This window comes from Podarcis bocagei (genome assembly GCF_964188305.1).
Source record: "Podarcis bocagei genome assembly, chromosome: 9".
Classification (NCBI taxonomy): domain Eukaryota; kingdom Metazoa; phylum Chordata; class Lepidosauria; order Squamata; family Lacertidae; genus Podarcis; species Podarcis bocagei.
This window is the reverse complement of record NC_138134.1, coordinates 8,579,597-8,867,954: the sequence shown is the minus strand read 5'-3', so window position 1 is coordinate 8,867,954 and position 288,358 is coordinate 8,579,597. Positions and strand designations below refer to the sequence as shown.

Here is a 288,358-nt window from a genome sequence, read left to right as displayed (position 1 = left end):
CCTGTGATAAAAAGCCTTCTGTTTCGAGTGCCAAACATTTCAGGAGAGCATTTTCAAGCTTTTGGCACCATTTTTGAGTGAACTGCCAAAAGTCAGATTTTTGCTGAAATTGTGACCCCCGGGGCTTAGGGATTTTTTTTTCAAAAAAATATTTTCTGCCGGTTAAGTTTTTCAGAGCTGATTTCTTGTCCTGTGATAAAAAGCCTTCTGTTTCCATCGCCAAAGCTTTCAGGGGAGCATTTGCAACCGGTTGGCACCATTTTTGAGTCAGATTTTTGCTGAAATTGTGACCCCAGGGCTTAGGGATTTTTTCAAAAAAATATTTTCTGCCGGTTAAGTTTTTGAGGGCTGATTTCTTGTCCTGTGATAAAAAGCCTTCTGTTTCGAGTGCCAAACCTTTCAGGAGAGCATTTTCAAGCTTTTGGCACCATTTTGAGTGAATTGCCAAAAGTCAGATTTTTGCTGAAATTGTGACCCCGGGGCTTAGGGATTTTTTCAAAACAATCTTTTCTGCCGGTTAAGTTTTTGAGGGCTGATTTCTTGTCCTGTGATGAAAAGCCTTCTGTTTCCATCGCCAAAGCTTTCAGGGGAGCATTTGCAACCGGTTGGCACCATTTTTGAGTGAATTGCCAAAAGTCAGATTTTTGCTGAAATTGTGACCCCGGGGCTTAGGGATTTTTTCAAAAAAATATTTTCTGCCAGTTAAGTTTTTCAGGGTTGATTTCTTGTCCTGTGATGAAAAGCCTTCTGTTTCCATCGCCAAAGCTTTCAGGGGAGCATTTGCAACCGGTTGGCACCATTTTTGAGTGAATTGCCAAAAGTCAAATTTTTTCTGAAATTGTGACCCCGGGGCTTAGGGATTTTTTCAAAAAGATATTTTCTGCCGGTTAAGTTTTTGAGGGCTGATTTCTTGTCCTGTGATAAAAAGCCTTCTGTTTCGAGTGCCAAACATTTCAGGAGAGCATTTTCAAGCTTTTGGCACCATTTTTGAGTGAACTGCCAAAAGTCAGATTTTTGCTGAAATTGTGACCCCCGGGGCTTAGGGATTTTTTTTCAAAAAAATATTTTCTGCCGGTTAAGTTTTTCAGAACTGATTTCTTGTCCTGTGATAAAAAGCCTTCTGTTTCCATCGCCAAAGCTTTCAGGGGAGCATTTGCAACCGGTTGGCACCATTTTTGAGTCAGATTTTTGCTGAAATTGTGACCCCGGGGCTTAGGGATTTTTTCAAAAAAATATTTTCTGCCGGTTAAGTTTTTGAGGGCTGATTTCTTGTCCTGTGATAAAAAGCCTTCTGTTTCGAGTGCCAAACCTTTCAGGAGAGCATTTTCAAGCTTTTGGCACCATTTTTGAGTGAATTTCCAAAAGTCAGATTTTTGCTGAAATTGTGACCCCGGGGCTTAGGGATTTTTTCAAAAAAATATTTTCTTCCGGTTAAGTTTTTGAGGGCTGATTTCTTGTCCTGTGATGAAAAGCCTTCTGTTTCGAGTGCCAAACCTTTCAGGAGAGCATTTTCAAGCTTTTGGAACCATTTTTGAGTGAATTGCCAAAAGTCAGATTTTTGCTGAAATTGTGACCCCGGGGCTTAGGGATTTTTGAAAAAAAATATTTTCTTCCGGTTAAGTTTTTGAGGGCTGATTTCTTGTCCTGTGATGAAAAGCCTTCTGTTTCGAGTGCCAAACCTTTCAGGAGAGCATTTTCAAGCTTTTGGAACCATTTTTGAGTGAATTGCCAAAAGTCAGATTTTTGCTGAAATTGTGACCCCGGGGCTTAGGGATTTTTTCAAAAAAATGTGTTCTGCCGGTTAAGTTTTTGAGGGCTGATTTCTTGTCCTGTGATAAAAAGCCTTCTGTTTCGAGTGCCAAACCTTTCAGGAGAGCATTTTCAAGCTTTTGGCACCATTTTTGAAAGAATTGCCAAAAGTCAGATTTTTGCTGAAATTGTGACCCCGGGACTTAGGGATTTTTTCAAAAAGATATTTTCTGCCGGTTAAGTTTCCGAGGGCTGATTTCTTGTCCTGTGATGAAAAGCCTTCTGTTTCCATCGCCAAAGCTTTCAGGGGAGCATTTGCAACCGGTTGGCACCATTTTTGAGTGAATTGCCAAAAGTCAGACTTTTGCTGAAATTGTGACCCCGGGGCTTAGGGATTTTTTCAAAACAATCTTTTCTGCCGGTTAAGTTTTTGAGGGCTGATTTCTTGTCCTGTGATAAAAAGCCTTCTGTTTCGAGTGCCAAAACTTTCAGGATAGCATTTTCAAGCTTTTGGCACCATTTTTGAGTGAATTGCCAAAAGTCAGATTTTTGCTGAAATTGTGACCCCGGGGCTTAGGGATTTTTTCAAAAAAATATTTTCTGCCGGTTAAGTTTCTGAGGGCTGATTTCTTGTCCTGTGATGAAAAGCCTTCTGTTTCCATCGCCAAAGCTTTCAGGGGAGCATTTGCAACCGGTTGGCACTATTTTTGAGTGAATTGCCAAAAGTCAGATTTTTGCTGAAATTGTGACCCCGGGGCTTAGGTATTTTTTCAAAAAAATATTTTCTGCCGGTTAAGTTTTTCAGGGCTGATTTCTTGTCCTGTGATAAAAAGCCTTCTGTTTCGAGTGCCAAACCTTTCAGGAGAGCATTTTCAAGCTTTTGGAACCATTTTTGAGTGAATTGCCAAAAGTCAGATTTTTGCTGAAATTGTGACCCCGGGGCTTAGGGATTTTTTTAAAAAAATGTTTCCTGCCGGTTAAGTTTTTGAGGGCTGATTTCTTGTCCTGTGATAAAAAGCCTTCTGTTTCGAGTGCCAAACCTTTCAGGAGAGCATTTTCAAGCTTTTGGCACCATTTTTGAGTGAATTGCCAAAAGTCAGATTTTTGCTGAAATTGTGACCCCGGGGCTTAGGGATTTTTTCAACAATATATTTTCTGCCGGTTAAGTTTTTGAGGGCTGATTTCTTGTCCTGTGATAAAAAGAATTCTGTTTCGAGTGCCAAAACTTTCAAGATAGCATTTTCAAGCTTTTGGCACCATTTTTGAGTGAATTGCCAAAAGTCAGATTTTTGCTGAAATTGTGACCCCGGGGCTTAGGGATTTTTTCAAAAAAATATTTTCTGCCGGTTAAGTTTCTGAGGGCTGATTTCTTGTCCTGTGATGAAAAGCCTTCTGTTTCCATCACCAAAGCTTTCAGGGGAGCATTTGCAACCGGTTGGCACCATTTTTGAGTGAATTGCCAAAAGTCAGATTTTTGCTGAAATTCTGACCCCGGGGCTTAGGGATTTTTTCAAAACAATATTTTCTGCCGGTTAAGTTTTTGAGGGCTGATTTCTTGTCCTGTGATAAAAAGCCTTCTGTTTCGAGTGCCAAACCTTTCAGGAGAGCATTTTCAAGCTTTTGGCACCATTTTTGAGTGAATTGCCAAAAGTCAGATTTTTGCTGAAATTGTGACCCCCGGGGCTTAGGGATTTTTTTTCAAAAAAATATTTTCTGCCGGTTAAGTTTTTGAGGGCCGATTTCTTGTCCTGTGATAAAAAGCCTTCTGTTTCCATCGCCAATGCTTTCAGGGGAGCATTTGCAACCGGTTGGCACCATTTTTGAGTGAATTGCCAAAAGTCAGATTTTTGCTGAAATTGTGACCCCGGGGCTTAGGGATTTTTTCAAAAAAAAATTTCTGCCGGTTAAGTTTTTGAGGGCTGATTTCTTGTCCTGTGATGAAAAGTCTTCTGTTTCGAGTGCCAAACCTTTCAGGAGAGCATTTTCAAGCTTTTGGCACCATTTTTGAGTGAATTGCCAAAAGTCAGATTTTTGCTGAAATTGTGACCCCGGGGCTTAGGGATTTTTTCAAAAAAATATTTTCTTCCGGTTAAGTTTTTGAGGGCTGATTTCTTGTCCTGTGATGAAAAGCCTTCTGTTTCGAGTGCCAAACCTTTCAGGAGAGCATTTTCAAGCTTTTGGAACCATTTTTGAGTGAATTGCCAAAAGTCAGATTTTTGCTGAAATTGTGACCCCGGGGCTTAGGGATTTTTTCAAAAAAATATTTTCTTCCGGTTAAGTTTTTGAGGGCTGATTTCTTGTCCTGTGATGAAAAGCCTTCTGTTTCGAGTGCCAAACCTTTCAGGAGAGCATTTTCAAGCTTTTGGAACCATTTTTGAGTGAATTGCCAAAAGTCAGATTTTTGCTGAAATTGTGACCCCGGGGCTTAGGGATTTTTTCAAAAAGATATTTTCTGCCGGTTAAGTTTTTGAGGGCTGATTTCTTGTCCTGTGATGAAAAGCCTTCTGTTTCCATCGGCAAAGCTTTCAGGGGAGCATTTGCAACCGGTTGGCACCATTTTTGAGTGAATTGCCAAAAGTCAGATTTTTGCTGAAATTGTGACCCCGGGGCTTAGGGATTTTTTCAAAAAGATATTTTCTGCCGGTTAAGTTTTTGAGGGCTGATTTCTTGTCCTGTGATGAAAAGCCTTCTGTTTCCATCGGCAAAGCTTTCAGGGGAGCATTTGCAACCGGTTGGCACCATTTTTGAGTGAATTGCAAAAAGTCAGATTTTTTCAAAAAAAATATTTTCTGCCGGTTAAGTTTTTCAGGGCTGATTTCTTGTCCTGTGATGAAAAGCCTTCTGTTTCCATCGCCAAAGCTTTCAGGGGAGCATTTTCAAGCTCTTGGCACCATTTTTGAGTGAATTGCCAAAAGTCAGATTTTTGCTGAAATTGTGACCCCGGGGCTTAGGGATTTTTTCAAAAAAATATTTCCTGCCGGTTAAGTTTTTGAGGGCTGATTTCTTGTCCTGTGATAAAAAGCCTTCTGTTTCCATCGCCAAAAATTTCAGGAGAGCATTTGCAAGCTCTTGGCACCATTTTTGAGTGAATTGCCAAAAGTCAGATTTTTGCTGAAATTGTGACCCCGGGGCTTAGGGATTTTTTCAAAACAATCTTTTCTGCCGGTTAAGTTTTTGAGGGCTGATTTCTTGTCCTGTGATAAAAAGCCTTCTGTTTCGAGTGCCAAACCTTTCAGGAGAGCATTTTCAAGCTTTTGGCACCATTTTTGAGTGAATTGCCAAAAGTCAGATTTTTGCTGAAAATGTGACCCCGGGGCTTAGGGATTTTTTCAAAACAATCTTTTCTGCCGGTTAAGTTTTTGAGGGCTGATTTCTTGTCCTGTGATGAAAAGCCTTCTGTTTCCATCGCCAAAACTTTCAGGAGAGCATTTTCAAGCTTTTGGCACCATTTTTGAGTGAATTGCCAAAAGTCAGATTTTTGCTGAAATTGTGACCCCGGGGCTTAGGGATTTTTTCAAAAAAATATTTTCTGCCGGTTAAGTTTTTGAGGGCTGATTTCTTGTCCTGTGATAAAAAGCCTTCTGTTTCGAGTGCCAAACCTTTCAGGAGAGCATTTTCAAGCTTTTGGCACCATTTTTGAGTGAATTGCCAAAAGTCAGATTTTTGCTGAAATTGTGACCCCGGGGCTTAGGGATTTTTTCAAAACAATCTTTTCTGCTGGTTAAGTTTTTGAGGGCTGATTTCTTGTCCTGTGATAAAAAGCCTTCTGTTTCGAGTGCCAAACCTTTCAGGAGAGCATTTTCAAGCTTTTGGCACCATTTTTCAGTGAATTGCCAAAAGTCAGATTTTTGCTGAAATTGTGACCCCGGGGCTTAGGGATTTTTTCAAAAAGATATTTTCTTCCGGTTAAGTTTTTGAGGGCTGATTTCTTGTCCTGTGATGAAAAGCCTTCTGTTTCGAGTGCCAAACCTTTCAGGAGAGCATTTTCAAGCTTTTGGAACCATTTTTGAGTGAATTGCCAAAAGTCAGATTTTTGCTGAAATTGTGACCCCGGGGCTTAGGGATTTTTTCAAAACAATCTTTTCTGCCGGTTAAATTTTTGAGGGCTGATTTCTTGTCCTGTGATGAAAAGCCTTCTGTTTCCATCGCCAAAGCTTTCAGGGGAGCATTTGCAACCGGTTGGCACCATTTTTGAGTGAATTGTCAAAAGTCAGATTTTTGCTGAAATTGTGACCACGGGGCTTAGGGATTTTTTCAAAAAGATATTTTCTGCCGGTTAAGTTTTTGAGGGCTGATTTCTTGTCCTGTGATAAAAAGAATTCTGTTTCAAGTGCCAAAACTTTCAGGATAGCATTTTCAAGCTTTTGGCACCATTTTTGAGTGAATTGCCAAAAGTCAGATTTTTGCTGAAATTGTGACACCGGGGCTTAGGGATTTTTTCAAAAAAATATTTTCTGCCGGTTAAGTTTTTGAGGGCTGATTTCTTGTCCTGTGATAAAAAGCCTTCTGTTTCGAGTGCCAAACATTTCAGGAGAGCATTTTCAAGCTTTTGGCACCATTTTTGAGTGAACTGCCAAAAGTCAGATTTTTGCTGAAATTGTGACCCCCGGGGCTTAGGGATTTTTTTTCAAAAAAAATATTTTCTGCCGGTTAAGTTTTTCAGGGCTGATTTCTTGTCCTGTGATAAAAAGCCTTCTGTTTCCATCGCCAAAGCTTTCAGGGGAGCATTTGCAACCGGTTGGCACCATTTTTGAGTGAATTGCCAAAAGTCAGATTTTTGCTGAAATTGTGACCCCGGGGCTTAGGGATTTTTTCAAAAAGATATTTTCTGCCGGTTAAGTTTTTGAGGGCTGATTTCTTGTCCTGTGATAAAAAGCCTTCGCTTTCCATCGGCAAAGCTTTCAGGGGAGCATTTGCAACCGGTTGGCACCATTTTTGAGTGAATTGCAAAAAGTCAGATTTTTGCTGAAATTGTGACACCGGGGCTTAGGGATTTTTTCAAAAAAATATTTTCTGCCGGTTAAGTTTTTCAGGGCTGATTTCTTGTCCTGTGATGAAAAGCCTTCTGTTTCCATCGCCAAAACTTTCAGGGGAGCATTTTCAAGCTTTTGGCACCATTTTTGAGTGAATTGCCAAAAGTCAGATTTTTGCTGAAATTGTGACCCCGGGGCTTAGGGATTTTTTCAAAAAAATATTTCCTGCCGGTTAAGTTTTTGAGGGCTGATTTCTTGTCCTGTGATAAAAAGCCTTCTGTTTCGAGTGCCAAACCTTTCAGGAGAGCATTTTCAAGCTTTTGGCACCATTTTTGAGTGAATTGCCAAAAGTCAGATTTTTTGCTGAAATTGTGACCCCGGGGCTTAGGGATTTTTTCAAAAAAATATTTTCTGCCGGTTAAGTTTTTGAGGGCTGATTTCTTGTCCTGTGATAAAAAGCCTTCTGTTTCGAGTGCCAAACCTTTCAGGAGAGCATTTTCAAGCTTTTGGCACCATTTTTGAGTGAATTGCCAAAAATCAGATTTTTGCTCAAATTGTGACCCCGGGGCTTAGGGATTTTTTCAAAAAGATATTTTCTTCCGGTTAAGTTTTTGAGGGCTGATTTCTTGTCCTGTGATGAAAAGCCTTCTGTTTCCATCGCCAAAACTTTCAGGAGAGCATTTTCAAGCTTTTGGCACCATTTTTGAGTGAATTGCCAAAAGTCAGATTTTTGCTGAAATTGTGACCCCGGGGCTTAGGGATTTTTTCAAAAAAATATTTTCTGCCGGTTAAGTTTTTGAGGGCTGATTTCTTGTCCTGTGATAAAAAGCCTTCTGTTTCCATCGCCAAAGCTTCCAGGGGAGCATTTGCAACCGGTTGGCACCATTTTTGAGTGAATTGCAAAAAGTCAGATTTTTGCTGAAATTGTGACACCGGGGCTTAGGGATTTTTTCAAAAAAATATTTTCTGCCGGTTAAGTTTTTCAGGGCTGATTTCTTGTCCTGTGATGAAAAGCCTTCTGTTTCCATCGCCAAAGCTTTCAGGGGAGCATTTTCAAGCTTTTGGCACCATTTTTGAGTGAATTGCCAAAAGTCAGATTTTTGCTGAAATTGTGACCCCGGGGCTTAGGGATTTTTTCAAAAAAATATTTTCTGCCGGTTAAGTTTTTGAGGGCTGATTTCTTGTCCTGTGATGAAAAGCCTTCTGTTTCCATCGCCAAAGCTTTCAGGGGAGCATTTGCAACCGGTTGGCACCATTTTTGAGTGAATTGTCAAAAGTCAGATTTTTGCTGAAATTGTGACCCCGGGGCTTAGGGATTTTTTCAAAACAATCTTTTCTGCCGGTTAAGTTTTTGAGGGCTGATTTCTTGTCCTGTGATGAAAAGCCTTCTGTTTCCATCGCCAAAGCTTTCAGGGGAGCATTTGCAACCGGTTGGCACCATTTTTGAGTGAATTGCAAAAAGTCAGATTTTTGCTGAAATTGTGACACCGGGGCTTAGGGATTTTTTCAAAAAGATATTTTCTGCCGGTTAAGTTTTTGAGGGCTGATTTCTTGTCCTGTGATAAAAAGAATTCTGTTTCAAGTGCCAAAACTTTCAGGATAGCATTTTCAAGCTTTTGGCACCATTTTTGAGTGAATTGCCAAAAGTCAGATTTTTGCTGAAATTGTGACCCCGGGGCTTAGGGATTTTTTCAAAAAAATATTTTCTGCCGGTTAAGTTTTTCAGGGCTGATTTCTTGTCCTGTGATGAAAAGCCTTCTGTTTCGAATGCCAAACCTTTCAGGAGAGCGTTTTCAATCTTTTGGAACCATTTTTGAGTGAATTGCCAAAAGTCAGATTTTTGCTGAAATTGTGACCCCGGGGCTTAGGGATTTTTTCAAAACAATCTTTTCTGCCGGTTAAGTTTTTGAGGGCTGATTTCTTGTCCTGTGATGAAAAGCCTTCTGTTTCCATCGCCAAAGCTTTCAGGGGAGCATTTGCAACCGGTTGGCACCATTTTTGAGTGAATTGTCAAAAGTCAGATTTTTGCTGAAATTGTGACCACGGGGCTTAGGGATTTTTTCAAAAAGATATTTTCTGCCGGTTAAGTTTTTGAGGGCTGATTTCTTGTCCTGTGATAAAAAGAATTCTGTTTCAAGTGCCAAAACTTTCAGGATAGCATTTTCAAGCTTTTGGCACCATTTTTGAGTGAATTGCCAAAAGTCAGATTTTTGCTGAAATTGTGACACCGGGGCTTAGGGATTTTTTCAAAAAAATATTTTCTGCCGGTTAAGTTTTTGAGGGCTGATTTCTTGTCCTGTGATAAAAAGCCTTCTGTTTCGAGTGCCAAACATTTCAGGAGAGCATTTTCAAGCTTTTGGCACCATTTTTGAATGAACTGCCAAAAGTCAGATTTTTGCTGAAATTGTGACCCCCGGGGCTTAGGGATTTTTTTTCAAAAAAAATATTTTCTGCCGGTTAAGTTTTTCAGGGCTGATTTCTTGTCCTGTGATAAAAAGCCTTCTGTTTCCATCGCCAAAGCTTTCAGGGGAGCATTTGCAACCGGTTGGCACCATTTTTGAGTGAATTGCCAAAAGTCAGATTTTTGCTGAAATTGTGACCCCGGGGCTTAGGGATTTTTTCAAAAAGATATTTTCTGCCGGTTAAGTTTTTGAGGGCTGATTTCTTGTCCTGTGATAAAAAGCCTTCGCTTTCCATCGGCAAAGCTTTCAGGGGAGCATTTGCAACCGGTTGGCACCATTTTTGAGTGAATTGCAAAAAGTCAGATTTTTGCTGAAATTGTGACACCGGGGCTTAGGGATTTTTTCAAAAAAATATTTTCTGCCGGTTAAGTTTTTCAGGGCTGATTTCTTGTCCTGTGATGAAAAGCCTTCTGTTTCCATCGCCAAAACTTTCAGGGGAGCATTTTCAAGCTTTTGGCACCATTTTTGAGTGAATTGCCAAAAGTCAGATTTTTGCTGAAATTGTGACCCCGGGGCTTAGGGATTTTTTCAAAAAAATATTTCCTGCCGGTTAAGTTTTTGAGGGCTGATTTCTTGTCCTGTGATAAAAAGCCTTCTGTTTCGAGTGCCAAACCTTTCAGGAGAGCATTTTCAAGCTTTTGGCACCATTTTTGAGTGAATTGCCAAAAGTCAGATTTTTTGCTGAAATTGTGACCCCGGGGCTTAGGGATTTTTTCAAAAAAATATTTTCTGCCGGTTAAGTTTTTGAGGGCTGATTTCTTGTCCTGTGATAAAAAGCCTTCTGTTTCGAGTGCCAAACCTTTCAGGAGAGCATTTTCAAGCTTTTGGCACCATTTTTGAGTGAATTGCCAAAAATCAGATTTTTGCTCAAATTGTGACCCCGGGGCTTAGGGATTTTTTCAAAAAGATATTTTCTTCCGGTTAAGTTTTTGAGGGCTGATTTCTTGTCCTGTGATGAAAAGCCTTCTGTTTCCATCGCCAAAACTTTCAGGAGAGCATTTTCAAGCTTTTGGCACCATTTTTGAGTGAATTGCCAAAAGTCAGATTTTTGCTGAAATTGTGACCCCGGGGCTTAGGGATTTTTTCAAAAAAATATTTTCTGCCGGTTAAGTTTTTCAGGGCTGATTTCTTCTCCTGTGATGAAAAGCCTTCTGTTTCCATCGCCAAAGCTTTCAGGGGAGCATTTTCAAGCTTTTGGCACCATTTTTGAGTGAATTGCCAAAAGTCAGATTTTTGCTGAAATTGTGACCCCGGGGCTTAGGGATTTTTTCAAAAAAATATTTTCTGCCGGTTAAGTTTTTGAGGGCTGATTTCTTGTCCTGTGATGAAAAGCCTTCTGTTTCCATCGCCAAAGCTTTCAGGGGAGCATTTGCAACCGGTTGGCACCATTTTTGAGTGAATTGTCAAAAGTCAGATTTTTGCTGAAATTGTGACCACGGGGCTTAGGGATTTTTTCAAAAAGATATTTTCTGCCGGTTAAGTTTTTGAGGGCTGATTTCTTGTCCTGTGATAAAAAGAATTCTGTTTCAAGTGCCAAAACTTTCAGGATAGCATTTTCAAGCTTTTGGCACCATTTTTGAGTGAATTGCCAAAAGTCAGATTTTTGCTGAAATTGTGACCCCGGGGCTTAGGGATTTTTTCAAAAAAATATTTTCTGCCGGTTAAGTTTTTCAGGGCTGATTTCTTGTCCTGTGATGAAAAGCCTTCTGTTTCCATCGCCAAAGCTTTCAGGGGAGCATTTGCAACCGGTTGGCACCATTTTTGAGTGAATTGCAAAAAGTCAGATTTTTGCTGAAATTGTGACACCGGGGCTTAGGGATTTTTTCAAAAAAATATTTTCTGCCGGTTAAGTTTTTCAGGGCTGATTTCTTGTCCTGTGATGAAAAGCCTTCTGTTTCCATCGCCAAAGCTATCAGGGGAGCATTTTCAAGCTTTTGGCACCATTTTTGAGTGAATTGCCAAAAGTCAGATTTTTGCTGAAATTGTGACCCCGGGGCTTAGGGATTTTTTCAAAAAAATATTTCCTGCCGGTTAAGTTTTTGAGGGCTGATTTCTTGTCCTGTGATGAAAAGCCTTCTGTTTCCATCTCCAAAGCTTTCAGGGGAGCATTTGCAACCGGTTGGCACCATTTTTTAATGAATTGCCAATAGTCAGATTTTTGCTGAAATTGTGACCCCGGGGCTTAGGGATTTTTTCAAAAAGATATTTTCTTCCGGTTAAGTTCTTGAGGGCTGATTTCTTGTCCTGTAATGAAAAGCCTTCTGTTTCGAGTGCCAAACCTTTCAGGAGAGCATTTTCAAGCTTTTGGAACCATTTTTGAGTGAATTGCCAAAAGTCAGATTTTTGCTGAAATTGTGACCCCCGGGGCTTAGGGATTTTTTTTCAAAAAAAATATTTTCTGCCGGTTAAGTTTTTCAGGGCTGATTTCTTGTCCTGTGATAAAAAGCCTTCTGTTTCCATCGCCAAAGCTTTCAGGGGAGCATTTGCAACCGGTTGGCACCATTTTTGAGTGAATTGCCAAAAGTCAGATTTTTGCTGAAATTGTGACCCCGGGGCTTAGGGATTTTTTCAAAAAGATATTTTCTGCCGGTTAAGTTTTTGAGGGCTGATTTCTTGTCCTGTGATAAAAAGCCTTCGCTTTCCATCGGCAAAGCTTTCAGGGGAGCATTTGCAACCGGTTGGCACCATTTTTGAGTGAATTGCAAAAAGTCAGATTTTTGCTGAAATTGTGACACCGGGGCTTAGGGATTTTTTCAAAAAAATATTTTCTGCCGGTTAAGTTTTTCAGGGCTGATTTCTTGTCCTGTGATGAAAAGCCTTCTGTTTCCATCGCCAAAACTTTCAGGGGAGCATTTTCAAGCTTTTGGCACCATTTTTGAGTGAATTGCCAAAAGTCAGATTTTTGCTGAAATTGTGACCCCGGGGCTTAGGGATTTTTTCAAAAAAATATTTCCTGCCGGTTAAGTTTTTGAGGGCTGATTTCTTGTCCTGTGATAAAAAGCCTTCTGTTTCGAGTGCCAAACCTTTCAGGAGAGCATTTTCAAGCTTTTGGCACCATTTTTGAGTGAATTGCCAAAAATCAGATTTTTGCTCAAATTGTGACCCCGGGGCTTAGGGATTTTTTCAAAAAGATATTTTCTTCCGGTTAAGTTTTTGAGGGCTGATTTCTTGTCCTGTGATGAAAAGCCTTCTGTTTCCATCGCCAAAACTTTCAGGAGAGCATTTTCAAGCTTTTGGCACCATTTTTGAGTGAATTGCCAAAAGTCAGATTTTTGCTGAAATTGTGACCCCGGGGCTTAGGGATTTTTTCAAAAAAATATTTTCTGCCGGTTAAGTTTTTCAGGGCTGATTTCTTGTCCTGTGATGAAAAGCCTTCTGTTTCCATCGCCAAAGCTTTCAGGGGAGCATTTTCAAGCTTTTGGCACCATTTTTGAGTGAATTGCCAAAAGTCAGATTTTTGCTGAAATTGTGACCCCGGGGCTTAGGGATTTTTTTCAAAAAAATATTTTCTGCCGGTTAAGTTTTTGAGGGCTGATTTCTTGTCCTGTGATGAAAAGCCTTCTGTTTCCATCGCCAAAGCTTTCAGGGGAGCATTTGCAACCGGTTGGCACCATTTTTGAGTGAATTGTCAAAAGTCAGATTTTTGCTGAAATTGTGACCACGGGGCTTAGGGATTTTTTCAAAAAGATATTTTCTGCCGGTTAAGTTTTTGAGGGCTGATTTCTTGTCCTGTGATAAAAAGAATTCTGTTTCAAGTGCCAAAACTTTCAGGATAGCATTTTCAAGCTTTTGGCACCATTTTTGAGTGAATTGCCAAAAGTCAGATTTTTGCTGAAATTGTGACCCCGGGGCTTAGGGATTTTTTCAAAAAAATATTTTCTGCCGGTTAAGTTTTTCAGGGCTGATTTCTTGTCCTGTGATGAAAAGCCTTCTGTTTCCATCGCCAAAGCTTTCAGGGGAGCATTTGCAACCGGTTGGCACCATTTTTGAGTGAATTGCAAAAAGTCAGATTTTTGCTGAAATTGTGACACCGGGGCTTAGGGATTTTTTCAAAAAAATATTTTCTGCCGGTTAAGTTTTTCAGGGCTGATTTCTTGTCCTGTGATGAAAAGCCTTCTGTTTCCATCGCCAAAGCTATCAGGGGAGCATTTTCAAGCTTTTGGCACCATTTTTGAGTGAATTGCCAAAAGTCAGATTTTTGCTGAAATTGTGACCCCGGGGCTTAGGGATTTTTTCAAAAAAATATTTCCTGCCGGTTAAGTTTTTGAGGGCTGATTTCTTGTCCTGTGATGAAAAGCCTTCTGTTTCCATCTCCAAAGCTTTCAGGGGAGCATTTGCAACCGGTTGGCACCATTTTTGAATGAATTGCCAATAGTCAGATTTTTGCTGAAATTGTGACCCCGGGGCTTAGGGATTTTTTCAAAAAGATATTTTCTTCCGGTTAAGTTCTTGAGGGCTGATTTCTTGTCCTGTAATGAAAAGCCTTCTGTTTCGAGTGCCAAACCTTTCAGGAGAGCATTTTCAAGCTTTTGGAACCATTTTTGAGTGAATTGCCAAAAGTCAGATTTTTGCTGAAATTGTGACCCCCGGGGCTTAGGGATTTTTTTTCAAAAAAAATATTTTCTGCCGGTTAAGTTTTTCAGGGCTGATTTCTTGTCCTGTGATAAAAAGCCTTCTGTTTCCATCGCCAAAGCTTTCAGGGGAGCATTTGCAACCGGTTGGCACCATTTTTGAGTGAATTGCCAAAAGTCAGATTTTTGCTGAAATTGTGACCCCGGGGCTTAGGGATTTTTTCAAAAAGATATTTTCTGCCGGTTAAGTTTTTGAGGGCTGATTTCTTGTCCTGTGATAAAAAGCCTTCGCTTTCCATCGGCAAAGCTTTCAGGGGAGCATTTGCAACCGGTTGGCACCATTTTTGAGTGAATTGCAAAAAGTCAGATTTTTGCTGAAATTGTGACACCGGGGCTTAGGGATTTTTTCAAAAAAATATTTTCTGCCGGTTAAGTTTTTCAGGGCTGATTTCTTGTCCTGTGATGAAAAGCCTTCTGTTTCCATCGCCAAAACTTTCAGGGGAGCATTTTCAAGCTTTTGGCACCATTTTTGAGTGAATTGCCAAAAGTCAGATTTTTGCTGAAATTGTGACCCCGGGGCTTAGGGATTTTTTCAAAAAAATATTTCCTGCCGGTTAAGTTTTTGAGGGCTGATTTCTTGTCCTGTGATAAAAAGCCTTCTGTTTCGAGTGCCAAACCTTTCAGGAGAGCATTTTCAAGCTTTTGGCACCATTTTTGAGTGAATTGCCAAAAGTCAGATTTTTTGCTGAAATTGTGACCCCGGGGCTTAGGGATTTTTTCAAAAAAATATTTTCTGCCGGTTAAGTTTTTGAGGGCTGATTTCTTGTCCTGTGATAAAAAGCCTTCTGTTTCGAGTGCCAAACCTTTCAGGAGAGCATTTTCAAGCTTTTGGCACCATTTTTGAGTGAATTGCCAAAAATCAGATTTTTGCTCAAATTGTGACCCCGGGGCTTAGGGATTTTTTCAAAAAGATATTTTCTTCCGGTTAAGTTTTTGAGGGCTGATTTCTTGTCCTGTGATGAAAAGCCTTCTGTTTCCATCGCCAAAACTTTCAGGAGAGCATTTTCAAGCTTTTGGCACCATTTTTGAGTGAATTGCCAAAAGTCAGATTTTTGCTGAAATTGTGACCCCGGGGCTTAGGGATTTTTTCAAAAAAATATTTTCTGCCGGTTAAGTTTTTCAGGGCTGATTTCTTGTCCTGTGATGAAAAGCCTTCTGTTTCCATCGCCAAAGCTTTCAGGGGAGCATTTTCAAGCTTTTGGCACCATTTTTGAGTGAATTGCCAAAAGTCAGATTTTTGCTGAAATTGTGACCCCGGGGCTTAGGGATTTTTTCAAAAAAATATTTTCTGCCGGTTAAGTTTTTGAGGGCTGATTTCTTGTCCTGTGATGAAAAGCCTTCTGTTTCCATCGCCAAAGCTTTCAGGGGAGCATTTGCAACCGGTTGGCACCATTTTTGAGTGAATTGTCAAAAGTCAGATTTTTGCTGAAATTGTGACCACGGGGCTTAGGGATTTTTTCAAAAAAATATTTTCTGCCGGTTAAGTTTTTCAGGGCTGATTTCTTGTCCTGTGATAAAAAGAATTCTGTTTCAAGTGCCAAAACTTTCAGGATAGCATTTTCAAGCTTTTGGCACCATTTTTGAGTGAATTGCCAAAAGTCAGATTTTTGCTGAAATTGTGACCCCGGGGCTTAGGGATTTTTTCAAAAAAATATTTTCTGCCGGTTAAGTTTTTCAGGGCTGATTTCTTGTCCTGTGATGAAAAGCCTTCTGTTTCCATCGCCAAAGCTTTCAGGGGAGCATTTGCAACCGGTTGGCACCATTTTTGAGTGAATTGCCAAAAGTCAGATTTTTGCTGAAATTGTGACCCCGGGGCTTAGGGATTTTTTCAAAAAAATATTTTCTGCCGGTTAAGTTTTTCAGGGCTGATTTCTTGTCCTGTGATGAAAAGCCTTCTGTTTCGAGTGCCAAACCTTTCAGGAGAGCATTTTCAAGCTTTTGGCACCATTTTTGAGTGAATTGCCAAAAGTCAGATTTTTGCTGAAATTGTGACCCCGGGGGCTTAGGGATTTTTTCAAAACAATCTTTTCTGCCGGTTAAGTTTTTGAGGGCTGATTTCTTGTCCTGTGATGAAAAGCCTTCTGTTTCGAGTGCCAAACCTTTCAGGAGAGCATTTTCAAGCTTTTGGAACCATTTTTGAGTGAATTGCCAAAAGTCAGATTTTTGCTGAAATTGTGACCCCGGGGCTTAGGGATTTTTTCAAAAAGATATTTTCTTCCGGTTAAGTTTTTGAGGGCTGATTTCTTGTCCTGTGATAAAAAGCCTTCTGTTTCCATCGGCAAAGCTTTCAGGGGAGCATTTGCAACCGGTTGGCACCATTTTGAGTGAATTGCAAAAAGTCAGATTTTTGCTGAAATTGTGACCCCGGGGCTTAGGGATTTTTTCAAAACAATCTTTTCTGCCGGTTAAGTTTTTCAGGGCTGATTTCTTGTCCTGTGATGAAAAGCCTTCTGTTTCCATCGCCAAAGCTTTCAGGAGAGCATTTTCAAGCTTTTGGCACCATTTTTGAGTGAATTGCCAAAAGTCAGATTTTTGCTGAAATTGTGACCCCGGGGCTTAGGGATTTTTTCAAAAAAATATTTCCTGCCGGTTAAGTTTTTGAGGGCTGATTTCTTGTCCTGTGATGAAAAGCCTTCTGTTTCCATCGCCAAAACTTTCAGGAGAGCATTTTCAAGCTTTTGGCACCATTTTTCAGTGAATTGCCAAAAGTCAGATTTTTGCTCAAATTGTGACCACGGGGCTTAGGGAATTTTTCAAAAAGATATTTTCTGCCGGTTAAGTTTTTGAGGGCTGATTTCTTGTCCTGTGATGAAAAGCCTTCTGTTTCCATCGCCAAAGCTTTCAGGGGAGCATTTTCAAGCTTTTGGCACCATTTTTGAGTGAATTGCCAAAAGTCAGATTTTTGCTGAAATTGTGACCCCGGGGCTTAGGGATTTTTTCAAAAAAATATTTCCTGCCGGTTAAGTTTTTGAGGGCTGATTTCTTGTCCTGTGATAAAAAGCCTTCTGTTTCCATCGCCAAAAATTTCAGGAGAGCATTTTCAAGCTCTTGGCACCATTTTTGAGTGAATTGCCAAAAGTCAGATTTTTGCTGAAATTGTGACACCGGGGCTTAGGGATTTTTTCAAAAAAATATTTTCTGCCGGTTAAGTTTTTCAGGGCTGATTTCTTGTCCTGTGATGAAAAGCCTTCTGTTTCCATCGCCAAAACTTTCAGGAGAGCATTTTCAAGCTTTTGGCACCATTTTTGAGTGAATTGCCAAAAGTCAGATTTTTGCTGAAATTGTGACCCCGGGGCTTAGGGATTTTTTCAAAAAAATATTTTCTGCCGGTTAAGTTTTTGAGGGCTGATTTCTTGTCCTGTGATAAAAAGCCTTCTGTTTCCATCGGCAAAGCTTTCAGGGGCGCATTTGCAACCGGTTGGCACCATTTTTGAGTGAATTGCAAAAAGTCAGATTTTTGCTGAAATTGTGACACCGGGGCTTAGGGATTTTTTCAAAAAAATATTTTCTGCCGGTTAAGTTTTTCAGGGCTGATTTCTTGTCCTGTGATGAAAAGCCTTCTGTTTCCATCGCCAAAACTTTCAGGAGAGCATTTTCAAGCTTTTGGCACCATTTTTGAGTGAATTGCCAAAAGTCAGATTTTTGCTGAAATTGTGACCCCGGGGCTTAGGGATTTTTTCAAAAAAATATTTTCTGCCGGTTAAGTTTTTGAGGGCTGATTTCTTGTCCTGTGATAAAAAGCCTTCTGTTTCGAGTGCCAAACCTTTCAGGAGAGCATTTTCAAGCTTTTGGCACCATTTTTCAGTGAATTGCCAAAAGTCAGATTTTTGCTCAAATTGTGACCCCGGGGCTTAGGGATTTTTTCAAAAAAATATTTTCTTCCGGTTAAGTTTTTGAGGGCTGATTTCTTGTCCTGTGATGAAAAGCCTTCTGTTTCCATCGCCAAAACTTTCAGGAGAGCATTTTCAAGCTTTTGGCACCATTTTTGAGTGAATTGCCAAAAGTCAGATTTTTGCTGAAATTGTGACCCCGGGGCTTAGGGATTTTTTCAAAAAAATATTTTCTGCCGGTTAAGTTTTTGAGGGCTGATTTCTTGTCCTGTGATAAAAAGCCTTCTGTTTCGAGTGCCAAACCTTTCAGGAGAGCATTTTCAAGCTTTTGGCACCATTTTTCAGTGAATTGCCAAAAGTCAGATTTTTGCTCAAATTGTGACCCCGGGGCTTAGGGATTTTTTCAAAAAGATATTTTCTTCCGGTTAAGTTTTTCAGGGCTGATTTCTTGTCCTGTGATGAAAAGCCTTCTGTTTCCATCGCCAAAACTTTCAGGAGAGCATTTTCAAGCTTTTGGCACCATTTTTGAGTGAATTGCCAAAAGTCAGATTTTTGCTGAAATTGTGACCCCGGGGCTTAGGGATTTTTTCAAAAAAATATTTTCTGCCGGTTAAGTTTTTGAGGGCTGATTTCTTGTCCTGTGATAAAAAGCCTTCTGTTTCCATCGCCAAAGCTTTCAGGGGAGCATTTGCAACCGGTTGGCACCATTTTTGAGTGAATTGCAAAAAGTCAGATTTTTGCTGAAATTGTGACACCGGGGCTTAGGGATTTTTTCAAAAAAATATGTTCTGCCGGTTAAGTTTTTCAGGGCTGATTTCTTGTCCTGTGATGAAAAGCCTTCTGTTTCCATCGCCAAACCTTTCAGGAGAGCATTTTCAAGCTTTTGGCACCATTTTTGAGTGAATTGCCAAAAGTCAGATTTTTGCTGAAATTGTGACCCCGGGGCTTAGGGATTTTTTCAAAAAAATATTTCCTGCCGGTTAAGTTTTTGAGGGCTGATTTCTTGTCCTGTGATAAAAAGCCTTCTGTTTCGAGTGCCAAACCTTTCAGGAGAGCATTTTCAAGCTTTTGGCACCATTTTTGAGTGAATTGCCAAAAGTCAGATTTTTGCTGAAATTGTGACCCCGGGGCTTAGGGATTTTTTCAAAAAAATATTTTCTGCCGGTTAAGTTTTTGAGGGCTGATTTCTTGTCCTGTGATAAAAAGCCTTCTGTTTCGAGTGCCAAACCTTTCAGGAGAGCATTTTCAAGCTTTTGGCACCATTTTTCAGTGAATTGCCAAAAGTCAGATTTTTGCTCAAATTGTGACCCCGGGGCTTAGGGATTTTTTCAAAAAAATATTTTCTTCCGGTTAAGTTTTTGAGGGCTGATTTCTTGTCCTGTGATGAAAAGCCTTCTGTTTCCATCGCCAAAACTTTCAGGAGAGCATTTTCAAGCTTTTGGCACCATTTTTGAGTGAATTGCCAAAAGTCAGATTTTTGCTGAAATTGTGACCCCGGGGCTTAGGGATTTTTTCAAAAAAATATTTTCTGCCGGTTAAGTTTTTGAGGGCTGATTTCTTGTCCTGTGATGAAAAGCCTTCTCTTTCCATCGCCAAAGCTTTCAGGGGAGCATTTTCAAGCTTTTGGCACCATTTTTGAGTGAATTGCCAAAAGTCAGATTTTTGCTGAAATTGTGACCCCGGGGCTTAGGGATTTTTTCAAAAAAATATTTCCTGCCGGTTAAGTTTTTGAGGGCTGATTTCTTGTCCTGTGATAAAAAGCCTTCTGTTTCCATCGCTAAAAATTTCAGGAGAGCATTTTCAAGCTCTTGGCACCATTTTTGAGTGAATTGCCAAATGTCAGATTTTTGCTGAAATTGTGACCCCGGGGCTTAGGGATTTTTTCAAAAAAATATTTCCTGCCGGTTAAGTTTTTGAGGGCTGATTTCTTGTCCTGTGATGAAAAGCCTTCTGTTTCCATCTCCAAAGCTTTCAGGGGAGCATTTGCAACCGGTTGGCACCATTTTTGAATGAATTGCCAAAAGTCAGATTTTTGCTGAAATTGTGACCCCGGGGCTTAGGGATTTTTTCAAAAAGATATTTTCTTCCGGTTAAGTTCTTGAGGGCTGATTTCTTGTCCTGTAATGAAAAGCCTTCTGTTTCGAGTGCCAAACCTTTCAGGAGAGCATTTTCAAGCTTTTGGAACCATTTTTGAGTGAATTGCCAAAAGTCAGGTTTTTGCTGAAATTGTGACCCCGGGGGCTTAGGGATTTTTTCAAAACAATCTTTTCTGCCGGTTAAGTTTTTGAGGGCTGATTTCTTGTCCTGTGATGAAAAGCCTTCTGTTTCGAGTGCCAAACCTTTCAGGAGAGCATTTTCAAGCTTTTGGAACCATTTTTGAGTGAATTGCCAAAAGTCATTGTGACCCCGGGGCTTAGGGATTTTTTCAAAAAGATATTTTCTGCCGGTTAAGTTTTTGAGGGCTGATTTCTTGTCCTGTGATGAAAAGCCTTCTGTTTCCATCGCCAAAGCTTTCAGGAGAGCATTTTCAAGCTTTTGGCACCATTTTTGAGTGAATTGCAAAAAGTCAGATTTTTGCTGAAATTGTGACACCGGGGCTTAGGGATTTTTTCAAAAAAATATTTTCTGCCGGTTAAGTTTTTGAGGGCTGATTTCTTGTCCTGTGATGAAAAGCCTTCTGTTTCCATCGCCAAAACTTTCAGGAGAGCATTTTCAAGCTTTTGGCACCATTTTTGAGTGAATTGCCAAAAGTCAGATTTTTGCTGAAATTGTGACCCCGGGGCTTAGGGATTTTTTCAAAAAGATATTTTCTTCCGGTTAAGTTTTTGAGGGCTGATTTCTTGTCCTGTGATAAAAAGCCTTCTGTTTCCATCGCCAAAACTTTCAGGAGAGCATTTTCAAGCTTTTGGCACCATTTTTGAGTGAATTGCCAAAAGTCAGATTTTTGCTGAAATTGTGACCCCGGGGCTTAGGGATTTTTTCAAAAAAATATTTTCTGCCGGTTAAGTTTTTGAGGGCTGATTTCTTGTCCTGTGATAAAAAGCCTTCTGTTTCCATCGCTAAAAATTTCAGGAGAGCATTTTCAAGCTCTTGGCACCATTTTTGAGTGAATTGCCAAAAGTCAGATTTTTGCTGAAATTGTGACCCCGGGGCTTAGGGATTTTTTCAAAAAAATATTTCATGCCGGTTAAGTTTTTGAGGGCTGATTTCTTGTCCTGTGATGAAAAGCCTTCTGTTTCCATCTCCAAAGCTTTCAGGGGAGCATTTGCAACCGGTTGGCACCATTTTTGAATGAATTGCCAAAAGTCAGATTTTTGCTGAAATTGTGACCCCGGGGCTTAGGGATTTTTTCAAAAAGATATTTTCTGCCGGTTAAGTTTTTGAGGGCTGATTTCTTGTCCTGTGATAAAAAGCCTTCTGTTTCCATCGGCAAAGCTTTCAGGGGCGCATTTGCAACCGGTTGGCACCATTTTTGAGTGAATTGCAAAAAGTCAGATTTTTGCTGAAATTGTGACACCGGGGCTTAGGGATTTTTTCAAAAAAATATTTTCTGCCGGTTAAGTTTTTCAGGGCTGATTTCTTGTCCTGTGATGAAAAGCCTTCTGTTTCCATCGCCAAAACTTTCAGGAGAGCATTTTCAAGCTTTTGGCACCATTTTTGAGTGAATTGCCAAAAGTCAGATTTTTGCTGAAATTGTGACCCCGGGGCTTAGGGATTTTTTCAAAAAAATATTTTCTGCCGGTTAAGTTTTTGAGGGCTGATTTCTTGTCCTGTGATAAAAAGCCTTCTGTTTCCATCGGCAAAGCTTTCAGGGGCGCATTTGCAACCGGTTGGCACCATTTTTGAGTGAATTGCAAAAAGTCAGATTTTTGCTGAAATTGTGACACCGGGGCTTAGGGATTTTTTCAAAAAAATATTTTCTGCCGGTTAAGTTTTTCAGGGCTGATTTCTTGTCCTGTGATGAAAAGCCTTCTGTTTCCATCGCCAAAACTTTCAGGAGAGCATTTTCAAGCTTTTGGCACCATTTTTGAGTGAATTGCCAAAAGTCAGATTTTTGCTGAAATTGTGACCCCGGGGCTTAGGGATTTTTTCAAAAAAATATTTTCTGCCGGTTAAGTTTTTGAGGGCTGATTTCTTGTCCTGTGATAAAAAGCCTTCTGTTTCGAGTGCCAAACCTTTCAGGAGAGCATTTTCAAGCTTTTGGCACCATTTTTCAGTGAATTGCCAAAAGTCAGATTTTTGCTCAAATTGTGACCCCGGGGCTTAGGGATTTTTTCAAAAAAATATTTTCTTCCGGTTAAGTTTTTGAGGGCTGATTTCTTGTCCTGTGATGAAAAGCCTTCTGTTTCCATCGCCAAAACTTTCAGGAGAGCATTTTCAAGCTTTTGGCACCATTTTTGAGTGAATTGCCAAAAGTCAGATTTTTGCTGAAATTGTGACCCCGGGGCTTAGGGATTTTTTCAAAAAAATATTTTCTGCCGGTTAAGTTTTTGAGGGCTGATTTCTTGTCCTGTGATAAAAAGCCTTCTGTTTCGAGTGCCAAACCTTTCAGGAGAGCATTTTCAAGCTTTTGGCACCATTTTTCAGTGAATTGCCAAAAGTCAGATTTTTGCTCAAATTGTGACCCCGGGGCTTAGGGATTTTTTCAAAAAGATATTTTCTTCCGGTTAAGTTTTTCAGGGCTGATTTCTTGTCCTGTGATGAAAAGCCTTCTGTTTCCATCGCCAAAACTTTCAGGAGAGCATTTTCAAGCTTTTGGCACCATTTTTGAGTGAATTGCCAAAAGTCAGATTTTTGCTGAAATTGTGACCCCGGGGCTTAGGGATTTTTTCAAAAAAATATTTTCTGCCGGTTAAGTTTTTGAGGGCTGATTTCTTGTCCTGTGATAAAAAGCCTTCTGTTTCCATCGCCAAAGCTTTCAGGGGAGCATTTGCAACCGGTTGGCACCATTTTTGAGTGAATTGCAAAAAGTCAGATTTTTGCTGAAATTGTGACACCGGGGCTTAGGGATTTTTTCAAAAAAATATGTTCTGCCGGTTAAGTTTTTCAGGGCTGATTTCTTGTCCTGTGATGAAAAGCCTTCTGTTTCCATCGCCAAACCTTTCAGGAGAGCATTTTCAAGCTTTTGGCACCATTTTTGAGTGAATTGCCAAAAGTCAGATTTTTGCTGAAATTGTGACCCCGGGGCTTAGGGATTTTTTCAAAAAAATATTTCCTGCCGGTTAAGTTTTTGAGGGCTGATTTCTTGTCCTGTGATAAAAAGCCTTCTGTTTCGAGTGCCAAACCTTTCAGGAGAGCATTTTCAAGCTTTTGGCACCATTTTTGAGTGAATTGCCAAAAGTCAGATTTTTGCTGAAATTGTGACCCCGGGGCTTAGGGATTTTTTCAAAAAAATATTTTCTGCCGGTTAAGTTTTTGAGGGCTGATTTCTTGTCCTGTGATAAAAAGCCTTCTGTTTCGAGTGCCAAACCTTTCAGGAGAGCATTTTCAAGCTTTTGGCACCATTTTTCAGTGAATTGCCAAAAGTCAGATTTTTGCTCAAATTGTGACCCCGGGGCTTAGGGATTTTTTCAAAAAGATATTTTCTTCCGGTTAAGTTTTTGAGGGCTGATTTCTTGTCCTGTGATGAAAAGCCTTCTGTTTCCATCGCCAAAACTTTCAGGAGAGCATTTTCAAGCTTTTGGCACCATTTTTGAGTGAATTGCCAAAAGTCAGATTTTTGCTGAAATTGTGACCCCGGGGCTTAGGGATTTTTTCAAAAAAATATTTTCTGCCGGTTAAGTTTTTGAGGGCTGATTTCTTGTCCTGTGATGAAAAGCCTTCTCTTTCCATCGCCAAAGCTTTCAGGGGAGCATTTTCAAGCTTTTGGCACCATTTTTGAGTGAATTGCCAAAAGTCAGATTTTTGCTGAAATTGTGACCCCGGGGCTTAGGGATTTTTTCAAAAAAATATTTCCTGCCGGTTAAGTTTTTGAGGGCTGATTTCTTGTCCTGTGATAAAAAGCCTTCTGTTTCCATCGCTAAAAATTTCAGGAGAGCATTTTCAAGCTCTTGGCACCATTTTTGAGTGAATTGCCAAATGTCAGATTTTTGCTGAAATTGTGACCCCGGGGCTTAGGGATTTTTTCAAAAAAATATTTCCTGCCGGTTAAGTTTTTGAGGGCTGATTTCTTGTCCTGTGATGAAAAGCCTTCTGTTTCCATCTCCAAAGCTTTCAGGGGAGCATTTGCAACCGGTTGGCACCATTTTTGAATGAATTGCCAAAAGTCAGATTTTTGCTGAAATTGTGACCCCGGGGCTTAGGGATTTTTTCAAAAAGATATTTTCTTCCGGTTAAGTTCTTGAGGGCTGATTTCTTGTCCTGTAATGAAAAGCCTTCTGTTTCGAGTGCCAAACCTTTCAGGAGAGCATTTTCAAGCTTTTGGAACCATTTTTGAGTGAATTGCCAAAAGTCAGGTTTTTGCTGAAATTGTGACCCCGGGGGCTTAGGGATTTTTTCAAAACAATCTTTTCTGCCGGTTAAGTTTTTGAGGGCTGATTTCTTGTCCTGTGATGAAAAGCCTTCTGTTTCGAGTGCCAAACCTTTCAGGAGAGCATTTTCAAGCTTTTGGAACCATTTTTGAGTGAATTGCCAAAAGTCATTGTGACCCCGGGGCTTAGGGATTTTTCAAAAAGATATTTTCTGCCGGTTAAGTTTTTGAGGGCTGATTTCTTGTCCTGTGATGAAAAGCCTTCTGTTTCCATCGGCAAAGCTTTCAGGGGAGCATTTGCAACCGGTTGGCACCATTTTTGAGTGAATTGCAAAAAGTCAGATTTTTGCTGAAATTGTGACACCGGGGCTTAGGGATTTTTTCAAAAAAATATTTTCTGCCGGTTAAGTTTTTGAGGGCTGATTTCTTGTCCTGTGATGAAAAGCCTTCTGTTTCCATCGCCAAAACTTTCAGGAGAGCATTTTCAAGCTTTTGGCACCATTTTTGAGTGAATTGCCAAAAGTCAGATTTTTGCTGAAATTGTGACCCCGGGCTTAGGGATTTTTTCAAAAAGATATTTTCTTCCGGTTAAGTTTTTGAGGGCTGATTTCTTGTCCTGTGATAAAAAGCCTTCTGTTTCCATCGCCAAAACTTTCAGGAGAGCATTTTCAAGCTTTTGGCACCATTTTTGAGTGAATTGCCAAAAGTCAGATTTTTGCTGAAATTGTGACCCCGGGGCTTAGGGATTTTTTCAAAAAATATTTTCTGCCGGTTAAGTTTTTGAGGGCTGATTTCTTGTCCTGTGATAAAAAGCCTTCTGTTTCCATCGCTAAAAATTTCAGGAGAGCATTTTCAAGCTCTTGGCACCATTTTTGAGTGAATTGCCAAAAGTCAGATTTTTGCTGAAATTGTGACCCCGGGGCTTAGGGATTTTTTCAAAAAGATATTTTCTTCCGGTTAAGTTCTTGAGGGCTGATTTCTTGTCCTGTAATGAAAAGCCTTCTGTTTCGAGTGCCAAACCTTTCAGGAGAGCATTTTCAAGCTTTTGGAACCATTTTTGAGTGAATTGCCAAAAGTCAGGTTTTTGCTGAAATTGTGACCCCGGGGCTTAGGGATTTTTTCAAAACAATCTTTTCTGCCGGTTAAGTTTTTGAGGGCTGATTTCTTGTCCTGTGATGAAAAGCCTTCTGTTTCGAGTGCCAAACCTTTCAGGAGAGCATTTTCAAGCTTTTGGAACCATTTTTGAGTGAATTGCCAAAAGTCATTGTGACCCCGGGGCTTAGGGATTTTTTCAAAAAGATATTTTCTGCCGGTTAAGTTTTTGAGGGCTGATTTCTTGTCCTGTGATAAAAAGCCTTCTGTTTCCATCGCCAAAACTTTCAGGAGAGCATTTTCAAGCTTTTGGCACCATTTTGAGTGAATTGCCAAAAGTCAGATTTTGCTGAAATTGTGACCCCGGGGCTTAGGGATTTTTTCAAAAAAATATTTTCTGCCGGTTAAGTTTTTGAGGGCTGATTTCTTGTCCTGTGATGAAAAGCCTTCTGTTTCCATCGGCAAAGCTTTCAGGAGAGCATTTTCAAGCTTTTGGCACCATTTTTGAGTGAATTGCAAAAAGTCAGATTTTTGCTGAAATTGTGACCCCGGGGCTTAGGGATTTTTTCAAAAAGATATTTTCTTCCGGTTAAGTTTTTGAGGGCTGATTTCTTGTCCTGTGATAAAAAGCCTTCTGTTTCCATCGCCAAAACTTTCAGGAGAGCATTTTCAAGCTTTTGGCACCATTTTTGAGTGAATTGCCAAAAGTCAGATTTTTGCTGAAATTGTGACCCCGGGGCTTAGGGATTTTTTCAAAAAGATATTTTCTTCCGGTTAAGTTTTTGAGGGCTGATTTCTTGTCCTGTGATAAAAAGCCTTCTGTTTCCATCGCTAAAAATTTCAGGAGAGCATTTTCAAGCTCTTGGCACCATTTTTGAGTGAATTGCCAAAAGTCAGATTTTTGCTGAAATTGTGACCCCGGGGCTTAGGGATTTTTTCAAAAAAATATTTCCTGCCGGTTAAGTTTTGAGGGCTGATTTCTTGTCCTGTGATGAAAAGCCTTCTGTTTCCATCTCCAAAGCTTTCAGGGGAGCATTTGCAACCGGTTGGCACCATTTTTGAATGAATTGCCAAAAGTCAGATTTTTGCTGAAATTGTGACCCCGGGGCTTAGGGATTTTTTCAAAAAGATATTTTCTTCCGGTTAAGTTCTTGAGGGCTGATTTCTTGTCCTGTAATGAAAAGCCTTCTGTTTCGAGTGCCAAACCTTTCAGGAGAGCATTTTCAAGCTTTTGGAACCATTTTTGAGTGAATTGCCAAAAGTCAGGTTTTTGCTGAAATTGTGACCCCGGGGCTTAGGGATTTTTTCAAAACAATCTTTTCTGCCGGTTAAGTTTTTGAGGGCTGATTTCTTGTCCTGTGATGAAAAGCCTTCTGTTTCGAGTGCCAAACCTTTCAGGAGAGCATTTTCAAGCTTTTGGAACCATTTTTGAGTGAATTGCCAAAAGTCATTGTGACCCCGGGGCTTAGGGATTTTTTCAAAAAGATATTTTCTGCCGGTTAAGTTTTGAGGGCTGATTTCTTGTCCTGTGATAAAAAGCCTTCTGTTTCCATCGGCAAAGCTTTCAGGGGAGCATTTTCAAGCTTTTGGCACCATTTTTGAGTGAATTGCCAAAAGTCAGATTTTTTGCTGAAATTGTGACCCCGGGCTTAGGGATTTTTTCAAAAAATATTTTCTGCCGGTTAAGTTTTTGAGGGCTGATTTCTTGTCCTGTGATGAAAAGCCTTCTGTTTCCATCGCCAAAACTTTCAGGAGAGCATTTTCAAGCTTTTGGCACCATTTTTGAGTGAATTGCCAAAAGTCAGATTTTTGCTGAAATTGTGACCCCGGGGCTTAGGGATTTTTTCAAAAAGATATTTCTTCCGGTTAAGTTTTTGAGGGCTGATTTCTTGTCCTGTGATAAAAAGCCTTCTGTTTCCATCGCCAAAACTTTCAGGAGAGCATTTTCAAGCTCTTGGCACCATTTTTGAGTGAATTGCCAAAAGTCAGATTTTTGCTGAAATTGTGACCCCGGGGCTTAGGGATTTTTTCAAAAAAATATTTCCTGCCGGTTAAGTTTTTGAGGGCTGATTTCTTGTCCTGTGATAAAAAGCCTTCTGTTTCCATCGCCAAAGCTTTCAGGGGAGCATTTGCAACCGGTTGGCACCATTTTTGAGTGAATTGCAAAAAGTCAGATTTTTGCTGAAATTGTGACCCCGGGGCTTAGGGATTTTTTCAAAAAAATATTTCCTGCCGGTTAAGTTTTTGAGGGCTGATTTCTTGTCCTGTGATAAAAAGCCTTCTGTTTCCATCGCCAAAAATTTCAGGAGAGCATTTTCAAGCTCTTGGCACCATTTTTGAGTGAATTGCCAAAAGTCAGATTTTTGCTGAATTGTGACCCCGGGGCTTAGGGATTTTTTCAAAACAATCTTTTCTGCCGGTTAAGTTTTTGAGGGCTGATTTCTTGTCCTGTGATAAAAAGCCTTCTGTTTCGAGTGCCAAACCTTTCAGGAGAGCATTTGCAACCGGTTGGCACCATTTTTGAGTGAATTGCCAAAAGTCAGATTTTTGCTGAAATTGTGACACCGGGGCTTAGGGATTTTTCAAAAAAATATGTTCTGCCGGTTAAGTTTTTCAGGGCTGATTTCTTGTCCTGTGATGAAAAGCCTTCTGTTTCCATCGCCAAACCTTTCAGGAGAGCATTTTCAAGCTTTTGGCACCATTTTTGAGTGAATTGCCAAAAGTCAGATTTTTGCTGAATTGTGACCCCGGGGCTTAGGGATTTTTTCAAAAAAATATTTCCTGCCGGTTAAGTTTTTGAGGGCTGATTTCTTGTCTGTGATAAAAAGCCTTCTGTTTCGAGTGCCAAACCTTTCAGGAGAGCATTTTCAAGCTTTTGGCACCATTTTTGAGTGAATTGCCAAAAGTCAGATTTTTGCTGAAATTGTGACCCCGGGGCTTAGGGATTTTTTCAAAAAAATATTTTCTGCCGGTTAAGTTTTTGAGGGCTGATTTCTTGTCCTGTGATAAAAAGCCTTCTGTTTCGAGTGCCAAACCTTTCAGGAGAGCATTTTCAAGCTTTTGGCACCATTTTTCAGTGAATTGCCAAAAGTCAGATTTTTGCTCAAATTGTGACCCCGGGGCTTAGGGATTTTTTCAAAAAGATATTTTCTTCCGGTTAAGTTTTTGAGGGCTGATTTCTTGTCCTGTGATGAAAAGCCTTCTGTTTCCATCGCCAAAACTTTCAGGAGAGCATTTTCAAGCTTTTGGCACCATTTTTGAGTGAATTGCCAAAAGTCAGATTTTTGCTGAAATTGTGACCCCGGGGCTTAGGGATTTTTTCAAAAAAATATTTTCTGCCGGTTAAGTTTTTGAGGGCTGATTTCTTGTCCTGTGATGAAAAGCCTTCTCTTTCCATCGCCAAAGCTTTCAGGGGAGCATTTTCAAGCTTTTGGCACCATTTTTGAGTGAATTGCCAAAAGTCAGATTTTTGCTGAAATTGTGACCCCGGGGCTTAGGGATTTTTTCAAAAAAATATTTCCTGCCGGTTAAGTTTTTGAGGGCTGATTTCTTGTCCTGTGATAAAAAGCCTTCTGTTTCCATCGCTAAAAATTTCAGGAGAGCATTTTCAAGCTCTTGGCACCATTTTTGAGTGAATTGCCAAATGTCAGATTTTTGCTGAAATTGTGACCCCGGGGCTTAGGGATTTTTTCAAAAAAATATTTCCTGCCGGTTAAGTTTTTGAGGGCTGATTTCTTGTCCTGTGATGAAAAGCCTTCTGTTTCCATCTCCAAAGCTTTCAGGGGAGCATTTGCAACCGGTTGGCACCATTTTTGAATGAATTGCCAAAAGTCAGATTTTTGCTGAAATTGTGACCCCGGGGCTTAGGGATTTTTTCAAAAAGATATTTTCTTCCGGTTAAGTTCTTGAGGGCTGATTTCTTGTCCTGTAATGAAAAGCCTTCTGTTTCGAGTGCCAAACCTTTCAGGAGAGCATTTTCAAGCTTTTGGAACCATTTTTGAGTGAATTGCCAAAAGTCAGGTTTTTGCTGAAATTGTGACCCCGGGGGCTTAGGGATTTTTTCAAAACAATCTTTTCTGCCGGTTAAGTTTTTGAGGGCTGATTTCTTGTCCTGTGATGAAAAGCCTTCTGTTTCGAGTGCCAAACCTTTCAGGAGAGCATTTTCAAGCTTTTGGAACCATTTTTGAGTGAATTGCCAAAAGTCATTGTGACCCCGGGGCTTAGGGATTTTTTCAAAAAGATATTTTCTGCCGGTTAAGTTTTTGAGGGCTGATTTCTTGTCCTGTGATGAAAAGCCTTCTGTTTCCATCGGCAAAGCTTTCAGGGGAGCATTTGCAACCGGTTGGCACCATTTTTGAGTGAATTGCAAAAAGTCAGATTTTTGCTGAAATTGTGACACCGGGGCTTAGGGATTTTTTCAAAAAAATATTTTCTGCCGGTTAAGTTTTTGAGGGCTGATTTCTTGTCCTGTGATGAAAAGCCTTCTGTTTCCATCGCCAAAACTTTCAGGAGAGCATTTTCAAGCTTTTGGCACCATTTTTGAGTGAATTGCCAAAAGTCAGATTTTTGCTGAAATTGTGACCCCGGGGCTTAGGGATTTTTTCAAAAAGATATTTTCTTCCGGTTAAGTTTTTGAGGGCTGATTTCTTGTCCTGTGATAAAAAGCCTTCTGTTTCCATCGCCAAAACTTTCAGGAGAGCATTTTCAAGCTTTTGGCACCATTTTTGAGTGAATTGCCAAAAGTCAGATTTTTGCTGAAATTGTGACCCCGGGGCTTAGGGATTTTTTCAAAAAAATATTTTCTGCCGGTTAAGTTTTTGAGGGCTGATTTCTTGTCCTGTGATAAAAAGCCTTCTGTTTCCATCGCTAAAAATTTCAGGAGAGCATTTTCAAGCTCTTGGCACCATTTTTGAGTGAATTGCCAAAAGTCAGATTTTTGCTGAAATTGTGACCCCGGGGCTTAGGGATTTTTTCAAAAAGATATTTTCTTCCGGTTAAGTTCTTGAGGGCTGATTTCTTGTCCTGTAATGAAAAGCCTTCTGTTTCGAGTGCCAAACCTTTCAGGAGAGCATTTTCAAGCTTTTGGAACCATTTTTGAGTGAATTGCCAAAAGTCAGGTTTTTGCTGAAATTGTGACCCCGGGGCTTAGGGATTTTTTCAAAACAATCTTTTCTGCCGGTTAAGTTTTTGAGGGCTGATTTCTTGTCCTGTGATGAAAAGCCTTCTGTTTCGAGTGCCAAACCTTTCAGGAGAGCATTTTCAAGCTTTTGGAACCATTTTTGAGTGAATTGCCAAAAGTCATTGTGACCCCGGGGCTTAGGGATTTTTTCAAAAAGATATTTTCTGCCGGTTAAGTTTTTGAGGGCTGATTTCTTGTCCTGTGATAAAAAGCCTTCTGTTTCCATCGCCAAAACTTTCAGGAGAGCATTTTCAAGCTTTTGGCACCATTTTTGAGTGAATTGCCAAAAGTCAGATTTTTGCTGAAATTGTGACCCCGGGGCTTAGGGATTTTTTCAAAAAAATATTTTCTGCCGGTTAAGTTTTTGAGGGCTGATTTCTTGTCCTGTGATGAAAAGCCTTCTGTTTCCATCGGCAAAGCTTTCAGGAGAGCATTTTCAAGCTTTTGGCACCATTTTTGAGTGAATTGCAAAAAGTCAGATTTTTGCTGAAATTGTGACCCCGGGGCTTAGGGATTTTTTCAAAAAGATATTTTCTTCCGGTTAAGTTTTTGAGGGCTGATTTCTTGTCCTGTGATAAAAAGCCTTCTGTTTCCATCGCCAAAACTTTCAGGAGAGCATTTTCAAGCTTTTGGCACCATTTTTGAGTGAATTGCCAAAAGTCAGATTTTTGCTGAAATTGTGACCCCGGGGCTTAGGGATTTTTTCAAAAAGATATTTTCTTCCGGTTAAGTTTTTGAGGGCTGATTTCTTGTCCTGTGATAAAAAGCCTTCTGTTTCCATCGCTAAAAATTTCAGGAGAGCATTTTCAAGCTCTTGGCACCATTTTTGAGTGAATTGCCAAAAGTCAGATTTTTGCTGAAATTGTGACCCCGGGGCTTAGGGATTTTTTCAAAAAAATATTTCCTGCCGGTTAAGTTTTTGAGGGCTGATTTCTTGTCCTGTGATGAAAAGCCTTCTGTTTCCATCTCCAAAGCTTTCAGGGGAGCATTTGCAACCGGTTGGCACCATTTTTGAATGAATTGCCAAAAGTCAGATTTTTGCTGAAATTGTGACCCCGGGGCTTAGGGATTTTTTCAAAAAGATATTTTCTTCCGGTTAAGTTCTTGAGGGCTGATTTCTTGTCCTGTAATGAAAAGCCTTCTGTTTCGAGTGCCAAACCTTTCAGGAGAGCATTTTCAAGCTTTTGGAACCATTTTTGAGTGAATTGCCAAAAGTCAGGTTTTTGCTGAAATTGTGACCCCGGGGCTTAGGGATTTTTTCAAAACAATCTTTTCTGCCGGTTAAGTTTTTGAGGGCTGATTTCTTGTCCTGTGATGAAAAGCCTTCTGTTTCGAGTGCCAAACCTTTCAGGAGAGCATTTTCAAGCTTTTGGAACCATTTTTGAGTGAATTGCCAAAAGTCATTGTGACCCCGGGGCTTAGGGATTTTTTCAAAAAGATATTTTCTGCCGGTTAAGTTTTTGAGGGCTGATTTCTTGTCCTGTGATAAAAAGCCTTCTGTTTCCATCGGCAAAGCTTTCAGGGGAGCATTTTCAAGCTTTTGGCACCATTTTTGAGTGAATTGCCAAAAGTCAGATTTTTGCTGAAATTGTGACCCCGGGGCTTAGGGATTTTTTCAAAAAAATATTTTCTGCCGGTTAAGTTTTTGAGGGCTGATTTCTTGTCCTGTGATGAAAAGCCTTCTGTTTCCATCGCCAAAACTTTCAGGAGAGCATTTTCAAGCTTTTGGCACCATTTTTGAGTGAATTGCCAAAAGTCAGATTTTTGCTGAAATTGTGACCCCGGGGCTTAGGGATTTTTTCAAAAAGATATTTTCTTCCGGTTAAGTTTTTGAGGGCTGATTTCTTGTCCTGTGATAAAAAGCCTTCTGTTTCCATCGCCAAAACTTTCAGGAGAGCATTTTCAAGCTCTTGGCACCATTTTTGAGTGAATTGCCAAAAGTCAGATTTTTGCTGAAATTGTGACCCCGGGGCTTAGGGATTTTTTCAAAAAAATATTTCCTGCCGGTTAAGTTTTTGAGGGCTGATTTCTTGTCCTGTGATAAAAAGCCTTCTGTTTCCATCGCCAAAGCTTTCAGGGGAGCATTTGCAACCGGTTGGCACCATTTTTGAGTGAATTGCAAAAAGTCAGATTTTTGCTGAAATTGTGACCCCGGGGCTTAGGGATTTTTTCAAAAAAATATTTCCTGCCGGTTAAGTTTTTGAGGGCTGATTTCTTGTCCTGTGATAAAAAGCCTTCTGTTTCCATCGCCAAAAATTTCAGGAGAGCATTTTCAAGCTCTTGGCACCATTTTTGAGTGAATTGCCAAAAGTCAGATTTTTGCTGAAATTGTGACCCCGGGGCTTAGGGATTTTTTCAAAACAATCTTTTCTGCCGGTTAAGTTTTTGAGGGCTGATTTCTTGTCCTGTGATAAAAAGCCTTCTGTTTCGAGTGCCAAACCTTTCAGGAGAGCATTTGCAACCGGTTGGCACCATTTTTGAGTGAATTGCCAAAAGTCAGATTTTTGCTGAAATTGTGACACCGGGGCTTAGGGATTTTTTCAAAAAAATATGTTCTGCCGGTTAAGTTTTTCAGGGCTGATTTCTTGTCCTGTGATGAAAAGCCTTCTGTTTCCATAGCCAAAGCTTTCAGGGGAGCATTTTCAAGCTTTTGGCACCATTTTTGAGTGAATTGCCAAAAGTCAGATTTTTGCTGAAATTGTGACCCCGGGGCTTAGGGATTTTTTCAAAAAAATATTTTCTGCCGGTTAAGTTTTTGAGGGCTGATTTCTTGTCCTGTGATAAAAAGCCTTCTGTTTCCATCGCCAAAAATTTCAGGAGAGCATTTTCAAGCTCTTGGCACCATTTTTGATTGAATTGCCAAAAGTCAGATTTTTGCTGAAATTGTGACCCCGGGGCTTAGGGATTTTTTCAAAACAATCTTTTCTGCCGGTTAAGTTTTTGAGGGCTGATTTCTTGTCCTGTGATAAAAAGCCTTCTGTTTCGAGTGCCAAACCTTTCAGGAGAGCATTTTCAAGCTTTTGGCACCATTTTTGAGTGAATTGCCAAAAGTCAGATTTTTGCTGAAATTGTGACCCCGGGGCTTAGGGATTTTTTCAAAACAATCTTTTCTGCCGGTTAAGTTTTTGAGGGCTGATTTCTTGTCCTGTGATGAAAAGCCTTCTGTTTCCATCGCCAAAACTTTCAGGAGAGCATTTTCAAGCTTTTGGCACCATTTTTGAGTGAATTGCCAAAAGTCAGATTTTTGCTGAAATTGTGACTCCGGGGGCTTAGGGATTTTTTCAAAAAAATATTTTCTGCCGGTTAAGTTTTTGAGGGCTGATTTCTTGTCCTGTGATAAAAAGCCTTCTGTTTCGAGTGCCAAACCTTTCAGGAGAGCATTTTCAAGCTTTTGGCACCATTTTTGAGTGAATTGCCAAAAGTCAGATTTTTGCTGAAATTGTGACCCCGGGGCTTAGGGATTTTTTCAAAACAATCTTTTCTGCCGGTTAAGTTTTTGAGGGCTGATTTCTTGTCCTGTGATGAAAAGCCTTCTGTTTCCATCGCCAAAGCTTTCAGGGGAGCATTTGCAACCGGTTGGCACCATTTTTGAGTGAATTGCCAAAAGTCAGATTTTTGCTGAAATTGTGACCACGGGGCTTAGGGATTTTTTCAAAAAGATATTTTCTGCCGGTTAAGTTTTTGAGGGCTGATTTCTTGTCCTGTGATAAAAAGAATTCTGTTTCAAGTGCCGAAACTTTCAGGATAGCATTTTCAAGCTTTTGGCACCATTTTTGAGTGAATTGCCAAAAGTCAGATTTTTGCTGAAATTGTGACCCCGGGGCTTAGGGATTTTTTCAAAAAAATATTTTCTGCCGGTTAAGTTTTTCAGGGCTGATTTCTTGTCCTGTGATGAAAAGCCTTCTGTTTCCATCGCCAAAGCTTTCAGGGGAGCATTTGCAACCGGTTGGCACCATTTTTGAGTGAATTGCAAAAAGTCAGATTTTTGCTGAAATTGTGACCCCGGGGCTTAGGGATTTTTTCAAAAAAATATTTTCTGCCGGTTAAGTTTTTGAGGGCTGATTTCTTGTCCTGTGATAAAAAGCCTTCTGTTTCGAGTGCCAAACCTTTCAGGAGAGCATTTTCAAGCTTTTGGCACCATTTTTGAGTGAATTGCCAAAAGTCAGATTTTTGCTGAAATTGTGACCCCGGGGCTTAGGGATTTTTTCAAAACAATCTTTTCTGCCGGTTAAGTTTTTGAGGGCTGATTTCTTGTCCTGTGATGAAAAGCCTTCTGTTTCCATCGCCAAAGCTTTCAGGGGAGCATTTGCAACCGGTTGGCACCATTTTTGAGTGAATTGCCAAAAGTCAGATTTTTGCTGAAATTGTGACCACGGGGCTTAGGGATTTTTTCAAAAAGATATTTTCTGCCGGTTAAGTTTTTGAGGGCTGATTTCTTGTCCTGTGATAAAAAGAATTCTGTTTCAAGTGCCAAAACTTTCAGGATAGCATTTTCAAGCTTTTGGCACCATTTTTGAGTGAATTGCCAAAAGTCAGATTTTTGCTGAAATTGTGACCCCGGGGCTTAGGGATTTTTTCAAAAAAATATTTTCTGCCGGTTAAGTTTTTCAGGGCTGATTTCTTGTCCTGTGATGAAAAGCCTTCTGTTTCCATCGCCAAAGCTTTCAGGGGAGCATTTGCAACCGGTAGGCACCATTTTTGAGTGAATTGCAAAAAGTCAGATTTTTGCTGAAATTGTGACACCGGGCCTTAGGGATTTTTTCAAAAAAATATTTTCTGCCGGTTAAGTTTTTCAGGGCTGATTTCTTGTCCTGTGATGAAAAGCCTTCTGTTTCCTTCGCCAAAACTTTCAGGAGAGCATTTTCAAGCTTTTGGCACCATTTTTGAGTGAATTGCCAAAAGTCAGATTTTTGCTGAAATTGTGACCCCGGGGCTTAGGGATTTTTTCAAAAAAATATTTTCTGCCGGTTAAGTTTTTGAGGGCTGATTTCTTGTCCTGTGATAAAAAGCCTTCTGTTTCCATCGCCAAAGCTTTCAGGGGAGCATTTGCAACCGGTTGGCACCATTTTTGAGTGAATTGCAAAAAGTCAGATTTTTGCTGAAATTGTGACACCGGGGCTTAGGGATTTTTTCAAAAAAATATGTTCTGCCGGTTAAGTTTTTCAGGGCTGATTTCTTGTCCTGTGATGAAAAGCCTTCTGTTTCCATCGCCAAAGCTTTCAGGGGAGCATTTTCAAGCTTTTGGCACCATTTTTGAGTGAATTGCCAAAAGTCAGATTTTTGCTGAAATTGTGACCCCGGGGCTTAGGGATTTTTTCAAAAAAATATTTCCTGCCGGTTAAGTTTTTGAGGGCTGATTTCTTGTCCTGTGATAAAAAGCCTTCTGTTTCCATCGCCAAAAATTTCAGGAGAGCATTTTCAAGCTCTTGGCACCATTTTTGAGTGAATTGCCAAAAGTCAGATTTTTGCTGAAATTGTGACCCCGGGGCTTAGGGATTTTTTCAAAACAATCTTTTCTGCCGGTTAAGTTTTTGAGGGCTGATTTCTTGTCCTGTGATAAAAAGCCTTCTGTTTCGAGTGCCAAACCTTTCAGGAGAGCATTTTCAAGCTTTTGGCACCATTTTTGAGTGAATTGCCAAAAGTCAGATTTTTGCTGAAATTGTGACCACGGGGCTTAGGGATTTTTTCAAAACAATCTTTTCTGCCGGTTAAGTTTTTGAGGGCTGATTTCTTGTCCTGTGATGAAAAGCCTTCTGTTTCCATCGCCAAAACTTTCAGGAGAGCATTTTCAAGCTTTTGGCACCATTTTTGAGTGAATTGCCAAAAGTCAGATTTTTGCTGAAATTGTGACCCCGGGGCTTAGGGATTTTTTCAAAAAAATATTTTCTGCCGGTTAAGTTTTTGAGGGCTGATTTCTTGTCCTGTGATAAAAAGCCTTCTGTTTCCATCGCCAAAACTTTCAGGAGAGCATTTTCAAGCTTTTGGCACCATTTTTGAGTGAATTGCCAAAAGTCAGATTTTTGCTGAAATTGTGACCCCGGGGCTTAGGGATTTTTTCAAAACAATATTTTCTGCCGGTTAAGTTTTTGAGGGCTGATTTCTTGTCCTGTGATAAAAAGCCTTCTGTTTCGAGTGCCAAACCTTTCAGGAGAGCATTTTCAAGCTTTTGGCACCATTTTTGAGTGAATTGCCAAAAGTCAGATTTTTGCTGAAATTGTGACCCCGGGGCTTAGGGATTTTTTCAAAAAAATATTTTCTGCCGGTTAAGTTTTTGAGGGCTGATTTCTTGTCCTGTGATGAAAAGCCTTCTGTTTCCATCGCCAAAGCTTTCAGGGGAGCATTTGCAACCGGTTGGCACCATTTTTGAGTGAATTGCAAAAAGTCAGATTTTTGCTGAAATTGTGACACCGGGCCTTAGGGATTTTTTCAAAAAAATATTTTCTGCCGGTTAAGTTTTTCAGGGCTGATTTCTTGTCCTGTGATGAAAAGCCTTCTGTTTCCATCGCCAAAGCTTTCAGGGGAGCATTTTCAAGCTTTTGGCACCATTTTTGAGTGAATTGCCAAAAGTCAGATTTTTGCTGAAATTGTGACCCCGGGGCTTAGGGATTTTTTCAAAAAAATATTTTCTGCCGGTTAAGTTTTTGAGGGCTGATTTCTTGTCCTGTGATGAAAAGCCTTCTGTTTCCATCTCCAAAGCTTTCAGGGGAGCATTTTCAAGCTTTTGGCACCATTTTTGAGTGAATTGCCAAAAGTCAGATTTTTGCTGAAATTGTGACCCCGGGGCTTAGGGATTTTTTCAAAACAATCTTTTCTGCCGGTTAAGTTTTTGAGGGCTGATTTCTTGTCCTGTGATGAAAAGCCTTCTGTTTCCATCGCCAAAACTTTCAGGAGAGCATTTTCAAGCTTTTGGCACCATTTTTGAGTGAATTGCCAAAAGTCAGATTTTTGCTGAAATTGTGACCTTAGGGATTTTTTCAAAAAAATATTTTCTGCCGGTTAAGTTTTTCAGGGCTGATTTCTTGTCCTGTGATAAAAAGCCTTCTGTTTCGAGTGCCAAACCTTTCAGGAGAGCATTTTCAAGCTTTTGGCACCATTTTTGAGTGAATTGCCAAAAGTCAGATTTTTGCTGAAATTGTGACCCCGGGGCTTAGGGATTTTTTCAAAACAATCTTTTCTGCCGGTTAAGTTTTTGAGGGCTGATTTCTTGTCCTCTGATGAAAAGCCTTCTGTTTCCATCGCCAAAGCTTTCAGGGGAGCATTTGCAACCGGTTGGCACCATTTTTGAGTGAATTGCCAAAAGTCAGATTTTTGCTGAAATTGTGACCACGGGGCTTAGGGATTTTTTCAAAAAGATATTTCCTGCCGGTTAAGTTTTTGAGGGCTGATTTCTTGTCCTGTGATAAAAAGAATTCTGTTTCGAGTGCCAAAACTTTCAGGATAGCATTTTCAAGCTTTTGGCACCATTTTTGAGTGAATTGCCAAAAGTCAGATTTTTGCTGAAATTGTGACCCCGGGGCTTAGGGATTTTTTCAAAAAGATATTTTCTGCCGGTTAAGTTTTTGAGGGCTGATTTCTTGTCCTGTGATAAAAAGAATTCTGTTTCAAGTGCCAAAACTTTCAGGATAGCATTTTCAAGCTTTTGGCACCATTTTTGAGTGAATTGCCAAAAGTCAGATTTTTGCTGAAATTGTGACCCCGGGGCTTAGGGATTTTTTCAAAAAAATATTTTCTGCCGGTTAAGTTTTTCAGGGCTGATTTCTTGTCCTGTGATGAAAAGCCTTCTGTTTCCATCGCCAAAGCTTTCAGGGGAGCATTTGCAACCGGTTGGCACCATTTTTGAGTGAATTGCCAAAAGTCAGATTTTTGCTGAAATTGTGACCCCGGGGCTTAGGGATTTTTTCAAAAAGATATTTTCTGCCGGTTAAGTTTTTGAGGGCTGATTTCTTGTCCTGTGATAAAAAGCCTTCTGTTTCGAGTGCCAAACATTTCAGGAGAGCATTTTCAAGCTTTTGGCACCATTTTTGAGTGAACTGCCAAAAGTCAGATTTTTGCTGAAATTGTGACCCCCGGGGCTTAGGGATTTTTTTTCAAAAAAATATTTTCTGCCGGTTAAGTTGTTGAGGGCTGATTTCTTGTCTTGTGATAAAAAGCCTTCTTTTTCCATCGCTGTCAGGGAACTGACATCGGAGCAGAGGGGAGAGGCGGTGCTTCCCGATTCTGCGGAAGAAGGAACGAGTAAGGGTAGAGAGAGAGGGTCATCTGGGGAAGAATGTCCAGGTGACACCAGGAAGAAGGAAGAGGGAGGAAGCCGCTTGGAGGAGAGGCTCCGAGACGCTGGTACTGAAGGTAGTGAAGAGAGTGGAGAGGCACCTCTGAGCACGCCCACTCTGCGCACAAGGAGCTTTTATGTTGGAGGAAATTTAGGAAACACCCACTCACGGATTCGTCGAGCGACTGAGCAGCAGCAGAACCTAGGCTGCTCAGTTAGGGAAAGACACCACCAACTTCTAAGCAGTTTGGAACAGCTGGAGGTTTACACACAAGCAACCCCATTTCCCGTGACAGCAATCCGTGAGTCCCTTACGTTGCTTGTGTGTAAGAGCACTGGGGAACAGTCATGAGTCAAACAGAAGGAGCAGGCGCAGGGGAGGGAGCCAGAGGCGGACAGAGTCTTGAGGAGAGAAACCGAGATCTGGAGAAGCAACTGGCTCTACTAGTGGCGCGGCTGGATGAAAGGAGGACGCATGACGCCCAGGGGAAGATTACCCCCATCGCAAGAAAGTTACCGGGACTTGTGCAGAAGTTTGGGGGCAACCCCAGAGATTACAACGCTTTTAAAACAGAAGTGCAGTATGCGTTGGAGCTGCAGTACGATGACTTTGTCGACGATGGGGGAAGAGTTGCTTTCGTGGCGGGGCACCTGGAGGGGCGGGCCAGAGATTGGGTTCGACCCTTAATGGCAGCAGAGAACGCTGCCTTAAAGGACCTGAGAAAGTTCTTCTCCACGATGGATCACATGTTTTCGAGCGATGTGGAATTGAGTGTAACGCGCAAAGAACTGATGGGGTGCAAACAGGGGAACCAGTCAGTGAGAGAGTACTGGTCGAGATTTGCTATGCTGATACATAAACTTGGGTGGGATCGGAGTTCGGAACCTATTCAAATGTTGTTTGAGGAGGGCTTATCCCCTTGGGTGAGAGACAAACTTTCCCGCTCGCCCCGCCCTCAATCGATGGACCAGCTGACCAAGTTGGCGCTCGCTGTGGGAGTCAGACAAGAGACGCGCGCGCTGGAAAGGCGGGAAGGGAGAGCTGAGCGTTGGCAGGAGAACCGGATTCCAGACATGCCAGCGTCGGCAGTGCCGCCCGAGGAGCCAATGGAGATTGGAGGAGTGAGCGCGCGCAGATTTTCAAACTCCAGCGAGGTGCATAAGAAGGAGGGGAAAACCAATAAGAGGTGTTTCCTATGCCAGCAGCCGGGACATTTTGCCAGAGCATGCCCTCAGAAGAAGGCGTGGCAAGGAATGATGGGGGCAGTGGGGAGTGAGGAGGAAAAGAAGGAGGAGCCGGGAAACGGCAAGGCTTGGCTGCAGGAAAAAGGGCACAGCAGCCAGGCGAGCAACCAGTAGTAGTGCCCAAACCAGACCCCCCCCCCGAGCAGCCATCGCAATTGAGGTGGTGCTAGAACTCCCAAACGGACACCCCATCAAAGTGAAGGCGCTGCTGGATTCAGGCAGCTCTTGCAACTTCTTCAGCAAGGATTTTGCGCTAGAACACCAGCTCCAGGTGGTGCCTTTAGAACATCCCCTGCAAGTAACCACAATAGATGGGAGAGAACTTTTGGGAGGGGATGTAACCCACCAGACCCCTCCCATGAAAATGACGGTTTCCAGACACACTGAGACCATTGCCTTTCACGTACCCACCCTAGCAGGACCACCCATCATACTGGGAATGAGTTGGCTGGCACTGCACGACCCAGTAGTAGGGTGGCACCAGCGGACAGTCACCTTTGGGTCAGCTCACTGCGTAGAGATTGCCACGGAGGGGAAACCTCGAGGATGGCAGTAGCCAGGGTGGCAGGGATGGTGGTGGGGGGAAAAGGGAGAGTACCACCTCAGTATGCAGACCTGGAAGAAGTCTTCAGTGAGAGAGAGGCAGATAGACTACCCCCACACCGGCCCTTTGACTGTCAGATCAACCTACTCCCAGGGGCTCAGTTACCAGTGGGTAAGCTGTACGCCATGTCAGACAGGGAGATGCAGGAGTTGCGGAAGTTCATTGACAAGAATCTGAAGAGGGGCTTTATACGAGAATCAAGAGCGGTGGGGGGCAGTCCAGTGTTCTTTGTGGACAAAAGAGACTCCAAAGAATTATGCTTGATCGTAGATTACAGGTCCGTAAACCGGGTCTCGGAGCCTGTGACCTTCCCTATGCCCAGGATTGATGACATTTTGGCCAGGGTGAGGAAGGGGAAGATTTTTACTAAGCTGGACCTTCGGGGGGCGTACAACTTGATAAGGATGAGGGAGGGGGATGAATGGAAAACCACCATGTTCACCCCTCTGGGAGCCTTTGAGTACTTAGTTATGCCCTTCGGATTACAGTCGGATCGAGCACCTTTCAAGCTTTCATGCACCACGTGCTGGGGTCGTTGCTGTACAAGAATTGTGTGGCTTTCCTGGACGACGTACTCATCTATTCAGAGAATGAGGAGCAGCATGTGAAAGATGTCAGAGAAGTGCTGAAAAGGCTGCAGGAGCATCAGCTGTGGGTCAAACTGGAGAAATGCCAATTCCATGCACGAGAGGTGGAGTTCCTGGGCTACAGGTTGTCAGCGAAGGGTCTGGCAATGGACCCAGGAAAGGTGCAGGCCGTGATAGAATGGCAGCCTCCCAAGAACCGGAAGGATGTACAGAGGTTTTTGGGGTTTGCAAATTTTTACCGGAAGTTTATCAAGAACTTCGCTCATTTAACAGCACCCGTAACAGATTGTCTCAGCAGCAAGAAGAAGTTCGTATGGACGGAGGAGGCCCAAAGTTCCTTTGAAAAGCTCAAAGGGATTTTTTACAAAAAATATTTTCTGCCGGTTAGGTTTTTCAGGGCTGATTTATTTTCCTTTGATAAAAAGCCTTCTGTTTCCATCGCCATAGCTTTCAGCGGAGCATTTGCAACCGGTTGGCACCATTTTTTAGTGAATTGCCAAAAGTCAGATTTTTGCTGAAATTGTGACCCCGGGGCTTAGGGATTTTTTTGAAAAAAATATTTTTCAGATTTTTGCCTGAAGCTGAGGCTTCAATACTTTGGCCACCTCATGAGAAGAGAAGACTCCTTGGAAAAGACCCTGATGTTGGGAAAGATGGAGGGCACAAGGAGAAGGGGACGACAGAGGACAAGATGGTTGGACAGTGTTCTTGAAGCAACGAACATGATTCTGACCAAACTGCGGGAGGCAGTGGAAGACAGAAGTGCCTGGCGTGCGACTATCAGTGGTCACAAAGAGAAAGGAAAAATTTATGAAAATAACAAGAGATGTGGAAAAATAATAAGAAAGGACTGGATAGTACTGTGAACATCATAACGTTAGATTTGTGTACATTAAAACAGCAGTAAGAAGCAAGAAGTTGATTGGATCCCTCCGGCACTTGAAATATGGGTACCCCCAACAAGAATTTAAAATTCGGCTCTGTAATTTGGAATTTATGTAATTTGGTGTTTTTTAATATTTATTAAAGCTTAAACATTACAAAGAAAAAAATAAAAAGAAAAACAAAAAGGAAATACAAACAATAAACAATTACAAAACCTCAGAAACAAAAATAAATACAGTAATACAAAACATCAACAATACAAAAAAAGGCAAAAAACAAAAACATTTAATAAACCCCCAAAAAGGACAAACAAAGATAAAAAGAACCCCATATTTTCATACCCTTATCTTTCATTTGCTTATTTCCTCGACTTCCTCACACCTCCTTTTTTGTATTCTAGTTCAGTTAATTATTCTAGCAAGTTCTTTCCCTCTTCCTCAAATTTAGTTCCATAATTTATCTTAACACATTTTAGCCTTAGATTTACCCCTTTACCCAATACCAATCTGTTCATACTTAATTCTTTATAGTATTTCCAGTGGCGTAGCGTGGGGGGTGCCAGGGGGGCCAGCCGCACCGGGCGCAACATCTGGGGGGGCGCACTCGCTGCCTCCGGAGTCCCCGAAGAGCCTCCGGCGCAGGCTGTAGCGGAGCCCCATGTCTCGTGGAGCCGGCGAGCTGTGCGCGCGCCCGGGCTGAAGGCGTCCGGCAGGCAGCGGCTCTCAGCCCCGTGCGTCAGGGCCGCGGAGGACACGCCAGGCAGCCCCTCCTCACAGCCCCGCCTCCGCTGCTGCTGCTGCTGCTGCTGCTGGGCCATGTTGCATTTTCCTCGCCTCTCTGCCCCCCTCCTCCTCCGGGCAAGCGGCGTGGTTTGGGCGGCAGCGCCAGCGGCAACTCACCTCAGATCAGCAGGTTAGGGGTTGGGGGGGCGCAAATTACTTGCCTTGCCCCGGGTGCTGACAACTCACGCTACGCCGCTGAGTATTTCTACTAAAGTCATGTAACTTCTTTTGGAATTTGTGTAATTTGGTTTGATTTGATGTGATTGGTCGGTTAACAAAAAAATAATCATAATAGAAGTGCCTGGCGTGCTCTGGTCCATGGGGTCACGAAGAGTCGGACACGACTAAATGATTAAACAACAACAAAGTATATCAAACAGCACTTTCCAAAGCAACAAGAACCAATATATAACTATCCTCCAAAATTCATACTTATCAAATAAATTTGAGGCAGTTCTCTAGCCAGACAATGTTTGCAAAAATGCATTTATTAGGAGGAAATGTCTACAAAAATGTGTGTGTTGGGTCCAATTCACTTTTTTGCTTACATAAGTTTTAGCTTGTTTTTAATTCAATGTAATTAAAATTTGGTAACCCTTGGCATAAAAGGTAAAGGTAAAGGTACCCCTGCCCGTATGGGCCAGTCGTGTCCGACTCTAGGGTTGCGCGCTCATCTCGCTCAAGAGGCCGGGAGCCAGCGCTGTCCGAAGACACTTCCGGGTCACGTGGCCAGCGTGACGAAGCTGCTCTGGCGAGCCAGCACCAGTGCCGCACACGGAAATGCCATTTACCTTCCCGCTATAAAGCGGTACCTATTTATCTACTTGCACTTTAAGGGTGCTTTCGAACTGCTAGGTGGGCAGGAGTTGGGGCCGAACAATGGGAGCTCACCCCGCTGCGGGATTCGAACCGCCGACCTTGCGATCAGCAAGTCCTAGGCACTGAGGTTTTACCCACAGTGCCACCCGCGTCCCTCATAGTTTTACATGGCATAGTTTTACTCAAATGCAGTGAAAGCAAATTGGTCTTCCTCATTGTGAGCTTATGTAAGTGTAATAAGATTGAATGATATATAGTGAGTTAAAGAAAATGTTTAAAAATAGTTTTGTTAAAAAAACCAGAAGCCTTTTTACTGGGTATAGTGGGTGAAGAGATACCAAGGGAAGATAAAAGACAGTTTATGTATGCAACAACTGCGGCAAGAATTCTTTTAGCCGAAAAATGGAAACAAGAAGATGTGCCAACGAAAGAGCGGCAGATGAAGATGATGGACTTTGCAGAACTGGCGAAGCTGACAGGAAAAATCCGAAACCAGCACAATCAAGTATTCCAAAAGGACTGGAGCAAATTTATACAATATTTGAAAGATTATTGTAAGCAATTAACATCACTAGCAAGGTTGTCTAAAGACTCGTAATGAGAAATTTTCTACCTTTCTATATTTATTTAAATTTTGAGCCATTTTGTAATGAGTGTAATTAGGATTGGAAAATGTACAAAATGCAGTGATACAAAGGTTAATTTTGAAAGCCGTGAGGCAGGAGGGGAGGAAGTCAATAGGCTCTAAAGAGCCAGGGCGGTAAAGTGGACAAGGATGATGTGAATGCATATAACTAAATGGAAAATAAATAAATAAAAATTGTGTGTGTGTGTGTAATTGGGTTGCTTATTGAGTGAATAGTAATATAAAGTAAATTTCACACCAACAGTGACCAATGAATATAAATTTTGCCCACACACCATCACACTCCCATCTTTGTCCTTGATCACAAGGCATTATCAGGGTTCAAGGGCAAATTCCACTCAAGCAAAAACTCTCAAGGAAGGCACAACTGGGGAGCAGGAGTGGCCTAGGGAGAATCCTAAGGGACAGGGAGACATTAGGTCCTCAGTTCCCCACCACTGCCATTCTCCCAGTTGAGTTCAGGAGCTGGTACGTATGTCACACACTCAGGGCAGGTTTGGCCCACAGTATCAATTTGCAGTGCAGCAAGCCTGAGATTCCTACCATTCCCATCAATGTTGTCGCATCACGCAGGCCGGGATATTGGTATTGGGCAGCAGCCAGCCTGCTTGATGACTAGATCCTAGCTTTAGGTAAAGGTAAAGGGACCCCTGACCATTAGGTCCAGTCATGGCTGACTCTGGGGCTGTGGCGCTCATCTCGCTTTACTGGCTGAGGGAGCCGGCATACAGCATGACTAAGCCGCTTCTGGCAAACCAGAGCAGCGCACGGAAACGCCGTTTACCTTCCCGCCAAAGCGGTACCTATTTATCTACTTGCACTTTGACACGCTTTCAAACTGCTAGGTTAGCAGGAGCAGGGACCGAGCAATGGGAGCTCACCCCGTCGCAGGGATTCGAACTGCTGACCTTCTGATCGGCAAGTCCTAGGCTCTGTGTTTAACCCACAGCGCCACCCGCATCCCTGCTCCTTGCTTTTCATCACACCAAATTGTGAGCCTTAACCAATAAAATGCTTTTCCCCCCTCATTTGTTACCCATTCAGTGCATGCATAATTATTGTCACCACATCCGACCCTGGCTGCTGGCACAGAAAGAATCATTCTATTGGCACAATACAGACAGATGTAACCACTTCAACAACTCCTTGATTTAAATTGCAAAGTTAAGGCGACATACAGGCAACCCCCATTTTGCACGCATTCAAAGATTGCATGACCGTGCACGCACAGGACATTTTCAGACCCAGAAGAGGCGTAATAGAGGCATAACAGAGCATGATGGGAGCAGGGCCAGGGTGGGGGGCATTACAGATAATGACCCGGAACGCAACCCCCATGCAAACTGGTGATTGCCTGCATAATATTTCTACTCAAAAGTCTTACTAAAAAGACAGGAAGCCTATATCAGATTGTAGTTTATACCCACTTACCTGGGAGAGAGAGAGAGAAATTGCTTGAATTTTGGGACTTAAAGGTAGCCCTGACCATTAGGTCCAGTCGCAGACAACTCTGGGGTTGCGGCGCTCATCTCGCTCTATAGGCCGAGGGAGCCGGCGTTTGTCCGCAGACAGCTTCCGGGTCATGTGGCCAGCATGACTAAGCTGCTTCTGGCAAACTAGAGCAGCGTTTGGAAACACTATTTACCTTCCCACCAGAGTGGTACCTATTTATCTACTTGACTTTGATGTGCTTTCAAACTGCTAGGTGGGCAGGAACTGGGATCGAGCAACGGGAGCTCACCCGTCGCGGCGATTCAAACCACCAACCTTCTGATCGGCAAGTCCTAGGCTCTGTGGTTTTTTTTTTTAAAAAAAATCATATTTATTAAAATTTCCAATAATAACAGAGTAAGAAAGATAGAAAAGATAGAGAAAGAAAGAAAAAGAGAGAGAAGCTTAAATCCTTACTTTCATAACCTTCTTTCTGGGACTCCCTCCTTCCCCTCCCGACTGTATTCCCCTTTCCTTAAGTTGGTTCCACAAGCTCTCATTCCCAATTTAAAACCAATATGTTTAACCCATTAGCCAAAGTTTATACAATCTTACCATCACTCCTCATCTTTAACAGAAAGAATAAAAAGATTTTTCCCCCAAGATCTGTCCCAATTTCCTTCCACGAGCTCCCCCCTTTTTTTAAAACATGTTAAATTAAAATACCAAAGTTATATGAAAAAATAGAAGACAAAAGATATAAAAAATCAGAAAGTTGGTTACATAGCCTTTGGATTCCAAAACTCCCCCTCCCTTCCCCGGTTTGAATTCCCCATGTCCATCAGTCTATATGTTATCAGCCTGGAGATCTCAAGTCCATAGCCAGATTTTTCCCCGTTTCGCCTTGCCGGTTTTCTTTTAATTTGTTTATTTTAATGATGTTTAACTTCAAAAATCCAGTCAAATAGAGGCCTTTAGTTTCCTTAGTCTTTGTTGCTCCTCCCATTGTTCTTTCCGTGTCGTAATTAGTCCTTTGATCTTTTTATTCCTTACTTTCTCAGGTTTCTTATCTTGTTCAGCTGCTAAAACGTTCTTTTTCCGAATTCTGGTATCTCTACAGAGGTTTGTTATTCAGGAACAAAAACTTACGTCCAGTCCCTTCCTTTCTTCAATAGAAAATTCTATTGTCTCCTTTTAGTGTAAACACCTCTGTAGACAAAATACTGTTTCCGTTTTGCCGCTTTCCCAGAGAATAAGTCCTGTACTCAGCCCAGAGTAATTTTCCACATACGACCACTTGTAATGTCCCGAAACCCCTCTAGGGGGATTGCAGTAACTTTGTATCCTCTAATCCAAAAGTCAAGTTGTTGTTTCTTTTCTTCCCGACAATTTATGTCCAAATAATGTCAATTTGTAACAGAGTTAGCCAACAAAATACTTGTAACAAAGTCCTCTTTATATTCTCAAGCTTTGACAGCTACTTTGACAGCTGTCAAAGTCTCCGTCTCTCTTCGCCAGGCTTTGCGAATCGCCCCGGTTCCCAGGGGGGGTTGCCTTTTCCCTCTCACCCTCCACTCTTCTCCTCCAGCACAATTCTTGTAATTTCGCATCGTGGAATTAATGATTTTTATCAGCGGCAAACTTCTGAATCGATCTTGGTTACCCAGTCCTTGTTTTAGAATGTTTACAGTCAGGGGGGGATTGACTTCCTTTTAAGATCGCCCTCGCTCGTGCCGAATCCGAAAAAAAATTTCTTTTTTTCTCCTTTTGTGCCCGGTTTCCCAATTACTCACGGGTTGTTGTTGATAGTCCGAATTTCAAATGGAAGAAGCCAGCGCTCTCCGTCGAATGGCATGCGGCTGCGCTCGGCAGGGGAAGCGATAGACCCAAAGCACCACGCCACTCCCCGGCACCCGATCAGAAGCCTTTAAAAAGGCTCTTTCACGAGTCGGGAGGGCGCTAGCGGTGCCAGCCGGGTCCCCATGTCCACGGGCTCCGTGCCCGTGGTTTTTGAGGGTCCCCGCATCGCCGGCGCGGTAGGACCCAGCCCCTGCCGAGCAGACTCCCTCCGGAGCTCGGAGGGAGTCCGCCATTCGGCGATGGCGCCAACCCGGAAGTCCTAGGCTCTGTGGTTTTGACCACAGCACCATCTGCATCCCTTATTTCTCCATAGAAAGATATAAGATTTCATTTTAAAATATCAGACATTTCAAATTAATGGATCTTGAATTGTTTAACTCTAAGTGGATTGTGCCCTAAATAGCAATGTGCAAAATTCTACTGAGAAATATCAGAAAAATTCCATTGTCCCTAAACCAATGCCGAAATGGCTAATCTGAATGGTACCTATTGCCGTGCAGATGAAAGCAGAGCATCGTTTGCTTCCAGCCTCATGCAAGTTAAGAGACTGCATTTCCCTGCCAACACATATAGCAGAGCGATGAACATTTTAAGAAAATCAACCTCATGTGAGTGTACAATTAGCAAGTCTAAAAATAATGACACACTTTCATAACAGCCAAGAAATGATACTGTTTTAAGGGAATAAGCAGTAATATATAGCCTAGAAGCAGTAGAATCTAGCAAAACACAAGGGAAACTGGAAGGAGTGATGGCATATTCAATAAGGGGAATATCACAGCATGCTACAGTCTGAAAAGAGGGAGAGAAGAACTTGTCTTGAAAGATAGAATCGAGTTATTTTTTATTTTGAAAATGCAGACCTTATTATCAAAATTAGACTTGTTTCCTTCAAAATCCCTAAATTACCGTACTTGCAAATCCTACAAAAAAAAATGCTTGTGGGTGATCTGCCAGTTTTCCCTCTAATTCCAAAACTTTGAAGTTTTGATGGTTTCTGTAGCTCCAACTTCTCATGTTCATTACTTTAATTGTTTTTATTTTATTTGCTTATTTATAAATCACATTTCCTCAGAAAGAGCCCAGGGCAGTATGTATCCGATATATGGGCAAACTATGACTTCAGTTGTGCTATACTCATCATCATTGCAGTTTGATGCTATTAAAATGTAAAGGGGGTTATGAGTATATCTTTGTGGCATGATCATGTTGGCACTATTATTTAAATCAATCAATCAATCAATCAATCAATCTTCTCCAGTGTACAGGGACGGGGGGGAAAAGATGCAATATTTTCTGAGGATGTTGAAAGTTATTTTTTTCTAGCTGAGCTACCAGTGCAGTTTGACTTTCCCATTCTAGGTTTAATTAGCCAAACCAGCTGCTTCTTGTTTTATATATAAAAACAGTAGTGCAACTGACTCTATCATGCAAGATTCTCACAAGTTCTAACATAGCAAACAAATGAGAACATGTTGGTTTCCCCCTTCTGTTTAACTTCTGCTTATCCTTCAGTCCCATAGAGTGTGATTTGGACAACCCAAAATATGTAGGTCCCCTACTGGACTAAACAGTATCTATAAGCAGTAAATTGGAACTATGACTGAAGTATTTTTGCCTCCAAGTTTTCTCTGGCAGCCTCCCACTGCTGTCGCGCTGCTGCCATGAGATTTCTGTTCTCATCCTGAAGCAAAGTTCTTAACTCGAGGTACTACTTCCAAGTTAGCGGTCTGTAACCCGAAGTGTTTGTAACCCAAGGTATTTGTAACCTGAGGTACCACTGTACCCAAATATAAGCCGCTCCCTTAAAATTGGGTTACAGGCTGAAAATCGCTGCAATTGGTAGAACTGTAACTCCGAGCCAATTTAAGCTTTTGATCTTGCAAGCCCACAAAAGTTACCGTACAATCGCTAAAATTGCAAATCGCTATTTAATTGTTACAACTCTGCAGGCACTCACACCCGTAATTGGCAAATGAACAGTCTCAAGCTCGCAAATCAGCAATAAAACATTTTTTTGTTCCATTTTGCCATATGTCTGTTTCAGCAGCGATATTCGTAAAAGGCAATTTTTGTAAGGTCACGAATTTAAGCCGCACTTTAACTTTTCACAGTCGGAATTGGGAGGGGGGGGAGTGAGGCTTATATTCAGGCCAATATGGTATCTATTGATTGGTGGATATTTGGCATGTCTATTCAGCATTGTGGAAATCCCCTATTAAAGCATCAGTATAATTAAAAGTAAATTGGCCATGGTAAAAATGGGAAAACAAATGTATAAAATTGTTTTTACTCTGCAGTCAGAAGATCATGAAGCTGAAAAATAATCAGTTAAAGCACATCCAAAGGTAAACACGGCTTCTAAATTACTGTGGTACAGTTGAGTACACTTCGCTGAATTTAGTAATAACAAAGATTTAACTCATAAACAGATATTATATGGTCTGCAGGTTAAATGCAGGGAGTTTTCCATGTTAGGTTTCTAGACCTCATGTTTGCAGAGATAGTCGGGGCAAGGAAGGGTAATCCATATAAAGTGTGTCATCCAAATATTCTTGCAACTTAATAGTTACAAACAGATATGGACCAGAAAAAGTGAAAATGGGATTACACACATTCTTCCAATTGAATGTTTGAAGTGTGTTTGGAGAGTGGGGAAAATTGTCCTACCTAGGCTACCTATATCCTTTTAAAATTTGGCTCTTTTGGGGGGGGTGTTATTGGGTTGTTGTTTTTATTTTGATTATTCATATTGTGGTTTTTATGTTGATCTTTTCTGTAAGCCGCCCTGAGACCTCTGGGTATAGAGTGGTATATAAATTCAATAAAATAATAAGAAGAAGAAGAATACCTAGGCTGGCCCCACCCGTAGCATCCACTCAATGAATGGGATCATGGAAATAAAAAAATTACACCGTAAGTGGGCCACAAGAGCACTTCACAGAAATATAAGTAAGGATACTTTTTCAGTCTCAAAAGAGAAATATTAAACACCGGAACAAGAATTTCATTTCAATATTGTCCTAAAGTCAACAAAAGCCTCCTTCCCTATATCTCTTTAGGACATATACAGAAGGTTTATTAGAAACATTAGTGCCAAGGGCCTACAGGTCTCTTGTCGAAAGAACATTGACCTTTTTTTTGGGGGGGGGGAATAGCTCACCTGTAACAATGACACAGGGACGTGGGTGGCTCTGTGGGTTAAACCACAGAGCCTAGGACTTGCCGATCAGAAGGTCGGCGGTTCGAATCCCCATGACGGGGTGAGCTCCCATTGCTCAGTCCCTGCTCCTGCCAACCTAGCAGTTCAAAAGCACGTCAAAGTACAAGTAGATAAATAGGTACCGCTCCGGCGGGAAGGTAAATGGCATTTCCGTGCGCTGCTCTGGTTCGCCAAAAGCGGCTTAGTCATGCTGGCCACATGACCCGGAAGCTGTACACCGGCTCCCTCGGGCAATAAAGCGAGATGAGCACCGCAACCCCAGAGTCAGCCACGACTGGACCTAATGGTCAGGGGTCCCTTTACCTTTACCTTTAAGAATGACGCAGCAGAAGAAAAACTGCTTTTGTTTCCTGACTCATCAGAAATATTTGACGCTACGGATTAACAGAGCAACAGAGGAAGGGGGCAGGGACTTTCACTCCATTGCTTTTCACCACCGCTGATAGAGAGGAACCGGTATACAGGTAGGTATACATTTGACGCCCCCCAGAATTCAGCTCCCAGGTAAATACGGCCCCGAACACACCAATGAGGGAGATGGTTGGTGGTGGAGTTGGGGGGGCAGGGAAATCTGGGAGGAGAAAGGAAATATCCCAGGTGAGAGCTGAGAGGGACCTTCTGTGGGTGGAAACGGCTAAGAACTACCCTTAAGAGAGGATTCCCATTCTATTTATTCTCTTTGTATTTTTTTTGTAGCTGTTTATTTTTATTGTAGTATGAAAAACTTAAATAAAATCTTACTTCAGAACAAATGAGGGAGATGTCACAATTCACACAACTCATCCGATGCAAGATTTCTGAGCCGTTAGCGTAATTTAAGTTGCACACAACAACCCCTCTTAATTGGTGGTCTCCTTCCTTGCGTTCTGTTACAGGGAATTAATTAATGTTTTCGTTTAATTCCATACTGTCATTAGCCTGTTAGTTTTCAGCAGAGGAAATCATCTGTTTCTTGCAGGTGTAAGAGGGCCAGCTGGATCCGCAGTTCTTCTCCTACCGCCCCTCCCCCACGTCAAAGACTAGTTATTAGCCCTAATTACATAGTAGCTCACATTAGTGTCTCTTATGCTATGTGCCTGTGGGATTTTAACAAAATTAGGAATTTGAAACTTCATTAAATAAACTGCTTAAGGGCTTCCTTTCCCCCATCACACTGTGTAAAACATCCTACTTAAAATTCTTTGTTTCCACTGCAATTTAAGTTATCTGATGTTGACTATGAAAACATAATTAATTAAGTGCACGGAAAACATATTGTTCCTGTTATTTTGCTGATAAGGTGGTCTGCTGATAGCGTAGGAAACACAAAAGGGCAGATGTTGGAAAGTCTTTAAGGTTGGAGCTATTGTGCAACAGAAATTTGAATACAGAGCACACAGCTGTAGACAGGGAGCTCCTAGCGCAAGCCTGCACATAGGCGGTTGGAGGATGGATGGTGGCTAACAGATTGAGATTGAATCCTGACAAGACAGAAGAACTGTTTTGGGGGGACAGGAGGTGGGCAGGTGTGGAGGACTCCCTAGTCCTGAATGGGGTAACTGTGCCCCCTGAAGGACCAGGGGCACAGCCTGGGAGTCATTTTGGACTCACAGCTGTCCATGGAGGCGCAGGTCAATTCTGTGTCCAGGGCAGCTGTCTACCAGCTCCATCTAGTACACAGGCTGAGACCCCACCTGCCTTCAGACTGTCTCGCCAGAGTGGTGCATACTCCAGTTATCTCTTGCTTGGACTACTGCAATGCGCTCTATGTGGGGCTACCTTTGAAGGTGACCCGGAAATTACAACTAATCCAGAATGCGGCAGCTAGACTGGTGACTGGGAGCGGCCTCCGAGACCACATAACACTGGTCTTGAAAGAACTACATTGACTCCCAGTACGTTTCCAAACACAATTCAAAGTGTTGATACTAATCTTTAAAGCCCTAAACGGCCACGGTCCAGTATACCTGAAGGAGTGTCTCCACCCGCATGGTTCTGCCCGGACACTGAGGTCCAGTGCCAAGGGCCTTCTGGCAGTTCCCTCGCTGCGAGAAGCCAAGTTACAGGGAACCAGGCAGAGGGCCTTCTTGGTAGTGGCACCCACCCTGTGGGACACCCTCAAAGAGAAAAACAACTACCAGACTTTTAGAAGACATCTGAAGGCAGCTTCTAATGTTTAATAGACTATTGTATTTTAATATTTTGTTGGAAGCCGCCCAGAGTGGCTGGGGAAACCCAGCCAGAGGGGCGGGGTATAAATAATAAATTATTATTATTATTATTATTATTATTATTATTATTATTATAGCTAAGTCAAAGTGAATAAGGCACATTTACTAATCTGGCTTGCACTATGGGGGGGGTGGAATTGTAGCCACTTTGCCCCTCCTCCAGTCCTACTACTGCTGACTTCAAACAACCAGCTGCTGTAAAGCCAAGGAAAAAAATATTGGTTACATCTCATGGTTTGTCTGGAGTGAGACAAACCATGAGTTTCTGTTTGGATGGCACACCAAGCCAAACCATGACTTAATTCACAGCAGGCTGGTAGGAGTGCAACAGACATGATCTCCTCTCTGGGAGCCTTCACATTCATACTAAGCCATGGTTTGGCTTCATGTTAGATGCAAACCGTTTCTGAGTCCAATGGGACATACTCCCAGGGAAGTGTGTATGGGGTTGTGGTCTCAGGAACTGACTTCTACACTGATTACTGTGCTTTCTGGCTTAAAAAAAAAACCCCACAAAAACCCTGCACAATAAAGAAGGATAGATGTATCCCAGGCCTTTAAAAAATCTAGGTAAAGGTCATCCAAATTCTGTTCCAGGAAAATAATTATTTATTTGTTCATTCATTCCCCACCTATCTGGCTAGGTTTTCTCAGCCACTCTGGGTGGCTCCCAACAGAATTAAAAGCACAATAAAACATCAAACATTAAAAGCTTCTCTAAACAGGGCTGCCTTCAGATGTCTTTGAAAAGTCAGATAGTTGTTTATCTCCTTGACATCTGATGGGAGGGCATTCCACAGGGCGGGCGCTACTCTTAAGAAGGCCCTCTGCCTGGTTCCCTGTAACTTTGCTTCTCACAGTGAAAGAACTGCCAGAAGACCCTTGGTGCTAGACCTAAGTGTCCGGGTAGAACGATGGGGCTGGAGATGCTCCTTCAGGTATACTGGGCCGAGGCCGTTTAGGGCTTTAAAGGTCAGCACCAACACTCTAAATTGTGCTCAGAAATGTACTGGGAGCCAATGTAGTTATTTCAGGACTGGTGTTATATTAGATTCTGTCACTCGTATTAAGGATGAAAATTTGCAGAATTTTACCTAATTTTCCTATTCATTAGGAGGCCTCAGGATCCAGCTGAGACATTAAACCCCCCATAGTCAATTTTCAAGTACGTTTAGGCGTTTTTGGAGAAATATGCCAGTTATATATAGAGGTTTCAAAGCCATCATGTTTAGCAATCCATAAAACACCCAATATTAGGATGTCCTGAAAATTCATTCCCAACAATGCTTTCGCGTTCAAGGATGTGGCACTGAAGAGACTGGGAGACTTCCCTTATTATGAGAAAGAAAAAAAAATTGTTGAGACAATTTTCCATTGACTTATAAAGAGAGGATCTTTCTGGGAAATTAATTGGCAATACCCTCAAGATGTAATGCCAACGAAATAATTAGAAACAGGGGCAGGAGCCCAGCAGGAATTGCCGTTCTCCAAAGAGTGAAGGATACCATCCTTCTGCAAACTGTCTGCCCTCACGGCAGGTGATCCCATTTGTAGAAAAGGTCAGAGGATTAACAGGTGTTTAAAAGAGTCAAGGAGAGCTGGAGTAGCAGCTGCCATGGCAACAAGGAAGAAACATCTACACACACGCAAAAATACCTTTTTGGTAAACAGTAACTGTTTCTAGTCCAAGTACTCCAACATATTCAGTTCAATTTATTTATTTTCTTACATTTCTAGATCATCATTCTTCCACCATGGAACCCCAAGCAGCATATCTGCTATTCCCAAGAGGTTAGCCCTTTCGGAAGGGAGCAGACCCGGGGTTCCTAAACTTCAGCAAGATAGTCTCTCAGATGCCTTCAGACCATGCCCTGCAATGAGTGCAAGTAGGGATCAAAGGTTAGGTGCATGGCAGGCACTGCAGGCAAGCAAGGGAAACTAGGTGGACTTAAGGACTATGAGGAACAGGCAGGAGATGTAGACATGGCAGAAGCCAAAGGAAGGGTATGACCAGGAAAGACAGGGAGGAACAAAGGCTGCAGACTTAGTCATCATTAGAGCACACCCAAGAAAACCAATGGGACTTCAGCCCCATCAACTTCAGTGGGTCTACCCTAAGCATGACAAAGACTTGATCCAACCCAAATCCTATGAATGTGAGATAGACATATGAATGTGATGGTGTGTCAAAGGTGTGTCAAAGATGATCTGAGCCAAATACTCCTGTGTGTGTGTCTAAAATAGTGCGTGTGTCTAAAATACAGTGGTGCCCCGCAAGACGAATGCCTCACAAGACAGGAAACTCGCTAGACGAAAGGGTTTTCCGTTTTTGAGCTGCTTTGCAAGACGAATTTCCCTATGGGCTTGCTTTGCAAGACGAAAACATCTTGCAAGTTTGTTTCCTTTTTCTTAACACCGTTAATACAGTTGCGACTTGACTTCGAGGAGCAACTCATAGAACGCAGTGTACATAGTAGCCTTTTTTGAGGTTTTTAAAGACTTTGGTGATTTTTGAAGCTTTTCCAAAACTTCTTTTGCAGCCATTTGGTAAGTTAAGCTTTTAAAACTTTTTTGGGGGGTTTTGGATTTTGGGTTGGGGTGTTTGGAATTCAAGGACTTGGTATTGGGAAGGGGTTTGCAAGAATCTGGAAGCTTGTGTATTTTTTTACCTGCATTTTTATGATTTTCTGTGACCATTGGGGCACTCTGCTGTTTTTTAAAAAAAATTCTGGATTTGAATTTCTGTGTGCTGGGTGGCTGGGGGAACAGTTGGGGAGAGGTTTGCAAGAATCTGGAAGCTTGTGGTTTTTTTCCTGCATTTTTATGATTTTCTGTGACCATTGGGCCACTCTGCTGTTTTTTAAAAAAAAAATCTGGATTTGAATTTTTGTCTGCTAGCTGCCTGGGGGAACAGTTGGGGAGGGGTTTGCAAGAATCTGGAAGCTTGTGTGTTTTCTTTCTGCATTTTTATGATTTTCTGTGACCATTGGGCCACTCTGCTGTTTTTTTAAAAAAAATTCTGGGTTTGAATTTTGAAATGCTCTTTACAGTATGTGTGACTTTAAAGAGCACTTAATAAACTCTTGTTGTACCAAATTTGGCTTTGTTTGGACTTTTTTTGACCATAGGAACGCATTAATTGATTTTCAATGCATTCCTATGGGAAACCGTGCTTCGCAAGACGAAAAATTCGCTAGGCGAAAAAATTCACGGAACGAATTAATTTCATCTTGCGAGGCACCACTGTAGTGCTTTAGTTCCATCCACACTTTGAAGCTATCTCCAGTCCTCCTAAAAGAGAAATCAGATGCATTGTATAATGTAATTATGTTTGTGGGGGAAAACGATAGAGTTGGTAGTATAATTTAACTCATTTCTCATCATGCACCAACTATTCATTACTTAAAGCAATGATTTGTTAGTCGGCTTATTAGTACTCTTTTGTAGTTCACATTTCAAAGCGAAAGAGAAACAACAGAACAGTTTTCACAACAAAATTCAGCTTTATATACAGTATATAGCAAGGGATGCGGGTGGCGCTGTGGTCTAAACCACTGAGCCTCTTGGGCTTGCTGATCAGAAGGTCAGCTGTTCGAATCCGCGCAATGGGGTGAGCTCCTGTTGCTCTGTCCCAGCTCCTGCCAACCTAGCAGTTCGAAAGCACTGTCGCGTATTCCACACGGCGTTTTCAGAGAAACACTAAGAGTTCCAGGTTTTTCAGTGCAGTCCTTTTTAATGTGAGCTATATACAGGCATTTACAAAAGAAACAGTCCATACAGAGTACTTACAAACGAATACTCTCCACCACAGCACCACCACACTACAGCACAACCACCACACTCCCTGTTAAACAGGCTTTCCTTTTTAAAACAGGTGATAGCCAATTACACTAATCACACTCCTGCTGAGTCACTCTGACCCAGCAGAGTATTGCATCATCCTGTTGAAGCCTGCAGACTTATCCAGTATCCTGCGAATCCCAACAAGCACACCAGTGCAAGTAGATAAATAGGTACCACTGTAGCAGGAAGGTAAACGGCATTTCTGTGCACTCTGGTTTCTGTCACGGTGTCCCGTTGCACCAGAAGCAGTTTAGTCGTGCTGGCCACATGACCCGGAAAGCTGTCTGTGGACAGGCGCCGGTTCCGTCGGCCTGAAAGCAAGATGAGTGCCACAACCCCATAGTCGCCTTTGACTGGACTTAACCATCCAGGGGTCCTTTACCTTTTTTACCTTTACAGTATATAGTCAAATGGTTGTGAAATGCCTGTCCTTAAGAGTGCATCACTTCAAAACCCACACACACCCTCAAATAAAGAGCAAAATTTATTTCCCTTTGGACCACACAAGGCCAACCCATGGTTTGTATGAAGGAGGAGCAAGACTCATTGGTTTAGTTATAGAACAGTTTTAGGAAAAGGATACCGCTTGCTTCTCCCATGCTTTATGCAGGTTGAGAACCGGATAAAGATGAGTCCAGAGGCCGACTGTCATGTATAGTCCTTTTCTCGCAGTCTCACTATGTGTGATTCTTTCCTGTCACAGAAAAGGAACTCGGCACAACGGAGCCAAGTGTTATTATTTTTTATTAAATTTCTACACCAGCCTTCATCCAAAGATAAGAGGGCATTTAACAATATTGTTATAGATTTAGGGTAAACCCTAGAAAATAATAAAACCTAGGAATGAATATATATTAGGATTTTGATTGACTGGGATATGGATTAAGACACCAATTGAAGAGCCTTATGCAAACCAGCCTGCCCAAGCTAGGGCTGTGAGGGCCCATTGAGGGTAGTTCCCAAACAAGAGGATTTTGCCCCTGCCCTGAGGTGTGAACAGAAACAGGGGTTTGAAGGGTGCCAATGTGATGGGTGTGTTTTGGAGCAGAGGTTTCTGGGAGGAAGGAGGAGGGAGACGAGCTGGGATTCATCCTTGAAGGAAGCAGCCTAAAGGTGGCCAGCGCTGCTGCCTCTGGCAATGTGCCTGTCATAACCCCCGGACTCCACGCAGACTGAAGGTGTAAATAGGTGAATAAAGCATGGCAGTCTCCACTCTGTCTTCCAGTCTCCAAAGGGACACAAACCATGTCTGTGTGTGCCTTGGATCCCATGGGCTCTTGCCACCGCTTGGCAAAGAGAGGGGCACACACCATAGCTGTCAACGTTTCCCCCTTTTTAAGGGAAATTCCCTTATTCCAAATAGGATTCCTCGCAAGAAAAGGGAAAAGTTGACAGCTATGGCACACACCCAGCTTTTGTAACAATATAAACACAAAAATACATACCATAGTAACAAACAAAAACAGTGACTCCACACACAGAGTTTGAAAGGCCATGTTGTTGTTGTTTAGTCGTGTCCGACTCTTCATGACCCCATGGATCAGGCACTCCTGTCTTCCACTGCCTCCCGCAGTTTGGTCAAACTCATGCCGGTAGCTTCGAGAACACTGTCCAACCATCTCGTCCTCTGTCGTCCCCTTCTCCTTGTGCCCTCCATCTTTCCCAGCATCAGGGTCTTTTCCAGGGAGTCTTCTCTTCTCATGAGGTGGCCAAAGTATTGGAGCCTCATCTTCACGATCTGTCCTTCCAGTGAGCACTCAGGGCTGATTTCCTTCAGAATGGAGAGGTTTGATCTTCTTGCAGTCCATGGGACTCTCAAGAGTCTCCTCCAGCACCATAAAAGGCCATAGATTAATTAGACAAAGGCCTGAGAGAACAGGAATGTTTTCACCTGGCGCCTAAAGATATGTAACAAAGGGGCCGGGCAAGCCTCCCTGGGGAGAACATTCCACAAGTGGGAGCCACCACAGAAAAGACTCGCTCTCATGTTGCCACGCTCCAGATTTCACACGGAGAAGGTTCACAAAGAAGAGCCTCGGATGATCATTTCAGGACCCAGGTCGGTTCATATGTGAAAAGGCAGTCCTTGAGGTATTGTGGTCCTGAGCCGTTTAGGGCTTTGTCGATCAAAACCAACACTTTAAATTGGACTTGGAAACTAATTGGCAGCCAGTGCAGTCAGGTCAGGATTGCTATATGTTCAGTTTTTGTGTTTTTTTCCTAGTTCTCCCACATGAGCCTCAGACTCAGCCTCTTACAGCACTCCGTTTGGGGACAAAAAGTGCTTTCTACAAAATTATAGAGCAAGGTTTTGAGTAAATAAGTGTAGGAAATGAACATAACAGGACAGATTTTGCAACTTTATAGGTATTCATAAACGTTCAGATTACATAAACTGAATGTATCAGCCATGACCAGGAAAACCAGGAAAGTGTAATCCAACAGCAATTGCAAAACACAAATACAAAGCATCAGAGCAAATGAGTTAGATAATCTCTCGTTGCACTTTATAAATGCACCTTCCTCAAGCACCTAAAAAGCATCTTTGCCAAAGCAATACAAATATGCAACTGTTCTTTGTTTTCTTGCTCTCAGGGCTGAGTGTTTTTCATTCAAGCACTATAGTTAGATGGGTATCTCTGCTCACATACATTCGCATGATTCTAGCAGGTCATACTTTGCAAAGCCTCTACTGACTAATTAAAGTTTTATTTCAGACCTTTAATAGCCCAATCAATAATTTAGGGAGCAAAGAAAACATTTTCTGGAAAGGCATTAATGAAGGATTCACAGAAACCACCTCACTGCTCAAAACTTTCACTTAATGTAAAATGGGAGGTGGGGTGGAAAGAGATTGAGAGTGGATGCAGTGATTCTCATGTTGTGGTGTAATATCTCTGAACAACATATTTGATGAAGCAATAAATAGCACCAAAACAAACCTGTGGCGGAAGAAAATTCTCCTTGGAAGAGGTTCAAAATCATTATCTACTAATGTAAGTACCAATGGGAAATTAAATTGAATTCTGAAGTTGCACACACTGAAATCAATGTTCTTGCTTGAATGAAAGATGTAGACGTGTGTGTGTGTAATATTTCTCCTCAGTATAATTCTTCACCTTTCTCCATTTTGTAGTGTTTACTTTATCTACAAATAGAAAAATCTGTAGACTGGCTAAGCACAAGAAGCTGAAGAACCCAATTATGTGAGATTTCTTATTATTAAAGATTAGCTTATGTTACCCAGTAAAGGCTTCTAGGAGATACTGCTGCTTCTGTTCAAGTAAAATTGGTTGGTTCTCAGACCTACATATGCAAAATCAGGAAAACCTTGAATGGCCTTGAATGACTTTTCAGATATATTGTTGGATGCAAAAGCAAAACATAGGGGCATATCACTCCCTTTATTAGTGAGCTCAGGTGGTGAGTTTCAAGGTGATATGACTGGAGCCAAAATGGGACCCCCAAGAAACAAGAGGGGGGCATTAGCATCCTTAGGAGAGCCCCAAAGTTTGCAAAAGTTAAAAAGCGGATATTGTGAATACTGTGGAGTAACAGATTTAAACACCATTGCCCAGGGAGGATTGAGGAAACTTGCACTGAATGCAAAATGCCAGTTGGAAAAGAAAACCACAAAACAGGGCTTAATGTAATGGGTTGCTTCAGCCCATATTCTCCTGAAGGAGGACATGACTGGCTGGCTAGAACCGTGAACAGAAGTATTCACAGTTTTTCTAAAACTTGGTTCCCAGATGTGTGGTTTTTTTAATAATAATATTTATTAGTTTTCAATTACAGTGGTACCTCGGGTTAAGTACTTAATTCGTTCCAGAGGTCCGTTCTTAACCTGAAACTGTTCTTAACCTGAAGCACCACTTTAGCTAATGAGGCCTCCCACTGCCGCCGTGCTGCCAGAGCACGATTTCTGTTCTCATCCTGAAGCAAAGTTCTTAACCTGAAGCACTATTTCTGGGTTAGCGGAGTCTGTAACCTGAAGCGTATGTAACCCGAGGTACCACTGTACAGTCCAATAATAGTCTCATTATAACAATACCAATTTATAATACAATTAGTAATACCAATCATTCAAATGCCAAATTATATAATTTAGCTAAAGTGGCCTCCCGCATGCTGATGGTTTGATTATTTTCTTTATTTCTGCATTCCAAAATCTTATTAATTTCCATTACATTCCGGTCATAATAATAATCCCTTATACAACAACTGCAATATTAATAACTTCTATTCGTGTTGACACATTAAATAATTTATAAAACTGCAAGTGAGGAACTCAAACTATATCTGTATTCTTCCTGTGTGTGGCAATTATTCTGCCCATGGTGTATCTTCCTGTCCTTGTATGATGTTATGTCTTTTGTTCCCCTGATTGTTGCTGTTATATGCCATGCCTTGGGCAGAGCTGATATCCCATTGTTGTTCCAAAAATTTCTCCTTTGCTCCAACCCGTACTTTGTTGTTTTGCACCGAGAACTTTAACAACTGCTGCAAAAGTTGCATTGTCCCAGGAAAAAAACAACTGTTGTCACCATTTCTCCTCTCAGGCTAGGAATTAGAGCGGTCTGTCAAACTGCAGATGACTCAACAAAGAACCTTATCAGTTCCTTGGCAGTTCACAGACTCCCTTCATCCCTCTTCCAGCTGAAGATATATGAGCAATTATACTTCCAATTAAATTAAATTCCTAGTCCTCTTAGTGTTATTCAAGTCACTTCGTAAATAATAAAAGATTGGGAAGAGTCAGCTCTAAGTTTCCATTGTAAACCTTTTGCAAAATGGAGCTTCCCTCCCTTTTCCCCTTTTTTACACACACAGTTCCGTTTGATGTTATATTCCATATTTATAAACCAATTTCTAACATCCTCACTTGTACAAATATAATTTGAACTAACATTCAGAAGAGGGTTGCCAAATCATAAATGTAGAGAAGAAACTGTGGACTCCCCTCCCCTCCTCACCATCTTTTGCACCAAATGAAGTCTTATCTCAAGTTCAAACTTTAAAGTCCTTGCAAGCTGGTTTGTTCCCCAGTTTATTATCTCTTCTAGCATGTGCCTGTACTTTAATCAATTAAACTCTAATTAACAGGAGAACCTCTGCTTCTTAATGGCGCCATTGGAGGGTTTTCAGCCAGCGAAGTGCTTTTGCACTCAGCGCCTCCCTGCCTCCCACATTCCATGCCAGAGCGAGAACCAGGTACCTAAATGAACTGTGAGTGAAGCCCGTTCCCCCTGCCCCTGGGGGGAATTTGCAAGGATCATTACCTTCAATCATCCTTGTTTTTCCTTTGCCAAAGATCTCCTGCTGTTGTGGGAGCTGCCTCCACTAAGGCAGAGCAGATCTGGAAGCTGGTCCCCAGATGTTATTGGACTACAACTCCAATCATCTTTGACTGCCAACCATGGAATGATGGGAGTTGATGATGGGAATGATGGGAGTTGTAGCCCCAGAACATCTGGGAACTCAAGTTTGAGAAAGGCTGTTAGGGAAAGGGCTGTCACTCTTCTGTGGCAGAATACTTTCTTTGCATGTACAAAGTACTAAGTTCAATCCTGGGAGACAGCTTACTCTGCAATTGTGCCTCACTTATGGAGTACACTCCCCTTTGATATACGGCTAGTGTTAATTCTGCTGTGTTTTCAGCATCACTTGAAAGCTCTCCTCTTTCAGCAGGCTTGTGTGTGTGTTTATCATTATTGCTATTGGATTCTTTGTTAATTTCACCCACTTTTCTTATTCATAATTGTGCTTTGGCTTATTGTTTTAAATGTTCACTGTTCCCCATCCTGAAATCATGTTGTGGTGAAGGGCAGGCTGAAAAATATTTTACATAAATAAATGTTAATGCACTAAGTGGACTACAGCACAAGCTCTTTTACATTTACATCTACAGAACAGCACTATTTTTCATGGCTCTTTGTGAAATGCATGCCATCAACACCCAAGAAGGTATCTGTGCCTAAGTATGTCAGTAATTCCTTCCTACACACATCCCCCTGCCCAACTATTTGATCTGCATTTACATCTAGAAGGTCACTTTATGGTTCCTTGCCTGCTGTCATATAATCATGCTGCTATTTAAGCTATTATTGTTTGAAGTAAACTGCGTAACTAAGGTAACATGGTGCCTCAATTTAACTGTCACTGTGAAATTTTAAAGCAGCTTATCGAAGACAATGTGTGCTAAAACACAAAAGCCCTAGGAATTGTCATTTTAAAACAATTAAATGTGCCTTTTCTTCCACCTTGCCCTCAAAGCCTTCCCACTTAAGCATCTGTCCAGTAATCACCTGATAAAAATTATTCAGGTTGGTGGGGTTTAAACAATGACCAAGAGGTCACCATTGGACCCTGGTTTGCATTCTCAGCCAACCCCCAACCCCCTCAAAATAAGGAGAGAAAATGCTAGAGAGCTAGAAATTCCCCTGAAGTTTCCAGTTCATGTTGTATGCCGAGGAAGTTAAAAAGCCAGTTGCCTCCTCAGCAATGGAAGCAACTTCACAGAAAAGTACAAAGGGGTTCCGTCTACTCCATAAAGATTCACAAAGCTGCATGGCGCTGTGGGACTTGCCGATCAGAAGGTCGGTGGCTCGAATCCCTGTGACGGGGTGAGCTCCTGTTGCTCGGTCCCTGCTCCTGCCAACCTAGCAGTTCGAAAGCACGCCAAAAAGTGCAAGTAGATAAATAGGTACTGCTCTGGCGGGAAGGTAAACAGTGTTTCTGTGCGCTGCTCTGGTTTTGGTGTTCTGTTGCGCCAGAAGCGGCTTAGTCATGCTGGCCCATGACCCAGAAAAACTGTCTGAGGACAAACGCTGGCTCCCTTGGCCTGTAAAGCGAGATGAGCACCACAACCCCAGAGTTGTCTACGACTGGACCTAACGGTCAGGGGTCCTTTACCTTTTACCTTTACCTTTACCTTCAGTCTCAACCAGTGCTGGCTTCCTTGTCTCACTCATATATAAAATAGTGGTGTTGCAGAACTCCCTTGGAAATGGGGCAGTGTCATAGACTGGTTGGACACAGAGGAATGGTGGGAGCAACCAGGTGGGGAACCACCAAATGAAGGAGGCTCAGAGCCCATGGAGTTGTGGTGGGACAACCATGAGTGGTCAGAGAGAGAAAGGGGAGAAGACTGGGAAGTGGAGGTGGGGGAAGCTGAAGATGTATCAGGCAGGGCTTAAGGAGCTTGGAGAGGCTATGGTAGAGAGAAGTACGGAATCAGAGGCAAAGGCCAAAGCAGGGGATGTCAAGAGACAGAGATGAGTCAGGCTGGTGAAGAGTCATGGGTGTCTCCCCTACCCACAGTCTCTTGGAACCAGAAGAGGCATGAAGTAGCAGGAGCATAGACAAGCATGCAGGCCTAGTCTCTGATTGCTTGGGAAACACCCTTAGCAGGAGCAGACATAGACAGCTGTAGTAGGGACCTTTAGTCTCAGCAACTGATCCATAGGGCAAGAACTACCAGGGATTAGTTACTGTGCTCAATATGCCTGTGATTTATTGCTGGCTCACTCCTGTCAGGCAGAAATGGCTGCAATTCACATGTTCATACCAAGGTCAGGAACAGAAACCACACAAGCAAATTTGAGCGGTATTCACTACCATCAATCCTTGAGTCCCCAAATTATTATGTAAATAATTACATTTTCTGCATTGTTTTTGATGCAGAATTCACTGAAGCTAATTACAAAACTACTTATGTAATTCGTCACATCTGCTTCAGCCACATCAGATAGCAAAACAAAACATGGGTCTTTGTGGAAACCAAATTGTAATTGAATGTAACATCCTATGTATGTTATTACGCAAGTCTCTTTGGGTACTCCTGAACATTCTCAGTTCCAATGTAGCCAAAGCCAACATAGCAATTCACCCATCAAGTCATCCCCCCCTGGTTTTTAACACCACAAAACTGTTCCTTGAAACCCTTGAGGAAGGCAAAAAATGGTCACATGAGGAATCACAACATTTTGTTTTATATTTTTAAAATCTCAAGCCTTTCCCAAAATTAAACCAAATGTCATAACTACCGCTATTGAAGAGATATGGTTGTTTTACACAGCTCTAATCCACAGTCTTTCAGTAAAAGCACCAGCCCTACAGGTCACCTATTTCAACTATTTCAAAGTGATTTCCATACATCTGATTTAAAGTTAAGCATGCTGTTAATTTTTAAGTTGTTTTCCCATTAGCGGAGGCAAAGTACTTGACAGCTGCATGGCATCCACTGTGGATTGCATATTGTTGAATTAAATGGCTTTAACCTGTTGGATCAGAGGCCAGAGAACTAATCTCCATGGCAACCTTGCTTTTAGATTTCCCTATTACAATTGCTGGGTGACATGTTGTCCTTAGCTTTCATCTGAACGGAGTTATTTTTGTGTCTCTACATGTTATTGATAAATATGTCTTCTAAAAGGAATTTATTTCATAATGTGCATTAAGTGTGATTAAAGATAGAGAATGGGGATAAGGAAGCTCACACTCAAGGCTAAGGACAGACACATGTGTTAGTTTTGGTTTCTCTCCGATTCTCATTTTTCCAATATTCAGTTCACCACCTTTCCAAATCATTTTGCAACAGCCCCCACTCCCCGCAAAAAATCCTTACAAAAATCAATCAACATTTGAATGTTCACTTCTACATAGAATTATGTATAATACGCAGATTTTTGCAAGCAAATAAAATCCCTACACACACACACACACAAGTATTTCCAGTAAGGCATGCATTCTTATCCACACTTTCTTCCTAAAATCTGCATTTTGTGATGCGTTCTTTGCTTGGAGAACTACGCTACAAAATTCAGACGTGTGGATTTTGAAGAATAGCTGTGTTTCAATTCACACATTATTCTAGAAGCGTGCATTAAATAGGTTTGCATTAAAATCTTAACTGGACTGAACTGAATCCCACCCACCCACCTACCCCATCCCTGCTCAAGCCTTGGAACAATGAAGCTTTGTCCCAGCTGATGGGTTTTTTTAAATGCCAAAATTCCTCAAAAAAAACCATGGTCCAGGGAACAGTGGGCTTAAAGGAAGCAATTGGTAAGACATGCTGGAGGGTGGGAGCAGCAGCAGAAGAAGAAGAAGTGTGTGGAAAGCCTTGCAAATGAAACAAATACTCATAATTAATGTAGGTTCCTGCTCCTAAATTCCTCATTCTGCCCACGCAATAGGAGACAGCACAAGCTCAGAAGTTCAGAAGATCAGGAAACAATAGAAAGCAACTAAACAGAAGGGAAATGGAATTTTTGAATTTCTTCCACTGCCTTCTGGAGACAATTTAAGATGCTAGTTGTAACTTAAACAGCTTTGGCCCAACATACCTGAGAGACCACTTCCTGTTTTGATCCACTTAAGCGTATGATGTTATGATAATGTCTGTGCATCCGGTTCAGTCAGCAAACGTGCAAGGAGAGGTGTTTTCTGTGGCTGAACCCAGAGTATAGTTCAGAAAGCATAGCGAAACATCACTGAATTAAATAGAGTCTAATTCTAGTTTATTGATTTTGGTTACCTTTAAAAATCCTAAATCACCCTTTATGCAAACAGATCCCAGGGCAGCATACAATAGAAACAGCAATAATACAATACAATAAAAGCAAAATCCAAACCATTACAAAACCTAAAAAACGAAAAGAAAACAGGAAAAAAAGAAACCTAGATGTCATTCAGCTAAATTCTATTCATGTAGAACCTGAGTTAGTCGTGTCCATTAACTTCAGTGGTGCAAAAGGGATTCTAATGTCAGCACCAGTTAACACTCACTACAGAAATGGGTTTTGTTACTTCCTTTTCCTTGAGCCTTGGTGATGGGGGAAATTATACATCAGGAAATGAACGAATAAATTCAGGTTTCTGGTCTTGGAGCCCTTAAATGGCCCGGGACTTACATTCACCTTGCTGCCTTCTGGACTGAACTATCCATGCACCAAACTTAAACAGCAAGAGTATCAATGCTTTCCTTCCAAGTAGCCCACAGTGGCCGAAATCCAATCCACTAAGAAAGAGTAGAAAACATCACATGCAGTGCCGGATTTACGTATAAGCTAAACGAGCTACAGCTTAGGGCCCCACTCTCTTAGGGGCCCCCAAAAATGTTAAAGGGGGAAAATCTGGATGTACATTTCCAAAATATAAGATAAAAAAACAAATGAAATAAAACCTACAATATTTTGTTATGCGCAAATGGCTTTACATACCTATTAGGTCCATAAATTACCATATAGCATATATTCAACACAAAAAACAGTGACAATTTGTTGTTGACAAAGGACAGCTGGACATATAAAGGGCCCCATTACCTTCAGTAGCTTAGGGCCTCGTCAAACCTAAATCACATGGTAGAAGTCTGAGGGCATTTTTGTACGAGGACATTACTGTAGAGAAAAAACTATGGGAAACCCTTTTCTATAACAACATGAGTGGAAAGTGATGAAAGTCATGCACCATCTGTAGGATAAGCTTTATGCCTTATCATAAATACCTGTAGTTAGCTAATGCATGTGAGTCAATCCCAACCAAAGGAATCAGTTAGCATCATTTCTCTGTGCGAAATTGCTGATAAATATAACGGGCAGGCTTAGGGCTAGTTAATCCATGAAGGGGGTTAAAACCACAGAATCCCCCCCCACTCAGCTGGTCATGTCCCTCACCTGGAAGGAAGTTAAGTTTCCTCTGTTCTTTCTTTCTCACCATGTGATCTCACTGAACTAGGATGTGTTTAAGCTTGCTCACTACAAGCTCAGACCGTGCACTTAGAGTTATTCACTATATTTTGTATCCCAAGAATTCTGCCTGTGTTTTTCTTGCTGCTGCATGTAATAACTCATGAATCTGTCCTTTGGAGGTTTATGAGGATTTGAACTTACTAACAGTGTAGTCTGTTCATTGCAAGCAGTGTAGAGAGGGGAAGTGCTGTAAATGGACTAAGCAGGATATTTTAAAGGTCTAACAGCCTACATTCCTCATGCTTCACTATGCTGCATGATTCTGTGATTTTAATATTCTGCTGGGGGCTCTGTCTTATTGGAGGGTGTGTTTTAGCTCTGCACTTTAGATCTAGGGATTCAGCCAATTCTTTTATTAATTACCCCATGATCTATTCATTTCCCACACACACTTTCAGGATTGCTAAAATAACAATTTACCAGAAAGTCAATAAGTACAGTCACATCAAAAGCCATGATAGAAATGTACAAATTTACAAATACAGCTTTAATTGGAAAGCCTTGCTGCAATTCAGAGGCACCAAATCACCCAGGCTAAAGAAATTTCTGTGGATCTTTGTTTTTAATTTAATCTCTCTCAGCTCTTATTAAAAGCTTGAAGCAATTCCTAAATGGATTCTGTGACTCACATTGCAGTAAATCATATGACATATATGGTTAAGGCATCAACAGCAAATGCTATTTTTTGAAATAATAAACACTAGAAATGCTTTTAACTACTGTTCTGTGATATTGCAATTTTATTTATCAAAATGGTTAATGAAATGATTTTATATTTGTATAAATTAAGACAATTTACTAATTACTAGTTTGCTGTATCCTATCAGAACAGGGTTGTTGCCTTTGAACCTGGCCAACTGAGTTCTGTGCCAGCAGGACCTCAGAGGTTTATTCCAATCAAAGTAGAGCCCAAGGTGCTTAACTGCATTATTGTAATTTTGATTACAAAATACAGAGACCTAATTTACCTAATGCATATTATAGTCTTTTCTCACTGAACATGCAATGCAGCCCCAGAGGGTTTCTGGCAGGCTTTTCTCGTACCTAATGTGTGCTAGACTTTGCTCCCAATATTAGATTTATATTCCACTCTTTGTCAGATCTCAAGAGTAGTTCACAAAATGAAAATACAAGATAAAAACACAAATAAACAGAAACAACAAAACAATAAGCCCCTCCCATTCTAGATTGTTTTGAAACAACCACCACAACAACAACAATCAAGTATTCTCAAGGCTAAATCTCCTTCCTTTTTGCTTTTTACCTCCACAACAACCCGTGTGAGGTAGGTGGGGCTAAGAGATGATGACCATCCCAAGGTCACCCTGAGTGGGGATTTGAACCTACATTTTGCCCTGGGCCACCCCCACCCCAATATGCTTCCATCCAGCCACCTTTCGCTCTGAGAAAAGCACAGATTATCCTTCCATTTATTATAGGCAAGTCTCCAAGCCACAGTCCTTGACTATTCTAATTCCTTCATTCTGCCAAGTAGCAACACCCCCTCCCCACACACTTTCATTTAAGAAGCCCAAGTGCTGGATTTGGTATGGGGAGAATGTCTGCTCCCCCTATATTGTACACTTCTCCCCCTGCTTTGACTTCCACAAGCCACAAGGAACCATCTTCAGCACAGCTCTGTTCATATAGACTCCCCTATGATAGAGAATCCTGATTTCCACCGCCTCCCAATGGGGTGAGCTCCCGTTCTTCGGTCCCAGCTCCTGCCAACCTAGCAGTTCGAAAGCACATCAAAGTGCACGTAGATAAATAGGTACCACTCCGGCGGGAAGGTAAATGGCGTTTCTGTGCGCTGCTCTGGTTCGCCAGAAGCGGCTTAGTCATGCTGGCCACATGACCCGGAAGCTGTACGCCGGCTCCCTTGGCCAGTTAAACGAGATGAGCGCCACAATCCCAGAGTCGTCTGCGACTGGACCTAATGGTCAGGGGTACCTTTACCTTTTTAGCTTGGATGCTTGGAGGTTTCTGCACCCTTGTCCAAACAAATATGGAGTCTTGACATATTTTGTCTGTGGCTATCCCATCTTCTCCTGATCCCTAATCATAGCCTGAACTTTATTTTTTATATTATTTAGAATTATTACTTATAAAACTTGTTGGCATTGTTTTAAACAGAGCTCTGTTAGGATTGAGTGTTCCTCTCCTTTATTTCAGTTGTCTTGCCTCAGGGCTCTCTTCCATTTGTTTTTACATCCTGGCAATGGCGTGGCTAGGCAATTTCTGACACCAGACTTGGTGACCTTAGACACACACCCTTTTTAGATGGCACCATTTTACTGTTGTTACTTTACTTACTTACATTTGGGGCATTTACATTTACTTACTTACTTACATTTCCGGCATCTCCTGCTCATTCTGCTGACTGGGACCCTGGACATTTGACCTAAACCCCTGACGATCATTCTGGGGCCTACTGCGTTCTGGGACCATTGCTATTTCTTATTAGTTGGTATTTCTAGTCATGCTAATTTGAGACACTTGGGAGACTTAAGGTTTAGGATAGTACTGATGCTGTTTAAGAGGATTTTGGCACTCTGAACAGATGGCAGATAGAGGCATTATCTCCCTGAATTGTGCCTGTTGGCTCCTTAGGCAAAGGAGAGAATTCTCCAATTGCCAATATCAAGTGTGAGAAACATTTTTTTACTGACATTGTCATTCAGCACCAAGAGACTAATCAATAAAGTTTTTTTTATATAAAAAAACCCTACACAATTGCTGTTGCTATTATAGAGAATAATGATTCTATATTGCAGAAACGGACATATCTTCTTAAATAATGTCCCTGATCTCTGTGGGGCTCCTTGTCCACCCCCCATATCCTCCTGATCTCTGATTTCCCAGTAGCAATTCGTTTCTTTGGTTGGTTCTCAATGCTATTTTGAATACTAATATTGCCAGGGAGTGTGCCTGCTTCCTTCTTTCCAACCAATGTGCACATTTGTAAATAACACCAATAACACCATCTGTCTGTTGTACACTTTCATCATAAGGAAGTGGACTGTGTAGCGGCAGGCCCTGGAATTTCCTGCGGCTTGAGGAAGTGTTGAAGCACCACACAGAAAAATGCTCTTCTCTCATTCTTGGTAGCAGCAGCCCCTTTCTATTTCTCAAAATGGAAACACAGAATCTTCTCTAGTCATGACAACATGTACAGCAGCAGTATTTGGATACTTGCTTTGTAACAATAACAATGGAAATGTGTGTTTTTCCCCCTTCACATTTGCCATGGCTGATTTTTCGTATTGTCAAAAGAAAATTACTCCTCTGGATGCCAGATACTTTAATTAATTGCTTGTTTCCAGAATGTCATTTGCTAATGCCTGCTGAGGCATGAACTCTTGTATTTGGAAATTAAAAATTGACATTTATAATCATTACATCTTTGCCTAAAGTCATAATTGTAACCTGAGCTCCTAATTCCATTACTGTAAAGCTTCTGAATGGAAAAAGGAGTGCAACAACAGCACAACTAATGCAAGGACTTTTAGAGCCCCAAATTGAGTATTTTTTTCACTTCTGGCTGGTTGACCAGCTATTGCCCCCTATGCATAGAGGTCATTCCTGAGCCAGACCTGAGACATCTTCCATGTGGATGTTGAAGTCACCCAAAGTTCTGGGTTCCTCAAACACCAGGGAGGTGGTTGAACAAGAACAGCCTCCCTAACATGTCTCTTTGGCCCAACACCAGATATAGCTAAAAAGGAAAAGGTAAAGGTACCCCTGCCCCTATGGGCCACTTGTGTCCGACTCTAGGGTTGTGCGCTGATCTCACTTAAGAGGCCGGGAGCCAGCGCTGTCCGAAGACACTTCCGGGTCACGTGGCACCAGAGCAGCACACGGAAACGCCGTTTACCTTCCCGCTATAAAGCGGTACCTATTTATCTTTGTTGTAGTTTAGTCGTTTAGTCGTGTCCGACTCTTCGTGACCCCATGGACCAGAGCATGCCAGGCACTCCTGTCCTCCACTGCCTCCCGCAGTTTGATCAAACTCATGCTGGTAGCTTCAAGAACATCGTCCAACCATCTCATCCTCTGTCGTCCCCTTCTCCTTGTGCCCTCCATCTTTCCCAGCATCAGGGTCTTTTCCAGGGAGTTTTCTCTTCTCATGAGGTGGCCAAAGTATTGGAGCCTCAGCTTCACGATCTGTCCTTCCAGTGAGCACTCAGGGCTGATTTCCTTCAGAATGGATAGGTTTGATCGTCTTGCAGTCCATGGGACTCTCAAGAGTCTCCTCCAGCACCATAATTCAAAAGCATCAATTCTTCAGCGATCAGCCTTCTTTATGGTCCAGCTCTCACTTCCATACATCACTACTGGGAAAACCATAGCTTTTACTATACGGACCTTTATTGGCAAGACCTATTTATCTACTTGCACTTAAAGGTGCTTTCGAACTATTTATCTACTTGCACTTAAAGGTGCTTTTGAACTGCTAGGTGGGCAGGAGCTGGGACCGAACGACAGGAGCTCACCCTGCCGCGGGGATTCGAACCGCCGACCATATGATCGGCAAGTCCTAGGCGCTGAGGTTTTACCCACAGCGCCACCCGCGTCCCAGATATAACTACCCCCTCCCCAAAGCACCAAAAACCATAAAAAGGACAAGGGCTTATCCACACTGAGTGGCAGACAGCTGCCCTTCAATATGGCTTACAAAATCCGCCCAATGCATTCAAATGTATAAAAAAAGTAAAGGAGCCCTGACAGTTAAGTCGAGTCGCAAACGACTCTGGGGTTGTGGCGCTCATCTCGCTTTACAGGCCGAGGGAACCGACGTTTTGTCCAAAGACAGTTTTTCCGGGTCATGTGGCCAACATGACTAAGCCACTTCTGGTGAAACCAGAGCAGCGCACGGAAACGCCATTTACCTTCCCACCAGAGTGGTACCTATTTATCTACTTGCACTTTGACATGCTTTCAAACTGCTAGGTTGACAGGAGTTCAGATGTATAGATCACACCATAAATGGAACAGCGGGAAAATAAATGAATCTTGAAATTAAGGCATTAGAGCATTAAAAACAAAAGATAAAATCATGTATACAGTGGTACCTCGGGTTACAGACTCTTCAGGTTACAGACTCCACTAACCCAGAAATAGTACCTCAGGTTAAGAACTTTGCTTCAGGATGAGAACAGAAATCGTGCTCCAGTGGAGAGGCGGCAGCAGGAGGCCCCATTAGCTAAAGTGGTACCTCAGGTTAAGAACAGTTTCAGGTTAAGAACAGACCTCCAGAACAAATTAAGTTCTTAACCAGAGGTATCACTGTAGTAGCATTTCTGTCATAGCAAACCCTGTGAAAGGCAATAACCAGTGATATCTGATTGTTGACACCCACATATGGACTGTGCTTCTGCAGGTGAAGTCAAACTGCTGTTTCAGCAGCAGCAAAGTGAGCTCCCCAGGGCTCAAGCCTGGGCAGTGTATCTGGAGGGTCTGGGCTGCCCAGACGACTTGCTGATGGGGTCAAAGGAAAAGCAGAGCAATACGTTTGGCACCAGCTTGGCTGCCGGAGCTGCTGGAGGGAGGTTTACAAGGTGCCATCTGTGATGGAAAGCTGAGAAAGGCCAGAATTTGGTGATGGAGTGCTGTGGAATTTCACTACAGTGGAGAGTAGCTTGGAAAGCACTGAGGTGGAAACCTCAGTCTGGTTCACTGTGGGTACAGCTAGTCAGAGGGTATGGAGACAGCCACACCTGCTAACAGCTTCTAGGAGCTGCAGGTGAGAGCTGAGTGCAGGATGGAGATGAAGGTAAACAAACTACCCTGGAAGGAGCATGGTGTGTCCCCCACCAGAGGTACCACCATGAGTAACAGCATAGCTCCTCTAGACCACAACAAGTAGAGATATTTCGCCAGGAAGAGCAGACTCCCCTGCAGTGAAAAATAAGCAGCTGGCTGTTATCTCCTCTCAGAAATCATGGAAACATTGACTTCTTGAAAGTCTTCTTGTTTAGTTTTACATAAACATCTCATACCTGTCTTTTTGTTTCTGAGCTACAGGAGAACAGAGCACACTCTGCAAGGCAGTGGAGATGAGTCACAGCTCCCTGTCACTTAAACTGATAATATGTTACGACAAATTGTATTCCAAGACATTTTGTGTTTCATAAGGCTAACAAAGTAGGCGTTGCCTATTTGGGTATCTTGAACGATGGCTTAAAGGTGCGGCGTAGAAACAAAGCAACGAAAGCTCTATTCATGTGTTTGGAAGAATGTGAGTGGGCACAAAGTGTATAAAATGTGTGTGCATGCACCACCCTTTGCCAGTGCCCTCCTGGTACCACACACACCTTTTCCACCTCTGAGGGGCTTCAAAGTGGATGCACTTGCAAATCACTTTGTGACTGGCAGCGTCAACGTTTGGGAATGCAGAAGGGCGAGGGGGTGAAACAGGTTTATGCCCACATGTGTTCTTTTGAATACATGAATAAGGGGAGACTGTATCTTCTGTTCCAACATTTACCTTAAAACGACAGACGACTCTGGGGTTGTGCGCTCATCTCACTTTATTGGCCGAGGGAGCCGGCATTTGTCTGCTGACAGTTTTTCCGGGTCATGAGGCCAGCATGACTAAGCCACTTCTGGCGAACCAGAGCAGCGCACAGAAACGCCGTTTACCTTCCCGGCGGAGTGGTACCTATTTATCTACTTGCACTTGAACATCCACGTTTGCGAGAAACAATAAATGCCATCAGATGCCCTCAAAGTATGTAAATTTATAGAAAGGTATGTAAAACTATAGAAAGGTACAGAAAATTAACGTTATTCATTGTGGTGGGAGTTTGTGGTAACATAATTAAATGTTTGCTTTAATGATATTGAAGACATAAAGATCAAGGGACTTTAATTGTGGCATTTTCCAGACTTTTGAGAGCTTAATGCAACCTTACATGGGCTTCTCCATTTAGTAGGGTATTTATAGTTTGTGTCCAGAGAAGCAGCATCTCTCTAATTGTCTTATTGCCATTTGTCATCAGATGTTAAGCTAAAGACAGAGTGATGAGGAGCAGGAATACCCTGTTGAAGTCAGAGGGAATTTAAATCCTCCTTTGCTTTAACCTGATCATTCAGCGCCTCTTTGCAGTGCTTACCTTTCTTATTTGGCCATTCAAAGTGTCCAGGTTTTGTGAAAGAACCGGTCTGCTTACTTTTGGTCTTGGCATTGTAGCCGTTCTCTTTGCTCCTGAGTCTGTTCTGTGAAGTTTTGGGGGAGGAGACTCCTTGAACATGCACAAGCTGTTATTGTATACACAAACATAGTAGCCATGGATTCTTGCAAGCCATTGTGTAGGTTTCTGGTGCACCCTTACCTGGCAGTGATGACTGTTGCCACCGGTGTCAAAACTGGGCATTGTCTTTCTTGGCAACGTAACGTTCTAAACAAAGCTTTTCTGTAACACTTGACGCCCCTGTCTGCACGCTTGTCACTGTGTCTGCCTTTAAAACAGAGGGACCTTGTATTGTGAGGAACCTAGGCCTCTAGACTACAAGAGAACATGAAAGCCATGCTCGGGGAAAATCAATCTTTTAGTGTAGCAGCATCTATTCTCTGCAGCTCCCTGCCTATTGCTATTAGACAGGCACCTTCACTGTACTGTTGTTGACACCTAGAATCATAGAATTATAGAACTGCAGAGTTGGAAGGGACCATGAGGGTTATCTAGCACAACCGCCCTGCAGTGCAGGAATCTTTTGACCAATGTGAATCCATGACCCGGAGATTTATAATCTCATGCTCTACCAACTGAGCTACCTGATAAACCTTTTTGTTTAGGCAGCCTAGTCAGACATATTTGATTGTGTGTATTTATTTTTAAAACTGGACGTGGGTGGTGCTGTGGGTTGAACCACAGAGCCTAGGACTTGCCGATCAGAAGGTCGGCAGTTCGAATCCCCGCGATGGGGTGAGCTCCCGTTGCTCGGTCCCACCTCCTGCCAACCTAGCAGTTCAAAAGCATGTCAAAGTGCAAGTAGATACCACTCCGGCAGGAAGGTAAATGGTGTTTCCGTGCGTTGCTCTGGTTCGCCAGAAGCGGCTTAGTCATGCTGGCCACATGACCCAGAAGCTGTACGCTGGCTCCCTCAGCCAATAAAGCAAGATGAGCGCCGCAACCCCAGAGTCGGCCACGGCTGGACCTAATGGTCAGGGGTCCCTTTACCTTTACCTATTTTTAAAACTGTTGCTTTTATCTATATTTTGATAACTGTAATTATGTCTACTTGTTTAATATTGGTAGATGTTATGAGTGTTTTATATTGTTTCATGTAAACTGCTTAGAAAGTTGTTGTTGTTTTTTTAATTAAGCAGTGCATAAATAAATAACTTCTTTCTTTCTCTTTATATCTTTCTAGAGAGTTCTTTGTACTTACGGTTTTGCAGATTGAGAATTGAACAGAAACTCCCTGCTATTATAAGGTGTAAACATTAACTTACCTATATGACCACGAGGCATATATTTCCATACTAACCTTTTCCCTCTGGAATTGTCATCCTTTACTTATTAGGGAGAATCCAGACGTTGCCACTGGCAAAAGGGTGCAATCTAGTTTTTCTCTGCTGTCTTCCAATTCTTGATTCGTGGTGATGATATTGCCTTTGTCTGGAATTGCACTAGGCTTCCATAAGTGAATTGGCAAAGTTGTCTTAATTGCATTGCATTTCCGCCATTATGCACATTCCTCCATTACATTATGGCTAGTAGGAGGGATATGTTGATTAAATATTATCCTTCCTTCACTCACACTAGTGAGTCATGTAGCACAGCAGATTCCCCTCAATACAGCAGCAGATTTGAATCTCTTTAGTTAAGCAATCCAGTCTGGTTTGATCAGACTGGATTATTCCTGGTGTACCCTTTGATCCCTATTAAAAGAATAAAGACACAAGAGTCATTCCTTAAAAGTAACAAAAAGTTTACTCACATTCAGTTCACAGAATGATCCCTGAAGGCAGACTTTAGCTCAGCGGTCAGCAAACTACAGCCCGGGGACCGGATGCGTCCCACCAGGCTCATAAATCTGGCCCATGGACCCTGCCACCCACTCGGTCATTCCCCGTGTGCTGAGCTAAACCGGCACGGCACAGCATTTCCTTGAAAAGAAGCTGCGGACGCCATGCCTTGTGGGGACTGACTTTGGATGCTCCTGCAGCCAATCCAAAGCCGCGGACAGCTCTGGGCAGGCAGCAATGCTGGCATGGCTTTGGATTGGCTGCAGGAAGTTCCTGCAGCCAATCAGAAGCCTCACTGCTCACACACTGAGGTAAACCCGGCGCGGACATAGAAGGAATTTTATATTCTTGAGGGTCTGTTTCTTACAGGAGCAAATGCATTAATTGACTGACACAGTTATATATATTTTTAATTTACAGTGGTACCTCGGGTTAAGAACTTAATTCGTTCTGGAGGTTCCGGTTCGTAACCTGAAACTGTTCTTAACCTGAGGTACCACTTTAGCTAATGGGGCCTCCCGCTGCCGCCACACAATTTCTGTTCTCATCCTGAAGCAAAGTTCTTAACCCGAGGTACTATTTCTGGGTTAGCGGAGTCTGTAACCTGAAGCGTCTGTAACCTGAAGCATCTGTAACCTGAGGTACCACTGTAATGGGAAGGTACATTTCCAGCAGGTGCTGTCATATTACATTAGATGTCATTGGTTAAAAAGAGGGGGGGACAGCTATTTCACATTGAAGAGAAAGCTGATTTCCACCACATTAGGCGCCCCTCATGCTGTCCACAGCTGGTGTGGGGAAGACCAAGGAAATGAACACAAGTGATTGGAACTGGGTTGAGTTAGGCCACAACTTTATTGATTTCAGGAAAAGGTAGGTTTGGCTAAGGCAGTGGTTTTCAACCAGTGTGCCTTGAATGACAGTCAGGGATGCCACAGGCAACACTGGCCTCTGCTCCTCTTTCCTTCCCTCCCTCCTCTGATCCCTTCTTGTGTCTCTTCCTCCCAAAGGCTTGGACAGCTGTTTGTTGCAGCAGCCCTGGCTATAAGCTCCCTGGGCAAATGGTGCCTCTGGGGCTGGCCAGGGGGTGCTGGTGGCCAGGAGTGGAAGTGGCCTTGGAGTAAGCAAGCAAGCAGACGAGGAAGCCCAGCTAGGCAGTCCACCAGCCCTTGCTGTTGGGAATGGACAGACAAGTGGGAGGCTGCGCAGGCACGCACTTGTTTTCTTGTGCTTGCTGTGTGCAACACCTGCCTGGGAGCTGAGAGCCCAGTGCTGAAGAGGAGACAGTCTGCCATGCAGGCCTGGCCACACCCACTGCTGCCTCCGAAGGTAAGCTGCTGGCCTCACATTCACCTATGGCCAGTCTCTCTTGGGCCACTAAGGCTAGGGGCATCCTCTTCCTAGGCCCCTGTTGGGTGGTGTGAGGAGACACCTCTCTTTGGGGCAGGAGGACAGCTCAGAGAGGAGGCTGAGGGAACACTCAACAAGGGAGGGTGTTCGAAAAACGTTGAGAGGCTGCCAGCTCTACAGACAAGGGGTGGCGTAGCTGGGCTCCTGAGCCCCACAGGGGTGCCACAGAAAGAATGTAGTTGGTCAAGGGAGCCATGGACTCAAAAAGGTTGAAGTATTCTGGGCTAAGGTATTGGGCATGTATCTAGCATCAGGCAGTCCTCATAGGTAAAGGTAAAGGGACCCCTGACCATTAGGTCCAGTCATGACCGACTCTGGGGTTGCGGCGCTCATCTCGCTTTATTGGCCAAGGGAACCTGCGTACAGCTTCCGGGTCATGTGGCCAGCATGACTAAGCCGCTTCTGGCAAACCAGAGCAGCGCACGGAAACACAGTTTACCTTCCTGCCAGAGCAGTACCTATTTATCTACTTGCACTTGGACGTGCTTTCAAACTGCTAGGTTGGCAGGAGCAGGGACCGAGCAATGGGAGCTCACCCCGTCACAGGGATTCGACCTTCTGATCAGCAAGTCCTAGACTCTGTGGTTTAACCCACAGCGCCACGCACATCCCGCAGTCCTCATGCTGGCTGACAAAAACTTAGAGGGTCAACCTCATTCTGGGGAGTTGCTCCCGACATGGATCAGGTGCCACAACCCCACACAGGCCCACCATTGGGAGAGGTGTTTTGGGCCATGGGTGGACTCCTGGACAGAGTAGTCCCTACTAGACCCTTTTAATGGGGTACCTGCATGAATAAGAACCAGCCCAATGCCTTACCCACCAAAGTTGTGACAGTTGCTGTGAGGGATGTGAAAACCTGCAAGCCGGCCAATTTGCTTGAAGGAGAAAAGTGCTGCCTGGCCCCGAATATGGCAACCTGCAAACACCCACAAGTGACGTCACGTTTACAGCAGCAGAAAACAAGGTGAAGCTAGTTGTTTCATCCAGCATTACAACTGATGGGAAAGATGGACGTTCTGTTAATGCAGTCTGCTCTTCATCAAGCCAGGCTTTTAGATTCCTTGCACTTACTCTGACCCTTGTTAAGTGAAGACAAATGAAATCACCCTCTAACTGTAATCTGAAGGATTTATTACAACCAGCATCCTAGACTGGAGAAGGGAACAGTGCGAGATTTATGAAATGGGAAGACCAACATTAATTTTTCAGGCCAAAGAGGACAATCTCTTTCCCTCTGTTGCCCTCCTTCTCCACTCACCATCATGCAACCTCAATCTGCCAACCAGTTTCTTGCGTACACACGGCCAAACTGCATAAAAACAATCGTCTGATTTCATTTCTGTCACCTCTTTCGATTTTGTAGAGCTACTGTAAGGAGTGTCCAGCTTGGATCAGAACCACAACACTTTGAGAAGGGTGTTAACCCTTTGCCCATCACCACCACTGTAATTATCCACATTAAAATGACCTCCAATCTGTTAGGTTTTCATATGTTTTCCCTAATGGAGCGCATGGTAGGCCTGGTTTTCATTTAGAAAACAGTAGAGGGACATACACAAACCAGCTACTGCAGGGGGATGGGGACTTGCCGATATAGGAGATACAATAATAATTTGCTACAACACTCTGAAACACTGCTGATCCACAATCAGCTAGAAGTGCAACTAATGACGAATTCAACGTTGGACCAAGTTAATGTCATTTGGCCCCAGTTGCAGTAGCAGAATGGCTTCTGCGAGAAAAGGGTAGGAATCCAGCATGTTATTGTTATGCAACAGATTGCTGTTGCCCCAATAATTCCTGTTGCACAATCAGCTGCACACCAGTGCAACCGTGCCATTGGATTTCATATTGCGCTAGCATTATTCTCACCCTTAGGTCTGAGGACTTGAGACAATGCACACTGGACCATAAAGCTGTTCCTTCCTAAAAGTGATTGGATAAGAGGAGCTAAGGGTGAGGTTACCAGATTTTTTTCAGTGAATCCGGGGACACAATCAATCAATCAATTAATCAATCATCATCAATCTTTATTATGGTCCAGAGACCCAACAAATCGTTACAAAGCAATACACAATTCATACAGCCTACCTCCAGGTTAAACAAGCATTTTGTTGAAAATATAGGGATCATTGGTTCTTGCAACCACCGATAAAAACTTTGCCACTGCTAAAGTGTTTGTCCGGTCTTCCAATAGGAACTTGACATAGCGAGCCTCTGATTTTCCCAGGAAAGGTACCAGCAAGGGTAATATCAGTTCAGCCCTGGCTTGCTTATATTTTGCACAGTGCAACAAAATATGTTTTATGGAATCAATGTCTTGAGCACATGAGCAAAGTCTGTCCTGGTAGGGAACTCCTCTCAACCTGCCATCCAACACTGCAGAAGGAAAGACGTTTAGTCTGGCTTTGGTGAAAAGCCTTCGATAATTTGGTACTGTCAGGTTTTTAATGTAAGATGTTAACTTAAAGAAATGCCCATATTGTACTCCTACTGCCAGTGGACTACAGACTGCGTGTGATCAAGATCGCAAGTCACTGTGTGCATTATCCCATAATCTTTGCTTTAACGTCTTTAGGGCGCCTTCATAACCCAGGTTATACAGTTGGAAATAAATAAATAAATAAATACTACACATTGAGGAGCAGCCCCATCCCAACTCCTACTTGCGTGCAAACTGAAGGGGGCAGGGATCTCTCAGGCAGCACGATGCCTCCCTTCCCATCGGAGCAGCCCCAATCCCATTCCTACTTGTGTGCAAGCAGGAGGGGGCGGGGATCCCTCAGCTGGGAAGGGAGGCTTCCCATTGCCTAACTGAGAGATCCCTGCCCCCTCCTGCTTGCACGCAAGTAGGAGTTGGGAAGCTGCTCCGATAGGCAGCATGAAGCCTCCCTTCACAGCTTAGTTGCTGGGGTCAGGGAAGGTGGAGCAGCCTGGAAGCTGCATCTTCGAGCCCCTGCACCACCATCATACGGGGACTTCCAAACAGCTCCGGAAGCCAGCCAGAGCCAACTGCTCTGGGCTGCTGAGACTACCGCTGCTTCGTTTCCCGGAGGCATTAGATGAAATCCAGGGACATTCCAGGGATGGAATTTGTCCAGGGACTTATTCGCAAATCCAGGGACTGTCCCTCGGAAACTGGGACATCTGGTAACCCTAGCCAAGGGTCCTGCAAGAGCAGCAGCAGCAATAGCAATAGCAGAAAGACAACCTGCCATTGTTTTTACAGAAACATTAGTGACTCATCCTTGTGAGCTTGACAAATTAGTTCACATCACATCATTTCTACCTGCTTAACCCTTAGCAGCTCAGAAAGCCAGAGTCTAAAATCCAAAGGGGATTGAGATCAGCAAATCCCTACCCCCTGTTGTGAAAGGAATGACGCTGTCAGGGCTGGAGTTGACTTTGAGAATCCGCCTTGGTAATCCAAGTGCTCTCAGGCTCTTTAAAAATGTGAAAGGGCAAAACAGCTTTCCATGGCCATGCGACTGTCCAGTGGGAGATGAATTTACATCATGACATTCTGCTTTTTTTATATTTTGCAACTGCAACATCATTAAGAAAGCTGACTTCTGCAAGATCATATGTTGAATGGTTTCTTTAAATGTAAAGGTTCATCATTGTTCCACCTGATGTGTGTGTCTTTAAGGGGCCGGAGCAAGGGCCAGAGCAAACTAACGAGACCCAGCTTTACAGCTGTGAAACATAGCAGGTGCTGCTGAGTTGTACTGATTAAACTATGTCAGCAATTGGGTAGAATATATAAGGAGCAGCACCTAGCTCTCCCATTACCCTGGGGGATGGGTTGGTGGTTGGCTCTGGTTTGTTGATGTATTTAGTGTAAATGGAGTTTTTGTTTTTGTTATTAAAACCTTCTTTAAGTTATTTTTGAGTCCCTTTTTAATGCATGGTCTCCCCAGCAAGCTCTCTGCAGCACTACCATATTGCAAAAAGCCAACATCATATAGTCAGTATATAGCCCAATTTTGTCTACCGGCTGTGGCTTTTTTCCAAGATCTCAGGAAAATCTTTCGTTACCTGATCCTTTTAACTAAAGATGTCAGGGACTGAGCTATGATCCCTACATGAAGACCGTTATCAGATTACTATTAATTATGTGAAAGAAGAGCCAGCATTATGTTCATAGGGGCTGCTGTTTACCAGGTCAGGCTATTTGTCTGTCTAGTCCCAAAATGTCTACTCTGATTGGCAGAGTCTCTTCAAGGTCTCAGGCAGAACACGTTTCTCCATCACCCGATACCTAAGCCTTTTTTTAAAATAGAGATGCTGTCTGTGTGAAAAGGACAGGCCCTGCCATTGTGCTATGGTGACAGTCACTCCTAGATAAATCTGTATACAGTTGTTGTTGTTTAGTCGTTTAGTCGTGTCCGACACTTCGTGACCCCATGGACCAGAGCACGCCAGGCACTCCTGTCTTCCACTGCCTCCCACAGTTTGGTCAAACTCATGCTGGGAGCTTTGAGAACACTGTCCAACCATCTCGTCCTCTGTCGTCCCCTTCTCCTTGTGCCCTCCATCTTTCCCAACATCAGGGTCTTTTCCAGGGAGTCTTCTCTTCTCATGAGGTGGCCAAAGTACTGGAGCCTCAGCTTCAGGATCTGTCCTTCCAGTGAGCACTCAGGGCTGATTCCCTGAAGAATGGATAGGTTTGATCTTCTTGCAGTCCATGGGACTCTCAAGAGTCTCCACCAGTATCATAATTCAATAGCATCAATTCTTCAGCGATCAGCCTTCTTTATGGTCCAGCTCTCACTTCCATACATCACTAATGGGAAAACCATAGAATGGCACTTTCCAAGTGTTGTTTATTTATCTGGGGCTGGTGGGATTTGGGAGTCCATCAACATCTGGAGTGCACTACTGTATCTTGCCTACCCTGCTGTGCAGCCTTGTAAGTGAAACTACTTTAAATGTCAGTTTAAAATGTTCCCATTTTATGTATTGCTTTCTTTTCAAAAAATGGCAAAAGTGTGTAATTTATACACAAAATTATTCAAAAGAATTCACATTTCTCAGATAAGAGCCTAAAGAACAAACGCCTGAATTACTTAGAATTTTTTTAATAATAATAATAATAATAATAAGTTGATTGCCCCTTTCAAAGCATTTGAAATGCTCTTTGTCACAAAAAGTGTAACTAAGCAGGAAACACTTAATATGTTGATTGCAGTAGTGTTTCCATGTTAATACATTTTTTACTTAAGGGAAACTTCCCTGGTTTCAGGGCCAGAAAATTCAAGTCCTTTCAGCTGCCAGGATAGAGATGATATATCTGCAGAGGTTCAAAGAAGCTCAACCTTTGGTACGTAAGCCATACCCTCCAATATTTCTCGGACGGAAATGTTGTTGTTTAGTCATTTAGTCGTGTCCGACTCTTCGTGACCCCATGGACCAGAGCACGCCAGGCACTTCTGTCCTCCACTGCCTCCCGCAGTTTGGTCAAACTCATGCTGGTAGCTTCGAGAACACTATCCAACCATCTCCTCCTCTGTCATCCCCTTCTCCTTGTGCCCTCCATCTTTCCCAACATCAGGGTCTTTTCCAGGGAGTCTTCTCTTCTCATGAGGTGGCCAAAGTATTGGAGCCTTAGCTTCAGGATCTGTCCTTCCAGTGAGCACTCAGGGCTGATTTCCTTCAGAATGGATAGGTTTGATCTTCTTGCAGTCCATGGGACTCTCAAGAGTCTCCTCTAGCACCATAATTCAAAAGCATCAATTCTTCAGCGATTGGCCTTCTTTATGGTCCAGCTCTCACTTCCATACATCACTACTGGGAAAACCATGGCTTTAACTATACGGACCTTTCCGACGGAAATAGGGACGTTCTATTCTACATAAGGAAGCTTTGATCTCGCCGCACACATAGATGCCCTACAAATGTATACATCTGTCACCTTTGAGACAATGACAACCTCACAGCCTATCCTACCTCACAGGTTTGTTGTAAAGAAAGACGTGTGACAGAAAGGCTCGTGTGCAACAACTTCGACAGCGAAATGGAATGAAATAAGATTTTAGCTGTAAGCTGTCGTGAATCTAGTTTCAAAACAAAGGCAATTAACTGGTGGGTAACATATAGAACTCAATCATAACACTATATGTATGCGAGTGTCCTTATTTTTATTGCTGAGGGCTATGGAACATACTCTAACCTACACAGCCTCGCATAAAAGGCTTCATTCATTCCGGCAACTTGACTTCTGTTGAAAAGCATCTTACTATGTAAGATAGTCCATTGTTTCAAGAAGGCAATTGAACTGAGTGAGGGATAACTACAAGGAAGAATGGCAAAAATGGGCTGATGGTATTAGACGTATTTGTTGCTCAGTACAATTTGACTGGTATGAAGTAAAAATTAATATTCCTATGGGGTTGTTGCTTGGTTGTTTAGTCGTGTCCGACTCTTCATGACCCCATGGACCAGAGCAGGCCAAGCATTCCTGTCTTCCACTGCCTCCCGCAGTTTGGTCAAACTCATGCTGGGAGCTTCGAGAACACTGTCCAACCATCTCCTCCTCTGTCATCCCCTTCTCCTTGTGCCCTCCATCTTTCCCAACATCAGGGTCTTTTCCAGGGAGTCTTCTCTTCTCATGAGGTGGCCAAAGTACTGGAGCCTCAGCTTCAGGATCTGTCCTTCCATCCAGTGAGCACTCAGGGCTCATTTCCTTCAGAATGGAGAGGTTTGATCTTCTTGCAGTCCATGGGACTCTCAAGAGTCTCCTCCAGCACCATAATTCAAAATTCCTATGGGGTAATGTTTGGCAAAGCCTAGGAATGCCTGTTTGTCATCACTTCATAACTTCCCCTTTTGGTTTGCATGCACACTTTCTTCCAAAAGATATTTGTAACATCTCAAAGGTGCTGAGAACTTTCTCTTGCCTCTGTCGCAGAGCGTTACAATAATTGGTGGTCTCCTCTGATATTAGAAATTCAAAAGGGAAATATCTGGAGTGAGTGGCAAAGTGCAAGGATGAGCTGCATTCTCAAGTGTTTTTTATCCAGCAAGGTGACTCTTGGAGCTCTGGCTTCAAGTTCCAAAAACATCAAATAGGAAACCTCAATAAATTAGAAACTGATGAGAACAAATCCAGGAGATCACACATTCAAAGGAGCAGAGAGATATGCTCTAGACTGGAGAGTAAGAGCTGGTAGATCTGCATAGTGGATACTAGCCCATACAAGTAAAAATAAAAATTACCGTATTTTTCGCTCTATAAGACGCGCCAGACCATAAGACGCACCTGGTTTTTGGAGGGGGAAAACAAGAAAAAAAATATTCTGAATCTCAGAACAACAAGAGGGATCGCTGCGTAGTGAAAGCAGCAATCTCTCTTGCTGTTCTGGCTTCTGGGATAGTTGCGCAGCCTGCATTCGCTCCATAAGATACACACACATTTCCCCTTACTTTTTAGGAGGGAAAAAAGTGAGCCTTATAGAGCAAAAAATACGGTATATTATTCTCGCTGTACTTTATCTGTTGATTATCTTATACTGCACAGTTACACATTTCTTATATAGTTTCTGTTAATTGGAAGTCATTTTTAATTTCTTGTTTTACAAGTTTTACAATCGTTTACTTAATTGGAAGGACAAATGATGTTAATTATAAGAATTGTGCTGTTTCATATATTGCTATTGTCTGTTTATCAATTTATAGTTTGTTTGTTTGTTTGTTTGTTGGTTGGTTGGTTGGTTGGTTGGTTGGTTCGTTTGCTTTCCTGGCATAAATGTATCTATTTTAAAACAATAAAGATATATTGCCCCCCCCCCCAAAAAAAAAAAATTATAACCATAGCTGACAAAGAGCTCTAATCAGATCTCTGGCAGACTTTACTGTCAGAGTCTGGAGTACCAACAAAAGAGGAGTGGCAGTTGAAATCAATGGAATATGCAAAATTAGCAAGTTTGACTAGTAAGGTTAGAGAATGAAATGAGACAGCCTTGAAGGAGGCTTGGAAAATGTTTGTAGATTATTTAAAAAAACTTACTGTAAACATGTTAATACGCTAGCTGGTTTGGAGTAAGTTCAGTAGTAAAAGGTATTTTGAGAATAAAGTTGAGAAAAGAAGGTATGTAATAATTATAATATGCAGCAGTAAAATATAATAATGAGAAAACCAAGAAAGGATGGAAGTCGATTTTCTTTTTCTTTTTAAAGTGAATGTATATTAGGAAATGTTCGATTAATTGTATTTTATTCGTGGGAAAATAATAAATAAAATCTTATTATAAAAAGATTTGATTCTGGGACCTGTTGCAGGCAGGCACGTGTTTTACCAATATAATTGAAATCGGGCATTGCTAGACACAACTGGTGATGTAGAAAACAACAGCTATGTGTCTCTTCCTCTTGCATAGCAAAACGAAACAGGTGTTGTGATGGTGTCGTTGTGCCCCAAGCTTCCTTGCCCCACAAGCAGCTAATGGAGTAGAGCAGGGTTCAATAAATGTAATTGTGTCATCTGTCAGGCATTTGATTTTACTACACATTATCAAAGAGAGAGAAGGATGGGAGGAGGTGAGGGACTTTCAGTTCTTGAAGGTACAGTTGATGGGTCTCTCCAGTGATGTCTGATTCCTTCTGGCCTCACAGACTCACTCCCAGCATGATAACATTGGGCATGGCAATGGCTAACCATATTATTATTATTATTATTATTATTATTTTCTTAATTGAAAAATAAGTATAAAATTACCAGTGCACAAGGTAAAATAAGCTGTGAACAGGAAAAAAATTAAAATAAAATTGTCTTTTTAATGATAATTTTTATTTGGTTTTACAAATACTAGTTTATAACAATCCAAATTACATATCCATATTTCGAGATTTCACCAAATCTCTGGACTTCCCACCTTCCCCTCCATAGGTCCTGTCAGGGCCAGAATTAAGTTTTCCTGAGGCCCTAAGCTACTGAAAGTAATGGGTCCCTTTATATATGCAGCTGTCCTTTGTCAACAACAAATTGTCACTGTTTTTTGTGCCTAATAGGTCTCTAAAGCCATTTGCACATACAGTGGTGCCTCGCAAGACGAAATTAATCCGTTCCACGAGTCTCTTCGTCTTGCGGTTTTTTCATCTTGCGAAGCACGGCTATTAGCATCTTAGCGGCTTAGCGGCTATTAGCGGCTTAGCAGCTTAGCGGCTATTAACGGCTTAGCGGATTTAAGAAAAAGGAAACAAACTCGCAAGAACTCGCAAGACGTTTCGTCTTACGAAGCAAGCCCATAGGGAAATTTGTCTTGTGGAACGACTCAAAAAACGGAAAACTCTTTTGTCTTGCGTGTTTTCGTCTTGCAAGGTACCACTGTAACAAATAGGAGCCTACACAACACAAAACATTGTTGCTATATGTAGGTTTTATTTTATTTGTTTTTTATCTTATATTTTGGAAATGTACATGCAGGTTTTTTTCCCTTTAATTTTTTTGGGGAGCCCCCAAGAGAGTGGAGCCCTAAGCTATAGCTTGTTTAGCTTATACTTAAATCTGGCACTGGGTCCTATCGTACACCCTCTCAACTGCATATTATTTCATAATCCATATTTCATATTTTTCCATATTGTCCATAATATTTGCTACATTACAAGTGTTGTTGAAATCCTGATAACATTTTCATCTGCTTACTGTGGTCTCCAAAATAAATTATAATTTCCCCCCATTCTTTATTGAAGTTTTTTGGTCTTCTTGGTTTCTGAGCCTTGACTGCAGAACCCTTCCTAGTGGTTCATTATGATCTCTTCCTCTAATTATCCACTTTGTTTCCTCCTGTCTACTTTCATTTAAACTCCCTGCGTCTCTCCCTCCTCCTCAAACCAGCTGAGACTGTAGGGACACAAACCCCAGCCTACATTTCAGAAAGCGACACATGCAGAAGCTCTCTCTCCCTACCTCTCGCAGCTTACTAGCTGAGGAACAATTACAACTTTATAGTTGCCATCAAGAATACAAACAGATTGTAATACAATCTGTCGGGTATTCTCATGAGGGGGAAACCAGCAGAGTACTATGTTCAAAGAGCTGTAATTTACCATTTGGGAGTTACACTGCACGTAGATTTGGTACGATCAAGCTAGCTGAAGACATGGGGAATTATGATGAAAACCTGAGCCCAACAACAAGAGTTTTCAATAACAAACTGGATAATAATAATAATAATAATAATAATAATAATAATAATAATAATTTATACCCTGCCCATCTGGCTGGGTTTCCCCAGCCACTCTGGGCGGCTTCCAACAAAACACTAAAATACAATAACCTATTAAACATTAAAAGCTTCCCTAAACGGCTGCCTTCAGATGTCTTCTAAAAGTTTGGTAGTTATTTTTCTCTTTGACATTTGGTGGGAGGGCGTTCCACAGGGCGGGTGCCACTACCAAAGGCCCTCTGCCTGGTTCCCTGTAACTTGGCTTCTCACAGCGAGGGAACTGCCAGAAGGCCCTCAGTGCTGGACCTCAGTGTCCGGGCAGAACGATGGAGGTAGAGATACTCCTTCAGGTATACTGGACCGAGGCCATTTAGGGCTTTAAAGGTTAGCATCAACACTTTGAATTGTGCTCGGAAACGTACTGGGAGCCAATGTAGGTCTTTCAAGACCGGTGTTATATGGTCTCGGCGGCCGCTCCCAGTCACCAGTCTAGCTGCCGCATTCTGGATTAGTTGTAGTTTCCGGGTCACCTTCAAAGGTAGATTGACGTACAGATCACGTGCGTGTGTGTGTGTGTCAGTCCAATCAACAGCATTCCTTACCTTCTTAAAGCCGATTATTTTTATTACTATTATTATTTCCAGATTCTCTATCTTTGTCATGCTCTTAAAAGCACAAGATTCTTTTCAATTCCAACCTAGTTCTTGTTGACCAACATGACTTCATTAATAATAATAATAATAATAATAATAATAATAATAATAATAATAATAATCCCCGCACAGAGAAAATTGGATTGTCAAGGAGAAGTCTTTTCCCTGACATCTGATTTGTTTGCTGTTCAAAGCAAACAAGGGTGACCTGCAACAATCTACACAATATGTACTTACTGACAGAATAAATAAGTACAGATTTAATTTGTAATGTTCATGTCATTTTTCCCCCAACACATATGGGTTCCCGTACTTGGAGGGATTAGATTTTTAATAAGAGAACTCCTGCATCTCTTTTTAATGGTGCATTTGTTTTGTTTCATTTTCCGAATTCTGATCACAAATTACATGGGAAATGCTGAAATATCTGTCTCTTTTATGTCGAGTGTCTAAATGGGAGATAAGTCCTCTTAGTGACCTAGACTTTCCTGTCATGGGGTGCTTTTTTATAAAAAATAAAATAAAACCTACAAGCATTCAGGATGAAATCCGCACAATAAATACACAGGGACCCAAATATACAAAAATATGTACATTAGTTTTAAAAAGCATACTAAAATATTGGTGAATTTTCATGAATACTTTTTAAAAATTGCAAAGTGACCTGGAAATCTGGAGAACTGGACATAAGATTGGAAAATTTAGAAACAGAGGGAGACCAAAATTTCCCCAGGTTAAATACGAAGCCAGGCACGTGAAGTGCTACACAAGTAAGTTTTTCATGCCCACCTTGTTTCATGTTTAAATCAGATCTGTGATTGGGGGCTGGGGGGTGGAATCCCTGCGTACAAAGAGTAAAATCTGAATTTCTTCAAGGATTGTTTGCCTGTACATTGTCAACACATTTATCTAACTTTTGTCAAAGTTAATACAGTGGTACCTCGGGTTAAGTACTTAATTCATTCTGAAGGTTCCTAACCTGAAACTGTTCTTAACCTGAAGCATCACTTTAGCTAATGGGGCCTCCTGCTGCCGCCGTGCCGCCGGAGCATGATTTCTGTTCTCATCCTGAAGCAAAGTTCTTAACCTGAGGTACTATTTCTGGGTTAGTGGAGTCTGTAACCTGAAGCGTATGTAACCTGAAGCGTATGTAACCTGAGGTACCACTGTATATGTCTGTATATAAAGGTAAAGGGACCGGTGACCATTAGGTCCAGTTGTGGCCAACTCTGGGGTTGTGGAGCTCATCTCGCTTTACTGGCCGAGGGAGCTGGCTTACAGCTTCTGGGTCAAGTGGCCAGCATGACTAAGCCACTTCTGGCGAACCAGAGCAGCACATGGAAGCACCGTTTACCTTCCCGCAGGAGTGGTACCTATTTATCTACTTACACTTTGATGTGCTTTCGAACTGCTAGGTTGGCAGGAGCTGGGACTGAACAACAGGAGCTCACCCCGTTGCAGGGATTCGAACCGCCGACCTTCTGATCGGCAAGTCCTAGGCTCTGTGGTTTAACCCACAGCACCACCCACATCCCACATCCCTGTATATATTCTGTATATATTCTACTGATTCTGCATTCCTAGCATCTTCAAAGTATAGCAATGGCAGTTTGTTACTAACAAAATGTGCAGAAGAAGCCATGAATCTACTTCCTTGTACAATTTTCAGGAGAATAACCCTATTTTGAAATAAGCAGGTTGCACAACTACAAATCTCATGTTAAGTTATTCGCTAGAGAAAATACATCTGAGCAATTTCTCAGGGAAAAAATTAAAAGGCTTTAGAAGAGAAAGTCTTTTGTGTGAATTCATGTAACCCCAGAGAATGAAACAATCCACAACTTGTGAGCTGAATGTTGAATGACCTTCAACATTTGTCGTGAGGCACTATTGTGTTGTATTTTTTAAATCAACCTTTATGTAGAAAAGATATTTCAAATGATTGCACAGGCTGCATAATATTTCACTAGCACTTATAATTCTAACATCACTTACGGTATATATATTTTAGTGAAGTCGAAGCCAGCTTTCGATAATATATCAAGAACACTTCCTACAGCCACGATGAGATAAATGAGGTCCAGAACTGAAGCCCAGAAGCAAACGTTCTGAAAATCCTTCCCCGAAGTGACTCTCCTGACTTTCTGATCCCCATTGACTACAGACCACCCACATCATTTGCCTTTCATCACCCTTTTATAGGATAAGAAAGTACTCTTTCCATCTGAGTTACCATAGTTTCTTGTTTCCTTAGTAACTCTCTAGAGAGCGCTTGTGTTTGTGTCTGTGCGAAAACATGTTCTGTACAATAAAAAAAAACTGCTAGCACGTTTGCAAAGCTAAGCAGGATCCAATATGGTTTCAAATGGCTATGAGATTCCTGCATTGCAGCGGATTGGACTAGATCAGTTTCCAACTCTACAGTTCTAGGATTCTGTGAGTCTATGAATGAAGACCTCTCATAGCTCAATGGTTAGAGCATGGCGCTGATAATGCCAAGGTTGCAGGTTCCATCCCCATATGAGACAACTGCATATTCCTGCACTGCAGGGGATTGGACTAGATGTTCCTCAAGGTCCCTTCCAACTCTATGATTCATTGTTAGGTCTTTGGCCTTATCCAAAGACCAAAGATTGTTTATGTAGCAGTTGCCACTCACTATCATCCGTCCTGTCAGGGACGCGGGTGGCGCTGTGGTCTAAACCACTGAGCCTTGGGCTTGCGATCGGAAGGTCAGTGGTTCGAATCCCCGCGACGGGGTGAGCTCCCGTTGCTCAGTCCCTGCTCCTGCCAACGTAGCAGTTCGAAAGCACGTCAAAGTGCAAGTAGATATATAGGTACTGCTCCGACGGGAAGGTAAACGGCGTTTCCATGCCCTGCTCTGGTTTCACCAGAAGCGGCTTAGTCATGCTGGCCACATGACCTGGAAAAACTGTCTGTGGACAAACGTCGGCTCCCTCGGCCAGTAAAGCAAGATGAGTGCCGCAACCCCAGAGTCGTTCGCGACTGGACTTAACTGTCAGGGGTCCATTGTTGTTGTTTAGTCGTTTAGTCGTGTCCAATTCTTCATGACCCCATGGACCAGAGCAGGCCAAGCATTCCTGTCTTCTACTGCCTCCTGCAGTTTGGTCAAACTCATGCTGGTAGCTTCGAGAACACAGCTCAACCATCTCGTCGTCTGTCATCCCCTTCTCCTTGTGCCCTCCATCTTTCCCAACATCAGGGTCTTTTCCAGGGAGTCTTCTCTTCTCATGAGGTGGCCAAAGTATTGGAGCCTCAGCTTCAGGATCTGTCCTTCCAGTGAGCACTCCTTCATGGATCACTGCCTTGCCGTGGCAAAGGGGCTTGAATAACTCAGAGAAGCTATGAGCTTTGCCGTGCAGGGCCACCCGAGATGGACAGGTCATAGTGGAGAGTTTTGACTAAACGTGATCCACCTGGAGCAGGAAACGGCAAGCCACTCTAGTATCCCTGCCAAGAAAACTCCATGGACAAAGACAACAGGGGTCCTTTACCTTTACCTTTTTTTTTACCATCCCTCCTAGATAACCCATAATTAGGTGGGCTCCTACCTGTTTGGTTGGAGAAAGTAGCTATGTGTGTCTAGTGCTCAGTCTTCTGGAATTTGCCCTGTGGAGTCTGCCGGGGCCTACCTTTCCCCTGGTGTTTTTGGCATCTACGTGAAACCTGAGAAAGATTGTCCAAGGATATGGAATGCAGTGTCATCAAAATGCCAAAGAGACCCATTCATTTCTTCAGAGCTGGTAGTAGAAGTTCAATCCCTGACTTGAAATGTCTGAGGGCAGTTTTGAGATGAGAGTAAACAAACTGAAATGTAATCCAGACAAGAGACAAAGGTAACCATCATAATAGGCCAGCCTCAGGCAAGAAGTTATTGTCTGTCTTGGATAGGGTTACATTCATCCTAAAAGGCAAGGTGCATTATTTGCATGCATTCTTCAACCCTACATTACTATGGGATTAAATTCTGGCGGTGGTGAGGGGAGACTTTCATAAACTTTGACTGTTCAGCCAGTGTGGGCACTTTTCTCAGACAAAAGTTTGGCTGCGATCATTCCTTATGAAGTGAGCAACTACCACAATGAACATTATGTGCAGAGCCAATTTACGCTAAACAAGCAATAAGCTAAACAAGCTATAGCTTAGTGGAGGGCCCCCAAAAAATTAAAGAGGGAAAACTGGATGTACATTTCCAAAATATAAGATAAAAAACAAATAAAATAAAACCTACATACAGCAACAGTGTTTTGTGTTGTGTAGGCTCCTATGATGTAAGAAATGGGCTCTGCCTGCTCCCTAAAATATCACTGGTTTTACTCATTTCTGCATGGACTGGCTGCATGGCAACAGGTGCAAATGGCTTCAGATACCTATTAGGTCCATAAATTACCATATAGCATATAGTAAAGGTAAAGGGACCCCTGACCATTAGGTCCAGTCATGACCGACTCTGGGGTTGCGGCGCTCATCTCGCTTTACTGGCCGAGGGAGCCGGCGTACAGCTTCTGGATCATGTGGCCAGCATGACTAAGCCTCTTCTGGCGAACCAGAGCAGCACACAGAAACGCCGTTTACCTTCCCGCCGGAGTGGTACCTATTTATCTACTTGCACTTTGACATGCTTTCGAACTGCTAGGTTGGCAGGAGCAGGAACCGAGCAACGGGAGCTCACCCCGTCACAGGGATTCGAACCGCTGACCTTCTGATCGGCAAGTCCTAGGCTCTGTGGTTTAACCCACAGTGCCACCCACGTCCCTCCATATAGCATATATTCAACACAAAAAACAGCGGCAATTTGTTGCTGACAAAGGACAGCTGGACATATAAAGGGCCCCATTACCTTCAGTAGCGTAGGGCCTCATCAATCCTAAATCCGGCCCTGGTTATGTGGGGCTACCTTTGAATCTTCATTGAATGCAGAATGCTGTTTCTAGCTTCCTGATGAGGACAGATTCAAGGGAGCACAACACCCCAATATTTGACTCAACTGCATGAGTCTCCTATTTGGTTCAAGAGACAAGTAAAAGTGCTGATGGTTTGCTTTCAAGTCTTACACAGTGATCTACTTCCTTCCTTTCGGTTCCTGTGTTTCCTGGTGGTATGCACCACATCAAGTACTTTTCTGCTGGCTGAGAATGAGGTCTATAATATACCTTAAGGTAGTTGTAATGTGTATGGGTTGCTCGTGCGTAAGTTGCCGCCTCTCCAGGCTTTGTTGCCTTGCTAAACCTTTCTGTCTGGGCAGCCCTTCACTTCGTGGCTGCCTCAGTCGCTAGCAGAATCCGTCAGTGGGCGTTTCTTAAATCTTTTCCAACATCAAAGTTGTTTGACACCCAGTCTCCTCCTACTCCCTCTGCGCGGAAGTCTTCTGCGCAGGGTGGGCGTGGGTAGCGGAGGACCCGTGCTCTCCCTGCTGGTGTCCGGTGAAGAGTCCTGGAGCCCTCTCGCCGATTCCCCCATCAGCCCCTCTATATCCCTGGTGTTACACTGATTTGCTTCCCCATCTGTGGAGCTGCCTCTCTCCCTGCTGGGCCCTTCTCCAGCATCATTTGAGAGCCTTCCCTCCACCTCTAGCTCCGATGTCAGTTCCCTGACAGTAGTAGTAGTAGTAGTAGTGTAGTAGCAGTAGTAATAGTGGCAGTATTAATACTAATCTTAAACATTTGGTGTGATCCAAGTCTTAGATTTCCTGCATAAAGAGAGGGGAAACATTAAACCAGAAGCCAGAACAGTGTGTTGTTCTATCCTTGGGAGGCAAATTTGCACTGGAAACTGTAGTTGCACGCTGTTTTAAGCAGACACCCCCAAACTGTTAAGTGGGAAATAGGTGATTTGGCTATACAGTGGTACCTCGGGTTACATATGCTTCAGGTTACATACGCTTCAGGTTACACACTCCGCTAACCCAGAAATAGTGCTTCAGGTTAAGAACTTTGCTTCAGGATAAGAACAGAAATTGTGCTCTGGCGGCACAGCGGCAGCAGGAGGCCCATTATCTAAAGTGGTGCTTCAGGTTAAGAACAGTTTCAGGTTAAGAACGGACCTCCGGAACGAATTAAGTACTTAACCTGAGGTACCACTGTAGCTCCCTGCTGGTGAGCCAAATAGCACAATCTTACTGTAACCATCTTTATCCTGAAGTTAGCCCTTCCAAGTTCATTGAGACTTACTTTCCAGTAACTGCATTGGGAATTACAGCCCCAGTGGCAAACCCAACTTTGTTGCTACGTAATGTGTGAAATGGTCATGCTTCCAGTTCAGAGTTCAGTTCTGTAAACACTGCACAATGGTTTCGACAAAAATGGCTATCCTGCTCAAGCTGCGCGGCTAAGCACTGTGCATCCCCCGTGATTTAAAGTGACAGCTATGAAACCAAGGAAACAAAGGCATGTCATTTTGCAGAGACTCGTGATTCATATAAAGAGGAGGCTATGTACAATGCCAGCTATTTAAAGCTACAGTCTCCCAGATATGGCACTATAGGTAGAATTGTTCAATACATTTGAATGTGGATTGCCAAACAACTGGAGAATGAGGGATTGTTTGTTTGCGTGCCAGCAACTTAAAGCAAGTAAAAATATATAAATCTTAGGTTTATTAAGTTTAGCATTAACATACACACCAACTATCACTCTCCCTGTTTTCTGTTAGCTGTTCCACATAAACAGCTGCCTGTATTTTGCCTTTTGAAGAAATTGCTAGGATGTTGTGTGTTTATTTGTTGAGTTAGTTTCTGCACAGATACACAAGATTACACTCATTTCTTTCCCACCCCAAAATTGCTTAATCAGATAGTAAATTTTGCTGAATTTATCTGAGTTGCTGTGAGTCTGCAGTAATTTCAACCTAGATCCATTGTGAAAGGAACATTTTGTTATGAATTCCTAAATTTAACAAAATGCAGCCTTCTCCAAGTACATACCGTATTTTTCTGTGTATAACACCCCCCATGTATAAGATGCCCCCTATTTTGGGGGACTCCGGTTTAAGAAAATGGGGAGAGATCTATCCGTGTATAAGACGCTCCACAATTTTGAACATAATTTTTTAATAAAAAAGCCCTAGGGTTTTTTTATTAAAGACCATGTTACATGGCATCAGGCAATAATCTTTGGTGTGAGAATAGGATTATTAGGGCCAAATTACACACGACATTAAACACCTCTTTGCATTTAATGTTCTTTACACAGAATCACAGAATTGTATTACAGATGGAAGGGAACGCAAGGCTCATCTAATCCAACTGTCCTGTTGAGCTGGCTTTTCCAATGGATGCAAAAATGTTTAGTGAAACCCCTATCCCCAATTCATGTGTGCACCAGCTCAGCTCCTTGGATGCTTCCAGGTGGGAATTATGTGGAATTTCAGTGGAAATTATGTGACAACACTTGCTTTGACACAACATCATCTAGCCTCCCAGCAAACAAATCCGAGTGAATTCTCAATAAATAAAAGTCATCTGAAGTATCCTTATTTGCTGGGCATTGATTACTGGTAATTTTTTTTGTAAATGCAGTTGCCACTTAGGGTGACTGTATACAATTCTATGACTACCTTGCTTATACTGCATTTCCATGCATTGTATATTACAGGAGGTGCAATTAAAAAGTAGGAGGTTCTTAAGTCAAGTGAATGGTATTGTCTTTCTTTGTTATGCTTTAATCATGATCCGGCTGTTGAGAGTAAAATGGAGGATAAAATTTTCACGCCGCATATTCACTCCACCCCTGCTGAGGTTAACATTGAAAAAGCCAAGGAGGTTGGGGCAAAGGCTGCCAAACAGGTTATACAGAATCAAAGTCACTCCCACTGATAATAGCAATGAGACTGTGCAGTTGGTTCTCACAGAAATCAATAGCACAAGGACACCACAATAATTTTTTAAAAACTCATAAAACTTATCTGGAAAACCCCATAATAAAAGAACAGAAATAGCAGAATAGCTACAGGTTGGTGAATGTGTCATGAGCCTCACAAGGAAGCAAGACAATTTTAATGTGGATTGCACCTAGATTTTGCTTGCATATGTTGGTAATATATTCCAATCATAATTTTAACACCATGAAGTCCAGTCACTTGAAGGTGAAAGAAACCATAATTGTATATATATTACATTTAAAAACCAGCCTGATAAACTCGGTTATTTTGATCACTATTAGTTGCCTGATCACCAAAGAATTGATGCTTTTGAATTATGGTGCTGGAGGAGACTCTTGAGAGTCCCATGGACTGTAAGAAGACCAAACCTATCCATTCTGAAGGAAATCAGCCCTGAGAGCTCACTGGAAGGACAGATCCTGAAGCTGAGGCTCCAATACTTTGGCCACCTCATGAGAAGAGAAGACTCCCTGGGAAAGACCCTGATGCTGGGAAAGATGGAGGGCACAAGGAGAAGGGGATGACAGGGGACGAGATGGTGGGACAGTGTTCTCCAAGCTACCAGCATGAGTTTGACCAAACTGCGGGAGGCAGTGGAAGACAGGAGTGCCTGGCATGCTCTGGTCCATGGGGTCACGAAGAGTCGGACATGACTAAACGACTAAACAACAAGTTGCCTTTGCTTTCGGCAAGTTCAATAGAATCCTGTAGAGTATTTTTTTAATAAAAGAAAATGAATTTACTTAGCAAGGTACAAAATGTGCCATCAGCACAGTGTTGGTTATTTTTGTATTGGGACTAGTGTGTCTTGCATGAAGAAGTAAAGACAGCAAGTGAAATATTTCATTTATAAAATAAACTTTTGCAAAAAGGTTAAGTGCACAAATATTTAACATATGGGGAAACTAAAAATTGGGGGCAGTTTTGACAGCACGTCTGTGATGAGCTTCTGTTTCTCTGCTAAACATTTGCCTTTGCACCTGACATGATTGCTCTGAATATAGGTGAACTGGCAGGTTCCCTTTTCACTATGTGTTGCCTGCTGAGACTGAAAGAAAAGTTGTTTTCTATTGCAGTTTCTTCTGAAGAGACACTTTGGGAACTCCAGCTGTTCACAAGCACGTATTTTAGGAGCAAGGACAGTTTGAGATATATATTTATTATGCACTTGCTCTGGATTAAGAAACCCATCCCGAAAGTTGAATTTAATGCAAATTATTAAGTTTGCAGATGATACTACCATAATGGGTAAATTACAGGTGGAGATGAATCAGCGTACAGGGGGGAGGTTCAAAAAGTATCTACATGGTGTCTAGAGAATAACTTGCACCTAAATATTAGCAAGACAAAGGAGATGGTGTTGGACTTTTGGAGGAAGAGAGGGGAACTAGCCCCGTTGTATATCGGGGGGGGGTTGTGTGGAGAGAGTCTCTTCCTTTAAATTTCTGGGAGTTTACCTTAGTGAAGACCTGACTTGGAAAAACAATATAACTCAGGTGGTTAGGAAGGCCCAGCAGAGACTCCATTTTCTCAGGGTCTTGCGAAAGAACAATGTTAAACAACAATTGATGGCCTCCTTCTACCGGCCCACAATAGAAAGTGTCCTCTCATATTATACCACAGTGGACACGGACAGAAAGTCTTTACAGAGGGTGGTGAACACAGCACATGATATCATGGGCTGTCTCCTGAGCCCGCTAGATGACATCGCAAGGGATCGATGCCTTAGGAGAGCGAGAAAAATTCTCTGGGACGATTCACATCCTGGCCAGCACCTCTTTAATCTTCTATCCTTGGACAGGAGATACAGTCATATCTCGGGTTGAAGTTGCTTCAGATTGAGTGTTTTCAGGTTGCGCTCCGCGGCGACCCAGAAATAACAGAACACGTTACTTCCGGGTTTTGCCACTCGCGCATGCGCAGATGATTAAAATGACGTCATGCGCAGAAGTAGTGAATTGCGGCACGCGCAGACGCGGGTTGCATTGCTCAGGATGTGAACGGGGCTCCAGAATGGATCCTGTTCGTATCCAGAGGTACCACTGTATAGAAGTATAATTAGTCGTACCAACAAGCTAAAAAACCGTTTCTATCCATGGGCTGTTAGGTTGCTGAATGGAAAATAATAAAGTGCAACTGACTTTCGGGGTTGATGTGTTGCGCGACAAGCACACAGAGTGCAATGAGACTGAGTGTTTGCAGGGGAAGGCTCAGTCAATTTCATTGTACACAGGTTGTACATTGGCAATAAAGGTATTATTATTATTATTACAGTGCTTTCCCCCTTCTGCATTATGCTCCTGCCTTGCATTTCGCAGTGCTCAAATGGAAACCAGAAATGGGAATTGTATGCAACCCGTATTCTTCTGTCTCCCTGACAAATAACTTGGAAATTAAATGTTTCTCTTAGATAGCTTTCCATTGTTAATAATTCAGCCATTTCAATCGTAAATATGACACTAACAGGATAGCACAGGCCCTTCACATCATATTAGGTGTTAGTCAATAGTGATATTATTAGCAAGCAAGATGCAGCCTAAAAGTCTTTCTTTTTCCCTCTCCAAAGGAAACCACGGCAGGTTTAAAATGATTCTTAAGTTCTTTGCACATTACCATTTACTCCAGCCTGAGTGAGTTCCCACTGCTGGTATTTGATGCAGAGTACATATGACATTAGCCACAATCCATGAGAAACACTGCTGTTTGATGTGAGGTTTTCCTTCAAACCTGCTTCTATCCAATTTGAAAATGGGAGCTGGAGTCAACCTGAGCTGTGTACATTTCAGACAGCCATTGCTCACATGCAGATGACAACTTTCTTGAATAGGAATTGGGGCAGAGGGTTTCAAATTGGTTAATGTGCACCAGAATAAACAAACACAGAGAGACACCCATTTGGTGTTTACAGCAAGTGCGAATTTGACTTCAAATGCAGCAGGCAGAAATTACCTTGCTGCATTTTAAACCAATAATGTGTCCATAGCCTTTGACATGTGTTAAAAGTATACCTGAGCCATATGTTTTCTATGGTGAACTTTTGACTTGAAATGTGTGGGTGGAGATGGGGAAGAAGGCAGCCTTTGCATTTCTCAAATCGGACTTTGATTTGATGCCTAGAGAGTAATTATGGGAACAGTTGATAAGACATCTCAGTTGATAAAGAGGCAGCTTTATCTCATGAAACTATTACCGTATTTTTTTGCACCGTAACACTCACTTTTTTCCTCCTAGAAAGTAAGGGGAAATGTCTGTGTGTGTTATGGAGGGAATGCCTGCGGGTGGGATCTGCTGCAGTCATGAGCAGAGGATCCATGGTTCCCCTTCCTTCCCTCCTCCGCGGCTCGCTTTGAAACAGCAAAGCGGGAGAAGAGCCGCTGAGTGGGGAGGAGAGAGGGACAGAGAGCCTGCTTGCTTTGAAGGAGCAAAGCGGGAGAGGAGAGGAGCCGCTTACACGAGTGTAAGCGGATCCTGTCCAGTTGGCTCCTTTAAAGTAAGCAGGCTCTCTGTCCCTCTCTCCTCCCGCTACATAGCAGCAAAGTTTTTCAGCTCGCTAAGCTGGGGATGAGCGGGGAGGAGGGAGAAAAGCAGAGCCTGCTTGCTTTAAAGGAGCAAAGTGGGAGAGGAGAGGAGAGGAGCCTTCTCCCCTTATACCCCTCTTCTGCATTATTAGCAGCATCCTTCTCCACCCACCCCATGCGTGCTTCTTCTCCCCTTAAACCCCTCTTCTGCATTATTAGCAGCATCCTTCTCCACACACCCCACGCGTGCTTCTTCTCCCCTTAAACCCCTCTTCTGCATTATTAGCAGCATCCTTCTCCACACACCCCACGCGTGCTTCTTCTCCCCTTAAACCCCTCTTCTGCATTATTAGCAGCATCCTTCTCCACACACCCCACGCGTGCTTCTTCTCCCCTTAAACCCCTCTTCTGCATTATTAGCAGCATCCTTCTCCACACACCCCACGCGTGCTTCTTCTCCCCTTAAACCCCTCTTCTGCATTATTAGCAGCATCCTTCTCCACACACCCCATGCGTGCTTCTTCTCCCCTTAAACCCCTCTTCTGCATTATTAGAAGCATCCTTCTCCACACACCCCACACGTGCTTCTTCTCCCCTTAAACCCCTCTTCTGCATTATTAGCAGCATCCTCGGTCCAGTATACCTGAAGGAGCGTCTCCACCTCCATCGTTCTACCCGGACACTGAGGTCCAGCACCGAGGGCCTTCTGGCGGTTCCCTCACTGCAAGAAGCCAGGTTACAGGGAACCAGGCAGAGGGCCTTCTCGGTAGTGGCGCCCTCCCTGTGGAATGCCCTCCCACCAGATGTCAAAGAGAACAACAACTACCAGACTTTTAGAAGACATCTGAAGGCAGCCCTGTTTAGGGAAGCTTTTAATGTTTGATGTATCATAGTATTTTAATATTCTTTTGGAAGCCGCCCAGAGTGGCTGGGGAAACCCAGCCAGATGGGCGGGGTATAAATAATAAATTATTATTATTATTATTATTATTATTATTATTATTATTATTATTATTATTATCCTTCTCCACCCACCCCACACGTGCTTCTTCTCCCCTTAAACCCCTCTTCTGCATTATTAGCAGCATCCTTCTCCACCAACCCCACGCGTGCTCCTTGTCCCTTGAGTGCTTTTCCTTCCCTCCCCACTTAAAACGTGGTTATAAAGCATGGATCCACATGGATCCTCAGGATTTTTGCATTGGGCTACTCCAAACTCACTGTCAGATCACATGTCTGTGGCCACAGCATGAACCACAAAAATCATACATCCACTGTTTCGTTTAGAATATTTTTTTTCTTGTTTTCCTCATCTAAAAACTATGTGCGTGTTATGGTCGGGTGTGTGTTATAGAGCGAAAAATACGGTATATTTGGAAGCTTCAGTGCAAATCAGATGTGGTGTGCGAAGCCATCTACCATGTCCCTATTATTGTTGTTGATAATAATAATAATAATAATAATAATAATAACAACAACAACAACAACAACAACAACAACAACAACAACAACAACAATAAATTATTTATACCCCGCCCATCTGGCTGGGTTTCCCCAGCCACTCTGGGTGGCTTCCAACAAAATATTAAAATACAATACTCTATTAAACATTAAAAGCTTCCCTAAACAGGGCTGCCTTCAGAAGTCTTCTAAAAGTCTGGTAGTTGTTTTTCTCTTTGACATCTGGTGGGAGGGTGCTCCACAGAGTGGGTGCCACTACCAAGAAGGCCCTCTGCCTGGTTCCCTGTAACTTGGCTTCTCCCACCTTTTCCCCTGGCAAGGACTGAGGGCAGCTGTTGCACTGCAACATCTAGGGAAGCTAGACAACATGCTCAGCTCTACAAGTGCAAATAAAACGTTTTAAGTGTGTTGTAAAGTGCATTATGGGACGTGGGTGGCCCTGTGGGTTAAACCACAGAGCCTAGGACTTGCCGATCAGAAGGTCGGCAGTTCAAATCCCCGTGACGGGGTGAGCTCCCGTTGCTCAGTCCCTGCTCCTGCCAACCTAGCAGTTCGAAAGCACGTCAAAGTGCAAGTAGATAAATAGGTACTGCTCCTGCGGGAAGGTAAATGGCATTTTTGTGAGCTGCTCTGGTTAGCCAGAAGTGGCTCAGTCATGCTGGCCACATGACCCGGAAGCTGTACGCTGGCTCCCTCAGCCAAGAGATGAGCGCCGCAACCCCAGAGTCGGCCACGACTGGACCTAATGGTCAGGGGTCCCTTTACCTTTACCTAAAGTGCATTATACAAATGTGACACTAGATGGCGATGGTGAGATATGGCAATTTCAATATATTTTTCAAAACTTTTTAAAAGCATTTTCACAGTATTGTTTACATGTGTCTAGATTCCACCAGCATGTATTCTATCTGTTCTTTAGTTCAAACTTTTATGTTGAGGATATTGCACCTTGTTTTAACTCCCCCAAATTCCATACACCAAACTTTGCAGAAGCAAGGGTTGCCTCTATTCCTCATTGCAGGCGATGCCATTCTACTCAGACACAAATAGGTCTAAAATGTTTATTAAAGGAATTGTCCTAACATTTGCAAGAATGGAGCTCCCGTAAATAACTATGACAGGACTCAAATATTACCCATAGGCTCAAGACGTAACAAAAACTATAATTGGCCTTTTGATGGACGTGCAAGTATCTAGGCATTTTGTTTTATTCTTCATTATCTTGAACATCTCATGGGAATTTTGTTAATTGAAACTCTAATATGGTTGCTACTCAGCATTCCCTGCTCCCCTGACACTTAGAGGAGGGTCTTAATAAACCCCTCTGTATTGCAAGTTTTTAGTGCTAAAACACATGCTAAGCTTTATATGGTTTTCACATTTGGATTTCAGTTCAAGTGTTGAAGGCAACGAGGCAATCCACACATCTGGAGCCAGGGCAGGCTCAGGCCCCTGACTCAGCCCAGCTGGTGTTTGTTGCAGGGGAACCTGTGCAGACTGGGACTCTTCAGGATCAGGCCCCAGACTTGGTTCAGATGATGCCTGAGGCTAAGGATCCGGTGCAGACTGAGTCTGCTCTGAGGCCGAGGCCGAGTCCATCATAGGAGCTAAGGTGGTCTCAGAGTAAGCAAGCATGTGGCTGAGGTACGCCAGCAAGCCAGCCCACCAGCCTTTGCCACTGGGAAAGAATGGACAAGTGGGAGACCAGGCCAGAAGGCGCTGTACTGGCCCTTCTTGTGCTGGCTCTGTGCAACGCCTGCCTGGGAGCTTAGTGCCTAGTGCCAAAGGGGAGGCTTTCTACTATGCAGGCCTGGCAGTGACCACTGCTGCCATTGCTGCCTCCCAAGGTGAGTATGTTGCTGGCCCCATGCTCACCCTTTGGCCAGACTCCATCAGGCCACTAATTCTGGGGACATCCTCTTCCCAGGCCCCTGTGGAGCAGCAAAAGAAGGTACCACTCTTTGAGGTGAGAGAGCGGCTTAGAGACAAGGAGTGGTGGCTACAGCTGCCCAGAGGACTCCCAAGGAGAGGGGAGAGGAGGCTGAAGGAACGCTCCACAAGGGAGGGTGTTCAAAAAGGGGTGAGGGGCTGCCGACTCTGCTGGCAAGGGGTTGTTGGGAAACTGTGTACATGCAGCTACTCACACAGAATCACTTAAGAAGGTTTGGCAGACAGTCAGAAGGCAATCTGAAGGAGTAAGTCTGCCTGGTGATGACAGAGACATGGAGACCGCTCCCTGGTTGGTCAAGCTCTCTCAAGGGAGTGATAATTAATGGCCTACTAACTGGAATGCATTAGTTCGTGAGTTCAGTAGTTCAGTGTGTCAGTGTAGGAGTTGTGAGTCGTGTCAGAGAGAGCTAGCAAAAGATCCGTGTTCTGTTCCTGTAAATAGTCCACTTATATAATAAACTAGTGATGTATGGAAGTGAGAGCTGGACCATAAAGAAGGCCAGTCGCCAAAGAATTGATGCTTTTGAATTATGGTGCTGGAGGAGACTCTTGAGAGCCCCATGGACTGCAAGAAGATCAAACCTCTCCATTCTGAAGGAAATCAGCCCTGAGTGCTCACTGGAAGGACAGATCCTGAAGCTGATGCTCCAATACTTTGGCCACCTCATAAGAAGAGAAGACTCCCTGGAAAAGACCCTGATGTTCGGAAAGATGGAGGGCACAAGGAGAAGGGGATGACAGAGGACGAGATGGTTGGATAGTGTTCTCGAAGCTACCAGCATGAGTTTGACTAAACTGCGGGAGGCAGTGGAAGACAGGAGTGCCTGGCGTTCTCTGGTCCATGGGGTCACGAAGAGTCGGACACGACTAAATGACTAAACAACAACAACATATAATAAACACCTAACTACAAGTTCCTGGTTCCTGCTTCGTCTATCCTGTCTGTAGCCAAGTTGCCAATTGCTTCCGTGGATTCTGCGTGTACTCTGCTAAGGTCCTGCAACTAGTCAGAAAGTTGCGAAACACCAATAGGTTTTGCCAATAGGGGTGACATAACTGGGCTTCTGAGGCACGGAGCGCGTTTCCCCACAGGGGAGCCACAGAAAGAATGTAGTTGGTCAAGGAGCCGTGGACTCAAAAAGGTTGAAAACCTCTGCAATAAGCCAATGGCCATATTCTGCCATATTCTGGAAGATCATCTTAACATTACACTTTTATTCATTGGTGTACAGAACCTATAGCTAGAATCCTGTTGAAACTAATGAAGATGTGTGTAAAAGTCATATCCAAAAAAGCACAATCATGTTTTCCTATCTGCTTGATGTGGATTTGGGGACCACCAGTGTACAATCAAAGCAGGGGCCAAAAAAAACCCCAGAGACTTTTCCCAGTGCAGTAGCAAATGATAAAACTGAATTTTGTGTCACCCCTGGCCCAACTAATACGTCCTCACAAAGGGACCCTTTCCAAAATAAAAACAAAATATGTAACCAACACATATTTGATGATTGAGGATGAACTACTAAGGGAACCCTTTTCTGCATTAAATTTGAAAGGTTTATTGCTGATGAAATGTGAAATGAAACTACAGCTAATCCAGAATGCGGCAGCTAGACTGGTGACTGGGGGCAGCCACCGAGACCACATAACACCGGTCTTGAAAGACCTACATTGGCTCCCAGTACGTTTCCGAGCACAATTCAAAGTGCTGGTGTTGACCTTTTAAGCCCTAAACGGCTTCGGCTCAGTATACCTGAAGGAGCGTCTCCACCCCCATCGTTCTGCCCGGACACTGAGGTCCAGCGCCGAAGGCCTTCTGGCGGTTCCCTCATTGCGAGAAGCGAAGCTACAGGGAACCAAGCAGAGGGTCTTTTCGGTGGTGGCGCCCGCCCTGTGGAATGCCCTCCCATCGGATGTCAAGGTGATGGACAACTACCTGACATTCAGAAGACATCTTAAGGCGGCCCTATTCAGGGAAGCTTTTAATGTATGATATTTTAGTGTTTTTTGGTTTCTGTGGAAGCCGCCCAGAGTGGCTGGGGAAACCCAGCCAGATGGGTGGGGTACAAATAATAAATTATTATTATTATTATTATTATTATTATTATTATTATTATTATTAATAATAATAATAATAATAATAATAATATTATTTATTAAAGATTTGCATGTGTGTTATTTGGTAAAGGCAACCCGAAGTGAATACTGTTGTTTTTTATTGTACATAATAAAATATGTCTTCAACTATAAGAATCTGATTTAAAATCCTCTAGTTCTTTGCTGAAAGGAGTTATGAACCTTGAAAGGTCAGCTGTAGATTTCTCACTCTAATACCACTAGGGCTTAGAAGGGCTTCATAATGAGTGTGTCGAGATATTCTCATAGGTATCACAAATTGTTAAGTCATTTTGTTTCTCCAAGTACTTCCTCCTTCTCTTGTTCCTCATCTCCCTACCTATATGACTGGAAACAGAAGACTGGCTTTTCACTACTCCCGGGGCAATTTCCCAAATGCACCAAATCTATAAAATAAAAGACAGTAAAAACAAAATAGCATTTAATAATATTCAGCCATTAAAGAAAAGAAGACGGATTCAAATAGCATGAAAACTAAAACTATCTCCCAAAGCAGCAGATTTATTAATTCTACATTTCAGTGTACCATGAACTACAATTTTTTTAAAAAAAATAAATCTACAGATTTAGTCAGTGTTCTGCATTTCAAATAGTTTTGGCTCCATGGGTAGCCCCATTAGAGGAAGATCTTTTCCCTGCTATCTGTGAGCCCCCCAAATTGGCTCTGGAGGTCAGGATAACCCCCAGAACAGTCGTCGTCTTCTTCTTTTCTTTGGCGATCACTCATAGCCGAGTAAGATGTCTTCCACAAACACGGTTTTAACAATGAGTCTGTAAGTGACTGTGGAGGCCAATTCTGGATCCACACGTCCTTCCACAGTGGGGACATTCGTTTCCAAGTGGGAGTTGATCATGGTGTGGATTTGCCAAGCGTGCCTTCCTCTTAGCACATTTCTCCCCTGCGTCCTGAGTTCGCGTGTCTTCCAAGCCCATGACACCTTTGGTGGAGTGTTTTACAGTAAAATCCTTAAATGTGTATGGAGGTAAATCCCATTTAATGCTTTGAGAATTACTCCCAGTATGTACAGGATTACAGTTTCTTTAGTTTGGGGTTATAGAGAGAGATGTCAGTAGATATATTGGGTGAAATTCACACCATTCTGTGACAAAGGTTCTGTCTATACAAGCATTGCAGGTGGAACAATCCCCTCTCTTCTTACCCTGGACTGTTCTGGCCTCGTTCGTTCCTTGAGTCCACACTCCACCGTGTCTGTTTGTGTATTGGTGCCTAAATTTTACTAGACCTCAGGGCTCGTGTAGCCATTTGCTATGTTTTGTTGGATTCAATAAGGCTGTTTAATTTTAATATAATTTTTTCTATTAAAATTAATTATAGTGTGCATTGGAATTTGTGGTTATAATTAATATTTTCTGCTTTTAGGTGTCAGTCACTCATTAGTTTTCTAAATAACAAGGAACCCTCTTAGTCAGTTGGCATTTTCTAGTGTTTTAATTGCCTGCTGTGATATAATTATTGTGACATTTGGGGATGTTTTTAACATCTTGAATTAAATATTCTGACATCCCACAGAGCACTTCATGAAAACAGCCAAACTGTATTTGAGTCATTAGTAATCTACAGCTGTCCCTTAGCATTAAAATTGTTTTTGACACAAACACAGATGAAATGTAAAGCATTTAACGGTTTTATTCTAGGCCAAATTTTACCTCTTAAATAGGTGATGTTATTGGAAGTCCATTATAATTTGCTTGGGTCAAAACATCACCTTCATTAACATGGCCCTTGAGCCATTAAAGGTGCCAGATTTAGAAGATCTTACATACTAGTAATCTTTCTTCAAATAGAAGCAACACAAAACCATCTCTGAATCCTACAAATGCTATGTTTATTTAGCATTTGTCCCAAGGCTGCATCCACACCATACATTGAAAGCATATTTTCCCACACAATGAATTTTGGGATTTGTAGTTTGTCAAAGGTTCTGTAAACTCCCAATATTGTTCTGGGGGGGTGGTACTTTAAATGTATGGCGTGTATATTTGTTTGCACAAAGCTTATATGGTGATTAGACTGTGTTCAGGCTTTATGGAGCATAAGTTCTGGGGTTTTTATGGAGTGATTTTAAAACAATAGACATCCATCCTGCTTTGCTTGAAGGGTGCTTACATGTCTTCCAGTTCTGGTCCTTTGTTCATCCCTTTCTTTCTTTCTTTTGCAAATAAATTTTTATTAGTTTTTCACAGCCACGTTTTTACAAATAAAAACAAATACCTTTTCACAAACCTTCTCTTTGAGACTTTCACTTTCTTAACAGCAAAAAAAGGAAAAGTTTTAAAGGGGATTTGTTGTGCTAGGTTGACAAAGCACTTTTGATCCAACCTAAAGTTCTGTTATGTACTTGAATCCCTCCTACAAAACCTCCTAGTGATTCAACAATAAAACTAGTAGCAGATGTGCAAAACTAAGCTGGGTCTGGTATGGTTTCAAATTGGATAGGGGGGCGTATGTATTTCATGTATTACAGGGGGTGGGGCTAGATTACGCTCACAGTCCCTTGCACCTTTACAATTCTATGATTCTATGAAATTAGTGACAGGCTGCAATCACCCTTTGTCTACCCCCTCACTGTCCAATGCCTCTTCTCCCTTCTGCAATAGGCCACTCACTGTGCTTTTGACTAAGAGCCAGGGCAAGCCTCTCTTTGTGATGTAATGAGAACTATGGTGCTGATTAAGGGGTCATTCCTGCCTGGTCCTTGTAACCACAACTTCCAGAGGACGAGCAGAAGGAGAGAACAGGCCTTGTTTGCCTTGCCTTGTTTGGCAACCCTCCAGAGCCCATTCCATTGCAGGCTTCTGGAAGATTTCTTCTGCCTTTTTTTTACGCTAGCGTTAACATCCTTCCCATTCCTGGGTCAGCTTGCATTAGTTCCAAGCACTTTTGCAACAGAGTTACTGGTTAAACCTCCACTTTCCTGTTGCAGGCTTCCAGATGCCAGCAAGAATCTCGGTAATACAGCACTGTGCCAGCTTGTTCTTAATAATGTAGCGTGAGTAGCTGATGGATCTCAAACCCTCAGTGAGTTAGGGACTTCCTCTGCATGTGACAACAGGCTCCAGCCAACTGAGCGGACAAGACCAATGGTGGGTCCAAAAGTCAATACAGTGGTACCTCGGGTTAAGTACTTAATTCGTTCCGGAGGTCCGTTCTTAACCTGAAACTGTTCTTAACCTGAAGCACCACTTTAGCTAATGGGGCCTCCCGCTGCCGGAGCACGATTTCTGTTCTCATCCTGAAGCAAAGTTCTTAACCCGAGGTACTATTTCTGGGTTAGCAGAGTCTGTAAACTGAAGCGTCTGTAACCTGAAGCGTATGTAACCCGGGGTACCACTGTAAAGTGATTTCTGCATAAGCTGTAGAGCAGGGGTCAGCAAACTTTTTCAGCCATAGACTGGTCCATCATCTCTCAGACCTTGTGCGGGGCCGGACTATTTTTTTTGGGGGGGGGTGAACAAATTCCTATGCCCCACAAGTAGCCCAGAGATGCATTTTAAATAAAAGCACACAATTCTACTCATGTAAAAACACCAGGCAGGCCCCACAAATAACCCAGAGATGCGTTTTAAATAAAAGGACACATTCTACTCGTGTAAAAACACGCTGATTCCTGGATCATCCACAGGCCAGATTTAGAAGGCGACTGGGCCATATTCGGGCCTTAGTTTGCCTACCAATGCTGTAGAGGTAAAATGAGGGGCAGATGAGACTCATCAACCTGGGAAGGTAGCCCATCTAGGAGAAGAAAAACTCTGATCCTCAAACCTCCACTGCCTTGTGGGATAACTTCAGGAGAAGAAATGGCTAAGGAGTAAATCTTACACAAATTCGTAGTGGAGTCCCTAAGATGGTTGCATGGTGCCTTGTATGCCTCTTTCTGGTAACTCCTGCAACTAAGCTGGTGCCAAATGTGTTTCTCTACTTTCTTTTGGACCACATCAGTGAGGCCAAGAGGGGGTCTTGTCAGCTCAGGACCTCCCTACACACTGTGTTGGCTTGTACCCTGGGGGTGTCATTTTGGTGCTGCTAACACAGTGATTTGACTTCACCCCTGGAGGCGCACTCCATTGTCTCTTGAGAAAGATGGATGCCTACAATAGTGTAACCCTTCAGTCATCTCTGATCAGAACCAACCCACTTTCCCCAGTTGGGAGTCCAACAACCTATGGAGAATCATAGGCTTCTTAACCCTGTCCTGGGGGCTATTTTCCTTCTTTTATAGTCAAGCCCCCACCCAGGAAAACCTGAGGTTCGAGTTTGGATGCCTGGGTAGCTGTCCCACTGTAGCCCCACTTATGCGTCCTTAACTACATTTCATATATGACCAAATACAACCACGGTAACATCCTCCAGCAACTGAAGCCTCACAATGGAGGGGATATTTCATGTGCAATTAAGTCCTTCTGAAGTCCCACTTTCTTGATGTGATATGCCACATTCTGTTTGCACGTGCTTAATTACTGGCTGCTGACCCTGTGCTACCAGTTTTATTTTCTACTGTTTCTATTACAGTGATACCTTGGGTTACAAACACCTTGGGTTACAAACACTTCGGGTTACAGACTCCGCTAACCCAGAAGTAGTACCTCGAGTTAAGAACTTTACCTCAGGATGAGAACAGAAATTGCGCGGTGGCAGCAGGAGGCCCTGTTAGCTAAAGTGGTACCTCAGCTTAAGAATGGTTTCAGGTTAAGAACGGACCTCTGGAACAAATTAAGTTCGTAATCAGAGGTACCACAAATAAAAATAGAGATAAAAAAAACACTGAAGGGTGCATTGACATTCTCCAGCAGATGGCACTGAGGTCATTGTGGCTTTCTACCTTGGCTTCGGAGACTCCTGCTGTATTTTGCAGATCCTGGCACTAAACTGTTTTTCATAGTTGCATTAATTATTTCTGCTAGTGGTCAGATGCTGCTTTTACATGCAGTTTTATTTGCTCTGCTGCAAATCACCCTGAAAATGTTTTGTTTTTTTTTATGGAAAGACAGTGGAGAAAGATTAAAAATAATTGACACACACATGCACCTGGATGCAAATGATTTCACAGACATTAACCCCATACTGGGGTGTGTGGGTGTGCACTTGCACACACATAAACTTATACCATCCAGCTTATAAAGATGGGCAAGAAGCATTCATCAATAGTGTCAAAACACAGGCAAAGGTTTAATTAAACAAAGGAGATGTTTTAAATAAAGGTTTCCTAAAGTGAAAGGACAAGAACAGCTTTTGAAGAAATTCTTGTGACATCTTCCTTTCATCATGCTTGTGCCATTTTTTTTTCTTTTAAGAAAACTGCTTTTAGCCTTAAAAAAACCCCCATCACTTTAGAGTTAAAATTCATTTTCTCTGTTACAATGTGCATTTGCTAAGTCAACAATATCCTCCATACGTGTCTGGAAAGCTTTCATCTGTAACGTGAGGAAACATGAATGAGCCAAAGGAATGTTTAATAACTTGCCTTGATATTGGATTTTTTTTTTTTAAAAAAAAAAACTTTCCTTGGACAACACCCATATGCCCCAGTTCACTTAGACATATAAGGCTTTGTTTATGAGAATTAATAATCTGAATTCAATCCTCGGGTAAATTGTTTATCTTAAAGTGCTCCAGAGCAAAGGTACTTTTCCAGTGTTGCATAAGCTGTCATCTTAAAATAAGTGTGTGTGTTGTGTGTGTGTGTTAGCTAATATGGGAGAAACACAACTCTTTCTGCTCTACATTTTGAAGACTGGCATGCTGAAAAAACAACAGAAATTGATTAGCTTTTCTCCAGCTCATTTCCAAGCTTTTTTCTTTTTCTTTTTTGGGGGGGTAGATTTGCATTGTTTCCGATAGTTCTTCAAGCATTCATAATGTTGGAGCACCCAGCAGAGCTCTTTGCCACTCCTCTTTAACATTTTCTCTTTCTGAAAACTTAAGGTTTGCCCACACCTCCGCTTGCTCCATGCCTAAAAAGCACAGGTCCGAGAGGATTTGTCAGTAGGATTTGCCAATAGGATTCTGCCTGGCCCATTATAAGTGTTATGTACTGAGTTGAATAGGATCCAAACTGAAGCAGTCTGATTGGTCCTAAAACAATAGGATCCAAATTGCAGCAGTCTGATTGGTCCTAGAACAATAGGATTCAGAATGCAGCAGTCTGATTGGTCCTAGAACAATGCAGCAGTATGATTGGTTGGCAGGAACCACCCAATCATGCTCCAGATAGAAGTGAATCCACAACCTGATTGGCTTACAGTAGAATTCCGGAATTAGCCAATCATGTGCAGCCCATTGTGTAAATAATGTATATAAAGCAGATACTGTGAGGGGACTTTCATTCATTCCTCCTCACCACTATGAGCTGAATAAAGAGCATGAAATCACTTTGCGACTCTGAGTATATTTCACTGGCGACGAAGGTGGGATCCCGCTGAGCTGACTGCCACACACACGACCGCAGCACCGCCACCTGCCGCACCGCTGCCTCGCACCGTGTATCCAGGCTTCAGCTCCGGGACACAAGGAACTCAGAATGGCAACCGACAGCAGCTTCTCGCCATTCAACCCAGCATCTGGAGACTGGGAAGCGTACGCCTCCCATTTCACCTTCCTCCTAGAAGCCAAAGGGGTCACCGATGAAGAAGACGCCAAGAAGAGGGCGATATTCTTCAGCATCTGCGGAGAGGAGACGTTTGAAATCGCCCGGGCTCTCCTTGCACCTGAAGACGGCGCTACTGTTCCATACAAAACAATAAGGTTTGAGGCAGTAATGCTTCCGAATTCCAGTTGTTGGAAAATGCAGGAAGGATGGGGAGGATGCTCTTGCACTCATGCTCTGTTCCCCAGTTTCCCACAGGGATCTTGTTGGCCACTGTGAGAACAGGATGCTAGACGAGATGGCCTGTGGGATAATCCAGAAAGCTATTGTGATCTTCTTAAAGTTCCTGAATGCAATGGGACGCGGGTGGCACTGTGCTCTAAACCACAGAGCCTCGGGCTTGCCGATCAGAAGGTGAGCAACTCGAATCCCCGCGATGGATTGAGCTCCCAATGCTCAGTCCCTGCTCCTGCCAACCTAGCAGTTCGAAAGCACGTCAAAGTGCAAGTAGAAAAATAGGTACCACTCCAGCGGGAAGGTAAACGGTGTTTCAGTGTGCTGCTCTGGTTCACCAGAAGCGGCTTAGTCATGCTGGCCACATGACCCGGAAGCTGTACGCCAGCTCCCTCGGCCAATACAGCGAGATGAGCGCCGCAACCCCAGAGTCGGTCATGACTGGACCTAATGGTCAGGGGTCCCTTTACCTTTACCATACAACATGGCTTATGTGTAGAAAGCAGGGGTTTTTTTCAGCCAGAACTGAATTCCAGCACCTCTGTAGGATTGTTTATTCTAAACAGTTTTGATTTTACTTGGTCAATATTGAAATCATTGCAATGAACCAAGAGGATTAGAAAGACATCTTCACACCAATTTGGAGGCTGTATGCTCGCCTAAACAGGCAAATCCATGTGCAAATCCCCATCTAGATAAGGAACCGTGTGAATGGCAGACATGGAGTTCCTCTACATAAGCCAGTTGATGGGGCTACACGAATGGATCCCTTTTTAATTTATTTTTTTAAAGTAATATTTATTGAACAATTAATAAAAGTACAGAATAAAGAGAAAAAACATTTAACAGAATAATAAAAAAGAAAAGGAAGAACAAAGAGTACCAACAAACAAAACAGAAAAAAGATTAGGATTTTCATATCCCATACTTCATCACTAATTTTTTTGACCTCCTCACACCTCCCTTTTTGTATTCCAGTTCAGATATTTAATTCAGCAAATCCTTACCCTCTATCCTTAACTTTACTCAAGATCTTAACCTATATTAAAAATACATTTTCCCTCATTATCAATCTATATTAACATATTCTTATTAATCTTTTTACCAACACCGCTTATTTTCCATCCAACGTCCATTTAACATTCATAAATTTTACAATATTTCTGTAGATATTCTTTAAACTTTTTCCAATCTTCTTCCACCAACTCCTCTCCCTGGTCTCGGATTCTGCCAGTCATCTCGGCTATTTCCATGTAGTCAGTCACCTTCATCTGAATGGATCCCTTTTTAAAAGCCGCAAGAGCTGTTGAGCAGCTGTGGGTTTCCCTCCCCAGCACTGCTGCAAACAACAGAAAGGATGTTTGGGTGTGCCTACTCCCATCTTCTCCCTTCTCTTCTCATCCTGGGTTTGCTTAGCTACTCCCACAGATCCTTGGAGGAAGCCCAGTCCTTGCATACAGTCCCTCCTCTTGCACATGCTCCATACCAGCCTCCAGAGTCCAGCATTAGCATGACTCCGCTGCCATAACAACTGACTCATGTACCATGGGTCATTGCTTCACTGGCCCTTCTTTCACCAGAGCCACTGTTTGCTCCCATTGGCCCTGCACACAAGCACTAATCAAGCCCACTGGCCAACCAGGAAGTACGGCCTGAATTATCCTTTCTACTGAGCAGCTTATTGGATCTGCATTACTATCATTTGAAGAGGGCTCTGTGCATATTAGCCCCAGATGCTATAAGCATGCAAGTTGGATCTGGGTATCTGTCATTTATCCAGGACACTCAGTAATAAATGGGATTTACTAGTAAATGTCATCACTGAACATGTTATTTGGTTGAATTTGGAAATTATCCCATCTGGCTAAGTAAATGTCAACATTTACTGGGAGTACAAGTACTTTTCTAGTTACTAGTAGTAAATGACAGAATGTTCTGACATTTCCCCCTCTCCTTGTAAATGCTATGATTTGCTAATAAATGCTAGCTTTTGTCAACCTTTGGACATTTGCTGCAATAGATATCATAAACATGTGTAATATAATATGGAAAGTTATTTCCTTTGATTCTAAATACTGCAGTGCACATTAAGTATACGTCCAGTTCTGCACACTTATGATTCACACTACTAATAAAGCTATACTGTAATTGAGTAGAAAGATAAATTATATAGATTTGCAATTGCAGTCTCACACTCAAAAACTGGGGGCAAAATGTCACAATTTTACCAAACATATCAGCCAGGAAATATGGACTGTTCCTAGGAAGAAAGGCCACCTGGAGTCTTAGGAGAAACAGTGGATCCATTTTGAGATTAAACATGATTTCTTTTTTTAAAAGGAAACTGTTTTGGCCAGTTTAAACACACACACTTTCAGTGTAAGTCAGGGCAGAACAAGCTGTTGCAGAATAAAATGAATGCAATGTGCCAGGCAGGGCAGAGCCTTTAGTTGCAGCAGGAACAGAGTTTAGGCAGTGATCCTTGGGGTTAGGATAGGTGTTACAAATGCAATGTCCCTATTGGAGGCTATATTATTCCAAGACTCCTCCACTTGTCTTATTCAGACCAGTCACATCCAAAGTGTTATGGTGAATGCTGAAGCATGTGGCCATTTCACATGGGAAAAAGGAGTCCAAGCACCCTGGTCCTAAACCATTCAGCATTGCATTATGTATATGTGTGTTTGTGTATATATGTGTACACAGGTAATTTGCAACTTATGCACATTTAACTTGCATACATTCAGCTTTATGCGCTCAGCAAATTTAGAAAAATAATAAAGTGTGAGCAGAAAAAGGGTGGTTGTCCGGGGGGAAAGGACTTTGGCAATCCTACCTGCCATTGAACCCAATGCGTTTTTTCACTATATGCATTTTTGGCTTTACAGTGGTACCTCGCAAGACGAATGCCTCGCAAGACAAAAAACTCGCTAGACGAAAGGTTTTTCCGTTTTCGATTTGCCTCGCAAGACGAAATTTCCCTATGGGCTTGCTTCGCAAGACGAAAACGTCTCGCGGCTTTGTTTCCTTTGTCTAAAAACAAAGACATGTTTTGTTTATAAAGTTAATTTATTTTCCCTTCAATTTTTGAACTGCTCTTTACAGTATGTGTGACTTTAAAGAGCAGTTAATAAACTGTTGTTGTACCAAATTTGGCTTTGTTTCGACTTTTTTTGACCATAGGAACGCATTAATTGATTTTCAATGCATTCCTATGGGATTTCGTGCTTCGCAAGACGAAAAATTCGCTAGACGACAAAAATTGCGGAACGAATTAATTTCGTCTTGCGGGGCACCACTGTACATGCTATCCCTGGAATGAAACTCCCACATAAGTTAAGAATCACCTGTATATATGTCACACACACACACACACACACACACACACACAAAATTTATATTCTATTTTTCCTCCCCGTGGAGGAAAATAATGACCCAATGCCTTAAATTGCCTGGAAATGTACTGGTAACCAATGCACTGGTTACTATGCAGTTTATTTATTTGCCTACCTATCTGTATTCTGCTCTTTAGTATATGTATTTCCAGAGCAGCCTACAAAACACCTGGGGGTGGGGCTTATACTTGAGTGAATGGTCATGTTAAATGCCCTATTCTCATATATACACATGCTTTCCACTAGAACATATATTAATCTATGAGAACACCAACCCTTCAAAAACAGAAAAAGACTGTTTCCTCAAAGACAGTAGACCTCTCTGTTCAGGAGTCCACAGCAGATACTAAAACCAGGACAATTTTTTAAACTATTGGGACTGCTCTGCTCCAAGTGAAAATACATCTATTGAGAAAGAGCAGGTGCTAAAGCAAGCCTGTTCCAAAGGTACAGGTGCACCGGAAAACATCTGGTTATAGCAGGCTAAATCCCACAACATGATGATGTAACTGTTGCATTTGATAACTCTGTAAAGGTAACCTGATTCCTCTACCCGCTTCTCTACCAAAATAAAATGAATGAGACTGTAAACTGTCCATTTACTTTGCCGGCTACAATGCAGATTTACTTTACAAAAAAGTAGGTCTGGTTGATTTCTGCAATTGTTCTGGAGCAGGTATACCATTAGCCTCTTATCTATTCCGTTCTCTTGGCCTATATAAAAAAAAACAACAAAGGCAGTGAGCAAGCTTACATCAGTGCCATGGTGAATCTTGAACTACAGACTTCTGGGAGCTGGAGTTTATCCATTATTCCTGCCTCAGAAATGGACACCCTAGCTCCTAAGCAGCTTAATTCATAAATATTGTTTTAAAAGAAAGAGGTAAGAGCAGCCAGAATTGTTTTGCATTAAATGGAGATATGCCATCAGCTGTAATGCTCTATCATTCAGGGGGGAATTGCTCTATCAATTCATCTCCAGTAAAACCCCATATACCAGGCAATGAGTTAATTAGCATTGCAGCAAGTTAATTTAAAACTGAAAATGTCAATTAGTATTGGAGAAGGACAACTCTGATCCTAAACCTCCACTGACTTGCAGCTATACTCATTCCTGAGAATGGCTTCGGGGTTAAACCCCAAGGAACAAGCCATACCTGCTGCCTTGTGGGACATCTTTGGAAGAATAAAAGGCTAAGGAGTAAACCCTACACAAATCCTGAGTGGAGTCCCTAACATGGTTGGATAGTGTCTTTGTAAGCCTCCTTTTGGCAACTCCTGTAGCCAAGCTGGTGCCAAACCTATTGCTCTGCTTTCCTTTGGACCACATCAGTGAGTCTTGTCATCTCAGCAGCCCAGGGCCTCCACACACACTGCCCAGGCTTGGCCCCAGAGATGTCCCTTCGGTGCTGCTAACACAGCAAAAACAATGCAGAAGGCAGCAGTTACAAGTTACCGGTCTCTGCACAGTAGGTGCTGTGATTCTCCAGCGGTCTGACTTCACCCCTGGAGGCGCATTCCATTCTCTCTTGAGACAGATGAATGCCAACAACAATTAGTATTGGACTGAAACTGTACCCCCTTGATTTCACCACTCTGCACCTTGCACCACTTGTCTCCCCTCGGATTGGTCACTGAACTTTTCTTTTTAAAAAAAAAAAAATTAACAATTTCAACATAACAAAATATCAAAACATCTCATAATCATCATTTATCCCCATTTTCCCCCCACCTCCCCATCAAACCCTCCCTCCCTCCCCCCAAGACTTCCCTCAGCTCCTCTCTCTGATTTCTCTTTTTTTTTTTATAATAATTTTTATTACGTTTTTTTCCAAATTACAGATAGAAAAGAAAGAGCATAGACAGTAGAAAGAAAGAAAAAACAGAAAATCTCAACCATTTCAACAACTTATTTCAGATTTCTGTCGGGCTTCCCCACATCTCCCTCATAATGCATTCTTAACAATAAAATTATCAGCAAATTATAACCTTGTTTCATGTGTTTCTTTTTACTTTCAATTGCAGTTTAAGTTTAAATCTCTTGTTTTCCATTTACTTTTAAAATATAACATATTGTCATTTTTACCCATTTAAACCTTGATTCTTTCATAAAAATTATCCAATTTCTTATATAAACCATTTTTGTTGCTGGGGCTGATATTCCAAATCATACGGCGTCTTAAGATTCATATAACTTATAATACTTTTGCAAATAGTCCTTAAATTTACACCAATCCTCCTCCATTGCTTCTTCTCCCAAATCTCGGATCCTTGCAGTCATCTCGGCTAGTTCCATGTAGTTCATCAGTTGCGTCTGCCAGTCCTCCAGTGTGGGCAAATCTTGAGTCTTCCAATGCTTAGCGATAAGAATCCTTGCTGCAGTAGTAGCATACATAAAAAGAGTTCTATCCTTCTTTAACACCTTCTGGCCGACAATGCCCAGGAGGAATGCCTCTGGTTTCTTAGGGAAAGTGTATTTAAACACCTTTTTTAACTCGTTATATATCATTTCCCAGAAGGCCTTCACTCTTGGACAGGTCCACCAGAGGTGAAAGAATGTCCCTTCAGCCTCCTTACATTTCCAGCATTTATTATCGGACAAATGGTAGATCTTAGCAAGCTTGACTGGGGTCATGTACCACCTGTATACCATTTTCATAATGTTTTCTTTCAAGGCATTACATGCCGTAAACTTCATACCGGTGGTCCATAACCTTTCCCAGTCCTCAGACATGATGTTATAACCAATGTCCTGAGCCCATTTTATCATGGCTGATTTAACTGTCTCATCCTGAGTGTTCCATTTAAGCAGCAAGTTATACATTCTCGATAATAGCTTGGTCTTTGGTTCTAACAATTCTGTCTCAAGTTTCGATTTTTCCACCTGGAATCCTGTTTTTTTATCTAGCTTAAAAACCTCATTAATTTGGGCATAATGAAACCAATCTTGCACTTTACCCTTTAACCTTTCAAAGCTCTGCAACCTCCAGTTATCTCCAATGTTTTCTATTATTTCCCAATATTTCGGCCAACCGGCCTCCATATTGGGTTTTTTCCGAGCCTTGGCCTCTATTGGTGATACCCACCTCGGAGTTTTGCTTTCTAATAAGTCTTTGTATTTTTTCCAGACCATAAATATTGCTTTCCTGACAATATGGTTTTTAAACATTCCATATGTTTTTGCCTTGTCATACCACAAATACGCATGCCAACCTAACGAGTTATTAAAGCCTTCCAGATCTAGGACATCAGTGTTTTCCAACAAGATCCAATCTTTCATCCAGCAGAAGGCTGCAGCTTCGTAATATATCCTTAAGTCCGGCAGGGCAAATCCCCCTCTCTCCTTTGCATCAGTTAGTATTTTAAACTTTATTCGGGGCTTTTTGCCCTGCCAGACAAATTTAGAGATATCCTTCTGCCACTTTCCAAAACATTCCACTCTGTCCACAATCTGCAAGGCCTGAAACAAAAACAACATCTTTGGCAAAACGTTCATTTTTATAGCTGCAATTCGGCCTAACAAGGATAACTTCAGTCTTGACCAAATTTCTAGATCTTTTTTAACTTCTGACCAACATTTCTCGTAATTATCTTTAAATAAATTCAAGTTCTTGGAAGAGAGATTGACCCCCAGGTATTTCACTTTTTTAACAATATTTAGTTCTGTTTCCTTCTGAAACCCTTCTGTTTCAGTAGCTGTCAAATTTTTCCCTAACACCTTAGTTTTTTGTTTGTTCAACTTGAAACCCGCCACCCGACCAAATTTCTGTATCAGTTCCAGAACTCTTTTTGTACTAGATTCTGGCTCCTGTAATGTTAAAACCAAGTCATCTGCAAATGCTTTCAGTTTATATTGTTTCACTCCGACCCGTATTCCTTGTACCTGCCGATCCTTCCTTATCATGTTCAGCAAAACCTCCAGGACTGAAATAAACAATAAAGGGGACAGGGGGCACCCCTGACGTGTTCCTTTTTCAATCTGAAGTTCTTCTGTCACCACATTGTTCACTATCAACTTAGCTTTTTGTTCGGAATAGATTGCTTCTATTCCGTTCTCAAACCCCCTTCCCACTCCCATCCCTTCCAAGTTTCTCTTCATAAATTTCCAAGAGATATTGTCAAAGGCTTTCTCCGCATCAATAAAAATTAACACTGCTTTAGTGTTAATATTTGTTTGTAGAAGTTCCAGAATATCAATAATGTTCCTGGTGTTATCAAACAAATGTCTACCTGGGAGGAAGCCTGCTTGGTCCTTATGAATTACTTCATTTAAAACCTTTTTAAATCTATTTGCCAAAATGTCTGCAAATATTTTGTAATCCACGTTTAGGAGTGAGATGGGACGGTAATTCTTGAGTTGAGTCTTTTCAGTTTCCACTTTAGGTATCAGTGTGATGAATGCTTCTTTCCACGTTTCTGGTGCCCTCCCTCCCCCCATAATCTGGTTGCAAACCTCCATTAATGGTTGTGTCAAGTAGTCCTTTAACATCCTGTAGTACTTGGAGGTAAGTCCATCAGGGCCTGGAGATTTGCCTAACTGCATGTTCTGTATGGCAACCTCGATTTCCTGTTGTGTTATTTTACAATTCAAGATTGATCTCTTCTCTTGAGATAATTCTGGTAGGCCATTATCTTTCAAGAATTGTTCTATCTCAGTCACTTCCTCAGGCCCTTGGGTGTACAGTTTTTTAAAGTATTTCTGGAAACACTTTCTAATTTCTCCTGGTTTCTGAATATTTTTTCCTTCAACTTCTAGATTGGTAACATAATTTAATTTTTGTCTCTTTTTCAACTGCCAAGCTAGCAGCTTCCCACATTTATTCGCAGATTCAAAAGATCTTTGGTTCATTTGTTTAATTTTCCATTCCACTTCTTGGTTGATCAATTTCATATATTGTGACTGGTGAAATTTAATTTCTCTTAAAGTCTCTTTTGATTTTGGATTCAGTCTTAATTTTTTCTCTCCGACTCTTATCTTCTCTAATATCTTATCCTTTTTCCCATTCCAAAGTTTTTTCTTGATCGTATTTTGTTGTATCAGAAACCCTCTCTCTGATTTCTCAACTCATATTGTTCTCTGCATACTGTAAAATTGTATAAATCCTTATATTATCTATCTACTACGTTAACAATCAATAGATTTGTGTATGTTTATTCAAAACTTGTCGTCTTTTTAATATGTGAAAATTTCCCATTCTTCTTTAAAGTCACAGTTGTCCTTATCTCTCAGATTGTATGTTAATTTAGCCATTTCTGCATAGCTCATCAATTTCACTGAACTTTTCTGTCCTTGTATAGCTTTCCCTTTCTAGCAGCAAGATTGCAAGCCTATGTGTCCTTGCTCTGCTAAGATTCCTGTAACTCACCTTGGCTTAGCTCTCTTTATGCCATTCCTTCAAACTAGCTACCTTGGCCTGATCTTCTTCCTCTGGAAGATCCAGTTGTTGCCTAATCCTTAGATGGTTCTGATCATGCAGTGAAATACGGGACTCTCCAAAGTGTGATAGCTGTAGGCTTGGGCTTCTGGGAATATAGGTGGCTAGGTAAGTGATACTAAAGTCTGAATTAATTGCTATTCTAAAATGGGCAAGATCCTGCCAGGCTTTTAATTACAGGAGTCTGTGAAATAGTCTGATGATGAAATATCCATTGTCAAATAGTCAATAATGCTACATTACTCTTGTTGACTAATTTGACATTTCCTTTATGTATTGGTAGGGATGCGGGTGGCGCTGTGGGTTAAACCATAGAACCTAGGGCTTGCCGATCAGAAGGTCGGCGGTTTGAATCCCCATGATGGGGTGAGCTCCCGTTGCTCGGTCCCTGCTCCTGCCAACCTAGCAGTTCGAAAGCACAAAGTGCAAGTAGATAAATAGGTACTGCTCCGGCGGGAAGGTAAACACCGTTTCCAGGTGCTGCTCTGGTTTGCCAGAAGCGGCTTAGTCATGCTGGCCACATGACCCGGAAGCTGTCTGCGGACAAGCGCCGGCTCCCTTGGCCAGTAAAGCGAGATGAGCACCGCAACCCCAGAGTTGTCCGTGACTGGACCTAACGGTCAGGGGTCCCTTTACCTTATGTATTGGTAATTGTTGCTGAAACAAGCAGCATGTATAGACAGCCTAAACAAGAGCCCCAGTACATACTGGTCTGATGATGCTCTGGGCTGTCTGTTAGCTTTGCTGTCAAACTGGCTGCTGTAGGGGAGAAAGGCTACTCCCTGGGTGCTCTGCTCCCGTAGTTGAGAGTTTTTTCCCCTGGGGATGGGGGCGGGGGATGATCAATAAGAAGGCTCTTATATCCATTACTTCTATTTATTTTGTAATTTTTTCCCCAAGCACTTTAACACAAAATGCTTCCAGGGCAGCTCAGGAGAATTAAAAATAATATCTGGCTATCTAGCTATCAAACATGCCTCCTGTGCACAGATTCATGTTTCTCTGCTTTGGGTCCTATTTGGATATCTAATATTAAAGTGCAATTAGTAGTGTATCCTCTGTAGGGCTTGCCTCAATATATTTTCTGCAGCTGAGTTGCTGTGGTGATGACATACTTAGTTATATAGCCCCTCTGCAAGAACCATATAGTGGTCCTATTTCAAACCATATTGTTTGAAATGAACTAAATCTACCACCAGTACCAAATACCACGAATGGTGCTATCATCTGAACTGACATTTACCATGGTGAACATAACTGTAAGATACTAAACCTGTGACTCACATTGGACTACTTTATCACAAAGTTGTAGGAGGCATAATTGTACTACAAATTTATATGTTATACAGTGGTACCTCGCAAGACAAATGCCTCGCAAGACAAAAAACTTGCTAGACGAAAGGGGTTTTTGTTTTTTGAGCTGCTTCACAAGACGATTTTCCCTATGGGCTTGCTTCGCAAGACGGAAACGTCTTGCAAGTTTGTTTCCTTTTTCTTAACACCGTTAATACAGTTGCAACTCATAAAACGCGGTGTGGTAGCCTTTTTTGAGGTTTTTAAAGACTTTGGTATTTTTGAAGCTTTTCCAAAACTTTCCCGACACCGTGCTTCGCAAGACGAAAAAAATCGCAAGCCGACAAAACTCGCTGAACGAATTAATTTCGTCTTGCGAGGCACCACTGTACCAGATTTGCTATCCTGATTCTTCTCTCTTCGTTCACACCCTCCCCAAAGAATCCTAGTTTACAGAGATGAGAACTGTCTCGAATCCCTAGTTCTCCTCCCAGACCCCAGGGTGCCCTAGAGGTATGAGATATATTCAGGCATTCAGTCCATATAGTGAGGAATTTCAGAAGCGAAGAGCTAGACCATGACTGCAAACCCAATCTCTCCCCATTCTCATGTTGGGGGAACACCTGCAGATAGGCTCCTCTTGTGATGTGGAACATAAGGGAGTGTGAAAATCCTATATGCATACCTGCTTCTATAGATGCCCCCCCCCCCATGGGTGGTAGGAGTGGGTGGCAAGTCTAATAGGAATATGATGGTAGGAAAGAACCAGCTGACATGTCTCTCCCCCTCCTCGCCCTCCTGTACACATTTAGACTTACACGGCAGAAATTCCTCAACAGGTACAGAATAGTTATAAAGCCCGTTTTAAGTCTGTAGTTTAGATGCGCCCATACTGTAGGCCTTGTCTATGAAAACATTGCTAAAGGAACATGCTGACAGAATACTGCCCTTGAGTGTTCTATACAGAGAGGGTAGGATACACATACTTTTAGGTGAGCTCTTCAGGTTTGCAAGCGTGCCCATGGGCCCCCAAAGGCTGGTGGTTCCTGCTTTTAAAAAAGACATAGTCAAATGTGTAGTTACAAACCTGTATATAAGGTCCAATTACTAGAATGAGGAGGTAGATAACAGGGAAGGATAGCAGCGCTTCAACTCCTCCACAGCATATGAAATAACAACAAGCACACTAGCTGGTTAATTTAGTATTCAGGCTTGTGAACCAGAAAGGAAATGTACCTTCCCCCTTCCACCAAGGTAGAGACTGGAATGGGGAAGAGAAGACTAAAACAGGGATTGAGATAGTAAGGGTAGCAATTCTCATAACAAAACTTTTTTAAAAAAACTTCCATAATATCCTCCAAAAGTAGGTAGAGGTACCGAAAAATGGGGCAGTTTTTGATTTAAAAAAAGAAAAGAAATAATTGGCCAATTAATGCTAACAAATAGCAGAAGAACTGGCTCAGTCCTAGGTTTCAGTAGCTACCAAATGTGGTAACTGATATTCCTCTTGGGATTAGATCTTGTGATCCTCTCACTGCCCTTTTTAATTCATATAGTGTAATATTTATATAGCATCACCAACATGCACTAGATGTAGTATAGAATGATCATGCAGAATCTATGAGACACAAAATCAACTAACCTACTTGCAACGTGCAAAGCTGTTCTTGTTCATCAAATCATCTTTAAAGGAAGAATGGGTTGAAATGCAATGCTGAGACAAAGGTCAGTAGATTACTAAGGCTGAATCCCATATATCGGGAATAAGGCACATCCCATTGTAAACTGTGGTGTTTTCTTCCAAGTCAGGCTACAGGATTACTGTATGTGCCTCAAACAGCTTTCTACAGTTTGTTGTTTCTGTTTCTGAAATAAGCCATGTTCATTTGTTTTATGTTGCAATGTTCTACACTTATCATGTTCCCTGTAACAGGCAGCTAGTATCTGGCTGCTGCTAATCCCCTGCTATAACCACAGTAAAGTTTGAAGGTGGGGGGAGAGAAAAGCCATTGTATATGGTTATACTAGCATAATTCACGAGGCATGCATCTGGAGCAGTGACAAGCCATGGTTCCTGTGACAGGTAGATGGACCTTGAGAGCAAAGGGAGAAATGTCAGGTAAGTAAACAGGAAAAAGTAATTTGTACTTGTCAAGGAATAATCCCAAGAGAGTCAACCACTGATGTATGCAAACTAAAAACAATAGTATTTAATCTTATTAGGCAGTTTGATTGAACATCTTGTGTCTTTGTGTTGCCTTTTCCCTAGCATAACATAGTAGTCATAAACAGTCTTTACAACATCTGCCTGGTAAGGGTTTTAAGCAAGATCTTGAGTAGCCTCTTCAAATGAACAAGTTAGAAATTGGGTTGTAAGAGGATCTCTTATAACACTTGACCCCCTAACATGCTGTTATGAGTACTAGAAGAAACTAAAATTGATTAAGTTGGTGGTTCCTGGAAGGAATATCTATCCCTGTATATTTCATTGAAAACTGACGATGTGTGCACATTACTAGCTTAAAACACAGCGAGGTCATTCTTTTTCTCAATTCAGGTCAAAACTGGTTTGGGGAAAACTGCATCAAAACACTGTGTTTCCAAAGAAACAACAGAATATATATGGATTGCAGCCAACGTTGTGTGCACACCGCTTCCCAAACCATACCACATGGAAGTATTCTACTATGAATCTTCAGTATGTACATTGTTGCAAAGCAGGAGTATTTGCTTCCAAATCCTGGAGGAATATGAAGCTCAACTTGTAAAAAAAGTTTAGTGGCCTAAATGTAAGTGGAGAAGACCTGCATAATGTGTAGGTATCACAGCAAATCCTGTTTCCCTCATTGCAATCTAATGGCCATTGATGCCTAGCTGGTAGGATGATGTTTTCTCCATGAAGGGGTGGGGTGGTGCTTGCTGAATTTCTGCCTACATCCAGCTGTTAAAGATACTTGCTCTGCTTTGCAAACAACACAGTTAACCTTACTATTGACTATGAGTTGAATCACTACAGCAGAGCTGACATATATTGGGATAAATATTATGAGCCATGGCCATTTCTAAAACATTTGTTTGAAGGAAGAGGGGCTTGTGGTACTCAGGGGAACTGTGATGTGCTGCAGCCACTTGCAGCAAAGCCCAGAACCACTCTGAGAAAATGAAGACGGTGGGTGTCTGTAGTCTCACCCAGCACTTTACTGATCAGGGCTGGACTGCGTACTTACAGTCTAGTAAAATAGCACTCATTTCCACTTTGCTCAAGGAGTGTCTGATTCCTTATGTCCTACCTTGATCACCAAGACCCCTTATGGGGGACTTCTGGCAGTTCTCAAAGTCCCTGAGATTTGGCTGGCCATCACTAGGGACCAAGGCTATACAGTGGTACCTCAGGTAACATACGCTTCAGGTTAGACTCTGCTAACCCAGAAATAGTACCTCAGGTTAAGAACTTTGCTTCAGGATGAGAACAGAAATCGTGCTCTGGCAGCACGGCAGCAGCAGGAGGCCCCATTAGCTAAAGTGGTGCTTCAGGTTAAGAACAGTTTCAGGTTAAGAACGGACCTCCGGAACGAATTAAGTACTTAACCCTGTTGTAATTGCAGAGTCCTGTGCACAACGGAATGATGAGCAGTACGTGCCACATGCTTAACTTGCTTTATTTTCAGTTCAATGTTGAGAAATTACAAACATGCATCTTGCCTCTGCGGGAGCAGAGAAGCAACCATCCTTCTCCTCGGAACAAAGAAACACCGAAAGAACAGTGAAAAACAGGAAACCAGTGTACGTCACATCCAGTCTCCCATTCCCGTGGGAAAACCCAACAGTACTCTGGCTGTGGAATGTAAACATTGTCTTGTGACAAGCACTTCGCTGCACAGTGAAGAGAGCAGAAACCAACATCCTCCCCCTTTCTGTGAACATCACTGGGCAGCGTGTTCGTACAATATCAGTACAAACCCAACTTCTGTACATAGGTACAGTGTTGATCCCGTGATACAATCTTGGACAATACATCAGCAGGAATTTCATTACCTGGCATATAGGACACCGTTACGAGTCCCTTCTGAATATGTTCCCTAGCATGTTGCAACTTCAATTGCAAGTGCTTCGTGCTTTGCTTACAACCTTCCGAATTCAGCAAAGCCAAACATGCTTTGTTGTCCTGGTAAACCTGGATTGGACATTTGACAGGAATTTTCATGTCTTTGCACAATTGTAACAACCATTCACAATCCTTAAGTGAATAAGACAGTGCATTCAATTCTGCTTCACAAGTACTTAAGCTAATTGTTGTTTGCTTCTTGCATGACCAATCAAATAGACCCTGATTGTACATGTAGCAAACTCCAGACGTACTTTTCCTGTCTGTAGTGTCACTTCCAAAACTTGCATCTGCAAAAATCTCAAGACCACCAGACTTCTGATTGTTAAATCTCAGTCTGTAATGCATAGTGCCTTTCAAATAGCGTGCTATGCGTTTCAGAGCTTTCCAATCCTTAACAGTGGGATTGTTAACTTGTCTGCTTAGCAAATTACAGCTAACAGCAATGTCAGGTCTTGAACATCTGGCAATGAAGTTTAGCTTGCCTAGCACACTTCTGTACAGTGTAGTGTCAGAAAATGCTTCTTCAGTGTCTTCTACCTGATAACCTGTTGTCATCGGTGTGTCTACAGGGTTAGCATCCATCAGGTTCAGTTTGCTTAACACATCAGCAATTTTCCGTGACTGGTGTACTAGAATGTTACCACTTTGATCTCTCTCTATTTCCAGAGATAGGTAGTTGTTTACCTCACCAAGATCTTTCATGTCAAAGTGCTCTTTCAGTTGAGCTAGGGCATTATTGTACATTGTGACATCTTTCCAAAAGAATAAAATATCATCAACATAAAACAAACAATATAGCTTCTTTTGCCCCTCCTCTTTGACAAATACACATGGATCAGCTTTTCCTTGCTGAAAACCTAGAGAAAACAATGCTTCAGTGAGTTTTGTGTGCCAACACTGTGCACTTTGTTTGAGACCATAAAGGGACTTCTTCAGAGCACAAACAAATCCCTGTTTTACCTGTACGCCATCAGGTGGAAGCATATAAAGTGATTCACCTAGAGATCCGTACAAAAATGCTGTATTCACATCGTGGTGACTAATGTGTAGATTCTCCTCTGCAGCTAGCTTGAGCATAAGCCTAATGCTCTCATACCTCACGGTGGGTGAGTAGGTCTCGTGATAGTCTTCACCTGGTACCTGTGCAAAACCTCTGGCTACCAATCTGGCTTTGTGTCTGACTATCTTGCCATTTTGATCTGTCTTCGCTTTGAAGACCCATTTGCTTCCAAGCAGTTTCATTCCTGGAACTACTGGAACTAGCTCCCATGTTTTGTTCTTTTCTAAGGAATCAAGCTCAGCCTTCATGGCATTTAACCATGGCTCAGCTTCCTTTGAATCCAAATCCTGGATTTCTTGGAAACTTGAAGGTTCAAATACCTTCTTGGAGCTTTTAACAGCTGCTACTGCTGTCTTAGCAAATTCATCAGCAAATCTCTTTGGAGGTCTGCCTTTTGTGGCTCTTTGTGACCTGCGAATTATCCTTAAGTCCTCAACACTCTCCTCTTCCTTCTTAGGAGAAAAGTGGCCTATTGTGAACAATGGTTCTTCCAATTCTTGATCAGAGCTTTCAGAGGGTCGCATAGAGGCTTTTGCACTCTTGAAATCCTCTGAATTATCCGATTCAGTTTCAGACTCAGAATCAGAACCATCAGTGGGTGTGGGTTGTTGCGGCTGCTTTTGCTGTTGCTTATCCTCAGTCTCATCACTGTCATCAGGATAACATTGGAAAATTCCCACATTCTCCCCCCACTTGGCATTGTACTCAACACTTCTTGTGAGCTTAATAGTCTTGGAGTCAGTCATCATTATTCTGTAAGAACCTTTCTGATAACCTAGAAAGATACCATGCAATCCACGCTTGTCTAACTTGGAGCTTTGTGGTGTGTGAACCCACATATCAGAACCAAAAATTTTCATGTGTTTTATGTAAGGTTTCTTGCCAAACATCTTCTCATAGGGGGTACAACCAATCGCTGAAGACAACCTGCGATTGTAACTGTAAACAAAACACGAGAGAGATTCGGCCCAATAACTCTCTGGAAGATTGGCATCATGCAGCAAGGTTTTTAACCCTTGAAGCAATGTCTGATTTGCCCTTTCGCAAAGTCCATTCTGCCATGGCGAGCGAGGACTGGACAAATCGTGTTGAATTCCTTTCTCAGTCAGAAAAGCTTCAAACTGCTGAGAAGTGAATTCTCCCCCGCGATCAGTGAAAAGAGTCTTTATCTCCTTACCATGCACATTTTCCAACCAAGCACAGAATTCCTTGAACCTTGGAAAAGCCTCTGATTTCTGCTTGAGATTGTACACATAAATATACCTGGAAAATGCATCAATGAGAACCATGAAGTACCTATTGCCACCCAAAGAGGGCGATAGTGGACCAACTAAATCAGCATGAACAACCTGGTATGGTTCTGTAGCTTGCCTACTAGACACCTTACCTTTCGCAGCCATTTTCACCTTGTTTGCTGCGCATGCCTTGCACTTCATGTGGTACCTGCAGGGTTTAATAGTCATACCTTCAACCAAGGCAGGCATTTTAGATACTGCCTCAAAATGCAAATGACCAAATTTTCTGTGAAAATCGTGAATACATCCTGCATGCAAACTTTTGTTAGAACCTGCAATGCAACAAGTTTCATTCTGCACAACATCATCATAATACAAAACAAACAAACGATCAACATTTTCAGCATGCAATACATAATCGTCTTTCTTTGTGATGGTGCATTTCTTGTTCTTGAAGGAAACGTCAATGTTCCGTTCATTCAGCTGCATAACACTGAGTAGATTGTGCGTGGCATCTGGAACGTAAAGCACATCTTGTATCTTTAAGTCCAAACTGTGAAGAACAACAGTTCCGTAGCCTTGACTGGGGATCGTGTGGTCATCCGCCTGGTGAATCGCACCTTCCTGCGGTGTAAAAGACACGAACAGTCGCTTATCGTTGCACATGTGGTGGGTAGCTGCTGAATCAACAATGAAGAAAGATCTAGACGTCTTCTGGACCTTTGCGACGTTTGGAGTGAAGCGTGAGACCATTGCCTTGTGCTGCGTTGTCCTGGAGACCGGACCTTTGCCTTTGCTTTGGCCTTTTCCACGCGATGAGCCTCCGCTGCGCTGCTCTGTCTTGGCCCTGGGATATCTGCATTCCCTCTTCATATGGCCTAGACGTCCACACAAGTAGCATTTCACTGCCTTCAAAGCTTTGGCGCCCTCTGGTGGTTCCACTGCATTCTGGGATGACGTCTGTGAAGACTCCCCCTTACCCATGCAGCTAGCACCCCGGCGATCTGCTTCATTCTGAATTACAGCAGTAACATACGCTACTGTGAGCTGAGCAGTTGGGTGAACAGCAATCTGAGTGGCAACGGACTCCCAACTTGGACCCAAAGAATGTAGTATCATGAAGGAATACACAGCCTCTGGAAAGTTGAGTCCTCTCTGTTGCAGCTCATGTCTCAGATTCTGCATCTCCATCAGATGTGTACGCACATCTCCACCTTCAGCAAGAGCCATACCATGCAGCTTGGCATAGTAATACATTGAGGAACCAGCCTCTGTCCTCAAGTGAGCCTCTCTTAAAGTGTCCCAAATTTCTCTGGCTGTGGTCTTTCCACGCAACAGACAGAGCTCTTCTGGGGATACTATCAATGTCAGTGTTCCCCTTGCTTTGGAATCCTTAGTAGCCACTCATCTGTAATTGGAGCTGGGGGGTTGTCTGTAATAACATTATACAGACCGTCTTTCCGCAGAATTGCCTCTGCATAGAGTACCCAGTCTGCATGTCTGCATAGTTTTTCTTATTGAGCTTAGGAATCCCAAAAGCATCAGCCAGCTTTGCATTAGCCATCATTGCTGCTTTAAACAAGCTGCGTCTGTGTACAGCTGCTTACAAAAGCACTGGTAAAGGTACTTTCGGTTTTCAAGCCTCCCAAGCCTGTGAGCTTGTGCCTTAGAGCCTTTGCCTGTATCACGGCAAAACGGCTTTAAAAGTTCAAAGTCCAGCCATAAAGCCATAAACTAGAAGCTGGCAGGCTGCCCGGAGCATGAGCACATACCTTCTCATCAATCAAACTCGACGCGCAGAGCAGATAACGCCGATCCGTTTCTCTGTCCCTCTGCCGGCATTCCGACTCGACTGCTGGAGTCTCCATCCTTCAGTTTGATTGCGTCTTTCTGGGCCCATAACCAAAAATGTTGTAATTGCAGAGTCCTGTGCACAACGGAATGATGAGCAGTACGTGCCACATGCTTAACTTGCTTTATTTTCAGTTCAATGTTGAGAAATTACAAACATGCATCTTGCCTCTGCGGGAGCAGAGAAGCAACCATCCTTCTCCTCGGAACAAAGAAACACCGAGAGAACAGTGAAAAACAGGAAACCAGTGTACGTCACATCCAGTCTCCCATTCCCGTGGGAAAACCCAACAGTACTCTGGCTGTGGAATGTAAACATTGTCTTGTGACAAGCACTTCGCTGCACAGTGAAGAGAGCAGAAACCAACAAACCCGAGGTACCACTGTAGTGTGTCAGACCCTACCCTATGGAACTCCTTATTTGCAGTTCAGCGGGAACCATTCCTCCCTTTAGTCACATGCCTCTTGACGACTGTCTTGCTCAGACAGGCCCTTGTAACATGAATTTCTTTTTAACCCAATCACTATATGATGCTTCAAATGATGTTTTAATGTTGTTTTATGTATCTTTGTTTTTGTTGTTAAATATTGTATAACAGCTTGATATGTTTTTTAATGAGAGTGCTCTTTATAAATTTGTAAATAAAAATCTTATTTAAAAGGCAGGTAGGGATGTTCATTTCTGCTGTTACCACTGCCACTACTTAATAAGCTTATGTGAGCATGGAATGGCATTAGGACTGTACTGAGGGTGGGGACTGGAGGGCATCTTGCCCAGGGTGATGGCACTGATCCGCACAGTCTGTTGAGAATTGAATTTTCAACTTGCTTCTATTCTTTATTTTATTTGAAAACTCTACTAAGTATTTTTTTGTAATATGAACTGAAATGACTGCATTGCAAACTTTTGTTTCACCGGTACTCATGGCAAAAGCGTACTCTAGCAATTCTCCCCTGGTCGGTCCCTGCTCACCTCCCATAACATAACTGAGGATGTTATTAGTAGGAGGATCTTGTGTCCTTGATTGTAGCTGGCTGGAACTGATAACTACTCCACAGCATATGTCAGGTGTTCGTTGTGATCAACTGTCCAATAAGATAATGTAGAAAATCACAGTCACATGTGATGCACCTTATTTTTGTGATTGTCAGTTGTTTAATTGTTGTAACCTTAGGGTAAAAGGTGGGTAATAATTTACTATTATTAGTGATAGTAGAAGGCTTTGGTTTAAGAAAAGGATTGGTTAACATCCTTCCTAGAGAGGAATAAGTATGTGTGGACAGAATGTGGTATTGGCCTCCAAACTACACTTTCCTACCACAGTATCTGTTAATGAACAGCTGCTACACAGCACAAAAGATTCTGGGACATGTTCTTAGGTGTGCACTCACTTCACATTTCACACATATCACCATGAAAATACCCCCCAGAAGTCAGAATGTTCCTCTTTTGTCAGTACACTGCAATGAAGATCATTAGTGCATTTATAAGTTATGTTTGATGGCGCTCACTGAGATGATTTTAAGGACCCCCTTCTGCCTTCAAGTGTCCCTTGGAATGCTATTTGAAAACTATTGGCAACTCCTACAGCTGTGGAAAAAAAAGATTAAGGGTACTTCTCGTTTATAATGCATTTGAAATGAATCCACATTTTTCAATCAACTAAACATAAACTGGGACGCAGGTGGCGCTGTGGGTTAAACCACAGAGCCTAGGACTTGCTGACCAGAAGGTCGGTGGTTCGAATCCCCACAATGGGGTGAGCTCCTGTTGCTCGGTCCCTGCTCCTGCCAACCTAGCAATTTGAAAGCACGCCAAAGTGCAAGTAGATAAATAGGTACCGCTCCGGCAGGAAGGTAAACGGTGTTTACGTGCGCTGCTCTGGTTTGCCAGAAGTGGCATAGTCATGCTGGCCACATGATCCAGAAACTGTCTGTGGCCAAATGCCAGCTCCCTCGGCCAATAAAGTGAGATGAGCGCCACAACCCCAGAGTCGGGACCCCTGACCATTAGGTCCAGTCGTGACCTTTACCTTTACCTAAACATAAATCAGCGGGGGGGGGGGGGGAAGGATAGCCATGAAGCTCCTAGTTTCATTAGTTTTGTATTGTTCTTTCCCCCCTTCCTACTGATTTGTCCTCTATTGTGTGCTGTTAATTTTCCAGTAGCTTTGGTTATATATATATTTTAATTGTTTTTGTATTTTTCTTACAAAATTGTACATGAATAAATAATGATGCATGACATGAGTAAGAAAAAGCTGGTCACTGGGGGACGAGTAAAATACTAGCCCTTTGGGTACAAATTTGTGGGCAGCTGAATGTCTGTAATTTGTGTTGATCAACTGGTTTGTTTTATTTCTACACTACTTAATGTTATGGTGAGATCATGGCAGATTGGTGTGAGCATGTGCAAAATACTACCCAGACCCCGTGATCATAATCGGAGCCCCTTCTTTGGCACACAGGAATTGGCCTTTTCTGCAGTGGTTCCCCATTTTTGGAATCCTCTCCCCAGGAAGACTCACCTGGTGGCTTCACTACATATATTTTAGGCTCCAGGTGAAAACTTTTTTCTTCTCCAAAGCCTTTGGCTATTCAAACAATCTAAGGCCTTTAAAAAATTGTGGGAGGGATGGGGGTCATTGGCTTGTGTTTTATTCTGGCTTTTATTACGTAATTTGCATTTTTATCTTGTGTTTTTATGAGCCTTGTTTTTATAGATGCTGAAAGCTGCCCAGAGTGCCTGGGGAAACCCAGCCGGATGGACAGGGTATAAATAATAAAATTATTATTATTATTATTATTATTAATCGCTGAGATGCACAGACGAAGGGCGGTATACAAATGTAATAATTTGAAGAGCAGCAAACAGCAACCAGATTTCTGCAGTTCGCGAAGCTGACAAGGCTCGCGAACCTCTAGGTCCGCCCATCTCGCAGCTGATACAGGCAGGAGGCCCGCCCTTTGGCGCAAGGGCTTCTGGGGTTTGTAGTCCGCAGGGAGGAGGCCCGCCCTTCTGTTTAACGGCTTTCCACACAGCGCATTACCGGCCCGGCACCCGCTCGCCCGCCGCTGGCAGTACGGAACGGCTGTACCTCCTGCCTCTCTCCGATACTATCCGCTCAGGCGCTTTGCTTCTCCCCGTCCTCCTCTTCGTTCTCGCGGGTTCGGAAACCTGAGCGAGGAAAAGGCAGCCGCGAGCGAAGGAGCCTGAGGAGAATCTGAGGGAGTAGGCGTGGCGAGCGCGCGCTCCCTCGTATGCAAATGAGCGGGCGTGCCGCGTCGGGCGCCCTCCCGCTCGCGCGGGCTCCCTCCCTCCCGTATGCAAATGAGCGGGCGTGAGGTCAGAGGCAGACGGGAAAGGGAAGAGGCAGAATGGCCGCCGCGGCTCCCGCTCCTGGCGCCTCGCAGTGCCGGAGCCCCCGCTGCACGGCGGAGCGCAGGGGAGTCCGCCGCGAACTCGACTCCTGGCGGCACCGGCTCATGCACTGTGTGGGTAAGGAAGGCGGAGGGGAAAGGGGCTGAGGGAGGGGGGTGTGGTGTGCGCGGGGCGGGGGGTCGGCCGGTGGAGAGGAGCCGCCGCCGTGAGGGAAGCACGGCCAGCGCCGAGTGCCGGCCGCCAACTCCCCCTCAGGGAAAGGCCTGGAGGGGCGGGGTGGGGCACTTGCCCGCCGATTTAGGCTCCGCCACAGCCGCGCTGAGGAGGGCGGATGAGCGGCGGCTCCTTTTGTCCCGGGTTCCCTCCTCAGAGGGTCCGTCCCTGTGCGCGCCCGCCCCTTTAAGAGGGGAAGCCGCTCGTGCGTTGACGGTTGGGATTTGAAGTTTCCCCCTCCCTCCCTCGCTCGCTCGCTCGCGCTGGCCTGCGCCCGCCAGCCTCCCTCCCTCCCTCCCTCCCGGGGTTGTCATAACAACGGCAGTTCTCGCTCCTTTCTCCCCCTCCTCCTCCTCCTCCTCTCCCCCATCCCCGGCTATCCTGTGTCCAGGGCGGCTTATAGGGTCGGGTCGGACACCGTTGTTCTTCTCTCTCTCCCTCTCCGCTCTTGGAAAACTTTTCGACAGCTCCGTTGGCTGCAAAAACCACGTATTAGCTGTGGATTTGGTGGCTGAGTGTGTGTGCATGCGTGCACATGTGTGCACATAGAGATTTTCGTGTAGCGTGGGTTGGTGGCGCGACTCTCGATTTCTCGCTCCTTAGGTTTGCTTTTTCCTGCAGACCTTTATCCAGTTGTTGGCCTTATCCCATTCGGGTGGAACTGTTAACATAAGATGAGCAGATCGCACCCAAGGGGAAGTTGTACAAGCACTATCAAAATGTGCAGCTCCCGTTTCTTGCAGGGACATTTCCAAGTGGGTCGTGCCCCATGTTAGAGATGGGGACGAGGAAGGAAATGCCATTTGATTTTTATACAGTGCCGTAGTTCCAGTAGCAAAGTGATTTGGGTTCGTCCTTCCTCTGCCTAGTGCTGCTACTTAAAGATCTTTGGATATGATTGTTGAACTACCTCCAGATAGCATTTTTGTTCAGAACTGTGTCTTCCAGTCTTAGGCTTCAGGAAGGCATTTTCTCTCTTGACAGTGTGGGGCATCTAGGTTGGCATCATTTAAATTTACATGAAGCACATTGTCTTGCAATTATCAGTTGAATCTCTTGAAGTCAGTACTATGCTGGCTTCTGTTCATTATGTAGCTAAGAATAAAATGAAAGTGGTTTGGAGCAGTGTTGGAAACTCAAGATATATAAGCTAGGTGCAAAATGGCCCCTTAACCCAAGGTTACAGTCGCCAAAACAGAATGTCTGGTTGGCATTTTCGTGCAAGATGCTCTAAAGCAGGGGTGTCAAACTCAAATTCATCGGGGGGCCACATCAACAGTTTGGTCACCCTCAAAGGGCCGGTTGTATCTGTAGGACTTTATCAAAGTTATTTTTCCTTAGGCACTGGTGTGTGTTGTCTTGAACCTATACACTATTTAATATACCTATTCCAGTACGATTTTAAATAAGAATAGAAGAAGAAATAATAATGATTTTTTAAAAAGATGACGAGATGGGCTTCCAGGCAGACTGGAGCTCCAACGGGGAGGAGACAGGAGCCTGTCCCAACAGAGCAGAGCAGAAGCAAATGTTGCCTCCCCCCGCCCTGCCGCCGCACTCAGGAGTCGGAGGATATGGAGCTGCAGTTTGGGCAGCAGCAGTTTCTTCCTTGCAAGGGAGCCCCAGCGGCACCGCGAGCGCAGGTGGCCAGGATGTCCTGCTGGGGCCCCGAGCTGCTGCAGTTGCTCCCGGGGAGGGGGCTATCTGCCAAGTCCTCCGGCCCGGAGAAAGCCGATGTGTTGGCGTGGGGAGGGGGGCGGTGTTTCGTAGCCAGGCTCCCGCAGCCAAGTTGCTGGCAGGCTCCCACTTTGCTCCAGCCGCCCAGATGCTGGTGCGGTCCTCTTCGGGGTGGGAGGCGCCCCTGCTTTGCGGTGTGGCACACCGCCCGCCCGCCTCCCTCCACCCCACTCTGCGCAGCTGAACCGGCAGCAGCTTCGCCTCTTCCAGCCCAGCGGGGGCGCGCCGCCTGCGGCAAGACCTGCGCTGGGTCCCCGCTCTCCACTCGCCTCCGCCGTTCCCTTCCCCGCCTGCCGGCCCCGCTACTTATCCACCAGGGCGACCCCCAGCCAGCCCCTGGCCCCGCCGCCCGCGCCCCCAGCCATCTCCTCGCCAGCTGCAGCGCCGCAGTGGCCTCTTCTTGCGGCCCGAGCAAGCCGCGTCCAAAGTGTGGCTCTCACTCCCTGCCCTCGCTGCCAGCCTCCGCGGCTCTCTTGGGCTCCAAAAGTTGCCGCGCGCGCAACCCGCCCCCTCAAGCAGCCGCGCCTGGGAGGCTTCGAGGGGCGGAGGCAGCCGGCTCCGAGCTCGGCTTCGCGGGACCGCCTCCTCCGCAGCGAGCCCCGGACTGGACCGAGTGAGCAGAAAGCCTCTTTGCCCGGCCCGCGAGGCAGGCGAAAGTTGTGGGACCGGCCGGTAGGCAGCGCCGACGGGGCGCTTCGGTTGGAGCCCTGTCTGCAAGCAGGCAGGGAAGGCTGTTTGCGTGGGTCACTTTTTAGAAAGGCAGAGAGCCTCCGCCGGAGTGCGGACCCTAAAATCTGGGCCGGGACCAGTAAAAAGGATGAGAAGCTCGCTTCCTCGCCCTTGATGCCACGGGCCACATGACGAGGTCTGGCGGGCCGGATTTGGCCCGCGGGCCTTGTGTTTGACACCCGTGCTCTAAAGACTTGTTTGTCAAATGATGGACTGACTGATTGATTCTCAGTTAAACATCTGCCTAGTTCAGATCATAACCTTCAGCTAGGTTAAGAGCTTTGAGAGCTTAAGAAAAGTCAGTCACATACATACATACACATACACACATACACAGTCACATACATTGGCCTATTTCAACCTCTTATTCTTAATGTTGACTGCTCCTGCTCAGGCTGCACAGGAAAAGCATTTTGGTTCCAGAAATTCATTCCAATTGTGCATCTAAAATATAACAGAATTCTACAGGATGTGGTTTTAGTGTGTGAAAACAGTCAAGATCCAATGATCCCAAGGCATCCACCTCCAGATGGCAGAGATTGTCAGGTTCCCTCCTGGCACTCGGGCATCTTCACTTGGTCTCAAGTGGCCAAAAGCCTGCCCCCTGGCTAATTTCAAACACTTGTTTGGAGAGATACTGATGTATGAATTATGTTTGGATAGCATTAAGCTGAAGGATTGCTTTTTATTATTTGGGGCCTCTGTCAAATGGACTTTAGCCATTCTGCTAGCTTTATGCAGTGTTTGAGTTTCATGTTTTAATTTGTTCGAAGCAGCCCAGAGTGGCTGAGGTAAACCAATTAGATGGGTGGCATATAAATAATAAATTATTATTATTATTATTATTACTATTACTATTATTTGTGTGGAGTAGCATAAGCAGCTGAGAACTTGCAAATTCTGGCACCTCATTATTTTCCCCTACATTGCTGCTTGCAGATCGAAAGCTCTTTCACTCAGATAAGAAAAATGATGGGGAAGCAAAAATAAAGTATGGACATTCATATGATCTAGTTCAGGTGGTGGTTTCATATTCAAAGGTACTCTTGAAAGTAGGGGACTTTAATTGTCTATAGAGCCTACTTAAAAATGGTAGAAGCGCAGTCTTCAGGTTGCCCCCCTTCTGTCTAATCTATTGGCAATACAACTTTTATAGTTGGGCATCCTTCCTTCCCCCCTTTATCCCTAGAAATGGCATATTATTGCTAGTTTACAAAAATGTGGAGAATTCAGAAGCAGTGCTTATTGTTTGTAGAGCAATTGCTATGTCTTGATTAAGAACAGAAGAGCCTGCTGGATAAGACCAGTGGCATCCTGTTCTCACAGTAGCTGAATAAATGTAGGAAACCTGGAAGCAGGACTTAAGCACAAAAGTTTTCTCCCCTTCTATGGTTTCCAGCAATGGTATTCAGAAGGATTATTGCCTCTGAGTCCATGGAGAACGATCATAGCCATCATGGCTAGTAGCCCTCTCCTCAATGGCTCATGACTCACATGTTGGCTATTTTCCCCTGACAAACATTTCTCCCTCCTCCACACTTTCATTCAATATTTTTGGAAGCGCAGAATCAATTTTTTAATATCCAACTACTGTGTTGCCCAACTGCCATATGTATTTGAAAGATAACATGGACAAGATCCTGGTGAATCATTAGAACCATTACACCATCTTTCATGTAGTACTGGGTACCTTGGTTGTAAACTTAATGGAACAAGTAACTTGGAATATGTCTCACGCAGGACCAGTCAGTAATACACACAAAAAACCAAACTTTTGGAGTTGGCCTGCAGAATTTATGTGACAGGAAGTTATGAGAGCAGAAAACTTGAATTCAGAAAGAAGTAAAGTTCACTGTGTGTCACATAAATTTGAACAGTTAATGATGTGCAATTGGGGATGTTGTTCTGAAATTTTCTTACTGTTAGAAAACTGGTTCCAGGTAGGGCTGGGTGATAACTAGATTTCAACTGTACGATATATCACTAGCTAAATATCACGATATCTTGATATATCACAATATATATCTGCTGTGGTGGAGGGCCTTGCTGGGCCTCCCTGCAGGGGTAAAGGGTCCCCCCGCACCTCCCCTCAGTGGTGGAGGGTGTGGCACTCTTCCCTGTGTCGGCAGAGGATACCGCGGGGCCTTCCTCCACCGTGGGGAGGTCTGGCGAGGCTCTCTGCCACCACAGATATATATTGTGATATATCAAGATATTGTGATGTTTAGCTGGTGATACATCATGATATTGAAAACCAGATATCGCCCAGCCCTAGTCTAGTGTGTTCTCTGTATGACCTGTTTTGCTGTGGCTGGTTGCAACCCTCCAGATACCAAAAATTGCAAAAAGAGCCAAATAAATTCTGTCTGTAAAGTTGTTCACAAGTTTATAAAAATACAGGTTTTGGCAAACTACCCCCTCTAATTGAGTAAAAGAGGTTTGGTTCTATAATGAAACTGCAGTCACATCTCTTCTAGACAGCTTTTCTACTTGATTGCTTTTGTGTGTGTTTTTAAAAAAAGTTGTCATTTGTGCACAGCATTTATCCATCTTTAGCTAGATCCCCCATCTTGTCTTCATGTGCTTTGTAATCGTGTTAAAAAGTCCCTGGACTGAAATCTAGGTTTAAGGTGCCATTTGGCTCCTAGCTTTTATCAGCTTTTATCAGTTTCTAACACTGATCTTCTCAGTCTCCTCTTTTTCAGGCTAAACATGCCCAACTCACTCAACTGTTCCTTATCAGCTTGGTTTCCAGACCATTGATCACCTTGGTCTCTCTCCTGTTCACATGTTCCAGCTTCTTTATATTCTTCTTAAATTGTGGCCCCCAGAACTGAAAACAGTACTCCAGGTGTGGTCTCACCAAGGCAGAATAGTGTGGTACTATTACTTCCCTTGACTGGGACAGTTGATGAAGTCTAGAATCAGGGTAGATTTGATTTAAATCAATTCGATTTAAACCACTAGTCAGTAAGACTTGATTTAAATCATTTTTTTACAGAAATACCAATTCTTGCTGGTATAATCTTAATATTTACAACCAGATAGTTTTATTTTTGGAATAATAAATTTTCAGACTAGTTTTTACAGTTATATCAAAAATTACTGATTTTGTTATACTATTAGAAATACATAGACAGATAATTTTGAAATTATTGTGAGGTTTAATAAGTTAACTGTTTATATTTGGACAACTTTTCTGCTGTACTTTATTGGAAGGAAAAAAATAACTTCCTTAATAACAATTTAAACAACTAAAACAATTAACATAATAGCGTATGTATCCATGTTTGTTAACTGATGTGGTTAAACAAACAAAAACTTAGACTGAGTTTTAGCACACATGAAAAACTTACAACAAATCCTTATTTCCTGATGAATAGCCTTTGTACTGTAATGTAACTTAAATAGAAAACTATCTTTAGAAAGATTTTTCCTCCAAAAGCGTTTTAAAAATCCAATTTAAATTAAAAAATGATTTTTTTAATTTATTTTTTAAAAATCATTGATTTTTGTCCACTCTGCCTAGCATAACATTAGCTTTTGTTGTTGTTATTGTGGACTCGTGTTAAGCTTATGGTCTACTAAGGTTCCCTAGATTCTTTTCACATTTAGGTCTGGCAAGCCACGTGTCCTCCATCTTATATTTGTGCAGCTGATTATTCCTGCTTAAATGCAGAACCTTAAATTTGTCCCTATTGACATTCATTTTATTAGTTCTGGCCCAGTTCTCCAATCTGTTAAGGTTGTCTTGAATCCTGTTTCTGTATTTTGTGGCATTGACTACCCCTTCCAGTTTGGGGTCATTTGAGATTTGATGAGTATCCCCTCAATTCCTTCATCCAAGTCATTATGGGCCTGGAAGGGAACCCTGTGGCATCCCACTTGTCACTTATTTCTAGGATGACGAGAAACCAGTAGTGAGAACTCTGGGTTTGGTCAGTCAACCAGCTACGAATCCACCTCACAGTTATCTCGTCCAGTCCACATTTTAGTTATCTCCCGCTTGGACTACTGCAATGCACTCTATGTGAGGCTACCTTTGAAGGTGACCCGGAAACTACAACTAATCCAGAACGTGGCGGCTAGACTGGTGACTGGGAGTGGCCGCTGAGACCACATAACACTGATCCTGAAAGACCTACATTGGCTCCCAGTATGTTTCTGAGCACAATTCAAAGTGTTGGTGCTGACCTTTAAAGCCCTAAACAGCCTCAGCCCAGTGTACCTGAAGGAGTGGCTCCACCCCCATCGTTCAACCAAGACACTGAGGTCCAGCGGCAGTTCCCTCACTGCAAGAAGTGAAGTTACAGGGAACCAGACAGAGGGCCTTCTGAGTAGTGGCACCCGCTTTTGTGGAATGCCCTTCCATCAGATGTCAAGGAAATAAGCAACTTCCTGACTTTTAGAAGACATCTGAAGGCAGCCCTGTTTACGGAAGTTTTTAATGGTTGATTTTTTAAAAATTGTATTTTTAATATTTTGTTGGAAGCTGCCCAGAGTGGCTGGGGAAACCTAGCCAAATGGGCGGGGTATAAATAAATTGTTGTTGTTGTTCTACCGGCTTTTTAGCAAGAATAACATGGTAGACTTTGTCACAAGCCTTACTGAAATCAAGATATACTACATCCACAGCATTCCTTGATCCATCAAGTTTGTATCTCTGTAAAAAAAAATGAGATTCATGTCATGTTTTTGAAAAACCCTTGCTGGCTCTTAGTAATCATAACATCCTTCTCTAAGTGCTCACAGTCCGACTAATTATAACTTGAAATTGTTAGCCTGGAAGTAAATATTCCACAAATGAAGAATTACGCTCTTTCTTCTCTGCATCACTGCAGGGTTTGTTTGTGTGTGTGTGTTTTAAAACCCTCTAAATTAAATCCTCTCTCCCTCTGATCCGGAGTGTTTTCTCTGTACCATGTAGTACACCCCCCCTTTTTTTTACTGCATCCCCATCACACACCTCCAGCCTTTAGGCTGAGTGGCAGATGCTTGGGGTATGGAACAGACAGAGCTATGTGTGCCAAGCAATCTGCCCTGCATCTCCTAAGCTAGTTTACTGTCCCAGAGTGTAGTGGAGGATGCTGTCCCATGGCCAGTGTTAAAGAAAATGCCATTATAATTGGCCTCTATACTTACGAGCCTATAGTAAGATTTGTAGAATTGAAAGGGACCCCGGGGATCAACTAGCCCTACCCCCTGCAATGCAGAAATCTCAACAAACTCATACATGCCGAATAACTGGGGGTCCTTGTTTGCCTTATGCAGCAAAATGTCTTGGGGCCAGCCCTGTTTACCCCTCCTCCTTGTTTCCCAAACTTGGTTCTCCAGCTGTTTTTGGACAACAACTCCCATCATGCCTAGCTAGCAGGACCAGGGGTCAGGGATGATGGGAACTGCAGTCCAGAAACAGCTGGAGACCCAAGTTTGGGAAACACTGACCTGCCAACCTGTGCTTCTGAGATCTGCAAAAGAAGCCTTGATGGTGGTGCCCCCAACAAGAACTGTGTGTAGATAGATGACTCAAGAGATTATCGTCTTTGCAGTGGTGCCCCATGTGTAGAACTTTCCCCAGGCAGGTAATTCTGTCCCCTACATTATCGGCACTAGAGTAAAGATATTTTTGTTTACCCAAGAAATACCCATAAGCTGCATACCTGCTGCTTTGGGGCAGTGCAACTGATCCCAGAAGAGGTAGGCTTCCTAATTACCAGACATGCATACATATGCTTTAAAGTTCTTGAAAGTTGCCTGTTTCTTAATGTAAGTAGCTTGTGGGGGGGTCGGGGGGGGTAGATAGAAGCTGTGTTGTTGAGTCCCACTTATCTTGGGGAAAGTGGATAAAACTTTTGTGGGCAGGGATGATAGCTTGCTACATTTGGAAGAATGCTCAAATATTATGATAATACTTCACTTTAACACTGCTTTTTGATTTATTTTTCAAGCCGTGCAATTCTGTCAGAAAGCTGAAAGTGTAATATTAAAAGAAAAGACAAAAATAAAGTAAAAAAATAAAATTTGTCATACTTGGTGTCTTGTAATAGGTGCTACTCCACTCTTATCAAAATCTGTATTTTGTCTGCTTTTATTGAACTGTTGTACTCTGCTATAGTATTCTATTTCAAGTAACAGTAATTTTGTTAAAGACTGTTCTGTTTTGTTTTAATTGTGAGATAACTGCCAGGTATTTCAAACTATTCCTGTAAGGAAAAGAAGTCTTGGGCTATGTTTTGGAATTCATTCACTGGTGTGGTTTGCTGGTAAAAGGCTTGAGGAATGTGAAGATCTGGGAGATTTGGAGTGTTTCTTACTTTATTTACCCCTGAAATTGGATATGGAAAATGAGTTTCACATTGCAAAGCCAACATTTTCAGGTATCTGATCTAGGAATGTGCCAGGCTTGCCGCTCATGGGTTTTGTTTTTGGAGGTGGATGGGGATAACCATGAACATTGGTTTGCACATAATGCAAACGAAGTCTCTGGTTTCCTTCCCAGCATGTCAACAGCAGGACAAGAGTGAAGCAGAGATTTTTGAGCAGCATACGGCAGCACACTGCTGATTCATTTTAAATCATAGTTTATTTTTAACTAATTTAGCCAAATACAGTACCTCAGCTTCCATTCCCCCCCCCCATTATATTTGCAGCAAGGCTGAATATTTGTCATCCTCTTGGTTGAGAATGTAACAACATTTTATACCCTTAATATTATCTTTGCTATCTTTCACAGTTTACCTGGCATAAATATCCTTTGTTTATTTGGGGCCTAAATTGATTAATAATACTTAAAAATTAAAATTAATTCTGCAGAAACTGAAGGATCTTTGCAAAATAGTAATTAAACCATTCAGAATGTATTAAAAGTGTGTAGGTAGAAGCTCTTCACTTCTTGATCTTCTCTCCTTTCCAGCTTGCCTGCTCTAGGTTTTTCTACCTACTTACTCTCATTCTGCTCCCCCCTCCTTTTCTTACCATTTTTGTTGTGCCTGGATCCTAGGGAAAAGGAAGTCACTTGCTTGTTGAAGTTCGACTTCAGCGGAACTTGCTTCTAAGTAAGTGTACATAGATTAACAGCCCAAGTCCCTCAATTTTCCTCCATTCCCAAATCTATAATTTTGGTTAAGGAATGTTGTTCAAGTTAATTTCAACTCTCCCCACCCCCGCCAAAAAACAAATTCCCCTTGCCACCCCCTTTGGAACTCACCTGTGTGCTGTTCTTTCCTGCTGAGGTGTATCTCACTTATTTCCGATCAGCCTATTAAAATTTCTAACTTTGCAGGGTACTGTTGTCCCAAGTCCAATCAGCTGCTGAAAGGATCCCAGAGAGAAAATTGAAGTCACTCCTGCTACTGAAAGAGTTCTGGATAAGTATATTAAGCTTAGAGCACTGGTTCCCACTTAGCTAAGTGCTGTTGACCCCCTTTTTCAAAAGCCAAGCCGTGGTCTCCATACTTCTGAAAATTTTGATAGTTCTGTGGGCTGGGCGATGTTGGTTAAACTGTGATGTTGAAAAAAACTGCATTGGCCCCAGCCGGCGGGGTGCCGGGTGAAACTGCCGCAGCTCTCACCATGGGAGCTGAGGTGCTTTCACCCCAGCGCCTTGCGGGTTGTGGCCAATACTTGTGCGCGACCAGCAAGGGGCTCTGGGCTCCTTAGGCAGGCTCCGTGTGTTTAACTACCTTAGCCTTTACCTGTGCGGGTGTGCTGCCTCTTTCTTTCACCCCAGGAGGAAAGACACAGCCCACCCTCCCGGGTGAAGTCTGCAAGGAGTGGGGTCAGGGCTCTCTCAGCTGGGAAGGACAGGCTTCACGTTTCCCAGCTAAGCAGCCCCAATCCCACTCCTACTCTTGTGCAAGCAGGAGTGGAGGCGGGACTCTCAGCTGAGGAGGTGGAACATTTTAACAGAGCCCCCATTCTGCCTCTGGCTCCTGCGAACTGGCGGGTCAAGGGCTCCGTAAACTGCTTTGCTGAAGGGAGGGCAGCAGCACGCTCCTCAGCCAAGCAGTTTAAGGAAGTGGAGGGAAGAACAAGCTTTATCGGCAATTCGCCAGTGCAGCTTGTTTCTCCCTTTGCCTGTGCTGAGTGCGATGGCGGTTTCAGCAGCAGTATATCGCTGGTGAAACTGCCACTGCTTGGGTCCCTCTGCCTCCAGCTCCTGGCTAGTTTGTTTCTCCCTCAGCACGCTGGGCGCTGGAGGCAGAGGGACTTGAGCGGTGACTGTTCCACCAGTGATGGAGTGAAGCTGTCATTGTGGTCTCCCCTCCATACCGATCCTAGGTGATATAATGATATATCACCCAGGCCTACTCTATGGTCGTGAATGGTACCACGCACCCCCTGGGTGAGTTACAGAGATCCCCTGACGTTTGGGGACCTCTGGCTTAGAGGATGCGTAGGTCAGAGTGTGCATACACCTTGTCCAAAAGTTGACCTTTGATCTGTTTTCATTATTTCCTGACTGTGTATAGGTACCATAATAAGCTAGATGAGCTCCGAGTTTTGCTCAAAAATTTTGGGGCGCTGTATGTCTTCTATAAACAAATAAAGGCTCTTGCTCTTTTGGTGTTCCTTGCTAATCTAAGCCTCAACCCTTCTGCTGTGTTCTGTCACTCTTCTGCGTGACCGTGTCCAGCATCTTCACTACAGACACACCAGGACCTGTAGACCTATAAAAGATTAATTAGGTGCTGGCAAAAAGAATGCTGGCATGTTTGTCAATACTATATGGAACTGGAAAACCAGTCAGATAGAGTGACAGACATGAGAAGACATGATGATGTCAAAGATCTTCCATGAACTTGGATTTACATTTGTTATGTATTGGGGGTTGAGTAGGGAGTCTAGCCCATGAAACCATTAGTGGGAAGATCCTACCAATGCATCTAATGAGTCTAATGCATTAAGCAGGATTTCAGCTGCTGATTTTACTTAGGAAACATATTCAGTCGCTGCCCGGGAGAGGCTGCGCAGCGATCCCGCTTGTTGTCCTGGCTTATGGGATAACCGCGCGCAGTCTCTCCCGGCCAAGGGGAGTCTTCATCCCCTGCCCAGGAGAGGCTGCGCGTGGCTAAGGCTCCCCCCAAGAGCTGTGCTCCCTTTAAAGAGCACACGGGAGGGCTGCCCTTCTCCCTCGGAGAAAAGCCCCAAAGAGCCGCACACACACTCCACGCGGCTCTTTAAAGGGAGCCCTGAGCAGAGCCTCCCACCTGCATTCACTCCATAAGACACTTATAGAGCGAAAAATATGGTACACGGTAAAGGTACCCCTGACTGTTAGGTCCAGTTGTGGATGACTGGGATTGCGTACTCATCTCGCTCTATATGCTGAGGGAGCCGGTGTTTATCCGCAGACAGCTTCCGGGTCATGTGGCCAGCATGATTAAGCCGCTTCTGGCGAACCAGAGCAGCGCACGGAAACACCATTTACCTTACCCCCAGAGCGGTACCTATTTATCTACTTGCATTTTGATGTGCTTTCGAACTGCTAGTTGGGCAGGAGCTGGGACCGAACAATGGGAGCTCACCCCATCATGGAGATACGAACCACCGACCTTCTGATCGGCAAGCCCTAGGCTCTGTAAACAGATTTAATACACAAACAGATGTTTCTGCTTTCGTTAACAGTGCATGACCCTTTTTCAAGGTTTTCAGTTGTTTTCTTGAATGTTGCTGAGGGGTGTCAGAAAAGACTTCGTGAGCCACATGTGGCCTGTGGGCTGCATGTTGGACCACCCTGGGCTATGCTCTGCCTCCACTGTCAGAGACAGTATGCTTCTAAATACAAGTTGCTGGAAACAGCAGGAGAGGAGAGTGTTCTTAGGTCCTGCTTGTGGGACTCCATCAGTCTGCGTGGCCATTGTGGGAAACAGGATGCTGAACTGATGGATCACTGGCCTGATCCAGCAGGCTGTTATTATATTCTTAATAGTAATATGTTCCATAACTTGAGAATCATTGGCTCACTATTCCTAAATTGGGCTTGCTGCTGATAGCTCTCTGCCTCAAGTTTTCTGCACGTAAAACTTATATATTTCCCTGAGCATTAGAGCAGGTAGCTCTTCCTAAGCAGTGGAGGGTTAGAGTTTTGTCATCCTTACCATTCAGATCCGTTTTGGGTATTGGTTGTGCTTCATCCCTCTTCTGGTCTGATTGCCATTTGATGTGCTGTCCTGCTGGTAGACATCTTGTGTCATTATAGATGATCATACAGGTGGCTACTTAATTCAGATTAAACTGCTGCAAAGGCCTGCAGCATTAAAAAAGTATTTGAGACACCTGAAAGTAAAAAGAATGAGGATGCCTGCCAAATCTTTGCTGGAATAGTGCTCCACAGCATAGGACACTGCAGACAGTACCCCTATGGATGATTTCCATCAATGGAATATTTTTTTTTTTTCATTCTCAGATGTGATGGAGTAGGTAGGAGCTTCTTGCTACAAGAACAGGAGGAGGAAATATTGTTTACCCCCCGCACCACCTTCCAAGTTATTCAAGGGGTTCTGCTATTTAGAACAGACTTTTCATGGTGCATAGAGAGCAGAAAGAATGGATTAAAATCACATTCCACCTGTAGGAACGTGCAGTTTGCAGAGGTTCACACTGAATACAACCCTACAGGTGCAGATTTTAACATGTTTATTATATAAAATTAAGATTGCATTTTAAGACGGAATATCTTGAAGAGATGATTCAGATATCAGAAGATTTTAAAAATTCACTATTATTAACCCATGCTACTTGTTTTCCAAGTCAAACAGATTAGAAAATGAATGTCCCTATAATTAAAATGTCACAGAACTGAGATATAATACTTTAGGTTGTTTATTGGTTATTCAGCCAGACATTATAAGAGTTTTCTTATAGTATTATAATCACCCTGTTCATACATCATGGGTACCCAATTTCTATATCATAGTTAGCAGACTGTAATGTGCTTATCTGCTTCCTGCTTACCTTTTCTGTCTCCTGCCATGGGCCATAGCCAATACTGTAATCTGTGCAAAAATGTACTGATTCAGATTGACACTACATGTTGAAACAGTAACCATAGCTCAACATTTTTCCATATGTGTATGTAATATACAGAGGAGTCACTGCTTCAGATTTATATCTTCATGAACTTTACGTCTTGGAAATGTATGTGTGGTGTATTTCCAATACATTGGCAAGTTTCTTTCATAATACGCAGAAGATGGAGAAATCTGTAGCAGAGGAGGAGAAATCTGAGGCCGTGTGTGACCTTGCCATTGTTTTACAGCCGTAAGAAATCTACGTGGCAGATTTCCAGATTACATTCTTGGACCTGAAGATGTTCTATATTCTTTTAATATTTGAAAGTACTTTTATGACTTTGGGGGAACCAGAAAAGAAAACTCTGTATTTAAACTTTTCTTGAATTTGGTGGTGAGGGCATTTGAATATCTTAAAACAAGCCTTTACATCTTCTAGTGTTACTCTAGCGCCACCATAAACTCAAAACAAGATAATGTGCTGAACATTCGGTATTAGGTGCATAACTAAGTTGATGTACAATGTTACCTTAATTTTCTTCTGCATACTATATAGCATTATTATTTCTGTGGTGAGATATTCTCAGAAACTGAAAGATGTGATGGAGCCACGTTGATGTTTAGATCACTGAGTCCACAGAATATGACTTTATGGCACAACAAGCTTTAAAAGTTCTTTGGCACTTCTTCCATTAGTATAACTCTTTAAAAAAAAGAAGTCCAAATATCTCTTCCACATCATCTCAAAAATAAAACTACATTTGAAGTCGCCACTCTTTCTTTCTTTCTTTCTTTCTTTCTTTCTTTCTTTCTTTCATATGTCTTCTACATCTTTCATTGGGGAGTAGAAGTTGGCAAATAAAGGTGGAGTGCATGTGAACACTTTATGATCTTATAAAGTATTATTAGAAGTGAGTTAGAGTTGGCACAATTGTCAAATACGGTCAATTGATTGCTTAGTATTTGATCTTGGTCAAATATGGTTAAATATTCAAAGAACGAAATAGCATACCTTTTTGAAAACTCATTAATGGTAAAATTCATTAGTAAGAGTGGGAGTGAGGGCAGCAAAGGCATGAGAACTGCAAATCCTGCAACAGTCCAAGGCAGATCTGCTACTGTCTCACTGATAAAGCTGGAGCCATCTTTACACAGGAACATAAGCATTCATCAGTGGCAATGTTGAGTGCACAGTGTGTCTTATCTAGGATCACAGAAACTTTGGTTTAGAGCAGTGTTTCTCAAACTTGGTCCCTGACTGCTGTTGGACTACAACTCCCATCCCTGACCACTGGCCTTGCTAGTTAGGGATGATGGGAGTTGTAATCCAACAACAGTTAGGTACCCAAGCTTGAGAAACATTGGTTTAGAGTTTGATTTGGCCAAGAAGATCATTATGTGATGTTGGCCCCTGCTTTCCTCCACCAGACCCTTCTGCCCTCTGGTTTGTTAAAAATCCAGTTCAGCACTGAATGATATGTTTGAAAAATGTGAGACAGAACAAAAATCAATATTCATTTTGAAACCTGCTGCTTTATTTCAGTAATGAGAAGTCTGTATCCTTCCAGACATTTTTGGGCTCCTCCCATCATCTGCAGTTAGTGTTAGAAACAGAGATGGAAAAGCTAGGAGCCAAAGGATCACAGAACCTGGGTTACAGGCACAAAACCAAAATGGCTAGTCACCCCCCCTCCAAATGCAGCAACACTTTCTGTTTATTTTTTTGAAACACATGAACTAATACACAATTCACATCAGTGACAGTTTGCTATTATCATATTTTTAAGAGCAGCTCTTAATTGGATACCACAAACCAATGGGGCTCAGCCTCAGCAATAGTTGTCAGCCATAAGTATATAAATGTGGGGGTGGGGCGGTGTCCGTCTGTCTTAACTCAATATGTTATGTTGCAGCTTCAAGTACCGCAGTCACAGTTAAATATGTCTCTAACAGTATATCAAACTTATTAGAAGAACAGGCCTAACAAGACAACCCTAACCATAACCCTAACACAGAAATAGATCCTACTGAAATATATCAAGGCAAATGGGATTGGGGTTACAACCTAATTTACTATTTTTGAGCAGTAACTCTCCACTTGCAAGAAAACCTTTTTTTGCAGGACTGCCTGTACAGCTGAGCCTTCAGAATCCTGTTACATGAAAGGTTCTGGGTACCTGGGATGGCACATTTACCATGGCAAACCAAATATGTAAATGTTACTGCATTTTGCAGGCCTTTTAATATACAGAATTTGAGAATCTCACTAAAAGATTAATGTTAGCACCATCCCCTCCTTCTCCCTTCCTTGAAGGCTGCCATGTCCTCTTGAGTGTTTTCTTGTCCCAGCCAATGTGAGTGGGGGAAGATGACCACCTGGAGGAGAAAGAAGGGGAGACAGACCAAATCATGCCTTTCCTACCTGGGAGCAAAGAACAGAAAGCAAACTGAAAAATGTGTGCCTCATTAACAACAGACAGCTTTTGGAATCCTCAGGAGGCTGGGAGCAACCCAGGCAGTTTGCTTTGTCTCCTGTAAAGTTGGATTCAAAGCTTCCCTCCTACCCACAAGAGAAAAGTAATCCATTTAAACATGTGAAATAGCTTCACAGGTGGATTGTTTACTTATGCAAACAGTTCCACAATGGAGTGTCTCTAGCACTGGGGTCAGCAGACTTTTTCAGCAGGGGGTCGGTCCACTGTCCCTCAGACTTTGTGGGGAGCCGGACTATATTTTGGGGGTGGGATGGGAAATGAACGAATTCCTATGCCCCACAAATAACACAGAGATGCATTTTAAATAAAAGGACACATTCTACTCATGTAAAAACATGGGCCTTAGTTTGCCTACCCATGCTAGGCTAGCATATCAACAATAGTTGGTAACAGCTGCCCTTGCTATCCTGCAGTGGAGATTACTTTCATGGGCAACTGAGGTGACTGCAATTCTTAACTTGGTCACTAGATGGTGATCTTAAGTTGCAAAAAAAATGAAAAGGGACCAGTAATTTCGGATTGTATGCAGTTGGCATGGCCAGTGGTCAGGAATGATGGGAGTTGTAGTCTAGCAACATCTGAAGATCCACAAGTCCCCCTGCCCCCAATTCATTCCAAACTGGTAACAAAAAATGATCCTGGCCATTGCTGCCACCTGCTACTCAGGTGGAGCAGCATCCAGTAATGTCCCCAACTTAAGCTGCAAACCTTCAGAGGATGTGTGACACCATCAAAGACCAGATTTATTGAAACTGGTCATGAATTTATTGAGTAAGTTTCTGTTAGTTTACCATCATGTATCCCAAAATGCCTCTTTTCTATGGGTAGCTAGCTAGAAGGGAAGGTTAGTAAAACTATGCAAATGTTAAAGATGATTTCTGTTTTAAAACATTTACTGTATGTATATAATAAAACTGTAAGCAGTTGTGTGCTAAAAGACTTGCCCTTTAAACTGTTTTCAGTCTAGGTCTACTTTCAAACAAAGTTATAGTTGTGTTCTCTGCAACAAGCAGCATATGAATGGAAATTGGAGCTTTTGAAATTTTGCCTACCTCTTCAATGTTTACTGTCTTGCATATATCATTCTAGTATGGGAAGGGGCAGTATCTCTGGTGTGGGACATGTGTTCCTTCTGGGTAGTTTGTGCGCTCAGCTCTGGGCTCCAAGAAGCAAAATAGAGGAATGGTATTTGACTACTGAATGACATTTATATTTTCCTTTCCTGGTATGGTTAATGCTGCCTTCTAGATTGCCTCCATTTTGGGCAAGCTGTACACTTCTTTGATTTGGCTTCCTGTTGTCTTTATAAACCATGCAAATGATGGCTGTCTCAAGAGGCTAGGTTATCATAACAGTAGTTTGTAAATAAAACTACCTTTACAATGTGTTATGACCATACATAGTAGCAAAGGTATATCAGAAGGGGAGCTCTGGATTCCTCCATTCATTAGGCTTTTAGCATATGCAATATAGGTAATGTTTGGTGATCAAAACGTATGTGCAGCGTAAATATATGCTATACACCAGGGTTTCACAAACTTGGATCTCCAGCTGTTTTTGGACTATAACACCCATTATCCCTAGCTAGCAGGAGCAGTGGTCAAGGATGATAATTGTAGTCCAAAAATAGCTGGAGACCCAGGTTTGGGGAAGCCCTGCTTTGCACATTCTGCACATGTAAAATAGGAAGGTAGCTACTGGCCTTTCACTTATATACCAAGCCAGTGACAGTTGTGTTTTAAACTTACTGTATATGGCAACAATCACAGAGCTCCTGAGCTGGAGAAGAAGCTATTTGTGTAACATAGGATCTTCCTCATCCAGTTTCGTACCTTGCCCAAATCAGCTATTAAACCATGTTCCAAAATACTTAAATCTTAGAGGTGGAATGAGTAACAGCATAGCCTTGGTGTGTCCACAATTTAACTATCATTTGAGGGAAGAACAAGAAAGGAGGAGGCAGAATTCATTCCACTCTGTATATAAACCGTAGCTGTCATACTAACTTTGATCTTGCAAACTTTGCCAAACATTATCAAATAAATAATAACATAGATATCCAGTTAACACATAATATTAAACCAAACTGGTTGTGAATTCTTAAGAGTATTAAAATGTAAAATACACAGAAGAGAGATAATGTAGTACTGCAGTAAGACAGGGTTGGGTTGTAATTTTACTTCAGAGAAGTATAGACAATAACTTTTAATTTTTAAATAAACTTTGTAAATATTGAAGAATTGAACAATAAAGAGATCCTCTTATTAACCAACAATCCATATAATATGTTAATCCTAGCAGTACTATCTTTTAGGATGTGCCCAGTGCTGCCTGGATATTTTTAGAAACCAACAAATATTGTGAATTTTAAATGGATAGTGCAATTTGTGAGTTTGGACCCAGCATGCCAAAAATTATGTCTAGTTACTCCAAAAGCATGTTTCAGCCCACCATCTTGATTAAATATGAATCAAACATCCGAATGGCATCTTGGTGGTGATGAAGTCTTCCATCCCCACCACTGGAGTACAAGGACTGGGTTTGGTGATGATATCTCAAGACGCAAGCAAAACTATGTCAAATAAAGGGCAAAGACAAGTTTCAATGACATCCAGACTTCGACAGACAGCACTGTCCCCACCTTAGAAACCCTCTGCCAAGTATGGCAGTGTTACCTACACAGGTATCTAAACGTATAGTGAACAAACAAATGGACAGACAAAGCTTTCCCCAAAATATCTAGTAGATATCTTGGGAACAAAGCTCTGGAAATTCTATTTCTTGATCCTACAAGCCACAACATTGTGTGAAGGGATTTCAGAGATTTGGTGGGCTGGGACACACAATTTTAAGGGGGTGCAATTCACTGGAGTTCTCACACAAGCCATGATCTCTCCCCACACACACCCTAAATGCTCTATTCGGAGATGCATTTGTGGGCTGGGGGAGAGTATGTACAAGGTTATCAATGTGGATGGTGCCATTCTATCAATAACTCTACTCCCCCCAAAAATACCACTTGGAAGAAGACATTGGAAGGGAAAAAGAAGATACCGTATTTTTCGCCCCATAAGACGCACTTTTTCCCCTCCAAAAATGAAGGGGAAATCGGGGTGCGTCTTATGGGGCGAATGCCTGCAAGCCTCGCGCGCCCGGCAGGAGGTCCGACCGGGTGCGCGAGGCTTGGGGCGGCAGCCTGTCGCCCGAAGCACGGGGAGCCCTCTGGAGGGCTCCCCCTGCTTCGGGCGAGTGTCTGCAAGCCTCGCGCACCCGGCAGGAGGTCCCACCGGGTGCGCGAGGCTTGGGGCGGCAGCGGACTGCTTGCGCGCACCGAGAAGCTTGGGGCGGGCTGAGCTCAGCTGGCCCCAAGCTTCTAGGTGCGCGCAAGCAGTCCGCTGCCGCCCCAAGCCTCGCGCACCCGGCGGGACCTCCTGCCGGGTGCGGGAGGCTTGGGGCGGCAGCGGACTGCTTGCCGGCATGCAGAAGCTTGGGGCGTGCTGAGCTCAGCACGCCCCAAGCTTCTAGGTGCGCGCAAGCAGTCCGCTGCCGCCCCAAGCCTCGCGCACCCGGCGGGACCTCCTGCCGGGTGCGGGAGGCTTGGGGCGGCAGCGGACTGCTTGCCGGCATGCAGAAGCTTGGGGCGTGCTGAGCTCAGCACGCCCCAAGCTTCTAGGTGCGCGCAAGCAGTCCGCTGCCGCCCCAAGCCTTGCGCACCCAGCGGGACCTCCTGCTGGGTGCGGGAGGCTTGGGGCGGCAGCGGACTGCTTGCCGGCACGCAGAAGCTTGGGGCGCGCTGACCTCAGCTTGCCCCAAGCTTCTGGATTAGCGCAGCGCACCTGGGGGGGAAATAAATTTTTTTTCCTTTATTTCCCCCCCTAAAATCTAGGTGCGTCTTATGGGCCGGTGCGTCTTATGGGGCGAAAAATACGGTACCCGCTAGCCAATTAGCACTGAGAAGAAACTCCATTTAGTGTCTTGTCCCCAAATGTAATTATATACTTTTCCCACTGCTACATTTGTGTAAATAACTTTTTGATGTAATTGTAAAATGTTTTAATTTTTCTTTTTGGTAGGTTTTGAAAGTATTTTAGAAGGGCTTTATGGACCAAGGCTACGAAGAGACCTCAGTTTATTTGAAGGTAAAAAAAAGTTTGAAGTGCTTAAAGGCTACCTTTAAATAATGTGACAATTTGAAGCATGTTTTTGAAAAATAAGGAATTGTGCTAGGGAATTTTAGTGTGTGTTCTCTTCTCTACAAGTGCTTTTCTATTTCTTTTAACCTTGATTTAAGAGTAGTTTAACATCCTTGATTTAACATAAGTGTTCCTGATATTTTGTTCACTTTAGAATATTGACACTGTTAAGTTTCTTTTTGGGCTGTTACCTAATGAAAGAAATAATAGGAATCTGTGTACTGCTAAGATTATTTTTGAACTAATTAAATATGATAACAGTAATGATTTTGCACCATTATTATCATAACTGAATAAAGTCTCACTTTTCTGAATCCTGGGCAAATGTATATTTGCAAAAATATATTTCTTTTAATAAATTATTGTTTAATTAAAAAAAACTTTTTAAAAGAGAGTTGGTGCAGTGGCTGAGGACTAGATTCCAGATTCAGCAGAATCAAGCAGTAAAGCTTTCCCCATGTTTATGGCTTCAACGCTATCGCTTCTGCCATGAAAAAAGATGTTAGCAGGGAAAATAACAAGAGACTTCAAAGAAGTCAGGAAGACTACTTTTTGGGTGCCTTGTACATCATTCTACTTGTTCTCTGTGTTGGGATTTGTTGGTTTTTCTCTACTGTGATTGGGAACTGCTTGGAAATGAGTTGTCTGGACAGGGCAGAGAGGAATAGAAGTGGCCTTGGTATGCATATTCCAAGGCAGGAGCAGATAGGGCTGGGGCAGAGAGATAGGCTTATGGGCAGAATGCTGGTAGACGTTTGAGGGTTAAATCCCCTTCCCCATCTCATTGTCCTAGCAGCACCCCTTTTGTTTTTAAGCTTCTGTTTCTCAATTCAGGTCCATTAATAGATTTCATTCTTGATTAACATACTAAGCTAGTGTTTTATCACAGAAGCCTGGTCAGATGATGCTGAGTTAAAAGTCAGCTTTATCCACTGGAGTTTTCTGTGTTGCAGTATCTTAAACCTAGAAGATGGGTAGTGGAGATTCTGTTGCAATTTCACCATTTAAAAATTCTCTGGCAGTCATTTTGAATGTTCTTAAGGGTCAGTGTTAGAGATAAAACTGGGCTTCTGGTGGATGTATCACCCAATCTGCAGTCCAGCAGTCTTCCTACCTAAGTTAGCTGGACGGTCTTAGTTTCCCAGGATTGTTTTCTGAGGGATTTCATCTATGTTGAGATCTACCGGTACTTGTCATGATAGTATTTCATGATCTCCATGACAGCTATGAGTCTGTTAATATCTGTCACCACTCAAGTGTCTGGACACGGTCTTGCTTTCATGTTTTGTGTTGATTGGGATGACAGTGATCCGAAGGTGGAATAACTTGTTATGGTTCCTTTGTCATGGCTGCAACACTACTTGGTAGGGTTTAGGCTTAGTGGACTTCCCCTCCTCTGTAGATATGGTTACCTACCTAAATACGCCACCTGCGGAGACAGACAAATCAAACTGGTTTCCTAAAAGTTGTAGGGGATTTTCATGCCGCTACAGCTGACATTCCTCTTGAAACATAGTGGTTTTTGGAATTAGGAAATGGTCCAAGATGCTGTTTTACTCCTGAGTATCCTTTCCTGTTGGAAAACACAATGACAGGAACAATAAAGGAAAATTTGTGAAGCATTTCACCAAAGACAGACTAAAGCCATTTCAAGTCTCCTCTCATTTTATAAGTTGTTTGTTTAATTTAAATATTGATAGACAGCATTTTCACATCTTGGTTGTGAAGTCAAGACAGTACCTCCACTTACCTTCATCTTGAACAGCAATATGAAGAACATAATAGTGACCTAACTTAGAAGATTGGAAAGGTTCTCTGAGATAATGTATATGAGGATGGCAAACATGCCTTCCCCCCTCCTGCTCCAGAGAATGCCGAACTGCAGTCCTCATTATCCCATTATGACCATGCCGGCTAAGGCTGATAGGAGTTGTAGTTCAGCAAAATGCAGAACTCACTGGTTCAGCATACCTGATGTTTGCGGAACTCAACACTCATAAAAAGCATTATAAATGCTAAGCATTATTATTACTTTCATATAGTTTCACTGACATTCTTCTTGAATGAAAGGAAGATATTAATTGGCCAGTACACAGTGGTCATCTGTCAATACCCATTTTACAAATGGAATGGCTTGCCTCTTTGAAATGCCGTCCTGGTGAGATATGCCTAATGGCAACTTTGTTTTCTTTTAGGCACCAGGCAGAAATTAGATTGATGACCCAATCATTTAAAACATTTTTACTATCTTAAATAGCAACCCTCATTTGCCCACATTTTAAACTCTCAATTCATTGCACTTTTACCTGCTGTTTATTTTTTTAAATTGTTGTCTATATGCTGAATAGTTTATTGTTCTTTGTGTTGTTTTTAGTCTTTGTAAACTGCATTGAAAGGCAATATATAAATGTTTTAAATAAATAAATAAATATAATTTTTAAAAAATATAAAAAGAAAAAAATCTGTAAATACTTGCTTAAGAGAGAATACATTTTACTTTACGTACTAGCCTAGCAAGATATACAATCCTGCCATCTAAACATTTTAGAGCCCCATTTATTTCAGTGAAAAATATTTAAGAGATAAATGAGGTATCAAAATGTTTAGGTTTCATAAATCAGGATGATTTTATATGGAGGGATCTTGAAAAATTTGACATGATAGAATTTAGTGTTATTATGAGTTTTCTCCTGTTACTGATTAAAGACAATAAGATATGGTATATTGTATAGTTCAGTTGGAACTAATTTATGGTGACACAATTATTTTCTATAATTAAATTGCCCATCCTAATTTAGATACAGTATGGGAATTTCTAGTTTGGTGCTTTTCCACCATATATACCTGTTGAATTTAGTCCCTTTGGGATTTCTATAGAATAATAGGTGCTAGAAAGTGTTGTTTTATTTATTGGAGTGCAGATTCCAGCCAAGAAAATACACAGTGCTGAGTTCATTTGTTTTGATCTTTAAAAAGCCAACATTTTCTCTAGTAGCAACTCAATTGCGTTGCCCTACCAGCATCTGCTGCTATCTTGCTTATGCTGTCATGCCCCTTGTATTCCCCCAATTGGTTGACTAAGCAGGAGCTGACAATGGCATTTTCATCACCTCCTTAACAGAGTACTACTCTGCCTTCTTTCTAGGTACTAGAAAAAAAACCCTAGTGTTAGAAACAGAATTAGCTGGTGCTAGACTCTTAGTCTTTATGCTAGTGTGTTAAATTTTGTAAACAAACACAACCCAATCTGAATGAAGTATGGAGAAATATTCAAAGTTCCTTAAAGCAAATACAGTGGTACCTCGAGTTACAAATGCTTCAGCTTACAAACTCCGCTAACCTGGAAGAGTTACCTCGAGTTGAGAACTTTGCCCCAGGATGAGAACGGAAATTGTGTGCCAGCGGCGCAGCAGCAGCAAGAGGCCCCATTAGCGAAAGCACGCCTCTAGTTAAGAACAGTTTCAGGTTAAGAACGGACCTCTGGAACAATTTAAGCTCGTAACTACAGGTACCACTGTAACTTGTGTTTCACATATCCAATATTAGAGGGGAGAATCCTATGCATGTTTATTCAAAAATAAGTTTCATGGGGCATACTCCCAAGTTAGGTAGAGGTAGCAGAGGTAGCCAACATGAGGGCATCCTGGGGTTTGGGATTGCAGCCTTAGTCATTCTTAGTCATTCTGGAATTTAAGTTTTGTCATAGTTACTTGCACTTAGGCTCCATTGAATTAAACAGAAAAAGTCACTAATCTGCTTGGGCTCCAAACTAATACAGTATATCTTTTTGAAAACAATGTACTGTGTACATATGCAATCTTCTCATGGTGACAGCTCATTGTAAAAGTATCTCTTCTTAAGAATAGTTAAACAGATAATTGCCTTTGGTAGTAGTCAATTATAAGTTTCTTTAACACTTTATTTTTATAATTTTCTTTTAATTTCCCCCTCTAGACTGTGAACCAGAAGAAGTGGCTGACTGGTCTATGGAGGAAAAATGTTCCTTTTGTAATTTACATAAAGACACAGTCAGTGTGAGTATGTGTGTTATAAATTGTTGAAAGAGATGGTTTCTAATATATTTATTAAAATCTTATTTGAATTCAAATTATTTTACAGTATAAAAGATCTGATGAATGCATATTTTTTAAAATGGAAAGCCTTCTTAATCTTAAGTCACTATTTGCAAACTTTTAGAGCCATAATTTACCCATATTTAGAAGTGTTCTTTATACCTTTTAGGATCATACAACAATTATTGGTTCTTTGCAGTCAACACCTACAGAGGAACTATCATCTCAGGGCCAGTCCAACACTGATAAAATTGAGTGCCAAGCAGAGAATTACCTAAATGCACTCTTTCGCAAGAAAGGTAATATTACTTCAGTTGATGTCATAATTGATTGTATTTGTCTAGTAATTCTTTTGAATCACTTTTTTTATTTTTGTTAAGTACAAATTAGAAAACATACATATGTACAACAAAAGAAAATACAAAGGAAAAAGAAAATACACATAACCAAGGAAAAAAATTAGAGAATCACTTTCAACACGCAACCCTGCAATTGGATATTGCCATCCCTTCGCAATTTTCATATGTTCTGTTTGCCATTGCCAGTCTGTCCCAGTGTAGCTTTATATTCTTCTTTATTTTTCTTTTAAAAAATTTAAAACCTTTTCTAATGGTAAGCATTTCTGATTCACTTACCTTATGCTAAAGCTACTTTAAGGGGGAACTGGTTATGGGGTGGGCCTCCCTTTTGGTTGGCATGGAACTGTATGCAGGATGGTCCTGTATCTATGCTGGAGCTACTTGTGGAGAGCAAAGGGAGAGTAGTTTGCAGTAGTCAGCCGCTGGAACACATACACTTCATAGAATGCATGACTGTGACTGTTTCCATAATTTCTTGCCTTTTTGAGCAAATACAGTGGTGCCTCGCAAGACGAAATTAATCCATTCCGCGAGTCTCTTCGTTTAGCGGTTTTTTCGTCTTGCGAAGCAACCCGATTAGCACTATTAGCGGTTTAGCGGCTATTAAAGGATTAGCGGCTATTAAAGGCTTAGCGGATTAGCGGCTAAAAGGCTATTAGCGGCTTAGAAAAAGGGGGGGAAGGCGGAAAAAAATCGGAACACTCGCAAGACGTTTTCGTCTTGCAAAGCAAGCCCATAGGGAAAATCGTCTTGCGAAGCAGCTCAAAAACGGAAAACCCTTTCGTCTAGCGGGTTTTCCGTCTTGCGAGGCATTCGTCTTGCGGGGCACCACTGTATACACTAGGCTTTTCAGTCAAGGGCATGGATGGTGGTGTACACCTCTGCTTTCCAGGCATTGTTTATTTAGCACATAATATATAACTGCAATATTTCCACGTACATGATTTTCTGCCTGAGAATCCAAGAGTAATGGCAGCTTCTGGAGCATACCAAAATTATGCATCAGATCCTGTAGGGCTAAACAAAAGCCAATCAAGTGTGGGTACCTCATTTACTTTGCAGGAATTTCTAGATCTAATAATCTTCATGTTGTCTTCAATTTTAGTTTGTCAGCTTTCATGTAATATATGCATGACTGTATACTCTTGTGCCAATTAGAGCTGGGCAATGTATCAATACATTGTCAAAAATCAGTTTGAAGTTCACATTGTGGTAACACTTTCATAATATTCAACATGGTGATATATCACAGTGTGTGTGTGTGTGTGTGTGTGTGTGTGCGCGCGCGCTATGTAAAAAATTGTGATGTGGGGAAAACCGTGGAGCCAGTTATCACGGTGCCTTCTGCCCCTGTTACTCTGTACCATAAAAAATATGTTAAAGGTAAGTAAACATGTATCCATTTTATAACCCTAAGTCAGTGATGGCCAAACTTGGCCCTCTAGCTGTTTTGGGACTACAATTCCCATCATTCCTGACCACTGGTCCTGTTAGCTAGGTATGATGGGAGTTGTAGTCCCAAAACAGCTGGAGGGCCAAGTTTGGCCATCACTGCCCTAAGTAATAGCAGTTTCCAGGACATTACCCCATTCACCTCTACATAGTTACATCCTTAGTTCAGACATCATGTTATATTGGTATATCACAATGTTGAAAGCCAGACATGGTTCAGCCCTAGTGCCAATTTAGCGTTTCCTACTACAGTATTACATGTTTCTGCCTATTTTTGCAGTAGCAAACATTGATCCTTAAAATCAGTTTGCAAGTGGGGCAGGGATATCGCTTTATTAATACCTTTTTTTTTTTGTAAGCTACATTGAATGGAAAAAATGGTGGGATATAAATACTTTTTGAAAAGTAAATTAATGTCCTGCTCAGATGATGGCAGTAATTCAGAATGCATGGGCAAAGTACTTTCTGCTGGGTAAGAGGGTAGGGGGTGAAGGTTGTCTATTCATGGAAGTTTCTCGTGCAAGATTCCTGCAATGCAGGGGGTTGGGCTAGCCGACTCTTGGGGTTCCTTGCAATTCTATGCAGTTGAGGACTTTCTAGCCCAGATTTTCTGTATTTTGAGGAGCTGAAGAAGCAGCTGCCTCTTCGGCATTGAAGATCTTAGAGCAGAAACTAGATAAATATTTGACTACAAGTGAGATTCTCTTGTGTATATTTGTATTCTTTCTTTGGGATTTTAGCCCTTGAGTTTGTTGAGCCATCAGGACTTACGGAAAATGTTGAATTAACTGCTATTATTTAAATAAGTGAAATCTGTAGAGCATAGACCAGGGGTCAGCAAACCTTTTCAACAGGGGGGCCGATCTACTGTCTCTCAGACCTTGGGGGGGGGGCGGACTATATTTTTTGGGGGGAAATGAACGAATTCCTATGCCCCACAAATAACCCAGAGATGCATTTTTAAATAAAAGGACACATTCTACTCATGTAAAAACACGCTGATTCCTGGACCATCCGCAGGCTGGATTTAGAAGGCGATTGAGCCGAATCCGGCCCCTGGGCCTTAGTTTGCCTACCCATGGCATAGACCGACAACTTTATAAATGTTTCATTAGAGTATTAGGTCTTGATGCAGACGGATAAAGCAAATGCAGTAAATGTTTTTATTCTAATTCATATGTTTATTTGCTATTATTTTCCTACAGATCTTCCTCAGAACTGTGATCCTAACATTCCCTTAGTTGCTCAGGAATTAATGAAAAAGATGATCCGTCAATTTGCAATTGAATACATTTCAAAAAGTAGTAAAATGCAAGAAAATAGAAACGGTTCGTCGTATGAAACAAGTCTGATATGTAAAGGTATCCAAATGAACCAAACAGAAAATTCATTTCAGGAAGAACAGGATAGCCCTCTAGACCTCACTGTGAATCGAATACAAGAGCAGAATACTCAGCAAGGTAAATTTTTTTGTTGTTGTTTGTTTGATGTGATTAGAAATGAAATTCATTGAGTTTTATGATAAATAAGAAAGCTATCTTGAATACAGTTTCACTTACTATTATCTTTACAAAATAATTTGTAAGGTTAGGTGCCACAATCCACAGATCATACATGATTCTCTTGCACGTATGACTGCACCATATTTAAATGAGCAGATTTTAAACACACCTGTTCACATTGAGTTTTTTAACATGAATTGAGAACCTCTTGGAATATATCTCTTAAGTAGTTGCTGGAGTAGGGCATTTAAAATGTAACCAGTTTGTAACCAGTTGCTGTGGGAGTCATCCACTTCCTTCCTTTGCCACTAGCACTTCCCGTAGACTCTGAATCCAAGTGAAAGCAAGCAAGAGGGAAACAAGATTACTGTGCTTATTGTCCCACACACAGCATAAGAAAAGCACTGATTTTCTTAGCTGCTGCAGCTCCTAGATACAAAGGCCCAGTGAGAAAGTCCAATGAGAGAATCACAGCCACTGTATCAGGTTCTGTGGCTTCTGCCTTTAAAGACCAGTAAAAAGAGAAAACAGATTGATGGGAGGGTAGCCAGCCCTAGCTTACTGCCCCTGAAATCGCATGTGCTGGCTACACCTGCAGTGCAAATTGTAGAGGACAATATAATTTGCCACTTGGGTGCTTACCCATGGAAGGCTGCCAGCTACTTAGTGCAGGCAAGTGGCAAATTACAAGACTGAATTGCGTATTTCTGCTAAATGTGCTGTCAGCCACAAATGAAGATTGAAAGTATAGTTAGTTGGGCATAATGATTAACCTTGATGTTCTTTCAGAGTTGTAGGCATTGTTCTCTGTTTTTGTTTTTTAAAATATCCCTCTTAAATTGACCATATATCCAAATCAAACCAGGAAGGGGCAGCTCACATGAAGTTCATTTGTAATTTAGTTCTAACCAGGACTTCATGAAAGAAATAAGGAGATAGTTCTTCCAAAGTCAAGTCACTGATTTCAGTGAAAGGGAGTTAAGTATTGCAGCTTCTCCATGTAAATTAGTGCATCTTTAAAGTTATTTATTTAAAAATGCAGAACAAAGAGTTAGTAGTAACCGTTTTACTTTTCAAAATGCCATTAAAGAGAATTAATACTGAGCAAGTTAGCATCCTTAGGTCTTAATTATCCTTTTGTTGGATGGATTAATATATGGACATTTGCAGACACAAAATAAATTGTTGGTAGTATATAAATGTCTTGTCCTTATTCCATTGCTATAACCTCTTTAAATAGAAGGAATAAGACTGTTCACAGACATATACTTATTTAGTGAAAATTTATTTTGTTGTATAAATTTGCCTCTTTTTGACTTTCAACATTGGGGGTGGAGGTTTGTAGTAGGAGTCATACTTACCTGTGTTAATGCATCTTCTCTACAGCTGCTGTTTTCATTTTCAGAAAATGCCCTTTCTGAAAATGTGGTTTTATTCCAAGCAGCATGATGGGGTTGGGGGTTGCAGCAGCTGTACGATTGGGCTATGAAGCAGGGGATTTCTCTTTAGCCTAAATTTTAGATATCTTAATGAGTAGAAGAGGAGTAGGACTGCATTGAGCAATGAAGATTGAGGGAGTAAAACTTAATACCCTCCAGGTGTGTACAAAGCCAAAGAGCTGGCCCTTTTGAGCAGTGAAATGGGTTGTAAGCATGTTATTGATACTTCTATTGTACAATAGAACAAAGTCAAATGGCTGAAAATGCTGACAGGTATAAATTTTATATATCATATTAGCAATGGCTGTTATAAAAAGTAGTTATTAAAGACACTTATTGAAATAATAACTTGCACCTCAGCCAGGCAGATGAAGATGATGTCCTATAGGCCTCAGGAGTGGGGATTTTGGTCCAACTATCGTAATTTCCTACCTGGCTCTGGATCAACTTTGACAGGTGCCCAGAATTGCAAATACACCTGTTCACCACTTGCTTTGGTCAGACCTTGCTATTCCCCCACATTGCCTATCAAATACCTGAAGAGTACTAATGACCAGGCACTTATCAGGATGGGTTACACTTATACTCATTTCTGATATCTGAAATTTAGGCTAAAGAGAAATCCCCCATTTCCAACCCATTTGTTCAACCTACACTTTGAAATGGCTGAGTATCTGTAACTATCTGCCAAGATATTCTCTTTAAAGCTATATAATTAAGGATATGCCTCCCAGTGCTTTTCTGCTAAGCTGCAGCATTTTTCCTAAGTTAAACATGGCATGCACCCAGGGGCGTCTTACCCATAGAGGGGCACCAGGGCGCCAAGTTCTGGAGGGCACCAGGGAGGAGGCAGAGGCTGGACGTGGCGCCTCCCGGCATCAGCTCGTCGCCCTCGCCCACCTCCTCCATGCCGCGCCAAAGCTGCACCCATAGCCTCCGTCTGCCGTGGCCACTGTGACACGAAGCAGCCAGATGAGCCGGGAGATGCCACGTCCAGCCTTCGCCTCTTCCCCGCTGGAGGAGCCACCCTCCAGCTGCTGCCTGGCTCCTCCAACCCTGTCAGCAGCGCCGTCCTCCCTTAAAAACTCTGGGGAACGGGGAGGGGGGTACGCCACCAGAGGGAGCTTTGCACCACGGCGCCGGATTAAGGCTACCAACTATTGTGCCACTGCCATGTAATTATGAATATGGCAATATGAGAAGTAGCTTTCTGTCATCTCATTATGTAGCTCATTTACTCATCTTAATGGTATATATTCTAATTGCATAATTTATATATATCTGCCATCAGTTGAATGTAAAACATATATGTAGCAGAATGAGATGGTAGGATGGGCAGTATCATTTCAGGTTGCTGGTGGGCAATCACATTTTTAAATGTTCCTGTGTGTAAAATCTTCCTGCAATTAGAAGGTTAGCATATTATGAAACAGACTGGATTAGTACCTTTCTCTCTGGTATGCTAGGTTTTAACTTGCTGAAAATCTTTAAACATGGATAGGTAAAGGTAAAGGGACCCCTGACAGTTAAGTCCAGTTGCGAACGACTCTGGGGTTGCGGTGCTCATCTTGCTTTACTGGCTGAGGGAGCCGGCGTTTGTCTGCAGACAGCTTCCAGGTCATGTGGCATGGATGGGGAACAGTGGCGTAGCGTGGGTTGTCAGCACCCGGGGCAAGGCAAGTAATTTGCACCCCCTAACCCTAACCCCCAGATGTTGCGCCCGGTGCGGCCGGGCCCCCCCTGCACCCCCCACGCTACGCCACTGATAGGGGAGCATTAAAAAAGCATTCTTCATCTCCAGGCATTCTCATTCTGCTGCATGTATAGATCAGGCTTGTATGTGGAACTTGGAACCCTATTTGGCCCTGGGGCTGGGGACATATATGGCCTGCACCATAAGTCACCAACCTTTCTAGATCTGTGAGCACATTTTGAAAACCCGAGAAACTGTCATGGGCCCTCATCACACACCACTACAGCACATGCATGCTCCAAGGGCACTCATATTTCTCTCCACTGCCAGTAATTAGGCTTGAAAGAAACGTTTTAGCTTTTTCAATCTTAATGGGGAGTAATTTTCCTAGAGAGTGCAGTTGGGGAAGGCATGGTTAACCCTCACTCCCCAGCTGTAATCTACAGGAAGATCACATGCACCTCAGCAAAAACTAGGCTTGAAAAAAGCCTTCTCTTGGAGCCAAGCCTAATTGTAGCAGGGTAAGGGTGACTTTGAGGAACTGGTGAATGAAGAATTAATCATGTTGACAACCTACAAATTGAGGCCTACAAATTGGTAGATCTTACCTACAGCGGCCCGACCATTGTACTTTGATGTTTTGTAAAGTTAGAGATAGCAACAACAACATATCTTTATTACTGTTGTAGACCAGCGTAAGGAGGGACTGGTACAATAATTTAGAGATAGCTTTTTGATGAAAAGGAACATTAAAATGAATTTTGTTACTGTAAAGGAAACCTATTACCTAAGTAATCCTTATACTGTTTGCTCTTACAATAGGGGATGGAGTGCTAGATCTTTCTACAAAGAAAACAAGCTTGGAACAGTCAGCATATGATGGATCTTGTTCTGAAAATTCTGTGTCTGGGTAAGCAAATAAGCATTATTTTTGTTTTGTTAAACGTAATAAATGAAAATTAAATTTTAAGCTTGAAAACATATTTCTTTTGTAACCGATTTCTGTAAAATGTTTACTGACACATGTTTTGCTTTTGCCAAAGAGTTTCACTCATAATTGTGTGTTCATATATAACTCATATGTTTCATTTTGTGTTTTTCACATTTTTCTGTTAAAGAAAAGTTATCAGAACAATCACCAAACTTTACTGAATGCTTACATACAAAAGGAAACTAGGCTATTGAAGAAAATTTATTCTTCATGATTTAGAGACAAAGAAAAATATTTACATTTTAATAGTAGAAAGTTTTTTTAAAAACAGCTATACTTATTGTTTCCTAATGAAAGAGAGAGCTCTTGATGGCCATTCTTGCATTTTGATACTACCAATCGTGTCATGCTGCTGAGAGACCCATTTATTATTAGATGTTTAATGTGCTGAAATGTACTATTTACTGAAATAATAGTTAAATAACAGATTTTATAATTTTAGCATCCTTCCATCAATAGCAGGCTCTTTTTGTCAATTGTGCTTTTTGCAAACTTTTTTTAAAAAAGACTAACAGTTCAATAGAATTATTCCATGTTGTTTTAAAATTGCTTGTTTTTTCAGATAGTCGTGGAAAAAATAGATCATTTTATTAGCAATTAGGATGTAAGATTAGGACTTAATTGCAAAACTGAAAAATTAGTTGGATGTCTTAATATGTTTTCTGTTAGTAGTTGCAACGAAGTTTCTATGAGGGGGTTGACTCTTTTATTACTTGTTTAGCGGTAACGTCACGTTTCTACTAACAAAACTCCTTTTGGATGGGGGCATTCAATGGATGTTAAATTGTGTAAAGTTTTTAAGTGTTACTCTGCAAGCATCTGTCAAAAGGGAATTGCAAGCAGATACGAAAGTTATCAAATACTGAGCTAGGATTTAAAGTTCTTGGAAGGGCTGCTGTAGAAGCTGGGGTATCATTTTTGACACATGGTCCTACCAGAACTGTAGCTTTTGCTATGGTAATCAATAGCTACCACATCTCAAAGACTTAAAAGTATCAGAAGCAGTGATGTTACCTAAGCAAGGAGTATAATAAAGGAGTGGACCCTTCCCTTCCATAGCTGTGTGAGAGTCTCTCATGCATCAGTTCACCATCGTTTCATTCCATCCATCCAGGAGACTCCACAGACACAGAGAGGACTATGTGGAAAGAAGTGCTGAGTTTGCAGATGGTTTGCTCTCAAAAGCGTTGAAAGACATTCAGTCCGGAGCACTGGACATTAATAAAGCAGGCATACTTTATGGCATACCTCAAAAAACTTTACTTCTCCACTTAGAAGCCTTACCAGCAGGAAAGCCTGCACCCTTTAGAAACAAAACTCGAGATTTCAATGACAGTTACTCTTACAAAGACAGTAGAGAAACTTGTGCAGTGCTGCAAAAAGTAGCCTTGTGGGCAAAAGCTCAAGCAGAGCGCACAGAAAAAAGTAAACTCACTCTACTTGAAACCTCAGAATTAAGATTCCCAACAGCTTCCAGTTACCTCCATCAGTTAACTCTACAAAGAATGGTCACTCAGTTTAAAGAAAAAAATGAAAATGTACAATATGAAACTTCAGCTCCAACAGTACAGTTAAAAATTCCTCAGCTAAGAATCAATGCTGTGCCCAAACAACAGCCTGATAGTGCTGGACTTCTGGATGTTATGTACCATGTTTCCAAAACCCCATCAGTCTTAGAAGGATCAGCTCTTCAAAAATTGAAAAATATACTCCCAAAACAGAACAAAATCGAATGTTCTGCAGCTGTAACTCAGTCAAGTGTTGATTCATACTTTCTGCATGGGGACCTCTCTCCTTTGTGTCTTAATGCTAAGAATGGAATTGTTGATGGCACCTCTGAATCCACAGAAGATGGTTTAGATCGCAAGGATAACAAACAGCCAAGGAAAAAACGTGGTCGCTACCGACAATATGATCATGAAATAATGGAGGAAGCTATCACAATGGTAATGAGTGGAAAAATGAGTGTTTCCAAAGCACAAGGAATATATGGGGTACCTCACAGCACTTTAGAATACAAAGTTAAAGAAAGATCTGGAACGCTGAAGACTCCGCCGAAAAAGAAACTCCGATTGCAAGACACTGGGTTATTTAACATAACGGATTCAGGGACTGGCACCTGCAAAAATAGCAGCAAGCCTATATAGTTTCATTTGTTAGAAACCTCTGTGTGTGTGTGTGTGTGTGTGTGTGTGTGTGCGTGTGTGTGTGTATGCGGCTGTGTTCAACATACACACATGAGAAACAGAAAAATTCACTTAGACAGAAGACAAATTTTACAGTTCAGAAACCACATACATGCCTTTTTGAAGAATAACTTTATTCAGGGTTTTCACTGTGGACAAAATGATAGAATCGATCACAATTGTGATAGTTTGTATTTAATATAATCCTTGTACAAATAAGTGAAAAAGATTCAGGTTTTATTCAGTAGTCAATAGCATAAAATGTTTGGAATAATATGTATTTGTCATGTGAAGCATTTTTTTTTACTGATGAAGAGTGACCCTAGCCATTCAATAATCCATCTTATTAAGGAAATACATGATTAATACTTTGAAGACATTTATGCCTCAGAATTTTTCAGAAGTTGCAAGTAGCTGAAAATAATACAAATCAAGGGAAATTTAGGGGACAGTGCTAGTTTCTTAACTTGGAAACTAATGTGAAGTATTAGCTGAATATAGAATTTTCTATGGAAGAGAAACTACATAAAGGCTAAACATCTGATATAGATAAAGTTTCATTTTAAAAAGCGTGTGTTAGGTATAAAACTTGGTTCTTTTCATTTTATTGTTGGTTTAGCAAGAAATTGGTGTTTACAAAATATATACTTGTGAAAACTGACAAATTTAGTGTAGCTATAGAATGATTAACTATTAAATAAGATGGAATACTAAAGGCATAAAATTAACTGTTTTCCTTTAGTGTGGAAAATAAGCTAACTTGTAAGGGTTAAAGATGAAAGTTGGAATGCAGATTAGAGCATGTTCATAATGTGCACAGAATGAGCTTGAGAATGGTTATTTTGGTTTAAGTGTGCTGATTAGTTAGTTGGTGTTATGACTACTTACATTTTATTTAAGGATTGTGTAACACTCCTACTGAAAAACCTCACTTGTAACAGTAATGTATTTGCTGCTGTGACATTTCAGAACTTTTTACTTTATCAAAATGAACATCAGGTTTTCATTTTGGTGGGCCGATACATCATCACTTTGCTAATAACCAAATTTACAGTTCAGGGTCTTATAGAATTACAGATATGAAACAGTGAAACTGTTTCGAATCTTCAGTAACTAGAGATTATTTGTATATTTACTGTTTGGAAGCCGGGCAGTTCATTTTAAATATATAACTTTTCATAGAATCTCAGAGGACCAGTTACCTTTAGATTACAGTTTTTTAAATGAATTTCAGAGTATTCGTACTGGGCATGATCCTTCCCTGCAAGAAGAATCCCTTTGTGTTCATAGATTTACCATGCTCCACTTGGCTTTCCCAGTAAGCACGCAAGCAGTGCACTAAGACAGCCTGGGAGATGGTATCCCTGTGTGCACCTCCAATTTTTGCAAGCACCAGAGCTTATGTAACTTGACCAAGTGGGGCTGTGCGAACGTCTGGGACACACGTACACATCCAGTCCCGGAAAACCATCCACTGTGCTACCTGTGAATTCACATGGGCTCAGGCGTAAGCAGAGCAACAGAGTTGCTTTTGAGCCCTATGGAAATTCCTTATGTGTTGGCAATGTGCCCCCTAAGGGAAGGATCATAGCCACTAGATTTTATACTATGTAACCTGGGTATACTGTCAAATCATATCTCATATTAATGGAGACATCCATGGCCTTTTTCATTGAAAGACTAGATTTTTATGGGAAAGCTTACAATTTTTCAGACACTGTATTTTGCCATGCATGTGTGACTGAACACGTTCTAAGCAAAATTTTGTGTAAGGTAATATTATTTCGACTCTGTGAATTATACCATCTGAATTCACATGCCGTTATATTTTAAAAGTATGCTATCCACCTCAGTTGGTAACATTTCATAATAAACTATTGAGAGGGGAATCAGCCCTTTCTTATTGATATTTTAAAAACTGGAGTGACAATATAAAATAAAGGTAACAAAACTGGCCTCTTAGTTCCGTGCTGAATCTTCTTCAGCTCTGTTGCGTATTAGGAAATCTTTTAAAAGCAAAATTCTGTATTAGAGAAATTAAGAGACCATCAAACATCAGGTGTCCAGGTCATCTTTCATTTTGAAGAACTAAGCCATATTTTTGTCAGGATTAAGATGATTGATTTCTTGTGTCTTTCCCAGTAGAAAAAAAAGATTACAGGTTTCACTGTCTTTTCTAGAACATTTTACTTGGAGAGCTATTGGGACTTAGTTTACTGCTTAATACATGAGCTGGGATCCTTCTTAGACACCATCATTTCCATCCTTCTCACTACAGTTCCTTGCTCCCCCTGAAAAATGGTTCCTTGAGTGTCAAGAGCCTCTGGACCACCGTGTTACGTGACATAATAGGGGGATTCCACTGTGAGAGGATTTCCCACTGATGCACGACTTCTTAGATCTCAGCTTTTTTTTTTTAATTTCTCAGACAATATTTGACTTTAGTCAGAGATATATATATCAAAGACATTACAGTACACTTTTAATATCATTTTAAAAGGTGGCCTGACCAAAAAAGTAACAGGATTCATAAAATCAGGGATCATTTTGCTATTGACTTTTAACAGTGGTAGTTTTATATGTAATATTAATTTTCAGCATTTTAGTACTTGTATTTATTTTTGGTCAGAAATAGTATATTAAAATATTTTTTGATAGTTTGTAGATAATGCTCAACCTGTACGTTTTAAAAAAGAAATGTAATTATTTCTAATGAATGGTCTGAACCTTTGATTATACAACTGAGGAAAGGCAGGGAAATGCATAGACTCCCCTTATCCATCCCTAATGTGTTCTTTTAAAAAGGTTGTTTAAGTTATAATTTTGAAGTACTTTTAAATTCAGTTACCAGATGCTACTAAGAAATTGACAAGTCTCTGAAAATACATATTTCAGCAGACTTTTAAATGAAGGTGAAAGCAAGCCCTACATGCTTTCTACTTATTTGAATGTTTCTCAAGTATTTTATATTAAAAAAAAAACAGTGCCTCTGTTTTTAGAACTACTGCTCAGTAAAGTTGTTTAAACCATTTCTGGTAGCTAATGACTATTTTATATTAAATTAAATTGTATATTAACTTTAGTAATACTGTTTTTTTAGTTGTTTACAGTACAAATACCTGTATTTGTGTGTTTTTTTAAATTGCAGTATTTCCATTGTTGCAGTAATTTAGTAAAACTCTGTGGCTGCCTTGATTTTTGACAGATTTTGTTAATAACTGATTTCTAGGCAATTAGTTCTATTTATGCATAAATCAATTGCACTATAATTCATGAATTATTTATTACAATATTTTCTAATGAATTCCATGTATTTGTCTTGTGTTGTAAATGTACTGTAATTCTGTTTCCTCTTTGTGTTGTTATATTTCTAAATCTGATTGTATGAATTTGTTAATGTGTTTCTATGTTGTAATTTTTAGTAAAGCACTTCAATGCTTTTGCACATAAATTTACAAAACTGATGTGTCATTGATTTGCTCATTCAGTAAAAAGAAAAATACTTTTATGTTGCCTCATTTGATTTAATCCATGGTCAAGACAACAGTGGTATAACAAGAGCAAAGTTGCAATAAGTTACAATTTCACTTTTTACACACTTAGCACAAACATTGACACAGGGCAATATTTTTCATATATGGGCCACTGCCTCTTGCGCAGATTCCATTTATTTAAATGGGATGTGTGCAGGAGAACTTCTTGCTGGATTTTCCCCCATACTTAGGGAAACCGATCAGTTCTGATCTGCAAATTTTACAAATTTGTTCACATTTATAATCAGTTTCAATTTCCAGTATCTTGTAAAGACCTGTATTTTAATTGTAGACCAGATGAGGAAATCCATATTATTATAACATGCTCTTTTAAATGCCCATTTAAAGCCAACAGATAGCTTTTAAACTTTTCTTCACTTTGTGGTAAAACAAAATGCATAGGACTAGTGGTAAATCTCATTGCAATTTCCCCTTTAGTGTCAAAACAAGAGTAAAATACAGTGGTGCCTCACAAGACGAAATTAATTCGTTCCGCAAGTTTTTTTGTCTAGCGAATTTTTCGTCTTGCGAAGCACGGTGTCGGAAAAGTTTTGGAAAAGCTTCAAAAATCACCAAAAACCTCAAAAAAGGCTACCACACCGCGTTCTATGAGTTGCTCCTCGAAGTCAAGTCGCAACTGTATTAACGGTGTTAAGAAAAAGGAAACAAACTTGCAAGACGTTTTCGTCTTGCAAAGCAAGCCCATAGGGAAATTCGCCTTGCGAAGCAGCTCAAAAACCGCAAAACCCTTTCGTCTAGTGAGTTTTTCGTCTTGCGAGGCATTTGTCTTGCAGGGCACCACTGTACTGTTAACTGTGTAGCCTAATCTATGCACTATATTCAAAATAAAAAAATTCCTTCCAGTAGCACCTTAAAGACCAACTAAGTTAGTTCTTGGTATGAGCTTTCGTGTGCATGCACACTTCTTCAGATACACACTTCTTCAGATGTATCTGAAGAAGTGTGCATGCACACGAAAGCTCATACCAAGAACTAACTTAGTTGGTCTTTAAGGTGCTACTGGAAGGAATTTTTTTATTTTGACTATGGCAGACCAACACGGCTACCTATCTGTAACTATGCACTATATGTGCAGCGAGAAACAGTATTGGAAATTCAGTAGAGAAGCTAAGCTATTCTATGTATGTATATGTGTCCTCAGGGTATATGTATGTACTACCTCTTGTTTCCTTTTCTACAGCCTTTTTCACTGATGGGAATCATACCTTTAGATACATTTATAGTTTATTTCTTTGCCATTCTTGGTGCCCTAATAACATGAAGCATGTCATTCTTTCCCAATTAGGGGCTGACATTTATATTTGAAGTGGAAAGGTCTGAGAAATTCATACAAACATTTTTAATGCATACAATTACTTGCAGAGATGATTTACTTTGTAAAAGTGAATGACTGGTATCATGCCAATCTAAATTATTGTGCTTGACTATTCAAGTTTATAGAACACATTCTGAAACTGAATAGTTTTGCAAGATGACATTTTTCTCGTTGTAACCTGGCTGTTAGGAAGCATGGCTTGACTTTTTCCATGGCCTTTTCAGTAGGAGGTAATCTTGCACATAAATTGATAGTTTTAAGGGAAGAACTGCAGGGGGGGGGTTACCCAGGATAATGGGGGTGCAGGAGCAGAGGCAGCAGAAGGCCCCTCAGTTCCACCTAACAAATCCCCCCTTATTTTTTCCTAAATTAAGCCTGATTGCAGTTTTGGATATGAACCCTCTGTCCATTAGTTCTCCCATTCAAATACCCCTACATTAGCGTTGTGATAGAAACATGGTGTTGGGAATTATGTTTCCTTTGCAGTACTTACTTATACTGTGAATCCACCCTTAGGACAGCTTCTTGAGGGAAACCTATCTACATTTCCTGAACACAGGTCTTCTGTAACCCAGTGCAAATTTTGGGTTTTTCTTATATCAGTTGCTTACTGACCTCTAGAGAGTGTCTCCATTCATAGATGGATAGACTATGGCTGCTGAAGGGATTTAAAGCCCCATCTAAATCATTGAAAAGTCAGAGTACTGTGAGACTTTTATATATGATCAATAATGGGAAGTTTTATTGTTTCTGTGTCACACTTATTTGATAAGAAGTCAATTGTACCAAACCCACTTTGCATCACCGACACTATAATCAATGCACTACAGTTGTACATAAACATAAATGAGCTTCGATTGTAAAGATTTAGCTTATTGGTCCTTTTAGGCCACCATTACATAACCTGACCAGCAGTGGTTTTCCAAAGTCTCAAATGGAGGTCTTTTCCAGCCCTACAGCCTCAGTTATTTTAGCTAAAGACGTAAAATGTTGTATTTTATGTACGCTTCTAGGTATGTTCTCTATCACTGGGCTTTGGGTCTTCCTTTCTTTGGGACTACTTCACAATTGTTATTCAGAGCTACTTGAGCCATCAAAAGAATACTCTATACTCTTGGTAACCTAGGAACACTTGACATGTAAATTTGGAGCTTTTAATCTGGTAACAGGGACTGGAATAGTGTAAATCTAGAGAAATTCTATATTATTTTTAGACAAGAGCAAGACTATGCTTTACAACTTCTGAATCAACAGCAATACTAATGCTACATGTGATCTGATAAGGTATATCTTAAAAAAAAAACATTCTATGAGGTTAAAGCTATAAACACTAAATTTTAGAAAACAAAAATGGACAGCTAGTGTCATGTTCAGAGTTTGGTGATATGTTTGAATACATACTTTTCTGAAACAGAATTATAGTAATATAAGTTAACTTCTCTTAATCAGTACTTTTAAAAATATTGATAGATGTTAATGATTGAGGTTGCAATTCAGGAATGTTGTTCTTAAATCTGTATTTACCTTCTGCTATGAGCTATTAGCTTTTCAGTTTGAATTAATGATTAGGTAAGTAGTAACAGTTTTAAATATTATGTAGTTAGAGAAAATATTTAACTGATTATTTTAGTTGAAGCCCTACTTAGATCCATATAGATTTACTCTAAACTATAAAAACTACATTGATTCCCATAGATAGACTTGTCCTATAAATTGAAATATATGTGCACTTGGTTCCTTTTCATTGACTCAGTTGTACAGTAACTTTAAAAATGGTACCCACTACACACAGTTGTCATGTTGTAGGCACCCATAAGGGCTTTCCCATTTATTTAAATGAAGGACAACATAGTTCTAAAAGACCAAGAGTTGACTCTGCCCTTGAAAGGAATGAGGAAAACCATTCATGTAAAGTTTTGAGTGAACTAAAGCAACACGGTCCAAATTCATATATGCAGTGCAGACTTTAAAAGAAAAGCCAGCATTTTTACACAGTATCCATTCAATTTTATTTTATTTTTATTTTTTTATGTTTAGCAGACTGCTGCCTGTTTAGAAAGAGATTGGAAATAGTCTGGCCCAAGTAAAGCTTTTTTAAATAATACTGATTTCTTAAATTCAAGATATAAAACGAAATACTACATTTCTCATTTAACTGGTAACTTAACCTAAATAAGCGTCACATGAAATTTAATATTAGTGTTTTACTTCCAGAACACATTTTTTTCAGAGTAAGGGTTGCTTACCAAATGGCTAATTTCCTGTATGGCAAAATATAAAACCACAAAATATATAATCAAAATAAAAACAAATATACAATCATGTCTGATAAATTCAAATGTATATGTTTTGCTCCATGTACTAGTAGGGGAAACCATCAACCAACTGAGGGGTTTTTTCCTGCACTTTGTGCTTTTGTAGCACAAAATGTACTTTTAGAACTCACGAAATTTGCTATTAAGACATGATATTTGTATTAGAAATTGGCTATGTGTGAAGCGGCCCAGAGTCCTATTGATTTAAATGTAATTTACTTATAGTTAAAATGTGATTAGGATGACAACCATATCGTGACTATTGTTTAAATTAAAATATTATCTCACTGGAGTAAATGAAGGCTTATTATTTCTGTGGTTAGACTATTTTATGGAAGGTGCAGTTGCATATTTTATATTGGAGAATCTATCTGACTAAGAAAACAATTTATTAGCCAAGCTTGAGTTTTTCTTACTGTTGTATCACATAATGTTAGCCGATTCATTAATGTTGTATTGTAATGTGTTCCATACAACGTATATGCAGAACCTCAGTGGAAGTGTAACTTTTGAAATAAGAGTTTTGGTACCTTATCAGAATTAATCTTCAGTCATATTGTGCCATATTTAACTGCAATTTCCTTTTTGTTTTGATCTGCTTTTCGTTTTCAGTTCAAGTGCAACAGATGATGCAAAATCAGAGGAAACATCTAAATTGGAAAGAGGAAATTCTGCTCTAAGCAAAGTTTTGGAATCGTTGTGCTCTTATCACGGGCATCAGATTTTAGCTATGTTGAAATTTTTAATCCAAGAATCGTGTACTGATTCTGTTGGCAGTTGCCAGCTGCCGCAAATTATACATTCAGAAGCATCTGAAGATGATGTGCACATTCCAGTCTGCAGTTGTGATGGCAACATGCAAATGAAAAGGTGCTGTTTACAAAATCAAAGACCAAATACCTGTTTGCCACCTCTGTCAGTCTCTGTGAAAGACTTAGATCGTTTGTCATGCCAGTCTGTGACCGTTGGATATGTTAACACAGTGGTAAACAAAGGGAATCCTGTGCCTTCTAGTCCTCCTAGGTGCTGCCTCAAACAGTTAAAGGAATGTAAGAGCCACGCGGCAAGAACAGCACTTTGTACAAATCTCATTTCAACAGGGCAAAAGATTAACAAAGCTAGCAGAGGCCACAGCCCTTCGCCACCTACATTATCACCTGTGGAAGCTGATGAATATGATTATTTGGAGGAATCAGTTGAAGGATCTCTAAATAGACTTGAAATGAATCGTAATCAGCCTCCTTCCCTGTCGCGAGCTGAAAGACGTTGTTCTGTGTGTGAACCGAAAAATAAATTATGCATTGCAGAAGTGGCCGGTAACGTGGACAAGACTTTTCTAAGTGCAAATCAAGAAACTAGCCTTATAAATTCTGATAAGCTTGAAAAAATTGAAAATGCTGCCGCCTTTCAGGACTTAATGGATAGAATTAATGAGAAATTAAAATCAATTGAAACTACTGATACAGCAAATCTTGCAAAATTATCTAAGAGTGATGGGAGAACAGAATCTGATCTTAAATTACAGAGCTTCATAACCTCTCTCTTACATGATGCTAAGGCAAATGATTATAATTTTATGGAGTTGTTGAGCCAGCATGACAAAGAAGCAGAAAATAAAATTATCCAAACACGATTTCGCAAACGGCAAGAAACCTTATTAGCACTGCATAATTCCCCCGATTCATCACTGTTTAAAAGACAATCGTTGCAAATTAAGAGAGAGATAGCCAGTCTGGATGAAACCTTCATAAGGAAAAAGGCAAATTCAAAAAGAAATGTGAGAAAAAATTACAAACTATCACCAAACAAAAATGAAAATCATAGCACATCAAAAGATCATTCTTTACAAATTAATGAAAATAAATATCAGCTATTTTCTCCCATTAAATCAAAGTCTTTGCCAATAGGTCAAGAAGAGACAGTAGAACTACTTCTGAATAATTCAGAGACCAATTCTGGTTTAGTAGCATTTTCAGAAAATACTTCTACAGCATCCCAAAGCAGCTTGGCTAAAATACATGGAAATTGTGAACTACATATGGATCCAGTCCCTGTGAAGGGAGATGATGATAGAATGTTGGACAGGACCAAACATAATGTTATTCCTCCTATGTGGTGCTCTGTGTATGTGACAAACAATTTTTTATTTCAAAAATCCTCAAACGGGAAAAAACCTAACTGCATGGAAAGAGAAAAAATGCTTAAAGATTTACAGGCCCAAACGTGCAGCAATGAAGATATAAATAAGATTGTTCGAAACACAAATCTACATGTTGTTGTAGAGCGTTTGGAAGACACAATAAATATGGCTCAAAAGACTAAAAGGCCATTGTTTAATAGTTATAAAATATCCAGCAAACTGAAAGATACGCACAAGTATGAAGCCAACAAGAATGCTAAAAATGGTCTTCTTATTAGCATGAGTGAAAGTGGAAGTACGGGACAATATGTACTGTCACAAGCTCATGCTCCATGTAGCAATAATAGCAAACAGGAATGTCTGCCAACAAAAGAAGAAAAAGTGTCTGATGAAGGATATAAAAGCCTTTTGAAATCATCAGCATTCAATTCAGATACGTTGACTTACCATAATGAGGACTTGCAATCAAGTTCTGATGTGGGAGATAATTCTCCAGCACTAAATTACACTAGTCCTATAAAACTTATGTTCCTTTCAGAGATTAATAGTAGCGAAGGAGTGAAATACACACTAACCTCTGTAAATGATTCTGCTAAATTAAACATTGACCTTTATTCTCTTCAGCGGAAAACAAGTGTGCTGGCAGAAAAACAATTGGAAGCTGTGGATCCTGGTAAAACTGTTTCTCTTGAAAACAGCCCTAAAAATGAATTAAATTCTGTTTTTCCTTCAGTAATTGCTCATGAAACAAACATTGGTGAGCATAAGCCAAATGAAGATACTGTAGAACTAAGTGGCAATGGATCCTCTCTGAAAAGAAAACCGGGCCGACCAAAAAAATTAGGTCCTCAAGTTGTGAAGCAGATTAAGCGTCCAATTGGCCGACCGCCAAAGCCTAAGGTAGATGCTGAAAATGCCAATAATATAAGTGATTCCATCAGTGCTAGGAAAAAAAGCATGAGCTCCAATGCAGAAGTTCTAGAGGACAGTAATATTAACAAGAACATTACTGTGACAGTGGTCTTTGGAAGGTCACGAAGGACTAAGAGGTGTGTTTCTGAAAGTAGCCTAAATGTAGTCAGTTTGGTACCAAGTCCTCACAATCATGTTGTATGTGAATCTGATCAAGTGAAGCAAAACTCAGAAACAAGGAATAGTTTGCCAAAAATCAGAAGTATGCAAAACTCTATTGAACGCAAAACCTCTGCATCTGGCTATGAGTATGTTAGACCTTTAGAGAGCAGCCCAGTGCTACCATCCCATTGTAGCAATATCGTAAGACCAAAACAGAAGCCTTTAAATATAATTCGAAAACCTGGTAGACCAGCAAAAGTAAAAATATCTGGCATATCAGTGACTGTTAACCAGATTTCATCTCAGGAAAGAATAGTGAGTATTAACAGCTGCCTGCCTCCTTTAGAACAAGAGACTGTGTTAGAAAAACATGGGTCTCCTAAGAAGGTTGATCAACAATGCAATAAGTTGGATGTTTCAAAAAGCTATTGGAATGATAAAAGTAAGGATTTTTCAGATGAAATTATTACAATAGCGCCAAGTAAACCTGAAATCCCTTTGAGACAATCTCTTAGAGATAGAAGACCATCGCTGCCTTTCTTACAGTCCTTAGCATCCTCTAACTCGCTGTCTTGTAGACGTGCCTTTCTACACAAATCCTATAAGCTCTGTTTGAAAAATGCTAAGAATCAAAAAATAAAACATTCAAACATGGCACCCAAAGATACCTCAGGAAATAAGGCCCCAGAAAAAGCAAAAAAAAGTTCAGAGAATAATAAGTTTAGATTTGTTAATGAAATGTCATCAGATCCCACCATTTCATCAAATTCTTCCCTCAGATGGTGGGATCCTTCCATTTCTAATGATTCCTTGTTAAAAGAACTAAATAGTAGATATGAACAGATAACAAATACTTGGTTGCACGTGAACGGAGAAGAATTTGAAAAATGCCTCTATGATGAGCGGTGTCATATTGAACAAGACTATAGCATTAAAGTATCAAAGCCTTTGGACTCCTGCGTGTTACAGCTTGAAAACTCTCCTATAAAAATGCTTTTCCAGAAAAAGTGTAATATAGATGAACTGTGCACATGGTTTATGCAAACTACGGAAACGCAGTCACTGGCATTAGTGAGAAAGGCGAATGCTCGCAATCCTGTTGAAGTAATCAGTACACGGCAATTTAAAATTGGAACAAGACAATGCGATTGTAATACTAGTCCTTTGAGAAAGCACTTTAAAAAATTTGCACTATCCACGCCATCAAAATCGGCAGGAAAGATACAAATCCTCCATAAAATAGTCAGGTCTCGAGTCTTAAAGAGGAAACGTAACTTCACTTTAGCGAAATTAAGAAGAACCAAATTTGAGAATTTACAGCACGATCGGTGGAGACAAGTGAAAAAGCTGTACAATCATGGAACAAGTGACTGGAAATCGAAAAAGCAGCATTTGCGATTCTTCTGCCAAAGCCAGCGTTTTGCTAACACAAGTCAGGAAATTAACAACAAAATGAGCACAAGCCACGAGAATGGTACAGTAGACACTAAATCGCCCGCAATTCTTGTAGACTCTCAGAGTAGCACTTCAACTGGAAATGAAATCACAGGTGCATTTTATCAACAGAAAACACAATTGACAGACCTCAGCACAAAGCCTGGCTGGACAAATAATTGTAGACCAAGCGCACAATCCATAGATCACAACCAAAAAAATATCGGGAAAGCACATGCCTTTGGTGAAGATGACTGGAAAGACAAAACCTTTAAGGATTGTAGAATATTTTTGAAGAAAATCAACCCGGCTGAAGAACAGCATTCTTTCAGTAGCACTGTTGTTTGCACTCCGGAATCTGTCGATCGTAGTGCCAGTCACGGCTACTTTCAGGGGAAAAGGCACTGTACTTTAAGGTCCCATTCTGCTAAGCAGAGAACGTCTGACAGATGTGAGAAGGATGCTGAGGAAGCTAAGAATTTCAGCTTGGTTAAAGACCTGCATATTGAGCAAGACTGCAAGAAACCAAGCAAGCGTGTCACTTTTGAAGATGGTCCTGCTGAAGTCCCTAAGAAGACAAGCAAGAGGAGGAAGACGCAGTACAAGCTCAACAACCTGAATATCAGAGAAAGGAATACGAGGCAATTATGCAGCACTGGCCAAGTATCAAGTTGTTACTCAAAGTACCAACTAGGTAAGTTTTATTTCATCTCCCCCTCACCCCTATACAAAATCTGTATTAACTTTCCATTAAAATGAGACAAATGAGAATGTTCAGTACAGAAGAGCATTCTTATTATTTTTACAAAAGTCAGGAATCTACCATTTTAAACGATGCAATGCTAAAAGTGTTTAGCATTGCTTAATGTTTTGCTGTATAAAATTGAATTTCCCATATGCTTTGAGAGTACAATATTTTCAAGCAGGAATTCCCAAACTGGTCTGCAGATTACAAGCTTCATTGAGGTCCGCATTCTGTCTGTGGATTTGTGGTTGAAGGATAGGAGATGGCCTATCCGTCACCTTAAATATACTGATTTATAATTGTGTTAATTGCTTCTTTTATTTCTTCAATTGTATTCTTATTGCGTTGCAATTTGAATTCTGTGGAATATAATAAAAATACAATATATAAGTAATATAAGAAGCATTACTAATGCAATTACTAACCATACAACATCTGACACACTGCAGTTGAAATGCTACAACAGGCAGGAAAAGCACTAAGTGGTCTGCCAAGACCCTCTGCAATTTTCAAGTTGGATGTTTTAAAGCATCTTGAAAAAGTTAGGCATATACTAAATTCTGCTTCCTTTCAATAAAGTTTAAAGCACACAGTCTTCCTGAACCAGGAAGCTTGATGTATGTGCAGCAATGAGACTTCCTTACACAGATACTCTGGGAAAAGCATCCACTGGGATACAACTATATCCCTTCCCTACTATGTCCATTCTTGGAAAAAGCAGGGCACACACCATGTACTACTTGGTGTAATAGTATAAGGAATCTGAATTCAGACAGAGAACTAACAGTACAGAGCTGAAATCTTTTCATTATAAAGGCATAATTAGAAAAGAAGGTTGGGTGTGTAATTAAAAATAACATTTAATATGGGTATATAAGAAACCAAAGAGGATAAAATTTAAATCTTGACTAATTGGGGGGGCTAGTTTCCAGTTATTCAGAATCAGAATGGCAAATTGTAAATTGCAGGGAGGGGAGACACAACCAAATTATATTAAAAAATGCAGAATTGTGCTAAATTGGGGAAGAGGCTAAAATGTTTAATTGCTTAGCTTATGTCCCTTTTCATTTATCTGTATTATTTCCAAGCCTATATAAACATACTGGGTGGGGGGGAGTGGAGGGATAACGTGCATATTTTGATTTCTTGAGGACTCTATCTTGAATGTGTCCTTATGCAATCATTTTGAACCACACTGGTGGGGGGGCGGGTTAGGTAAATGAACTGTCTATAGCATGAAGTCATTGTTATAAAATGAGCTGCCCATTTTTATATTAATGTATGTATAAAGAGCTCTCTCATGGCTGCCAGTTTTCTTGGTAGACTAGAGTTTGCCAGATTGCAACCCCCCCCCCCCAATATCTTGCCTGTTTATTTAAATCCTAAAACAGGACTGCTGCAATTTCTGCCCCTCAACGCCCATCCTCTTTACCTATTACAGCAGCTATGGGGAAAATGAAGGCACCAGGAATGAGACAAAACAATATTGTAGCCACATACTCTGCATTTAAAGGGGCCGGCAGGACCTCATGTTGTAATCTGGCAACTTTAGATATATATATTCTTGTGGTGGGGTGGAAATTCAAATTACATAGAAAGCACAGGTGTGTTAAAATTGGCAGCGGCAACAAAATTCTGCTTACTATAATAGCTACTTTTTCAGGCATAGCTTTGTGATATCCTTTTTAAGAAAAAGAAACTGATAACTTTTTCATAGTCTTTCATTATTTCACTTGAGACTTCTGTTGTGTTGTTTTTGTTCTTTCTCTGTTGTTCATGGTTTTCCATACTTACTAGCATGTAAAGGAAATAAACCATTGCTCGCTGGACAGTGCTGTAACCAGAGCAGACATCATGTCAAATCTGCCTCCGTTTGTAATCCAAAGCTCTGATGGTATTAATTTTAGGCACATAATTAGATTCCACGTGCCCTCTTCTAATGACCGTAAGAAAATGCCTCACTTTAAAGTACATAGTCCTGTATTTAGAACAGTGTTTCCCAAACGTTTTTGGGCAACAGCACACCTGTTAGCCGGAAAAAAATCTCGCGGCACACCACCATTAAAGCCCCGCCCCGTGACGTCAGCGCGCAGCGTCACGCCGGGAGGGACGCACAAAAGCGAAAGTTTTTTCCCTCCCCCTTGCCGGGGTGGGAGGAGGCAGCAGAGCGAGGGCAGCTGAGGCGGCGGCGGCTGTTGTGGTGGTGGCGGCGATAGCGGGCGGAGGAGGGGGCGGCGGCGGGAGTTGCTGCTGCTGTTGTTGCTGCTGCTGCCCGGACATGCCGGCCTCCTCCTCCTCCGCTGTCTCGCGATCCTCCCTTTTGCGCGCGCTGCCCCGCCGCTCGGCACCACCACCGCGGAGCCGCCCCCGGCTCGACGCGGATCCTCGCCGCCGCCGCCGCCTCTCACCGCTCGACTCGCCCGCCTTCCTCCCACGGCACACCAGCCGATGTCTCACGGCACACTAGTGTGCCGCGGAACACCGGTTGGGAAACACTGATTTAGAATATTCATGCTCTTTCCAGTATTATTATTTTTTAAGTACCAAATCGGTGAATAATAAAACTAATTCAGAACCAAGCAACAATTCTGAAACAATTTAATATTCAATAAAACCCCATATTACAATTACCAAGACCAGGAATCATTGAACTTGCATCAGAGGCCCAGGGAAATGTGAGTAATTAGATAGGCTTTAACAGCTGGCAGAAGCTCTCCAGAAGCCATATCTCGGTGGGGAACTTATTCCACAGACTGAGAGGTCACATAGAAAAGACCCTCCTCCAAGTTGCCACAAATGAAGGTCTGTAGGCAGTGGCATAGTTAATAAGGCCTCCTCTGAACATATTAATCAATGGGCAGAATGGGAGAATGACATAGATGTACAATGGCATTAATGTGAAACTTCAGTAATACAACTTAAAGTATCTGTATTGCAGTGCCAAAGTTCTAGTATCAAATTTTCACCAACTGTTTCATGCAGTGGTACTTTTAGGAAAGGGGAGTGTTTCGGTGCAATTATTTTTCAGGGCACCTGTATTTTTGAACAGTTTATTGCTGCTATGCAATTAATGTCTATTTTTTATAAGGAATTAACAATGCAAGCCTCTATATTTTTTACTTAGAAGTAATTCCCATTGACCTCAATGAACTCTGAATTGCCATTTGATGACCCCGTTTTTTCTAGTATTATCTATTTTCTTCACCCCATGTATAAAGAAAGCTATAAAGCCCTTCTCGTTATCCTTTACTCGCCTTATTAAAAATAGAAAGGGCCAAATGTAAATAACCTTTCCTCATAGAAGTGTTTGTTCCAGCCCCCTGATCATTTTGGGTGCCCTTTTCTGCACCTTTTCCAGCTCTACAATATTCTTTTAGAGATGCAACTGTATCCAGTATTTTGAAGGTGAGTGCACCATTGATTTGTTTAAAGAAATGACATTGTTAGCAGTTTTATTTCTAAACCCTTTTCTAATGATCCCTAGCATATGGAATTTACATTTTTCAGGGCTGCTCAACCTTTTCATTCAGCTGCCCACCACAGAAACAACAGCTGTTTCTCAGTTCAGATTTTGTCAACATGCATCATGTTAAACTTTTTTACAATGAATTGCCTTTGCCGTATTAATGCCCATTCACCCTGTTTTGATAGATCTTTTTGGAGCTTGAAAATCCCCTTTCATCTTTACCACCCCAAATAATTTGGTGTTTTCAGGAAATGTCATCATCTCACCTAACTAGATAATCTGGGTCCGGGTGGTGCTGTGGGTTAAACCACAGAGCCTAGGACTTGCCGATCAGAAGGTCAGCAGTTTGAATCCCCGCGACGGGGTGAGCTCCCGTTGCTCGGTCCCTGCTCCTGCCAACCTAGCAGTTCGAAAGCACGTCATAGTGCAAGTAGATAAATAGGTATCGCTCTGGCGGGAAGGTAAACGGCGTTTCTGTGTGCTGCTCTGGTTCGCCAGAACTGGCTTAGTCATTCTGGCCACATGACCCGGAAGCTGTACACCGGCTCCCTCGGCCAATAAAGCGAGATGAGCGCCGAACCCCAGAGTCGGCCACGACTGGACCTAATGGTCAGGGGTCCCTTTACCTTTACTATAGCTCCTGAGGGAACCCAACTTCTCTCTCCAATGTGAGGACTGAACATTTATTCCTACTTTTTTGCTTCCTGTTCTTTATCCAGCTACTGTTTCATCCGGCGACTTGCCCTCTTGTCACATTGGGGTCACAAAGGAGTCTTTGAGGAGGAACTATCAAAAGAGTATTCAAAGTCCAAGTTCATAGTCTGTATGGCATTGTCCCTGTCCATATGCTAAATGACATCTTCTTTACTGGATCTCTTTTAAAAATGTATGTTACATTTGGCCATTTTCCAGTCTTCAGGTATGGAGCTGGTATTTTAGGGATAAGTTGCATAGTTTTGTTAGAAGACCAGCAATAACAACATTTGAGTTCTTGAAAAGACTCAGGAGGGATAACATTTGCACCTGGTGAATGGTTAATTTTTAATGGGCTAACAAGATCTAGAACTTCCTCTCGTTGCCACTAATTGCTTTATTTTAATTTTTATTAAATTTGTATACCACCCTTCATCTGTAGATGCATATAGATCTCAACCTTAGCTGTTCACACTATCTTTGTGAACATACCAGTTTGGACCTGGTGCTGTTGTACATCTTCCACAGTGAAGACATACACAAAGAATCAGTTCAGTTTCTCTGCAGTCTCTTTTTCTTCTTTTGATACCCCTTTCACTCCCTTGTTATCCAGCAGTCCAACCACCTTTGTGGCTGGTTTCCTAGTTCTGATGTTAGTTAACTACATTTTCTTAACGTTTTTAGCAATATGCTGCCCAGATTCTTCTTTCGGCTCTCTTGTTTGCCTGCATTTCTCTTGCTTGCCAGTGTTTGTGCTCCTTTTTTGTCTTCCTATGGGCAAGGCTTCCATCTTCTGAAGGAAGGCTTCTGTAATAGCTTCCTTGATTCTGTTCATTAACCACGCTGACATCCTCAAGGATTTGGTGCTCCCATTCCTGATCTATGTGAGCTTCTATTCTTGCAGTTTTGAGCAGTTGTTTTGGAAAGAGATAACACTATTGAAGGTGCCTTTCAACTTTGTTTTGACCAGTCTCCCCCTTTTACCATTTACCAATCTGCTCCCTAAATCTCTAGCAAATAAAACAAGTCTTAGCCTCTTCCCTGACATCCCATCTACAAGATATCTGGAGTAGGGCTGGGTGATATATCAATATATCGTCCAACACCGGTTTGAAATTCACATCTTGATAATTGCTTCATAATATTTGAGCTGGCAATATATCACGATTCACAATGTGTGTAAGGGTTAGGCGATATCTGGTTTTCAACATCACGGTAACTCATCAGCTAAACACTGCAATGTTATCACCAGCTAAATATTGCAGTCTACCACAATGTCAGAAATAAGGAACTACACAGCGGCAAACAGGACAATGTCCTGGCAACTGCTACTACTTAAGGGTCTAAAACAGATAAATGACAATATTATCAATCATCAACACTCAGTTTCATCAGCAGACAAGCCAAGATTCATCCCAACTGGACTTTTGGTTTTGGGCTTGGCTACCAAATGGTGATATTCAGGACAATCGGGACAGTCCAGAGTACGGTGATGATAATCTGGGACTGCCAGCAGACCTGCTGGGAGGCAGAAACAGCAGTGGCAGAAACAGCTTGCCATGACCGCAGTACGTGTTGACAGAAGCAACAACAACCTGCAAGGCCTGACAATGGCAGCACAATCAGTGGTGGCCTGCGAGTCCTTGTGGCTTCTGCCACCGTTTCCTGCCACCACTGCCATGACGATGCTTCACAGGCTGATTATTGTGCCCCTGCTGGCCAGATGATTTGTATTCACTGTCATCATTTATCAGTTTTAGACCCTTAAGTAGTAGCAGTTGCCAGGACATTGCGTACGGTATTGGCCAAAATAAAAGCCGCAGCTTTAAAATTCAAGGGTTATTTGCGGGTGCGGCCCATCTCCTGGTACTATCGCCCTGAACTGGTGGCGGTCGGCGCTGGCGGTTGGTTCCAAGCACGCTGCGCACCTGCTTCCCGACACTACCGCCTCCTGTCACTACCTCCCCAGGCTGGCGCCGGGGGAGGCTTGAGAGTGGCGGGCAGGCTATGTGCCATTGCCCCGTGCCCCCAGGCATGCTTTACCAGTAGCCACCCTCCCTTCCTTATGGTGTAACATGCATTAGAATCCCAGCTCATATGCAGAGTTTTAGATAAGACTTGCAAAAGAAAGCTACAGGCATCCCTAACTGGATTATTTGCCTTGTCTACTGTTTCGCTTTTCATCTCATTCTCTTTTTATTTTTTTTCCTCGTTCTGTTTTTTGTTAGCTGGGAACTTGAATCTGCCCCGGATGCTCTTGCTGAACTGGGGACAAAAACCTTTTCCAAAAGTTTCAATGCCAGTTATTTTTCTGCAGCTGTAGGAAAAGATAGAAGCAATTGGCCTTATTTCAAATACATTAGCTTAGAGTGTGAAATTTTGGAACTTACTTAAGATGAGATACTGAAACAAACACTGGTATATTAAGATGAAATACTAAAACTACATAATTTCTGTTAACTCGGATACCCTTTTTAGGGGGACTAAATAGGCTACATACAAAATCAAGTGGAAAGGGAACAATCAAGCCAAAGTTACTCAGTGGGGCAGTATAATCAGAGAATTGTAGGGACCGTGAGGGTCATCTAGTCCAAACTCCTGCAACGCAGGAATCTTGCTCAACGTGGGGCTTGAACCTGTGACCTTGAGATTAAGAGTCTCGTGCTCTAGCAACTGAGCCATGTTAGTAAATCCATAGGATGTTGAAATGCTTGCTTTTAGCGATACAATGCCCTGAATAGTTACATTTTGCCTATCTAAACTAGGAGCAGATTTGATGTCTCTTTAACTGGTCACCATACATTGATCTGTGTAGCTAAAGACCTCCAGAATCCAGCTCCAGATGTGCATGGGCATGTACAGTGATACCTCGGGTTAAGAACTTAATTCGTTCTGGAGGTCTGTTCTTAACCTGAAACTGTTCTTAACCTGAAGCACCACTTTAGCTAATGGGGCCTCCTGCTGCCACCACACCACCAGAGCACGATTTCTGTTCTCATCCTGAAGCAAAGTTCTTAACCCAAGGTACTATTTCTGGGTTAGCGGAGTCTGTAACCCGAAGCGTATGTAACCCGAGGTACCACTGTACAAATGGGAAGGCAGGTTTATCGGAAGTGGAGGAAGAACTAGGACTTGAAAAGTTTGCTTTCTTAATTTTGGTAGTCAGCGCTGTGGTTTCTGTGGCTTACCTTACGGGCAATGAAGCCTGATAAAATGTTCAAAAATGGATTAATGGACAAAGATATTATTAAGGTGAATTTAGGGGCTACCACAGCTGATGCTCAGGGAAGACGCTTCTCTGTTCATCAGCTGTGGAAGCTGGAAGGGCAGCAGGGCTTTGTTGAGCCGCCGACCTGATGTATGGGGAAACTTTCCCGCACATCTGCTAAGCAGCCGCAAAAATTCTCTGGCTTGCAAGGAGGCCCTCCCTGGAGCCTAAAGGGGACAACCTCTTTGGGCTCCGGAGAAGGTCTCCTTGGGAGGAGGTGCAACAGGGCTTTGCTGAGGCTCTTCAGCCTTCTGGCTAACAGCTGACACATGGGGAAGTGGCCACTGTTAGCTGGAAAGCCCCACTGCGCCTCCAACTCGGAAGGAGTCCTCTTTGGGCTCTAGGAAGGGTCGTCTCGTGAGCCAGAGGTGCGTTGAGGCTGCTCGGATGCGTCAGCTGTGCAAACCCCATGTGTCTCCGGCTCCTACAAGCCGGAGAGACAACAGGGGAGCCTTGGCCAGCTCAGCTGAGGTGCAGGGAAGCTTTCAACAAGTCTCTGGCTTGCGAGGAGAGTGGGTCTCCTCGCAAGCCACTGGGAATCTCCAGGGTGCTCCCCATTTTACATGACTTTGCTGATTCACACAGAGGTTCAGAACATAACCCCTGTGTAAGTGGCTATCTCAAAACAGAGATAAAAGGAATAAGCTTCCTTAGATGATGTAAATACCTTAAATTGATAATTTAGGTAATAATATAATTGAGGCAATAATATAAAGTCTTACAACACTATGTAGGTGGCTCCCTTGCAAACCACTGACAGACAAATCCTGAATTTGTAAGCTTTGGACAAAGGCTGGGCCTTACGTCCCATTGACTTCAATGGAAAAGATTGAAGAACATGCATGCTTAACTTTTCCATTGAAATTACTAAGGCTGGATTATTTAATTTAGCTGAAATATAAAGAAAAACAGCATTTGACAAAATTTCAAAGAATAAATATATTTGTTCTGATTAAATGGGTTTTTGTACCATCAGAACCTTCTGCTAAATCTGTGAATATTGTGAATGCACACACCATTCATACGAAAATGTGTGAAGTCCAGGTCTTAATTTTCTCTTTTTTATAGGACCTCTTAAACCTGTTGGACTGCCTTTGCTGGGAGGATTTGCAAGCAGAGCTGTTGAATACTCCATGATCCCATTTCAGTTGCCTCTTCATGGAAGCTCCCAAGTCTAACAGCAAAACCCATGAATCGTCAAGATGAGTCCATCTGTCTTGTAGTCCCTGATAAGCATGCAATACTGTGAATGATTGTAAAAACTGAGCAAGCCATTGCTGTAATAACTAAGCAAAACTGCTTTAAAGAGCTAGACACTACCTTTCTGGGGGCTGTTTGGGTTGCTGCCTGGGGTAAGAGCTTCTTCTGATGGTCGGGCATAGTCTTCACAGAAAGTGGCCTGGGGGACTGTGCCTATTCGTAAGCTTCTTATGACTGACTTCTGAACATGCATGCCAAAATCTCTTTAAAATGGTTAGCCATTCGGTCGTGGTGCCCAGAAGTTGCATGCTGGGCAAACTGGCTTCCTAAAATTCCAACCCACCCCCCAATGCAGAGTAAAATTGAATTGCTGTGTTTTTATGTGACATTTTGTGTGTATCTTAAGATCTATGTGCGTGGTGTGTTTTTTCAAAAGAACTTTGGAAGCAACCCTGCCGAAAATAGCAGCTTCAGAAACCTCTCTCTGACGAAGTTGAGATTGCTGTAATGAGCCCTATTTTTATGTATATTTTTTCTTGGTGTTAAACTTAGCTTTTTTTTTTGTCTGCAGAGCTTCCTTAAAACTGTCCCTTTGGCAGACAACTTGGTTGACAAGTTGTTTGGTTGGTAAGGGATCTTTACTGGATACTTGGACTTCTGCACTGTTACCTCACCTGAGACAGACTAGCGGGAATGTAACTGTGGAAGCTATGGACTTTAACTAGATGTCATGTGGAGGACTGGGGTTAGCATTGTCGTGTCCTTATTTACCTTAGGGTCGAAAGGGTTTTCCCCAATCTCTGACCCAATCCAGCTCATTAAGCTGGACTCAGGTGAGCATCATAATAGGTGCACACCTGCATTGGCCTTGCTAGTAGACGCTTGCTTCTCTGCACAGATTCCCCCAGTCCAGGACTACATACTGAGTGCAGAGGGAACTGGGAGTGACTTGAAACGGTTTTGTTCTCGATCAGGACTGATGCTACCCCACGGTGATGAAGTTTGTGTAGCTTGAAATGTGTAGGGTCCCTAGATATTATTCCAGTAAGAAATCTACCTCTGCACCGAGCTGTCGATTATTTTCATGTACTTTTGATGGATTTCAAAAGTCTCCAGGTTCATAGCTTGGGGGGGGGGGGCGGCAAGTTCTGTAGATTCAGTGGGGGGAAAAGATATACTTCCATGGAGGCTAAACTATTTCCCTCTCTCGCCCCTCCCCAGAGCTAGACCTGCCAGGCTTTCATCAAGCAGAACAGACAATCATGTATAGCTTGGTTCATATTGTAGTCTGCAGCTCTGCTCTTTCTTCCCAGTCTGAGGTATCTGCATGGAAGCACCAAGAAACAGTGTAGCAAGGAGTTTGTGCACATGTATATTACTTGGATGGTGTTTCTTTAGTTAGTACTTGAGCATCGCAGTTTATGGTTTAGCTTTGCTTGATAAATTCAGATTTTTGGGGGGGAGAGGGGACGTTCAATCCAACATTGTATAATCGCAGTAGGCATTTCTTTTTTAAAAAAATAATAATAATCATGTGTTCAGCTACTCATCTTGCAGATTATATTTTAAATAAATGTATAAAAATGCCAGAACATTTTAACATTTTGTAATGATTCAACCTGAGTAGAATTAGGATTGTTAGATTTGGCAAGAGTAACTATAGGGTTAATCCATCACAGGCTGCTTTTTACAGTATCTGTATCCGCAGAGTTATGTAAACCTTTGCACTAGAAGGTATAGTCATGCCATCTGTAGTGAAAAGGGCACTTATATACCTTTTGTCAGTCCCATTGTGTCTTTGCCCTGGTATTTCTGCTCAGACGGCCCAAGTTATAAATCTTCAAGTGCAGTAATGTTCACCGATTACATTATTTCCCTCACCAGCCCAATGGGGAGAAGGAAATTCTTTTTCCCCAGCAGAGGTTGATGGAGGGATTCCATGAGCAGAGTATGCACAGATCCCTGAATGTGCATGGCTGATAGATATAGGGGACTTTATTCCCCCAAAGCAGCCATTTGATATAGTAGAATGGTCTGCACAGTGCACATAGAAACCTGTCCACAAATTATCCTCTTCAGGACTTTTTTAGAAGTCAGGTACTGCCTAAGATAGAGGTTAAATCTAGTTCATATTTACAGACCAGGATGTGCATGCTTATATATAGGCTCTTAATAGTATGCAGAGTAAATCATTGGGTGGAATGCAGTTACTTTACTCAGTGTAGTCCTATGGAAATGAAAGGAAGTGGCTAAGTTAGGTCTCTTAATTTCACTGGATCTTCTCAAGAGTAAAATGAAGTTGACTAACACCCTATGCATTTGGCCATGCAAGAGCTTGAAGTGGCCTACAAGGATGCATTAAAAGCACAAAGCTCAAATATAGAGTAATACATATGTTTGGAGATTAGCTTGCACTTATGTATTTTTGTAAATAAGCTGATTTGGCCTTAAAGGATGCTTGCTTTCCATGGGATCTTTAGGTTTGGATTGTCATGAATGTTAATTAGAGCAGGAGATTATGCAGTTACAAACCATGGCTTTCTGGGTCTTGGTGTTGGCAACTACGCTCTGAATATTATTATTAGTAGTAGTAGTAGTAGCAGTAGTAGGTACTACCTATCCTTCACCCTAAGGTTTCAGGGTCACAACCATTAAAACACAATTCTTAAAATAGTTTAAAACTCTTTGCAATCACAGAAATAAGATGGATCCTAAAAATATACATATTGGGTATCAAAAGAGGTGTTTACAGCATTTGATTTAGATGTGTGGGGATGGAGTTCCACAACTTAGGAGCTGCAATAGAAGATGCCCTCTCCCGGGCTGTCGCCACCCCCAAGCTTCTGAGGGTAGTGGAATAACAAAAAAGCCCCCCTCTGCTGACTTTAACACCTGAGAGGGTCTGTAGAGAAGGAAATGGTATTTCAGGTATTTGGGACCTGAGTAGTTTAGGGCTTTTAAACACCTTGCACCTTGGATTGGGCCCAGAAATGAACTGGCAACCAGTGCAACTGTTTTAAATCGGGGTAGTATGAGATCTGAACTGGTAGCACTGCATTTAGACCAATTGAAGTTTCCAAGTTGTCTTCAGGGATAGCCCCACACAGAACCTTAACTGGCAAATCAGCCAAAACTAGAAAAAAAACCCCACCCCTAGTCCTCGCAAATCCCCTGAGCCTCCAGTGCCACCATTCAATTCATGAGTACCTGGAACCCCATTCAAGAGTTTTGAATGTAGGCCACTGTTTTTAAAAGTTGGAATTAACTGATGATCCCCTTCAGCCTTTTTCCCAACGGCAGACATGCAGACTCATTCCTGTAAGACTTGTGCAGTTATATTAGACATTTGGATCCCACCAGCCCAGTTCCTATACTGTTTGATCTGAATCTGTTCTGAACATGTACACGGTTTTAGGTGTAGCAGCTAGCATAGGACTTATATGAGTTAAAATCTCAGTGATGTCACTGGCTTACTTAAGAGTAGTCTTGATCATAACCTGTCGCAGCAGTGGTGTATAGCTAGTGACCCATCCTGTAGATTCACGACACAGCAGCCTATACTATAGTTGTCCCCAAATGCAACTCTTGACATTTCTCCATAAAAAAGAAACAGCCACTCATTTATAGGAGAAAATAATATGTAGTGTAACTATACCTTTCAACATATGTGCAACTTAACATACTAAGTAAAATAGATCTTGCTGCTTAATTGCACAGAAAAGCCAGGCTCTTTATAAGGGAATGTCATGGCCTGGAATCATGGTGTTCAATGGCTAAGAGCATTCCTTCATTCTTCTTTTTGAGCTAAAATTATGCAACTGGTAGTAAGTTCACTTGAAAGGTGCTAAACCCAGGCACTTCATCCAGTTACCTAAAAAAAATATTTCTGTATTTTTAGTGAAACATTGAAAATGTTTGCTGGCAGATGTACAGGTGCATTTAAAAATACTGTTGAGCATAGCATATAGAGCCTGTACAAACACAACTTAGTTCCAGTTGAGTTTCAGTTACCCAAGTCTATTGGAAACATAGTAGTAAGTGTGCAGAGGTACAAAAGTCCTTCCCACATACCCTTTGAAATATTTGCAGAAATCACTTTCAAGCACTGCACTCTCAGACCATCAATCCATGCTACTTAGATTAGCTGCAAAGAAGTCTAATACAGTGGTGCCTCGCAAGACGAAATTAATTCGTTCTGCAAGTTTTTTCTTCTTGCGAGTTTTTCCTCTTGCGAAGCACAGTTTCCCATAGGAATGCATTGAAAATCAATCAATGCGTTCCTATGGAGACCGTCTGGGGACAGAGGGGAAGCGCCGCTCTGTCCCCTCTTTTGAAGCAAGGGGCGGAGAGGAGAAGATCGCTTCTCGCCCTTGCCGCCCCTTGGTTCAAAAGGGGTCCGGGGAGAGAGGGGAAGGCGCTGCGCCTTCCCCTCTGTCCCCGGAGCTTGCGGGGCTGGCAACGGGGAGAAGCGATCTTCTCCGCGCCGCCCCTTGCTTCAAAAGAGGTCCGGGGACAGCGGGGAAGACGCGCTGCGCTTCCCGCTGTCCCCAGAGCTTGCGGGGCAAGCTTCATTTTGCGAAGCAAGCCCATAGGGAAATTCGTCTTGCGAAGAAACTCGAAAACGAAAAAACCTTTCGTTTTGCGAGTTTTTCGTCTCGCGAGGCGTTCGTCTTGCGGGGCACCACTGTAGTTGCCTGCCTCTTCCATCTACTACTGCCACCAGAGAATAAACATGATATAGAAAGTATAATAATTTGAAGTGTACAGGACGGGCTCTACATTAAAAGCAAGCAAATACCCTAATGTATAATAGCAAAACAAAAATGGGGTTGGAACTCATTAACTGTAAGTGTAAGCCAGGGGTCTGCAACCTTTAAGACAAAAAGAGCCACTTGGACCCGTTTCCGAAGAAAAAAAACCTGGGAGCCGCAAAACCATTGCGACATTTAAAACAAATATAACACTGCATATATTGTTTCTTACCTTAATGTCCGATCTGACAGCGGGCGGGAAGGTGACGTCGGGACGGTGCGTGACTAACGCACGCACCGCCCCCATGCGACGTCACAGCCAGTACAGCGCCCGCCACAGTGGGGAGTGTCGGGGCGCACAATGCGCCTCCTCCCCTCGCTAGTATCCGCCCCAGAGCCGCGGCAAAGGTGTAAAAGAGCCACATGTGGCTCCGGAGCCGCGGGTTGCAGACCCCTGGTGTAAGCAATCCCTCAAATCCTATACAAAAGGGTTCCCCAACACTCAGAAGCTTTTAATTTTTTGTGGGGGTGGAGAAGAGAAGTTCTGCAAAAGTCATTCTGCTTGTGGCTCTCAGGATCCAACCAAATGTATTCCAGAATTGTCCTCATCTCCCCGATTACTGGGAGAGGGTTATGCAAGGGCATACATCTGTGCCTTACTACAAGCCAGAGAGCCATGTGTTGTGCAATTTGCAGCAGACTTGAGATAGTTGTAGCTTTTCCTAAACAGAGTTTCACACCCATGACTGCACTAGACGTCTGCACTAGAAGGCAGAATAGACATGTATTGCAGTTCCAATACATGCACTGAGAAGCCTAAACAACTTTACCATTGTTAAGTTATTTTATATGCATGTCTCTAGGTGTACTGAGTAGTAGAATAAGTCCGTAGCTTGTAGAGTATTCCAGCACTGGAAGCAGACAGTTTCTGCCTCTGCAAAGCCCAAGAGGTTTCAACGTTTTCCATTTTTAGAAGCATTAATTAAAACTTTGCTCGAAACCACTACACCCTCGTGACGTTTTCCAGATAGAGAAGTAGGACACTGCTAATCACTTTGGAGACTCCTGTTCCTGATTGGGAAATCCAATTTCATAGTAGTTGTGAGATGGGATCTGTGTATGCTCAAATAGCTCAATCCAATAGGACAGGGCAGCACTTAGAAAGCCAATGAAACCTGATATTCTGGACAGTGCAATAAAATTCAGGTTGCTGCATCTACTTTAGATGATAGTTTCAATTTTTAATCTAAAATTAATTCCTGTCCTCCCTCTAACCAGTTTCTACATATGAAAAAAACAGAAAACTGGAACATATTTGACACAAGATAAGCACCCAACCTGTGAAAATAATGATGTGCCTTAAATCTACCCATGGAGTAGAAGCTAAGTTTCACAACAGCATCTCTGGTCAGCTGTATAGTTTTTAACCAAAAGCTCAAAGATGAAGAGAACAAGGAGTTTGCAGCTCTTCTTGCACTATTGTTTTGTACATTGTGTGCAATTGTTTTTTTCTGCTGAATAAGCATTTTTGATCATGAGATGACATGCTGGGGTTGTGGCTTCATAGTAAACCATGCATATTGTTAGTTGGCTGTGACTCTTTGCATGTAAATACGAAACAACTTCAGTATAGGTCATAAGAATGAGATACTGTCTTTTTTACAGTATGCTGTATTTCTTTCTATTCTTTTGCCGCTAATGATATATTCTCTGGTTTTATTTCGTGCACAGATGTTAATATATTTATGTAACGTGATGTGTAAAAGTTATTCATACATTCAGTAGATAGTTTACCTTGGTGCAAAGCTGTATAAAAATGCAAAGGGTTTTAAAAATCTTACAGATAATAATTATTAAAATGTATGGTATGCTTTCTAAATCATAATTTTCACCTATTCTATGAAATGTACGTGATTTTTTTAAAAAATAATAATCTGAAGGGCCATTGATTGTAGAGAAAACAGACTCAGTCATTTCCTAAGCCTTCATTTTATCAACATTTTGCTAAGTGTTTGGTGACGGGGGTGAAAACTTGTAGAAATTACATCAAACTAAGATTAAAATGGTTATAAACTACATTCTGGATTTTCTGTCTTAAAATGGTTACATTGTCTAGAGTTTGTTTTAAAAATAGATTACTTGATATTTCTAGCACACACAGAAGGCAGTCCTAGCACCATGTTTTCAAATATGGAGCATATTATATACTACAGCCAGTTAAACAATCAATCAGTATAATAAATCAACCATTTAATATTCACTCTACAACCAAGATTTCAAAGAAACCCACCTCGTTTCCAAAATGCTAATAAAATACGGTAGCATTTTATGCCTTTACACAGCTTTAAGTATTATGAGCACTAACTTTTTTTCCACCGAAACGTGACAGTTAGTGGATGAGAATTCTAGCACACAAGGTGTACCCAGGACTAATGGATCAGCCATCTCTATCACTACTCCCAACACCAGTGGTTTCTTTTTAATAACAACAGTATGAGACACCAGAAGGCAGCCCTGTATAAAGAAGCTTTTAAAGGTTTAATGTCCTACTATGTTTTTATATATGCTGGAAGCCACCCAGAGTGGCTGGGGCAACCTAGTCAGATGGGCGGGATAAATATAATAATAATAATAATAATAATAATAATAATAATAATAATAATAATAATAATAATAATAATAATAATAATAAAATAATAATAATAATAGCAAGGTACAGTGGGCAACTTGAACTGACCTATGTTTCAGATACATCTCAAATATAAAGGCAATAAGTCTGAAGTTTTAAGGTTTCAGACTTCTAGAATTTTATGCCAGTCCGATCTACCAAAATTCTGCATAATGTTTATAATCCCGCTTTTACCACCACCTTTGAAGCCAAAATAATCTTACAGCCATCAAACTGGTAAAGATGAGCAATATCCAGTAAATGTCCTTTATTTCATCTTTTAAAAGAGTAACTTCAACAGTACATTTATACCTTTTGCATGGTAAAAAAAAACTGACCTATAATCCATAAATAGGTTAGCACCTGCACCATATGCAGGAAACAGAATACAGCTTGGAATTAAGCCAGATATGCAATGTAACCTCATTAGGTGGTACTATTCGCAAATCATCCACATTGTGCACTACTGTCAAATCTTTAAAAAAAAAAATGCAAGTCAGAAAAAACACTTCCGAAATTAAAGAAGAAAGTATTTGTCTTTGCATACCCAAGTCTAACCATTTACTGCATGTGCACACACAAAAAGGATTAAGCAGAAAATGAGTTACCGAGCAGGTATGCTTTGCTTTGTTTTTTACATACAATTATTTAAAAGTGGGTTTACATCCAGCTGCACTGGTCTACTTTTCGGTCAGTTGAATTATTTGTCCAGAAGCTTGGAGAGATTCATTCTGGTTTTTTCAAGAGCTGTTGCTTTTGCTCGGCGTGATGGTCTTGCCAGTGAAAGAGATTGTTGATCTTCTTCACTGCAAAGTAACAGGGTTTAGGAATCATTACTCCACCATTTTAAACTAGAAGCAGCACTCATTTATTTGAGTTATTGCAAATTATTGTGTGAAATTCAGCCTTCTTTACCTCTCTGTTCTGGGTCATATACACCTCTGCTTTATCTGCCCATTCCCACCCCCAGCTGGGGTGAAACTACAGATGGCCATATTTTGCATCACCACACAACAAGCAGCACTCGCCTGGGACCAGCATGAAAGTATCCCAATAAAGCCTAGGCAGGCTGGTACTGGTAGAGGCCATACAGACCCTAGACTCTAAATTGTTCAGGACTTTCTAAGTGGGTCTGATAACATGCACGAGCTCTTGGGAGGAAGGGCAGGTTGCAAAACAAATTAGCAATATATAATATAAGCCGCAAGTGTGGATCCTGCAAGATCAGTACAGTGGTGCCCCGCAAGACGAATGCCTCGCAAGACGGAAAACTCGCTAGACGAAAGAGTTTTCCGTTTTGGAGGTGCTTCGCAAAACGAATTTCCTATGGGCTTGCTTCGCAAGACGAAAATGTCTTGCGAGTTCCTGCGGGTTTTTCCCCCTCCCCCCCCTTTTTCTAAGCCGCTAAGCCGCTTATCAGCTGATCCGATCAGCAGATAAGCCGCTAAAAGCCGCTAATAGCGCTAATCCGTCAATGGGCTTGCTTCGCAAGACGAAAAAACCGCTAGACGAAGAGAATCGCAGAATGGATTCTTTTCGTCTTGCGAGGCACCACTGTACACGGTTACGTAACACCTACCGTATTTTTCACTCCATGAGACGAACTTTTTCCCTCCTAAAAAGTAAGGGGAAATGTCTGTGTGTCTTATGGAGCGAATGCACTGGATGGCAGAGGGATCCCTCGGCTGCCACTGCAGTCGCGAGCTGAGGGATGCCTCCGCAGCCGGAGCCCTGGCTCCCGTCCGTCACTCGCTGTCAAGTAGAGCGAGAGCCGCTGACGCACTCTGCGCAGCTCTCGCTTTTCTTGCTTTAGAGCAAGAGCCGTGGCGAGCGTATCAGCGGCTCTTGCTTTGCTGGCTTTACAGCGAGGTATCGCCTACATAACGGTGACCCAAAGTCCCAAATGATGGCAGCACCAAACAGCTTCCTATACATGTTTCAAAGCACTGAGGGAACTTTGTAGCCCTGCAGGGTCCCACAGCTCACTGCCACAGGGTCAAGTCACCCAAAGCTGCAGTCCTGTTGTATATATGTAAATCAGCAAATGACTAAGCAGATCAATTTAGCTGAATGTCTGCTGGTGGGGAGATGAGTGAGAATTTTAAATGCTTGTCCAATTGAAACAGGAGTTGCTGCATAAACATTCCATGTTTGCACACAAATTACCTTTCACTTTCGGACTCCACAATTCTGTTATTTCCTCTTCTTGGCACAGACTTGTCTTCCGTTTTTCTCAGACCTAAAAGACCACAAATTACTTTTTTCTCCCTCCAAGACTGCCTTTAAAATTGTAGAACTAGTTTCTCTACCCATTTTCACTGATCCACCCGCAGAGTCCCTGCAAGCACATTCACTGTACTGGCAGTTCCTGACACAAAGTCTCTTTAGCATGCCCGGCTTCTAGCAGGTTGTAAGACTACAGCTCCATCAACACTCAAAGGCTGAACAGGGTCAAAATGAAATCTTCTCTAATCTAAGGGACAGTTCTGTAAGCCAATATTAGAGGGCTTGTAAAGGCCTTAAGGACTATAAAGCCACAAATGTATCTTATCCAATATGTGTTACAGTAATAGCAAAATTATGTGAATGTCTCCATACATTTTGAGTCACTTACAGACTCATTGTTAAAACTGTGTTTATGGAATACAATCCTACTCGGCTACAAGTGATCACGAAAGAAGACATTTTGATCATACAGCAACACACTAACAGCAGCTAAGATGTACAGGCAGCAACAAGGAGGATCAGAATTTGAAAAACTGGTATCAGGGAACACACAAAAAAAATAATCTAAATATATAAAAATATTAGAATGGGAGACTAAAGATGAACTCATCAAATAGGCAATGACAAAATGAGCAATAGACACTGGGCATATCATTGAAATCTTAGCTTGGGGAAAAATATGGAATAAAACAATGAACTTTTCTGCCCGTTATCAGATAAGAGAAAACATGCAAAAGATGCATTACAGGTGGTATTTGACGCCTGTCAAATTGGTCAAAATGTGCAAAAGAGGTTCCACGCTCTGCTGGAAATGCTTGGAAGCAGTTTCCCTAAGAAACCAGAAGCATTCCTTCTGGACATAACTGGAGATGAAGTGACAACAACAACAACAACAACAACAACAACAATAATAATAATAATTTATTTGTACCCCGCCCATCTGGCTGGGTTTCCCCAGCCACTCTGGGCGGCTTCCAACAAAGATGAAAAATACACTAAAATGTCACATATTAAAAACTTCCCTGAACAGGGCTGGCTGTTCAGTCACAAAAAAGGGGCACGGCGGAACAGAGTGAGATAGGCTTACACTTGTAAGACCTGTGTAAATTGCTTGCTGCCTGTATAATTAAAAGAGACAATAGGAATGATTGTATACTCATGAGGGTGTGGTAGAGGGTTGATGGAGGACCCTGTGAGAGAGACAAGGAAATGTTGATCTCCAGGGTAAGAGGCAGGTAGGAGAAAGAAAAGATCCCAGGTGAGAGCTAGGAGGAGCCACTGTCCTCTGTGGGTTATATGAGCCAGTAATTACTTTTAAGAGAGAACTTTATGTTTTACTTATTTGGTTTGTATCTTCTGTAGTTCTACTTTTACTGTATTATGAGGAAATCTTAATTAAAAAAAATATTTTAAAAAATGTTTCTAAGCCCTCACAAAACAAATACTATTAATATATTTACAGGAGAATATTAAATACCTTTTGTGGTTTTCTTTCTTGAAGATCTTGACACTGCAGTTGTGCTTTCTCTCTCTTCAGCTATTTGAGTGGTTTCATTATTTTCTACTTAACACAAAGAATATCAAAAGCAGAAATTAGTATCCAAGCATCCCTAAACGCATTTCTGAGATTTGAAGTCCTTTTCACACAAAAAATGTTTAGGATCACAGGCCCTAAGTTTAGGGGGCAAAAATCCAATTGAAAGTTTTACTGCACATGTCCCCACTAAAATGGCACGGTACCCTCTGGGGGAGCCCTGAATCAGCCCCATCACTCCATGCCACCCTAGTGCTCCCAAGCGAACTTACGAGACAGTAGCCAGAAGGTACCTCTTCCTTCCTTCATTTCTTCCTTAATTTTTATTAAAGATTTTCTCTGGTTACAAAAGTATGCACTTTGTCTCTCAGGTTGTAACATCTTTTCTACAGATCAGTTACATTTGATGCGAAACATTAGTGTTGTATACAATACAGTGGTACCTCGGGATGCGAACGGGATCCGTTCCGGAGCCCCGTTCACATCCAGAAGCAAACGTAACTAGCGCTGGCACATCTGCACACGCACGCGTCGCTTTTCGCCGCTTCTGCGCATGACGTCATTTTGAGCACATGCTCGAACACGCTCAACATGAAGCATATTCAACCTGAGCTATGAGTGTATAAGGTTGGGGGAGAAGAGAGGGGGAAAGGGGTGGGTGTGATGCTAAAACTTAACATTCTTTTAGTTTGGGGGGGGGGTTGGTGCCAGTGTCACCTGGATAGGTTCTCTTTCCATTCATTTATTATTTTTCCTTGGCAGTGAGAGAGGCTCAGGGGCAGGGCACAGTTGGTTGTCTTTTTCCCAGTAGTGATGTATGGAAGTGAGAGCTGGACCATAAAGAAGGCTGATCACTGAAGAATTGATGCTTTTGAATTATGGTGCTGGAGGAGACTCTTGAGAGTCCCATGGACTGCAAGAAGATCAAACCTATCCATTCTGAAGGAAATCAGCCCTGAGTGCTCACTGGAAGGACAGATCCTGAAGCTGAGGCTCCAATACTTTGGCCACCCCATGAGAAGAGAAGACTCCCTGGAAAAGACCCTGATGTTGGGAAAGATGGAGGGCACAGGGAGAAGGGGACGACAGAGGACGAGATGGTGGGACAGTGTTCTCGAAGCTACCAGCATGAGTTTAACCAAACTGCGGGAGGCAGTGGAAGACAGGAGTGCCTGGCGTGCTCTGGTCCATGGGGTCACAAAGAGTCGGACACGACTAAACAACAACAACATTTGACTGCAGCGAGAGTTCTTTGCGTATGTGGTGGAAGAGAGAGAGATTGTTGGGTCAAGTTAGCCATATCAATCCGTATGCTTTCGAGAGCAGCTGCCTTGCAAAGCAAAGTCAAGGCTGGCGACTTCCAGGAAGATGGCAGGCACCTGCAGCCTCAACCAGAATTTTGCTGCACATCGCCATGTAAAAATGTGGAGGGGGGTGGATGTTGGCACTGTTGAGGTTCAAATCCTCACTCATTTGTGATGCTCAATGAGGTAACCTTGGAACAATCATCATCTCTGAAGCCAAGCTATCCAACAAGGGGAGAGAAGAACCATGTAGTCATACCTCATGTTATGTCCGCTTCGTGTTGCGTCCTGCGGCAACCCGGAAGTACCGGAACAGGTTACTTCCGGGTTTCGCCGCTCGTGCATGCGCAGAAGTGCTAAATCGCATCGCGCATGTGCGCAGATGCGGCCCTTTGGCTCGCGTCAGTTCCGTGTTACGGGCGGGGCTCCGGAATGGATCCTGTCCGTAACACGAGGTTCCACTGTATTCCACCTTGCGTTCACTGACGGAAAGGCAAGATATAAATATAGCAAAATACAAAAATATTTAAAGGTTGTACATATAATAAATGCCTCCCCACTCATTTCAGTGGCTCTTGTGCAGAAAAACCTTATTGGATGCCCTCCTTGATGCAGAGGCAATACAGAATCAGGCATAAAGTTGAACAGTTTTCTCTCCGGTTAACTTGATTTATATTGCAATCTTGCATATGTATACTTAGAAATATGCCTCAATGATTTATTTCCACATAAGTGGGTACAGGGTTGCAGCATTAGACAGCAGACACTCTTTACATTAGACAGCTATTCTAGAGGTCTTTTTTAGTTTATTGTTTTTACATTACCTTCTCCATTCTGGTCAGCGGAATTAGATGTTCTGTCATTATAGTGGTGTTTGTCGGGGCTAGCAGTGTCTTGAGTTACTTGAGAAAGGTCCATTTCCTGTGCCTCTTCAGAGATGCCTCCATTAATTCTGTTTTCCCCGTTTATGTTGCTCTTCACTTTTTCTATCATTCGTAAACACATTTTATCGTTCAATTTCTGGAGTGAAGGATAATGGTGAATATTAATACAACCTTAAATGGCGGGAATTAATTATAAAGTAATTGTGCAATGGGCATATATCAACATAACAACACATGCATCTTTTTCTCCATCTTAGATGTGAAGCAGTTTAAATTAACTTCAGCTTTAACACACACATTAACAAAGAAGCCCAAGTTAATAACTGCCAATAATCAAAGAGCAACATGAGAGATATAGGAATGTGCTGGAAAACATTTATACCAAGGTTTAAAGTCATTCATTTTAATTCTATGGGTTTTTTTAGAATCGGCAGAATAAAAGCAAATAAAGGCTTATCAACAACAATACTTGTTTTCCAAAATGAAGTTCTCCAGGGTCATTTATTAATTACTTGACTCAGAGGCAACTTGCACCGTAAAAACCAAAGTTATCTCACATGGTCAGGAAGTTCTTGTTTTAAAGGATCTCTCCTATTCAGTTAAGTTCTACTTATGGCAAATGAAACTAAGGGGCTACCATTTAAGCACTATTCCACACACACACACTCCAAATTTAATTTAAAAAGTGATTACCTACCCCAAGGATCTCATCTAATAAAACCAGCAGGTCTTTTGTGAAGTCTTTATTAAGTTCTAAGGAACTCAAAGCTTTTACATAGATACGGACATCAGGCGCACTTGGATCCATCAAGATTTCATGGCATATTTTCACTGCCAAATTATCATGAACTGTCAACCCCTGGAAAAGGTAATAGTACGTCATAATATCTGACTGCATATTGTTTAAGAATTTCCTTTTTAAAATAACTTTTAAGTTTTTGAAAAACTTGTATACGTATAAAAAACAATTTCCAACATTAAAATAGAGTTCTTTCGAACCCTCAGACCTCCTCCCCTTCCTGTATGCATTCCATCTTTAAGATTAAATTAACTGCCTCTTTTACCCTTATCTATTTATTATATAGGGGACACGGGTGGCGCTGTGGGTTAAACCACAGAGCCTAGGGCTTGCTGATCAGAAGGTCGGCGGTTCAAATCCCTGCGACAGGGTGAGCTCCTGCTCCTGCTAACCTAGCCGTTTGAAAGCACGTCAAAGTGCAAGTAGATAAATAGGTACCACTCCGGTGGGAAGGTAAACGGCGTTTCCGTGCGCTGCTCTGGTTCACCAGAAGCGGCTTAGTCATGCTGGCCACATGACCCGGAAGCTGTAAGCCGGCTTTCTCGTCCAATAAAGCGAGATGAGCACCGTAACCCCAGAGTCGTCCGCGACTGAACCTAATGGTCAGTTTACCTTTACCTTTACCTATTTATTATATAACCATAATGACCAAAAAATAAATTTAAAAAATCCACATTACAAGTGTCTTTATGGTTTAAGAATTTTCTGCAGTTACCATATTGGCCCGAATATAAGCCACACCTTTAAAATTCAAGGAGGGGGAAAGAAAAAAAGTCCGGTGGCCTTCCCCCCCTTCTTTTCGGCACCTTAGGGGAGGCTTGGCACAGGGTAACAGGGAGGTTCCAGCAAGCAGCAATGTTGCTCCCGCAACCTGGGGCAGGGTCCAGCAGCCTTTTATCTTTGACGGGCTAACGGCCGGTCCTGATCCCCCGGTGACTCACTTCCCTGTCTCACCTGAAGGCGAGCATTCCTCCTGCGAGTACTCAGGCCTCTCCTTCTCTCAGACCTCAGTCTCTGCAGCTCGGGAGACGTCAGTGGGTTACTAGACCCAGAGGCCGCCTCAGCCCCCCCCCTGACCCAATTGGTAGTGGAGCAGCTGTAAGTGATTGCCCAGCCAAAGGCAACGAGGTAATCCCCGCATCTGGAGCCAGGGCAGACTCAGGCCCCCGACTCGGCCCAGCTGGTGCTTGTTGCAGGGGAACCTGTGCAGACTGGGGCTCTTCAGAATCAGGCCCCCGACTAGGTTCAGATGCCACCTGGGGCAAAGGATCCAGTGCAGACTGAGACTCCTCTGGCTCCGAGTCCGAGTCCCAGGCCATCACAGGCACCTGTCCTGTCCGCAGCTCCCAAGCCACCGAAAAGACGGGGGAAGGTAGCCAGCAAAGCGACATGGCTCCTTCTCCCCAAAGCAGCACAACCTTACAAAAATTGGCCTTGCCTTCCAAGGCCGGAATGGAGAGCACCCTCCCCCCCCCCCCAGATGCCACAAGGGCCGTCGGGGGTGTGGGACAACGGCGCCCCTCCCGACTGCGGCTCCCAAGCTGCCGAAAAGGGGGAAGGCTGACGGGGAAAGAATCAAATATTGAAAATTCCTGTGCCACAATCATCTTGTAGCATTTACCAGGTATCAGGAGGCACTGCTCAACCTCAGTTTCAGCAAAATAGGATAGGACTCTGCATACCTGGTAGTTCCGTGAATTCTTAGCGCTGTGATCCAGCCCACTTGGTCTTGTCAGGTCCACAAACAACTCAGAAACATTTGCTGCATCAACTTCAGACAATGGCGAAGATGCAGGAGCGTTAAACAATATTTTTAAAGTTGGAAGAAAAGCTTCTCCGAAGCATTCCTGATTTGTCCTGGATTTTAAAAATGGAGTAGATGTTAATATAATGTATTACAAGGAACATTCCAGAAAGTATGTCCAGATCTTGTAATACACATTCAAGGGAACTTGTTTCATTGTCTTGTAATTTCTAGGCTTTAGTGGAGGACCAAGTCATCTATGCCTCCCCATGCACATTCCCAATACAGTGGTACCTCGGGTTAAGTACTTAATTCGTTCCGGAGGTCTGTTCTTAACCTGAAACTGTTCTTAACTTGAAGCACCACTTTAGCTAATGGGGCCTCCTGCTGCTGCCACACTACCAGAGCACGATTTCTGTTCTCATCCTGAAGCAAAGTTCTTAACCCGAGGTATTATTTCTGGGTTAGCGGTGTCTGTAACCTGAAGCATATGTAACCTGACGCGTATGTAACCCGAGGTACCACTGTACAGAAGAAAATATACCTTTATAGTCTTGTAAAACTGGGCTCTTTGTTATCAAAATTCTACTTCTAGAAACTGTAGGAAGTTCTTCCAAACTCAAGTGAGGAATAAATGAAATATTGGGTTCTGGCCAAGCAAATTGGATAGATAACCATAGGGAGGTACAGTTAAAAATGTAGAGTGGCCTTGCCCAGCACACTAAACCAAGATAAGCTACTCACGGCAGCTAGGCATCTGGAGGACAAGGTTAGAAAGAATGAGATGAGACTGCAATCCTATGCACACTTACCTGGGAATAAATCCCACTGTACTCAGTGGACCTTACTTAGGAATAGGCATGTATAGGAGTGCACTACACTGTCAGGCAACTTTTCTCATAAAAGCATGAAAACAAACTTTTTTCCTCCTGTTGTCCAATTATGTTAAATTCAAACTGGTTAAAATGTAGAAGAAGGAGGGGGAAAGTGGAGTGGCGAGAATCGTACCTATTTGAGTAAGCAAATAAAGGGAAGAAAACGCCTAGGGAATGTCGGAGACAGGTATCTTCTTCAGTCACCGGATTATACCACAACAAAACAAGTCGAGAAAGCAGCTTAGCACTAATCAGTCGCCCAGAGAACATGAGTTTGGCTAGGCCCTCAGCAGATATGGTCCTGAGTTCTGAAATCTAGAAAAAGGTTTTACTTAGGGTTGCATTTGTTCATTTAGCCTAGAAAGGAAAAAGAGCGAGCTATTTGGGTTTTGTTCAGTAAGATTAATACAACAGCACTTGACAGCCCTCAATCATCTGTGGTCTGGGATCACTCATACAGTAGATATATCAGCTCTATATATATAAAAGCAACAGTGTAAAGAAGAAACCATAAATTGTGACACCCTAGCACATCTGCAAAACTAAAACCTCTCACACGTATTACACAGCCTCTAAAACAGAGTTTAAAGGGGATGGAGGCAATTGCACTGGGTGACCCTTTGTAATGTTTTTTCTCTCTCCAGAGATGGTGAACACCCAACATGGTGGGTTATGCTGCCCTCCTGTGGCTAAAGATGGGGAAAGCAGACTGGTATTTGTCCATTGGACAGGTATTCCTCAGAGGTGTTGAAGAGACAGCATAGATAGGAGAAAAAATAGAAAGGCAGCCAACTGGGTGGACCTATGTGTTTGCTGCAATGCCCTTTTTACTAAGTTTCTGTAGTTTGGTTGATTGTTTTACTGCTTTTCAGGCACTAATTTCCTTACATGAGTTTAGTCTGATCCATTCAAATGACTGAGGTGATGGAGGCATGGCCAATGGACAAAGACCAGTCTGCATTTCCTGCCTTCAGCCACAAGATGGCAGCATAACGCACCATACCATGTGTTCAACACCTCCAAGACAACACCTGTCAGAGAAGAACCAATTGTTCTTTCTCACTACCTCGGAAAGGGCTGCCCCACTGCAAACTACATTATCTTCCCCAGAGAAGGTCCATTATCATTTATTCTAACTTTCTTCATCTCCACTGACCTAAATTAGTTCACAGAGAAAATATATAAAATCAATTTTTCCCCCTAATGCTAATTCCAAACTATGAGGTCTTTCCACCTTTTATCTTGGAAGCAAAACTCTTTAACGTACTAATGTTATCTAGGACTGTGAGCTCCTCCTGCTGCCTGTCCTGAGCCCAAGAAATAAGGAAAAGTAGTGAATCTACGTAAACGAACATGTAGCAGCAGCAAAAATGTCTTTTCTAAGTCAGTTTTACATACTTAGCTCTGTTGAAATAATAAGCTGCAAGAATATAAACATACCAGTTGTTGCTTTCATATTTAATAACCAACATACTTCTATCCTTTTGTTAAAAAAAATACAATAAAACCCCATGTTAGCTGATTTCATGACCTTACCTCACTGTCTAAGAACCCAGAAAGAAGCTGAAGGAGATTGTGGGTAGTTGCAGTTTCTTCTTCAGTTTCCTTAGTCACCTCATTTTCATTCTCTTCATTTCCATTCTTTTCATTTTCATTCTCTTCATTTTCACTTTGGGCACATTTTCCCTTTTTTGCTTTGAAAGGTTCCATCCCAAACATCATCAGTTGGTCAAAGACAGCCTTCAAAGCACTTAGTTTTACCTTTATTTCATCAATTTGCAAGACCTGGCATTAGAAAGATGAACAGGATATCTGAATTCATAAATGTGACCAATTTAATCCCCTTGCCTTCAGTGTCAGTTTTGCACACTATTGTCTCTTAATCCCCCCTCCCTGAAAATGCTAATAAAGGTAAAGGTAAAGGGGCCCCTGACCATTAGGTCCAGTCGTGACCGACTCTGGGGTTGCGGTGCTCATCTCGCTTTATTGGCCGAGGAAGCCGGATTACAGCTTCCAGGTCATGTGGCCAGCATGACTAAGCCGCTTCTGGCGAACCAGAGCAGTGCATGGAAACGCCATTTACCTTCCCGCCAGAGTGGTACCTATTTATCTACTTGCACTTTGACATGCTTTCGAACTGCTAGGTTGACAGGAGCAGGGACCGAGCAATGGGAGCTCACCCTGTCACGGGGATTCGAACCGCCACCCTTATGATCGGCAAGTCCTAGGCTCTGTGGTTTAACCCACAGCGCCACCCGCATCCCGAAAATGCTAATAACCCCAAGTTATAAAAAGATTAAAAAACAATATGAAAAGCTCTACATTCTCAGGTAATAATGAACGGTTGGGGGTTTGTTGTTTTTCACTTGGTTAATAGCTGTACACAACTCCCAAATTTGGAGATACTGCAAGCTCATCTCTAATTTGTTTTTGCGGTCCTTCAACATGAAGTGGTGCCAAGGTTGGAGATCCAATTCTTAACTCCACTGATATGTGGGAAACTACAGCTCTACAGCTCTCTTTCTCACTAGAGTATAAAAGTAACAACCAATCACCTCTTAATCATCCAATTGGAAGGAAAGATTTTAATATGCAAGAGAACTGGCCTCATCATGACACAGTAAGAGCCCACGCATTCTTGTACTGAGCCAAAAATAGCAAGTCCAAGTTTACTAATATGGGGGTCAATTGTTGATATGCCAGGTTCATCAATTAGCAAATCGCTTCCCATTGCACCTTTCCATGGAAAGATATGCAAGTTAAACGAGCCTTTACACCCCACCACTTTTCAAAGCGATAAAGTTTCTTAATTTAAATGAGATAATGTAGGAAGGTCACAATGTAGAATATTTACCTGCAACAGCAATGCAAGGTGCTGGCTCGCAAATTCTTCGCTCTGCAAACCACAGCCACCCAAACATAAAACTGCCAAATTTCTTACAGCTGGATGGATATTAGTAACTCCTGGAATTATCTAAACAAACAGTAATGCACATTTCATGTAAAGCTTGACATAATCTTCCAGTCAGTCATTAAATTGCTTATCTGGGGCGAGTAAGAATCTCCTTCAGACAACTAAACAGGAAAATGAAAGGTGATACTTGTCTACACCTGACTTCCACCCTTTCAGAACTTATCATAGGAATATTCAAACAGGCAATCTGTCTAGTTAACACCTCACTCCCACCCCGGAATAGTAATTTTTGCATTTATTTGAAAGCGCAGCAGAAAGAACAGAACTAATTCTTCATAAGTTTTACATTAGAAATGGAATCACTTTTCTTCCTCCCTGAAATTTTCACTGCTCTATCTTTTCAGTGGTTGGTAGCAGCAAGGAAAATAGGCTGTCAGGCATTCCAGGCTAAGCAGAACTGACCAACAAGCGCCTTAAGGATGGAGATTGGCTGTGTGTACCAAAGCAAATCCAACCTCCCATATCACTACTCTGAGATGATTCAAAATGTAATCTAAGTTGAAGGATAATTGGCCATAAATCTCAGCTGTAAGGATGAAAAGAAACTGTGGGCTGTGGGGGAAAAAGGGATGCAGAGGTCTTGGGAGTTCAAAAGGAGAACTGAATCATCTAGACATTTGAAAATAGCCCACTCTTCTCAGGCTGAGGGGGGGAAATGGCGAAGATCTGAGACAGTTTAATCAGTGGGACAGAGTGGATTTTAGTTCTCTTTTGAAACATTGAATCAAGGCGTTGAGAGATACAGTTCTGCCCCAAGCCATGATGGGAGACAACAGCCAAAAAAGTGGAAGATACACCATATATCAGGGGTAGGCAACCTAAGGCCCAGGGGCTGGATGCGGCCCAATCGCCTTCTCAATCCGGCCTGACGGCCCAGGAATCAGCCTGTTTTTACATGAGTAGAATGTGTCCTTTTATTTAAAATGCATCTCTGGGTTATTTGTGGGTCATAGGAATTTGTTCATTATTTTTTCCCCAAAATATAGTCCGGCCCCCCACATGGTCTGAGGGATGGTGGACTGGCCCACGGCTGAAAAAGGTTGCTGACCCCTGCCAAATATGATCAGAAGGAATCTCCATGGACATAACAGTTTTCACACGCAGGACAGAAGAATGAGAGCAGTTACAGCTCCTCACTTGAAGTTTTATAAAGTTAAATAATATCATAACACAATTAGAAACCATTAAGAATGCAGTTGTCGTATAAAGTATTGCCGTACTATTTTAACTGTAATGTAAGTGAAATTAATAAGATTACGGAATGCAAAAATATATTATCAGGAATGCATTAAATCCACTGTGCGGGGAACCACTTTAACCAAAATGTATTAACTGGGAAATAATTGGTATTTGAACAATTGTATTAACTGATATTGTTATTACTGGACTATTATTGGGGAATTATTGGGAAATTAATTTTAAAAATTGGCACAAAAAAGTGATGCTTAGCAATCTATGTTGGGTCTGGAGTAGATGGTTTCATCCTCCATATTCTATTGTTCTGCAAAGAGATGAGGTGAGAGTCTCTGAGGCCCAGCCTAACCCTCTGATTTCTGTCCTTGGTTGTCCAAATATGCATTTACAAAGTTCAGAAATGGAATAGTAATATTCAAGCAGCTCAGAATACATATTCTCAACTCCCAGGTATGTCTTCTTTTGTTGTCACCTACCAAAGATTCAATTATTGCATCCATTGTTGGGCCTAATCCTTTCGAAAGGGACAGCTGCTTGAGAAGTTCGTTGCACATCATCAGACATTTCAGTAATGTTTCAGGATCACTCTTTTTTAAAAAAAAAGGGGGGGGAGAAAATAATAATTATTTGAACACACTGTAGAATGCCACCTTCACATCCCACAAACTGTATCTCCAATTCCATCCCTTTAAGATATAAGGGAGGTCCAAGGTTTCTCTAGTCCTTCATAATTGAGAAATAGACACTGTGTACAAAGCCTAAATAATCACACAGAAACTGTTATTTGATGTCAGCATTACAACACATCAACATGAGAAGTATACTTCTTTAAGGTTTACTTCGTACCAATTTAAAAAACCACACAAATACATTCATGCTTATTTAAAAACGATGTAACTGAACCCGAGTAGCTGGTGTAAAGGTCAGCACCTTTTCCATGCATATTTCTTTGGCTGGAGGCGCCTCGGCCTCTTTTAGCAGGTCACTTTTAATGCTTTCCAGTTCCATTATTCTCTCTTTCAACAGGGATGCCTGGCTGAAATCCTGCAAAGCCACACTTTTCTCCAATGCATCTTTTGCTTCCATAAGTTTCACTTTAATTTCAGCCAGCTGGAAGGAAAACCAGAAATTATAATACTGATTTTACAGCCTCGCCTTCAACTTGCCACATCTAACGTGGGAGACTAATGCCTAACTTGTGACCGCTTTGGAACTGAAGTTTACTTAATAATTGACAGGTACACCTATCCTGACAGAATCATAGAATCTTAAGAGTTGGAAGGGACCCTCAAGGGCCATCTAGTCCAACTCCCTGAAATGCAGGAATCTCAGCTAAACCATCCATGACAGATGGCCATCCAACCTGTTTAAAAACTTCCAAGGAAGGAGAGTCCACAACCTCTCGTGGAAGTCTGTTCCACTGCCAAACAGCTCTTACCGCCAGAAAGTTTTTCTGAATGTTTAGTCGTAATCTCCTTTCTTGTAACTTGAAAAGGAAGAGTTTGGATTTGATATCCCGCCTTTCACTCCCCTTCAGGAGTCTCAAAGCGGCTAACATTCTCCTTTCCCTTCCTCCCCCACAACAAACACTCTGTGAGGTGAGTGGGGCTGAGAGACTTCAGAGAAGTGTGACTGGCCCAAGGTCACCCAGCAGCTGCATGTGGAGGAGCGGGGAAGCGAACCCGGTTCCCCAGATTACGAGACTACCGCTCTTAACCACTACACCACACTGGCCCACTACACTACACCATAGCCTTGAGTCCTACCCTCCAGAGCAGGACTCTGAGGGTCATGTAGTCCTGTAATGCAAACCCTCTGCAATGCAGGAATGTCAACTAAACCATCCAAGACAGGTGGCCATCCAATCTCTGCTTAGAAACCTCTAGTGAAGGAGAGCCCACAACCTCCTGAAGGAGAACATTCCACTGTCAAACAGCTCTTACTGTCAGAAAGTTCTCCCTGATGTTTAGTGGGAATCTCCTTTCTTGGAACTTGAAGCTATTGGTTCAGGCTCTACCCACCTGAGGAGAAAACAAGTTTCCTCCCTCTTCCATGTGACAGCCCTTGAGATATTTGAAGATGGCTATCATATCTCCTCTTGATTGTTCTCCTCTGTACACATTCCAGCTTGTCAACATCCTTCTTAAATTATGGTGACCAGAATTGGACACAGGATTCCAGGTGAGGTCTGACCAAGGCAGAATAAAAAGGTAAAGGGACCCCTGACCATTAGGTCCAGTCGTGACTGACTCTGGGGTTGCGGCGCTCATCTCACTTTATTGGCTGAGGGAGCGTACAGCTTCCAGGTCATGTGGCCAGCATGACTAAGCCACTTCTGGCAAACCAGAGCAGCGCACGGAAACGCTGTTTACCTTCCTGCCGCAGCGGTACCTATTTATCTACTTGCACTCTGACGTATTTTCAAACTGCTAGGTTGGCAGGTGCTGGGACAGAGCAACGGGAGCTCACCCCATCGCGGGGATTCAAACCGCTGACCTTCTGATCGGCAAGCCCTAGGCTCTTTGGTTTAACCCACAGCGCCACCCATGTCCCCTAAGGCAGAACAGAGTGGTACTATTACTTCCCTTGATCTGGACACTATACTTCTGTTGATGCAGCCTAGAATAGCATTAACTTTTTTTTACTGCTGCATCACACTGTTGACTCATGTTAAGCTTGTGATCTACCAAGTCCCTTAAATCCTTTTCACATGTACTGCTAGTAAGCCAGGTGCCTCCCATCCTATATTTGTGCATTTGGTTCTTCCTGTCTAAGTGCAGAACCTTACATTTGTCTCTATTGAAATTCATTTGTTAGCTTGCGCCCAGTTCTCCAATCTGTTAAGGTCATTTTGAATTCTATCTTCTGCGTCATTAGCTACCCCTCCCAGTTTGGTGCCATCTGCAAATTTGATGAGCATCCCCTCAATTCATTCATCCAAGTCATTAACAACGACAACAACAACAAATTTATTTATACCCCACCCATCTGGCTGGGTTTCCCCAGCCACTCCGGGCAGCTTCCAACAGAATATTAAATACGGTATATTATAAAACATCAAACATTAAAAACTTCCCTAAACAGGGCTGCCTTCAGATGTCTTCTAAAAGTCTGATAGTTGTTTATAAAGACATTAAACAACAACAGCCCCAGGACAGAATCCTGCGGCATCCCACTTGTCACTTTTTCCAGGATGATGAGAAGCCATTATTGAGTACTCTTCAGGTTCTGTCAGTCAACCAGCTACAAATCCACCTAACAGTTACCTCGTTCAACCCACATTTTATCAGCTTCCTTGCAAGAATATCACGGGGGATATTGCCAAAAGCCTTACTGAAATCAAGATACACTGTGTTCACAACATTTCCCTGATCCACCAAGTTTGTAATTCCAACAAAAAAAGAAATCAGATTGATCTGGCATGACTTATTTTTGAGAAACCCATGTTAGATCTTGGTAATCGCAGCATCCTTTTCTAAATGCTCATAGACCAAGTGTTAAATTATCTGTTCTAGGACCTTCCCTGGTATTGATGTCTCACCGGTCAGTAGTTACCTGAATCTTCCACTTCCCCCTTTTTGAAGATGGGAACAATATTTGCCCGCCTTCAGTCTGTAGGGACCTCAACTGTTCTCCAAGAATTCTCAAAGATAATAGACAATGGCTCTGAAATTACATCCGCAAGCTTCTTTAGTACCCTTGGATGCAGCTCATCAGGCCCTGGAGATTTGAATTCATTTAAAGCAGATAAGTGTTCCCTTAGTACCTCTTTCCCTATCTTGGGCTGCAGCTCCCTCCTTACATCATTTATTTTGTTATCACCAGGTTGGGCATCACTTTCCTTTTGGGTGAAGACGGAGGCAAAGTAGTTAAGAACAGTTCTGCCTTTTCTCTTTCACCCAATAGCATTTCTCCATCTTCCCCACGCAGAGGACCTACCACTTGTTTGTTCTTTCTCTTACTTCAGACATAGCCAAAGAAACGTTGTTTTAAAAATATTTTTAACCTCTCTTGCAAGCCTGAGCTCATTATGACTTTTAGGGACATCAGTTGTAATTATCCCCAGAATAAAAGCTTCTGGGTTTCTTAGAAAAAGTTACCCAAAATTCCTTAACTACACCACATATCCACCACGTATGGTAGAATGCTCCTTCTGTCTCCTTACACTTCCAGCATTTACCTAATTCTGATTTGAACAACTTTGCTTATCTGCTTGGTGTTAAATACCATCTGGGAATCATCTTCATGTAATTTCCCTTCAATGTGTAGCATGCAATGAATTTCAAATCTGTTTTCCGAAGTCTTTCCCATAATACTATACTGTCAATATTGTGCCCTACATCTCTAGCCCAGTTAATCATAGATGATTTCCTTCGTTTCCCAGTCTAGCAACACATTATACATCTTACATAGTGTTTCTTCTCTTGCCCCTAAAAGCTTTCTTTCAAACTGCAAACTTTGACCTACAAGTCCTTATTTTTTGTCCGTCTTAAATACATTTAAGCTGATGGTATTGTAACTAGTCCATCACCAAGTTTTTTTCTCTTCCATTTTTTTCTTACGTTCCCCCCACCCCACCCCCAAGAAATCTAATATCCCTCTGCAAGTGCTCGTTGTTAACTCTTCTATTGGTGACAGCCACAACAGTGCTTTTCTTTCTAACAATTTTTTTATGTTTTTCCCAGACCCTGTATAATTCTTTCTGATCACATGGTTTGAGAAACACTTGTGTATTTTAACTTTATCGTACCACAGGCACACATTCCAAACGAATTTGATGCCGTGCCCTTCCAGATCTAATACAGTGGTACCTCTAGTTATGAACTTAATTCATTCCGGACGTCCGTTCTTAACCTGAAACTGTTCTTAACTATGGGTGTGCTTTCGCTAATGGGGCCTCTTGCTGGCGCTGCGCTGCCGGCACACGATTTCCGTTCTCACCCTGGGGCAAAGTTCTCAACTCGAGGTAACTCTTCCAGGTTAGCGGAGTTTGTAACCTGAAGTGTTTGTAACCTGAGGCGTTTGTAACTCGAGGTACCACTGTAGTTGAGTATTCTTTAGTAATATCCATTCCTTTAGTCAACACAAGCCCCAAAGTATAATCTTAAGTCTGAAACCACCTCTTTCTTTAGTATAAATCATAATCTTATATTTTATTCTGGATTTTTTCACCTGCCATATGAACCTAGTTATATCTTTTTGCCATTCCTTTTAAAGCATTGTGCATCGTTGGCTATTGGTGCTGTCTGGAATAAAAAAACATCTTTAGAAGGGCATTCATTTTTATTGTTGAAATTGGCCTTCTTAAAGTCCAGAGTGTGTGTCTGACTATGCTCAGTTTTCCCTTGCCTCTGTATCCTGAAAACCAGGAGAACATGATCACTTCTCTCCCAAGTTTCCAAGTACTTCCACTTCGTTGATCAGTCCCTCCCTATTAGTGACGACCAGGTCCAAGATAGATGATCTCCTTGTTGGCTTTTCCACCTTCTGGGAAATGAAATTGTCGGCAAGATATTGGAGGAATTTGTCACACCTTACATTCTTAGCAGAGTTTTAGTCCCAACAGATATCAGGGAATCCCCCATGATTACTATATTTCTTCTCTTTGAATGTTTGGTAATCTGCTCTAGTAAGGCACCATCCAAGTCTTCAGTCTGGCTTGGTGGTCTATGGAAGACACCCACAGTAAGGTCACTGTTGTTTCTCCTACAATTTTTACCCATATAAATCTCAATCTGCTTTTCATGCTCCAGGTCATAGATTTCTTCACAAGTGTACACAACCTTTACATATAATGCTGCTCCCTTCCTCTGGAACAGATTACCGGTATACCCCTCAATTCCTACATTCCAGTCGTGAGTCTCATCCTCCAATCAATTCCTACATTCCAGTCGTGAGTCTTTATGATTAAAGATATTAAAACTTAATGAGTTAAACTATAACTGTTGGAGTTGTTGTTGCTTGGATGTTAACAGTGCATCATTTGTGACTTTCCTGACTGCTAAATGCATAAGCCTTACTTTCTGTCTATGAATGATATTCTCCTCACTACAGGAACATGACACTTAACCTCAGGGTTGAGCGCCACATTGGACAAAAGATTCCTGCAGTGCAGGGACAGGATTAGGTGACCCTCGTGGTCTCTTCCAACTCTGCAAGTCTATGATTCTATGTCACACAACACCGACAATACTGCATTAGTAGCTCTACTGCAATTTGGACTGTCTTGCAACAACATGCAACTGTCTTGCAAAAGCTGTTGAAGGTTTGACCCATCTCCCTTCCTAGTAATTCTGTTTGTATAGTAAAGCTGGGGAGGGCTGGTAAAATATTCAAGCGGTGCTACAGTTACATTAAACTACAAATCTTTAAAACAAAAATGTAGTGCAATCACCACTTACTTTAAGCTGTTGCTTTCTTATTTCAGTTGCATCTGGGGGCTTGTCTACTGTAATAATTTCATCACGAACCTCGGTTATGATTTCAGCGACCTGGTGATGCAAAGAAAGTTAGTACTCAGCTCAAATTTTGCAAATATTTTCTATCCCCCCCCAAAAAAATCCATCCCGCCTTTTCAGTTACTTTTGGAAGGATGCAAAATAGTTTACAGTGCTAGACCATCCATTCATTAAGCCCCTAACCCTCCAAACTTAACAGTGAAGTAAAGCTTCGGATGGAGGATTCTTAACATTCCTAAATGCTGCTGCTTAGCATAATTTCACTCCCAAACCTGTCTTCTTTCTAGCATAACCAAGTAAACAAGCACATGTGAGATTTTAGGGACCATTTATTTTCCCCTAAAGCCTGTTTTTCATAAATATAAATATAAATAACCCTAACCCTAAATATATCCTTAACATCACCTCCCCCCCAAAAAGTTCACATGCCACTAGATAAACACTAAGGCTATAGAAGATAATATGCTGCCTTTCTCATATCATGATTAGGATGAACCGCTGTATTACTTTCTGCATAAAGGCCAAGTGCCTGATCAAATTGCTTTAATAAATAAAAATGCCATCTTCCTGCAAGCAAGGAGACAGTACTGCATTTGAAACAAACAAACAAAAAATTATCTGCTCCTATACTGAGCTATCAAGTGCAATTATATTAGGTTTCTTTGTAATGTGTGAAAAAAAATACTTTTTTTATTGAATTTCTTTTATGCACACAAAAAGAAAAAACAAAACAATCAACAAAAAACACGACACTTAGGTACTAAAAAAAGAGAAAAGGAAGAAAGAAAATCAGACAAGGGAAAAAGGAAGGGGGACAAAAAACTGCAACATAAAACGTGAGATTATCGACTTACTTCCCTACTGATTTCGGGTTTTTACTATCAATAGTTTTCTTTTTACCGCTGGTATTTATTTTTTGTTTGCACATCAGAAGTTTTAAAACAACCCTGCTGTATTTGGTAAGTTTTTAAAATTACCTTCAAAATAAACCATAAATTTGGTCCAGTTTTCTTTTAGCTTTGTATTTTTATGATTTCTAATTTTTTGTGTCAATCTTGCCAGTTCAATAAAGTCATGTAGTTTTAATTGCCAGTCCCTCATCGTTGGAAGATTTGTGCTTTTCCAATTTTGAGCGATTAGCATTCTGGCCGCTGCTGTTGAATATTGAAATAGAATTTTATCTTTTTCTTGAATTTCTTTCCCGACCATCCCTAGTAGAAAGGCCTCTGGGTTTTTGGGGAATGTATATCTAAATATCTTTTTTAGCTCATTATATATCTGGTCCCAAAAATTTTTAACTTCCTCACATGTCCACCACATATGTATGAAATTGCCTTCTTTTGTTCTACATTTCCAGCAAGCCTTATCTACAGTTTTATACATTCTATTCAATTTTTCTGGTGTAAGGTACCATCTGTATATCATCTTTTCTAAATTTTCCCTAATTGCAGCACTTGCCGTGAAATTTAATCCCTCACTCCACAATTTTGACCATTTTTCGTATTCTATATTATGTCCCAGATCTTTAGCCCATTTGACCATAACTTCTTTGATTTCTTCATCTTTAGTTTCCCATTCCAGTAGTATATTGTACATCTTAGATAATATCTTCGATTTACTTTCGATTACTTCAATCTGAAATTTGGACTTCTTTTCATTCATTCCTGTTTTTTTGTCTTCTATCCATATTGCGTTAATTTGATGATACTGTAACCAACCCGTCAACTTCTCCTTTAATTCTTCATATGGTCTTAATTTCCAGCTGTCTTGGGATCTTACTAGTAGATCTTCATATGTCAGTTTTTGCTCTTCCATGTTTGGTTTTTTGATTGATAACAAATCTGTTGGAGACAGCCATCAGGGTGTTCTCCATTCCAACAATTTCTTATTTTTTTCCCAGACTTCATACAAGGGGCCTCTAATAATGTGGCTCGAAAACCTTTTATGTACTTTTTCTTTATTTGACCAGAGGTAGGCATGCCAACTGAATCTATTGTCGGCTCCTTCCAGATCTAATAAGTCCGTGTCTTCTAAAGTTATCCAATATTTAACCCAACAAAGACAGGCCGCTTCATAATATAATTTTAAGTCAGGTACTGCCAGTCCTCCTCTCTCCTTTCGATCTGTTAGTAATTTGAATCTGATCCTTGGCCTTCTTCCCTGCCATATGAATCTTGAGAGAGTCTTCTGCCAGTCCTTAAATATTTTAGACCCTCTGATGACAGGTATATTTTGAAATAAAAACAGCATCCTAGGGAGTATGTTCATTTTTATTGCTTCCATCCTGCCCAGCCACGAAAGATTCACCCTGTTCCAAACGTCCAGATCCTTTTTCACTTTGTTCCATGTTGGCGTGTAATTATCTTCAATTAAGTTTATGTTTTTGGGTGTAAGCCAAATTCCTAAATATTTTATTTTTTTAGCCACTTTGATTCCATATTGTCTCTCTAATCTTTCCGTCGCATCATTTCTCAGGTTCTTTGTTAACATTTTTGTTTTAGTTTTATTCAACTTAAAGCCCGATAGTTTGCCGTACTCCTCCATAATCTCCAATACTTTGCCCACGCTTTCCTGCGGCTCTTCTAGGGATAAAAAATACTTAATGAGGGCTTCTGGTCCCGCCTGCCTTAATAGAGGCAGCCCCCATGACAGCAGGGGACTGTCGGCAAAGTCCCCCTTGCAAATTCCCCCTAGGGATGGGGGGTGGGGGTGGGAAATGGGCTTCACTTGAAGTTTGTCTTGGTACCTGGCTCTCACTCCGGCATTGAATGTGGGATGCAAGGAGGTGCTGAGTGCAAAAGCACTTCATCTGGCATGTTGGAAATGTCCAAATTTTTGAAGCTTTGGGGATTTTTTAAAAAAGAAATATATAAATGTGCAATACTTATCAAAGCAAAATTTTATCAAGCCAGAATTTATCTTTCTGCTTTAACAACATAAAGTGCAAAATTTATTTATCTTAGTTCATAGGTCACCGAAAGGCCATCCCTGACAGGATCCTCTACTCTGCCCCAAATCCCACTGGAAATAGGTTTGAAAAAAGCACCGTAATATTGTGGTATATACAGTGGTACCTCGGGTTACATACACTTCAGGTTACATATGCTTCAGGTTACAGACTCCGCTAACCTAGAAATAGTGCTTCAGGTTAAGTAAGAACTTTGCTTCAGGATGAGAACAGAAATTGTGCTCTGGCGGTGCGGCAGCAGAAGGAGGCCCCATTAGCTAAAGTGGTGCTTCAGGTTAAGAACAGTTTCAGGTTAAGTGCAGACCTCCGGAACGAATTATGTACTTAACCCAAGGTACCACTGTACTTGATTGAAGTGGCAGGGGAAGGTGTGTCTACAAGTTTATTTATAATTGTGGCAATTGGTCCAAAAAGTCCGGTAACCCCTAACTTAGTACAATTTTATAGCCTACTTAGCATGTTTATTAAATTTGTACAATTTGTACAAACAAAATTGTGAATACGAATTGCAGCCGGCTTCCATCTGTGCCTCTTGCTTAAAACTCAGTTCTCACAAAACCTTTCAGATTTTTCCTCTGAAGTTTTGGCAGCCACAAAAGGTCTTTTGAAGTTTCTGTCCCAACTTCTTTTAACCTTTTTATCCTACAGCAAGGCAGGGCAAAATGCCATTTGTTTCCCAGTCAGTAGCAGGGTGTTCCTGTTGTTGTCTGCGGGGGAATAGTGAAAAGGCTGACCAAGAGGAAAGTAGAAAGAAAGCACAAACACAATACTTCTAGTATCTCCAAACTAAAACAAAGGTCATTAAAAGCCTTTAGAATGTATTTTTCCAGTCTATAACTGTATTGGATTTGAAATAGATTTCATTGCAAAATTGTTTTATATATGCTTTTGTTAAATCGCTTTGAGATCTCTCATAGGAAGCGATTGGATGAAAAAATGGATCTGAGTGTTGCATGCATCAGAATTATTCTCTAATATTGCAGAATGTCTGAGATAAAAATATATTTGAAGGCACTACACTCATTCTAGATGAGAAAATTTTCATGAGGCTTTTTCAGTGTTCCCTGAAATCTCTGATTTTTTCAAAGTTTTTGGGACGTAGCAGGGAGTGATTCTCTCTCTCTCACTCTCTCTCTCTCTCACACACATTTTTAATGGCTTTTTTCCTGGAATATAAACTGACAAGAGCAATTAGAACTTACAGTCTGGATTCTTCTGTCATCATCTTTGAGAATGCGGAGTAGATTCTCTGTAAGTGATGATACAAGGGATGCTGAAGTAGTGGGCATCATAAGGATTTTTTGTAACACTGTCAGCAGTCTCTTCCTTAAGAATAATAATAACACTGATGAAATAATAATAAAATGATCCCTAAACAATGAGTTATATCTATTCTCGTTTAAAATCCAAGAACTGGCAACTAACTGCTACTTCAGAAGTGAGGCAGTTTCTTTGAATAAGCTATGTTGGTGTTTCCAATACATGTAAAATGTTTAAGTGTCTCCCTTCCCAGCCATCACACTTGCAGAACCTGATTATTACAACTGGAATCTCTTCAAAATCTCTTCCACAGTGGAAAGCAAAGCACATCTTTTACTAACATTTCTGATGGGGAACAAAACATTCAAACATGACCAGAGTCAAGTATGGCAGAGATGGAAATCTAGAACACCAACCAACATAGCAAAAAGAATTTTTAAAAGATATATATTTTATTAAAGATTTCTTGGTTTACGAAAGTATGTGCAATGTCCCTTGAAAAAAAAGTCTCTTTTTTCAAGGTACACTTTCTACAGATCAGTTTCATCTGTTGAGACGTTAGTGTTACATTAGAAAGAAAAGGGAAAAAGAGGGGGAGGGGGAAATGGTGAGTGGGGTGGAGTGAGGTGGCAATGTTTTAATTCTACTTATTGTATATGTGGGGTTTTGTGTCAGCGTCACTTGTGTGGGTTCTCTTTACTATTTGCTTGTACAGTGGTGCCCCGCAAGACGAATGCCTCGCAAGATGGAAAACTCGATAGACGAAAGAGTTTTCCGTTTTGGAGGTGCTTCGCAAAACAAATCTCCTATGGGCTTGCTTCGCAAGACGACAATGTCTTGCGAGTTCCTGCTGGTTTTTTTTTCCTCCCCCCCCCCTTTTTCTAAGCCGCCAAGCCGCTTATCAGCTGATCCGATCAGCAGATAAGCCGCTAAAAGCCTCTAAAAGCGCTAATCCGCTAATCCTTCAATGGGCTTGCTTCGCAAGACGAAAAAAACGCTAGGCGAAGAGAATCACAGAACGGATTCTTTTCGTCTTGCAGGGCACCACTGTATTCCTTTGGTGGTGAGAGAGGTTGGGGTTGGCCTAGGGCATGGGTTGGCAAACTAAGGCCTGGGGGCTGGATCCGGCCCGCAGACGGTCCGGGAATCGCCGCGTAGATCTGATTCTGATTGTTCAGGCTGCACCATTTCCACCCCTCTCCCTCACGGACACACACACACTGCGGTGGTGCCTCCTCCTGGCTTCTCCCTGCCCTGCCTAGAGGAGTAAGGGGGCTGGGCTTTGTTGCTGCTAGCCCCTCTCTGGAGCCCTTTCGCGTGCCACTCATCGTCCCCCCGCCACCACCAGCCCCTGCCGCTTGCAAGACACAGGACCCGCGATTGGCTCAGTGCCCATCTCTAGCGGCCACCATTTAAAGCAGGCCCTCTCCGGAGCACTTTCACACACCATTCATCGTCCCTCATTCATTCCCTCCCCCCCAAAAAATATAGTCTGGCCCCCCAGTGTGTGTGTTTGGATCAGGTTAGCCATATTGATTTGAATGCTGCTGGTGGGTTCTTCTTGTTGTCTTGTTGGGCTGTGTATGTGATAAAGGGGAACCGAACTGGGGTGAAGGCGTCTTCTTCTATCTGTCCCCGTGTTAGTTTCAGTTTGTTGGTTAGTTTTTCTAATACAGTCATATCTCGGGTTGAATATGCTTCATGTTGAGCGCGTTCGATGTGTGCTCCGCGGCAACCCGGAAGTAACGGAGCACTTCGCCACTCATGCATGCGCAGACACTCAAAATGACGTCACGCGCATGCGCAGAAGCGGCGAAAAGCGACACGCGTGTGCACAGACGTGCCGTCGCTAGTTACGTTTGCTTCTGGATGCGAACGGGGCTCCGGAACGGATCCTGTTCGCATCCCGAGGTACCACTGTAATGCAGTTTCCCGTACTATTTGATACCATTGGTCTATGTTTACTCCTGGCAGGTCTCTCCAGTGTCTGGCTATGATGTTTCTGGCTGCTGAGAGTAGGTGGGTTATGAGCTCTATGTGTTGTGAGTAGGCATTATTGTCTTGGAACATAGCAAATTCTTCATCCTGGAACTACAGAGGAACCTGACAGGATCTATGGGGAAAACCTGGTTGGACAGCAAAGTAGTAAGTGCCATCCTATCCAGGCCTGTATAAAGCACTACAGTTTCATTGCAGTCCCAGGACAAGAAACATATTCTGGTTTCAGTGTGCTGGAGGATAGAAAGAGAAAGAAAAATGTTCAAAACAAGCTATTTAAGTGAATTTGACCATTAAACCAAGTCATTTGGTGCTGTACTGATGAATATTAATGTTGGAACTTTGACATGAAACCAAGTGACTAGAATGCTGAATAAAATGGACTGAGCTACTGAAACATTTCCTAGTCAAATCAAAGTCAACAGAATAACATATACATCAAAAATCTCTTTGTTGCTAAACTAAGTCTTACCTTCCTCCTTCTTCGGTGGTATCCATGCAGCCTATCATAAGGATCAGCTGCTGACCTATAAACTCTTTTGTCATCAGTTGCTCAACACAAGCCATATCTTCTTTCTCTTCTTGACTGAGAACTGGCATATTCTGAAGGTAACTTAATTAAAAACAAATGGTTATTTGGTATGATGCAAGCAACATCTTGATATTTATTTGAATTTTATGTTACTGTACCAGTTAAAGGGCTTACAAATATAATTTGACTGAGTCTATCTACAGACTCAGTCTATCTACAGAAAACAATGCTGCCTCGTCGATCTTCACAATACTATGCAATCTTTATGTTCCAGCAAACCAGTTTAATTATTGTTTTGTGAACAACACAGAAGTAAGTCCAAATCCAGTAACTGGAGATGAAGAGAAGAATAACTGTGAGGACCAAAAGCAGTATAAATTAAACTAATGCCAGTGATTTTTTTTCAGGGGGCACTCAAGGGTACACAACTACCGGCACCTCTTTTTGTTGTTAAAATGTGTACCACTTACTGTAACAACTTCATGGTGAGTACAGGCACCTCTTTTTCTGGAAAAAAGCACTGACTAATGCTTTAACTTTCTTGTTTACTTTACCTTTGCAAATAATCTGCATATATGGCAGGTTCTGGCAGAATGTTCTCTAAGAATTCTTCCCCTTCAGATTTCAAGTACTCACAAAGGGTCTTCCAATACAAAGCATTCTCAGCGGTTAGTTTTTCTATTGGAATTACTTTCCTTGAAAACAAATATATACACGTTACATTTTCAATGGGGGGGGGTTGCTTTGTCAATTAAGAAGGCAATCACAGTATTTGACAAATATACAAGCTGGAATTCACATTTTAAGCCACATACATTAAAAGCTGAAAAGACAGAGCAGCTGTTACAAGAATTATGTTGTAGACAATTTCATTGATTTAAAAAATGACTTAAGGATCATTATCTCATGGTAACCAGCAGGAATGCCTCACTGAAGCAAAATATAATTATGTTCCATGCAAAATGTTATTCCAGTTAGTTGCTAGGCGAATACTAGTAAGCAGAGCACTATCTTTATCCTAAATTAATGCAATATCTGTATATGAAAGTTGGTTCCTAGTGTCACTCTTTAGCATTATTAAGAGACTAACCCCAGTTTCTTGGAATTGCATTGCATTCTACTGAACAAAATAAATGGGCTGCCATCTGCGCCCAGGTTGAGGGAGGGGTAATATCTTCCGAAGTATTACTGCTGCGGGGGGGGGGGGGTAGAGTGCATATACCCTACCACCTCTCATCTGTTATTTTAATGGACATTTCTCTTCTCATACGTACAACCAATTCTGACTAAACCTTTAGGGGTTGTTGGAGGGAGCAGGAAAACTGTCTGCAAACACTCAGCATGCACACTACAAACATCCTCTTTAGTGGTGCTACTTTGCCCACTAATACATTGATGGCTTTTCCAAAAAGTTTTCCTCACTAGTTAATAGGATGCCTTTTAGTAGCTGCTTTTTTGATTTGCCTAAAAACGGGAAGTTCTGGCTGCTACTTACAGATATTTAGCTATTTATAGGTATTTTAGCAAATATGAGTTCAGTTTACTATTTTCAGAAAGTAATATGTCATAGAAATGTTCAGAAACCAACATGGCTATTTCACTAGTCCTTGGAATAAAGTTTAGGCAAGTAATGAGGCAGAAACCTTTAACTTACTTTCCCAAGTTCAACTCTCAAGTATAAAGTTTAAAAAAAAACAAAACACATACGTACATACCTTTCATCAAGGTCTGAGAAGTTTTTAATCAAGTCATTGACTGGTGACAGCGAAAACATGGCATTAAGTGCTGGAATACCAACTTCGGGACAACTTTCCACATCCAGCCGATGAAGGAGTTCTAGCACATTTCCCTCAACCAGCCGTAGCCAGGCCTGAAGAAGTTTCTTCTGCACCACTTCTTTTACAGATTCTATTAAGCAGGGAAATTTAAATTGAGATATAATTTCTCTGAATAAATATTTTGTAAAAAACCCTTTACAGAATAATGACTATGATACACACACACACACACACACACACACACACACACACACACATACATTTAGTGATTAAGCTGACAGTCTCTGCCATATCACATTCAACAGTATATAAGCTACTTATATATGGCAGTGTTCACATTATCAACTCCTGACTTGATAAGCCAAGATTTTGTACACACCTTCATTTCTGCTTCGCTTCTCCCTTCACTTGAGTCAAGATTCAAGCTGGGAAGCTACAGTTAACAACAGCTTCCTGTTACATGCAAAATGAGTTATGGTAAATGACTTCCAAACAAGCCAGGATTCAGACACCAACTTTTCCTACTTGCAGGAAGAGAGGAATGAAGGCACTTTGCATTAGTGTGTCTATGTTGACTCACTAAATCAGGATTTCCTTATGAAAGCTGTGCTACTATAAACAACAATGAGGGCTTCCCAGAAAGAATACTTCAGATGCAATGTATTTTAGTATATTATTCGATTATATTTATACTGTCTCTTCACGTCACTGTGAAGCTTGTTTATAGATCCTAGCTGTCAGACAGATTTCTCCAACAGAGCAGCATGCATATACTTGCATAATGCTATCCATTGTTGCTGCCTAACTCCTCCTTCACCTTTTTAGAGGGCTTTTCAGCTAATGTGGGAAGCAGAGGTATGTCTGTTAAAGCCTGGCAGAAGAGATGGAGCCTGTCACCAACATGAGAACTACATATGTTGTCACACATGAGGAGCAGAAGAACCAGATTGTCCACTGTTACAATATAAGCCTTCACTTGTTTATTCAAAAGTATGTCCCACTAGTTTGCAATGGGACTTACTCCCAAGAATGCCTAGGACTGCAGCCTTCGTTTACCATTGTTAGCAAGATGGCTCTCAGGCATTTCGCTAGCAATGAAAAAATAAGGAATTGGCACACTGAACAAGTACACAATATAGGCAACTATAAAATAAAATAAAAATGTCTTACCTGATCTATCATTAAGCCCTTGCTGAACAAGCTTTACTCGTTGGGCTATTGTCAAAGCTTTCATATGAACTTTTTCTGCCAAAACCTTTTAAAGAGCACACAGATTTTAGGGCTTTACTAATAATGATTTTTGACAAATTGGTGCAAGCAACTTTATGTGCCTATCACAACAGATACATACTGGGAACCTTGCCATAATAAGTAATAAAACAGCAAGAAGGGAAACTTGAGTTTTGTGAGTTAATCTCAAATTCTGTGTCTAAAGCACACTTTAAAAGCTCAGAATACATGAACTAGGGCAGGTGGAATGAGAGATATAATTTGACATTTTAATTCCATCATAAAATGTAATGGATTGATTCGCAAGTAAGCAGGCTGAAAATTAAGAGCCACTGTATTTGTTTTGTTTATACAGTGGTGCCTCGCAAGACGAAATTAATTCGTTCTGTGAGTTTTTTCGTCTAGCGAATTTTTCGTCTTGCGAAGCACGAAATCCCATAGGAATGCATTGAAATTCAATTAATTCGTTCCTATGGCCAAATAAAGTCCAAACAAAGCCAAATTTGGTACAACAAGAGTTTATTAAGTGCTCTTTAAAGTCACACATACTGTAAAGAGCATTTCAAAAATTGAAGGAACAATAAATTAAGTTTCTAAACATGACAGAAAAACTTTTTTTAAAAAAAACAACCACATGGCCCAATGGTCACAGAAAATCATAAAAATTCAAAAAAAAAACCACACACACAAGCTCCCAGATTCTTGCAAACCCCTCCTCCACTGTTCCCCCAGCCACCCACCACACAGAAATTCAAATCCAGATTTTTTTAAAAAAAAACAGCAGAGTGGTCCAATGGTCACAGAAAATCATAAAAATTCAAAAAAAACCCACACAAGCTCCCAGATTCTTGCAAACCCCTCCTCAACTGTTCCCCCAGCCATCCACCACACAGAAACTCAAATCCAGATTTTTTTTAAAAAAACAGCAGAGTGGCCCAATGGTCACAGAATATCATAAAAATGCAGGAAAAAAACACACAAGCTTCCAGATTCTTGCAAACCCCTCCCCAACACCAAGTCCTTGAATTCCAAACACCCCAACCCAAAATCCAAAAACCCCCCAATAAAGTTTTAAAAGCTTAAAAGAAGTTTTGGAAAAGCTTCAAAAATCACCAAAAACCTCAAAAAAGGCTACCACACCGCGTTCTATGAGTTGCTCCTCGAAGTCAAGTCGCAACTGTATTAACGGTGTTAAGAAAAAGGAAACAAACTTGCAAGACGTTTTCGTTTTTCGTCTTGCGAAGCAAGCCCATAGAGAAATTCGTCTTGCGAAGCAGCTCAAAAAACGGAAAACCCTTTCGTCTAGCAAGTTTTCCGTCTTGCGAGGCATTCGTCTTGCGGGGCACCACTGTATATTGTTTTCCTTCTAAAAGGAAACCCATGAAAACTTCCAAATAGTCACTATGCTTTTGTCCCAGAACTAAACTCTTAAGACTTTCAAAGAGACATTCACTGCACTGACATTGAGCCTGTTATGGCCACAAGAGCAGGTGATATGTTTTATCGACACAAATCCCAGTCCAGCAATGAATACTCATGTATAAAAAGCATACTTCAGTGGTTAATATGGATACAAATGCACATCTGCATCATGCTCCTCCAGACCTCTGAACTGGCTGCACCCATTATTTGATGCAACTGTGCAGCTCATTACTTCTTATGGCAAGCTGAATGCTATAAGAGCTGAGCCACAATATTTAACAGTTAATATAATGCACTTTACTAACATTTACATTAGTTACACTGAACACTGAAACACTGAACCAGAGCTTGAAACAAAATTCAACCATATAATTCTCAATAAAAAGCTGTATTAAAATGGACCAAAAACTGTGCCTGGCATATCCCAATTGTCCTCTGCAGTTCAATTCTGCTCATGTTTTGAACAGGCTAGGACAGATTTAGAGCATTCCAATAATAACAACAACAACAACAACAACAATAATAATAATACTCATTATTAATTGCCATGTACATTCATTGCTTCTGGACCATCTTGATGAAAAACACATGGCAGCCAGAATACAGTAGATTAATTGGAAAAACTGCTATGATGCAGTTTGAACTGACTTCCTTGGCACAATGATCAGAACCAGCAGTATTTATAACGAGTTTAAAAAACACTGCAAATACACCTACACATAAATTTACACCTGTACCCCAAACATAATTTTGCTCCCCAGAGAGAATAAAGTTGACTTCTCCAAATGTTTACATCATATATTACTAAGAAGCAATGTAAGTAATTGTAGTAAGATATTGACTTACCTGGTATGCTAATTTCCTAACCGTCTCTTTAACATCCATAGTACGACCTATAATTTTTGGCAGGGTTTCAGCTGATGGACCAATACATGACAGCACAGTGCGCCTGACTTCCGGATTGGAGTCGTTCTCAATTAAATTACTGTAAACTAAACAAAAAACAGTATTACACAGAGTATGTTAATGACCGGAAAATGTACATAAAGAAAATGTACATGAATAACAAGTGGCCAACACCCTTTGCATTAAGATTTTATGATGCTCATGTTAGATGCACAACTTCTACATTTTTGGCAGATGTTTAGTTGATGGGCCAATATATGACAATGTTTTTCCACACCAGATGTAAATACTCAGGGAAATAGGCTGGAATTGACAACAAGCAAAGGGCTTCCTAGCACATGCCCCTGATTCTTAAAAGGCAGAGCACATGTCAGTCACACTTCACATATTTGCTACAGTAAACATTAAGTTACACTACTGTAGCAAACTTGACACAAACCAAGGCAAACATGATACAGCTTGCAGAAACTAGTTGCTTTTGACCTAACCACAGTAGGAAGAGCTGTTTTGGATTAATGCCCTCTTCCTCTTCCCCTCCAGTTCCCCATGCTTCTTCAAAATCCATTCTGGAGGATTTGTGGGCATGTAGAGGGACAGGAAGTAAACAGAAATCCTGCTATACCAGGAGAACCCCATTGCCACAGCATTGGATATAAACCATTGACTGGAGTATTGACTCAAGAACTGACCACAGATATCAAATGATTTAGGCATAACACAGGAGTACAAGGTTACCCTTTTGTGGATGACACCTGTGTTAACTTTCCAGTCCCTGGAACTCAGTAACAAGTCATAATAAACTGACACAAACAACTGCAGTTTGATGACTGATGAAAACTCCCCCCCCCCCAAAAAAAAAATTGTTATCACTGCAAATAAAGCAACCTTTTATAAGAGGGTCATAAAATCAGCTTTAAGAGATTGTCTGCATTATATTCAGATATCATTTTAAACCAGGTTATTTCCCAAAAAATGTATCATTCAAAACTTTTTTAAAAAATAAATTTTAAAAATTAGATTTCGAAACAAATGTTTATTCAGTAGATTTCAGTTTCATGAAGGGGGAAGGCAAGCAAGACTATACCATAACAAGCCAGGAAAAGTACGGTACTTCCAAACCAGGCCAGTTTTCTAACTTTTTCTTTTCCCCAACTAGGCCATTACCATAAACTGTTCTTGTACCCTATGTCCTATATTCATACATATCTATTTTCCAATATTATAAAGTATCAACTACTTTACAGTTGCTTGAATAATTACATTCAAGTCTCCCAGGCAGAATTCAATACTAATGTTAATGTCTTAACTATTATAGCCAGTTTTTAAGAACTGAAAAGATAAAATAAAAAAATTCCTTCCAGTAGCACCTTAAAGACCAACTAAGTTAGTTCTTGGTATGAGCTTTTGTGTGCATGCACACTTCTTCAGGTATGGCAGACCAACACGGCTACCTATCTGTAACTGAAAAGATAAAAATACATCTTTAAATTAAAATAAATATCATTGATACAGTAACAACGTACCATTAACCACAGGACAATCACTGTCCTTTGGATCTTGAAGTCTAGACAATGCCAGCACAGCTTGAATTCTCACATTTGGAACTTTATCTTTCACTCTGAGCAACATGGCATTGCTAATTTGATCAAATAGCTCATCTTCAATCTGAGCATTCTCCGGCAGGCTTACCAGAAGCTTATTAATAATTTGGCACACCCGAAATCGTACTGCACTGCTGTTTGCTTGGTGAGACTTAAAAAGAAGCAAGGAGTTGATTTTTAGTATTCCTGCATTATTGTTCTTATGTATAAAAAATATGAATAGTTTCAAGTATTTACATATAAAAATCTCATAAATTCACACAATATTTAAGTACCAAATGTATTCTTTGGTATAACACCCCCTTCATTTATTCTTACAATCCTGGCAGTCAGTCTTAATCTTAAATTATTTATTTTTCCATTTAAAGGATCTTTAACCCATGAATGAATGACACCAGGTTTAAACCTGAATGGCTGTGCAAAATAAACTTGGTGCTTAAGACAGCAATTATGACGCTGGTCTTCAGCTGTGGCTGAATGCAAGACTCTAGAACATAAACACAGACTATAATTATAACCAAAACACAGCCATATCCCATAGAAATCAATTGAGCAAACTGGAGCCTCAGCAACTGCATCCAAGACCCCTATAATTGCACTTCAGAAATTCTGGCCTTAGGTGAATGTTGGTCAGCAGCGCAGATTGTTCAGACAAAAGCTAAGCCCACTTATCATTGCTTTATGTCAGGCATAGGAAAATGCGGCCCTCCAGATGTTTTGAGACTACAACTCCCGTCATCCCTGACCACTGGTCCTGTTAACTAGGGATGGTGGGAGTTGTAGTCCCAAAACATCTGGAGAGCTGAGTTTGCCTATGCCTGCTTTATGTCTTTAAGAGCAGGAAAGATAACACAGCCCTTGCATTCAGTGTGATTTCTACCCAATATAACAAGATTGATTTTACATCACCATTAAGAAAATAGCATAGGAATATACACCCCATTTATATGCAGATTCATACGGTGTGCATTAGATCATACTATAAAGAGGAGCATTATGCATCCAATGTTATTTTTTCACCATTACATTATTGCTAAGGTACCTCAAGCAGAAACTTGAACAAATAATTCAGAAGAGAATTTTCCACTTGCTCCTCTTCTTCAGTGTCATCTTTTTCTGGCTCATAAAATGAAACAACAAACTTGGCCGCAAAATTTATCACTTGTTCTACTGCAGGTTCTCTTTTGTAGACAATCAGGGCAAATTTAAGGTAATGAACAAATTCCTCATGAAAAGAGATTTTGTCCTGCAACTAGAACAAAGTTACACAGTAAGTAATGCAATTTCGGTATCAAAATTGATCAATGGCGGAACAGACCTTATTTAAAAAATGGGGAAATCCAATGACATGTTAAAATCCTTTCCACTGAGAACTGGTTCTTTGGACAGAGCTTGAAAATTCCAGATTAAGACTTGAAATCTGAAATACTGGTCATAATCTATGTTTTGTTGATATTTACAGTCTTCTCATGTCACAGTACAGTGGAACCTTGGTTCTCAAACTTAATCCGTTGGACTCCTGAAACCATTTGAAAACCAAGGTGTAGCTTCCGATTGGCTGCAGGAGCTTCCTGAACTCAAGAGGAAGCCACGTCAGACGTTCGGCTTCTGAAAAATGGAACACTTACTTCTAGGTTTTCGGCATTCGGGAGCCAATTGGTTCATCAACTAAGCTGTTCAAGAACCAAGGTTCCATTGTACTGTACTGTGACATGAGAAGACTGTAAGTATTGTTATAAGAATTTTAAGGTCTTATATATATATATAAAATGTTCATAAATGTACCAAGCAAATGCATGTAAACCACATGTGTGAAACCCATAGAAAAGTCCTGAAAACACTTTCTCTCCCAAAATGACTTCAAATATTTCTCTGCAAGGTTGAAGGAAATGGGAAATCTCCCCATTGTCTCTGTGCTCACAAATCCTGCCAAGGGCACATTTAAGGTGTGAACAGGGTTAGCCTGTGACCTGGATTCAGGAATTAAGTGCAGGAGGCTGCGGGAGGCAGTGGAAGACAGAAGTGCCTGGCGTGCTCTGGTCCATGGGGTCATGAAGAGTCGGACACGACTAAACGACTAAACAACAAAACAATAACAAAGAGTGGCCAAAACCCAGATAATGCAATCAGGTAAATGGCAGACAGGAGATAAACAACACACTCAGGATTCTGTTTTAGACCTCCCCCTGTGATGTATGTATGATGTATTTGGGGGTGGTCTGGAGTTTGAGAGTGGGCAATTTCAAAGTCTATATAAGGGCAGGCACACATTTGTTCTGGGTCCCTTCCCCCCTTGTGTGTGTGAGGGGAGCACCCTGTTGCAACAGCTTTAATAAAGATCAGGCTTACTAGCTGCTTCACTTCTCAATATTCTCTGGTTGGTCTCTGTTATTTTCTCCTACCAATAGAGAACCTACAAAAGGACTCTATATGGGCTCTTGGGTACCCCATAAGGGAAAAGGAGTTTTTTCTTATAACAGTATCAACAAAACATATTATGACAGTATGGGTGATATCTGGTTTTCCGTATCACGATATATATCGCCAGCTAAACACTGTGATATCTCAACATATCACAATCTCTGAAATAAGGCTGGAGCTTATAATAATCTGGGGAAATATAACATATTAAGAGCATAGCAATTGATTACAATATCATTCCCTGCAAAAGAATGACTTAATGTTTCCTATAGTTAATAGTTTCATGGATTAATTGACAAATGTCAAATTCCCTGAACTCAATAGGTGACCATAAGTAGGCCCCTTTCAAACCTAGCATTCCTCCTCCACTTAGGCAATACTATAATACTACAAGGGTTCTGTACCGACATAACATGAAGCAGTTTGAGAACCGTTAGTTATATGGGAAGTGAAGCACTGTTTATTGCAACAAAATATACTGTTGTAAACTGAACATGGTTCCCTACTTGCAAATCCATATGGATATTCTGCAGTTGTATTTATTTAGGGAAGGCAGGCAGGTGAAGGTACTTTCACCTGCCTGTTGTTAGATATGCTCAGTTGCTCAAGCCTTCCTGTTACATATTCTCTTTACTTCCCACCCAATATCTTTCTTGAAACAACCATTGCATGGTTTTGATGTGTAAAGGGTAAAGTTTTCAGTGAGACCAATGTATTTTATGAATGTGTTAGCCACCCCTGGGGGTTAAAGTCAAAAAGCATGAAATTAATAATATTTACCTCATTGTACATGTGCTTCAAAGATGCCACAAGTTTTGCATGATTTTGGTGAGCTTTTTGAGCTTTTTCAAAGGTCTCCTTGATATTGAAATTCTTCCCTTTCATAGCTGCAAAAAAATTGGGTCATTTTAAAAACTTAGCTCAATCTTGTACATTCATGGAACCCACATCACTAGGTGTTGGAGTCACCATGGATCAATCATTATGCCTAGTTACCAGAGTTTTTCAAGTTTTTTCAACTTGCCTAAACACAAGCTTCTACCTGCATTACTTTGCAAACCCTTTTATTCTTAGTCTTATATGAAAGCTAGTTCTAAATTATTTCATATTTCACTTATATTCTGCCTTCCCACCAAAGGTCTCCATAATAGTTAACAAGCAAGATTAGAATGACAAAACTTCAGAAAAACCACCTGCAGTTTCCACAGGTGGAATATATTCAAAATCAATGTCACTTTTTTATTTTAGCACATGCCCTCTCATTTCTTTAGGGCACACAAGTGAGAAATATGCAGCCCATTTTCAGAAGCCCTATGCAAGTGATCAGTTCAGGCCTCAGGTAAAAATTACTGGACTTCCCATACCTGGCAGTATGGGGTAATGGAGGCTGAGAGTAAAGGAGGTACCATGCCAAATAGTGGCTTCTGTGCCACCCACGGTCAGTATGCAGCCCTTGGAAAAATGCCCTCAAAGGGGAGCAGAAAGGTTATCTACTTTTCCCTCAGAAGATAGTAGAGCCACTTACAAGAGCCACTAATACTATACATACTGATGCCTAATCTAAAGAACATAAAGAGCAAACTGTCAGTTTCTATCATTTCAGACTACTTGTCATTCTAAACCAATGACTTGTCTGATGTGCCACACCTCTCCAGGTTTTAGATAGGAAGCTTTCTCTTCCATATCTGGGAGTGTGAGATGCCAGAGATTGAACCTAGAACAGGGGTTCCCAAACTGTGGTTCATGGACCAACAATGGTCCACAAACATCATTCCAGTGGTTCATGATGTGTCCGTGGATTTGCAGTTGAATACAGGAGTCAGCATATCTATTGCAATAAATATCCATGTTGATTTTTGACTATTTTATTGAGGTACAGTGGTACCCTGAATGCGAACGGGATCCATTCCGGAACCCCATTCTCATCCAGAAGTGAACGCAACCTGCGTCCGCGCGTGATGTCAATTCGGCGTCTGCGCGTGATGTCATTTTGAGCGTCTGCGCATGCGGTGAAACGGAGCCCGTTACTTCCGGGTCGCTGCGGAGCGCAACCGGAAAGTATTCATCCCAAAGCTACTTCAACCTGAGGTATGACTGTAATTTTAATCTGTTTTAGTATGGCTGTGAATTTTTCTCTGTTTTATTTTTATAAACTGCTTGATGGCCCAGCTGCATTCCTATCTGGATAAAGATAGCCTAACGTCTGGTAACCTCATTATGTTTATTAAAATTGAATGGACAGTGGTACCTCTGGCTGCGAACGGGATCCGTTCCGGAGGCCCGTTCGCAACATGCATAGAACGCAACCCACAGTGACACATCTGCACACGCATGGGTTGTGATTCACCACTTCTGCGCATGATGTCATTTTGCACATCTGCGCATGCGGCGAAACCCGGAAGTAACCCTTTCTGGTACTTCTGGGTCGTAACCTGAAAAAACGTATCATGAAGCAAACACAACATGAGGTATGACTGTATTTCAAAGCGACAGCATTTCAACCGGTCCTTGGCCGCGTTTGCCATTCGCTTTCCCCCCTCTCCTCTGCCCGATTCCTGTAAGAACTTGCGGGAGAAGAAACCGCTTAAAAAGCAGCTTCATCCCAAACCTGTGTCGCGATATATTCATTTATGGGTCATAAATTCATTTATGGGTGCCTATATTCTTGTATACAGTGGTGCCCCGCAAGACGAACGCCTCGGAAGACAAAAAACTCGCTAGACGAAGGAGTTTTTCGTTTTCTTAGCCGCTTCGCAAGACGCATTTCCCTATGGGCTTGCTTCGCAAAAAGAAGCTTGCCCCGCAAGCTCCGGGGATAGCGGGAAGCGCAGTGCGTCTTCCCCGCTCTCCCCGGACCTCTTTTGAAGCAAGGGGCGGCGGGGAGAAGCAATCTTCTCCCCGCCGCCCCTTGCTTCAAAAGAGGTCCGGGGACAGCGGGAAGCGCAGCACATCTTCCCCGCTGTCGCCGGACCTCTTTTGAAGCAAGGGGCGGCGAGGAGAAGATCGCTTCTCCCCGTTGCCAGCCCCGCAAGCTCCGGGGACAGAGGGGAAGGCGCAGCGCCTTCCCCTCTCTCCCCGGACCCCTTTTGAACCAAGGGGCGGCAAGGGGGAGAAGCGATCTTCTCCCCTCCGCCCCTTGCTTCAAAAGAGGGGACAGAGCGGCGCTTCCCCTCTGTCCCCGGACGGTCTCCATAGGAATGCATTGATTGATTTTCAATGCATTCCTATGGGAAACCGTGCTTCGCAAGAGGAAAAACTCGCAAGAAGAAAAAACTTGCGGAACGAATTAATTTCGTCTTGCGAGGCACCACTGTATTGACTTTGCAGTCCGCCTTGTCTCGCCCAAGGCGGCTTACAATCTCATTCCTCTCCTGCAGGTAATAATAGACTGGGCACGCCGTTCTCTATCGCAGGAAACTGATGAACGTATGCATTTATTTCCTTTAATTTCGTAAAACTTCATACACCGCTCGGTTGTGGAAAAACCTCAAAGCGGTTTGCAAAAGATAAAGCAGTATAAACGTAATAATAACAACAATAAGAATCCCAATAAAAACCCCACCCAGAGGGAACGTGGCGGCGGGGGGCGGCGCCGCCCTCCCAAGCCAGCCCTCTCCTCACATGCCCTCAAAAGACCCGTGTCACCTGAACTACTCAGCGCAGGCCACCAGAAGCCGACCCGGCCGCTACGACGCTCCAACTGCCGCGCGCCTCCCTCTTCCCGCCGTCGCCTTCAAAATTTAGACACGCCCACAGAGGCGAGGGGCGGGGCCGAGCTCGAGCGCTCTCCCGCGCGCGCGCGCTCTTTTTCTCTATTCCCTATTCTCGCGAGATCCCGGCGTGAAAGGCGCCGCCGCGAGAGCCAACCGCAAGCTGAAGACTTCAAGATCTTTTATCGCGCGTCCACGGAGGGAGGCGGAGCTCGCGCTCTCTCTCTCTCTCTCTCTCTCTCTCTCTCTCTCTCTCTCCGCTTCAAATCTCGCGAGATCCTGGCGGAAGAGGAGCGCGGCGGAGAAAGGAACGGAGAAAGGAGGGGCGCGGTTAAGACTCCCGGGTTGTGACTGGGGGAGGGAAAAGGGGCGGGGCAAATAAATGACGTCAGCGCTAACGGTACTTCAGGTTGTCCGTTGGCCCTTTCGCGCCACGGTGACTGACGCTGCTTGCATAAATGTCTTCCAGGGTCGAAACGGCGCCAGCTTTTCGCCATGAGGAAAAGTTGCTGCGGTTGTGGGCCTTTCAGTTACACGCAGCCTTTTCCCCCCAACTCTGGTGGGAGGGGGCGGAATGCTCAGGTTATGTTGGACTACAACTCCCATCATGCCTTGCTAGCAGGCTCAGCTGTCGAGGATGATGGGAGTTGTAGTCCAGCAGATACCTGGCGGCTGCTCCCTCCCGGCTGAGAAAGACTGGTTTAGACCGGCAGGCTTCCTCAACCTCGGCCCTCCAGATGTTTTTGGCCTACAACTCCCATGATCCCTAGCTAGCAGGACCAGCAGTCAGGGATGATGGGAATTGTAGTCTCAAAGCATCTGGAGGGCCAAGGTTGAGGAAGCCTGGTTTAAAGGAAAGACCAGTAGAAGAGGCTACGGGGCATGAGTTTGTAGAAACCTTGGAGGCTTTTCAGCAGAAGTTGAGCGAGTGGATCTTTTCCTTGAGTTTCCTGCAGTGCAGGGGGTTGGACTAGATGACCCTCAGGGTGCCCTCCAAACTCATTGAGTCTAAAAAGTACACAGCCATGGAGAAAGAGCGGAGACAGAGTTTTTCTCCCTTCTCACAACACCAGAATTCATGGGCACCCGATGAAGCTGAACGTTGGAAGAGTTAGGACAGAAAAAGCACTTCTTCACAACAGAATAATAATAAAAATAAATTAATAATAAAATTAATAAGATTTATTATTTATACCACGCCCATCTGGCTGAGTTTCCCCAGCTACTCTGGGCAGCTCCCAATCAAGTGTTAAAAACAATACAGCATAAAATATTAAAAACTTCCCTAAATAGCTACTTATTTCCTTCACATCTGGTGGGAGGGCGTTGTCTGAAAGACAAGCCCCGTTGAATGTTGAGGATTTGCTTCTAAGTAAACAGGCTGCACTTATAACAACAACCACCCCTCAAGTACTTGCAATTGTATTATAAATGAGTATTTTTATTTATCTTTCTTATTATTATTATTATTTAGCATTACCTGACATTTTCAGAATTTAAAATAGTTTCGTTTACCAAAAGCAGTTTATGTGCTTCTTCATCAGATGTAGACTTACCAAGCTAAAAGTTGTCCAGTCACAAAAATAATATTTTTAAGACTCCTCAGTGAAGTAATTAGTTTCACCTCCTAAAATGACATGCCCTGTGCCTGGAATATGTGACTGTTTATTACATGTGATAGTGTTGTTGACACCCTCATTCCAAACGGACTAATGCAAGAGAGATACCCAGCTACCAGTTTAGTAACATTTAAGTGCTGCACAAATCCATAGGCATGCTTATAGTGCAATCCTATGCATGTCAAGGGTGGCGCTGTGGGTAAAACCTCAGTGCCTAGGACTTGCTGATCGTATGGTCGGCGGTTCGAATCCCTGTGGTGGGGTGAGCTCCCGTCGTTCGGTCCCAGCTCCTGCCCACCTAGCAGTTCGAAAGCACCCCTAAGTGCAAGTAGATAAATAGGGACCGCTTTATAGCGGGAAGGTAAACGGTGTTTCCGTGTGCGGCACTGGTGCAGGCTCGCCAGCTGCAGCTTCGTCACGCTGGCCACGTGACCCGGAAGTGTCTTCGGATGGCGCCGGCTCACGGCCTCTTGAGCGAGATGAGCGCGCAACCCTAGAGTCAGACACGGCTGGCCCGTACGGGCAGGGGTACCTTTACCTTTACCTTATGCATGTCAAACAAGGCATGTCAAATCCAATTTCAGGTATTCTGTGTTGTGTGTGTGTCTCCTGCTCCAACTGTAATATATTAACACTGTGGGAAGATGCTTCTGAAATTCAGAATGAAAGCAAAGCAAGAAAAGAAGATGATCGTGCATTAGATGCTATGTCAGTCCATTTTCTTATGTGGAAAAGATTCTAAGCTTTGAGGGAATGTATTTTAAACATATTTTAAGAACTAGCCGCTAGGGGACAATCAAGTTGCAGATTTGCATTGCTCCTGTGGTCAAAACACCACTATTATTTGTGTGTTGCAGCACTGAAAGATTTGGCTATATGCAGAACTGCCTTTAATGCATAAAGAAAAACACTTAAAGAAAGCAATTCAACTTGCTTTTTATATATATCATAAAAGGGCAGGAAGTATGTGGCATGTCATACACATACTTATTTTTTGTAACCATTTGTTGTCAAAACACATGCAAAATGTGATGTTCCATTGAATTCCACACCATTAATCCAAGTGTCTACAAATCCTGAAGAATTAATACAAAACCCCATCATTCAGGTCATTTACATATATACACAAGGGTAGTGGGTGGAACTGTGGTGTGGTCTAAATCACTGAGCCTCTTGGGTTTGCCAATCGGAAGGTTGGCGGTTCGAATCCGCATGATGGAGTGAGCTCCCATTGGTCTGTGCCAGCTTCTGCCAACCTAGCAGTTCGAAAGCACGCCAGTGCAGGTAGATAAATAGGTACCACTGTGGCGGGAAGGTAAATAGCATTTCCATGCGCTCTGGTTTCTGTCATGGTGTTCTGTTGCGCCAGAAGCAGTTTAGTCAGGGAAGGAGCTCCTGTGCCGCTCCTGTGGATCCTGCCACCTGACGTGGTTGCCTCCCTTTGCCTCATGGGTGGACCAGCTTCTACACTGGTGCTGGCCTGCCTGCAGCGAAAAAACCGAGCCACTCTTGAATATCCACTAGACCCCAGTGTTCCCAATTTCGCTGAGGGGCAATCCTGCTATGTCGACATACAGTGGCATAGCGTGGGTTGTCAGCACCCGGGGCAAGGCAAGTAATTTGCGCCTCCTAACCCGTGGATTTTAGCAGGGGGCAGAGAGCTGCGAGTGCGAGCGCCCCCCCCCAGATGTTGCGCCCGGTGCAGCCGGCCCCCCCTGCACCCCCCACACTACCCCACTGTCGACATATTAAGCCAATCTACTGATTTGTGATGTGTAACGAATGTGATATTATTGTTGATTTTATGCTGTTCACCACTGCAAAAATATGTTGGTTAACATGCCCCAGGATTCTCCTCACACAGACCTGGATAGGGGAATGCAGGAAGTTCCCTGTATATACTCTTAGTTTCAATTGATCAGTCAATTCCTTGGCTGCAGCCTTCAAGAAGCATTGATTAGAGTCTCTTCAGAAGATTTACATCCAGTGCCCTGCCTGCTAGAAAGTAGTTTGCTGACTCTTAATCAAGCCAGGTAGATGAAATAGTTGTGGATCAAAGGAAGGCTTACCGAATACTGTGATATATCTCCTGGTGCACTCTTTTCCCCCTTCTTTTTTTAGATACAGCATTTCTGAATGGACAGTTCATATATGCATTAGGAAGCAATCCAGGCAAATTACATACATGCACAAATAATATTTATGCTATGTTAAGAATTCTCAATCAGGCATATTTGGATCACATCAAATAAGTATCATTGCTTCCTATCAAAAGTACAAATCTATACATATATTATTTTAACTAACTAATTGGGACGTGGGTGGCGCAGTGGTCTAAACCACTGAACCTAGGGCTTGCCAATCAGAAGGTCGGCAGTTCGAATGCCTGCGACGGGGTGAGCTCCCATTGCTCAGTCCCTGCTCCTGCCAACCTAGCAATTCGAAAGCACGTCAAAGTGCAAGTAGATAAATAGGTACCACTCTGGCGGGAAGGTAAACAGCATTTCCGTGCGGTGCTCTGGTTTCACCAGAAGCAGCTTAGTAATGCTGGCCACATGACCCGGAAGCTGTACGCCGGCTCCCTCGGCCAGTAAAGCGAGATGAGCGCCACAACCCCAGAATCGTCTGCTACTGGACCAAATGGTCAGGGGTCCCTTTACCTTTACCTTTAACTAACTGATTAATGTATATACCACTAATGCCCAGATGGCTCCTAAGCAGTTTACAAAAACATAAAGCCAATGGCACAACATTGTTAAAATACAAAATAACAACAAAACACACCATAATTATAATACATGATTAAACAAACAAAATGTAAACTTCTGTGATTAAAATATTCAATAAAACATTCCCATTAAAAAGAACATAGCAATTAAAGCAGGAAAGTTGGGTCAGGAGACTGAGCAAATGCTTGTGTAAACGAGTGCACTTTCAAAACTATTGCAGTTCTATGCAGATGAGGGCTCTTGTATCTCAGCAGACAAACATCAATGAAAAAAGCTCCTGTCACTACAAGCTGATAAGGTTAAAAAAAAAAAAAAGGTAAAGGACCCCTGGATGGTTAAGTCCAGTCAAAGGTTCAAAGGTGATTATGGGGTTACAGCGCTCATCTCGCTTTCAGGCCGATCCAGCGTTTGTCCGCAGACAGCTTTCTGGGTCATGTGGCCAGCATGACTAAACCACTTCTGGCAAAATGGGACACCATGATGGAAACCAGAGCGCACGGAAATGCCGTTTACCTTCCTGCCAGAGCGGTACCTATTTATCTACTTGCACTTTGATGCGCTTTCAAACTGCTAGGTTGGCAGGAGCTGGGACAGAGCAACAGGAGCTCACCCCATCACGGGGATTTGAACCACTGACCTTCTGATTGGCAAGCCCAAGTGGCTCAGTGGTTCAGACCACAGCCTGTAGCAAGACTAACTAAGTTATTTTTGATGGTCTTAAGGTCCTTACTGGGCAATGAAAGGGAGATCAGTTAGGTGCCACCCAATTCACCCACTCAGGTCTGTTATGCAAGCCAGCTCCTTCATCTGCAATTACAGTGGTACCTCAGGTTAAGTACTTAATTCGTTCTGGAGGTCCGTTCTTAACCTGAAACTGTTCTTAACCTGAAGCACCACTTTAGCTAATGGGGCCTCCCGCTGCCACCGCGCCGCCAGAGCACGATTTCTGTTCTCATCCTGAAGCAAAGTTCTTAACCCGAGGTAATATTTATGGGTTAGCGGAGTCTGTAACCTGAAGCGTATGTAAACTGAAGCATATGTAACCCCAGGTACCACTGTAAATTGTGGGTTTGGGTGGTCCTATTATGTACTGACCTGACGTTGAGCACCAGCAGCAGCCGCCTTGCAGCCTCTTTAGCCACCAGTCACTTGCAAATTTAGATCAGTAGAGAAAGTGGCCTGCAGCTACCACACACACACACACACACACACACACACACACACACCCCGTTTTTGTGATCCCTGCCATTCACCATGCTGCAGCTTCCCCTCCCAGAAATAACTTGCAACATGATACCAATACCCTCACACCATGCTCATCCTACACTTATACCACAAATGTCCAGTTATCAAAGTATGTAATCTCAGAACAGCTGAGCCAAACTGCCACAACACTAAACTATTTCCCCCTCTCATTGAGGGGCTGAGATGCAAACTCTCCCCACACGCTCTGCTAATCTCTTAGGAGTGACCCCTCTGTCAAAAACTCCCAGAATTTTCTTACTTCCTCCCTGCAGCTTACCTCTTTCTTACGCCTCCTTTGCCAGTCTCCCTTTCATTATTTCTCCATCCTTCCCGTCTTAACATTATTTAAATTCCTTATGGAACAGTGGTAGCTTTATGCCTGTCCTAATGTTAATCAGTTAATGGGAAACTTTATGAAATGTAATTTTCTACTCTTTAATCAAACTGGGTTTCCATTACAGTTATTGAGCCATAATTTTCAGGAATATATATGTGCTTCTGATACAAAGATACGGCAAACTGCTGCCAACATTCCTTCGACTCTGGTTATCTGCTATATTTATTCTTTCCACTGTTGCAGATGCATGCAGCAGCAGAAGTCTCCTTAGTATTCAAAATAAACTTTGGATCTTGTAATCACCTGGATTCCCATTGAAGCTAATTGGGATCCAGTTTGGATTTCACATACAGTGGTACCTCGGGTTAAGTACTTAATTCGTTCCGGAGGTCCGTACTTGACCTGAAACTGTTCTTAACCTGAAGCACCACTTTAGCTAATGGGGCCTCCTGCTTCTGCCGTGCTGCCGGAGCACAATTTCTGTTCTCATCCTGAAGCAAAGTTCTTAACCTGGAGCTGGGTTAGCGGAGTCTGTAACCTGAAGTGTATGTAACCTGAAGCGTATGTAACCCGAGGTACCACTGTAGTTTTGCAAGAATTAATGCATTTTACAGCCCACGGTGAGTGAGTAAATCTAGCCAAGGACAGAGTGGTGTGGGAGTATCACTACAAGCTACAACCTTACAAGTTTTTGTTTTTAATAATATTTATTGAAAAAAGGATTTTTAAAATCACAAAGAAAAGAAAAAGACAAAATTACAGGGGGGGGGAGACAAAAACAGAAATAAAAAAGAAAAAAGAAAACCATCCTTTTCAAATTCTCCACTTTCTTTACCTTCTTTCCATGACCTCCTCCTCCTCCCATCTCTTGTATCTTGATTGATAAATTGTCACAGCAAATCCTTTCCATAATTCATAGTATTCTGTCTATACATTACCTTGCTCTATTTTCATCTTATCTTATATTAAACCTTAAAACTTAAAATTTAAATCTTATTTATACCAACTTCTCATAACCATTACCTTTTTACCTAGTTCTTTAAACATTCTTACAAGAGCCTAGTAATTTCGTTTCAACATTTTTGCAATTTCATAAAAACATTTCTGACGATAAAAAAAGGAGAATAAAAACAATCAAATCTTCTTCCAGCGTCCCCTCCCCCCGGTCCTGGGACTATCAGTCCTTTTTGTCCCAATTAGTCTGGCCCATTTAACCTGGTGATCTTATATCCGAGGCCATCAAATCTCTTCCATGTCCCTTCCGCAGTTCTTCTTCATATTTTCCTTTCACTCGTGGGAACTCCAGCTTGATAGTGTTAACTTCTCAATTCTCTTTTTCTAAATAACATTCATTTCCAGGGTAGCTCAGTTGGTTGTGGGTTCAAGCAAGACTCCTGAATTGCAGGGGGCTGGACTAGATGACCCTCAGGGTCCCTTCAACGCCACAATTGTATGCTGGGCAATATATCAATATATCGTCCAACACCAGTTTGAAGTTCATACCGTGATAACTGATTCATAATATTTGAGCTGGCAATATATCGCGCATCACAATGTGTGTAAGGGCTAGGCGATATCTGGGTTTCAAAATCGCGGTAACTCACCAGCTAAACACTGGCAATGTTATCACCAGCTAAGCCAAAACGGATCGAAACAGGACTTTGCTTTGGGCTTGGCTACCAAATGGTAAGGGACGCGGGTGGTGCTGTGGGTTAAACCACCAAGCCTAGGACTTGCCAATCAGAAGGTTGGCGGTTCGAATCCCCACGATGGGGTGAGCTCCTGCTGCTCGGTCCCTGCTCCTGCCAACCTAGCAATTCGAAAGCACGTCAAAGTGCAAGTAGATAAATAGGTACCGTTCTGGCGGGAAGGTAAACGGCGTTTCCGTGTGCTGCTCTGGTTTGCCAGAAGTGGCTTAGTCATGCTGGCCACATGATCCGGAAGCTGTACGCCGGCTCCCTCGGCCAATAAAGCGAGATGAGCACCACAACCTCAGAGTCGGCCATGACTGGACCTAATGGTCAGGGGTCCCTTTACCTTTACCATTACCAAATGGTTCAGGACAATCCAAAGGACAGCGATAAGTCATAGTGAATACAAATAATCTGGGACTGCCAGGCAGAAGCCTGCTAGGATGCAGAAGCAGTAGTGACAGAAACAGCTTGCCATAACTGCAGTATGTGTTGGCAGTAGTGGCAACAACCTGCAAGGCCTGGTGGTGGTGGCCTGCGAGTCCTCCTGGCAGCAACAGGAGGGGCAGCAGTAGCGGTGGCAGCCTGCGAGGCTGTAACAGCACCCTGCAAGGTGTTGTGGAGGTGGCGGCAAAGGACCCCTGGGTCCATTCAAAGGCAACTATGGGATGTGGTGTTCCATCTTGCTGCAGGCTGAGGGAGCCGGCATTTGTCCACAGACAGCTTTCCAGGTCATGTGGCCAGCATGACTAGACCAGTTCTGGCACAATGGAACACCATGACAGAAGCCAGAACGCATAGAAACACCGTTTACCTTCCCGCCACAGTGGTACCTATTTATATATTTGCACGGGCGTGCTTTCTAACTGCTAGGTTGGCAGGAGCTGGGACAGAGCAACGGGAGCTCACTCCGTCGCGGGGATTTGAACTGCCAACCTTCCCATCAGCAAGCCCAAGAGGCTCAGTGGTTTAGACCACAGCAGCACCCGCTCCCTTATATTGTCCTTATATTGTCAATTGTACCACCAATTGGTAAAGGTAAATGTAAAGGGACCCCTGACCATTAGGTCCAGTCGTGGTCGACTCTGGGGTTGTGGCGCTCATCTCGCTTTACTGGCCGAGGTCAGCTTCCAGGTCACGTGGCCAGCATGACTAAGCCGCTTCCGGCGAACCAGAGCAGTGCATGGAAACGCCTTTTACCTTCCCGCTGGAGCGGTACCTATTTATCTACTTGCACTTTGACGTGCTTTCGAACTGCTAGGTTGGCAGGAGCAGGGACCGAGCAACAGGAGCTCACCCATCGCGGGGATTCGAACCTCCGACCTTCTGATCGGCCAGTCCTAGGCTCTGTGGTTTAACCCACAGCGCCACCCGCGTCCCATCCACCAATTGGTAGCCAAGCCCCAAACCCAAAGTCTCATTTGGCTGCATTTTGCCTTGTCTGCTGCTGAAAGTGTCTCTCCCCTGCGCTATTAAGCGATGGGATCATTTGCTGCCAGAAGTTGCCCAGCAGCTTCCGAGGAAGCAGAAAAGGCCGAGATCCAGGGCGCGCATCAGCAAGCCGTAGGCAACCTCGGCGAGCGGAGGCGTTGAAGGAGAGGTGCTGCTGGGAACCTAGGCGGGGTGGGCACGATCCTGGCTCGCCTTGGACGTCTCCGCCCGGTCACCGTCGAAGCGGGACGCTGCGCCAGACAAACTCACTCACTCTCTCCAGGTTTAATCCGGCGCGGCTGCATCCTTTTTTCGCTCCTTCTTCTCCGGGGGCGGGCAAGCGGCTGGGCGTCTCCGCCAGGGAATGCGCAGCATCCCGCCCGCGTGGTCTCATCTCTCGGGGGCGGAGGCCGATCCCTTCGCCGAGAGGGGAGGGCCACGATCAACGGGCGGAGGAGTGGGTGGGCGGGCGCGCGCGTGGGGTTCTCGCCTTCTCCTTGCGCGCGGCTTCCTTGTGTTGTGGATCGGGCGCAGCAGGGAAGCTTAGCCGGCATGCGAGGCGCAATTGGAAATTGAGGGCTCCCCGTGTTTCTTCTATTTTCTAGCTAGCGAGGAAAGGCTGTGTGTGTGTGTGTGTGCGTGTGCGTGTGTGTGTGGCACGACAAGGCGATCGCAACACGCGAAGAGATTTTTTTCCCGATGGCTTCCGGCGCCAGCCAAATCCCCCAGCTCCGGACTTGCAACGGGGCTCCGGGAGCGCGTCCTGCGCGCAGCGCGTCGGAGGAAAGCGACCCGGACCTGCAGGTGAAAATGTGCAAGAAGATCGCGCAGCTCACCAAGGTAAAAATAAATAAATGCAATACAATACGGGGCGTGTGTGTGTTGAGGGTCGCTGGCAGCTGCTGCTGCTGCAGGCAAGGAGAAGTTTACGCGTGTGCTTCCCATCTGCCAAGGAAGGGAAACGCCTAGAAACTTTCGTTTCCGTCGGGAGAGCGCGAGACTCTCCATCGCAGGGTCGTGGGTTCGAGAGACAGATCCTTGCATGGCAGCGGGTTGGACTAGATGACCCTAGGGGTACCCCCGCAACTCTCTCCAAGAGTCTAGTGATTTCCCCCTTGGGATGGAAAAGATCGGCCGTCTTGGACGCCTGACCGCCTCCATCCTCTCTAGTCTAGCGATTTAAAACAATGGGGGGAAAGCAGCAGCCAGCGCTGGTTGCAGGTTGCATGGTGAAATTAGCCCTGCTTTTAACGACGTGGTGGAGTCGATCTTCAACAAACCGCCAGGGAAGTTTTGCTTTTGCTTTTTGGTTTTTTTTTGCAGTGCTAATATTGGATGTTGCCTGTAGCTGTCGTGGAGAGAACGGAGAACTTGTCCTTTCAGTCAGGATAAGGGCGCAAATGAGGAAATAGAATGTTTAATAGAAATACAGTGGTACCTCGGGTTAAGTACTTAATTCGTTCCAGAGGTCCGTTCTTAACCTGAAACTGTTCTTAACCTGAAGCACCACTTTAGCTAATGGGGCCTCCTGCTGCCGCCGGAGCCTGATTTCTGTTCTCATCCTGAAGCAAAGTACTTAATCCGACGTAATATTTCTGGGTTAGCGGAGTCTGTAACCTGAAGCGTATGTAACCTGAAGCGTATGTAACCTGAGGTGCCACTGTACTGGAATGCTGCTCAGCTGCATCTTGTACAGAGGTACCTCAGGTTACATACGCTTCAGATTACAGACTCCGCTAACCCAGAAATAGTACCTCAGGTTAAGAACTTTGCTTCAGGATGATAACAGAAATCAGGCAGCGGTGGCACAGCGGCAGCGGGAGGCCCCATTAGCTAAAGTGGTGCTTCAGGTTAAGAACAGTTTCAGGTTAAGAACGGACCTCTAGAATGAATTAAGTTCTTAACCCGAGGTACCACTATATTCTGTTTCAGGTTTTCAAGGTGGCCACAGGGCCGGCCCACCCAAGGGGCCCGGTGAGGTGACCGCTTTAGGCGGCAGGACCCCTAGGAGCAGCAGATCCCAACATCAGTCTTTCTAGTCCACTTGTTCCTAATGTAGAGATTTACTCATCCCTTTCTCCCTGGCAGGGAGGGGGCACCATTTTGGGGGTTGTTGCCTCAGGCGCCAAAATGTCTTGGACAGATGATAGCAGCGAGTTTCTCAGAGGCTTGGTGAGGGCAGCAGGACAGGCAGAGTGATGCAGCTGTATCTTCTTATTGGCCCAATGCTTGCAGCCTAACACAGTAAAGCACATCAAGAAGTGAATATTGCGGTGGTGGAGAAGAAAACTTGAGAATTTTTAAATAGCAGGGTTTTCTCTTGGTGTTTCGGTTTCATTTTGATTTTGCACAATAGATTCTGGGCAGGAGATCTGCAGTATATCATAGCGGTGAGATCTTGTCATCTCCACAGCAACAGTTCTGGTTCTTGGTGGAGAAGAATTGGTCCTGGGCATGGACACCACTAAATACATAAATCGCCTCACCTTATGTGAATAAAATATGCTATTTTAACACAGGGATTGAGAGTGACCTGAAGGAGATGCTACCATTTTAATACAATACACTTCTTGAAGAACTTGCAAGACATTTGTGAACTGAAAATAGTCATTCAGTTTTTTACTGGACATTTAGTTAATATAGTATATTATAGTATATTATAGTATATTATAGTGGATAGCCTTCCTCTCTCCCATCATTTTATTTGTCTCCTTGCTCAATGCAAAGTGTAATTAATATATCAGTTGTAAAAAACAAACAAACCTGTGTTTCCAACCTTTATTTGCACTGGCCCTCAAATTTATCTACTTTCCAAAAAAAAAAAAAATAATTAAAAAAAAAATGCTTAGCCTTGCTATTTCTGCTTAGGATAATATTGCTTGATTATAGTCCATGCTAATTAACTTAATAGATCTGGTTTGTGGGTGGTAGTTTCTGCCTGAATATGGAACTGAACAATATCAGTATATTTTAAATATTTTGTCAGCCTGTCCTTTAATTCTACGCTTACTTGTGGGTTCTAACTCCCGTAAGTGAAATTCAACTGCTCAGTGAACCAGACTAAAGGATACATTTACCATTTGAGATTCCCTTGGGCTTCTTGCATTTTAATAGAAATAGCATTTGTGAGGATGAATATCAGGATTTCAGCATGAAGGAAGAGTGGTTTGACCTTTTCATCCCATACCATCTCCTCTCCAAAAATCCCACATGGGTGCCATTGAAACCTTGTCCTTCATCTCAGTAGAAAATAAAACATACCTGTCAATTAATTCAGTCATGGATACACAATCTTGCTAACAGCAACCTTGTAGCATGCAAGTGTTTTTATATACCACATAGCTCTGACCTCCCTACTGAATACAGTCGTACCTTGGAAGTCAAATGGAATCTGTTCCGGAAGTCCATTCAACTTCCAAAACATTTGGAAACCAAAGAGCAGCTTCTGATTGGCTGCAAGAAGCTCCGGCAGCCAATCAGAAGCCACGGAAGCCCCGTCGGGCGTACGGCTTCCAAAAATAGTTTGCAAACCGGAACAGTCACTTCCGGGTTTGCAGCATTTGGGAGCCAAAACGTTCGAGAACTAAGCTGTTTTAAAACCAAGGTATGACTATACTGATTTTGGTCTGGGTGTGCTAGAAATGGGGCTAAAAATATTGTTACACTTTTGTAGGCATTTTGATATTCATGCCTGCTTAGTTACTTTCCCCCACACCCTAAGAACCATATCCCATACTCTGCAATTGATGGAACATAGGAAGGTTTTCAGTTATGTTACACAACATTTAATTATATACGCAACATATAATTTAGCTGCTTGTGATCAGTTTTAAAAGGAGCTTTTTACTATTGATGGTCTGTAGGTAGTACGTGACCTGTAATTTCCAGGAGGCTTTTATGTGTGCACACTCAAAAATGGAGGTTCCAGTTTCCACACAAGCAACTCTATTCTTAAGTTTAGATTTTGTCAAGAATATGCAAAAGCGAAAACAACAACCCTATTTAGATGTTTACGGCTCTGGGATGTGAACATTGCATACTTCTGCAATCTGCTTGTGATTTCCACTCATGCCTTAATAATGACAAACCATGTGTTTTGTGCATGGATAATACAAAGTACGTAGAAATGTATACACGAGTGAGTTTTTATACGTTTTCAGAAGACCAAGTATGTGTTTTGTAATAGTTCCATCTATATGCATGGATGCACAAACTTCACACATGAATAAACCTTGATTCTACAGGAAACATGAGCTAAATGGCCAAATACACGGTTAGTTAAAGTTTATAGGTCTGTAAAGAACACACCACCGTTCTAAGGGAAGCAGCTGGAAGTGGTGCTTTAAAACAAAGAGCTAGAAAGTGCCTAGAGAGTGTGGCCTTTTGCCCACCATGCAGCCCTTTCACCACATGCTGCGGTTAAACTAAAGGTTAAGGGACACGGTTGGTGCTGTGGGTTAAACCACAGAGCCTAGGACTTGCTGACCAGAAGGTTGGCGGTTTGAATCCCCGCAACGGGGTGAGCTCCCATTGCTCGGTCCCTGCTCCTGCCCACCTAGCAGTTCGAAAGCACGTCAAAGTGCAAGTAGATAAATAGGTACTAATCTGGCGGGAATGTAAATGGCGTTTCCGTGCGCTGCTCTGGTTCACCAGAAGCAGCTTAGTCACACGGGCCACATGAGTCGGAAGCTGAATAAAGCGAGATGAGCGCTGCAACCCCAGAGTCGGCCATGACTGGACCTAATGGTCAGGGGTCCCTTTACCTTTAAAGGTAAAGGACCCCTGACAGTTAAGTCCAGTCGCAAATGACTCTGGGGTTACGGCGCTCATCTCGCTTTGCTGGCCGAGGGAGCCGACGTTTGTCCACAGACAGTTTTTCTGGGTCATGTGGCCAGCATGACTAAACTGCTTCTGACGAAACCAGAGCAGCGCACGGAAACGCTGTTTACCTTCCCGCTGGAGCGGTACCTATTTATTTACTTGCACTTTGAAGTGCTTTCGAACTGCTAGGTTGGCAGGAGCAGGGACCGAGCAACGGGAGCTCACCCCGTCGTGGGGATTCGAACCGCTGACCTTCTGATCGGCAAGTCCTAGACTCTGTGGTTTAACCCACAGCGCCACCCTCATCCCAATGAAACTTTAAGCAATGCATTTGGGAGGGAAACTTCCTGCTTCCCTGATACTTGATGGGCTGGATACCTGCTGAGAGAGATCCCCAAAAGGAAGGCAATGTGTCCTTCTATGTAGGTTGCGCAGAACTGCGATGTACTTTGTAGGATCCTTGCAATATGCAAGCCTTCCCTCTGTAAAAAAACCCACCTGCTAGGCATTTTGCTAGGATGTATGTAAAGGCCTTTGAGATTCCAGGGGAGGAAGGCTGTAATCAGAAATGTCACACAGGATCAGTGACAGCTATTAATAACTACTGATGGGATATTTTAAAGGATGTCAGATTGGCCGGGTGAAGTATTAATTTCATTATAAACCTGCATCCTGGTGTCTCGTTCACCAGACTATAAGGCGAGTTTGCAAGCAGATAGCCTAACTCAATGCTTCCATCAGGATAAGTGTGTGTATAAGTTTAGCTAAAGTCATATTTTGTTGTTGTTATGGAGGGACAAAATCTTGGCACTGAAGGCTGAGTAGGGCTGAGGCAGGTAGGGCACCCTTGCCCTGATCCAAATTAGAGCCCTCTTCATGACCACAGCTGCTTTAAAGGGAACAACAGCAGCAACCACACATAGAAAGGCAGTCACATTTGAAACAGCAACGCCATGCCCACCACAAATTATTCCAGAGTAATCGAAACTCTTCGTTGCAGCATTTTTTTACCTTCACCTTTCTGAGATTTCCCATGTGATAAAATGTCTTTGTCGACATGGTGCTGGTGCAAAACGAAGTATGTTGTTGTTTAGTCATTTAGTCGTGTCCGACTCTTCGTGACCCCCTGGACCAGAGCACGCCAGGCACTCCTGTCTTCCACTGCCTCCCGCAGTTTGGTCAGACTCATGCTGGTAGCTTCGAGAACACTGTCCCACCATCTCGTCCTCTGTTGTCCCCTTCTCCTTGTGCCCTCCATCTTTCCCAACATCAGGGTCTTTTCCAGGGAGTCTTCTCTTCTCATGAGGTGGCCAAAGTCTTGGAGCCTCAGCTTCACGATCTGTCCTTCCAGTGAGCACTCAGGGCTGATTTCCTTAAGAATGGAGAGGTTTGATCTTGCAGTCCATGGGACTCTCAAGAGTCTCCTCCAGCACCATAATTCAAAAGCATCAATTCTTCGGCGATCAGCCTTCTTTATGGTCCAGCTCTCACTTCCATACATCACTACTGGGAAAACCATAGCTTTAGCTATACGGACCTTTGATGCAAGGTAATGTCTCTGCTTTTTAAGATGATGTCTAGGTTTGTCATTGCTTTTCTCCCAAGAAGCAGGCGTCTTTTAATTTCATGGCTGCTGTCACCATCTGCAGTGTTCATGGAGCCCAAGAAAGTAAAATCTCTCACTACCTCCATTTCTTCCCCTTCTATTTGCCAGGAGGTGATGGGAAGTATAGAAAGCATAATTCCTGGATGCCAAGATACAAGTTTTGGGCAAGAAGTCTTTGGTGAGAGAACTCCAGCAGAAATTTAAAACCCACAAACTATGCATCAAAGCAAAGCATGGAAATATAGGCTGTTAGACCTTTAGAATATGCCCTTCCAAGCTCCTTCCAAAGTTTCCTTTCTCCCCCAGCAAAGGAAAAGACCACAGATTTGATAAGTTAAAAGATGGGTTTACTTACAAACACTCCAAAGGTCAGGTTCATGTGCTTTTCCATACATTAGTCAGAAAGGTTGCACAGGCAGTAAAATGTAGCTTAGTTGAACAGCATGGATGTTGAACTGCCCTGAAACAGTAAGTCCCATGCTCACGCAAGGAGACTACTGTACGGTGTGTGAGACTAACAGAATCCCTCTTCTGTCTCTTTGGCCCATCCTCAAGTGCAAATATCAAAAGCCAGCAAACTGCCAAGCAGAGCACCTGGGAAGAGAGTAGTAAATGTGTAAAATAAGCCAGTGTGTTATAGCGGTTAAGAGCGGGGGACTCATAATCTGGTGAACCGGGTTCGATTCCCCGCTCTTCCACATGCAGCTGCTGGGTGACCTTGGGCTAGTCACACTTCTCTGAAGTCTCTCAGTCTCACTCACCTCATAGAGTGTTTGTTGTGGGGGAGGAAGGGAAAGGAGTTTGTTAGCCACTTTCAGACTCCTTAGGGTAGTGATAAAGCAGGATATCAGATCCAAACTCTTCTTCTTCTTCTTCTAAACCAGAGCTCCCTGCCCATAATACAGTGGTACCTCAGGTTACAGATGCTTCAGGTTACAGACTCCGCTAACCCAGAAATAGTACCTCGGGTACTATTTGCTTCAGGATGAGAACAGAAATTGTGCTCTGGCGTCACAGCAGCAGCAGGAGGCCCCATTAGCTAAAGTGGTGCTTCAGGTTAAGAACAGTTTCAGATTAAGAACGGACCTCTGGAACGAATTAAGTTCTTAACCCGAGGCACCACTGTACCTAGTGGCACTTCCATGCAGGTGTTTATTGGGAGACAGGTGCTCCTCACGCTTACAGCTTTATTAATTAATCTGCAGTATCTCAATCCCCACCCCAATTTAGATCTCCTTTTCCTTGTCAGCTTTTCCTATACCTCCATCTGCCCAAGACTCATTCAGTAGAACTGTGCCACCTTCTGTGAACAACCATCTGTCCAACCTCCAAAACACATAACTGTTGTCAGCAAGCAAGGAAAGCTAAAACTTCTAATGGAAATGCGCGTACACACAGACACACACCCTGCAATTTTCAGGAATAAGCTAGTTAACAAATAAAGCTATCAGTGCAGTAGTACAATATAATCAATAGTGGAAATTGGGGCTGGGCAATAGCCCGTTTTCAACCTCACAATATATTACCGGCTAAATATCTTGATATATCATGATATATATCTGTGATGGCAGAGGGCCTTGCTGGGGCTCCCTGAGGCAGCAGAAGATCCCACAGAAGCACTGACCAGGATATTCCTGGATGTTCTTCAATCTATGGGATTTTTAACCTACTCCAGGGCAGATTTCAGGACCAGGGCAGCTCCAAGAAATTACAGTGGTACCTCTGGTTGTGAATGGGATCCATTCTGGAGGCCCATTCGCAACAGAAAAAAGCGCAATCTGAAGCGCTGTATCTGCGCAGGTGCGTGGTGCAATTTGGTGCTTGTGCGCATCCGTGAGCGGTGAAGCATGTCAAAGTGCAAGTTGCTTCTGGGGAAGGAGAAAGGAGGGGAGGTTGACCCAACATGGTGGGTGGCGCAGAGGGTTAAACCCGATACTACAAGTGCAAGACAAGACACGTACCATGCATTCACATGTTTCATGCCACACCTATTTTGACCCTGAGTAAATACCGTATTTTTCGCTCTATAGGACGCACCCAACCATAGGACGCACCTTGTTTTAGAGGGGAGAGAACAAGAAAAAAAATTCTACCCTTCTCTGCTCAGCGCCCCATTTCTCCTCCCACTTGGCTGAAGGGGCGCTGCGCAGCTCTCCCTCTCTGCTGAAGCCAGGAGAGTCTTGCTCTCCCAGCTTCAGCAAAAGGAACCCTTCAGGCAGCTATCCCTGAAACCTGAAGAGTGAGAGGGGTCAGTGCACACCGACCCCTCTCGCTCTCCAGGCTTCAGCGATAGCAACGTGAAGCCTCCAGAGCATGGAGCACTCCCTCTGTGCTTCGCAGGCTTTGTGTTGCTATCGCTGAAACCAAGGAGCCTGCATTCGCTCCATAGGACGCACACACATTCCCCCTTAATTTTTGGAGGGGAAAAAGTGCGTCCTATAGAGCGAAAAATACGGTAGCAGAGGAAAGTGGCAGAAAGCGGAGAGAGACAGAGCAAGCAGAGATTAGAGAAAAGACAAGTGTGCTGGCAATATCCATGCACAGACAGGGCCTAGCAGCAGAAGTCTCTGAGTGCAGCTGTTTTGAAGGAGGAGCAGACAAATAAGGGAGCTAATGAAGCTTGAAGTAGCAGGCTGTGCGTTTCCTAGATGAACTCAATCTCAAAAGCAAGTTATCTTTGCCTTTCTCCTGAGCTCTGAATTTCCTTGATTCTTTGGAATACATAATTTATGGACCCATTAGAGAAACCAGTACATGGATAATGAGATTATCGTTTTTTATTGTGGTTAGAGGAAGTTGTGTGTCAAACTTCGCATGCTGCGCTTGAAAAGCTAACCGAAAGCTTGGCACCCCAATTTGGCAAAGTGCACCAAGGACCACGACTAATCTCCTTTGCATAACACTTGGTGAGTTTAGGTCACAAACATAGAAAACCAAGCCGCGCATCATTTACATTTTTGATTTCCCTTTGGTCTAGAATAATCGCGAAAATGTCAAGTTCTTCCATTTGTTGTGAAAATCCATCTTTTAAGTATCCATGCCCTTACATCCTAAGCCCATTTATTTGAAAACACAATTTGTTTATCTCACTGAATGTTATTTCCAGGTCCGTCAGTATCATAGCTGTCAACGTTTCCCCTTTTTAAAGGGAAATTCCCTTATTCCAAATAGGATTCCTTGCAAGAAAAGGGAAAAGTTGACAGCTATGGTCAGTATAATGCAGGATTGCCTTCCAAGGCCACAATTCTTTCCACACATGGGCTGCGTACACAACGCTGGCTTAAAATGCAACTAGGTCATTATTTTTTCCAATTCAGATCAAAGCTTGTTTGGGAGAAAACTCATCAAGACGCAGTATTTAATAATGTGTGCCTGAAAGCAGCAATCTAAATTTGCCAATATGTGATTGAATTTCACCCCAAAAAAAGACAGTCCAGAAGTACGCCAAGTTTTATTTACTTAAGAATTTTAAACGCCACTTCATAATGTTTAGCTGAGAGCAGTTTACAGTGTAAATTAAAACAGTAAGATATACAACAGAACAATAAAAACATTAATCAATTAACACTGTTGAAAGAGCACTGTAAAAACTTCATTTCCAGTGCTTGAAATTAGTTACAATTTCTCTAATTAATGATTGTTCTGTATTGTTAACTGTCCTGGTTCCTTGGAGTGGGATTACTTATTCTTTAGAACAAAGAACAAACTGAATTTTCAGTGAAGTTAACATGTCCATCTCCCAAACCTTAAATTTCCACATATTTATTTTGCTGGTGTGTAGGACAACAAATGATTATCAATACATGTTTAGTTCATCATACAAAAAGGCTTGAAAGCTTCCCTAAGAATTCTTTTGTTCTGACTAAAGGGATGAGTAAAAATAAAAAGGAAATCATCTGGTATTTGCTCTCTTCTAGGATCCTCCAAAAGTGCTTTCACATCATTTACTATACTGTAGTATATTGATCTTTCAAAAGGCTCCTGCAATTACACTTAGAGCCTTCAGTTACCCTTATAAATCAGGTTTATGGCATCCAATACATTTCTGCTTTGCTTCGTGGGCCACTTTTGTTCAGTTAATTATACAGGAAATAGAGAATTAAATTAGTAAAGTTTGCGATCCTTTCTGCAGGTATTTTGTCATTCCAGTTTCAGTTTTGAGTACAAGAACACTAAAAGCTGAAGTCTCACCTAGATATGTGACATAGAATCTTCTTTTAGAAAGTTCAGCAGAGAGACTTCCATTTTTTGTACTCTAAGACTAGGGTTGCCATATGCCCGGAATTTCTCGGACATATCCGGAATACTGCTGTCTCTACCTGGGAGATCTTCCTTTCCCTGCCTCTAACATCAGACATAAGGGATGCGGGTGGCGCTGTGGGTTAAACCACAGAGCCTAGGACTTGCTGATCAGAAGGTCGGCGGTTCGAATCCCTGCGATGGGGTGAGCTCCCGTTGCTCGGTCCCAGCTCCTGCCAACCTAGCAGTTCGAAAGCACGTCAAAGTGCAAGTACATAAATAGGTACCGCTCCAGCGGGAAGGTAAACAGCATTTCCGTGTGCTGCTCTGGTTCGCCAGAAGCATCTTAGTCATGCTTGCCACATGACCTGGAAGCTGTCTGCGGACAAACGCCAGCTCCCTTGGCCAATAAAGCAAGATGAGCGCTGCAACCCCAGAGTTGGTCACGACTGGACCTAATGGTCAGGGGTCCCTTTACCTTTACCTTTAACATCAGCCATTCATCAGCTTCCTGTGAGTATCCTCATTAATGGTTTCTTCATACAACAAGAGGCAGAAATGAGAGGGAGTGTTGGACTAGATTGGCTCATGTTCAAATCCCCACTCAACAATGATGCGCTCTGAGTGACAGGATGACAAGAGCGCCTGCAGCTTTACTTATGTAGAAAAGATGCATAGAATTCCTTCTTCTACGCAACCTATTTCAGATGTAGAACACAACTCTCTTTTTTCATCTGACCTCCCCATGGGTGTCTATGGCATACCTACGTCACAAAGGTTGATGAGAGGCTCAGCGAAAAGGATAGCACAGCTTTCCAAACTGTGTGTAGTGACATGTTAGTGTGTTGGCTGCAGTGTTTAGGTGTGTTGTGTGAATGCTGCCTGCACTCCTTCTGGGGCTGGGAAGGGGTTAGTTTAACCTCTGGTTTGGTAGTAAAACGTGTGTTTCTTGTAAACATATGATGCCCACATTTTTCTTCTTTAAAAATTGTTCAATTTTATTCCATTTTTTCTCTCGTTCATCCCATTAATATTCCAATTCCATAATTTTAAAGACATGATGATTTCCAATTAAATAATTTTATTTTATTTTAATTTTTATTATCTGATTGTTTCTTCTCCTTTTTCCTCTTCCTCCTCTTCTGCCTTATACTCATTATCTTCTTCTTCATCATCTATTTCTGATTCATCCTTAGCTCCAGCTCCTTTGTCTTCTCCTTCTTCTCCATCTCCTACTTTTAGGTCCTTGTACCTTCTCAGGAATTTTCCTGTTTCCTCTTGATTCAACAGTCTGTGCTTTTTACTTTTATGAAAAAAAGAAATTCCCTCTGGAAATTCCCATTTGAAGTCAATGTTGTTTTTCTTCAAAATCTGCACCAATGGCTTATATGGCTCTCTTCGTTTTAACAATCTTATCGGTATATCTTTGAAGATGATTATATAATTTCCTTCTATGTATAATCTTTTCTCTCTGTTTTTCTGCAATATCAAATTTCTTATCTCCCTATCTTTAAAGGTGATTAAACAGTCTCCTGTAAATTTCCTTGCCTTAGTTGTTCTTACTTTCATTCTAAATGCGTTCTGTACTTTCTTTGCTACCTCCTCTATTGGTAATTCCATCCATTTAGCCAATTCTGATATCAGCCTCTCCTTAATATTTTCATTCTGTATCTCCGGGGACAGCTCTCATATTAAACATTAAAAGCTTCCCTAAACAGGGCTGCCTTCAGATGTCTTCTAAAAGTTTGGTAGTTATTTTTCTCTTTGACATCTGGTGGGAGGGCATTCCACAGGGCGGGTGCCACTGCCAAGAAGGCCCTCTACCTGGTTCCCAGTAACTTGGCTTCTCGCAGCGAGGGAACCGCCAGAAGGCCCTCGGCACTGGACCTCAGTGTCCAGGCAGAACGATGGAGGTAGAGACGCTCCTTCTTTTTTATTTTTATTTTTTTTCCCAGTCGATTCGGTTTCTCTTTTTTTATAATAAATTTTTATTAGTTTTCAATATAATCATACAATTTTATCCAAATTTTACCTGATTTTAACAAAGTACAAATTTTGGACTTCCTTCAATTTCTCTGGTAATCATCCATTTTTAGCCTTCAATACGCATTCCTTTAATTGCATTGCCATTTGTCTTCCCTCCCTTTTCTGTTTACTTTCAGCAATACCTCTTAAAATTTTACAGCAGTGCTTCTTGAAACCCCACTAGCGTTGCTTGCACCACACATATATTTTTCAGATAATCTGCAAATTTTCCCCAGCCCTCGATGAACTTTTGGTTTCGGGCATATCTTATTTTCCCAGTCAGTTTGTCCAGTTCCGCATAGTCAGTCAATTTCATTCTCCATTCTTGAATCGTCGGTATTTCCTCTTGTTTCCATTTCTGAGCCAATAGAATTCTTGCTGCCGTAACTGCATACTGGAAAAGTTTACAGTCTTTTCTTCTTATGTCTTTCCCTGCAATCCCTAAAAGAAAGGCTTCTGGTTTCTTCAGGTGGAGACGCTCCTTCAGGTATACTGGACTGAGGCCATTTAGGGCTTTAAAGGTCAGCACCAACACTTTGAATCATGCTCAGAAATGTACTGGGAGCCAGTGTAGGTCTTTCAAGACCGGTGTTATATGGTCTCAGCGGCCACTCCCAGTCACCAGTCTAGCTGCCGCATTCTGGATTAGTTGTAGTTTCCAGGTCACCTTCAAAGGTAGCCCCACGTAGAGCGCATTGCAGTAGTCCAAGCGAGAGATAACTAGAGCATGTGCCACTCTGGCCAGACAGTATGCGGGCAGGTAGGGTCTCAGCCTGCGTACCAGATGGAGCTGGTAGACACAGAATTGACCTGCGCCTCCATGGACGACTGTGAGTCCAGAATGACTCCAAGGCTGCACACCTGGTCCTTCAGGGGCACAGTTACCCCATTCAGGACCAGGGAGTCCTCCACACCCGCCCGTCTCCTGTCCCCCCAAAACAGTTCTTCTGTCTTGTCATGATTCAACCTCAATCTGTAAGCCGCCATCCATCCTCCAACCGCCTCCAGACACTTATAAATTAACCTAAGCAAAACATTCCTTTAAAAAAAATAAAAATATTTGATTTTACAAATATAAGTTTCTAACAATACAAATGCATATCCATATATAGAGATTGCTGCTCTGAATCTCACGACTTTGCCCCACCCCTTCCATGGGTCCTATTGTCATCATTTACAACTGCATATTGTTCCATAATCTATATCAGGCATCCCTAAACTTGGCCCTCCAGATGTTTTGGGACTACAACTCCCATCATCCCTAGCTAACAGGACCGGTGGTCAGGGATGATGGGAATTGTAGTCCCAAAACATCTGAGGGTCGAGTTTGAGGATGCCTGATCTATATTTTGCATCCATCCATATTATCTATAGTATTTGTTACATTACAAGTGAGATTAAAATTCTGCTAATGTTTACATCTGCTTACAGTGGTCTCTTAAATAAAAATTTTTTAAATCCCATTCTTTTTTGTCCTCTTGGTTCGTGAGCTTTCCAGTCAGCTTTGCCATTTTGGCATAGTCCCATCAGTTTAGCTTGCTTTTCCTCTCTGGTAGGGAATCTTTTCTTCTTTCCATCTCTAAGCAAACCTTCCTGATATCACCCGTAAAATCTGCTTCCACTTCCAGTCTTCACTATCCCTTAAATGGGCAGTCCACTGAGGTTTAGTGCATGGGTAGGCAAACCAAGGCCCGGGGGCGAGATCCGGCCCAATCGCCTTCTAAATCCGGCCCACAGACGGTCCGGGAATCAGCGTGTTTTTACATGAGCAGAATGTGTGCTTTCATTTAAAATGCATCTCTGGGTTATTTGTGGGGCATAGGAATTAGTTTATTCTTCCCCCCCAAAAAAAATATATAGTCCAGCCCCCCACAAGGTCTGAGGGCTCCCTGCTTAAAACGTTTGCTGACCCCTGGTTTACTGCATCTATATATTTCACAGGACAGACATTCTGTTGCCCTACTTTTTATTCCTTTTGTGATTAGCCTCTTGTGTGACCAGTAGAACAATGTAAGAAGTAAACCTGAGCTTTGTGCGTATCAGGAATGCCAGGCCATGTAATCTTAGATAAGTGGGGTGAAAAGAAAGAAAGAAAAATAGAGTAATGGCTAAAAGAAGAGAAAAAGTGAAATTAGGTTGTTGTTTTTAACTAGAGGATGTCATTTTTATAAAAGGCCACCAAAAAACCACAAAGCTGGCATCTGAGCTCCAGTCTCTCCAACTATATTTAAAGAACAGCCCAGGCACCGGGCAACAGAAAACTCAAGACAACAGTTACATTTTGGAAGGCTGAAAATGTTTTACTGCATCTCTTCCTGCTGTGTATATAGATCCAGAACAGGCAGGGAAAATGTATGGAATCTGCAGAAGTTTAAAGATTATTTATAAAGCTTTAATGTGAATTTGTGTAATTGCTGCCAAGCTAGTACATGAACATCAACCACTGTGGACTATGATTATGGGCAATGCCTTTAAGAGCAGTCTGAACATGTAGGCAAATATTCAGTAGATGAAGATTTCCCCATCGATTCATCTCGAGGTCAAGAAAGTCCACGTGGTTGCAGGTAGCAAGACCAGGAGGTTTGTGACTTCCAGGAGGTGAGTTACTTACTTGACATGGCCAATGGGCTGCGTTTGACATGGTGCATAATCAGAAGTTGTTCAGGTCAGATCGAAACTGATCCCGTTTCCCACCAGGTACAGTGGTACCTCGGGTTACAGACGCTTCAGGTTACAGACTCCGCTAGCCCAGAAATAGTACCTCTGGTTAAGAACTTCGCTTCAGGATGAGAACAGAAATTGTGGTGGCGGCGGTGGCAGCGAGAGGCTCCATTAGCTAAAGTGGTACCTCGGGTTAAGAACAGTTTCAGGTTAAGAACAGACCATCAGAATGAATTAAGTTCTTAACCCGAGGTACCATTGTATTTATGCATTACAAATATGAGTATTTCCATCCTACCTTTCTACATTCAGCTTTGAAGATGGATTTTAAAACAATAAAATACAAAAAAAACTAACAGTGAAGGGAACTGCTTCTGCACATAACTGTGGCATTATGGGAAGTCTTGCTTCTTTTCTCTGGCATTCTTGGAAGTCTCACTTATAAGCTTTTCTCTGCTTCTGTACACACTGTACAACCTGTTCCAAAGACCAAGACATTCCCTCATTTCCCTAGACTGCTCAGTTCATCTTAAGTTCATGAAAAACACTATGACCTGTTCTTAATGCATAGCTGACCACATCTATGGAACTCGATTATTATATTCTTTCATGTTATGATCAATCATTAGTAATTGTTTTAGTCATGCTGTATCAATCTTTAGTTATAATTTAATTAGGAGGTTTCATGCCTGTCTAGTTCTGTGCTCCTTTTCCCAGCCTTTAATCTATTGATGATTAATGCCTATATGTAATCCTCGCCTTGTGTTAACCAATCAGCAACAAGTTGCTTTGTGTTTGTATCAACCAATCAGCAACGAGCGCACCTCGGGGCTTGCTCCGAGAGACACCTCTCACATGACACCTGCTACTCGTCTGTCGTGGTTTCATTCCAACATAACAGCACATTCCCACGTTGGGCAAAAGATTCCTGTATTGCAGCTGGTTGGATTAGATGATATTTATGGTCCCTTCCAACTCTACAATTCTATGATTCCATGAAATATGCAGTGGTACCTCTACTTGGGTTCACCTCCAGTTACGTATCTTTCGGGATACGTACGCGGCAAACATGGAAGTATTTTTTCGGTTTTCACCCCGCACGCATGCACAGAAGCGCTCTACCGCCATGCACACATGTGCAGAAGCGGTCCCTCTGGTTGCGGAAACCTTGGGGTCCAACCAGAGCTCCAGAACAGATCCTATCTGCAACTAGAGGCAACGCTGTATACTCAGAGGTAAGCCCCATTAAGTTCAATATGACTTCTGGGTAAATGGTAAAGGGACCCCTGACCATTAGGTTCAATCGTGACAGACTCTGGGGTTGCAGTGCTCATCTCGCTTTATTGGCCAAGAGAGCCAGCGTACAGCTTCCGGGTCATGTGGCCAGCATGACTAAGCCGCTTCTGGCGAACCAGAGCAGCACATGGAAACGCCGTTTACCTTCCCGCCGGAGCGGTACCTATTTATCTACTTGCACTTTGACGTGCTTTCGAACTGCTAGGTTGGCAGGAGCAGGGACTGAGCAATGGGAGCTCACCCCGTCGTAGGGATTTGAACCAGTGACCTTCTGATCGGCAAGCCCTAGGCTCTGTGGTTTAACCCACAGCGCCACCCGTGTCCCTAAAATGGTATATAGATGACTCCAATCCAGTTACTCAGTGGGGATTATTTCCAAGCAAACAAATGTTGTTTTTGTTTTTAAAAAGTCAGAAAAGGATAGTATAAATGTTTACACACGCATACACATACAAAAATTACAACACATACAAAAATGACACCTGTAATCTAGATGTTTCCCTTGAATTGCTGTTAATCTCTTCCTCATGTTGATTACTATTCATGCATGTTTGTCCTGCTTTTAGTTCCTGTTAGCTACTTACCATATAAGTATCTGGAGAGAAAGGTAGGGTATAAATAAGATATATATAAATCTCTGCCTGCTACCTTTCAGAAAGCTTTCTCATTCTTTGGGTTTTCTCCTCTATTTTCTATCCTCCCTCGCACCTTCTCATGACACCTTTTACACAGTTAATGAGTCTGGCTGCTGGAACAGCTCTTTTAGTGCTGACGGCAGATTCCTGCAAGACTAATGGGACAGGAACAACAAACATAAATCAGGACATTTCTCCAAGAATCACTTAACATCTCTCTGCCCAGCCCCATCCACTGCATGTTTTATGCTGCCAAGACGAACACATAACTTTTAGTACACGATTTAGCAGCAGGGAATGAACAGCCTCACCAAAGACTTTAAAGGTGTGTGCCTTTGCATGTGAGAGTTCAGGAAGATTCAGATCTATCAGTGCTGGGTGCTTCTAGGCAGGATTTTAATCTGCACATGGGCCATTAGTTTTGGGGATTGTTGTTGTTTTTTACTTGCTGGATTTTCCCTAGAAAATCCCAGCCCTTTCCACATATTTCTGGACCGTCTTGAGGGGCTGGGAGCTGGGGGTACTGTCATACAGTGGTTCCGCTCCTTCCTCCTGGGCCGTGTTCAGAAAGTGGTGGTGAGGGATGACTGTTCAGACCCCTGGGCTCTCACTTGTGGGGTGCCTCAGGGTTCTGTCCTCTCCCCCATGCTTTTCAACATCTACATTAAGCCGCTGGGAGAGATCATCAGGGGGTTTGGGCTGGGTGTTCATCAGTATGCGGATGATACCCAGCTCTACCTCTCTTTTAAATCAGAACCAGTGAAGGCAGTGAAGGTCCTGCGTGAGTGTCTGGAGGCGGTTGGAGGATGGATGGCGGCTAACAGATTGAGGTTGAATCCTGACAAGACAGAAGTACTGTTTTTGGGGAACAGGAGGCAGGCAGGTGTGGAGGATTCCCTGGTCCTGAATGGGGTAACTGTGCCCCTTAAGGACCAGGTGCGCAGCCTGGGAGTCATTTTGGACTCACAGCTGTCCATGGAGGCACAGGTCAAATCTGTGTCCAGGGCAGCTGTTTACCAGCTCCATCTGGTACGCAGGCTGAGACCCTATCTGCCTGCGGACTGTCTCGCCAGAGTGGTGCATGCTCTGGTTATCTCCCGCTTGGACTACTGCAATGCACTCTACGTGGGGCTACCTTTGAAGGTGACTCGGAAACTACAACTAATCCAGAATGCGGCAGCTAGACTGGTGACTGGGGGCGGCCGCCGAGCCCATATAACACCGGTCTTGAAAGACCTACATTGGCTCCCAGTACGTTTCCGAGCACAATTCAAAGTGTTGGTGCTGACCTTTAAAGCCCTAACCGGCCTCGGTCCAGTATACCTGAAGGAGCGTCTCCACCCCCATCATTCTGCCCGGACGCTGAGGCCCAGTGCCGAGGGCCTTCTGGCGGTTCCCTCATTGCGAGAAGCAAAGCTACAGGGAAGCAGGCAGAGGGCCTTCTCGGTAGTGGCGCCCGCCCTGTGGAACGCCCTTCCAGCAGATGTCAAAGCGATAAACAACTACCTGACATTCAGAAGACATCTTAAGTTCAGGGAAGTTTTTAACGTGTGATATTTTACTGTATTTTTGGTTTTTATGGAAGCCGCCCAGAGTGGCTGGGGAGGCCCAGCCAGATGGGCGGGGTATAAATAAATAAATAATAATAATAATAATAATAATAATAATAATAATAATAATAATTATTATTATTATTATTATTATTATTCTCATTTTCTTTATACAGTCATACCTCAGGTTAAATGTGCTTCAGGTTGAGCTTTTCCTAGTTACTCTCCGTGGCGACCCAGAAGTAACGGAGCATGTTACTTCTGAGTTCCACCGCTCGCACATGCGCAGATGCGCAAAATGACGTCATGCGCGGAAGCGGCAAAACATGACCCGCGCAGACGCGTCTTACGTTCTATTCAGGATGTGAATGGGGCTCTGGAATGGATCCCGTTCACATCCAGAGGTATATTTCCAGGTATATGGTGATGCTCAAAAGAGCCAGTCATAGCATCAAAGCCTTCCCTGAAGTGTGACTTTGCCATTTGATAATGTATCATGTTACAAAAGTCAGGTGCCAGCCCCTCTCTCTGCCGAGCAGTAGCAAGAGCCATGGGGTACCAGGCACCCACACAGGGTCTGTCTCCCTTTGGAGAAAGGAATACATGGAGGAGACTGTCATGAAATATGGTTTATTCACCTATTTACACCCTCAGTCTGCATGGAGGGAGTACAGATCTTACAGCAAGGTCGTTTCAAGAGGGACTTGCCGCCAGCTTCCCCCAAAATGGATCTCGGCTCTTCCTCCTGCTTCTCCTTCCCAGCACCCTTGCTTTAAAATGCCCTTTTTCTGTCCCCATCACCTTAGTAACATCTGACTCCCCAAGCCAAAGGATTCCTCCTCTATGGCCTGCCAGCACCTTTTGTCATGTTAACAGGTTTGCTCTTCACTAAGCCAGCCAGGCTGGTTTCCATAAGCCAGGCCAGGAATTCCCTGTCTGACAGAGCTCTGCAGCTTGTATACCAGTGGCATAGCGGGGAGTGGGGGCTGTCACCCCGGGCAGATTTGGGGGAGGTGGTGCCACCAGGTGCCCCCACAACAGGCTCCCATTGGGCAGGCTCCAGTGTGTGAAGCTCTGATCTGGGAGCGCAGTGGAGAAGAGTCAGCAGCAGAGAGCTGCTGCCCCTCTTCTTGGCTGGACTGCGGTGAGGGGCAACGGGCTCTGTCTCTGCCCTGCCCCACCTTGGGGATGTGCCATGCACATTTGCACGGGCACTAGAAGCATGCGCTCCGCCACTGGCTTGTACTTAAATCCATATCCCCAAATCCTAGCATTTATTAATTTCTAGGGTTGGGGGGGGTCCCTCCTTAAGTCTATAAAACCACTGTGTTTGTATAATGTGGTGTTTTAAAGATTTGTTTTTATATTGGCTGCGTGTATATTTATTTCTGGGAGGGACGCGGGTGGCGCTGTGGGTTAAACCACAGAGCCCAGGACTTGCTGATCAGAGGGTCGGCGGTTCGAATCCCCGCGACGGGGTGAGCTCCCGTTGCTCTGTCCCTGCTCCTGCCAACCTAGCAGTTCAAAAGCACATCAAAGTGCAAGTAGATAAATAGGTACTGCTCTGGTGGGAAGGTAAACGGCGTTTCCGTGCGCTGCTCTGGTTCTCCAGAAGCGGCTTAGTCATGCTGGCCACGTGACCTGGAAGCTGTATGCCGGCTCCCTCGGCCAATAAAGCGAGATGAGCGCCGCAACCCCAGAGTCGACCAAACAAGCAGGATGAGTGCATCCAGAACGTACATCCTACCTGGCCCTCAGTCCAGGCCAACACATCTTGAGGACTAGAGAGGTCAACACAGCTCAGCAGTCATGTATTGTTGATGCCTAGGACTAGGAAAGCAGTAAAGTTCTTACATCACAATCTAGTATATGATTTATGAGTTGCATTCCACTGAGTGGGTTTGTGGACATGCCTTGGTTTCATCCTGGAGGTAATTCTTAAAACCAACAGATCCTGAGCAGAGAGGCTTCTAAAATACAGTGGTACCTCGGGTTACAGACGCTTCAGGTTACAGACTCTGCTAACCCAGAAATAGTACCTCGGGTTAAGAACTTTGCTTCAGGATGAGCGCAGCAGCAGCAGCGCAGAGGCAGCAGGAGGCCCCATTAGTTAAAGTGGTACCTCAGGTTAAGAACAGTTTCAGGTTAAGAATGGACCTCCAGAACAAATTAAGTTCTTAACCCACTATATATCCAAACAGACAAAAGATGACAAACCAGCGAAGGACACATTTTACAACACACTAAAAAAACCAGAATTGAGACAGCGGTGAGAGAACGAATGACAGTAAAAGCAGGATCCGTTTCTCCAAGTTGTTTTTAATGTTAAAAATGAAGTGAACTCATGAACCCCAGCTCAGGAGACTCATTCCTCGGCTTCAAGGAATAGATGCTATCATTTCTGCCTCTGTGCTAGCAAACTGCACTTCTAATTTTTTTTTTTGACAGAAATAATAATAATAATAATAATAATAATAATAATAATAATAATAATAATAATAATGATGTGTGTGGGAAATTAGGCTGGTGCTGCCATTTCCCATCACTATGCTGCTGGTGCAGAAACTACAGGAAGTGTGCAGTGAAGGGCAGGTTGGATTAACTGAGGGGCAGGGAGGGCCCAACGTCATCACCAGCACAGCCCACTGGGCAGACAGGTTTAAACCTTCCCAAACCAGTAAGCATGAACTGGAAGAAAACAGCTGACTGCTTCTCAGCTGATCTGATGGTGGGGTGGCTTTCTCAGTGGCGTAGCGTGGGGGTGCAGGGGGGGCCGGCCGCACCGGGCGCAACATCTGGGGGTTAGGGTTAGGGGGCGCAAATCCACGGGTTAGGGGGCGCAAATCCACGGGTTAGGGGGCGCAAATTACTTGCCTTGCCCCGGGTGCTGACAACCCACGCTACGCCACTGGGCTTTCTGCCTGTTGTGTGAGGCCCCATTAGTTAAAGTGGTACCTCAGGTTAAGAACAGTTTCAGGTTAAGAATGGACCTCCAGAACAAATTAAGTTCTTAACCCACTATATATCCAAACAGACAAAAGATGACAAACCAGCGAAGGACACATTTTACAACACACTAAAAAAACCAGAATTGAGACAGCGGTGAGAGAACGAATGACAGTAAAAGCAGGATCCGTTTCTCCAAGTTGTTTTTAATGTTAAAAATGAAGTGAACTCATGAACCCCAGCTCAGGAGACTCATTCCTCGGCTTCAAGGAATAGATGCTATCATTTCTGCCTCTGTGCTAGCAAACTGCACTTCTAATTTTTTTTTTTGACAGAAATAATAATAATAATAATAATAATAATAATAATAATAATAATAATAATAATAATGATGTGTGTGGGAAATTAGGCTGGTGCTGCCATTTCCCATCACTATGCTGCTGGTGCAGAAACTACAGGAAGTGTGCAGTGAAGGGCAGGTTGGATTAACTGAGGGGCAGGGAGGGCCCAACGTCATCACCAGCACAGCCCACTGGGCAGACAGGTTTAAACCTTCCCAAACCAGTAAGCATGAACTGGAAGAAAACAGCTGACTGCTTCTCAGCTGATCTGATGGTGGGGTGGCTTTCTCAGTGGCGTAGCGTGGGGGTGCAGGGGGGGCCGGCCGCACCGGGCGCAACATCTGGGGGTTAGGGTTAGGGGGCGCAAATCCACGGGTTAGGGGGCGCAAATCCACGGGTTAGGGGGCGCAAATTACTTGCCTTGCCCCGGGTGCTGACAACCCACGCTACGCCACTGGGCTTTCTGCCTGTTGTGTGGGGCAAGGAGCTTTAAACCCAGCGTGAGACAAAGGGAAGCAATGAGCATGTGCATGGCTTTTATTTTGATGCCGTTTGCTTAATGGACAGCAGCCATGTGGAATCTTCACTGCAGCAACACCACTTAGCATCAACCACTACTATTCACCATATTGGTACGGATCATCTGATATAGGCTTTCATCCTGCTTTAAATCTCGCTGCCCTGCCCAGGGATGAAAATATCCCGCTTCTCAGCTGAGCTGAACAGCTTGGGGAGGGGCACCGACTTGGCCCCATCCCCTACGGATCTGGCCCGGCCACTGCTGGAGTGTGACCCCATGATCTTTCTTCCCAAGTAATCTCATCCTTCAGATGAAATGTCTTCCTGTCCCTTTCTAAAGAAGAGCACCCCTGCCCAGGATCTGAGCCATTGCTTCTAATTGGCAACATGCAGAATTATTTAATTCTGTTTCCGCCAATTTGACAGCAGTCGTTGAATAATTGAGCAACATCTGGGTTCATTAGCGCTCCTCTAGGAGGAAGGATTATGGAAGACCGTTTTCTCTGGCTAAAAAGAAAAGAGAAGAGTTGATATTACAGTGGTACCTCGGGTTACATATGCTTCAGGTTACAGACTCCGCTAACCCAGAAATAGTACCTCGGGTTAAGAACTTTGCTTCAGGATGAGAACAGAAATCGGGCTCCAGCGGTGCAGCGGCAGCAGGAGGCCCCATTAGCTAAAGTGGTGCTTCAGGTTAAGAACAGTTTCAGGTTAAGAACAGACCTCCAGAACAAATTAAGTACGTAACCAGAGGTACCACTGTACATAGAAATCACAGGAAGTAATAAGAAACTCCCTCATAGGAGTGTCTTAACAACCAATATAGCTTTGGGGTGTTTGTTTGCTCAGTTCCCAGAATATGTTTTGCTGTTGCATATTTATCTGGAATGTTCCCAGACTCAGCACGGATACTCCTGTTATTTTTAAGACTGCAGTCTTCAAATATCACCTAGCAATGAGCATGTGCATGGCTTTTATTTTGATGCCGTTTGCTTAATGGACAGCAGCCATGTGGAATCTTCACTGCAGCAACACCACTTAGCATCAACCACCCAACCCCAGAGGGTGCTCTGTTTCAGCAGCTGCCCCATGGCTCTTGAGCTGTCTTAGGGGTAATTCCAGAAATTCTGCTCACCTCCCTGATAAAGGAGGATCGTGAACTATTTCAATATGTTACGGCTGTAGCTAGGATCCTCGTGGCTCAAAAGTGGAAATTACAGGAGACCCCAACAGTATTGGAGTGGCAGACTAAATTTTTTGAGTATGCAGAATTAGCTAAAATGACTTATAAAATTCGAGACCAAAAAGGGACAAAGTTTGAAGAAGAGTGGGGTAAATTTGTTGCATATATAAGAATTAACTGTAGAAGTCTAAAAACTGTAGTAGGGTTAACATAAATCCTGTGATGTGTATAGAAGGTAAATAAGAATCTACAAGAGAAGTTATAAACTAAGAACACTGAAGCAGGGAAGGAAGGAAGTCTGGGCGTGAATTTACGCAGTGTAAATAAGATGATATAATATGATGATCGTAAAAGATTAAGTTTTATTTATGTTTGTGGAAAAAACCAATAAAAATATTGGGGGGGGGGGGGACAACAGAAATTCTGCTCACCTCCCATGAACCCCTTCCATTATCTCACTTCTGCCCATGTGCACATTGTGTATCATTATGTCGCTGGACTTAGTTGTTGTATCAGTTTCCTGACTCTGTTCTGTTCTCATTTGGGAAAGATAAAGTTTTTATTTGGTTTCCTGACTGGTGTGCCAAAGCCTTCTATGGCATGTGCCCCCTTTGGGAAGGCATGTGTGGACTAGGACCAGGCGATATCTGGTTTTCTGCATTGCAATATATCACCAGCTAAACATTGTGATATATCACAATGTCTGAAACAAGGATGGAGCTATGTAGAGACATTGGCTGGCTTCACAGTTTCCCCCTCATTGTGTTTTTGCATAGCATACACATACATACATCATGATTTGCAATATATTGCCAGGTCAAAAATTATGAAACTGATATTGCAATATAGACCTCAGATCGGTTTTGGATGATATATTGATATATTGCTCAGCCCTAGTGTGGACATCTCTTGCTCTGCATGCAGAGACTTTTCAGATGTGTTTTTGTCTTCCTCCCTCAGCTCAGGGCTTATCCACTTTTCCTCTTGTTCTGTTGCTTCCCCCATCCCCGGGGAAAACTGCTCTTGAGCACTCAGTCAGAGCAAACGGCAAATCAGAGAATACCATTTGTTCCAATCTACTGCTAAAGAGGTTTTCCCTCGGAAAGGGGAAAACCTCTTGGACCCCTGCCTAGAAAGTGTGTCAGTAAAGAGCACAGACCTGTGCTTTTTAGACACAGCCCGAATGGAAGTGTGGACAAGCGCTCCGGCCTGCTTTGCATCAGTGCATAAAAAGGTAAAGGGACCCTTGACCATTAGGTCCAGTCGTGGCCGACTCTGGGGTTGCAGCGCTCATCTCGCTTTATTGGCCGAGGGAGCCGGTGTACAGCGTCTGGGTCATGTGGCCAGCATGACTAAGCTCCTTCTGGTGAACCAGAGTAGCGCACGGAAACGCCGTTTACCTTCCCGCCGGAGCAGTACTTATTTATCTACTTGCACTTTGACGTGCTTTTGAACTGCTAGGTTGGCAGAAGCAGGGACCGAGCAATGGGTGACCACCCCGTTGCGGGGATTCGAACCGCCAACCTTCTGATCGGAAAGTCCTAGGCTCTCTGGTTTAACCCACAGCGCCACCCGCATAGGCAATATGAAAACCATCGTTGATGCCTGGAAGGGAAAGGAGAGGGGGAAATGGCTTCAAGGAGAGGAGACAGATAATTTTCACCACTATCTCTTGATGTGCGGTCTTGGTGTCTGGGCGTGTGCATAACCGGCTTGGCCTCAATACTCCTAGAGGCTGTCGTTTAGCCTGCGTATTCAAGTCAAGTAATATTAAGCTGTTTGCACTGATAGACTTAGCTGTTGCAGGTTGTAGACAGCAGGATTTTGGATCATTCTTCAAGTTCATGCATCTTCCTCAGCTGCCTGCAGACTCTCTAATGTGATTTTTTTTATTTTATTTAATAGCCAGTCATTTTTATAATTTATCTGTCCTGCTTTTAATAGCGTTTCATTTATTTATTTCATCTATTTATTTTTCATTTATTAATATATGAAATATATTTCATATATTTATTTTCATTTATTTATTGCTCCCATATTGTTTTATGAGAGGATAAAGGTAAAGGTAAAGGGACCCATGACCATTAGGTCCAGTCGTGACCGACTTTGGGGTCGCGGCGCTCATCTTGCTTTATTGGCCGAGGGAGCCGGTGTACAGCTTCCGGGTCATGTGGCCAGCATGACGAAGCCGCTTCTGGCGAACCAGAGCAGCGCACGGAAACGCCGTTTACCTTCCCGCCGGAGCGGTACCTATTTATCTACTTGCACTTTGACGTGCTTTCGAACTGCTAGGTTGGCAGGAGCAGGGACCGAGCAACGGGAGCTCACCCTGTCGCAGGGATTCGAACCGCCGACCTTCTGATTGGCAAGTCCTGGGCTCTGTGGTTTAACCCACAGCACCACCCGCGTTCCTTATGAGAGGGTAGTACAGTATATAACTACTTTTAAAGGTAAAGGTACCCCTGCCTGTACGGGCCAGTCGTGTCCGACTCTGGGGTTGCGTGCTCATCTCGCTTAAGAGGCCGGGAGCCAGCGCTGTCCGAAGACACTTCCGGGTCACGAAGCTGCTCTGGCAAGCCAGCACCAGCGCAGCGCACGGAAACGCCGTTTACCTTCCTGCCAGAGCGGTACCTATTTATCTACTTGCACTTTGACGTGCGTTCGAACTGCTAGGTTGGCAGGAGCAGGGACTGAGCAACGGGAGCTCACCCTGTCGTGGGGATTCGAACCGCCGACCATGCGATCGGCAAGTCCTAGGCACTGAGGTTTTACCCACAGCGCCACCCGCGTCCTACTGTAACTACTTTTACAAATAAATAAGTAATGGGACCTACAAGCATGGCAATGTAAATTGAGCCAGCCTATTTAATTCATAGAATTGTAGAGGCGGAAGGTATCCCAAGGGTCATCTAGACCAACCTCCTTCAATGCAGGAAGCATCATTCATCCCATTTGTTTCTCCCGCAGAGAAGAGAATGCACAAGCAGGGCCTGTTCCTCTGTAGGGCCATGCGATAAATTGTCATATTGTTGAATACCGGTATTGAAATAGCATTGTGATAAGTGTTTCAACAAGGCAGTATACAGTGGTACCTCGGGTTACAGACGCTTCAGGTCACAGACTCTGCTAACCCAGAAATAGTGCCTCGGGTTAAGAACTTTGCTTCAGGATGAGAACAGAAATTGTGCTCTGACGGCGCAGCCCAGTTTTGTAGTTAACATTTGGCAAGGTGGCTTTTGCTTGTTTCTCAAGCTCCTCAACATCTTCTCTAATTTTCCTTTAAAAAATCCAGAAGTGAACTGTACAAACTTGCACAAGAACTCAATACAGTGGTATCTCAGGTTACATACGCTTCAGGTTGCATACGCTTCAGGTTACAGACTCCGCTAACCCAGAAATAGTGCTTCAGGTTAAGAACTTTGCTTCAGGTTGAGAACAGAAATTGCACGGCAGCAGCCGGAGGCCCCATTAGCTGAAGTGGTGCTTCAGTTTAAGAACAGTTTCAGGTTAAGAAAAGACCTCCGGAACGAATTAAGTTCTTAACTCGAGGTACCACTGTATTGGTGAACAAAAGGTTGAGACTTGACAGCGTCCCAGGGGGAAGCTAATGTTGTAAGCCAAAAATAGCTTATCTTCTGAGTTTAAGCCAATAAAACTTAGAGACAAGAGGAGTTAAGAGTCCATTGTTGTTTATTGCAAAGCAACTGGTTACAGTCAAATCTTTTTGCAAAACTGCAACATCGCCCAAGGGCGGTGGTATTTATAACATTTCAAACAAAGGATTTCAATTTTCACCAATCATGTACATCATTACCTCATTTCATGTTTAATACACATGCACAATAAGCGTTAGCAATTTCTGTTGATTCAGCTCTGATTCCCACTGCTTGTTACATTGTGTTAGTATGCATGTTGGGAACTTGTGTTACATGTAGCCGTTTGTACCATGTAGCAACAGGTTACCATAACTTCTCTATTAGAAGCACACTCAAGGATTTATAGGGGTTCACATTATCATATTTATTGTGGCCCTTTGGGCCACCACCACACTACTTCCTTACATTTAATGCTCTCTGCCACCACAGGTGGTGCTGTGGGTTAAACCACAGAGCCTAGGATTTGCCGATCAGAAGGTCGGCGGTTCGAATCCCTGCGAAAGGGTGAGCTCCGGTTGCTCGGTCCCTGCTCCTGCCAACCTAGCAGTTCAAAAGCACATCGAGTGCAAGTAGATAAATAGGTACCGCTCCGGCGGGAAGGTAAACAGCGTTTCTGTGCAATGCTTTGGTTCGCCAGAAGCGGCTTAGTCATGCTGGCCACATGACCCGGAAGCTGTATGCCGGCTCCCTTGGCCAATAAAGCCAGATGAGCGCCACAACCCCAGAGTCGGCCACGACTGGACCTAATGGTCAGGGGTCCCTTTACCTTTACCAACACAGGGAGCCTCGCCAAGGCCCTCTGCTGCTGCAGGGAAGTGCGGTTCATCCTCCACCACTGCAGGGAGGTTCAGCAAGACTCTCTGCCACTGCGGGAAGGCGCAACAAGCCTTCTGCTGCTGTGGGGAAGCGCAGTGCGCTCTCCTCCGCTGTGGGGAGGTGCAGCAATGCCCTCTGCTGCTGTGGGGAAGCATGGTGCACCCTCCACCGCTATGGGGAGGCATGGCAGGGCTGTCTGCTGCCACAAGGAATCATGACTCACCCTCCGCCACTGCGGGGAGTTATAGTGGGACCCTCTGCCGCCGCGGGGAGATCCAGCAAGGCCCTCCCCCGCCGCAGATATTTTTCGCGAGACACCATGATACAGTCATACCTCATGTTATGTCCGCTTCAAAATGGCATCACGCGTATGCAGAGAAGCGGCAAATCGCAACCCGCGCATGCGCAGACGCGCCGCTGCGGGTTGCGCTCTTTTCATGTTGCAAACGGGCCTCCAGAATGGATCCCATTTGCAACCAGAGGTACCACTGTATTTAGCTGGTAGTATATTGTGATGTTGAAAACCAAATCGGCCAGCCCTACTCCTGTAGCCATGTTAGCGGGGATTTTTTTTTGGGGGGGGGGGGTTGGATCTTACCCTGCTACCAGACCAGGCAGCCCTGCAGGGGGGGGGGGAATGCTGCCAGGAGAATCGGGGGGGAGAGTCTGCAGGGTATCAGGGCAGCAAATGATGAACACCTACCCCACTGAACACCTGATACACACAGCAGCAGAAAAGATGCATCTTTTGCCACTGTGCTGTTGGGGTAATCAGATGTTTGGTGTGGGTAGTGCGGTAGGAAAAGACACAAAAGGCCCAGCTAATTTCAAACGCCGTCCTGGAGGAATTTATGTGTGCTTGATCCAGGTGAATACAAGTAGGACCAGTGCTTTTTTGGGGGGGGCAGGGGTACGCATTCCTCTTAACATTTTTTGGATCTAGGTTTGGCCTCATTAAGGGGCAGCATTTCAATATGAGTAGGAAAATGAGAGTACCCCTAAACATTTTTAAAGGGGAAAAAGCACTTTGTAGGACCCTATAGCCATCTGTAACGTCTGTGTCACTGATGAGAAATCTGTGAAAACAGAGAAATGGCATCATTCTCATGGCTTGGCAGAACCCACAGCTTAAGCTTGCTAAATTTTCAGTGTCCCCATACTGTGGTTAATCTTTGTGGGGGTATGGTGACTATTATTCTGGTCCCAACTTCCATGCCTTACACATAACCAGAAAGAAGTAATCTGCCACATACATTTGAAGAAAAAGCTTAAATGGTTTTGCCTCTGAGCATTCATTAGAAACATCTCATTTGCTCCCCGCCCCCCATTCCCAATCTTTACTATTGGTCCTTGCCCTTATTGCCTATTAATCCCTTCAGTTGTCACCGCTTGGGGCACACAAGTGTCCCCGAACTTTTTAAAAATGCATAAACTGCAATGCAAGCCATGTTTTGTTGGAAGTAAATCCAATCCCCACACAGCAGAGAGGCCCAACTGGCTTGGACCAGAAATTTAGTGGCACCAGCAGACCGCAGAGAATTCTTCTAGCAGAGATTTGACATCCTTTAGACTTTCAGGCATCTCTTGAAGATTTTTTAAATGCAAACAGGCCTACGCAACTGTTTAACATTTCCTTGTGCATTCTATCATTCGAACAACAAAATGCTTCTATATTGCTGTTTTGCCGATTTCACAGGGTCCCCGGACATTTCATCGTCTATTAATCCCTGTGCCACCACTTTATTTCACTCTGCCACCACCCAGGCCCTACCTGGTACAATACTGAGTTCAGTCAGGGTTAAATTGGAACATAAACTTCTGTTTATTTATTGCAGTTTAACAAGCCTGTGGTTTCATAAACAGTACCAGTCAGTTACAATCATGGGGGGCCTATCCAGACCTACAATTTCCGCTACCTGCTCTCACTCACTAAACCACCTCTCAGATATTTACTCGTCTTCCTAGCTCCTAACTGTTCCTGACTCAGCTTATTTCGCTACACTAACTCAACCTACCCCCAGACTCTATCCCAATTCACTCCCACTCCAACCAACCACCCAACTCCCAATGAACTCTCCCCCTTCGCTCCTCCCAGAGCTGGTTTTATAGTCCCTCTGACTCCACCCCCTGGGTTCTGATTGGGTAACCTGTTTAACTATTTCACCTCCAGCACTCTCATATGTTACTGTCACAGCTGTATACTAGCTTGATACTTTATGAGAGGGCAGTATCTAAACACTTTAATAAATAAATATAGATAAATTTGGTTGAGTAGAGGTTGCTCCCAGTCAAGTGTGCTCTGGATTACTTAGAAGTAAAACCATGGAACTTTCACTATCATATATTAACAGGTCACACACACACCCTTTATGTGTCAGTTTGCATTCCTTGGTGCAGAAAGTATTGATCTGATGTGTGGAGATCTTTCCTATTCTGATTAATACAAGAGGATTCTAGAAGCTACTAGAAGTTTCTGTGTGAGAGAAGCAGGCAGAAGCTTCATGACTGTTTGGGTTATACCTTCCGGGAAGCTGGTTTGAACTGGTTCTCTTATCTCTTCCAATTAAGGTCATGCTGACTATAAATAGGGTCTTACTTTCTCTCTCTCTTTCTTCTGGTGTGGTGTTCTGTACATAGTATTAAGGTTTAGTCTTGTTATAAATTTATAAGTTTTTGTAAGTGCTACAACTGGATTTTTATGGACTGTGCCAATCCTGAATGTATTTGGATTTGTGACCACTATGCTCATTCGCCTTCAGCACAAGTAAAGCTCTGCTGGATAATAATAATAATCATAATAATCATAATAATAATAATAATATTTTTTATTTATACCCCACCCTCCCCAGCCAAGGCCGGGCTCAGGGCAGCTAACAAGCAATAATAAAAACAAGCTGAATGAATACAACTTAAAAAAACAAAATTAAAATACATTAAAATATTGAAACGTTAAAATATTAAAATGTAGCCTCATCGCAGGAGGAGAAAGGAAAAGAAAAAGAGAGGGAGGGAATCAAATTGGCTCCAAGCCAAAGGCCAGGCGGAACAACTCTGTCTTACAGGCCCTGCGGAAAGAAATCAGATCCTGCAGGGCCCTGGTCTCATGAGGCAGAGCGTTCCACCAGGATGGAGCCAATGTTGAGAAGGCCCTGGCTCTGGTTGAGGCTAATCTAACTTCCTTAGAGCCCGGGACCACTAGGGTGTTGCTACTCTTGCCTCTGGTCTAATTTTGGAAACTCGTCTATGTGTTTAAGTTTTTCCTCCACACGTATGACATTACATTGTTCTTTCCTTTTGGGTGCAGGTGATCTATGCCTTGAACACTAAAAATGATGAGCATGAGGCCAGCATCCAAGCTCTCAAAGAGGCCCACCAAGAAGAGGTTCAGCACATCCTCGATGAGACAAGGGAAACTCTCCTCCAGTACAAAAGCAAAGTGGAGGAAGCAGAGGCGCTCCAGAAGTACATCCAGACCCTTGAAGAAACCTTGGAAAAACACAGGAAGCTGAAAGAGGTGGTACCTTCAGAATTCACCATGTGCAAAAGGAAGATAGGAGAGAGGGAACCACAAAGAGAGGACAATCTCGTAGATCAGAAGGTGGTCCTCCCCAAGCAGATGGCACACACGAAGCTCAGCTTCGAAAATGGAATCCAGCCTTCAAGTGAGGAATCCAATGAGCTTGTCAACAAACATTGGGCATTTGCAGGAGACATGCTGGATTGCAAGGAGGAGTTAAGCGAAATGGCCAGCGTGGAAACGCAGGCAGCGCACCTCAAGTGGGAGAACCAGAAACTCGCCAGTGAATTTGCCGAGAAAGTCAGGCAGCTCCAAGCCTCCCACGAGAGGGAGAAAGAAACTTGGAGAAAAACCATGCAGCAGTCCCTGGCTGATTCGTACAAAGAATGGCAGCAAAGGGAACTGGAGCAGAGGAAAAATTACCAGGCCCAAGAAGCTGCCTCCCAGCAGCAGGTGAAGAAACTGGAGGCTGACCTGGTGGCAAAAGGCCAGCGAATCTGTGAAATGAATAAGTGTTGCCAGAAGCAGAAGGAGAAGATGCAGGTAGGGCCATAACACTAGAGCAAGTGAATAAAGCTTTTTCTTGCTTTGCACCTTGAGACGTCAAGTCATCAGCATGCTTCTAAATCTATGAAATGAGTTCCTGGCAGCCAATAATATAATAATAATAATAAAAAATTTTATTTACCGTATTTTTCGTCCCATAGGACGCACCGGCCCATAGGACGCACCTAGATTTGGGGGGGGGAATAAGGGGGGGGAATTTATTTCCCACCCCCAGGCGCGGGGCTGGGGTGGGGGAAGCCCGAGCTTCCCCCCACCCCAGCCCCCAGAACAGGAAGCTCTCCGCAAGCAGTGGGAGAGCTTCGCAAAGTCGCACAGCTCTCCCACTGCTTGCGGAGACCTGCGTGCAGCCCAGAAGCCTGGGGGGCGCTGAGCTTCACGCAGCTCTCCCATCGCTTGCAGAGAGCTTGCTGAAGCCTGCATTCACCCCGTAGGACGCACACACATTTCCCCTTCATTTTTGGAGGGGGAAAAGTGCATCCTATAGGGCGAAAAATATGGTATATCCTGCCTTCCGCAGCCGAAGCCGGACTCAGGGCAGCTAACAGCAATAAAATAGTACAACATACTAAACATACTTGGCCAAGGATGGCCAAGAGTGAAAATTAATGAGGGGACTGTGTGCAGCTCTCACCAGAGCCATTCAAAGCAAATGGCTGCCGTTTAGGGAAAATATATATAAAATACTACATTTGAGGAGACCAATACAGTGGTACCTCGGGTTAAGAACTTAATTCGTTCTGGAGGTCTGTTCTTAACCTGAAACTGTTCTTAACCTGAGGTACCACTTTAGCTAATGGGGCCTCCTGCTGCCGTCGCGCCACCGGAGCACGATTTCTGTTCTTATCCTAAAGCAAAGTTCTTAACCCGAGGTAATATTTCTGGGTTAGTGGAATCTGTAACCTGAAGCGTATGTAACCCGAGGTACCACTGTATAGCAAAGGCAAAGCTTGCGCACCGTCCATGACACTGGTTGGCTTAACCTGAGCTTTGATTTCCCTTTCTGAAGGGGGCAGTTTTTTAAAAGTTCTCTCCCCCACCAAAAGAAAACTGATGGAGCTGAGCTAAGGAGGGCAATGCAAAGCTAAGTCCAGTGGCAGCACCTGAGACCTTTGGGTTTCGTCATACCATCAGGACCCATCAGAACTGGCACCCATCCAGGGCCCTTTGCAGTGGGTGACTGAGAGCCGCCATTTTAATGCCTCACAAGTGCCCCACTGGGTATCCCAAGGCATTGTAGGAAATTAAAAACAGCAGCTTGTAGCAACAGTTTGCTGCTGTCAGGTAAGCACGCAGTCAGGGGAGCAGCAGAATGGGGCCCCCCTGGAACCCATTGCTGTCCATGGCTGCCTCCATCCTAAACGCATCTTCTGGATTGTGAGGGGCATTTTCTCTCCTGTGGTCAGGGTGAGGTAACAGGAGGCAGGACCTCAGTTTCTCCAGCAGAGGCAATGGGCAGGAAGGGGGCAGGAGATGGACAGAAGGAAAAGCTGTAAGCCCATACCTCTTTGCTGCCCCATTCATCTTCAGCTATGGCTGTTGTAGCATGAGGAGTTGAGAGCAGAACCAGGACAGCTTCTCTGCTAGAGTAGAAAGTGCAGCCAAGCTACGTTTGTGTGTAGCTTGTAATTGCCTCTCCCTTTTTTACTCTTAGCAGTTACCGGCATGCCAAATTGGACAACCTTTACAGGAAACGCGGCACAAGGGGAAGGCAGGTTTATTTCATCTCTCTCCGGAATTATTGGAATCAGTAATCCCCTATGCAGCTAGAATGACATGGGGGGGGGGATTCCTATTGGTGTCCATGGGAAGGTTTTTTTCCTAAGGATTGTAGCCAAATTAGGATGGGGACTGGAATTTCCTTCTGATCGTGCTGTGGAGGGAAGAGGTAAGCTTACATGTTGCATTTCTGTCACACCTATAATTGATAAAAGTTCATTTGTTTTTAAAGAAGAGTTACCGTATTTTTCGCTCTACAAGACGCACCAGACCACAAGACGCACCTAGTTTTTGGAGGAGGAAAACAAGAAAAAAAATATTCTGAATCCCACAAGCCAGAACAGCAAGAGGGATCGCTGCACAGTGAAAGCAGCAATCCTTCTTGCTGTTCTGGCTTCTGGGATAGCCGTGTGAAGCCTGCATTCGCTCCATAAGACGCACACACATTTCCCCTTTTTAGGAGGGAAAAGGTGCATCTTACAGAGCGAAAAATACACTATAAGCTGCACATTAAGAGTAATGTGTAGTTTGGCACTGGCTGGGAGCATGAACTTGTAGTAAGTGGGGTTTGGAAAATGGATGGAAAACTACATTCTTTTCCACCTGCAAAGCTTCATGGGCTCGATTTAAATGATGTGGTGCTGGCTGCTACCTGTTTTTGTTGCATCAGGCCCTCATTCGCTATGTATGGGGTTAGCACACCACAAGCAGCACTCAGCTGGACTCCAGATCTCTCAAGTGGTGATACGGCTTGCCTGGTGGCTCAGGGTCTGGTTTTAAATGAGATGCTGGGCCTGTGCAAAACCACAGGATTGCATTCTTCTTGCCCACTTGCATCATATTTTAATGCAGCCTTCCAGCTGCCATCAGCCTCAAGGCATGACACATGCTAGCTTGGGCTGATGGAATGGGAACAGTTTAATGGATTTGTGTCATCTGCTTTAAAAGCCATCTAAGTAGCACTCATCCTTTTCCTTTCTTCCTCGCAGGCGCGCAACCCAGTTGCCATTACGATTGACATTTTTCTCGTTTATTACTAATTAATCAACCATATCTTCATCAACAAATGGATTTCAAGGCAGTATTCTTGGGAATTGAAAATCTACAATACAAAAACATAAATTGTGCACATGTTAATTGTGTCTATACATGAGCACGTTGCTTTAGGCATTTGCGATTTAGCCAAGTGAAGGCTTTATACAATCAGGGGCAGGGGGAACACAGCACACACTGCCCCCTTGAAAAGTGTGCCTTATGTACTTGTTACTGATTGAATAAATCTTGCAGATAATTGACTGTGCTAGAAAGATCTGTCCCAGCAGCTATCTTTGCAATAGTGGAAAACAACACTACACAACTGAAATAACTTAAAACTTCCGATTTTATTCCAACTCACAAGCTAACACGGGGTGTCAAAAGAAAGCAGCCATTCTCCAGAAAAAAATGTGGGCAATGCGAACAAAAGGAACATACTTTACACATTTATCATGCAAGCTTCTTTTGATTTCTTATGAAAGCTTATTTTGCTTAGGGCAGAATTCTCGGTTGGCAGAAACTTCCAACCAGAAAATTTCCCCCAGAAATTTACGTAGGATGAAAGGATGAAATGAAAGGGGTGTTTCTTGGGAAACATCAGTCTGATCATTAATTAATTCTTAAGGCAAAGTTATATAGAGAGGACTGACACATTTCCACGATTTTCCGGATGTGTTTTCCTTCGTGTGAATAAGTTGAAGTTGTTAGAGAAAAGCAACTGAAAGGCACATTCTTGTTGCAAATGAATAATTATTATTAATTGCTAAGCTGATCTATTGAGTGGCTAAGAGTGTCAGCTAGAAAACCCCTGATTCAAAACTCATATCTGCCTAAAATTCACTCAGTGGCTTTGGCAAGCCATATTACCCTAGCACCTTTCCCTGCAAAATAGGCATAACGATACCAGCCTACCTTGTAAAGATGGTAAGGCTTGCTGAGAAAATTTCAGGAAACCACCTTGGAGCACTCTAAAGTGCTCTACAGACGCTAAGTGTTCTACTTATCGTACTTCTTATCATGATGCTAAAACACAGAGACAGATGATGTTGGTTTTTGATAGCTCCCAAGTGACCAGCTGTGAAGTGGGGACCACCAGAAAGCATTGGGACGGAATCTGTCTGTGCCGGATTTTGCCCTAAACCAAATACCAACTGCAGTAGAGGGTTTTTGCCTGGTAAAAGGTAAAGGATGCGGGTGGCGCTGTGGTCTATACCACTGAGCCTCTTGGGCTTGCCGATCAGAAGGTCAGCGGTTCGAATCCCCTCGACGGAGTGAGCTCCCATTGCTCTGTCCCAGCTCCTGCCAACCTAGCAGTTCGAAATCACACCAGTGCAAGTAGATAAATAGGTGCCACTATGGTAGGAAGGTAAACGGCATTTCCGTGTGCTCTGGTTTCTGTCACGGTGTTCCGTTGTGCCAGAAGCAGTTTAGTGATGCTGGCCACATAATCTGGAAAGCTGTCTGTGGCCTGAAAGTGCGATGAGCACCGCAAGCCCATAGTCGCCTTTGATTGGACTTAACCATCCAGGGGTCCTTTACCTTTACCTTTTACCTGGACTGCAGCTATGGAGGAAAGTGTTAAGTTCCCACATTACTCTTCCTGTAATCCCAATAATCATAAGCCACTTAAAAAATAAGAAGAGCACCTTAATGTTAAACGTATTAGGCTTCACATCTGCCTGTCTATCTGCAATACTTTCTTGTAATGTGTGTGAGAGAGGTTGGATGCATCACACCTGTAAAGGCAAAATCCTACAGTACTTGTGCAGATCAAGCAAGCACCCACAGGGAAACGCACCATTTAGCTGGTGAAAATTTAGCTGGTTTTGCACACACACACACACACCCTGCAGACCATTACTCTTCAGCAGGTGGAGAGTGGTGGGACTGAAGCACTGAAAGGGTGGAGCTTGTGAGCAAATCCCTGCTCTCATCGCATAAGCCCTTTTACAATTGATTAGGGTAATAAAGGTAAAGGGACCCCTGACCATTAGGTCCAGTTGCGGACAACTCTGGGGTTGCGGCGCTCATCTCGCTTTATTGGCCGAGGGAGCTGGTGTACAGCTTCCGGGTCATGTGGCTAGCATGACTAAGCCGCTTCTGGCGAACCAGAGCAGCGCACGGAAACGCCGTTTACCTTCCTGCTGAAGCAGTACCTATTTATCTAGTTGCACTTCATGCTTTTGAACTGCTAGGTTGGCAGGAGCAGGGACCGAGCAATGGGAGCTCACCCCGTCGTGGGGATTCGAACCACCGACCTTCTGATCAGCAAGCCCTAGGCTCTGTGGTTTAGCCCGCATCCCTGATTAGGGTAATAGTTCCTACCAAATCCACCGCCATATTCCAAGACGAGAAAACTTCTGGGCTGCTGCCCTGAACAGAAACTGCAAATCATTCTTATCTCCACATGGTCAGACAGTACTTATCAAGAGGGAAAGAAATTCATTGACAACTGGGGTGCTCCCAGATAATGGAAATTATTTTTTTAAAGGCAAAAACAGCAGTCTTAAGTTTGTAATTGTGTGGTGCATTTACAGGACCTGGAAATTCGGCTCAAGGAGGCTCATCAGACGACTAAGGAGGCAAAAAGTCTCACAAAAGCACTGGAGGAGGAGCTGATTATTGCCAAAGAGAGGCTTCTGTTGCAAGAAAATGAACTGCTGCATAAAACAGGTAGGACTTGCTTCCGTGCAGGGAGATGCAGAAGCGGAACATTTATGAATGTGATCTGGGAAATTCCCAGTTCAAATATGACCCCAGCTATGAATTTTATATGTAGGTTTGTTATGTATGCTACTGACCTCCCTGCTTCTGCCCGAACTGCAACATGAGAATAATAATACTGGCCTCGCCTTACCAGTGGCGTAGCGTGGGTTGCCAGCACCCGGGGCAAGGCAAGTAATTTGCGCCCCCTAACCCGTGGATTTGCGCCCCCAGATGTTGCGCCTGGTGCGGCCGGCCCCCCTGCACCCCCCACGCTACGCCACTGCGCCTTACAGGTCTCACAGCAACAGCCCTTAATGAACTATGTGAATGCAACACTCTTTTAAATGCATTCATCCATTGTGCACATGAAAATATAAGCACATCACATGGCATTTTTCACATTCACAGAAGCAATGGAAACGGTGCAGAACTCCCAAAGCAAGACCAGGAGCGAAGCAGAGGAACTAAAGAATCAGATCTTACCCCTTCAGCAAGCAGCGTCCACCAAACAGAGCCAAGGCAAGCAACACGGTGGAGACGTTCAGGTGCATAACCTTCACATTTCTCTTTTTGCAGATGAAGTTCTATATGATGATGCAGTTTGATAGACTAAGTTAACCGGGAGCCATTCCTTCCATTTCCATGCAAATTGCTCATGGTTCATTGCAGCTAGTCTGCAAAAGGACCTGACAACCCTTTTTCACTTCATGACAAGAACAGGCCTTTTCTGCAGTGGCTCCCTGTATGTGGAATAATAATAATAATAATAATAATTTATTTATACCCCGCCCATCTGGTTGGGTTTCCCCAGCCACTCTGGGCAGCTTCCAACAAAATATTAAAATACCGTGGTCTGTTAAACACTAAAAGCTTCCCTAAACAGGGCTGCCTTCAGAATGCTCTCCCTAGGGAGCTTTTCTGCCTAAAGAGGCTCACCTGCTCATTCCATATCTTCAGGCACAAGGCAAAAGTGTTTCTCTACATCTAGGCTGATTAAGCAACCCATGGCCTTTCAAATGTGTTTGTAAGATGGGGGTTATTGGTTCGTTTTTGCTTATTTGTTACGTGTTTTGTGTTCTCACTTTGTATTTTAATGTTGTGAGCCACCCTGTGGCCTTTGGATGAAGAGCAGTATACAAATTTAATAAATAAAGTAAATACATTTCGTGGGATGCGGCTGGCGCTGTGGGTTAAACCACAGAGCCTAGGACTTGCCATTCAGAAGGTCAGCGGTTCGAATCCCCGCGATGGGGTCAGCTCCCGTTGCTCAGTCCCAGCTCCTGCCAACCTAGCAGTTCGAAAGCACGTCAAGGTGCAAGTAGATAAATAGGTACCGCTCCGGTGGGAAGGTAAACGGCGTTTCCGTGCGCTGCTCTGGTTTGCCAGAAGTGGCTTAGTCATGCTGGCCACATGACCCGGAAGCTGTACGCCGGCTCCCTCGGTGAATTAAGCGAGATGAGCGCCGTAACCCCAGAGTCAGCCACGACTGGACCTAAGGGTCAGGGGTCCCTTTGGTGTAGTGGTTAAGAGCGGTGGACTCATAATCTGGTGAACCAGGTTCGCTTCCCCACTCCTCCACATGCAGCTGCTGGGTGACCTTGGGCTAGTCACACTTCTCTGAAGTCTCTCATCCTCACTCACCTCACAGAGTGTTTGTTGTGGGGGAGGAAGGGAAAGGAGAATGTTAGCTGCTTTGAGACTCCTTTGGATAGTGATAAAGTGGGATATCAAATCCAAACTCCTCTTCTTCTTTACCTTTTAAATACATTTCCCTACCACTTTCCTCATTGTAAAAAGTGGTGGGAGTGGGTTTATGGCACAAGATCTCCAAACCAACTCGTAATTGCAAGACATGAATTTGCTGGCATGTGCCTGAAATCCAAATCCAAAATTAGCAACCACCTGGAAGTGCCCAAGTTCTTTCTGCGCTTCTGGAATGTTCTGATGCCCTTGGGCTCCATTTTGTTATTGATGTTGGCTTCCCCTGGTCTAGTGGCTCCCTCTTTTGGCAAGCCACTATGGTTTAAATATGATGGTTTAAGGAGTAAAGTATTGACACTCTAGCTGGAATTATCTGAGGTCCAGCTCCGTATACCTGAAGGAGCATCTCCACTCCCATCGTTCAGCCTGGACACTGAGGTCTAGCTCCAAGGGCCTTCTGGCGGTTCCCTCCCTGAGAGAAGTGAAGTTACAGGGCCTTCTCGGTAGTGGCACCCGCCCTGTGGAACTCCCTGCCATCAGATTTCAAGGAAATAAACAACTATCCAACTTTTAGAAGACACCTAGAGGCAACCCTGTTTAGGGAAATTTTTAATGTTTGATGTTTTATCGTGGTTTTAATATTGTGTTGGGAACTGCCCAGAGTGGCTGGGAAAGCCAGCCAGATGGGCGGGGTATAAATAATAAACTATTATTATTATAAATTATTATCTCCATCTCGAGACTCCCAGTGCTTCGAGACTGCATGTGGGGTGCTAGCACATCAGGGACAAGGGTGCTGGTCTACTTTGTGACAGTCCAGCTTTCTGCAGACGTTCTCCCTGTTGATGTTTAGGGGTGTGCAGAATTCCAGCTTGTTGGATCTGCTTTTCTGTTTTTGGGGTGAAAGTTAGAGTTAAAGAGCTGGGAATTGCTTGTCAGTACCAGAACTAAGCTGAGCTCGCTGTCCTTTCAAACACAGGTCCATCCTTGCTTGGCTCCCTTCATTCCAGCAGCCTCACTTAGGTGGTGGAAATGATTTTCTTGCTGCTATTGTTAAACAATTGGGAATCAGGAACACTTGGCAATCTCCTCCCTGAGATCTACCTGTATACAGTGGTACCTCAGGTTACAGACGCTTCAGGTTACAGACTCCGCTAGCCCAGAAATAGTACCTCGGGTCAGTGGCGTATCGTGGGTTGTCAGCACCCGGGGCAAGGCAAGTAATTTGCGCCCCCTAACCCATGGATTTGCGCCCCCTAACCCGTGGATTTGCGCCCCCTAACCCTAACCCCCAGATGTTGCGCCTGGTGCGGCCGGCCCCCCCTGCACCCCCCACGCTACGCCACTGCCTCGGGTTAAGAACTTTGCTTCAGGATGAGAACAGAAATTGTGCGGCAGCGGTGTGGCGGCAGCGGGAGGCCCCATTAGCTAACGTAGTACCTCAGGTTAAGAACGGACCTCCAGAATAAATTAAGTTCTTACCCCAAGGTACCACTGTACAGTTCTGGAGATCCATTCTTAACCTGAAACTGTTCTTAACCTGAAGCACCACTTTAGCTAATGGGGCCTTCTGCTGCTGCTGCGCCGCCAGAGCACAATTTCTGTTCTCATACTGAAGCAAAGTTCTTAACCCGAGGTACTATTTCTGGGTTAGCGGAGTCTGTAACCTGAAGCATATGTAACCTGAAGCGTATGTAACCCGAGGTACCACTGTATTCCAATCTCACCCCAATGTATGCTTTAAAAGAGAATGAAAGACCTCTTGATTTAGTTGTAGTGTCTCTTATTTAACTGCCTGTCTTCAATAGCCTCCCCTATGTTGATAAATGTTTACCTGCATAGCTTGCATTTATATGTGTGCATTTGCTTTATTCCTTGAGTTAACCCTTTTCCCCTTTCTCTGTGGTCACTTTAACTGATGTGGCTGCGCCTTGTCACTCCAGGTAACGGCAGGTTTGGAAAAAGACGCCGTTAAGCCGCAGCAGAGGGAAGAGTTCCGCAAAGCCAGACACGAGCCGGGCGAGGAGAAGATTCGTTTGAAAGCACAGCTGGTGAAAGGTCTGGAAGACCTTGTGAAGAAACACAGCCTTGAAATCAAATCAGCCCAAGCCTCCATGGACGCCGAGAGAAAAAAACTGCACAAGGTGGGATTGTTCTATTAATAGTGCGCTGTGATTCATCTGTTCCTTTAAATCTCTTTAGTCATGGTGACATCATTTAAATTGTTCTTACTAGACAGGGAGCTTTAAATCACAACGAGGATTTTATTGCTGTGTTTTCCTTTTTTTAAAAAAAGGAGCTGAGCTGATGTTTTCCGATGAAATGAAAGCTTTTGCAAGAGAGGAAGGAAGGAAGGTTAGCTTACCCTTGACAGGATCCTTGTATTCCCGGCATTGCTGTTGCTCGCCCGTGCTTCTTGTCATGACAGTGCAGTGATTAATGTAATCGCTGCCGCAAACAATGCAGATTGCAAATGTGTGCTCCAAACTACAGGTTTTAGGGTCCTTGCTTTTTCAAGCCTGGTATGATCCTCCTGGCTGGCAGCTCGTTTTTCAAAACAAGAATCCTATCTTGAAGCGAGGAAGGGCTAGAGGTGTGGCAGCACTGACTTGCCCTTGGATGGGGCGAAAGGTTCTTTAGCTCCTTCCTCTTCAGCATAAGCAGAAAGAGAGGCTTGCCCCAGGGCCGGCCCATGCATGGGGCAAGGTGAGGCAACTGCCTCAGGCAGCAGGATCCCCAAGAGCAGAAGATCCCAATGTATATATTTATTCCCCTCTTGTTCCTGTTGTAGATCTTCACTCACTTCTCTTCTATGGAGAGAAGGGGACCCCATTTTGTGGTTTGCCTCAGGTGGCAAAATGTCTTGCCCTAATTCACAGGCCCCCTTCCTGGCTTGAGTGTCCTAAGTGGTTCCAGATAGATAATAATTGGGCGGGGGGGA

The 288,358-nt window shown here is 42.7% G+C and overlaps 3 protein-coding genes and 1 long non-coding RNA gene across 16 annotated transcripts in view; 2 read left to right on the top strand and 2 right to left on the bottom strand.

The window, feature by feature from the left end:
• Positions 1-116,532: 116,532 nt before the first annotated feature.
• LOC308594659 lies at positions 116,533-134,136 on the bottom strand. The gene is made up of 3 exons (XR_014011534.1): positions 134,031-134,136; positions 123,665-123,727; positions 116,533-116,664 (listed from the first exon to the last, which is right to left on the bottom strand). It is a non-coding gene; the product is annotated as an uncharacterized lncRNA (long non-coding RNA).
• A 109-nt stretch (positions 134,137-134,245) lies between these two features.
• LCORL (ligand dependent nuclear receptor corepressor like) lies at positions 134,246-196,419 on the top strand. Of its 9 annotated transcripts, none has more exons than XR_014011490.1 (9): positions 134,246-134,431; positions 154,574-154,639; positions 158,648-158,727; positions 158,936-159,065; positions 161,783-162,037; positions 166,031-166,121; positions 176,185-180,914; positions 189,461-190,337; positions 195,622-196,419. XR_014011490.1 is itself a non-coding variant. In XM_081207547.1 (8 exons), the coding sequence occupies exons 1-8, from the start codon at positions 134,311-134,313 to the stop codon at positions 189,568-189,570; spliced, it is 5,580 nt and encodes a 1,859-aa protein (XP_081063673.1). In that variant the 5' UTR covers positions 134,246-134,310; the 3' UTR covers positions 189,571-191,178. The 9 variants fall into 9 exon arrangements, 7 of the variants coding, with proteins under 7 accessions (XP_081063673.1, XP_081063672.1, XP_081063677.1 ...); XR_014011491.1 differs by having other exon boundaries at positions 189,461-190,856; XM_081207547.1 differs by lacking the exon at positions 195,622-196,419 and having other exon boundaries at positions 166,034-166,121; positions 189,461-191,178.
• An 845-nt stretch (positions 196,420-197,264) lies between these two features.
• Positions 197,265-236,921, bottom strand: NCAPG (non-SMC condensin I complex subunit G). 4 transcript variants are annotated; one of them, XM_081207626.1, is made up of 22 exons: positions 236,765-236,921; positions 233,900-234,006; positions 231,741-231,950; positions 230,621-230,849; positions 229,038-229,183; positions 226,710-226,794; positions 225,477-225,669; positions 224,316-224,456; positions 223,702-223,842; positions 221,174-221,297; positions 216,947-217,036; positions 211,476-211,655; positions 211,022-211,132; positions 209,232-209,351; positions 207,914-208,162; positions 206,511-206,692; positions 205,441-205,615; positions 203,657-203,818; positions 202,900-203,095; positions 200,715-200,801; positions 199,178-199,250; positions 197,265-197,817 (listed from the first exon to the last, which is right to left on the bottom strand). In XM_081207626.1, the coding sequence occupies exons 2-22, from the start codon at positions 234,002-234,004 to the stop codon at positions 197,712-197,714; spliced, it is 3,105 nt and encodes a 1,034-aa protein (XP_081063752.1). In that variant the 5' UTR covers positions 234,005-234,006; positions 236,765-236,921; the 3' UTR covers positions 197,265-197,711. The 4 variants fall into 4 exon arrangements, with proteins under 4 accessions (XP_081063752.1, XP_081063751.1, XP_081063754.1 ...); XM_081207625.1 differs by having other exon boundaries at positions 236,745-236,906; XM_081207628.1 differs by having other exon boundaries at positions 200,715-200,798; positions 236,745-236,904.
• A 9,112-nt stretch (positions 236,922-246,033) lies between these two features.
• Positions 246,034-288,358, top strand: part of FAM184B (family with sequence similarity 184 member B) — a 77,469-nt gene continuing 35,144 nt past the window's right edge. Inside the window, exons 1-5 of one of the 2 annotated variants that reach the window (XM_081207623.1) lie at positions 246,034-246,721; positions 277,480-278,235; positions 283,548-283,683; positions 284,125-284,261; positions 287,361-287,561. In XM_081207623.1, coding sequence (XP_081063749.1) covers positions 246,581-246,721; positions 277,480-278,235; positions 283,548-283,683; positions 284,125-284,261; positions 287,361-287,561 — 1,371 coding nt within the window. In that variant the 5' untranslated portion in view covers positions 246,034-246,580. The remainder of the gene's footprint in view (positions 246,722-277,479; positions 278,236-283,547; positions 283,684-284,124; positions 284,262-287,360; positions 287,562-288,358) is intronic. The other variant, XM_081207622.1, reaches the window with a different exon arrangement.

What these genes read in the sequence shown, in the direction of transcription:
- LCORL (XM_081207546.1), top strand. Translation starts at nt 134,311, where the DNA reads ATGGCCGCCGCGGCTCCCGCTCCTGGCGCCTCGCAGTGCCGGAGCCCC. An exon ending in TACATAAAGACACAGTCAGT is followed by an intron (nt 158,728 to 158,935) that starts GTGAGTATGTGT and finishes TATACCTTTTAG; the next exon opens with GATCATACAACAATTATTGG. An exon ending in AGAGCAGAATACTCAGCAAG is followed by an intron (nt 162,038 to 166,030) that starts GTAAATTTTTTT and finishes TTGCTCTTACAA; the next exon opens with TAGGGGATGGAGTGCTAGAT.
- NCAPG (XM_081207626.1), bottom strand. Translation starts at nt 234,004, where the DNA reads ATGAAAGGGAAGAATTTCAATATCAAGGAGACCTTTGAAAAAGCTCAA. An exon ending in AGAATTCACGGAACTACCAG is followed by an intron (nt 203,819 to 205,440) that starts GTATGCAGAGTC and finishes TACCTTTTCCAG; the next exon opens with GGGTTGACAGTTCATGATAA. An exon ending in CGCTGACCAGAATGGAGAAG is followed by an intron (nt 200,802 to 202,899) that starts GTAATGTAAAAA and finishes CTTTGTGTTAAG; the next exon opens with TAGAAAATAATGAAACCACT.